We start from the raw sequence: 257,076 nt of genomic DNA on the forward strand, positions 1-257,076 counted from the left end.
GCACTTTCTCCATGCTCTCTCCTTTCTGTGCTTGGTGAAACACGGGTCTGACTGAGGATACAAATCTGTATGTCCTTTTGCCCTGAGGGACCTCTTACGCAGGAATGGGGGGAAGGCAGAGACAGTCCTGTATCACACTAGTGCTATTCCAGTCTTCCTTCGCTCTTAATTGGGTACAACTTTTCCTATCCCTACCAAGCTTTTGACTCCATTCAACATTGACTCCATCCTACATTTTGGGAAGATGCAGGTCATTTTATTTTCTCTGATTTTTTAAGCTGTGATAATACCTATCCCCAGGAAAGTAAGTAATTATGGTAGACTTTAAAGTTTGAAAAATGCATTACTTATGTCATCTGGTTTGAGCCTCACAGCAACCCTGCAACACAAGTACTTCAATGATTATTTTCCCTCATCATATGGACAAAGAAAATGAGGCTTCCAGGGTAGTTTGCCAAAGGTCACATAGACCATAAGTACCAGAGGCAGGATTTGAACCAAGGTTTTCCTGACCCCATGTCAAATAGACATATTATATAGAGTTTTTTTGTTCCAAGAAACTTACACAGATGGGCAAGAAAAATACTCCTTTGAGCTAGCTGTCATGATGCTAGTGTAGGTCTTCCTTATCATTTCTCTCAACTACAGACTAAGAAGTATCCCCCCCTTTACTCTTTCCTCCTCAAAACCATCCTTACCCCATCAGGCCTTGTTTCTTTATTTCTAGATTTGGTCATTTTTCTGCTCTGCTCAAAAGCTTTGAATGATTCTGTACTACTTACAAGTAAAGTTGCAATTCTTTTGCCTGGTGTTTAGGTAGGGGTCTTCACAATCTGGTGCCACTTGACCTTACTCATACTCCCCCCGTCCATAGTCTATATTCCAGCAAAACTCATGGTCTTTTATACTCGTTCTGTGAATTCCTGTCTTTGTGCCTTTTATCCTGACATTTTCTAAGTCTAGAATCCCAAATGCTTTGATTGAATTGAGTCTTACCTTTCTCCCTCTTGACTCTTGTTGTTCAGTTGCGCTTGACTCTTTGTGAACCCATTTGGGGTTTTCTTGGCAAAGATACTGGAGGGCCATTTCCTTCTATAGCTCATTTTACAGACAAGGAAACTGAGGCAAACAGGGTCAAATGACTTGTCTAGGGTCACACAGCTGATAAGTGTCTGAGACTGGATTTGAACCAAAATTCTAGTCTTGGTGCCCTGTCCACTGCACCACCTAGCTGCCCGTTCTTGACTCCTACCCATCCTTTAAAGCTAAATTCAAATCCCACTTCTTGTATGGAACCTTCTCTTGTCCTCACCTCTCCTTCTTTGTCACTAATGACCTTTGCCTCCTTACCCTCAAGTGGCACTCTTTTTTTAGTAGAGTGATTTGTATATATACCATAGCTGCCTATCCTTTGAAGGTATCATCTATACTCTGGATAAGCTTTGTATCTTCCTCAGTGCTAATAACAATGTTCTGTACACAGTAGGCATTTAATCGATGTTTGCTGACTTAGATCACAGAACTGAATTGAATTGATCCGACCAGATGTCTTGTTGGCACATCTGTTATAAAGAGCTGTTTTATGAGAGTTACACGTGAGAGTTAGTTTTCATCCACACCCTTGTCACAGCCTTAGGAAAGCAAAAAGACGACAGTTTGTCCGAATGCTAAGAGAAGGTAGAAGTTAAGTTTCATTAGCATATTAATGACACCCTACACACATGGCCTACCATTTCTAATTATTCATATAGTGCTTATCACTGTAGCATTTCACCAGACAGGAACGACATGCCCCTGGAAGGCTGTGGTCTATGGGAAAAGGCCCAGTTTTATTAAGAACAATGGGGGTAACAGAGATGGGGGGGGGGGAGCATGGAGAAGAGAAAGAAAATTCCTGGGGGCAGGGGGTGGGGTGGGAAATGTGTGGGAAGCAGAGAGCATGTGTTTCTGTAGAAATGTGGTTATCACCAACATAACACCCCCTCCAATTCATTTCATTAAAAAATATCAAGTAATTATGGAATGCCAGCAATCTGTCTATCAAGTCATCTGCCCTTTGGTATGGGGAGGCTAGTGCTAGGTTCAGGAAAAGAGGAATGGCTCAAGCACCAGCTGATCATTGCATTAGACAATCATTAGTGACATAAACGATGTGAAATGAGCTCTACTTGTAGCTACTAACACTATTTGTAATAATCATAGTAGCAGACACTGAATCCTCAAGAACAACAACAAAGCACTTTTACATGTGCTGTATGCCTCTCTCTGACTCTGCCTTCATTGTGCCTTGCCAAGGTATCTCATCTAGACCAGGGCTTCTAAAACTTCTTCTGCTCTCAACACTTTTTCGTGTTCCTGTAGCATTTGTTGGCATCGTGTGGCGTGATGGCAGGCACAGTGCAAAGTGCGCATGCTGTGTGTTCAGAACCAAGGCAGCGGTGAAGCTGCTTGACGCAACATGGGCATGCATGGCCAGAAACACCTCGGGTTCATTATGTGTTTGATTCTGAATTGATTTTTGGTTGTTGCACATTCAGAATACTTTTGCTGTTGGCAAATTTTTTACGACCCCGTATGGGGTTGTGACCCACAATTTAAGAGGGAGTGATCTAGACCACCTTCTTCATTTTCCATATGAGGGAATAAAAGCCCAGAGAGGAGAAATGACTGTCCTGGGGTGATGCAGGGAGGAAAACTGGGATTTAAACTGAAGTTCTTTGAACCCAAATCTAGTGCTTTTTCCAGTATATCATGCTGCTTCCGAGTGAGATTGGACTTGCTATGAATTCATAGTTCCAATTCCAATTCCCCACTGGAATACAGGACTTCTTATTCAGAAAGACATCCCTCTCTCCTTAAACACCTCTGTGGTTTACCCTCTTCATAAAAGCATTAGCATGGTCTGCTATAGGACTGACTCCCCTCTATTAAAAAAGAGAAAAGTTTTCCCTAACAGGCAATAAAACTATCCCTGGGACTTGATTGGCCCCTTCCTCTTTTGATGTGACTTCCTGGTCATCAGGGGGCATAGATGTGATGTGTTGTTGGAGCCCCTGAAACTTGGTGGATATCTGAAGACCATGGAAGTGAGTCACCATATCCTGCCTGTATGGAGGTAAGAGAGACCACATTCAGAGAACTAAGTGCCACTACATCCTTGCTGCATATGGAGTTGCCAAGTAAATATTTTGTTCATTGTTCAGTGACTTGTGAGAGCCTCGTTTCACCCCAACATTTAAGAGTAAATGTGTGGTTGCCAGTGGACACAGCAGGTCAACTCTTCTTACTAATGTAACACTTCTGAGGCACTATCCCAACCCACATTCCACCTTGTGATTTGGAGAGGTCACTTTGGTGAGGACCTCGAATGCCCGGCTAAGGAGCTCATATACATCCTACAAGGACACAGGAAACCACTGAAGATGGTTGCTGTTATTTCTACTGAAGATTTTTAACTGGGGCAGGGGGAAGAGAAGTATGACGTTGTTGTGGTTTCATGGTGTGTTGTGGTGGCACTGTCTCAAAGAATTCAGAGTCAGACCATCTCTAATTCAAGTATGGGCATTTATTGAGGATAGATGCCCCTTGGAAGTGGGTGGGGTTTGAAAAGGAACCAGCAACTTAGTAAGACAATACAGGCAAATTTATAGTGTAATGATGCGGATTATACCACAGAAATTATGAATATTAAAAAGGCAGGAGGGGTTTGTCAAGGGATTGGGTAAATAGGGGAGGGGTCCCTTTTATGTTTCGTGGTCAAACATCCTGGTCATACTGCCCTCCAACTGGCTAGCTATTGTAGTCCTGTCTGGTCAAGATGGGTAGTTAAGTATTGTGCTTCTGTCTTAGGCTAAATGGATGATGTGAGTGTGGTTGAGTACAGCCTGTTCAAATATACGAATTGGGTCTGGGGGCAGTGGCTAGCTAGGGGCAGTGGCCGTATTGAGTTTGGGGACCTGTGGTGTGGTTAAAGATATATTGAATGGTTAAATCAAGACACGCCTGTTGTTCAGTGGGACCCATAAGGAAGTTAGAATGTTGGGGCTAGGGGTAGCTTTATTAGGATTCCATCAAAATGGTCTGATTGGTCCCTTGAGAATGTTGTATTGGTAGTTATGTGAAAGATAGACTGAATAAGGGAAACAGTGAAGGCAGGAAGACCGTCTAGGTGCAAAACTTTAAAGCCTAAACCAGGGTTAGTGTTACTGTGATTAGAGAAGACAGGGGAGATGCAAGATTTGTTACAGGTAGAATCAGTGAAATTCTAACTGAAGTGGGAGGTTGGGAGAGAGAGCTGAGAGTTACTGATGCCTGTTGTATTGAGCTTGAGTAACTTGGATGATGATGGTGCTATCAGTGGAAATAGAGAAGTTCAGAGGAGGAACAATTTTGGGGAAGGTGATGAGTTCAGTTTTAGACATTAAGTTTGAGGTGTCTGCAGCGCACCCAGAAATATCTAATGTTGCACTCACCGTGTTCTCCCCTCAACCTCCTTCCTGTCAACGTCTCTGTTTCTGTTGTTGGCAGCACCATAGTATTTCAGCTTCAACAGTAACCAGTTAAAAATGTGGGACTGGAATTCAAGCGAGATGTCAGGGCTGGATGTCTAGATTTATGAGGCAGATTCACAATAGCACAAGGTGTAGTACAAGCTAGGGGTTACAGCTGAGATTGCTAAGTGAGAGAATAGAGAGAAAAAAGGGTCTCAGATATAACTTTGTATCACTTCCATAGTTAGGTGGCAGGAGGATAATGATAAACTAGTGGTCACTGGGACAGGGCAGTTAGAAAAAAGAGGAGGAGAATCAAGGGAGGACATTTTCACAGAATACAAAGGAGCAGAAAACAAACCCAGAAAAACGATGGTGGTTGACAGTGTCAGATGCCACTCAAAGTTCTGGCCAAATAAGGATAAAAAAGAATCCACTGAGTTATTAATAAGGAAGTCATTGGTGACCTTATAGAGGACTTGCAGTAGATTATTCATGACAGATGATGAAATGCAAGGGCTTTAAGAGTAAATATGTGGTTAACAGTGGACAGAGCATGTCAACTATTCTTACTAATGTAGCACTTCTTCTGAGGTACTGCCCCAGCCCATACTCCGACTTGTGATTTGGAGGTGCCTAGAAGCTGAGTTGACTACTCTTACTTGAGATTATAGGAATAACCCTGAGGGGCTGGGTTTCTAGTATTGCTCATAAACCTGCCCCAGTGTATTTCCCATTCCAAGCAGCGATTAGACATAAATTAGCTTTTTAGCAAAGGGCCCCCCCCCCTTTGGGGTTTTCTTAGCAAAGACCTGAAGTGGCTGCCATTTCCTTCTCAAATTCATTTTACAGGTGAGGAAACTGAGGCAAACAAGGTTAAGTGACTTGCCCAAGATCACACAGCTAGGAAGGGTCTGAGGCCAGATTTGAACTCAGGAAGATGTCTTATGCACTATGGCACCACCCAGCTGCTCTGGCCTATTCAATACTTAGTCCACTCTTGGGGAGGTGTAGAAGTTTCTGAGCTGCTTTAAAAAATATTAATCTGTTTCTGAGATTGCTCATATTTCAGGGAACACACCTGCAGTATTCTATAAGTCTGAACCTCACCACAAAACTCCACTGTTCTCAGACAGGGTTTCACCTAGCCTTTTTTTTCTCATCTGGGGGATGCAGAGGAAGGCTGCTATAGGTCTTTTTCCATTTCTAGCTGACATGTAGAAATTGATTTTAATTTCTGCCAGCAAAACATAGGCGAGGCATTTCGTTTTATCTTTTTCAACTTCTTATCTTTCTTGTGCCTTACCCTAAACACTCTTTATGACAGCTACCATTGTGCTCAATAAAAAAACAGTTGAATTGGATTGGAGAGATGAGTTTTTGTATTTATAGCATGACATCCCCATGGTGGTCTTCTTCAATTTGGAGTTTAATTTCACTTTTATAACTTAGTCCTTGTTAAACCTTCATAACCTCTTGCCCGAACCATTTTAATACTTCTAAACCATTCCCCCTGGCATACTTAGAAATCCTCTTGAAAACAGAACACCTATTAAAGGAAGGTAAATAAAAGGGTGTTTAATTCATGTGATTCTACTTCATATTTCTGTTGACTAGTGATTCTTAAAGTGTGGTCCACAGGCCCCTGGGGTTCCCAAGATCCTTTTATGGCTTACAAGGTCAAAACTATTTTCCTAATAAGCAAATGTTATTTTCCTAGCTTTCCCAACTTCCTATCTACGTGGGGCCAGATTTCCTTCAACTGAAGCAACATATCACAACATATTGAATGCAGAAGCAGATATGATAATCCACAGTCTTCTCTTAAGCCAGACATTAAAAAGACCTGTAAAAATAGATACATCAATGTCATTCTCCCCACCAATTACTTTTGGTCTTGGAAAATAGTTATTTTTCATTAAAACACTGTTACCATGTGATATGTTTTTTAAATGAAAAAATAAATGTTTAAAAATTTTAGCAGTTTTATTTTCAAATATGGCAAATACCAATGATTACAACCAACGTAAACAAAAGCTTTCTGGGATGCGGTATAATTTTTACGAGTCTAAGGGAGTATAGGGACCAAAAAATTTGAGAAGGACTAAGAAATTGCTTAAATAAAATCATGCAGTCATGAAGCCTAGAAATACAATCCCTAACCAGTTGCCAAAATGTGTCAGCTCTACCTTCACGATGTCTCTTATATCTGTTTCCTTCTCTCTCCTTGCTCCACTCTCATCTTACTTTAGGCTTTCATCACAGTTAGTCTGGATTATTGGAATAGCTTCCTTTTTGGTCTCTCTGGCTCTAGTTTCTTCTTTCTTCAATATATTCACTGTAGAGCTGCCAAGTAAATAACACAGGTCTGACAATGTTAGTTCCTTGATAAGAAACTCTCTTTAAAATAAAGTATAAACTCTTCTCTTTGGCATGAAAATCCTTCATGATCTGACTCTAGCCTACCTCTCCAGGTTTATGGTAAGTTACTCTTTTTACTGACTTTGCTTAGAGCCAAGCTGGTTTACTTGCTATTCCCCATACACAGTCTCCCATATTCCATCTCCATGCATTGGCAAAGGCCACCCCCCATTCCTGGCAACTACTCTCACCTCTGAATCTCTGACTCCCAGAATCTGCAGCTTCCTTCATGGCTTAGCTGAAGCGCTGGTGCATACACACCAGGAGTATACTGGTCGTCAACATGCAAGTACTCTCCTCCTGGAAATAATTTTTTATATATTTTGCATTTACTTTTCTATGTTTATGTTGTTTTCTCCCAAAAGAATTTAAGCTCTTTGAAGGCTAGGGATGGCTCTCTCTCTCTCTCTCTCTCTCTCTCTCTCTCCCTCCCTCCCTCCCTTTCTCCCCCCCGTCCCCTCCCCTTCTCTTCTCCCCTCCCCTCTCCTGCCCTCTGCTCTCTCTACTTTCCCCACCCTCTCCCTCCCTTCCCCTCCCCTCCCTTCTCCCTCCTTTCCCCTCCCTTCTCCTCCCTTCCCCTCTCTCTCCCCCTCTCCCTCTTACCACCCCCCCAATATGTTGTACCCCCAGAGTTTAGCAAAGAGCTTGGAATGCAGTAGGCACTAAAGAAATGTCTATTGAATAGATGAAAGAATATGTCAAGAGATTATCTGTTTTAGTTCTTTGCTTTGAAGCATATTAGTTAATGTATCTCTTCTTTATAGATCAAGAAAACTGAGGGCTAAGAGGGTGTGGGGTGTTCCATTCACATGGCTAAGAAGAGCCTTTTGAAGCCCATGAAGTCATTAAAATATGTGCCTATATATATACATATATATATATATATATATCATATATATATATGTATACACACACACACATACACATACACACACACACACACACACACACACACAAATTGTTGTTTGGTCGGTTTTTAGTCACATCCAACTCTATGTGACCTCTTTTGACGTTTTCTTGCCGAAGATACTGAACTGGTTTGCCATTTCCTTCTCCAGCTCATTTTACAGATGAGACGACTGAGGCAAATAGGGTTAAGTGACTTGCCCAGGGTCACACAGGTAGTAAGTGCCTGAGACAAGATTTGAATTCAAGAAGATAAATCTTCCTGACTCCAGGCCCAGAGCTCTATCCACTGTGCCACCTAGCTGCCCATGATGTAACCTTTCATATTTCAAGCACTTAAATGTCTGTTGAATTAGATTTAATCAAATAATCAGTTAATGGGCTCAAAGGATCATGGGATTTAGAACTAGAAGAGAACTGGGGTCATCTAGTCCAAGCTTGCATTTTACATATGAGAAGACTGAGGCCCAAAGGAACTAAATCACTCATTCAGTGTCACACAAGAACCCGGATCTTCTAGCTCCACGCTTGAGGGTCTTTTTCATTTGAATTCAAATCCATATTTTTTTTCTTTTTTCTAGATTAATTTGTGTTTCCATATATCGTCAGAAGAACTTTTCTTTTGTCTTAAGGGTTGCCATGTGTTCTTGGTGACTGTTTTGGTAGTTTTGATCTGTAAGGGGTTCATTCGACTCCTGAAATATTGCCCCTGCTATGTAGATGATCCAGGCTTCTGGATGGTGGTGATCTGGTCATGCTGCTCCAACTGTAAAGCGTGTAATCTGTCTGATATTCAATCCAGTGGTACTTCATTTTTATAAAAATATGCCTTTTAATGAATCAACATGTATTTATTGAGCCCCTATTATGTATCTATCATTTTATTAAACCCACTTAAGCTTAAGGAGTAGAATGTGAATCCTTGAGAGCAAGAATTATTGCTTTTTTTCACTTTTCATTCCTAGGATGTAGGAAAGGTCTAGTATAGTATAGTTACTTAATAAATGTTCACTGAATTAAATTAAATTAAGAAAACATTAAACATTAAAGAAGATTTTTTTAGGTCAAACATGAAAACCAACCAGTTTTCTTCCTTGTCCCCCCAGAGAGCTAAACAGAATTTTGTTTTTATTTTTCCCCATGTTTTATTATGAACTTAGTAGTCACCAACAAATAGGATCATTTCAATATACAAAGAACAGAAAAAATTGCATGCGAAACCTTGAATCATAATTATGTATAGCTTGTTTTCTTTTTAAAGTATACAATAAATTCAGCACTGTAATTCCAACAGTGCCCTGATCATTTATCTCTTTTGGAGCTTCCTTCTGCTTTTTTTTTTCTATGTATTCTATAAATGTTTCATTAACTCTCTTTTCTTTTCTCTCTGTTCTTTTAAAAAGCGTATTCTAACCTCCTACACAGACCTTGGTTAAAATGATGATTTGCCTTTGTCAATCATTCTGAGTCATAACCGGATGACAAAATCTTCTCAGATGGGTGCTGGGCTTTCCAGGCTACAGTCTGCTTGGTGTCAAAGGACTGTTTACCCTTCATTCTATCTTTAAGTACTTCAGATTACAGCATCTTATGTGACTGCCCTTAAAAATTTCTCTTCTGCCCCACTCATGTGTGCATCACTCTCATCTTCCTGTGAAGGAAGAAGGAAGAGATTAAAAAATTCCTGGCATCCAATTTCTCCCTTCTCTAATAGACTCTCCACATAACTAATATTTTTTTTTTTCTACAGCAGATGTGATCCTGACCTATAGATTCCTCTGCTCAAGAAACATCAGTGGCTCCTGATTGTCTCTAGCATGAAATATAAATTCCTCGGCTTAGTATTAAAGCATTTCAGAATCTGACTTCAGCCTACTGTGGTGGTAAAGTGATTAAAGATCTTTCTGGACCATTCAATAGGCCTCAGGTGGGGCCAGTTAAAAGAGGTTTGTTTGTAGGCAGGCCTGCACCCTTTACTGACTAAACACTAAACCCCAGGCCCTATACTCTTTTGATGATTGGGCATTAAGCCCTTGGGCCCTAAAAAGAGTGTGTGTGTGTATGTATGTATGTATATATATATGTATATATGTATGTATGTAGGTATATATATATATATATATTATATATATATACATACATATCCAGAAGGTAGCCGTAGAACTCAGAATCTTCAGAGAATTCAGAAGTTGTAATTCAGCCCAAGGAGAAGGAGCAGGAATTTGTAGTCAACAGAGAACTGAGAGAGAATGCAGAGCAGGAAAGTGGAAACCAGGGAGCTGCAGAGACCGGAGAACTGAGTGGGGAACAGAATGCAGGCAAGCAGCCAGTTAGGATTTGTGAATCTTTACTGGGAGGCCCCAGCAGGGGGGAGGGTTATAGGATGGCTTGGGTCCCTGCTGTGATATTGTGATTTAAGTTCTTTGCTGTTATGATGAAGTGGACTTACTGGTTTGGGATATAATTGCTATGTCGAATTGGAGTCATTGGTTTTGGGATTTGATCCTCTGGTGTTTGAATAAATGTTTTACTTCTGCCTTCTATATGGAGAGTCTCATATTCTGCTATACAGAACTATATAGACATAATAACAGACATCATAAATGTTATGTTTATTGCCTTAATGATACACCTACTTTACCTGGCTAATTATAGATCGCTTCCTTTTTGTTTTCTATATCCCCACCAAACTGGCCTGCTTGCTCAACAATTCCCACCTTAGAACCTTTGCCTAGATTGACCTTGTGACTGGAATTCACTTCCTCTTCAACTCTACCCTATTTGAGTCCCTAATTTCCTAAAAGGTGTGACTCCTGCACCTCTAGAGATCACTTTTCCCTCTTCAAAGAGGCCCTCTTATATGTTTATTTCTGTATTCTTTCAGATGAATACAAGTTCTTCAAGGGCAAAGACTGATTTGTTTTTTGCTTTTTGTACCTAAAATCTCACACTTCCTTCTACACAGAGTTTAATTAGTTTAGTAGAATGTTTGATGAGAATGTTTATTGAGTTGATGAAAGGAATACTTTGCCTTTGTTGCTCAGTTGTATCCAACTCTTCCTGACCCCTTTTGGGGTTTTCTTGGCAGAGATTTGTTTGCCATTTCCTTCTCCAGCACACTTTACAGATGAGGAAACTGAGGCAAACAGGGTTAAGTGACTTGCCTGGGATCACACAGCTAGTAAATGTCTGAAACCAGATTTGAACTTAAGAAGATGAGTCTTCTGGACTCAAGGCCTGTCACTCTATCCACTGCACCACCTAGCTGCCCCTACTTTGCCTTTAGGAGTTGTAATTACATATTAGTCTTTTCTGCCATTTTGTTCTATAGTAGAAAAGTGTGACTCTCTTGACCTCCCTTTCTCTCTTCCTAGTTAAGTGCTGGCAACTTGATGCATACATAATGATGAGGTTAAGTACCAGATTCTGGAACTGATACTTGTGCTTCAAGTCCACCCACATCAAAAGTGAAGGAGTTAGGAACTTGAGGTCATATTGGCATGGAGGCCAACTTAAAAAAAAGATTCTGGCAATGTTCTCACTGACCATTGTATAATGGAAAGAGGTCTAGTTTTGAAGTCAGACCATCTAGGTTCAAGTTCTGTCTCTGGCACTTATTACCTATATGATCACGGTCAAAGGATGCAGTTTCACTGGATTTCACTCATCTGGAAAAGAGAATAATATTTCCACTCCACACCTCACAGGGTAGTGGTGACTAGAACATTGTGTCAACTCTAGAGGCCTCTGTAAATAAGTTCAGTTCTCTTACTTTTGCTTCCCTCTTACCTTGGAGTCCTGGCTGCTGTGTTCCAACATGGTATAGGATATCAAAGCAAAAGATACTTTCTAATTAGTAAACACAGCTACGGCCCTCTGTGCTGTCCACAGTAGCCATCAGACATGAGGAGATATTATCGTAGAAGGTAGATATGTCTTTGTGACATCACTGAGAAATTACGTTGGTCAAGGCAGCATTATTCAGAATGTACTTAAAATCACTTCCGTATTATTATTACCCAGTAGAGAATATAAATTCTGGGGAGGCAGGGGCAATTTCTTCTTTTTGTTTTTGCATCTGCAGTGACTGGCACAAAACCTTTTCTGTTCATTCCACTCATTAATTCAAAGTACTTTCAGAATCTCATAGTAATCTTTACAGCACCCTGTTTTCTTCTGTTTTATAGTTTTTTGATTGGGTGGAACATACTTTAGAGTTGTGTCATTCATTATATCTGTGTATATAATAATGATTATGCATATAACATAATATATAATAAAACAATCTAGTAATACATAGTATAACATGGCATATGACATGACAAAATATAATGTAAGACAATATAACATAACACAATATAATTTGAAATAATACCGAGGGACAGTGGATCGAGCACGGGCCCTGGAGTCAGGAGGACCTGAATTCAAACCTGGCCTCAGACACTTGCTGACTGTGTGACCCTGGGAAAGTCACTTAACCCTGATTGCCTCAAAAAAAAGAACGCTGGGCTAAAGGTTTGAATTTAACTCTTCTCCTTGCGTGACACTGATATCCCAGTGACATCCATGTGTGCTCCTTCATGCTATTTATCAGGAAAAGTGATGATAATAAGTGATTTGGGCTTTGTATCTCTCACTGGATGTTTCATTCCCCCTGTTGTGTCTATTCTCTTCTTGCGAGTTGTTGTCTCTTATTACTATATGTAAGGGGACCATGTGTATGTTATTTGGGGTAGTGAGGAGCGAATGCCTTAAAGTCTCTTCAAATTCAATTGAACAATTATCAGCTTTCCTCAAATTTCTTTTCTTTGCTTTTATAGTTGTTAAATGGGCAGACCCCCATCCCAAGGTTGCCCTAACACTGTTGAATTTGACCTGGAAGGGACAATATCACATAGTCCTACATCCTGATTTTCCAGATGGGGAAACTGAGTTCCAGAGAAGTGATGTCATTTGCCATATCAAGGTAAGTTCTGGATGACCAATTAACTGTCCCCACAATATTGTTTTATCTTAACCTATATTGCAAAATATGGTATTCAGGCTGTGCCTATAGTTTAATATAGTTTATAAACATATAGTTTAATCCAATTAAATCCAATTAACACAATGTCTATATTTTCTGGAGCTAGTTTTCCTTTTTCTTTTAAACATTATATTTCCTTGTTATTTTCTAAAAATAAAAGTGAAATGGATTAAGAAGTTTGTCTTTTTTAGTCTTAAAATATCAATTTAAAAGGTGAAACAGCTTGTGTATAGAATAATAGAACAAGCCTACTTTTTATAATTGTTATATTGTTGAAAAGTTTATTTTTTTCAGTTGGATATGATAGTATTTTTTTAAAACATTAAAATCTATGAGGAAAGGCCCACCTGATGGCCAGAGAGGGCCTAGCTTGTTACTGTGGAGGTTATTGACCTAGCTAGGTTGCCCCAAGCAAACCCAGATACAGGCTTCTTTTTTGTCAGTTTAGGGTGAGTTTGTTTTTCCAACAAACTCCAACATTTTAGCAGTGAATTAAAAAAAATGAACTGGTTTTATCATGGTCAGAGAGTTGTTTGTCATCATAGTGAAGGCAGAATTGTACAGAGAGTGTGGATTTGAAAGGAGGGGACTTGGGTTCAAATCCTGACACAGTCAATGCTTAAATACCTTTGCACAAGTCACTAACCCTTTCTAGATGCAAACTTCTGCATCTACAAAGTGAGGAGGTAGGGGTAGGTGGCCTCTAGAGTCTCCTACAGCTCTAAATCTAAAATCATATGATCTCTAATTAGTGCCGGTTGTTCCAGACTTATCGCGGTTCTGCTCTTTGCTCCTGGGGATTCCAGAAATTGCTAAATGTTGCCAGTTGCATTTTTCTAGTTCTCAATTGTACTGCTTTACACCACCCGCATATTTGGGGTAGCTGCTTAGCTTGCTTAAAGAGGAATCCCTTCTTTTGGAAAGGGTTTTGATAACCTAGGAACTCAGGGAACCAAGGGTATGCATTCAACTTGACTCCTGCCTCCTTTTAATTAACCAAAGATATATTTTTTAGGTCTCTTTTCCCATGGCCATCCAATGAAATTTTGGAGAAGAGACCATGTCTGACTAGACCTTTGCCTGTAGCACAGCATTGTGTAAATCAGACTTCTGACTGAGAGAGTCACACCTTCTTCATGTTTCCTCCACTCGCACACACTTACTTAGATTAAAGCAATCATTTATTTTTAGTGAGCAAGTCCTAAATCCAAAGTGCATCTCATTGCTCAAGTATATATACATGGAAAGGCTGCCAAGTCTGCCCAAATAAATCTTAGTGATCTCCCATGTTTTCATTATATGAATTGAAAATGATCCAAATAGGCCATATGGTAATGGAAGGGTATTCATGGGGCTCAAAATTTCAGACTTTCCATTTTTGTCAATAGACAATAGTCAATATTTTGAGCTGATAGAAAAGATATTCATAGAAACAAAACCAGTATTTCTTTTTTTTCATCCATTAAAAAAAGCCTTTATTTTCTGGTGACTTATGAATAGAAAAATTATAAGCCTGGCAAATTTAGAATTATAGGATAAAAATATGGCATAATCAGGGAGAAAATATTTATAATATCAGAAAATGACATTTCTGTCATACAGTTAAGGTTCATAAAGCATTGGGTCTTTACAACACCTTTATGAGAAACACCTTTATGGAGTAGTTAAGTTCCTTGCTTGTGGACACAGAGTTACTAAGCATCAGAAATAGTATTTAACTCCAGGTGTCCTGACTTTCATTCCACCACTTTTCAATATGCCATAGTGCTCTTTACATATAAAGTGCTTTTAAGTTGGTGTACTTTAAACTTGTTTTTATCAATTATGAAATTTAACTCATCCGTTACATTACCATACCCATCCTGAGACAAAACAAAGTAGGAATTCACTCTTTAGAGATGGATAAACATGGCAAATGAGATCTAACATTTGTATCATTCAAATGTTTATAATTCTAATTTGAATTTAGTTAGGGTTTTATATTTTAAGCTGATGTTAGAGTCATATTTAGGTTGTATAAATAGGAAAAGGGGTAAGTGTATCAGTAAGGCAAGAATAATAATATAGATGATAATTGTCAAAATTCCTGTGTGGTTCTGTATCACAAAGTATACAAGATTCTCCACATGAAAGGTAGAAGAAGTAAACCATTTATTCAGACGCCAGAGAACCATATCCCATAAGCCATCTACACAATCCATCACAGCAGCGAAGCATTGGATACATAGTATCACAACATGGAGCCTCGCCATCCCAAAACCTCTCCAGCCCTCTGCTGGGATCTTCCCAAAAACGAACTCACAGCTGTCACAGTCTGTTCAGCTATCAGAGGCAGACTTTCCTCACCTCAGCTCCAACAGTCACAATGGCCATTAACAGCCATAACAGCTGTCTCTCTCTCTCTCTCTCTCTCTCTCTCTCACAGCATTTTCTGTGACACAACTTCCTTTTCCTCTCAGGAAGCTCCTCCCATCACGTGTGGCTTAGGCTTCCTGTGACATAAACAGGTCACATGGCCTATTAATGGGTGGGAAAGATCTTCAAATCTAAATTGCTATTACAGTAGGAAATAGTAAAGTAACTTTTCTGTGGCTATTTTTGAACTGAGAATACTTTTTTTCTATTGAATTAGAAGAAATTATAAGCAAGTAATTATAAACATCTCGAATGCTTTTACATATCCCTGAAAGAGAACTGCTATTTTAGCAGGATATTGGGATGGAAAGTTAAGGCATTCCAAACTTTTAAAAAGTGTATTGGTTGGTTTTCAAGATGGATTCATAATTACTATTCCTATTTCCTATTTTTTTTTGAGTTTGCCTAAAGCAAGGGTGGGGAACCTGTGGCCTGGAGGCTGCAGGTTCCCCCCCGCAGACCTAAAGTATAATAAATTCTATTCTAGCCTCTCATTTTAACTCTTTTGGAATTTTTATGTTTTATATTGTTTGATTCTTCCTTCTAATCTATTCTCCTCTCTCTTTTCATTTTATAGGTGAGTTCATTCCATTCATGTTCTGTTATTTTCATCAGTTGTTTTTTTTCTGTATCATGCCATCTTATGCTTTCTTTCTTTCTTTTCATCCGGCCCACTTTTTACGAAGAAGATGGCAAAAATGAAGGAATGCAATCAACTCTAGGAATCTGTAACTGAAATTGTGTTTCTACTCCACTGTCCTTGTTTTTAAATTACCCTCTTTATGATTGACCCTCCAAAGCTGAAATCTGTTTTGCCTTTGATTATTTTCTCTTTGTCTCTAAGCCTTCCTCTTATTACTGCTTCACCCTTCTCACTGTTTTCACTTGTTTCCCTATTAAGTTTAACATCTGTGTGTGTGTGTGTGTGTGTGTGTGTGTGTGTGTGTGTGTATGTGTGTGTGTTTCTAAGTCCAGTTCAGATAAGTACAAGGCTCATTTGATACTTATCCTTCACCTCTTTTTTTCATTTTTATATACTCTTCTTGTTATGTACCCAAATTATGAGAAATAGTAAGTTCCTCCTCCTTCCTCACTTTTTCCTAACATATTTATTTTTCTCTCCCTTTTCTTTTCTCTTCTTAAGAAAATCAAGAGGTAAAAGTCATTCAGGCCTTTTGTTTGTCTTATTTAACTCTCACTGTAACTCTTAAACACACTTTGATTTTGAAAGGTTTCTTGTCTTCTCTTCCAATATTAAAATGTAGGCACTTGATCATCATTTAGCCCCTTCCAAAATTAATTTGACTTTGAAGATTTCTCTTAAATTCCTGTAACTGGATTTGAATATTTCTACTGAATTCTTTATCATTAAAGATGGCTTTTGGCCCTGGAGGATTACCCACAGTATTATATTGGAGTATTTCTTTACCTTTTTGAAAATCTTATTCCAAGATTTTCTCTTTTGTATGGAGGTTGTGGTCAAGTCTTATGTGATCACTGTGCTACCCAGATACTTGAATACTTTTTGACTACTTGCAGTGACATTTTATTTTTCATCGCTTTACAAACTCTGGATTTTGGCTGTGGAATTCTTGAGAATTTTCAATTTAGAATTTCTTTAGGAGGTAATTGGTGGGTTCTTTCTGTTTTCTCTGTCTTCTGATTTTAATAGGCCTGAGCAATTTTACTTTATGATTTTTTTTTGAATGTAGTATTTAGGCTTTTTGGTTTGTTGATTATAAAAAGTTTGATGATTTGCAAATGATCTCTCCTTAACTTGTTTTCTAGGTTAGTCTTTTTCTATAGTAGATATTTTACAATTTTCCAATATTTTGCATATTTTTTCCTCTAACTTATCTTGTTTCCTATAATCACTGGGTTCTATTTTCTCCATTCCAGTTTTCAGAATCTGCTACACGGGGAAAGTGAAAACATTTTCTGTTTTAGGCTATTTATTTACCTTCCATATTTTTCTCTCCAGAACTCTTATTCCATTTATTTATCTGATTCTTTAATCTTTTCTAGGTAATTTTGAAGTCCTTGTGGTCCAGCAATGTTTTCCTTGAGGATCTATGTGTACTTGTTATGGAGGTCCTCTCTTTTTCTGGGCTTACCTCTTGGGCATCTCTTTCTTCATTGTATTTGGTTTATTTTGTTTATTCACATCAGCAGCTTTAGTTCTTGATTTGGGATTTTGTACCAGGGCCAGGCTCAATTGCTTTCCACATTCTTGGATGGGATAGGTCAGGTCCTGTTTGGCCTCTATTTTCCTGGCTCTTTTGCCATTGGATTCAACATCCCCTAGTATGTTTGCACTATGAATGCTGGTAGGTTTTAGGCTTTACTGGATCATCCTAGGTCAGAGTGCTACAATTTTTCGGCCTTACCACAGCATCTTCTTAGATTACCGAGGAATTCTAGCCCCACTGGAGCATGTGGGTCAGAGCACTTTTAGCTTCCCTGTCCCTGGGAGCATCTGCAATCAGAGTGCAATGGACTTCTAAACCCCTGGAGTTTTTTTGCCAGAGCACTCCAGGTTTCTGGCCCTCTGGAAACAGAACAAGGCAGGGTTTATGTACCCCTCATGAGTTGCTGGTTAGAGCATTTTGTGGTGTTTATCACTTGCTTCCCTTCATTCTCAACGTCAAGCAGCTTATTGTTTCTTTGAATTTTGTGATCAATTTTGGACATTGTACTTTTTTTTTAGATATTTGCTGGCATATACATGGCACATATACAAACTCTTTTATATTGACTGGAAATTCTACACCCCTTCCATTCCCATATAAATAATATGTGTCAGTAAAAAGAGTAGAAAATGCTACGCATTCCACAATTTTTAGACCACATAACCAATGAACAATTATTATTGTCAATTGAACTATTGCTATAAATTGTGTATTGGTTAATACATGGTTCAAATTGTGTGAACAATTATTGACTTATTTCATTGGTTGATTCATCATTTATTTACAGTCTAAATGGTATGAAAAATCATTGTTCATTGGTTGATATATGGTTTAAAAATTCTGCGAACAAATAATTGTTTATTACTTGATATATGATCTAAAAATTATGTGATGCTTAGCACTTTCACTTCCTCCACAGGTGTAATATAAACTCTTTAAGATAAGAGACTATTTCATTTTTGTCTGTGTATCCCCAAAGCCTAGCAAAGTGCCTGGAACATAGGAGGAGGTCCTATTATGTAGGTTTTGAGTAAGGGAGAGTTAAGGATAGGGTCAAGGCTGAGAACTCGTGAGTAAGAAGACTGCAGTGACCTCAGTAGAAACAGGAAAGTTCAGAAGGGGTTAAGTAATGGAAAAAATCATAAAGAGTTCTATTTTTGATGCCTTGCATTTGGAATGTCTATGGGATATCCAGTTTTAAATGTCTTATAGGTAGTTGGTGATGTGAGACTAGAACTCAAGAGAGAGACTGTGCATAAAAATATAAATCTGAGTCATCCACACAAAAATTAATATTTGAAAATATTTTTCAAATTCATTATTAATTTTTGGAGTAAAACAAGCATTTCCATAACATAGTACAATAAAAATATGATTGCACATTAAAATGCAAATTTACTATGCATAACTTGCTATTCCTTTAAAATGTACAACAAAATTATTATGTAAATATTTTTTCTTTTTCTTCCCTTCTTCCCTCCCCATCCTAGAGATGGCTACTGTTAGACACAAGCAGGTTTGTGTGTGTGTGTACATATGCATATATGAATATATATTTATTCTATACATATTTTTTATCATACTTTTATTTATCAATTCTTTCTCTGGAAGCAGACAGAATCTTTTTTCAAATGTCCTTTAGAGTTAATTTGGGCATTTATAATAGTCAAAATAACTTATTAACTCAAAGTAGTTCTTAAAACAGTATTGCTGTTACTGAATCCAGTGTTCTTTTGGCTCTGCTCATTTCACTCTTCATTATTTCATACAAGTCTTTCCATGTTTTTCTAAGGTCATCGAACTCATCATTTCTTATAGCCCTGTAGTATTCCATCAAGATCATATATCACAGCTTGTTTAGCCATTTCCCGGTTGATGGGCATCCCTGCAATTTCCAGTTCTTTGCCACCAAAAAGAGAACTGCTATAAGCATTTTAGAACATATAGGGTCTTTTTCTTTTTCCCTAATCATCTTTGAAAATAGACATAGTAGTGGTATTACAGGGTCAAAGGGCATAGAAATAAATATTCAACCCACGAGACATTTATATGACAATTGAACTTTTTATACTCCAAATATTTGATCTTTTTCCAGGGCTCATATAGTTGAAAATGATCTACAGCATATTTTCATTGTTATTTCCTAGAAGTGAAACCAGAAGTCTTCATGAACTTCACACTACTGAGAATGGGTTACTTACACATTTATCTTGGAGATATGAAGAAATAATTTGGCGAAGTTGGTTTTCTCTTTGCATCCAAAGACAACACGAAGCATCATTTCATGAGATACTCAGTCATCTTGTTTTGTAGTGCTCGTGGTAATTATAGCGTACATGCCATTATTTACCAGTTGTAGAAGATAAAAAAAATAGAGAAATTCTATAAAAGCCTGGATCTTATCCTCTAAATCAAGACTACACAAATCATGTTATTTGTTGACTTCGGAAACAGATGATTTTGGGGAAAGGAATGAAAGAGCGTTATTGGTTACTGTATCACTTCATCCCTATTTAGTATTAATGCATTGTTCAGGAATGGGAACTGAAGGTTATGAACATGATAGGCATAGAACAACATCACACAACAATTAATCTGTCTGACCTCAACAGGCAGGAGATGACTAGTTACTTTTTTAGCAGTCAATCTTTGTGCAATCAGATTATTGACTATTTAAATAAACTGTCAATACCAACACTAAATTAGAAGACAAAGTGAAAATGGACATACTGCATACAATTATGACACTTCCAAACATCAATTTTAACAATATGATGATGTTGAAAGATGAATAAAACTAAAGATGTCTGAATTTTTGCCATGTCTTAGACACAGTTGTTATAGGAATCATCATAATAATGACCAAAAGGATCCTCAAACTGCTGCAGACAACAAATATATTTTCCTTGCCAGGAAGAACATGACAGCCAAAAGGAACAATGTTTAGAGTTGGGTCCATTTTAAAGAGAATCACAGAAGGTTACAAAAAGTACTGCTTTATAGAATAGCAAAAAAATCGAAAGAGCAGCGGTGAGTAAAAGTAGCTTGTGGAAATCTGTGTCAATTAAGTCACATCCCCTCAAGAATACTGATAGATAAAAATGAAAAGAGAATGACAAATAAAAGCAAAATTATATAAGGTATCACAAAAGACTTAGTGAAATTTTAAGTTAGGTTAAAGGCGATTGAAATAGTTATAAAATAACTGTGTTGAATAGTTATAATTTTTTAAAATAAAAATTCACAGAATCCAGGTTATAAACCTCTGCTCTTTATTCTATTTTGGAAGGACATGGATAAGAATTGCACAGGATAACAAGGCATGGATAAGCTTTGATATACATTGGTAGAAAGAGTACTCCCATCAGTGAAATCATGGATCCAACAGTCAGCATTAGTAATTAGCACTGTACAGTGGAATAAGTGTTGGTTCTGTAGTCAAAGGACCTGGGTTAAAATCCCATCTCTGACACTCCTTGGGTAGCCTTGTTTACTTAACCTCCATCGACCTCATTTTCTCACCTGTAAAATGAAGATTTGGACATGATGGGATCTCGGTTGCCTTCAGCTCAAGATCAATAATTCTATGGATTCTTAATAATTGCCAGTTTCACAGTCTTTTCAAGCTTCTATTCTTAAAACAGGTCTTTGCAAATATAGCCCTGAATTACAGTCAGAATCACTCTTAACTAATATGAACTTGAAACTTAGTTCTTTCAGAAAAGAAAAAAAAATTCCTCTCAGCCTCCTGTGGCTGTCATTACCTTCATGCAGTATTTCCTAGCCTATAGAGCACACCATTTCCAGAAGGTACATCTTGCATAAATACTGAAGGTGGGCTTTTTCTGGTGTTGTTGTTCAAATGACAATTCATTTATTATGTTATGGCAAACTGGGAACCTGGTTGATCACTGTAGATCACAGCTGTTACCCTCTGTACTTGCATTTGGCAGTGCTTCCACTAAGGACCCCCTAGCCTGTTTGCTCTCCAGCCCATAGTTCATTGAAGCTGATTTAACTGTTAACAGCTATTTAAATGCAATTAAGAGGACACCTGAGATTTGGAGAAGTCTTTGGTCCCATTAGTTGGTGCAAAACTAATTGCTGTACATAAAGTTTGCTTGTGTCCTTCTAATTACCTAGACTCAATTTATCTTGAGATATTATTGGTTGGCTTCTTTCCAAGTTTTCTGGAGAAAGAAATTTGTAATTCTAGAATCCAAATGACCTCAACTTGATGGCCTGATGGGTTATCAGTGGTTAATAACAACAGATGTGTTCAAAAAGTTGCTTTTCCTTCTAGATTAGACTTAAAAACTATTCCCCCTCTTATTACAATTTTATATCTAATGGAGGGGAAAGGCTTAAAAAAACATTTGTTAGACTATAGGGAAATATTACCATAGCAGTCCAACCTAAATTGACTAACATTCCATAAAAATAAATTTTGCTCTATCGCTCTCTCCCTGCACACCCATCCTTAGCACAGCCACAAAGGAATGGCATAATGGATGGTCAGCATTGAGGTTAGAAAGATCTGATTTGAAGACTCACCTCTAACACACATTCTCCCTGCTCATTTAGCACCTTGATGCCCCAGGCAATCCTTAGCAATTCTTTTGCAATAGGTGGCAATCTGTATTGGTATTAGTCATTTTCTATACTATCAAATTTATAGGTCTGGACCTCTGCACTCCCAAAGAACAACAGCCACCACCAATATATTCTGTGTTTAACCACCTCCATGACTCTGCTCATGCTCTTTCCTCTGCCTATAATGCCATACTTCATACCTCCATATTTTGAAGTACTACTGATCCTTCAAGATCTACTTCGAATTCTTCCTTCTCTGTGAAGCTTTCCTTGATTTTCCTGAGAAATTATTCTTCCTTGCTCAGAAGCCAAATGGCATTTTGCATATCACATACATTTCACATTCTGTTTTATGTTCAAATTATTCATGTATCTGGCTTATATTCCCTAAAATACTGTAATTTCCTGGAGGTCAGGGATCATACTTTATTTTTGTTTATGTCCTTTTCTTTACTCCAGTAGCTATAACAGAATCTCAAACATAGTAAATAATCATAACTTAGAAGGCATTCAAGTAAGCTAGTGTCATACTGCCAGGAAAAGGGGGGATCCATAAATAAATCAGACCTTCCTCAACAGCCCCCAGCTACTGAAACCTTGGACAACCAATATGAAATTTTCTACGATAATTAGTTAGGAGCATCACGAACAAGGAGAGAGTTCCATTACATCCGCTTTGGTGGGAAAAGATTGAGTAGGAGAAGGATCAGGAGAAGGAATAAAAAGTGATTAGGAATAAAGATATTGGAACTGTATAAAGAGATTTAATCTGGGGAGAGAAATGTTGGAGGATCTAGGGAAAAATTGAAGGAGAGGAAATAGACTAAAGCTGAAGACTATATCCTGCAAAATCATATTAGCTCTGAAACTTGCACTTTCTTTTTTTTAATTTATTTTTTATTTTTAGTTTACAACACTCAGTTCCAAAAGTTTTTGAATTCCAAATTTTCTCCCCTTCCCCCCAAGATGGCATGTAATCTGATATGGGTTCTACATATATGTTCACATTAAACTTATTTACACAACAGTCAAGTTGTAAAGAAGAATTATAACCAATGGAATGAATCATGAGAAAGAAGAAATAAAACCAAAAAAAGAAGAAAAAAAGAGAGCAAATAGTTTGCCTCAATCTTCATTCAGACTCCATAATTCTTTCTCTGGATGTGGACAGCTTTTTCCATCATGAGTCTTGGAGCTGTCTTAGAACCTTATATTGCTGAGAAGAACCAAGTCTATCAAACTTAGTCATCACAGATATCGTGTGTCTGTAATCATGTATAATATTTTCTTGGTTCTGCTCCCCTCACTCAGCATCAGATCACATAAGTCTTTCCAAGTTATTATGAAGTCTGTCTGTTCCTTATTTCTTATAGCACAATACTATTCCATTATATTCATATACCACAACTTGTTTAGCCATTCCCCAATTGATGGTCATCCCCTTGATTTCCAATTCTTTGCCACCACAAAAAGAGATGCTATAAACATTTTTGTACATATGGGTCCATTTCTCACTTGTATGATCTCTTTGGGATACAGCCCTAGAAATGGTATTGCTGGGTCAAAGGCTATGCACATTTTTATAGCCCTTTGGGCATAGTTCCAAATTGCGTTCCAGAATGGCTGGATTGGTTCACAACTCCACCAACACTGTAACAGTATTCTTATTTTTCTACATTTTCTCCAGCATTTATCATTTTCCTGTTTTGTTGAAACTTGAACTTTCTCAGTACTCCCTGCTCCTGGGATCCCTTCTTCCCTTTGCTTGGATGGGAGGGCAGTGTAGACCTCTTCCCAAATCCTCCATCTAAGGAGGGTACCCAGGGTAGCCATTTCCTCATTTCTCACCTAGCTACACTCCTCTGGATTTCATCATGGTCTGCCCTCCCACACAAGGTACCCTCTTCCCCCTCCCTCATTTTTAGCTTCTTTTATGTGTTCTGTTTCCTGTACATTGTGAACTCCTAAAGGGCAAGGGCTATCTTTGTAGACGACTATCATGGTAGATATTTTGCTGAGAAGAAGAAGAATCTAAGGGAGAGGAAAAATTAAAGAAGTGACATATGATTGTTGAAATGTTAGGAAAAAGAGAAAGTGCTAATGAGATGAGAAGAGTTCTTTAGAGAAGTTAGCCAGAGGAGCTATTAGAAAGAAAGACAAAGCCCTTCCGGACCTCCCCGCTGAGGGCGGGGCGCCTCTTCCTGCTTCCGGCTCGGGGCTCGCGCATCGCTCCTGCTCCGTGCGTCGCCTCGTCTCCTCGGCTCTTCCGTGGGCCCCGCAGCGTTCTCCCCGTGTGCGGGTGCTTTTTCTTCCATGGAATCTGTGTCGAAAGCGTTGAGTCAATTTCGTTTGGCCCTCATCCAGCTTCATGTGCCTTCTGTCAAGTCAGATAACCTGACTCGAGCTGGTGAGCTTGTCAAGAAGGCAGCAAGCCAAGGAGCCAAACTCATAACTCTTCCTGAGTGCTTTAATTCTCCCTATGGCACAAACTTCTTCCCTGAATATGCAGAGAAAATCCCCGGTGAATCCACAGAAAAGCTTTCTGATTTAGCCAAGGAATGCCAAGTTTATCTCATTGGAGGCTCCATTCCCGAAGAAGATGATGGAAAATTTTACAATACCTGTACAGTATTTGGTCCTGATGGAGCTCTCCTGACAAAGCACAGAAAGCTTCACTTGTTTGACATTGATGTTCCTGGACGGATTCGATTCCAAGAATCAGAAACGTTGAGTGCTGGTGACAGTCTCTCCATGTTTGAAACCCCTAACTGCAAAGTGGGCGTGGGGATTTGCTATGACATTCGCTTCGCTGAACTTGCACAAGTCTACTCTCAGAGAGGTTGTCAGCTGCTGGTATACCCCGGTGCTTTTAATTTGACCACTGGACCAGCACATTGGGAGCTGCTACAGCGAGGCCGTGCTGTAGACAACCAATTGTTTGTGGCCACCGCCTCCCCTGCCAGGGATGTAGATGCCCCATACGTTGCCTGGGGTCATAGCACCGTGGTGAGTCCTTGGGGAGAAATCCTGGCCCAAGCTGGCACCGATGAAACCATTGTGTATGCAAACATAGACCTTAAGAAGTTGGTTGAAGTTCGCCAGCAAATCCCTGTTCTCAGCCAGAAAAGGGGAGACCTCTATGCTGTGGAGTGGAAAAAGCCCTGAGGGGCCAGTATTGCTGAGGAGGGGTTTCCATGTCTGGATCTTTGAATTCTATCTGAATCTCCCTATGTTTTTTTTAAAAATTTCAACCTTTTTCTAGCAGTGAAGGGTAAAGAAACTAATGATAGACCAACACATTGAGTTTCTACTGAACATTTTTATTATTAGCCATTGGCTTTTGTAATGGAAGGAAAACCAATAACAAGTGAGAATAGAAAAGATCTTGCCATGCAGACATGGACCAGTCAAAATAGTTAGCAGAATGAAGTGTTAGATCCTGGTTAGGTGCAAAATTCACATAAAACCAAGGTGCTTATGGGCACCAAGATGACCACTCCATTTTATGGAGTTGGAAGTTGTTAAACCAGAAAATGGCTTTGTTATATTGTGTTTCCCCAGAAGTGCCTAAGATTTCAGACTGGCCAATGTGTGAAATTGTTTTGCTTGATTATACCTGTATGTTAAAAGGGAGAGCTCCTATTTATCCTGTGGCTGTGGGGGCTGGATGTTGAATTACTGCCTAATGATAGAGATGGGGAAAAAAAAAGAAGAGCATCAATAATACATTAAAAACAGACAAAAAAATAAGTTCAATAATACATTAAAAACAGACAAAAAAATAAGTTCAGAGGGAGATAGGGGCAGTTTTGTGGTGTTAAATTTAGTAAGTTCTTTTTTCGAACAAACTACAAAAGTTTTGTTTGTGTTAAGTACATAATAAAAATTATTTAAAAAAAAAAAAAGAAAGAAAGACAAAGTGTAAGGATCTCGTTCCCAGCAAGTATAGATACCTGGACTGATGAATGATATTTGTTTTTCTGCTATAGCTAAGTCAGTATTTTCTATGGTCATGGTACTCCCTAAGAACAAACAAACAAAAATAGAAGGGTATAAATGTGAAAAAATAAGGAGAAAGATCCAAGAGTTAGAGGAAAATCTTGACCCATGTAAAGGGAGATGGAAGGAAGAAGCCGACAGAGAAAAGTAAGAAAGACCACTGAACCCTTTAAGGTAAATAATACAGGGCCTTGTCTAGAAGAAGAGATAATTTGAGAGGGAAACTGTTGCTTATGATGTGGCTTCACAGATTCCATTAGGTGGAAGATTACCTAGTATTGGTTAGCAGAAGAAGAGGTGAGCAGCGGTGCTTGATGAAGCGCCGCTGAGAGGTATGAAGCAGCTATTTGTTGATCTGACAATAACAGTGGAAAGATCAACTGTCTTCCCAGGGCATGTATCCAGAGTGTGATGGAGAATCTCCAAAGACTTGTCAAACTTGATGACTACTACACACTTTTGGTGATTCATGTGGGTGCAAATGATGCTGCCAGAAACAATCTAGAAAGCGTAGATAAGGATTATGAAGTCTAAGGCAAGAAAGGTCTAACCCTGTCAGTCTTCTGCTCAAAAAAATTTAGCAACTCCATGTTGCCTCTAGGATAAAATACAAATTAGGTAGCCTGACATAGAAAGGCCTTTACAGTTTAAATTTCACCAGGTTTTCTAGACATTCCATAGCATTCCCTTTAACTTTGCCTTGCAGGTAAATTGACATACTTTGCTATTTCTTGAAATTGACTTTTCCCTCTATCACATCCATCTCTTTACACAGGATTTCCCCCATGCTAAGAATTCACTCCCCCCTGAATCCACTTTTTAGAATCCTTAGATTCCTTTAAGGTTCAACCCAGGTGAGAAGCATCAGCGAAAACTGAAGTCCTTGGTTATTAGTGCTCTCTCCCTCCTCAAATTGTTGTCTCTTTACTTATTTATGCCCCCTATAGCATGTAAGCTCCCTAAGAGCAAACTGTTTCACTTCTGTCTTTATGTCTCCAAGACACAGTATAGTTAGTTGCTTGATAAATGTTTATTTAATTGAAACTGAAGACTTTCATAATAATAATTACTTTCTTTAAAAATTATTTCATTAAATATTTCCCAATTGCATGTAAAAAATTAATGATCATTTAAAAAATTTTGAGTTCTAAATTTGCTCTTTCTCTCCTTGAGAAGGAAAGTAATTTGATACCAGTTATGCTTGTGAAGTCATGCAAAATGTTCCCATATTAGCCATGTTGCAAAAGAAAACACAAACAAAATAAAATAATAAAAATAAAGTAAAAAAGTATGCTTTACTCTGCATTCAGAGTTTGTCAGCTCTCTCTGAAAGTGGATAGCATTTTTCATCGTACTTCCTTTGGAATGGTCTTGGATCATTGTGTTGATTAGAATAGCTAAGTCATTTATAGTTGGTCATCTTTACAATATTGCTGTTGCTGTGTATAATGTTCTGCTAGTTCTGCTCACTTCACTTTCCATGAATTCATTTAAGTCTTCCCAGGCTTTTCTGAAATCCACCTGATAATCATTTCTCATAGCCCAATAGTATTCCATTACATTCACATATCACACCTTGTTCAGCCATTCCCCAACTGATGGGCATCCCCCCTCAGTTTCCAATTCTTTGCAACCACAAAAAGAGCTACTATAAATATTTTTGTTCACATAGTCCTTTTTCCTTTTATTTGATCTCTTTGGGATACAGACCCAGCAGTGGTATTGCTGGGTCAAAGAGTATGCACAGTTTTATAGCCCTTTGGGCATAGTTCCAAATTGTTCTCTAGAAAGGTTAAACTTGTTTACAACTCCACCTAACAGTACATTATAGTCCCAAATTTTCCACATTCCTTCCAGCACTTGTCATTTCCTTTTCTGTCATATTATCCAATCTGATAGGTATGAGATGGTATCTCAGAGTTGTTGAAATTTGCATTTCTCTAATCAATAGTAATTTAGAGCCTTTTTAACGTGATCGTCGATAGCTTTGATTTCTTCTTCTGAAAACTGTTCATATCCTGTGACCATTTCTCAATTATGGAATAGCTCTTATTTTCATACATTTGACTCAGATCCTTATATATTTGAGAAATGAGGCCTTTATCAGAGAAACTTACTGTAAAATTCCCCACCCTGCCCATTGTCCTTCTAATTTTGGCTACATTAGTTTTGTTTGTGCAAAAGCTTTTTAATTTCATGTAATCAAAATTATTTTACTTCTCATGATCATCTCTATCTCTTGTTTGGTCATAAACTCTTCTCCTAGCCATAGATCTGACAGGTACATTTTTTTCCATGCTCCTCTAATTTACTTATCACCCTTTATTTCTAAATCATTTATCCATTTTGACCTTATCTTGGTATATGGTTGTAACAACAATGTTGCTTGTAGTTGTTGCAAAGGTGTAAGACCCAACAAGACTAGCAACAGGAGCTGCTAGCACTGGTTCTTTGAGCTTCTTTTCTAAGGAAAGCAACTTTAAGGGGTTAACAATCCCACTTTAATTAAACATACATATATCATTCACTTAGTTCAGGAGGAAAAGCCAGCACCCCGAACTTCAGAGCAAATACAAGCAGAAATTACAAACAGAAAATATCAACAGAGCAAACAACACAATTCAACAGACAGGCTTTTGTCATCACATACATAGTTACCAAAAAGAGAAGCACCAACATCTGGGTTTTCTTCAAAGCTGGGGGGCTCTTAACAACAGCTACCCAGAGTCTCCACACCAACACTCTTCCAGTGAGTAAGAGGCCCAAACAAAATGCTAAATTCTGAGTTTATATACCCTTCTTAGGGCCCTAAGGCTCCACATCTACTCAGCGAAAGGGTGTGGATCTGGGGCTTTGCACCTAGTAAGACATAATCAAAGGCACTTGATTACTTTAGCATTCTCAAAGAGAAAACAGTAAAAAAAAGCATACATTAATTAATATTGCAATGGAATGAATGGAGTTTTTGCCAAATTGCTTTCCAGTTTTCCAAGCAATTTTTGCCAGATCTTGAGTTCTTACCCCCAAAGCTTGCATTTTTGGGCTTATCGGATAATAGATTACTGTAGTCATTTATTTCTGAATATTGCATATCTAATCTATTCCACAGATCCATCACTCTATTTCTCAGCCAGTACCAGATTGTTTTGATGATCACTGCTTTGTAATATAGTGTGCAATCTGAAACTGCTGGGCCACCTTCTTTTTCTTTCTTTTTTTCTCGCTCTTTTTAAAATTTATTTAATATTTTTAGTTTTCAGCACTAATTTTCACAAGAGTTTGAATTACAAATTTTCTCCCAATTTCTACCCTCCCCCCACTCCAAGATGGCATATATTCTGGTTGTCCTGTTCCCCAGTCAGCCCTCCCTTCTGTCACCCCATTCCCCCCCCCCCCCCAATGCCCCATTGACTGTATATCTTATTTCTCAGTTGAAGGCAAAAACTTTTTTTTGAACATCTGTTTTTAAAACTTTGAGTTCCAAACTCTCTCCCATCTTCCCTCCCCACCCACCCTCCCTAAGAACGCAAACAATTCAACATAGGCCACATGCGCATCATTATGTAAAACCCTTCCACAATACTCATGTTGTGAAATACTAACTATATTTTGCTCCTTCCTATCCTACCCCCTTTGTTCAATTTTCTCCCTTGACCCTGTCCCTTTTCAAAAGTGTTTGTTTTTGATTACCTTCTCCCCCGTCTGCCCTCCCCTCTATCGCTCCCCCCCCTTTTATCTCCCTCCTCCTTTCCTGTGGGGTAAGATACCCAATTGAGTGTGTATGTTATTCCCTCCTCAGGTCAAATCCGATTAGAGCAAGATTCACTCATTCCCCCTCACCTGCCCCCTCTTCCTTTCCTGCAGAACTGCTTTTTCTTGCCACTTTTATGTGAGATAATTTACCCCATTCTGTCTCTCCCTTTCTCCCTCTCTCAACACATTCCTTTCTCATCCCTTAATTTGATTTTATTTTTTTAGATATCATCCCTTCATATTCAACTCACCCTGTGCCCTCTATGTGTGTGTGTGTATATATATATATATGTGTGTGTGTATATATATACATATATATATGTATGTATATATATATATATATATATATATATATATATATATATATATATATGCATACACATGTATATTCCCTTCAGCTTCCCTAATACTGAGGTCTCATGAATTATACACATCATCTTTCCATGTAGGAATGTAAACAAAACAGTTCAACTTTAGTAAGTCCCTTATGATTTCTCTTTCTTGTTTACCTTTTCATGCTTCTCTTGATTCTTGTGTTTGAAAGTCAGATTTTCTATTCAGCTCTGGTCTTTTCACTGAGAAAGCTTGAAGGTCCTCTATTTTATTGAAAATCCATATTTTGCCTAGGAGCACAATACTCAGTTTTGCTGGATAGGTGATTCTTGGTTTTTAATCCTAGCTCCATTGATCTCTGGAATATCATATTCCAAGCCCTTTGATACCTTAACGTAGAAGCTGCTAGATCTTGTATTATTCTGATTGTGTTTCCACAATACTCAAATTGTTTCTTTCTGAATGCTTGCAGTATTTTCTCCTTGATCTGGGAGCTCTGGAATTTGGTGACAATATTCCTAGGAGTTTTCTTTTTGGGATCTTTTTCAAGAGGCAATTGGTGGATTCTTTCAATTTCTATTTTACCCTCTGGCTCTAGAATATCAGGGCAGTTCTCCTTGATAATTTCTTGAAAGATGGTATCTAGGCTCTTTTTTTGATCATGGCTTTCAGGTAGTCCAATAATTTTTAAATTCTCTCTCCTGGATCTATTTTCCAGGTCAGTGGTTTTTCCAAGGAGATATTTGACATTGTCTTCCATTTTTTCATTCCTTTGGTTCTGTTTTATAATATCTTGATTTCTCATCAAGTCAGTAGCTTCCACTTGCTCCAATCTCATTTTTAAGGTAGTATTTTCTTCAGTGGTCTTTTGGACCTCCCTTTCCATTTGGCTAATTCTGCCTTTCAAGGAATTCTTCTCCTCGTTGGCTTTTTGGAGCTCTTTTGCCATTTGAGTTATTCCATTTTTTAAAGTGTTGTTTTCTTCAATATATTTTTCAGTATTTTTTTTGGTCTCATTTAGCAAGTCATTGACTTGTTTTTCATGGTTTTCTTGCATCATTCTAATTTCTCATCCCAATTTTTCCTCTACTTCTCTAACTTGCTTTTCCAACTCCTTTTTGAGCTCTTCCATGGCCTGAGACCAGTTCATGTTTTTTTTTGGAGGCTTTTGGTGTAGGCTCTTGTACTTTGTTGACTTCTTCAGGTCGTATGTTTTGGTCTTCTTTGTCACCAAAGAAAGATTCCAAAGTCTGAGACTGAATCTGGGTGCGTTTTCTCTGCCTGGCCATGTTCCCAGCCAACTTACTTGACCCTTGAGTTTTTCATTGGGGTATGACTGCTTGTAGAGCAAAGAGTACTTTGTTCCAAGCTTGAGGGGATGTGCCATTGATTTCACAGCTATTTCTATATAGCCAGCTCTGCCACCCCAGTACTCCTTCCTCAAGAACCACCAACCCGGACCTGACGCAAATCTTCAGCAGGCTCTTCACTCTTGCTCTGATCCACCACTTTATTCCTCCCACCATGTGGGCCTGGGGCCAGAAGCAACTGCAGCTGTAGTTCTGTAGCTGCACCTCCCCCTCTGTCCCTGCGGCAGTGGCCAAACCTCAAACTCTGTCCCCCACAGCTTTTCCCACTAACCTTTTCTGTTGTCTTTGGTGTTTGTGGGTTGAGAAGGCTGGTAACTGCCACAGCTCAGTGATTCAGTGTGCTAGGGCCTGTTCTGCCTGGCTCCTGGTCTGGCTGGTCCTGCTGCCTCCCACGCTGAGCTCCACTCCCCTCCACTCCATGTGCGATAGACCTCATCCAGCGACCATCCAGGCTGTCCTGGGCTGGATCCCTGCTTCCCTCTGCTATTTTGTGGGCTATGCAGTTCTATAATTTTTTCTGAGCCATTTTTTATTGTTTTTTGGAGGGATGTGGTGGGGATCTCACCTAGTCTATTTTTTAAGGTGTTATTTTCTTCAGTATTTTTTGGGTCTCCTTTAGCAAGTAATTGACTTGTTTTTCATGGTTTTCTCACCTCACTCTCATTTCTCTTCCCAATTTTTGCTCTAGTTTTCTTACTTGCTTTTCCAAATCCTTTTTTGAGCTCTTTCATGGCCTGAGACCAGTTCATGTTTTTCTTGGAGGCTTTTGATGCAGGCTCTTTGACTTTGTTGACTTCTTCTGGCTGTATGTTTTGGTCTTCTTTGTCACCAAAAAAAGATTCCAAAGTCTGAGTCTGAATCTGAGTCCATTTTTACTGCCTGGCCATGTTCCCAGCCAACTTGCTTGACCCTTGAGTTTTTTCATTGTGGTATGACTGCTTATAGAGTACAGAGTACTTTGTCCAAAGCTTGAGGGGCTGTGCTGTTGTTTTCACAGGTATTTCTAGGCAGCAAGCTCTGCCACACCAGTGCTCCTCCTCCCCCAAGAACCACCAACCCAGATCTAAGCTGGCTCTGCACTCCCGCTCAGATCTACCACTTAATTCCTCCCACCAGGTGTGCCTTGTGCTGGAAGGAACTGCAGTTGTAGCTCTGGAAGCAGTCTCAGAACTGCATCATCTCTGCTGTCCCTGGGGTGGTGGCCGAACCGTGAACTCCTTTCACTCTGTCCCAGCAGCTTTTCCCACTAACCTTCTCTGTTGTCTTTGGTGTTTGTGGGTTGAGAAGTCTGGTAACTGCCATAGCTCACTGATTCAGGGAGCTAGGGCCTGTTCTGCCTGGCTCCCAGTCTGGTTGGCCCAGGCATGGCTCATGGTGGGCTCTGCTCCCAGTTCTGTGTGATAGACCTCACCTGCAACCATCCAGGCTGTCCTGGACTGGAGCCCTGCTTCCCTCTGCTATTTTGTGGGTTCTGCAGTTCTAAAATTTGTTCAGAGCCATTTTTTATAGGTGCTTGGAGGGACCTGGGCGGGGAGCTCATGCAAGTCCCTACTTTCCAGCTGCCATCTTTGCTCCACCCCCCCTCCCCACCTTCCTTTTTCATTGAAACTCTTGATATTCTTGACCTTTTGTTCTTCCAGATGAATTTTATTACTATTTTTTCTAGCTCTGTAAAATAATTCTTTGGTAGTTTGATTGGTATGGTACTGAATAAGTAAATTAACTTAGGTAGGATTTTCATTTTTATTATCCTACCTGGCCTGCCTATGAGCATTTAATAGTTCTCTAATTCTTTAGATCTGTCTTTATTTGTATAAAATATGTTTTGTAATTTTGTGCATATAGTTCCTAGATTTGTCTTGGGACATAGACTCGCAAATATTTTATATTGTCTGCCATTATTTTAAATGGAATTTCTTTTTCTGTCTCTTCTTGCTGGATTTTGTTGGTAGTATATAGAAATGCTAATGATTTATGTAGGTTTATTTTATATCCTACAACTTTGCAGAAGCTGTTAATTGTTTCAACTAATTTTTAAATTGATTCTCTAAGTTCTCTAAGTATACCATCATATCATCTTCAAAAAGTAATAATTTTGTTTATTTGTTGGTATTTTTATCCCCTTAATTTCTTTTTTCTTGTCATTGCTATAGCTACCATTTCTGGTACAATATTGAATAATAGTGGTGATAATGGAGATCCTTGCTTTGCTCCTGATCTTATTGGGAAGGCTTCAAGTTTATTCCCTTTACAGATGATGCTTGTTCTTGGTTTTAAATAGATACTACTTATCATTTAAAGAAAGGCTCCATTGATTCCTGTGCTTTCTAGTGTTTTTAATAGGAATGGGTGTTGTATTTTGTCAAAGGCTTCTTCTGCATTTATTGATGTAATCATATAATTTTTGTTGTTATTGTTATTGATATGGTCAGTTATGCTGATATTTTTCCTAATATTGAACTAGCCCTGTATTCCTGGTATAAACTGGTTTGTATTATTGGACCATAGTTTAAAACATAAACATGATGGTCTCCTGATCAGAGGTAGAGTGCAATTAACAAGGATTGGTAATTATGATGATTATGATGATGATTAGCATTTTTATAGGACTTTAAGTTTTGTGAAATTCTTTACATATAATATCTCATTTGATCCTCACAACTAGCCTGTGAGGTATGGTGCTGCTGCTATTGACATTTTATAGATAATAAAACTGAAGGTGTACATATGGGTCCATTTCTTACTTGTGTGATCTCTTTGGGATACAGCCCTAGAAGTGGTATGGTTGGGTCAAAGGGTATGCACATTTTTATAGCCCTTTGGTCATAGTTCCAAATTGCTCTCCCAAATGGCTGGGTCAGTTCACAGCTCCACCAACAATGCAAAAGTGTTCCGATTTTCCCACATCTTCTCCAGCATTTATCATTTTCCTGTTTTGTCATGTTAGCCAATCTGACAGGAGAGATGTGGTACCTGAGAGTTGTATTGATTTGCATTTCTCTAATCAGTATTTAGAGCATTTTTTCATATGACTATAGATATCTTTAATTTCTTCCTCTGAAAACTGCCTGTTCATATCCTTTGACCACTCCTCAATTGGGGAATGATTTGTATTCCTATAAATTTGACTCAGTTCTCTGTATATTTTAGAGATGAGGTCTTTATCAGAGACACTGGTTGCAAAGATTCTTTCCCAATTTTCTGCTTCCCACCTAATATTTGTTGCATTCGCTTTGTTTGTACAAAAACTTTTCAATTTAACATAATCAAAATTATCCATTTTGCATTTTGTAACACTCTCCATCCCTTGTTTGGTCAGAAATTCTTCCCTTCTCCATAAATCTGACAGGTAAACTATTTCTTGCTCTCCCAAATTGCTTATAGTAGCCTTTATATCTAAATTGTGAACCCATTTTGACTTTATTTTGGTATATAATGTAAAATATTGGTCTATGCCCAGTTTCTGCCATACTATTTTCTAGTTTTCCCAGCAGTTTTTGTGAAAAAGTGAATTCTTAACCCAGAAGCTGGACTCTTTGGGTTTATCAAAGAGTAGATTAACTACCATGTCTTGCGTACCTAACCTATTTCACTGATCCATCACTCTATTTCTTAGCCAGTACCAAGTAGCTTTGATGACTGCTGCTTTATAATATAATTTAATATCTCATGTGGCTAGGCCACCTTCCCTAGCATTTCTTTTCATTAATTCCCTTGATATTCTGGACCTTTTGTTGTTCCAGATGAATTTTGTTATTATTTTATCCAGCTCTATAAAATAATTTTTGGTAGTTCGATTGATATGACACTGAATAAGTAAATTAATTTAGTTAAAATTGTCATTTTTATTATACTAGCTTGGCCTAACCACAAGCAACTGATATTTTCCCATTTACTTAGATCTGACTTTATTTGTATGAAAAGTGTTTTGCAATTGTGTTCATATAGATCCTGAGTTTGTCTTGGCAGGTAGAATCCCAAATATTTCATAGTGTCTACAGTAACTTTAAATGGAATTTCTTTCTATCTCTTGCTGTTGGTCTTTGTTAGTAACATATAGGAATGCCAAGGATTTATGTGGTTTTTTATATCCTGCAACTTTACTAGTTATTTATTATTTCAAGTAGTTTTCTTACTTGATTCTCTAGTATTCTCTAAGTAAATCATCATATCCTCTGCAAAGAATGATAACGTAATTTCTCCTTTGCCTATTCTAATTCCTTCAATTTCTTTTTCTTTTCTTGTTGCTAGAGCTTACATTTCTAGTACCAAATTGAATAATAGGGATGATAATGGACATCCTTGTTTCACCCCCAGTCTTATTGGAAATGCATCTAGCTTATCCTCATTACATATAATGCTTGCTGATGGTTTTAGGTAGAGACTACTTATCATTTTAAGAAACACTCCATTTGTTCCTGTGCTTTCTAGTGTTTTTAATAGGAATGGATGTTGTATTTTGTCAAAAGCTTTCTATGCATCTATTGAGATAATCATAAGATTTCTTCTTGTTTTGTTGTTGTTATGATCAACTATACTGATAGTTTTCCTAATATTGAACCAGCCTTGCATTCCTGGAACAAATCCTACCTGGTCAAAGTGTATTATTCTTATGATAAGTTGCTGTAGCAGCTCTTTTTGTGGTGGCAAAGAATTGGAAATCAAGGGGATGACCATCAATTGGGGCATGACTAAAGCAGTTGTGGTATATGTATGTAATAGAATACTATTGTGCCATAAGAAATGAAGAGCAGACAGACTTCATTATAACCTGGAACAAATTATATGGACTGATGCTGAGTGAGGGGAGCAGAACCAGGAGAACATTATACATGATTACAGACATGGTGTCTGTGATGACTAACTTTGATAGACTTGGCTCTTCTCAGTAATACAAGGCTGAAACACAGCTCCAAAAGACTCATGATAGAAAAAGCTATTCACATCCAGAGAAAGAATTATAGAGTCTGAATGCAGATTGAGATTCCTTCTTTTTTGGTTTTGTTTCTTCTTTCTCATGGTTCATTCCATTGGTTATAATTTTTCTTTACAACTTGATTATTATGTAAAGAAGTTTAATGTAAAGGTGTATGTAGAACCTATATCAAATTACATACTGTCTTGGGCAGGGGGAGAGGGAAAGAGGAGGGAGAGAAAATTTGGAACTCAAAATCTTGTGGAACTAAGTGTTGTAAACTAAAAAAAAATTAAAAAATAAAACTGAAGGTGGGAGGGGTTAAATGACTTGCCCAGTGTCATGTGTCTGGGGCAGGATTTGAATTCAGGTCTTCCTGATTCTAAATCCAGCAAGATATCCATTGTGACACCTAGCTACCTTCCAAGAATGAGAATGGTAAGAACAAATGTTGCCTGGAGTCTTGTGTACATAACCAAAAAAGAAGGAAGAGGGAAGAAATTATACTTAGTGTGTCCATTAAGCTAAATACCACCAGAGTGTTACTCTAATATCTTAAGAATAACAGCATGGGATGCTCAGTAAATTGTAGGAGACGTAATCCAAGAAAGGAGCAAACACATATACATACACATACCAACACCAAGAAAATAAACAATATGGCCCTATGTCTCCATATAGCCTCAGATATCTATATACAAAGGCCCAAGCATGAATTGCATGTATGGAGTGTGAGGTGTGAAAGAATACAATACAGAAGAAAAAGTGAAAAAGGACCACTGAACAGCTCAAGCTAAGCAGGAGATATGAGATGAAAGCTAGACCCTTGAGGAGGAAGTTACTTGTCTTTCAGAGAACTCAGATATGGATCCAGATATCAGCAGATTAGAGTTGTGAGTTAAATGTTAGAGAAAGAAGAAGCAAATTCTAGTGGTTGGTGACTCCATGCTAAGATCCTGTGGGCTTTTTGCTGCTTTCTTCACCAAACAACAATAGACAGGTCTGCTGTCTTCCTGGGGTATGTGTTTTTCAAGATGACTCACCACACTTCAAGTTTGATGTGGTCTTTAAAAACTGGAAGTGGGGATTCAGTATTTTAAAAAATGATCTGTAGTGGCAGAGAGAAGACCTGCCCTATGTCCTGACACTGAACAGTGAAAGAATGTCACACCAAGGAGGAAAGGCTTTACTCTCCAAGTGGGAAAACCAGTTGAACTCTTTTCTAGAGTGGAGATTGGATGATATGAGTAGAAACACCTGCTTACCTTGTAAGGTTGGAGGAAGTAGACTTACAGGTGCTATCAGATAAAAGATACTGTAGTATTAAGGGGCAGAGGAAGAGAAGACTGGCAGTGGTAGTTGCTGACTTCCAAAGCAGCTCTTTGTCCACCAAATAATAACAATAGAGATGTCTTGTTATCCCAGTGGAATGCATCTAAGACATAACAGAAAATCTCCCACTAACAAGCTTGACATTCACCTAGCTAAGCTTGACTAGAATGCTGAGAGGACTAGACCATCCTGCATTTGAAGAGCAGTCAATGGAACCAGGGAAGTTTAACTTATACAAGAGAAGATTTAGGAAAAGCCCAATAGTTATCCTTCAGTATCTGAATGTCTGTCATGTGGAAGAAAGACTAACTTTATGCTTATTTCAGAGTATAAAACAGGGAAGAAAGAGTCTAAGTTACAGAGGGAGAGTTAAAAGTTAATGTAAAGAAAAACTTCCTGACAGTTACAAGTGTCCAAGGGTGGGGCCATAGATGGCACAGTGGATCAAGTACTGGCCCTGGAGTCAGTAGGACATGAGTTCAAATCTAGCTTTAGACACTTGGTAGCTTTGTGGCCCTGTGCAAGTCACTTAACACTTTTTGTTTCCATTCGTCATCTGTAAAATGAGCTTGAGAAGGAAATGGCAAACCACGCCAGTATCTTTGCGAAGAAAACCCCAAATGGGGTTGTGGGGAGTCAGACATGACTGAACCAAAACTGTAAAAGGTAGAATAGGCTGCCTTGGGAAGCAATAGGTTCCCTATCACCAGGTGTCCTTGTTTGAATTAAGGCTGTACAATCATTTGTTATAGTTGTTTTTTAGATGAACCAGACGACAACTGAGGACGTTGCCAATTCTCAACAGTCTATTCTTCTTTGAAATGCTTGTTGAAGTAGAACAGAGATGGGATGAAGGAAGCTAATTCAGAGACTATAAAACCATGGTCAACTCAAGTCAATAAATGTCTGTTAAGTGAATAGCACATGAAAGCCACTGTGCTAGATGGTAGAGAAAAGAAGAACATTTGTCCCTGTCCTCGCAAAGTAGAAAAGAAAGCAGTTACTAATTATCCCTAAAACTCTCATACCCACTTCTCTCCATCCCTTCCTCTCTGTTCTCCTTTTCTTTGATATATAGAATTAACTCACTTTATCTTTTATCCTTTAGAAAATTTACGACAGTCCTTTCCCTTATGTCACCTTTAAATCATCTTCATTTTTATTGATTCATATTGGCCTTATAGCTCTTTTTTGCTACTTAATTTCCTAAAATGAAATATGGAAAGTTATTGCTTTTAAGAATTGCCACCATGACTAGAAATGGATGATACAATGGGGGTGATAAAATAAATGGAGTCTTTCAAATTATTCAGAATAATAAAAAAATTCAGGTAGCCTGGTAAGTGAACCAAATGCTGGATTGGAAGACCTGGGTTTAAATCTTGATTTTTATCCTTACTACTAAAGATATATGACAATGTGACTATGAACATCATTTTGAGCATTAGCTTTCTCATCTTTAAAATGGACATAATACTCTTTGTACTACTTACTAAACCTCTAATGAGGTTACTCTTGGGTGGTAAGTCGGAGAGTGGAACTTCTTCCTAAACAGGTGGGAGTTGGATGATCTAAAGAGGAAACACTTGTTATCCTCCAAGGAAGGAAGAAGTAGATTCACAGGTTTTGTCAGGTGAAAGATATTATACTATGAAGGGTCAGAATAACAGAACACTAGCATTCTCCTACTATTACTGCATGATAGTTCCTTGAGGGTTATGATTGTTTCATTTTTGTCCCTGTAGCCTCCACACCTAGGAAAGTGTCTGGTCATAGCAGGCACTTAATAAGTGATGTTGATTAATGATGACCTATTTAGAAAATCCCAGAGAAACATCAGAGACTGTGCCAATTAGTGGCTTCAGTAATGTTGTTGTTCAGTCATTCAATTGTATGTGACTCTTCATGACTCTGTGGACCGTAGTAAGCCAGGCCCTTCTATCCTCCACTATCTCTTAAAGTCTGTCCAAGTTCATGTTCTCTGTTTCCATGATACTATCTATCTCATCCTCTGCCATCCCCTTTTCCTTTTGCCTTCAGTAAGATAGAATTAAAAAATGAATTCACAAACACCCCAGCATTTCTATATTGTGCAACAATAATACCGACAGGAATGCATAAATTGGCTATAATTCATTCTAGCAACGAGTACTTGATATTTATGTAAATATAATTACAAAATGCCCCTTAAAGAAATGAAAAACAACCTAAATGGTATAAGGGATTGTTAAGGAAATCAGACTTTTCCGTGTTCTTCCCTTTTGGGATGCTAAGACTGTCAAGTCTCCCCTTTGTTTGAATGGGTGGGAAACCTTTTGCTGTCTTTGTCTTGGAATATTTCTCAGCTATTTCTCAGCACTGACACAATCAGGAGCCATTGACTTGTATATGATGTGATACTGGGGATGGGGAACTTTCATACACCCAGCCTGGGTGAGGTCAGAGCCCTGAGGGCTCCAAACAGGATATAATTGAGGGGAACTTGGTGTTTGATTTTTGGGGCTCACTCATGGGAGGAGTGTTGAGACTCTAGGCAAGCTGTTGTAATTGTCCCCCAGCTCTGATAACCCATACAGATATTGGTTCTTCTCTAGTAACTATGAATTGTGATTTGAATCAGACAAGGTCTGTCTGTTGATGTTTATAATTTCTGTTTGTATTTGCCTTGAAGTTCAGGGGGCTGGTCTTTTTCCCCTGAATTAAGTGAATGATATATATACATGTGATTAAAGTGAGATTGTTAACCTCTTAAAGTTGCTTTCCTTAGAAAAGCAGATCAAAGAATCTGTGCTGGCAGCTCTTGTCTCTAGTCCTGTTGGGTCTTACACACTACAGCAGCTGCTAGCCAGATTGTTGCTACAGGGATATTCATTGATTGTGACTGACTACAGAATTAGCCAAATAATACCATTTATTTGGAAGAACAAAAGGCTAGAATCTCCACTGATAAGCTTTTATTAATGTGTGAGGTACTATCCTCAGAGCTGGGGAGACAAAAAAAGCAAAAGGTCCTTACCTTCAACAAGTTTATATTTTCATAGGGTAGACAAAATGTACATAAAAATATAATAAGCATATACTGGATACATAAAGAATAGAGGGAAGGTAATCTTTGAGGGAGTAGTCACTAGCAGCTGGAAAAAGTACAGTAAAAATCTATTGCAGAAGGTGGTATTTGAGGACCCACGTGTACAAAAATATTTAGAGCAGCTCTTTTTGTGGTGGTAAAGAATTGGAAAGTGAGGGGATGTCCATCAATTGGGGAATGGATGGATAAGTTGTGATATATGAATGTAATAGAATACTATTGTGCTGTAGGAAATGATGAGCAGGTGGACTTAAGAAAAACCTGAAAGATTTATATGAACTGATGCTGAGTGAAATGAGTAGAACCAGGAGAACATTGTACATAGTAAGAGCCACATGGTGTGATGACTGACTTTGATGGGCTTAGCTCTTCTCAGCAATACAAGGATCTAAGACAATCCCAAAAGACTCATGATGGACAATACTATCCACATCCAGAGAAAGGATTTTGGAATCTGAATGCAAATGGAAGCATACTATTTGCTCTGCTTTTCTTTTGTTGTTTTGTTTCGTTTCTTCTTTCTCATGGTTCCTCCCATTAGTTCTAATTCTTCTTTACATCATGACTAATGTGAAAATATGTTTAAAATGAATGTATAAATACAACCTATATAGGACTGCATGTCATCTTGGAGAGGGGGGAGGAGAAGAAAGGGGATAAATTTTAAAACTCAAAATCTTATGGAAGTGAATGTTTAAAACTAAAAATAAATAAATAAATAATATATTTTAAAAAGAAAATAACTAAAAAAGAGTAAAAGCTAGAGGAAATACATAAAAAGAAGGTGGTATTTGAACCGAGTCAAACTAAGACAAGGATTCTGAGAGGTAAAGGGAGAATGTTGCACACATGGGGGACAGTTAGTTCGAAGGCATGGACAGAGGAGAAAGAGTGAGTGTTGTGGTAATTAAGGTGGGACTTTTTTTTTTCACTGTTTTCTCTTTTAGAATGCTAAAGTAACAAATTCCTTTAATTAAGTCTGGCTAGGTGTGAAGCCACAGGCCCATGCCCTTTTGCTGATTAGGTGTGAAGCCTATGGGCCTTAAGAAGGGTGTATATACTAGGAGGTTTGCATTTTGCTTTGGGGCTCTCACTCACTGGAAGAGTGTCCTGTGATTTGACCAAATGAGACTCTGGGTAGCTGCTGGAGCCCCCCCTGGCTTTGAAAACCCAGATGTTGGTGCCTCTCTCTAACTATGTAATTCTTTGGCCAGACAGAAAGAGACCTGTCTGTTGATAACTGTGTGTGTTGGCTCTGTTTATTTTGTCTCTGTTTGTAATTTCAAGCTCTGAAGTTCAGGGTTCTGGCTTTCACCCCTGAACTCAGTAGATGGTATATGTGTGTTTAATTAAAGTAAGATTGTTAACCCCTTAAAGTTGCTTTCCTTAGAAAAGCAGATCCAAGGACCTGTGCTGGCAGCCCTTCTATGTGCTGGTGTTATCAGTCTTTCAGCCCCACAACAGCAGCTAGCAACACTGTTGTTACAGTGAGGAACAGGCAGTATGACTGGACCAGAAAGTATAGGGAAAAAAGTAGGGTATAAGATGACTGGAAAGACAGGAAGGGGCAAGATTGGGAAAAGCTTTAAATGCCAGACAGAGGGAAATCTCAAAAGGGAAATGTTGAAAACAAATAGTAATGAAGGAAGAAGAGCACCTCCAGACCTCAGTTTATATCATAAAGTAGAAATCATGGAAGCTGTTTTGTATTGGTTAAAAAATGGAAGAGCAGATCAATAGAACAGACTAGAGAAGGAAGAATCGGCAACAATGAAGTTCAATAACTCAGTGTCTGATAGATCTGAGAACATAAATTACTTAGAGAAAGGATTCCCTATTTGGTAAGAATTTCTGGGAGAACTGGAAAGTAGTTTAACAAAAATTTAATTTAGATCAAGATCTTATACCATATACCCCAGCATAAGGGCAAGCAAAGTGGGACTTTTCGCAATTTTTTCTTTTGGAGTGCTTCTCAGCACAAAGGCAATCAAGGACCTTTGAATGAGTCTTGCCTTTGTAGGAAGGCCCACACCCTTTTACTAATTAGGTCAGGAGAGGTGTGAAGCCCTTGAGCCCTGAAAAAGGGTATATATACCCAGAGGATAGCCATTGAACTCAGAATTGAGAATTGAGAATCAAGAACTACCAGAACTGCAGGAGGAGAGGTTTTGTTTGGGGGTTCACTAATTGGAAGAGTGTGTGGAGACTCTGGGTAGCCATTAAGGAGGCCCTCCCTACCCCCACCCTATGCCTTGAAAAACCAGATGTTGGTGCTTCTCTCTCTGGTAACTATGTGTGTATTGCTATGGTCTGACAGAAGCCTGTCTGTTGATATGTGTTATTTTCTCTGTAATTTCTGTTTGTATTTGCTCTGATGTTCAGGGTGCTGACTTCCCCCCCACCCCAGAACTAAGTGAATGATATGTGTGTGTTTAGTTTAAGTGAGATTGTAAACCCCTTAAAGTTGCTTTCCTTAGAAAAACACATCAAAGAACCTGTGCTAGAAGCCCTCCTGTGTGCTGGTGTTGTTGGTCTTACACCTCCACAGCAGCTGCTAGTAACTTTGTTGTTTCACCCAGTAAGCTCAAAATGGATTGAATATTAGATGTGGCTTGAATATTAAAGGTAATAGTATAAAACAATTGAAGAGGCCTAGAGCAGACAGGTATAGGTATGGCTAGATGGTCCCATAAAAGATGATAATTAATTTTGATTATATTAAATGGAAAAATTTTTGTAAGAACACAATGAATACACTTAGTACATAAGTTGGAGAAAAATATCTAATAATGATTTGATATCCAAGATGTATATACACACAGACACACAGGCACAGGGACACAAACAGAGACAAACACACAACTGACAGTTATACAAGACCTAGAGCCATTCCCCAATGGGTAAGTAGTCAAACGATGTGAATAAATCGTTCTCAGAAGAATAGCAAACTATAACAACTACAAGAAATATTGATTCAAATCACTAATAATAAGAGAAGTGCAAATGAAAACAACTCTGAGGTTTTGCCTCACATCCAGAAAATTGACAAAGGTAGCAGAAAATAAGAATAATCAACATACAAGGCATGGTAGAAAACAGGCACACTAATGCACTAAGTACATCTATGAGTTGGCCCACCCAACTGGAATTGTACATTGGAATTATACTTAAAAAGTGACCAAAATGACCAAACCTTTTGCCCCAGAGATTCTAATTCTGGGATATCTAAATACAACAAAAAGATCCTGTGATGAACTAGACTAGGACATATAGGAAATATTTATAATATTGATCTGTTCATCTGATGGTGGATAGCAGGGAGAATGACACAAGGGAAATACCACAGGATTTAGAGTGAGAGGACCTGGGTTCAAATTCTACCTTTTACACTTACTTCATTACCACACTTTGGGAAAGTCACGTAACCTCTCTGGGCCTCTGTTTCCTCATCTGTAAAATCAAGGGTTCAACTAGGTAGCCTCTAAGGACTCTTCTAACACTAAGTCTATGATCTTAAAACATGATGTAAACTTTCTCAGTATATTTAAATTGAAGCTGCCGTGTGAGCCTTCCACAGATTTGGCTTCCACTATGCTAACTGGGTATCTTGTTAGCAAAGTGAGGTATATTAAACTGATTTATCATGACAAAAATGCAATGGAGTTTCAAAATTTTGATAGGCTTCTGGAAGAATACCTCTGTCCTTGCAGTAAACTCACTAATTGTGCCTATTTTTTATTTAGGGAAAATGCATTTATGAAAATTTTGCATATTGTAACATGAAGTTCCAGAAGACTCAAAGATATATATTCTCATATTCTGCTTCCTTTAATTTGCTTTGGACACTCTCATATTCTGTCTCCTGTAATTTGCTTTGGGACTCTCTAGCCTAGATTGTGTGTTATTATTTCAATAGGAAATGGCCATTTTGTTTCCCAAAATGTGATTGTATGTTATGCTTCAAATTGTGGCTATTTTTCTATGATTTCTACCTCTGGCTCTAGCCTACCTCTGCAAATTAGGCTCAAATATTGAAAAATCTACCTACTTATGTGTTTTCATATTTTATTTTATTTTCAGTAGCAAAGTAGAAATATAGTACGCGTTAGGCATGGAAAGAAAGAACTCTGGCAACACTGAAGGAATTCTGTTGGAATCTAAGGGGTGAAGCTTTAATAAGGGTTGGGTGAAGGGGTAGATGACTGAAGATAGAGTTAGATCAGAATTCTTTTGGTTTCACCAGCTCTATCTTCATGACAGGTAAATGTTTTCAGACTTAGCTAAGTGGAATAGTGGGTAGTGGGTTATCTCTGACATGGGATTTTTATGCTCAGGCTAGATGACCATTTGTCAAATATTCTGTAGAGGGAATACTTTTCCAGGTATGAGCTAAGCTAGATAAACTATGAAGATCCTTCCACCTCTGAAATTCTGTGATTCCGTGAAACAGCTTCCATATTCTGACCTAGTTGGAACTAGGAGCAAGTTAAGTAGTAGATGTTTGTCCAAGAGTCTGAGTTTGGTGCCACTGATGGAATGATACTATGAAAAGATTAAAATGAAGGGCAGAGACATGATTCTACCTTTTCTGGAGCTTGAATAGGATTATTTGCTTGATTTCTCAACCCATCTCCAAACATTGAATTAAAATGAAATTTATGCAAGGTTCATAGATTAAGAATTAGACAGAACCTTAAATGTCACACCTTCATTTTACAGCTAAAGAAATTGGAGGCCTAGAGAGAGAGCTCAACCTGACCAAGGTCAAAATGGAGCAGGTCAAAACCCCTGTGTAGATGGATTAGGTTCATGGGTGGCCACTGTGCTGCCAGCCTAGGAGAGATAGGGAGACTCAGTCTCAAGAAAGAAGAAAGGAAGGAAGGAGGAAATAAACAAAGAAAGAAGGAAGGGAGGGAGGGAGGAAGGAAAGGAGGAAAGAGAGAAGATAGGAAGGAAGAGAAAAGAAAAAATAAATTGATTTCATTTCCGTAAGATATCCTGGGATCTCACAAAGTTCCAGTTGGAAATCACTAGTCTAGAGGCTGCAACTTGATGGGACATTTTGTCAGGAAAGTATGAAGGTTGGATGGAATGAAGAGCTGTTGGCTGAGGGCATTCATCTATGTGTGTATATGTTTGTGTATGTATGTATACATACATAATGTTTAAATTTTTATCTATTTTTGATTTTAAATTCTGCACAGTGGTCAAATGGCATCTGATGATTTGGGTTGAGGTATGATGAGGTTTTAAAGAGAAAAAGTTTCAGTCTTTTAGAAGGGCTTGCACAAGGAGATCTCTCTTTATTAGTTTGACAATCTCTTATTTGTGGTTACACTCTCCCCTCCTCCCTGGTATAATTACATATCAATTTATTTGCCTTCTAGCTGTAGCTATAAATTGCCTTATTTCAGACACTGTATTCACAAGAGATTTGTGGGAAATGATGTTCCCACTGCCTATTTATTGTTCTTAATTCAAGGTGATCTAGTATCTCTCGGGAAATTTACAAAGGGAGATATCTGTTCTTTATATTTTAAGGACTTAGATACACACATACTTATAAAAATTCATGATTAATTAAGGAGGAGATGGGGAATATTTTTTCTTTCTATTGAAATCCACTGATCCAAGAGAAAATATTAATAAAATAAAGACCAATGTAAAAATATCATTTTTATCAAAGCAATATAATCCATTCAAATTATCTATACATAAGATCAGTGGAACATGGTTCTAGAGCTAGAAGAGAACTCAAGGGTTGTTTAATCTGACCCTTTCATTTTCTGAGGGAGAGTCATATTGGAATACTAGCTGCTGGGAGAAATCAAGAAAGGTTTCATAGAGAGGGTAACACTTGAAATAAAATGGAAGAAAATTACGGTTTCTGAGGTAGAAGTAAGGAAGAACTGTATTCCAATCCTGGGGAAATGTACAAAGTTTGTACAAATGTAAATGTAAAAATGTACAAAATTTGTACAAATTTGTACAAAGTCTGTACAAATGCATGGGGAAGAGAGGTAGATTGTAATATGTGAACAACTGCAAGAAATCCAGTTTGGCTAGAAGACAGAGGGCATGAAGGGGAGTAATGTATAATTGGGGCTAAGTTGGGAAGAGTTTTAATGTCAAAGAGAGGTTTGTACTTAACCCTACAAGTAACTGGAGAATGCCTGGAATCTCTATCTATATCTGTATTTATAGATAAATAGGTAAATTTATTTATCTATATCTGTGTTTTCTCTTCCCCACCTCAACCTGTGATTTCAAAAGTAAAGGGAATTCTTAGTGTGGGAATTCCATTTACTGATGCAAATCAGTGACAGCTTATCTGTAATTTAAAGTGTTAGCATTGTCTGGGACATTGAAAGGTACAGTAATTGTCTATAATCACATCGTCATTGTCATCAACAACAAACATGTATTAAGCACCTATGATGTGCCAGGCATTGTGCTGAGTGCTGGGGATGTAAAGAAAAACTAAATAGTTACTATGCATCAGAGATCAGACTTGAACCTGGCTCTTCCTGTTGCCAAAACTAGCTTTCTGTCTCTCTCTCTCTCATTTTCTCTCTCTCTCTCTCTCTCTCTCTCTGTCTGTCTCTGTCTGTCTATCTCTGTCTGTCTGTTTCTCTCTGTCTCTGTCTCTCTCTCTCTCTGTCTCGTTGTTTTGCCTCTCAAAGAAAGGCTCTCAGATGTATTGAAAGGATCAAAATAATAGTCCTTTGCTTATTCAACTGGCATAAATCATTACCTGCCCTGAGTGAATAGGGACTTGTAAGATGCAGTTACTAAAACCATTGAGCGACAACATTTATTAAGTATGCCTCCCATGGAACCTTAATATATTTGATTGATGATGACAATGACAACATGTCTTCTTTCATGGGCGTCTAGAGTCTCTGTGTCCAACATTCCACGTACTCCATGGTAATCTAAAACCTGTGGGAGTTTTCCATCCTTGGGGATGTAATACATAATAGCAATTCCCCTGAATTTTCTATTTGGAGTGATTGGGTACACTCTGGTGGTTTGAGCAGCTGTTAGAGTGGCGAATTACCTAGTTCAACAGGAATCCCAATCCTGTGGTAATCTAGATCACCAAGTGAGTAGTTAATCAGAGTCTATATAATGGCACTATGTATTAGAAATACAAAATTCTGTCTGCTCAACTATAGAGTGACATTGCTAAGAGGAACAAATCACTTCTCAGTCATTTACTTTGAAAAAATGTTACTGTGCCATTACGGAACAATCTATTGTGCGTTAGCTCTCGATAGGTACGTATTCACGTATTCCTCAGCCTGGTAAAGTTATTTGGGCATCCCTCGCTTTATATAACAGCTATATTCCTGAAAAGTTAAATTCATTGGAGGTTTGGGCTAGAAGGAGGCTTAGAAGCCATCTAGTTCAAACCCTTTATTTTATAGTTGAAGAAACTGAAGTCTAGGCAGGTTAAATGACACCCTGGGTTAGTGGGATCATGGTATGGAGTTGAGAGATATCTTGGAGGCCACCTAATCACTTCTGCACCTTCATTTTCCAGATGCAGAAAGTGGGGCCCAATGAGATTAAGTGATTTCTCCAAGGTCACATAGGGTCTCTGACTATAAATCAGGGCTTTTTCACACATCTAGAAAATTTGTGCAAAACCCATTTCTGAAAATTGAACTGTCTTTCGGGGGAGCTTGCTATTTTAAGCAAGGCTTTGCAGTGAATCCTGCCATAAAACAACAATAGAAAATTATTCGTTGGGATAGATAACCGTCTCCCAATGTGTATTTTGAAATTAAATATTTTCATATATGCTATTAGGTTTTTTTTAAACAAAGAATGCCCGTGTATGGTATGATACAATTGGCTATTTATAGTCATTGTTAGTCTTTGAAATAAGCATACTTCCAATAAAATACAGATGACCTCCTTGCTTGATAAATCATAGGTAGGGCTGATTAACATATTTCACTAGCATTTCTAGTCTTAAGTTCTGTTAATTTGTTACAACTGTCCCATTTAAGGGAGCTGTATAATCTTTTTTCTTTGGAAGTGGGGAGGCAGGGCAATTGGGGTTAAGTGACTTGCCCAAGGTCACACAGCTAGTAAATGTGTCAAGTGTCTGAGGCTGGATTTGAACTCAGGTCCTCCTGACTCTGGGGCTGGTGCTCTGCTTACTGTGCCACCTAGCCGCCCCTATAATCTTTCTATAGGGGCAGCTAGGCAGCATAGTGAATAGAGTGCTAGTCAGGAAGACTCATTTTCCTGAGTTCAAATCTGACCTAAGAAATTTACTAGTTGTATGACCTTGGGCAAATCATTTAACCCTGTTTGCTTCAGTTTCCTTATCTGCAAAATGAGCTGGAGAAGGAAATGGCTAAATCAGTCCAGTATCTTTGCCAAGAAAAACCCAAATGGGGTCATAGAGTCAGACACAACTGAAAATGACTAAATACCAACCACTTAGCCTTTCTTTAATGATTGTCTCTCCTTTTAAATATTCCTCTTTGTCCCAAGAACTATGTAGTAGACAAAAATTCCTTTTCTTTCTTAAACTCTGGGACAGTAACAGGAAGTATTTCTCTTTGTCTTTTCCTTGGGATGGATTCAAAACTAGAGGGCTTTGTCCTTTTAAGTTGGGTCAGGATGCTGTTAATGGTTATATTTCCTGCAAAAATAGTGTGGGATGTCAAATTGAATTACATTTTTTGAGGGAAAGAAATAACATGGTCTTTCTACACTGCAAAGTGATCACCTGTTATTCTAGCTGGGTGATGACACTTAAATTCTGGCCTCAGTAACTTTAAACAGTGCTCCTCCAATGCAGAGAAGAACACATTTACCCACAGCCTCCTGCTCAGCTCTCAGCAGTAAGTACAGTTCTCCCCAAATGTTGTTTTAGTCGTTAAGTTTTTTCTGTCCATATGAATGTGTCTTAGTTGCTTAAGTATGCTAACCTAGACAGTAAACAAATACGTAAACAAACAAATAAGTTACCTGGGAGTCTATTTTTTGTAGACTGGGTGATTAATTTAAAAGCTGCATTCCTGGTGCTGTGAAATCTGTGGTGAGTGCACCTGCGTTTTTAAGCACGGATGCTTAATGACACTGTTTGCACAATGGAGGTGCAGCCTGAGCTGCTCCAAGAGCTTCATCACGATGAGGTCCAAGGCATGCTGTGATATTGCAGCAGGAACACTCTGAAGCCAGACACATCACGCAGCCATGCAGATTTCCACATCTACAATGATTCCCATAAAACATCCCTCAGGGTTTTAGCATTTGCTTAGGAATGGTAATCAAGTGGCAATGTTAGCAATATGTGGCTTGCATCATTGGAAACTAGCTTAGAATTCGTTCATTCACTCAACTTTATATAAGTATTTATATTCACATATTTTATATTCACAATGGTAGACAATCATACAATAAAACAGGTCCCAGCTCACAAAGGACTTATAATTTAGTAGGGGAAATGAAACATGCACAAGTAGTCATAACACAGGGTCAGATTTAACAAATGATATAGAAGAGGTACAATAAAGTATTAGAGGAGTTCAGAAAAGGAGAGGTCAAGGAAGTCTTCCTGGAGGGGGAATTATTTGATCCGGAACTTGAAAGGAAGGATTTTGACATGCAGAGGTAGATGGGAACAGCAAGAAATGATATAGTATGGAATCCTGGGGAAAATAGAGTAGTAAATAGTGTGGTTTGACTGGAGTTTAGGGAATGTTTCAGGCAGTAGTGGAAGATAAGGTTAGGTTAGAAAAGTTGGGATCAGATTGTAGAGGGCAAGCTAAGGAATCAGAATTTACCTCTGTAGATACAGGTCAGGAGAGTCTTACTTTTGGTTCTCTCTAGTTCAGGGGTGGGGAACCTATGGCCTCCAGGTCGCATGTGGCCCTCTAGGTCCTCAAGTGTGGCCCTTTGACTGAATCCAAACTTTACAGAACAAATCCTTTTATTAAGAGGTTATTTGCTTTTATTATTTGAGCAGGTTCTCCACCCCTGCTCTGGTTGGAGCATTGCCCTCAGAGGGGAAAGTTTTTGTCATGTGTTATAAGCCTGGTTATCTATTGTCGTTTAGTCTTTGTTCAGTTGTGTCTGACTATTTGTGACCCATTTTGTGTTTTCTTGGCAAAAATACTGGAGTGGTTTGCTATTTCGTTCTCCAGCTCATCTTACAGATGAGGAAACTGAGGCAGACAGGGTTAAGTGATTTGTCCAGGGTCACATGGCTAGTAAGTGTCCAAGGCTGGATTTGAACTCAGGAAGACTCTGGGCCCAGCGCTTTAAGCCTGATTGTCTAATAAGTTAAAAAGAAAGAACTATGGTTTCATTGGTGTGGGGAGTTGTTGGTACTCCCTCCATCAACGCAAATAGACAACTTGTTCTGCAACTTTTAGTCTTAGATTGTTATTTGGATGACTGCTAAGTTCAGTAACTTGCTCAGTGTAACAGTGAGTGTCAGAGGTAGGGCAGGGAGGTGGCCCGGTGGATAGAGTGCTAGACCTGGAGTCAGGAGGACCTGAGTTCAAATCTGGCCTCAGATGTCACTAGTTATGTGACCCTGGGCAATTAACCTCTGTTTGCCTCAGTTTCCTCTTCTGTGAAATGAAGGTACTCCACCAATAGTACCTATCTCCCAGGGTTGTTGTGAAGACCAAATAAGATAATTGTGACGGCCTCAGTGCAATGACTGGCACGTAGTAAGTGTTATATAAACGTTATCATTATTAGAACTTGACCCGACATCTTTTTGCTTCTAAGGCCAGTTCTCTATCTAATATAATGCCATAATGCCTTTATGAAAACATAATCCCTACCCTTGAACTAATTGTTTCATAAAGCTGCAGCTCAGAGATATACATGGTCTTTACTTATATCACGCAGTATCTTTGCTTATACCTTTCTTTACAGACTCTTTTTTTCAGCCCTTTGAACTTCACTTTAATTTTGTATTTTTTTTGCCTTGAGGCATCAATTGTTACCTAGTGGTAGGGAACATTGGAACTTTACATCAAAAGACCTGGATATAAGTCCTGGCTCTTCCATTTATTAATTGTATAACTTTTGGCGAGTCACTTAAACTCTCCGAGTCTCAATTTCTGCTTCTGTAAAATGGGGACAATAATACCTGTGCCATCTTCCTTTCAGGTTATTGTAAGGACCAAATGAAGTAATATGTCCAGAAGCCTTGTGTGAATGCAACAACGTGGAACCTCTGCAGGGCCTAGGGACTGGGGAAGCTCACCCTGTCCAGCTCTCATTAAGGACTCTCTCTCAGTTCTAGACCTAGGCTGGATTCAGTCCTAGAGGAGCCTGGCCTCTGAAAAGAGAGCTCAGATTCTTTTTCTCAAACTCTCTGGCGCATTTTCTATTCCAGAGCCCCTAAAAGAATCACTTACAGTTTGTTGATTCACGTCTAAAGTCTCCCCCAAAACAGAGGAGTAGAAAGGTATTCAATGTACAAGACAGATCACAAGCTGTCCAATAAGACAGCTGTTTATTTTCTCCACACGGAAGAAATGTTTAATATGAGACTCCCAAGCCCCTATGGACAAAATCCTCAAAACAAGCAGCAGTGATTTACAACTATGGTTAAGCTTTCCACGGAGGTCGAGACTTAAAACATCAAGGTATGAAGTAGTTTTCAGGATTATTCAAATGACATTTCACCTTTGACTCCTCTTTTAACTATCTTCCTAAAGGTCTGTGTCTTCTGTTAAGCCATGGCAGGGGTTAAGATCTTTTTCTGTTGGTGGTTATTCTCTGATGCAGAAATTCCTCCTGCTGCCATTCTGACCCAGAGCTTTCAGCTCACAAGCTTCCCTCTAAGACTGGAAATGTCCATTGGCCACCTATGCTAAGGAAAAGAAACAAGATAGAAGAGGTAGCCAAAGGCCCAAATCCAAGGCTCACATTTGCCCAAGAAGTACATGTGCCTGTGGCCATGTGCTCAGAGTGGCCATTTCTGTTGGGGAGTGCACACACCCAACCCTCACAGGAAATAACAGAGAGGAAGTCTGACATTCTACATCAGCATTGTCAAGCTAAAATAGAAATGGGGCTACTTATCTGTACATAAGGATCCCACGTATTGACTTAGCTTTAAAATGCAATACCTCTTTTTGCGTTCTTATTTATTTTGTTAAATGTTTCCCAATTATATTTTAGTCTGGTTTGGGCTGCACTTGGGAGTGTTGTGGGCCATGTATTTGACATTTCTGTTCTTAATCTGCAGAGAGGAAGAAAAAGAGAGCCAGAGGGTAGAGGCACTCCTTTTAAGTTCTATTGATTAGGCAGCTCTTCTTGGTCCTGTGGCCAACACTCTTTTGACAAGCAGCCTGTTTGCATAAGTACATGCATGCGTGTGAGCGCGCGCACACACACGTTCACGCGTGCACACGCACATGGAGGACAAGTGACTACCATGGTTAAAACACCAAGGTCTTTAATGTTTAGCTACACATGACTCTGGAAGTTGCAAGGATGGCTTATTGCATGTTTCATGGGATGCCTTTGTACACTCAGGCCCCATAGGGTGTACTCTAATCTCATGCTATATGACCATAAGCTCATATCATATAGATATATTGTTTGTTGACATAAGCTTGAAGGTCCTACTGTGGAACAAAAACACGGTGAGACAGAACTTGAGTCTTTTCTCTAAAAATACTTAATTTTTGGAATATTTTTTCTTGGATTCAGAGTTTGAGGAAAGGTTTGAATTCTGTTTTGAAGTGCAAATTTGCATCTTAGGAAATGCTCAATTTGTTATCAGTTAAAAAAAAGACAATTTTTTTTTCCTTTTCCTGGGGAAGTTAAAAAAAATGACTAGGAGTTGGTTAATAGCATGGCATATGTTCTCCATGAAACATAAGGGGAAAAAGAAATTCCACATATGGAGAACACCCACTATTCCTGCATCATCAAGTATTCTCCCTCCTCCAACTCCAAATTACTTTGTATTTATGTTTTATATATGTTTGTATATACACTTATCTGTCCATGTTTTTCCTTAGCAGAATGTAAGCTTTAAAACAGATTTTATCGATACCTTTTGTTTTTATATCACCTATGTTTCCCCATACCCCTCTCTCTCCTCTCTCTCAGAGAATTATCCCTTATAACAAAGAATGTTTTAAAAAAGAAAGTAAAAGAGGAAGAGAAATATTTAATAAAGCCAACCAACACATTGAATAAATTTCAGTCAGTCAATTTAAATATTTATTAAGCCTCTACTGTGTGGGAGGCACTATGTTGAGCATTGATACAAATAAAGGCAAAAAAACCCCCAGTTTCTGTCCTCAAGGAGCTCACAGTCTAGAAGAGAGGAACAACAGCTAAAAAAGAGGCTGAAAAGTGGAGTGGGAGGGTACTTGCCTAATCATGTGACAAAGTCCTGAGGCATGCAGCTGGGTAGCAAATGAAAATATGGCTACTCTTGGTGCCCTCCTTGAGTGGAGGGTCTGGGGGGAGCTCCCTACTGTCCACTCTCACATTCTAAGCAAAGTTCCACATCCTTGGACCCCACCCACTCCAATGGATTGGCTAAGGGGTGGGGGGGGGGGTGGAGAATGGAGGTATATCCTCCTATTTCTTCTGTGAAGCCAAATTTGTTCTTTATGATTTTGCAACATTCAGTTTCAATTGTTTTGTGGTGGTGGTTCTTTCCATTTACGATGTGAATGTTGTTTTCCTGACTCCGTAAATTTGCTAAAGCCTTTCCATGCTTCTCTGTGGCCATCATGCTCCTCGTTTCTTAGAGTGCAGTAACATTCCATTACTTTCACTTCTATTTGTTTAGCCTTTCAAACATAAACTTCTTGATGGCAGAGATTTATAGAAATGGGTCATAATGTTTCTAAACAAATATAGGAATGTAAAGAGATGATCCTAACTTCTTTTTGTGCTGTTACCTAGGGGCCATCAATATTTATCTTTGGTGCTCTCAGTATCCCTTTTCACCACCATTTCCCTCAATTCTCACATATTGACCTCTTAGGCTAGGGGAATTCCAAACATTTGCTTTGGATCTACAGTCTAACCCTCACTTTTAGAAACCAGATTCATTTCTTTTTTCAGTTTTTAAGGTAAAAAAGAGGGAGAGGGTGGAAGATGGTGGTTATGGTGGCAGCCCATAAGTGTGTCCTTCCCTTATGTGTGAGTGCAAAGAAGCCCAAGACCAAGCTCTTAAGGGCAGTCAAGAAATTGGAGAAGTGTCCCAGCTCGGCTCCACAGCTGACAGATGGCACTGGCCCATGCCATAGACCTCAAGGTATTCAGGGAAGGCAGTGTAGTGTTGTGGAAAGAAGGCTGGGTTTGCAGTCGGAGGACCTTGGTTCAAATCCTGACTCAGTAATTTCATTTCTGTGTGGTCAGGGGCAAAGAATTTCACCCCTCTGTGTCTGAGTTCTCTCAGATGTAAAAATCTGGGGTTAAGTTAGATGACCTCTAAGATCCCTTCTGGCTTTAGACCTATGATGCTGGGATCCTAAGATATCTTTCATGAACTTGAAGAATGAAACACGTTTCTATAAATTTGGGTAAAATTATGCAAAAAACACTAGAGTTGACCATGAACTGGATGGGTGCTATGATGAGCTGGTACCACTCTGTTAGGAACTGCTTTTGCATAATCAGAAGGAGAATTTTTGGACAGTCCTCAAAATATATCTCATAGTATACCTGCATACTTCATTTATGAGGAAAGCTGGCCCTATTTAGCATTTATATGGACTCTGGGAACATCAGGCACCAGAGGTGGAAAAAGTTTAAGTTGATGCTAGCCAAGTAATATATTAAGTTAACAATTTGGGGGAAGTAGCTATGGTAACAGGACAGCTTCTGGTAAAATGATGGGATGTGAAGGTTGTAGAGATTTTGGCTTTCTGGCACAAGTTTGAAACTCATGAGAAAGATGAACAATTGCCCCTTCCTGAGTCTTAACGAAGAGTACAATAGACCTGTTTGCCATTTTTTTTTCCAATTTAGGCAGTTCCTTTGCTCTAAGTAGTGACAGTAATCAGAATTTCATCTTTTCATCAAAGAGGATTTACCATCACGTAGCAGACTCCTTGTGAAGGAAAAGAAATGCTCCATAGATTAAAGGGCAATTTTCTATGGATGGTGATTTTTTTACTCTAATCAAACTAGCTGAACTTGATCAAAATACAAAGTAGAATTAGTCTTATTTACAATGCAAATGATAGGTTTCTTGCCATGGGCTGATTTCATTGGAAATATGAGTTAGTAATTTGGAGATGGACAAAGCTGACCAAATCAATCTATCTATATATTGATTGGCAAGCATTTATTAAATGCCTGCTACGTGCCAAGCACTTGCTAATTTCTGCTAATACGATGTACTGAATGAAACAGTTCATGCTCTCAAAGAGCTTATCTTCCAACAGAGAGATATGTGTATGTATCCATACAATATAAGTATATACAAAATGAATTTATAAGTTACTTGGTTTTATTAGGAAGTATACTAGCAATATGAGGAGCACGAAAGGAGAGATCTAGAAAGGCTTTATGTAGAAAGTGATGTTAGAGCTGAGCCTTGAAAGAATTTGTTCTTAGAAGGAGAAAGGTAGATGAAGTGAGGCTGAATCACAGATCTGGGAGGGGGAGTGGGAATGTGGGGGAGAGTGTCTATTGGTGAAAAGGCAAGAGAGATGGCAAATGAATTTACCATTAAGTGTGCTGCACAACAAGTGAGCCAGTATGGTAAGATGGCAGAGTTTGTGGAGAAGAAAAATGTCTAAGGGAGTTTGGAAAGACAAGAAGAGGACAGACTGTGAAGGGCTTTAAATGCTAAACAGGTTTTATATTTGATTCTAGAGTTCACAGAAGCTAAAGAAATTTTGGGGCAGGTGACATAGTCACACTTATACTTTTAGGAAAATCATTTTGGTACTTTGGAGGTGTTGCTCCATTTGTGGATACTTGGCCCTCACCCAGAATTTTCTTTTCCCCCACTTTGTCTTAACTCCCTCCCTTCTCACCCCCTATATTGATCAGATGGTAGTGCCTACTGTTGGACACAGTGGTGGCACAATGGTTAGAGCACCAGGCCTGAAGTCAGGAAGACTCATCTTCTTGAGTTCAAATCCAGCCTCAGACACTAGTTGTGTGACTCTGGGCAAAGTCATTTAACACTGTTTGCCTCAGTTTCCTCATTTGTAAAATGAGTTGGAGAAGGAAATGACAAAGCACTCCCATATCTTTGCAAAGAAAACCTCAAACAGGGTCACAAAGAGTCTTACATGACTGAACAACAACAACAAAGTGCCTACTGGTGCTTTGGAAATGCCATCTTGCATCTTTAGACTTCTATGTACAACTTTCTTCTTTCTTGTGATGAATTGGTAGGGGGAAGAGGAAGACGGAAAGCAAATCATGTATTCCTGTACTTTGGGTCATTGGATATTTGTCTGTCTTGTCATTCAGCAAATGTTCAGCTAGCTGCAATAAAACAACTCATTAAAACAATCATTGGATGACTGATGAAGATTGATGGGTCATTTAGTCAATGGGGGATTGGGGGGAAGCAATTTGTTCCTTCACCACTATTTCTGGAGTCCCGTTAGCACAAAATGCCTGGATGCAGCCCTGAGAACAGAAACATTTAGGAGGTTCTAACACTAGGTAACATGTTATAATAAATAAGTAATTATACTTTGCAACACAGGTAATATTTATGTCTCAGCTGATAAATATGGCCTCATGTCTCAGGTTATCCACATTCGTCAAGTATTTACTGAGCATGCCCATAGAGCTGACCTACTACAAAAAAGCACCAAAGAGATCCTGGATTTGCTACTTATTACCTATATGACCTTGGACTAGCCTCTACTTCTTTGGGCTCAGGTTCCTCTGGACTAGATGAGTTCTGATGTCTCCTCCAACTTGAAATTGAAATAAATTTATGGATCACAAAGTTACTTGGGGGTGGAAATGACTCCTTAATACTCTGCTGCCAGTACAGATGGTTATCATAGAAGAGAAAGTTTGCTCTGGCTCTGCCAGCAGTCTTTTGGTATGCCACTGTACCTTCTTTGGGTAGGAATAGATTTGTAATTCAAATTGAGAGGCAGGAGAACCTGGAAGAGTCACGTAAATGAAAGAGTAGGCAGAAGGAAGTCTTGGGTCATAGCATCACAGATTTGGAGATGGGCCAGACCTTAGAGACCATCGACTCCAAACTGCTCATAAATGTCCCAAGGGGATTCTTTTCTGTGCTAGGGATGACCCCAAATCTAAATTTGTGTACTACAAGGAATAGCAAGTTATTCTAAGTTCATTAGTCCTTTAGCTGACTTGACTATGTTACTCCTAGGGGTCAAAATTGGAATAGTGTTTGAGAACCATGTATTATTTCATACCTCCTCTGTTTGTTTCTTGGGAGGAGAGGGGAGAGAGCAGCTAACAAGGCTAAACAATTTTCCTGTATCTTTCCTAAAACTTTGGGTTCGGGGTATGCCTGTCAACTGGTTGTGGGAGGCTTGAGACTGCAAAAAGCTGTGGGTGCTGTTACCTGGTATTTTTTAAATATATCATGATTTTATTCCATTCTGTTGATACTGTGTCTATGGGTAAGTAAAACAAAAAGTTATATACACTAGCATGGTTATCTCTGTATTTTTTTTATGTTGGGACAAAAAATATCTAAAATGAAAAATAGTGAATGATCAGTCCAATTAATATGTTTAGCTTAATCCAAGAGGACTTGCGATTTATTAAATACAAATTCATTTGTTTAGCTGCTTTAAATGTCATCAGAATTTTATATAATTTTTTGTTTAATCTTTATCAAGAAGTCTATTTCACTTGCCTTAGGATATAGCTTTGTAAGATCTGCTTTGTTTCATTCAGTTTTCTTTCCTTCTATTATAAAAAGAATCTTATGATACCGGACTTTACAACATTTGACTCCATTATGCCTTGCTACCGTCACTAGGTCTTAATGAAATGCAGCTGAATGAGGACAGAAGAATTTTTCCTTCTGAGATGGGAGCTACAGAGCCAGTCTGATCTGATAAATCTCCACTGACTGTGCCCCTTAGATTAATGAGATAAGTAGCTGTCATCTAGCAAAAGGCAGGACTGGGAGAAAGAGGTTATCAGTTCTCTGGAGACCATAGAGATGTTTGCATTTCTTTAGAGCTGTCTGGCATTGGGTGGAATGGGGCCACCTAGTTTCTGGAGCTTATGGTAAATAGGATCAGACTGGTGGCTAGCAGTGCCCTCTAGTGGTTAAATAATTTTAATATTCAGTATAGGCCGAGTCATATTTTTATGGACTGTGTATATTTTGATGGGATCTGTGAAGTATTGCAAGGGCTTTTCATCTTTTTTTTAAGCTTTATTTCAGTTTTTTTTGTATTACAAACATCTATAGAGTATTCCTACTTTTCTGAAGGTTTCTTATAAAAAAGCAAAAGTGTTAAGTAAAAATGATATTGTGATGCTATCTGAAAAAATTATATAATATTTTACATCTGCAATATCTACTCCACCTGTTTAAAAAAAATGAACAGAAATATATTTTCTTTCTCTCCCATCCTTACCCCACTGGAAAAAAAGAAAAACAAGCTTCTTATAAAAATATGAATAGTCAAGCAAAAAAAAATTATCCTCAAAAGCTGTGTGTGTGAGAGATTCTGCACCCTAAAATGATCATTTTTCTGTGGTAGATGGCATGATCGATTATCAGTCCTCTGGAATAATGAATATTAGTTGTATTGATCGTAGTTCTTCTGGCTTTCAAATTGTTTTTAGAATTGGTATTGTTGGTATTATAAAGATTGTTCTACTGGTTCTGCTTATATCACTTTCTCTTGTAGCTCTCTTTCCTCTTCCCGTCTACCTCCTGACTTCTCTGGTTTATTTCTTGTCTTAGCTAAAGTCTCTCTTTCTGCAAGAAGCCTTTACCAGCCCTTCAGTTCATATAGATCTTTCCACGTCTTTTTGAAATCACCTGTTTTCTCATTTCTTACAGCACAATAGCACTCTATCACATTTGTATGCCACAACTTATTCAACCGCATCTCTATCGCTAGATTTTCTGTTATTTTCAAGTTTTCCTGCTATCATAAAAAAGACCCTAGAAATAGTTCTGTACATAACCTCTCCTGCAATATAGGCTTCTTGAGAGATGATTATTTGTATCCTCCAGACTATGGACTGTAACTTTCTCAGTCAGAAATGCATAGAATAAAAGAAGTCCTCATTTTATACCCAAAAGAAATCAAAGAAAGAAAACTTATTTTATTTTATGAATGCCTATGGCTTGAGAAAGTTGCAATCTGTAGTCTGAGGGAGATAAATGACCAGCTCTCTCTCATGACAGAATTATAATATAATCAGAAAGACAAGGTTGGTCCTTTGTATAAGTAAAGTATGTGGTTGCCCACACAGTGTAACATGAGAGAGATTATAGGACTTAACCTACCCATAAATAAATTCTTTCCATGGATTTGTTTTCCATTCTTATAAGGGGATCTACATTTATGTACGTACCTTATCCTCTAGCTCAGAGATTCCCAAACTTATTTGGCCCACTGCTCCCTTTAAAAAAAACTTACTCATCACCACCCTGGAAATCTTCTTTCTTTAACCCTTTAACAAATTTTTTGAAGTTTGCGCCATTTCAAAAAAAGATAAATTTTTTAAAAAGTGACGTCTTAAATTTAGTCATTTATTTTAAATGTTTTTCTCTGCAGCAAAATTTTGATAATTCAGTATTGCATATATGTAGTTTTGTATTGTAAGCAAGTCATTACATGCACATATTTCTGCTGATACATGCTGTACTTCCCAACAATGAGACTTGCTCCCCTGCCAACACTCGCTTCTCAAGACCTGTTGGCAGATTTGACCACTGCTTGGTTAAAACTTGAATTTTGTGTGTTTATTTGGAAAATAAGGTGTAATCAATACAACTTTAACTGTGTTACACAACAGATGAAACATACTAATAGTTTTGAAAAATTTTCTCTTCTTTCCTTATATTTTCACCGCAACCTTATTTTTATTCAACACCCTCCAATTGTACCTGAGGCTGCCACCACACCTCCTCAGATGGTTCCAGCAGCCCCCAGAGGGTGGTATTGCTTACTTTGGAATCTATGCAGCTAGACTATATGATCATCGAGAGCATTTCTGAAAGCACCTAACACAATGCTGAGCACGGAATAAGTGTTAAATACATGTCTGTTCAAATGTAGTGAATTTGTCTGCATATCCTTAGAAGTCAGCTTTGAATAATTTGTTGTGATGATAAATTAAAATACATCATTTCTTATGTTTTTTTTAAAATCTGAAATAAAAGTTTCAAAGATGTTTAAGATAAATCCACAGCTGCAATGCCACAATGAAGTAATAAGGGAAGCTAGGAAGTTTGAGGTTAAAGGCAGGCATGATGACCATTCCCTGAATGACTTCCCTGTGCCTTGTAGCTCTCTCTCCCTCTTCATTCCAACCTCTTGGCTCTTCTGGTGTCCTTTATCTCTCAGCTAAAGTCTCACTTTCTGTATAAAGCACATGGTTTTGAGGCCACATGTGGTCCTTAAGTGTGGCTCTTTGACTGAATCCAAACTTCACAGAATAAATCCCCTTAATAAAAGGATATGTTCTGTAAAACTTGGACTCGGTCAAAAGGCTGCACCCAAGGACCTAGAAGGCCACATGTGGCCTTGAGGCTACAGGTTCCCCACACCTGACCTAGGACCATGCTTCTCCTGAGACTTTTGATACTTTATGCCACTTTCAGAAGCATAATCACTTTTTAATGCAGTTCTTTATTTTGTAAGATGTCAATCTTTCCCAAGGGGATCTAAAGTTAGAGAAGGGTGTGAATAGCCCTATAAATTATAGTCTTCTACTGCTCCTCAACTTTTGACCCTTCTCTGGGGCGTGGTCACAGAAATCTAGGTGGTTGTGATGCTTATGATAAATAGTAATTGGTGATTTATATAGTCATTTCTACATAGGAAATGTATATAAACTAATCTGATCTTGGCTTTGCTCACTTAAATTTCCCTTCAATACATTTTATCAAAAATACAAGTGTGAGTACAACTTCTTATAGTCATACCTCACCTATCCAGAACTGGATTATCTGAAAACCTCATTTCTCTGTAATATAGTTAAGAACCAGCAAAGAAATGTGAAAGGCCTCTGAGCAGCCAAGGTAGATGTCAAAAAATTTGTGCACTCAGAAATACTTTAAGCCTTCACTTAGAGCCAGCTTGAACCCCATTCTAACTTGCTTTATTACCTGGTGTCCAAGTACCCCACAGAATAGGAACAGCCAGATAGAAGGGCACAGGAGAATTGCTATAGATTTTCACACTGACAACCTTGGGAGGGAGTAAGTTGCCATTCATTGGAGAGATATCAAAGCAGAAGCTTAATGACCATTCATTTAGAATGTTGTAATTTTGATTCATGCTTTCATACTGAATGACCTCTCAGATCCTTTACTATTCTGAAATTCACAACCTCTCCTCCAAAAGTCCATTTCTCCACTCCCACAGCTACTACCCTAATTCAGGTCCTCATCATTTCTCAGCTGGGACTATTACAATGGCCTTCTAATTGATGTCTTTGTCTCATCTGCCTCTACACTCCAATTGATGCGTCCAAATTGACTTTCCTAAACCATAGGTCTAATCGTGTCACTCCTCTACTTAATAAAGGCCAGTGGTTTCCTATTGTTTCCAGGATCAAATGGAAAATGCTTTGCTTAGCATTTAAAACTCCTTATTACCCTGCCCCTTCCTACCTTTCTAGTCATTTTAAATTGAAATTACTCCCCTCCATGCATCATGCAAACCAGTTACACTGACCTCACATGCAACATTCTGTCTCTGCACACTATGTATTTTCACTGGCTGTTTTTCATGCCTGAAATGCTTTCCCTCCTCACCTTAGACTCTGGCTTCCTTGTTTTTTTTCAACACTTAGCTCAAATTTTACTGTCTGTAAAAGGCCTTTCCTGTGTCTTTGTCCAATGCTCTGCTCAATAATACTACCTACTTGCCTATTTTGTCTTTTAGTATAATTATTCATGTTCCTAATGATTACTAGAACATCAAGAAAAGATAAAATTCTATTCAGCATACTCTGTTGAGGAAGGCAGGGAAACATGTGATATATTTTAGAAAGATGTCCACCCAAAATGGTTACAATAAAAATCATGTTTGTCTTTAAGTAGATGAATCCTCATCTAACCAGATCTATATTAAGTTTTTCTGCCAAGCTACCTTCCCCCCCAAATTTGAATCCTTAAAAATTATATCTTAGAAGACAATTTAAATACATTAAATTAAATACAATTAGAAACAATTAAAATTTTAAAAATATGGCAGCTGCCTTAATTTTGCTTGAGAGGGGATAATTTCAGGAACTAGCTTAGCACTTTTTTAATGCTCTCTCGTTAAACAAACAAAAACCAAATCAACCTGTATGATGTCTACATCCCCCTTTAATTTACTAAGTCAATGGATCCAAAGAATAGCTTTGCTGATTATTTATTTAATTACTTTGCCCAGGAGTCAATCCTGGATTCTCCACCATAAGCTAAATTTCCATAGTACTTGAAAAAGTTTTTAGAGCATGGATCCTGGTAAGTGGTAGGACATGGAATTTCTGCTGCCTTCTAGGCCTCAGAGGGAAGGGATTCTTGTTCATAGGTTCCTATGAACCCGCGAGTTGGAACTGAGAGTTGGAAGAGATAATGAAGGTCATTCAACTGTCTCATTAAACAAATGAAGAAACTGAGGCCAACAGAAGTGGAGTGACTCAGCCAAGGTCACAAAGGTAGGAGATGGGAGAGTTGGAATCTGACCTTGTGGCCTTTGACTGTATTTTCAGCCTTCTTTCCCCTCAATGTACCACATTGCCTCAGATTGTCTTGTTTCTCAGAGACTTGGGGAAAGGGTAAGTGAGAAAGGGTATGTTTAGCCCTTAGGAGATTCCTTGCTGAAACCCTGAAGACAGGGTCAGCTCTGGAACATGATGGCTTTCTGCTACACTATGGAAGAAACCACTTCTTCTGCTTAGTCCTAAAGTCAGCCTTGGGCTTAATGTCTTCTGGACTTTAAAATAGCACATCACATGTTTGTAGCTGAGGAACTTTCTTCAAATAGGAAGGAACTCTATCCTTTATTCTTCAGGATGGTATAATTGTGTATGTGTGTGTGTATGTGTATGTGTATGTGTATTATATATGTATATGCATACATATATAATTCATTTATATGTATACACACACATGCATTTTCTCTAGGAAGAAGACAAAAAGGAAGCAATGGAATAGAAATGAAAGGCTGCAAAACTGAAAGAAATGAAGGGACTGTTCAGCTATCCTGCAACTTCATTTTACAAGATATTCTTTATTTTGCACCCCCCCCCCTTAGGTTATCAGTAATTTTGGGAAGTCCATTTCTCTAACTCGAGAGCCTTGATATTATAAATGACATAATTTCTTTCTTTGCCGTTTTGCAACATTTCCTTTTGATTGTTTTGTGGTTGTTCTTTCCATCTACATTGTTTGAAAGTCATTGTGTAGATTGTTTTCTTGGCTTTGATTATTTCACTCTGTATCAGATCATGTAATTCTTTCCACATTTCTCAATATTCACCATATTTTCCCTTGTTTATAGTTCAATAATATTCAATTACATTCATGTAGTACAACTTGTTCCATCCTTATCCAATCCATGGCTATCTACTTTGTAATTGTTTGCTACCCCAAAAAGTGCTGTTATAAATATGGCATATACTAAGGACTTTCTTCTTATCAATAACCTCTTATTGATAAACCTAGTAGTGGAATCTATGTGTCAGAGTATGGAATTTTAGTCACATTATTTGTAGAATTCCAAATTGCTTTCAAAAATGGTTAAGCTGACTCATAGCTTCACCACTATCTTCCTTATCTTTCCACACCCTCTCCAATTTCAATTCTTCCCCTTTTTTCTTATCTGTTAATTTACAAGGTGTGAGACAAAGCCTCGGGGTTGTTTTGATTTGGATCTCTATTATAAGTGATTTGAAACATTTTTATATGGTTTTCATGCATACATATGTATATATGTCATCTGTTTTAGTTATTTGTCTATATAATTTAGATACTAAAACTTTAACTGAGAAATTTGATACAAATTTGTTTTCTGTTCTACTATTTTTCCTTATCCTAAATATATTAATTTTGTTTGTGCAGAAGCTTTTCTGTTTCATGTAATCATAGTCATCCATTTTATCTTTTGCAATTGCCTCTATCCCTTGTTTAGTTAAGAACACATCTTCTACCTATCATTGTCAAAGATATATGATCCGCTTCTCTTCCAATTGCTTGTGGTATGAATTTTAATATATATCCATTTTGAATTTATTGTGGAATAAGATATTAGATGTAGATCTAAACCTAATTTCTGCCAACTGCTTTCTTGTTTTCTCAGCAGTTTTTTTTAAATAAAAAGGGAGTTAGTTACTTTTAAAGTAATTTCTATTTTCTGTTTTATCAAACACGGCATTGTTGAATTCCATCATTTCTGTTTCTCTCTTGTTAGTCAGTTCCGTTGCTCTACTTCTCTATTTTCAAACGAACCACGTGAATTTGGTTATTGATGCTTCATAATGTAGTTTGAGTTTGAGCAGTCCCATTTGCCCTTCATCCTTTCCTTTTCATTATTTCCTTTGATGTTACACCTCTTGTTTCTTCAAATGTATTTCATTTTTATTTTATTGAGTTTCATTAAGTATCCCTTGATGGTTTGATTCATATATCATTAAAATTGTAAATTAATTTTGATAGTATTTTCATTTTAATTATATTGGCTTAACCCAGACATATCCACTGATTATTCTTCTAGTTATTTAAATTTTTTAAAAAAAATTATTGAAGGAGCACTTAATAATGAAATCTATGTAGGTCTTTTTTGTGCTTTGAAATATTTTCATGCATTTCATAATGACTTGGAATAGGATTTCCATTTCTATCACTTCTTCTTGGATTATATATAGAAGCTCTGTTGTTTTTTGTAGATTTATCTTGTAGACTGTCACTTTTCTAAGCTATTATCTCAATTAGAATCTTTGCTGATTCCTTAGGATTTTCTAAGTAAACCATTATGTTATAAACAAAAAAATTAGTTATAGCTCCTCTTTACTTCTTTACACCTTGAATTTTTTCTCTTCTCTTATTGCTACAATTTCTAATACCAAAAATAACTAGCAGTGATAAAGCGCTTTTAAGGTTTTCAAAATACAAATATCTCATTTCATTCTCACAATAACCCTGGGAGGTAGATGCTATTATTATGTTTTACAGATGAAGAAACTGAAGCCAAATGAGATCAAGTGACTTGTCAAGTGTCACACAGCTATTAAGTGTTTGAGAGTGTATTTGAATTCAGGTCTTCCTAAATTCAAGCCCAGTGCTCTACCTACTGTCCCACTTTAGACTGTTATCAAATCATAGTAGAGAGAGTGGGCATTCTTACTTTCCTCCTGTATTAATGGGGGCGGGGACTTTTATCCCTGTGTAATCCTTGCTTTTAGTTTTAGATGGATACTTTTTTATGGTAGTAAAAAGTTCTCTCTATGGCTATACTCTGTGTGATTTTCTTTTAAAAGCATAAATGGGTGTTTCACTTTGTCAAAGGTTTTTTTTTCTGTATCTACTGAGATAAGCATGTGGTTTGAGATATTTTTGTTAATAACATGATTTATGGTGTTGATTATTTTCTTCATATTAAACCATCTTTATGTCTGTGGTATAACTCCAGCTTGGTCATAAGGAATGGTTTTTCATGGGTGAATTGCTATAGTTTATTTGACATGATTTTATTTTGAAATTTTGAACTGATATTTATTAATCATATTGGTTGATAGTTTTCTTTCTTTTTTAAATTTTCCCTGATTTAGGTATTAGGACTATATTTGTCTCATTAAAGAGTCTGATGGGTTGCTTTCTTTCTCAATTTTTGTGAAATATATGCACATATGAACTAGTTGTATTAATTATGCTCCAAAAGTTTGAAAGAATTCTCCTGTGAATTCACTGGATTTTTTTTCTTTGTTAGTTCCTTTACAGACAGTTATATTACTTTTTCTGAGATTGGATTATTTAAGATGTCTGTTTGGTCTCCTGTTAGTTTGGATGTTATATTTTTGAAGATGATCTATTTCTTTTGTATTATTAGTTTTGTTAACATATAATTGTATATGGTAGTTTCCGATAATTATTTTCATTTCTTCTAATTTTATTGTGATTCCCCTCTGCTATTTTGTTGATTTCATTTTCTGCTTTAAAAAAATTAGGTTGGCTAAAGGTTTTTTTTTCAGTTTTATTCATCTTTTCAAAGGATGGATTTTAGTTGTATTTATCTTTTCTAGAGTCTTTAATTTTCATTTTATCTATATTTCCTTTAATTTTCAATATCTCACCTTTTATGTTTATTTTTTATCTATTTGTTGGTCTATTAATTTTTAAAGTGCATATTTGTTAATTAATTGTCTTCTTTTTATTTTGTTAACGTATGTTTTTAGGGATATAGTTTCCCCACTGAGGACTATTTAGTAGCATCCCAGAAATTTTACATTATTTTGTCATTAGAATTTTCTTTAACATAATTATCAATTGTTTCTATGATTTGTTCTTCAATCCATACATTATTTAGTCATTCCTTGTTAAATCTCCATTGGGTCTCTATCTTTTGTTTGTGCTCCCTGAACTGATTATTATGTTTATTATATTATAGCAGGTAATAATTTCTTTTTTACTATTTCTGCTTTTTATAATTATTTGGTGATATCTCTATGTCCTAATACATGGTAAATTTTTGTTAAAAGTTCTATGTGGCAATGAGAAATATATATATGTACATATATATATATACACACAAATATATGTATACATGCACACATCTATATGTTCTTAAGCAGTTCCATTAAAAAATCCATCTCGATCTACTTCTAATTTCTCAGGAATATGTTCAGTTCTATGTTTTCCCTTTTGTTTATCTTTCTGCCATATTTGTCCAAAATTTGTAGGTGGACGTTAAAGTCTCCTGCTATTGTTGTGTTGCCATGTCTTATAATTTAGTTAATTTTTCTTTTTCAAATTTCGATGCTAAGGGCATTTACAACATGTTTATTGTTAATATTCATTTGTCATCTATGATTCTTTTCAATATAATGTAGTTTCCTTGTTTATCTCTTTTTATATTGCGATTCTGATTTACTTTGATGGCATGATTAAAAATCTTGCTTTTTAAAAATTTCCCTGATGCATAGTAAGTTTTGTTCCAACCCTCCATTTTTATTCTTTGTGTGTCATTTTTAAGATTGTTGTTAGTAAGCTACTGATTGTGGAATTTTGTTTTCTAATCCAATCTCACTCACTTTTGTTTTTCTTGGAATGTTTACTCCATTCACATTTAAAATTAAGAGAGAGATGGGTTTTATTTTTCTCCATTTTTTCTATTTTTTTTTCTGAATTGGAATTTTCCTTTATTGTTGTTCCTCTTTCCCAGTAAAGACAGTACTTTGTCTCTTCAATAATTCTTTTAAACTTAATCTACTTTAGGGCAACTCTATTACTAGAGGCTCTTATTTGTTTATCTTCAATCATCCTTCCTCTCATTTGCCATCTCTTTCCCTAGTTTTGGAGTTTTACTTACATTATTAATTCCTTTTTCTTTATTCCTTTTTTCTATTTATCTATTTCTTTCCCTCTTTTTTTCCCTCCTCTCTTTTTCCCTTCAATAACTTCTCCTCCTCCTTCTTTTTCTCCTCCTCATCAGACTTTTAAAAATTTTTGTGGCTTTTTCTAAAAAGAATTTCCTTCCCTTGTTCTCTTCATCAATTCTCTATCTATTTTGGCTATTCTAAACTTTTGTTTTTTGATTCATTATCCTAATATTTTATTCCTTCTTTAATCTTTGCATTCCTCATAGAATTAAATCCTCTAAAATACCTCTTTTGAGTTTCGTCTTCTAAACAGTGTTTATGTTATGCCTCTATAGATCTGGCCCACCCTCTCTTTTTTTTTTTTCTATTTTGCTCCACTTATATAAGAATAAATTCCTGCACAGAAATAGAGAGGATAGGATTAGTGTTTCAGGGTAGAAATTTTCCTTTGCCCTATTTTTGTAGTTCATTACTACCCCATCATAATGATGATGATGATGATGATAGTTAAGATTTATTTAGAGCTTATGCTGTGCCAGGCACTGTGGGAAGTGCTTTATAATTATTAGCACATTTGCTCCTCACGACTGTGAGAGGTATGTGCTACTATTTTCCTCACTTCATAGGTGAGAAAAGTTGGACAAATAAGGGGTAAGTGAATTGCCCAGGGTTATATATGTAGTAAGTGTCTGTGGCCAGATTTGAACTCAGGTCTTTCTGACTCCAGACCTGGTGACACTATCCAACAGTACTACCTAGCTGCTCTCCTCATGGTAAAGTTTCCCCTCATTTTTAATGAAACCTCCTCTCTGGATCCGTGCTCTCCCACCTTTTCTAGATGTCATTTGCTTCCAGGAATTCTGATTCCCCTTGTCCTGAGGCAGGATGCTATCTAGGGGGACACATCTTCTCTGGGGGTGATGATCTCTCTAAACACATATTAAATACCTGCATGTTATACCTGTTGTAAGGTCACCATTGGCCATCATAGATGATCTCCATGGGAGTGTCCTTCAGTGGGACTTTATCCCACCACTGAATTAAGACTTCCATCTTCTTTGCCTATATTTGATGTCTTCCTTAGTGATCGCACCCATTTTCCTGTTGTTCAGTCTTTTCAATTGTGTTCAACTCTTTGTGACCCCATTTGGGGTATTTTTGGGAAAGATACTAGAGTGGTTTCTCATTTCCTCCTCCAGTTCATTTTATAGATGAGGAACTGAAGCAAACAGAGTAAAATGATTCACCCAGGGTCACACAGCTAGTAAGTGTCTGAGGCCAGATTTGAACTCAGGAAGATGAGTCTTCCTAACTCTAGGCCTGGCATTCTATGCACTGCACCACCTAGCACATTCTCCTTTAGACCTTCTTCCTGAGAGTCTAGAGATTTTCCCTTCATTGTTGACCATCACCTTGATTAGAATACAGCATACATTCTCTTCCATCCTATCCCTTATCCCATTTTAAGTGTTCTCTAATTCTGCAGTTCAATCCCCCTGAAACACTTTGATTCACTTTTAGTAATGAACCAGAAGCTTTAGTTTCTGGTGTTTCCACCATCACTTCTATTTAAGCTTTCCTTTCATCCTTGTCTTTGTGTGAAATGTTAGAATGGATATTGTAGTCATCCTTTTGCTGTTGTTATTGGTGTTGCTGATATTTTAACCCCTTAGATGTCTTTCTCTTTATGCTTTCCCCCCACTTGGGTAATTTATTTCATAATGTCCTACTTGGTTGCTGAATTTGTTTACCTTTTTTGGGGTTTCTGGCTTGTTCAGCATACATGAAAAGCAAATCAATTCAGACCTCTCTCTCTCTCTTTTTAGTATTGGTCGGAATGCTTTAAATGCCTCTCTTATTGAATGTCCATCTTTTTATGGATGAATAAGCTCAGCTTTTCAGAGTATGTCACCTTGGGTTTCAACTCAAGTTTCTTTGCTCTTTGGAACATATTCCATTTCATCCTGAGCTTCTGAGGGTACAGAATGGTCTTTTGTTATTCAAATTTCCTTCCCTTTGTATTTGAAGGTCTTTTCCCTGGTCACTTGCAGAATTTGTTGTTTGTCAATGGAATTTTAAAATTTAACCTCTATATGTCTTGGAATTTGTAGCATAGTTTCCTTCTTTCCCTCCCTCTCCCCCTCCCCCACCCCAGAAGTGATCCATGGATTCTTTCAATTGGCACTTTGATTGTGTGTGCGTGTGTGCTCAGAAGTTCTGGGTCATTTTCTTGTACCATTTTTTCTTTTTGCATTGAAGTGTTTAGATTTCTTGACTTGTCATGCTTTTTTGGGAGAACTGGACTTATTAAGTTGTCTCTATACATCCTATTTTCAAGATCATTAGGCTTCACTGGTATAAAGAGCATGATTTTAAAACATGATTGTTATATTATCGTCATAATCTTCTCTTCTTCCAGATTGTCCTTCGCTTCTATGGATTTGCATTCCTAATCCTCTGTTCTCTCTTTCATTTCATGGGAGAGACTTACAATTAGGAATCAAGGTTTTTCTATTCTACCAATTATTTTTTCTATGAAGGTCATAAATTCTTTATTCATAATTCTTATTTCTCTCTTGAACCATTCAGGAACATCTATTCTTGTTCCATGCCCTCTTGGGTATATATAGGATTCTTTGCCTCATTATAAGTTGATTCATTTTCCTTTGTCTTCCTGAAATTTTTATTCAGAGATTTTTGGACTGCTTTAGATTTCCTTTAGGCCATTTTCTCTACTGTTACTAAGATACACCCTATTAATCTATCAAGGTTTTTAACTAAGCTTTCAAAATTCTGAGATATTTGGTAATTTCCATTCTCTTCCTCTCCCTCCATATTCCCCTACTTTTACTCTCTGACTCCTTCCATTTTGGTACCAAGTCTCCCTAGGGCTGAACCTTAAAGTTGTGTCAACCTCATTCAACTTTTCACAGCCTTCAGTTGGTGCCCCAAGTGACTTCTTGGAAGACAGGATTCACCTCAACTAGATGCCACTCCCGTTTTCTTCAGACCTGATACAGTCCCACATACCACGCTCACTTGTCCCCTCCGCCTGTTCCCTTTGTTCCATAGCTCTCTATTTGAGCATTGCCATATATAGCACACATGCTTTTCCTGCAATCAGAGCAATCCTGGGGTGGGAGTAGGATTGAATTCTGTTGCTTGTTACCACAAAATGGTGGCAAAAGGACAGTGGCACTGGATGTATCATCCAAGACTGTGGTGGCAACAAAGAATTTCTGAGTGAATTGTAGGGTATAAGCCTGCTTTGTGCCACCCTGCTAAAGCCTGGGGTCTTGTGGGGGTGTGGATAACGAATAAACTTGTTAGGGATTAGGGCTTTCTTTCAATTGTTAGTGGAGACAGCAGAAATTAGTTTACCTTTTGTGCATAATTATTCTTTTGGGGAATCTTGATAGGCTGTGAAGACTGGAGAAAATATCTCATTCTCTGTCTTATGGGGTACCCAAATTACTATCATTATTTTAAAAATAATCAACATGGTTATTTTTAGTCTTACTTAGCCCTGTATGAAAAGGGAACTATAGGAGGCTAAATAAGGATTGCTTCATATTACTTCCTTTGAATGAATTGCAGGGATTCTGCTTTATTTAGGAATTTCAATGATGGCTAGGGAGTGAAGCTATACAATTTAGGAGCTGTGGGATAACAGTGTTATAAACAGTAGAGAAAAATGAAATTTATTCTAGGACTCAGCAGGTGTTCAATAAATATTTGTCAAATGAATTAATGAATTGTATTATTGTTAAACAAACTAAAACTTTCGTCAATGAGGTGAGCTGGGAGATCTTGGAACCTTTTTCCTACTCCTGGCCCTTTCTCCCCACTGACAGTAGTTATCAGTGGTATAGAAAATAATGATGTGCATTGAATTCTGTGAATAATTACTATTTGGCATTTATGGTTTCAATACGCACTTGTGGAGCCATTGTTTTCTCTGGAGTACAGATTGCAAAACAGAAGAGCAGAAAGGCTAAATGAGTTAGTTACAGGAACAATACCCAGGCAGGGATAAAACCGGGAATACTGAGGCCTTGCACCAGTACACTGTTGTTTGTCAATGGAATTTAAAATTTAACCTCTGTAGGTCTTGGAATTTGTAGCATAGTTTCCATCCCTTCCTCCCTCCTTCCCTCCCCCACCCCAGAAGTGGTCTGTGGATTTTTTCAGTTGGCACTGTGTGTGTGTGTGTGTGTGTGTGTGTTTTCTAGGGATCAGTGGATCTCTTTTCTCCCTGAGGTTTTTTTTTTTTTCTGTTTTGTTCCATCTGAAAAATTTATGGGAGCCTTAGCACTAAATAAAGAGCATTTTAGCTGAATTTAATATGAGCTGTGAGGAATGGTAAAATGAACTAGTGCCAAGATCCTTGTCTAAGCCGTGTCAAGCCATTGGATCATGGGATTTGGTGATGGAAGGAGACTTAGAGATCTAGTCTACCATTCTCTGGCCACTGTTGTCTTTGTTGTCCTCCTTCTTCCTCCCTCTCCCCACCCCCCAACCCCACAAGCAAGCAGTAGAGACCAGAGCTGGAATTCACAAAGTCATGGGATCATAATTCCGGAACTTAGATGGTCATCGGTGGACATCAAATCCAGCCTCCACTTTCACTCAATGAGACATGGCAAATGTTATTAGTATTGTGCTTGTCTTATCTAATTCAACCTCTGCTCTTACAGATTAAGAAACGTAATCCGGGAAATGTGATGTGACTTGCCTAAGGTCACATGGGTCATGTCAGAGGTGAGATTTGAACTCACATCCTCTAATTTCAGAGCCAGTGCTTGTTTGAAAGCAGATTTTTCCATTCCAAATAATAATGACTTACATATGGTTTTAAGGTGTGCAAAGTACTTACCTCACAACAATTAACCTGATGATGTAGGTAGTGCAAGAATTATGATCCTCATTTTACAGAAAAGGAAATAGCTTTGGAGAGGTTGAGACTCACCTATGATCATACAACAAATGTGTGTTAAACCCATTCTCCTGATTCCGAATCTAGTGCTCTTATCACGCTGTCAGTCTAGGCTTGAGAAAGTCATAATATTTTTTGTTCCTCGCCCTCAAAATGAGTTTTTTTTATTATATTTGATTAAATAGAATATTACTATCTATTCAGTCATTTTATTTTTATAGTAGGAAATTATTTCTGAATAGTGAAAAAGTTGCTAAAAAAATCCCATTATCCTCCATGAAAAAAATCTTATCACTACTATGTTTGTCTCATGAAAATAGGGATCATAAGCAGCGCTTTGAGAGGCAGTGTAATATAGTGGATTGTGATCCAGTCCTAGAGTAAAGAAAGGCCTGGGTTCAAGTTCCACTTCGGAGTTATCCTGGTTTCATGATGCTGGGCAAGTCATTAAACCTCAGTTATCTAAACAACTGTCTCTGCATTGGAAGGTAGCATCTCTGAGAATTCTTTATGCCAATGAAATCACTGTTCCAAATTTTTTACAGTGACATTTTACTAAGGAGGAAACTGAGGTAAAGAGAGGCAGTTATTTCTTTAACATCACACATGCAGTCATTGGAAAAAGCTAGAAAGAGGCTTAAATTTCCTAATTCCCAGTCTAAGCCTCTGGCAGACTACAATGCCTCTGGCATACTCTTTAATCTTGGCATTAAAATTCTTGCTTGATTAATAGAAAATAAAAAAGGGAGCTACAAACCAAATAAAACCTATAGCTAAATAAATTAGATTGACATTCTTATGGATGAGATATTTATCATTCGTGAGCTGTTCTAATTGATGGGAGTAAAAGCATATGATCATATTTTGGATTTCGGAAAATGTCTTTTAATAAAATTTGTATAATCATTAAAACTCAAAATGTCTTGTCAGATGAGTCCCTCCCCCACTTAATTTCTAAATCTAAGTGGACTTTGAGGGGAAATTGACTTTATATGTTTCAGATTCATTTACATGTTTACTATTCATTAGAATATTGTTTGGTGTAAGCTATTGCCATTTTAAAAAAGCTTTTTCAGCCCTTATTCTAAGATCTGGGAGAAAGATTTTACCAGCTGGGAGTGAAATTGAACAGCAAAGAATTTATTACATCGGTAAACTTAAAAATCACAAAGTTCAAACTGATTCCTATCTTAGCAAACAGTGTTCTCAGGTTGTTACAGCTTACATTTTTATAGGGCTTTATCATAACAAAATGCTTTATGTGCACAATCCTTCCTCTGCTTCCTTACCCTTTTCAATCTGTTTCTTTGCCACTGTACTAAAATTCCTCTCCCATTGGTCTCCACTGACCCCTTAATTCTAAATCCAATGGCTGACATTTCTCCATCATTTGACACTACTGTCCATGCTTCAGAGATACTGTAAACTCCTGGTTTTCTTTCTACCTCGCTAAACATTCCTATATGCTCTTCTTTTGTTCCCTCTTTATCTTCTTCCCATCCCATAAAGCTAGGTCCCAAGGTTTGGTTCTTGGCTGTTCCCACCCCCCCCACCTATTCTCTGACAAAAATCTCATTCACATCCATGGTGTTTACTATTATCTCTATACAGCTGACTCCCAAGGCTTTATATTCAGTCTGACTCCTTCTCCTGAGATTCAGGGGCTCATTTTTGCTGAGTATAGCAAATTTTTACTTGAATATCCCACTAGATCAAGAATTTCTATGTATCCTACTCTGAGCTTATTACCCTTCCCCCTTCCCCCCCAAACTTGTTGCTCATTCTGACTTCACTTGAAAGCCCTCTATGATGAGAAACAAGCATTTATTAAGCACCTACTATGTTCCAGGCACTTTGCTAAGATTATTTCATAACCTGGTCCCTTCCTTTTTACCCAGTCTTATATCTTACTCAACCTGACATTCAGTGACACTGTCCTCTTTATTATTCCTCAAACAAGAGCTTTTCCTTCTTCTACTCTTTCTACTTTCCAAGCCACAAGATAGCCAGACATTTCTCTATGTTCTGATCATATCTGTTCTCTGTTCAAAACTCTCCAATACTCCATTTTGCTTACTAAACAAAGTTCAAACCCCTTCCTCGGTTTGATATTTCAGGCTCCTCACAATAAAGCACTGTCCTGCTTTTCTCTACTCATTACATATATTTTATGCTCCAACCTGACTGGACAACTACCTTTCATATACACCCAGAAATTCTTGATTCACACTCTTTACTCATACTATTTCTTCTGCCAGGAATGGTATCTCTTTTTCCTTTGCTCAATTTCTTCCCACGAACCTAGGTTGGAAAGCATTATGATTGATGACATTTCTCCCCTGCCCCCTCACCCCTCTCACTTTTCCTTCCACACCCCTTCCCTCTCTATCCTGAAGGACAGAGATCATCTTTGCTGCATCTTTGATAGCATCTTCTTTATTGATAGATGGAGACAGAAGGTTTGAGGATAGAGTGGTACTGTGGAAGACATTATGTGAAGAGCTGATTGGTCAGATTTAATAAGTCCTTGGATATATGGCATTGGGATTGAGAGGCTGGTGATATTGTGAAGCTGCTGCCATGGCTGAACTTAGCACAGTGACTGGTATATAATGGCAACTTAATAAATGCTTATTGACTACGTGATTAAATTGTATAAAGGAGAAGTATAGAGAAAAAGTGAGGAGCTCTATATTATGGCACTAGTACAAATGGACAGAGGAAGTTCACTTTGAATGAGAACAAAATTATAACATTTTAGGGAAAAGTTCAATTGCATTCAGGAGGCACTTATCAAGCACCCACTAAGCGCCAGGCACTTACTAGGTGCTGAGGAAACAAAGATCAAAACAAAATTTCCTGCCACCAAAGGGTCTATAGTCTATTAGTTCAGTCAAACAGGAGGAATTTGAGGAAAAATAAATTAGTTTAGTTTCATTAGCAAAATTTAAAAACCCTTAAAGTCTTATCACCAATGAGTGTAGTAAATACTTTAGAATATAAGCCATCAAACGTCACACATATAAGTTTTAACCCTGACAAAGCTCTTTCCCAGCAACCCCATGATTATGCCCATTTTAGAGATGGGGAAACTGAGGCTTAGAGTTTAAGTGATTAGCCCACAGTCACCTAGTGAATAAATATTCAGATTTGAACCATCACTTGCTGATTCTATGTCCAGGACTCTTTCTTCCATAACGCGTGGCCTCTCATGGGAAGATATTCATATGAGCTAATGGAGAGTGAAGTTAGTAGAACCAAGCAAGCAATACATACAATGACTACAAGGTGTACAGGTGAAGAAAAACGGCAACTACAAAAAATGAAACTAAATCTTCCGCTATTACGATGATCCAGCTAGACTCTGGAGAAGAGATGAGCAATGTGACTCCCTCCCTTCTTTGTAGAGATGGAAGACTGCAGGTGTGGAACATTGCATGTATTATTTATAAAACCAATAGCTATAGCAGCAACGGTAACAAAACATTGCTTTTCTTTAAGGCCTAGTTTTCATATCGGCTTTTACCTTCTTTAATAATCTTTGATGCAAAAGTGTGCCTGTAGAGGACAAATTTGTGATCTACCTCATTTTTACTTGCTGGGATCCTAGATTCATAAGGCAGATCTGCAAAGGACCAACGAGGTCCTCAAATCCAAACCTCTAGGTTTTCAGATGAGGACCTGAGGTCTGGAGAAGTTAAGTGACTTGACCAAGGTCACAGGGTGGTTAATAGCAGAGCTGGGATTTGGACCCATGCCTTTTAAGTCCCAAACATTGCCCTTTCCACTATAGGTAATATAACTTTGGAAGAATGCTCAATCTACAAAGATCTATGTTCCTTTAGGTTCCAGATCCTGGCAAGAAATGCCACAGCAGGTCTGGTAGGCTCATACCACGGTAGGCCTGGTCTATTGTAACTGTAAAAGTCTCCTTGAGGAAATTGACTAACTATAAGGGAGGTGAAATTTGTTTTCCCCATTAATTTGGAACAAATTTATTTCTTTGAGACACTGGTCACCTTGACTTTAGCTGATTAGAAAGCCTTGACGATAATCGTGATGAATTGGCCGAATGTGAAATACTTCGAATACTGGCCCTGACTTAAATTGCTGCCACAGATTGTAAGTCAATAAATATAGTTATGGTACTTCATATTTCAGGCTTTGATTTCTATATTATCCTTAATGTGATGACATGACTGATGATGGTAAAGCTGGGTCAGATCGTTGAATCAATGAATTATGAATATGTACATGAAAGTGATTAACTGAACTGCCCTTTTAGGTTTTGCCTGATTATCATGAAGCCTGAAAATTGACAGGTGTATATTTGCTTTAGAAATAACACGAGGAAGGCTACTGCCTAGAGATAAGCCTTTAGAAAGATTTACGGCATGTAAATTGCACAAGAATGTTTTCAAGTCCTCGTATCTTTTTCTTCTTTTCTTTCCTTAGCTCATTAATAATTATATTAGTGTTTTTTAATTGACATTGTTATGCATTTCAAAGATGACATCATTTTCCAAAAAGAGGTGAAAAGAAAGGGTAAAAAAGGAAAGAACTGTAATCGCTGGATTTCTATGCATTTCTCCCATATCTTCTATCCCATATCTACCTTGATCTTGGGAACCATTTATCAATGTTACAGGAATTGACAAGTTGATATGGCTCAAAATGTGCTGACGTTGTCAAAGTTGCTAATTTTCCTTCCTCTCTACTCTCTCCCTTTTCCAGTACAAAAGGAAAATAAAAGTAACAGCTATTAAATAGACCAAAACTCTTCAAAGGCTACATAAAAGAAAAAGAATCATCACATTGGTCAAAAACAAATTCTGAAACAGGTAAGATAACCTCATAAACCTTATAAATAAATGCAGTATCATAGAGCTTTGGTTGGATACAGGAACTGTGGAAGCAAGCATTGATTATATGGGTTTTGGTTGGTTATGGGTTGAACTAAATGACCCATGAGGTCCTCTCAGTTTCTATAATTTTGTGATAATGTAAAAATGGAGTCTGAATTTGTTCTGTTTAACAATGATGAGTTTGCTCTCTAGCAGATCTAAATAGATTGTCTATATCTGAGATAATTGGACCCCCATTTCACCTGATCATAAAAACCTACTATGGTGACAGGGCAGCTAGGTGGTATAGTGGATAGGGTGCAGGGCCTAGAGTCAGGAAGACTCATCTTCTAGAGTTTGAATCTGGCCTCAGACACTAGCTGTCACTTAACCCTGATTGCCTCAGTTTCCTCACCTGTAAAATGAGCTGGAGAAGGAAATGGCCAACAACTCCAGGATCTTTGCCCAGAAAACCCCAAATGGGGGTATGAAGAGTTGGACATGACTGAAAATGACTGAACGTAACAACAATATAAGTTAGTTTGCCGTGTGATTGATGTACTTGTATCTATATTAGAATTTAGGAGGAATGAGCTAGAATCCAGCCAAATTTTAATGAAAGTGGAGTAAAGAAAGAGATTTAAGGTCTGGGACCTATGAGACCACTGCTTTGGGTAATGTTAGGCAGTTGGTGAATGGGAGTGAGGAGGGGGAATGAAAGCAGAAGAAGAGACAGGAAGATTGAAGACAAATGTCTGACTGAAATTTGCCTATAGATGTCTATGACTTCACCATTTTACAATATGTATTAGTGAGATACATCACAGGATCTTAGACATGAAGTGGCTTGCCCAAAGGCACACAGGTGGTAAAATCAAGATTCTTTTAATTCTAGATTCCATGCTTTCCCTACTATATCTTACTGACTTAGCTTGACTCTTTACTGGTTCTCATTAATTATTTCCTCGAAGAACAATAATCCTGGTGTTATGAAAATTTTCCTAGCCTACTTTGTAGAGATAGTCTTATCTCAGCCCAAAGGGGATACAAACTGCTGTCTCCAAATCTTTTCCCCAAACATAGTGTCTATCTAAAATTTTAGATAAACTTGTTACATTGGAAGTAAGTTTAAGGATTGATCTCTTAAAATTCAAGTGGCTTCACTCTCATGCTAGGGAACAAAACTCTCAGGACGTACACAAAGAACAAAAGTGGAGTGGAGTGGAGGCGGATTATTTTTAAAAGCTTGAGCAGCAGGGGATATATTTCTGTGAAGGCTTTTGAAAGATCAGTTTGTAATATGGCAAACCTGGAGAATTATTGCCAATCAGAAGCAAAAGCCATAGAGTTGGAAATGACCTTCGACTAGTGGCATCAAACTCGAATAGAAATGGAAGGCCACTAGACAAAGATTCCCATGGCCACATATTGACTAGGAAATCATATATTATCTATGTTCTACTGCATTTGACACCTCTGGTCTAGACCAACCTCTCATTTGACCAGTAAGAAAAGTATCCCAGAGAAGGCCATACCAATTAGGGACATGGCCAGGGCTGGCACCTAGTCTTCTTTCCACCACAATTTATTTCCTCCACTGCTCCTGTAAGACTCTAATGGAACCTAAACTTTGATTGGGGAATATTTCTTCCCAGTTCCCTTTCTTTTCTAGTATCTCCAGTTGTGCAAAACTTATTGTTTTCCATAGGAAAAACAGCTGTAAGGACAGGTTTTGACCTTTTCTTAGACTGTCCCTTGGACATCGTTCACAGATCTTTTTCACAAGTCAGACATGCCATGCCAAATGACTTCTTTAGAAGGACAGTCTGTAACTGCCCCCAAGGATTTCTCCCACAGAGTAGCCTGACTCATCTATGCTTTACTCTTTTCTCTTTCTGAGGTACTGAGGACCTGGGAGAGAAGTCGATGGTCATACTTTTGTACCTGAACAAAATTAAAAGGCAGCTGTTTTCCAGTGTGAAACAAGGCAGAGCAGCTGTTGTATTGACAATCTAGAACAGAATCTTAAGCGTGTCAAATAGAATTCTCTGCTTAGTTAATCTCAATGAATTTAGTGAGGAGTGGCCAGTGTCCCCCACTCCCTTTTTTAGAAAGGTAGATTGGAAATTATCAACTCAACAAGTTTACTAACTGACTGTAATAATTACTGAACTTTTAGGGGAACTCAATTGAAAAATAGTCATTTAATCTAGATTCTTTCATGTTGTTCTCCCAAAAACTTTTTTTTCTATGTTGCCTAAAATACTGGTTTGATGGTGAAGAAATTTGAGGTTGAAATCACACTGGGATCAATACTTAGGCCATCAGTGTCCACTGAAAATATTTGTTAAGCTCATAATAATATGGGAGGGACTGTGGCATAGTGGACAGAGGGCCAGCTTTGGACCGAGCAAGACCTGGATTTATGTTCTGCTTCTGAAATATAATTCTGGTTTACACTGGGCAAGTCATTTAACCACTCAGGGCCTCAGGATCACACTAACATAATAAGTTGTAGACATGTTGCTGGTCTTCAAAGGGGAAAGAAATTTTCATGCTAGGGAAGTCTTTATACCAAAAAAAACCATTGGTTCAGATTAAACACACACATGCACATGCGCGCGCACACATATGCACACACACACACATGCACACACACGCGCACACACACACACACACACACACACACAATCATGTGTCACAATTCTAGGTTCTGTAACAAAAGAATTACCAAGATGTCATCCTTGCATCCAAGGAAGTTACAGTCTGCATTAGAGCAATTTCTCTAGAATAAGCCTTTAAAACTGGAAATTTTGGTGATATGTGATGCCTTTCCTATCCTGGTCAGCTCAAAAGAAATGCAAGATGTGCAAATTTAGAAAATCCACACCACATGTTGTTATGGTAATTAAGGTGGGACTTTTTTTTTTTACAATTTTCTCTTTTGGAGCACTGAGGTAAACAAGTACCTTTCATGAGTCTGGCCTTTATTTTTTTGATTAAATCTGGAGTCTTTGATGACCTGCTTAAGAAACAAGAAATCCTACTTCACATAAGTTTGAGTTGCATGGTTGTGACACCTGAAGAAGTGTCACATGGTTTTGAGTTGAATGGTTGTGATGCCCTTTGACCCTGAACAGGGCATATAAACTCAGAGGTTAGCGTTTTGTTTGGGGTTCTCATTCACTGGAAGAGTGTTGTGTGATTTGACCAAATGAGACTCTGGGTAGCCGTTGTTAAGGAGCCCCCAGCTTTGAAAACCCAGATATTGGTGCTTCTCTCTGGTAACTTTTGGTGTATTGCTTGGACAGACAGCTAGAAGCCTATCTGCTGCTTTGTGTTTATTTGCTCTGTTTATATAATGTATGTTTGTAATTTCTGTTTGTATTCTCTCAGAAGTTCAAGGTGCTGCTGGCTTTTCCTCCTGAACTAAGTGAATGATATATGTATGTTTGATTAAAGTGAGACTGTTAACCCCTTAAAGTTACTTTCCTTAGAAAAGTGGATCAAAGAACTTGTGCTAGAAGCCTTCCTATGTGCTGGTGTTGTTGGTCTTACACAGCCACAGTAGTGGCAAGCAGCATTGTTGTTACACATGTTCACATGGCCTATTTGTGCCCAACCTGTGGTTGAAAATTCGAGGCTCATATTGGTCTGATCAGACTCTAACATAGTGATGTCATTTTGGTCCTCCTTGAGAATGAAGGACAACAACCAACCAACCAACCAACCAACCAACCAACCAACCTATCTTAACCACTAGCCCTGCAGGTTATAAAGTTACAGAATCTTTATTTTGTTTATTTTTTATTTTGATAAATCAAAAGAATTATAGATTAGTTGCAACCATAGAAGTTTGGTTTAGCCAAAAAGAGAATTAAGTTCTATCCATATAAGTTATGAGAAATTTGAACCCATCACCATCATTGCCTAGGGAATTTCCTTTCCTATAAGAGCCTTTTCATTTTAAAATCCTCAACATGACCCAATTTCGCTAAGTACTTAACAATTACTTTACACAGACTTCCAGGGCTACATTTACATATCCCAACAGGTCACTGTGCCTCCACAGTTCTTTGCTCCACTTAGAAATGACATTTTCCCCAAGGAATTTAAAAGTGACTTTGAGGTTCAGTCACTGTCAAATGTAAGGTCCTTCCTCTTTTCCATTAGCCCTGCTGTTTTGTCCTGTAAGGGAAATGCATTACAAGGGTCCCCATGTTAAAGGTGGCTTATTTACTCTTAAAAAAATCAAACAAGGGAATATGCATTTTCTGCTATTGCAAAGGGAAAGGGAGAAGAATTCTGCCAGAGAAAGGATACATGCTTTTTTTTTTTCGGTAAAGGTTGTTTATGCAAATGCTAAAGAAGTAAGAGCTTTGTGGGAATGGGATTAAGCTTTCCCTTCAATTGCAATGTTATGGCTTGAAATGTGAAAGGGAAGGGATCATTTTATAGTTATTTAGGGTGAATTTTGGGTATTTGTGAATTTTAAAAGCACTAGTATTGCTTTCCAGTACAAGGGACTTTTTCTTTCTCTAACATAGTGGACTAGTTTTTTCTAGCATGTGGTAAGTATGGCTCTGTCTGGCAATAAGGTAACCAGATTGCCAACCTCTAAGGCCCTTCTGACTTCTATGCTTGTATAATTGGCATTTCCATTTTTCAAAACCATGCCTCCCTTTTTCTCCATTTGAATTTTTGGAGCTTTTGAGTTGGCCAAGTCTTTTCTTGTGTCTTCCTCAGCAGCATTCCATGCAGAGCTCCAAGGTATGATATCGAATATGTCATCATTGGAATTAGTGATTCATACATCATTACATTCTAGTTGTTTGGAAGAATATCACAAAGAGGGTAGTATCCACCTGCTTATACTCGTCCTCAGATAGATAGAGTATTTATGGGGAGGATGGTTGGATTTTTAAAAAGTCTTTCAAGATGGGGTAGGGTCTTTCATCCTCTGGCTTATCTTTTGGATGCCCTGAACATTTGATGTTAGGTCTCCTCTGGCTTGGCTTGGAGCCAAGGGAGTAAGGGATGTGGCAGGTCCCACCTGGACGAAGGGATGGAGAAGAGGAGCAGACCATAGAATGGTTGACCCAAAGCCTAGAATGGAGAATTATCAAGGAGTGTGGATATGGAAGCAAGTTTGAACCCTGGATGCATGTCTTTTATGCAGTGTCATGGCTTTTAGATTCAGCCAGAAGTATAAATACAAAATGACCCTATTCCTAAATACAAGAGCAGCTACTTCCTTTTACCTCGCAGGTGGCATTTTTCTGTTCTGTTGTAGAAGCAGGCCACATTGCTGTGAAAACAAGTTATATTGCAGTCTTTGTGTGCCCAGAGACCACAGAATCTTTAGATCAGGGGTTAATTTGTGGATTAGAGGAATATAGAGTCCAAGGTAATACTACTTGTGAGGTTATGTATGCATATGGAAGAATCTTTAGGGGTTAATATTCCAAGGAATACATCCCCATCTATAGAAGCCAGACAGATAAATATGTTTTCCTGCATTCTAACTTAATCTTTTCTGTGCATTTGTTCAATATATTGGGAGCTATTAATAGATAGAAATGTCTTTTGGGACATCTGGTGTCCAGAAGTCTTAGAGGCTGGCTTTTACAGGGATGATTCTGAAGGAGATTTGGGGCAATATTTTCTAGCCTAGAGATCGCGGGATGCTTTCACCGCCAAGTCATCCTGAGGACACTATACATAGCCTTATTATTGGATAAGTCATGGTGTTCTGAGACTTCTAGCAAAAGATGGCTTCTGAAAGGAGAAATAAAGAAGAATTCTTTGGAAAAAAAACCACAGCACTTTCTACAATTAGAAAAGTATGGTAATACATCCAATTCAGAGAAACTAAGGAAGACTTTTGTAACCTGATAGAAAGTTAAATAAGCAGAACCAAGAGAGCAATTTTATAAAGACCATAATAATATAAAGGAAAGCAATTCTGAAAGTCTTCAGAAATCTGATCAATGTCATGGTTAAATATGACTTCAGAAGACTAATGATGAAGGAAGCATGGCAGAAAAGCGATGACCCAGAGATACAGAAAGAGATATATATTTTTTGGACATGGCCAGTATGTTGAATTACTTTGCTTAACTATATTTCTTAAGATGGAAAACATCTGTTGGGGGATTATTTAATAGATAGCGAGAGAGTTGCAAAAGAAAAAATGATGAATTTTTTAAAATATATAAAAGAAAAAAAAAGTTCAGAAGGGGAAACAAATAAACTGGGTAATTTGGCCATTACTATGTTAAACAATATACATTTTTCAGAAGTATCTAACAAAAGTTCATAACTTCATATATAATCCCTTTTCTTTGTATATCAAATGCCTATGTTTATTAATAATTTTAAGCTAGTAAAAAAGAAGAAAAATTAAATAAAAAGGAAAAAAATGAAGCCTCAATTTAAAAGAATAATAGACATTATGGATTATGAGAACCAGAAAAGACTTTAGAGATTATTTGGTTTCAGATCCTCATTTTGAAAATGAGGAAACAGGCTCAGAGATGTCAAATGACTTATCTAAGCCCTCACTGATAGTTAATGGCAGAGTAATCATTAAAGTCAAGATCTCTGGATTATTTATCATTATTTTTTCAGTGACTAGGTTCTAGGATAAATGGCCAAAGCTTCCATTGCTGAACAAAATTTTGAATCCTCATCACCAGCGTTTAATTAAAATTAGGGTCCCAGGAGCATAAGGTTACAGATTTAGAGCTGAAAGGGAACCTCCACATTTTACAGGTGAGGAAACTGAGGCTCATAGAAGCCAAATAATATTTGAAGGGTTCCATGACTGATGGGTATCTGAGACAGGATTTGAATTTAATTCTTTCTGATTTCAACTCTTTCTCTACTGCAGCGTGTTGATTTTCAGGATTAGGCTTCGCAGTACCCTTTTCATGAGATATCCATAAAGTGTCTGTAAAGATAGCTTTGATTACTTCATCTAAAAACTGTTCATATCATTTTGACCATTTATCAGTTGGGGAATGGCTTTTATTTTTATAAAGTTGACTCAGTTCTCTATATGTTTGAGAAATGAGGCCTTTATCAGAAAAGCTTGATTTAAAACTTTTTTTCACATTTACTATTGCTAACTGTATTTCCCTCCATCCTATTCCCCTCCCCATTTATTCTAGTCTCTCTCTCCTTTCACCCTGTCTCTTCTCAAAAGTGTTTTCCTTCTGACTACCTCCACCCCCAATCTGTTCTCCCTTCTATCACCACCCTCTTCTCTCATCCTCTTCCCCTTCTACTTTCTTGTAGGGTAAGATCAATTTCTATGTCCAGTTGAGTGTGTGTGTGTGTGTGTGTTATTCTGTCTGAGACAATTCTGATAAGAGTCAGGTTCACTCACTCCCCCTCACATCCCCTTCTTCTTCCCTCTTCCCCTTTGCTGTAAAAGCTTTTTCTTGCTCTTTTATTTGAGATCATTTACCTCATTCTATCTATCTTTTTCCATTTCTCCTAGCACATTCCTTTCTCACCCCTTAATTTTATTTTTTAAGGTCTCATCCTTTTATATTCAACCCACATCTGTGCCCTCTGTCTATATGTATATTAATTTGAAGTGAAAATGAGAAAGTTCTTATAAATTACAAGCATCATCTTCCCATGTAGGAGTATAAACAGTTTAACCTTATTAAATCCCTTATGATTTCCCTTTTCCTGTTTACCTTTTTATGCTTCTCTTGAGTCTTGTATTTGAAAGTCAAATTTTCTCTTCAGCTCTGGTCTTTCCATCAAGAATGTTTGAAACTCCTCTATTTAATTAAATGTCCATTTTTGTCCCCAAAGGATTATACTCAGTTTTGCTGGGTAGGTGATTCTGGATTGTAATCCTAGCTCCTTTGCCCTCTGGAATATCATAGTTCAAGCCCTCTGATCTTTAATGTAGAAGCTGCTAAATCTTGTGTTATCCGACTATGGCTCTACAATACTTGAATTGTTTCTTTCTGGTTACTTGCAGTATTTTCTCCTTGACCTGGGAGTTATGGAATTTAGCTATAATATTCGTGGGAGCTTTCATTTTGGGATGTCTTTCGGGAGGTGATCAGTGAATTCTTACAATTTCTTTGTTACCCTTGGTTCTATAATATGAGGACAGTTTTTCTTGATAATTTCTTGAAAGATGATATCTAGGCTCTTTTTTGATCATGGCTTTCAGGTAGTCCAATAATTTTTAAATTATTTTTCCTGGATCTATTTTCCAGGTCAGCTGTTTTTCCAATGAGCTATTTTACATTGTCTTCTTTTTTTTCAGCCTGTTCAGTTCTTTTTTTTAAAATTTATTTAATATATTTAGTTTTCAGCATTGATTTTCACAAAAGTTTGAATTACAAATTTTTTCCCCATTTCTACCCTCCCCCTACTCCAAGATGGCGTATATTCTGGTTGTCCCATTCCCCAGTCAGCCATCCCTTCTGTCACCCCACTCCCCTCCCATCCCCCTTTCCCTTCTTCTCTTGTAGGGCAAGATAAATTTCTATGCCCCATTTCCTGTGTATCTTATTTCCTAGTTGCATGCAAAAACTTTTTTTTTGTTGTTGTTTTTGAACGTCTGTTTTTAAAACTTTAGTTCCAAATTCTCTCCCCTCTTCCCTCCCCACCCACCCTCCCTAAGAAGGCAAGCAATTCAACATAGGTCACATGTGTATCATTATGTAAAACCCTTCCACAATACTCATGTTGTGAAAGATTAACTATATTTTGCTCCTTCCTAACCTATCCCGCTTTATTGAATTTTCTCCCTTGACCCTGTCCCTTTTCAAAAGTGTTTGTTTTTGATTACCTGCTCCCTTCTATCATCCCCCCTTTTATTTCCTTCCTCCTTATTTCCTGTGGGGTAAGATACCCAATTGAGTGTGTATGGTATTCCCTCCTCAGGTCAAATCCAATGAGAACAAGATTTACTGATTCCCCCTCACCTGCCTCCTCTTCCCTTCCTACAGAACCACTTTTTCTTGCCACTTTTATGCGAGATAATTTACCCCATTCTATCTCTCCCTTTCTCCTTCTCTCAATATATTCCTGTCTTATCCCTTAAATTGATTTTATTTTTTTAAATATCATCCCTTCAAATTCAACTCACCCTGTGCCCTGTGTGTGTGTGTATACCTACATATATACATACATAGACACACACATATGTATATATATATGTATACACACACACACACAAATATATATGCATATTCATTTCAGCTACTATGATATTGAGGTCTCATGAATTATACACATCATCTTTCTATGTAGGAATGTAAACAAAACAGTTCAACTTTACTAAGTCCCGTATGATTTCTCTTTCTTGGTTACCTTTTCATGCTTCTCTTGATTGTTGTGTTTGAAAGTCAAATTTTCTATTCAGCTCTGGTCTTTTCACTGAGAAAGCTTGAAAGTCCTCTATTTTATTGAAAATCCATATTTTGCCTTGGAGCATGATACTCAGTTTTTCTGGGTAGGTGATTCTTGGTTTTAATCCTAGCTCCATTGACCTCTGGAATATCGTATTCCAAGCCCTTCGGTCCCTTAATGTGGAAGCTGCCAGATCCTGTGTTATCCTGATTGTTTTTCCACAATATTCAAATTGTTTCTTTCTGGCTGCTTGCAGTATTTTCTCCTTGACCTGGGAGCTCTGGAATTTGGTGACAATGTTCCTAGGAGTTTTCTTTTTGGGATCTATTTGAGGAGGCGATCTATGGATTCTTTCAATTTCTATTTTACTCTCTGGCTCTAGAATATCAGGGCAATTCTCCTTGATAATTTCTTGAAAGATGATATCTAGGCTCTTTTTTTGATCATGGCTTTCAGGTGGTCCAATAATTTTTAAATTATCTCTCCTGGATCTTTTTTCTAGGTCAGTGGTTTTTCCAATGAGATATTTGACATTGTCTTCCATTTTTTCATTCCTTTGGTTCTGTTTTATAATATCTTGATGTCACTAGCTTCCACTTGCTCCAATCTCATTTTTAAAGTAGTATTTTCTTCAGTGGTCTTTTGGACCTTCTTTTCCATTTGACTAATTCTGCCTTTCAAGGCATTCTTCTCCTCATTGGCTTTTTGGAGCTCTTTTGCCATTTGAGTTAGTCTATTTTTTAAAGTGTTGTTTTCTTCAATATTTTTTCAGTATTTTTTGGGTCTCCTTTAGCAAGTTATTGACTTGTTTTTCATGGTTTTCTTGCATCATTCTCATTTCTCGTCCCAATTTTTCCTCTACTTCTCTAACTTGCTTTTCCAACTCCTTTTTGAGCTCTTCCATGGCCTGAGACCAGTTCATGTTTTTCTTGGAGGCTTTTGGTGTAGGCTCTTGCACTTTGTTGACTTCTTCAGGTCGTATGTTTTGGTCTTCTTTGTCACCAAAGAAAGATTCCAAAGTCTGAGACTGAATCTGGGTGCGTTTTCTCTGCCTGGCCATGTTCCCAGCCAACTTGACCCTTGAGTTTTTCGTTGGGGTATGACTGCTTGTCGAGTAAAGAGTACTTTGTTCCAAACTTGAGGGGATGCACTGTTGATTTCACAGCTATTACTATACAGCCAGCTCTGCCACCCCAGTACTCCTCCTTCCTCAAGAACCACCAACCCGGACCTGATGCAAATCTTCAGCACGCTGTGCACTTCTGCTCTGATCCACCCCTTCATTCCTCCCACCACGTGGGCCTGGGGCCAGAAGTAACTGCAGCTGTAGTTTTGTAGCTGTACCTCCCCCGCTGCCCCTGGGGCGGTGGCCGAACCTTGAACTCTGTCCCCCACAGCTTTTCCCACTAACCTTCTCTGTTGTCTTTGGTGTTTGTGGGTTGAGCAGTCTGGTAACTGCCATGGCTCACTGATTCAGGGTGCTAGGGCCTGTACTGCCCGGTTCCTGGTCTGGTTGGTCCTGTCGCCGCCCACGCTGAGCTCTGCTCCCCTCCACTCCGTGCACGATAGACCTCATCCAGCGACCATCCAGGCTGTCCTGGGCTGGATCCCTGCTTCCCTCTGCTATTTTGTGGGTTCTGCAGTTCTAGAATTTGTTCAGAGTCATTTTTTATAGGTTTTTCGAGGGACGTGCTGGGGAGCTCATGCAAGTCCCTGCTTTCCAGCCGCCATCTTGGCTCCATCCTCTGTGTTCTATTTTTTCATTCTTGTTTAAAATTGCTTCTTGATTACTCGCGAAGTCGTTATTTTCTACTTGCTCAATTCTAATTTTTAAGGAATCGTTTTCTTCAATGAGCTTTTGGACCTCCTTTTCCATTTGGGCAATTCTACATTTCCCATTTTTAGTCATGTTGTAAAGAAGAATTAGAAGAAATGGGAGGAACCATGAGAAAGAAGAAACAACAACAAAAAGGGCAGCAAACATTATGCTTCGGTCAGCATCATATTCCTTGCACACTCCATAGTTCTTTTTCTGGATCAATTCTTCTTTTTAAGGATTTTTTTTCTTCAGTGATTTTTTTGTGCCTATTTTTCCATTTGACCGATTCTGCTTTTTGAGGAATTCTTCTTCTCATTGGCTTTTTGCACTCTTTTACCGTTTGGCCTAGTCTGTTTTTTAAGGTATTGTTTTCTTCAGCACTTTTTTGTGTCTCCTTTACCAAGTTGTTAACTCTTTTCCATCACTCTCATTTCTCTTCCCAATATTTTCTCTACCTCTCTTACTTGATTTTCAAAATCCTTTTAGAGCTCTTCCAGGGCCTGAGACCAATTCATATTTTCCTTTGAGGCTTTGGATGTAAGAGCTTTGGCTTTGTTGTCTTCTTCTGAGTGTGTGTTTTGATCTTCCTTGCCACCATAATAATTTTTTTTGGTCAGAATTTTTTTTCTGTGGTTTGCTCATTTTCCCAGCCTATTTTTGAGTTTTAACTCTTTGTTAAAGTAGGATTCTGCTTCCAGGGTGGTGGGTACACGCTCCCAAGTTTCAGAGGTTTTGTGCAGCTGTTTTCAGAGACAGTTTTGGGACCTATAAGTTTTCGGGTCTTCCAAGGTGGTATGATCTAACGTGTGTTTATTACTCTTCTGGTCTGTGCTCTGGTCTGTGAGTGACCACAGGCACTCTTTTGTGCTCTAGAACTATGATGAGAGTCTCTGCTCCACTTTGGCTCCAAGTTCTGGTGTGCTAGTGTTCCTCCTCAACCTGGGATGGCCACCCAGGACTGTGACCCAGATCTGACTATGGGGCAAAACACTGCATCAGTGGTCATGAAGAGACCTCCATAATCTCTTCCTTACCATCTGTTAGCTGAGAGCTCTGGAAGCAGCTGCTGCTGCTGCTGATTCAGTGGCTCCTGAGGCCTGCTCCTGGTTTGCTTGGGTTGGCTGTGTACTGGTGTGGCCAGCACTGGACTGTGCTCCACTCTCATCCAGGTATGACAGACCTTTCCTGCTGGACTGCTAAGTTGTCTTTGGCTGGAAAATTATCTCACCCCTTCTTTTTGTGGGTTCTGCTGCTCCAGGAATTGTTTTGTGGTGTTATTTAACAGTGTTTGGAGGGGGTTTTGCGTAGAGTTCAGGCGAGTCTCTGCCTTTTCTCTGCCACCTTGACCACAATTCATCAATTTCAAGGCTGTTCCTCATAAATATAATAATTCTGGACCATGCCCTCCCTCGCTGGAAGGACACATCACCTGAATTTTATATTCCATATGTCTCTCCTTATTGTCTCTTGTAACTGAATTTATGGGGAACTGAATGGCCTTCTGGACTAGACTTGTGAACTATCGTTTTCATTTGAGGTTCTTTTTCTCCTCTTCCTTTTTCCATCTGATGAAAATTATCTCTCTCTGAAATGCTGTATTTGGTTTGAAAAGATTTAATCTTTCGAGATGATTTAAATGTGGCTTGTGGCTAATTTTGTTGAGCTGAAATTATAAAGCATATTACAACAAATCAGATATGCTTGATCAAGTTAGTCCATTTCCATCTCAGTCCAGTGCCTCATGTGCTTTCCCAGGCTCCTTGGTGACTCGAGGCAAGCAAGAGATGCATACTCTAGAGGCTAATTACTCTTTAAAGAACTTGTAATGAGCTTCAAGGTTCCCTAAGCATCTAGAAATTTACCATTTATCATTAAGAATGACTTGAAGGAGAGTGCTCCGGAAGGCAGATTTGATGTCTGTTTTAGGTCTCTATCTTGACCCACAGAGTGGTGGGGATTTTAAGCACCAAACCAGGAGAGTAGAGAAGTTTCATCTTTCTACCACATCTCAGATTCTTTAAAAAAACCTCTACCAATTGATAAATTGTATGGTGATCCCTCTTTGGAAAGAAATCTGAACCTCATTGGTGGTTATTCTGAAGAAGGCTGAAAATAAATGTCACCAGTACTCAAGCAATCCTTCATATGACCATCAGTTTATAGTGGTGTTACTGAAGTGAAAACAAGGTCTATGTAACCGTCATATTATCAGCATCCTGGATGACTTTGAGACCCAGACCTAAAACAGACATCATCATATCTGCCCTCTGGAGCAGTCACCCTCAACCCATCATTAATTTTAAATGATAAATTTCTAGATGTTAAGGTTGGAGGCAGTTAGTTGGCTCAATTGATAAAGTGTTGGGCCTGGAGTTAGGAAGATCTGAGTTCAAATCTGGATTCAGACGCATAACCAGCTGTGTGATCCTCAGGCGAGTCTCTTAGCCTCCGTTTGCCTTAATCCACTGAATAAGGAAATGGAAACCTCTCTAATACCTTCGCCAAGAAAATCTCATGGAGAGCTTTGGTGTGCTGGGGTCACAAAGAGTCAGATACAACTGAACAATAACAACAAAGGTTGTTCAAGCTATATTAATATCGTACCTTCCTTGATTTTCTCCCAAAAGACACGTTGGATTCCTGGGTTGAGTTTTGCTCTACTTTGTCAGAACATTATGGGATGGTATCAGGTTTGATGATTGCTTTCACTCTCATGCCACCACCAAAAGATTTCCTTAGTTTTAGGGACACTTAATTTTAGCCTGCTTCAAAATGAACATCAGTTAAGTGTAGATTTCTTTCCAAAGAATTCATCAATTTGTAGAGGTTTTTGAGAAAATTTGAGGTGTGGTAGAAAGATCATTTATCAAAAGATAACTTCTCTCCTTTCCTGCTTTGGAGCTTAAGACCCCCACCACTCTTTGGGCTAAGCTATTTGCAAATTTGTCCATGGCACTCTCCCTTCTTCCCCCCTCCCTCCTCCCCAACCCCCATTCAGTCGACACCAATGGCTTCCTATGGCCTCTAGGAACAAATATAAAATCCTTTGTAGTTTGTCCTCTTCCTACTTTTCCAGTTTTTCTATGCCCCCCATACCTCTACATATTCTGCCACCCAGTGACACTGGCCTCTTTGCTGTTAATTACACACCACATTCTGTCTCATGACTGAGCTTTTTCCTCTGGCTGTCTCACATGCCTGAAATTCTTTCTCTCCTCATCTCTACCTCCTAACTTTCCTGGTGTCCTTTAAATCTCAGCTAAAGATCTACCTTCCCCAATAAACCTTTCCCAGTTCTCCTCAATCTCCTTCAGATACTATCTCCAATTTACCTTGTATATGTCCTGTTTTTACATAGCCGATTACATGTTGTGTCTCACCTTAAACTGCGAGCTCCTTGAGATCAGGGACTGACCATCTTTTGCCATTTTTTTTGCTGAGTGCAATGCCTGGCACATAGTAGGTTCTTGATAAATGTTAGTAGATTGATTCACTCCATGTCATGGTATTTGATGAAATAATAATGATGGTAAGTACTTTAGGTATAACAGTTTATATAAACCTAACAAAACTCTGAAGTTGGAAGAATTCATAGTTAGCCCCATTTCTCAAATGGGGAAACTGAATTTCATTGAGATTAAGCTACTTGCCCACTGTCGCATAATGATTATTAAGTCTTAGGTAACTTATTTTAGGAAGAACATTAACAAGTTAGAGTACATACAAAAGAGGGCACTGGAATATTAAAGCAGACCAACATGTAATATAAGGGTTTAGAAATGTTTAGCCTAGAAAATCTCAGATTTGCCAATTTAGATTTGCTAAGAAGGCAAAAGGAGGACCAGTGGATAGAAGTGATAGGAAAGCAGATTTCAACATAGTATGAAGAAGGAAACAAGCATTTATTAAATCTTTGCCATGTTCTAGGAACTGTAGGAAGCCTCTTGAGAATTAAAGTTGTCTAGAAGTGGGATGGGATGCCCATGGAATTCCCCGTCACTGAAGGTCTTCCAGTATAGGGGAACCTATGTATAGAATTCTTGCTTCAGTTTGGGGATGGAATTTGCTGTTCAGGCATTTTTCAGCTGTGTCCAGCTCTTCATGGCCAATTTGGAGTTTTCTTAGCAAAGATACTGGAGTGGTTTACCATTTCCTTCTCCAGCTCATTTTACAGATGAGGAAACTGAGGCAAGAAGAGTTAAGTGACTTGCCCAGGGTCACACAGCTTGTAAGCATCTGAGGCCACATTTGAACTGCCGGAAGATAAGTCTTGCTGACTCCAGGCCTTTCACTCTATCCACTGCACCACTTGGCTGTCCTGTTGGGGATGACCTCTAAGCTGCCATACATTTCTGGGATGCTGTTTGCAGCAGAAGCAAGAACAGAGCCCAGTGCTTCTTATTTCAAGCCTATTGCTTTCGCCTAATATCATATGGGATCTGGTAGGGGAATACATTGATTATCACTCAGTTGCACGTGTTATTTATTCATTTAAATGCATCATATAGTCTCAGCATGTAGGAATAGGGCCCAAGATAGACAGCCTTCTTTCTGGAGGGAGGGGAAAGAAAAGGACTCGGTTAACTATCCAGGGAGGACAGGCCTCAGTGGGATGCCTCATTGTAGTCCCTGAAAATGCTGTTGAGGATGGCGATGTTCATAATAATAGCTGGCATCTATATAGGTCTTTAAAGTTTGTAAAGCATTACAAATATTATTTCATTTGACCCTTACAACCACCTTAAGAATAGTCTTCTCCCCCAGAATCCTTGGTTTGCTTCAAAATTTGGTTTAAAGCTCCATTTTCCACATGAAGCCATATCTGATCTTCCCAGTTGTTAATTCCCTCCTCCAGTCTTGCATATATTTTGTAGACAGCATGTCCCCCAAATCCTAGTGCAGTCTTAAGCAATTAAAGCTTTTAAAGCTTAAGACTGCACTAAGACTTTTGGAGTACCCCGTATTTCCACCATTAGAACATAAGCTTTGGGGCAGGTAGGTGGTGCAGTGAGTAGAGCACCAGCCCTGGAATCAGGAGGACCTGAGTTCAAATATGGCCTCAGACACTTGACACACTTACTAGCTGTGTGACCTTGGGCAAGTCACTTAATCCCAATTACCCTGCCTTACCCCTTCCAAAAAAAAAAACACAAGCTTCTTGAGGACAGACTTTCGCTTTTGTATTTGTATCCCCCAGGGCTTGCTACAATGCCTGGGAAATAGTAGCTGCTTAATAAATACTTGGATGCTCATCAATAGACTGATCAACTGACATATCTGTAGGTGCTATTTTTGTGCTCATTTTAAATATTAAGAAAAGGGGGATCAGAAAGCTTTATTGACTTACTCAGGGTCTCCCAGCTAGTAAGTGAAAAGCTCTGTCATGGCATAACGACATTGAATGCCGCCGGCCTTGGGAATGTGCCAAAAACACTTCACCTACTTCATCATATTACCCAGGGCTGTCACATCCTAAATCTGATACTAGAAGGCAGTGAGTCCCTTGGTAGAGAAACAACACCGGCTGCCCCGGAATTCTGCTGAGTGTATCTTACGCGGAGAGCAGACAAGTATAGAGCAGAGCAGCTGCCACCGTAGGACCGGCTGATGTGCCATCGCCATCCCTTATGATTCCTCGTGGCACCTGCACATCTAGTGGGTTCTCAGTCACAGAGCTGACTGCCTTGTAGAATCTCCACTTAAGGAGTACCTTACGATAAAGACTAAACAAGATGACACGATGCCTGTGGACCAGGCAAAATAATGCTGATGAAAAAAGAGAGTTGATTTGAAATGCCAGCGAGTCTTAAAGTGCCTGTGCCTGGCTCATTTTCCACAGAAACAGCGGGTGACGTAACTCCCAGGACAGTGGCGATTTGCTCCCATTTTAAATTTTCCCCCTGTAATCACTTTTCTGAAGACTGGTAAGACATCCCATCAGTAACCTTGGTAGACTTGACTTCAGAAGATGGGCAGGACAAATGGCCCAGAGTTTCACTTGATTAATATTGAATGTGAATATTTTTCTTCACGAGTCTTTGGTGTATTGTTGATTACTCAACTTCCCCTTTGCCAAGTCCTTGCAAAACATGTTTAGAACCTCTACTGCCAAACAGTCTCCTTAAATATTAATCAGAAAGGCAATGCATAAATTCCGCACCTGAACAACAGGGCAAGAGTTCTCTTGGCTCTGAAAATGAAGGGAAAAAACCCAGCACCTTAGTACGGCGACTCAGTTCAGACATCATGCTTGAAGCATTTTTAAATGAAGGCTTACATCTGAAGTAGGGTTAGACAGATATTCTATTTACGTGTGTGAGATATTCTGGGCTCTCTTGGATTTCATTATTTCTGCGGCCTCACTGAGCACACACTGTTCTGTGTTTTTGACCTTGGAATCGTCTTTTGCCTCTCCTTTTTCTTTACTTCTCATATCCAGTCAGTTTTTTTGTTGCTGTTTATTCATTTCAGTCTTGACTGACTGTTCATGACCCCATTTGGGTTTGTTTTTTTTTTTTTTTGGTGAAGATACTGGAGTGGGTTTGCCATTTCCTTCCCTGGTTCATTTTACAGTTGAAGAAACTGAGGCAAACAGGGTTAAATGACTTGCCTAGGGCCACGTAGTAAGTGTCTGGAGCCAGATTTGAATTCAGGAAGAGGACTTTTCCTGACTTCAGGCCTGGCACTCCCTCCTCTGAGCCATCTAGCTGCCCTATTCAGTCAGTTACTAGGTCCTATTTTTTTTTGTCTTTCTACACAGTATTTCTCAAATTTGTCTTTTCCCCAGGATCTCCCTCTCTCCCCTCACAGGTCTTCATTACCACCCATCTGATATATCGTCCTAGTGCTTAGGCAGATCTTTGTCTGTATGGAATCTTTCATACAACGTCCAGAATTATCATTTCTATCCGGTTGTGTCATTCTTCTGTCCAGAAATCTTCACTGGCTCCTTATTGCTTTCAGACTGCTTTGCCTGGCATTCAAGGCCTTCATCCGGTTGGCACCTTTTTAGATCTATCTTATATTTATTACTGATCTACATATATCCTATATTTCTATCCAGCCGTCCTGCTTAAAATCCTAGGACCACATTCTGTTCCGTATTCCTAGACTGATCTCCTTCCTCTCCCTGCTATTCCCTTCCACCCCACCTCCCAATACACTCTTTGCTAGTCAAATTTATATCCAGCCTTTCAAACCCGACTCAGGTGTCCAGAAAATCTTTCCTGATTGCCTGGTCTGGTTATACCTTTTTCCCTTTATATGTCACATACTTTAGAATTGTGGTTTAATTTGTAGGGATCTTCCAGCGTGGAAACTCTCTTCACCAGCAAAGATCACCAATCATTGGTAGTCTTGGAGAATTGCCTAGGTAGAGTAAGCGGTTAAGTGGCTTTCCACACATTCGTGTTGCTTGTATGGACTACAGATAGGGCGTGAATTTGAGTCTTCATGACTGCAAGGATAGAACTGTTATGCCACATTCCTCACATAGTACTCTGTTTGATAATTCTCTAAGACCCTAATCTTGTAATATTGTGCATTGTAGCTATCTATAGTGCTGTTATCTCTTTACTAGACTCTAAGCTCCATGAAATTTTGTTTTCTTTCAAAGCTTGCAAGCAGAAAAGGAACTTGGGGGCAGAATCAGAGAAATTGTGACAAGCCTTTAAGACTTGTCCCTGTTCTCATTTTCCCTCAGTACTTTACAGGGTATGTCCAGAAGGCACTTAGATACTTGTTGTTTCTGTATTTTTTCCAGCCTTGTGGATTTACTGCTTAAGAAATGTTTGTTGAATTGTATCCAGAAATAATTTTCAAATGATTGGGTTGGAAAATTATGTGGCTTTACTTTTTTTTCTTTTTAAATAAACAACCTTCATGTTTAAGGAAAAAAAACCTGCTGATTCATTTAAGCAGTTTATGATAAAATGATTTGGAGAGCATGTATTTAAACTTCCAAAGCCTTTTTGGAAGCCCCTTGAGAGGGCCTAAGAACCCTGGTTAATGTTTACACTTGCACAATTGCTGTCTAAAAACTTCTTTATTAACTCCAGACTCACACTAGAGTGCTCGTCGGCTTAAACTGCTCTTGCGTGTACCTAGCCTTGAACAGTTACATCAGGAAGGCAAGAAATGAAGTCAAACACCAAAGTTCCAGCTTGGCATGAGACAGGGAAATTAGGAAGTTCAGAATAAGCTTTTCTATTCTGCGGACAAGGTAGGCCTATTTGTTTCCAGTTTGTAAAATCAGGGAAAAGGAAAGCTCCTGCTGGGGTTCCCTGTCTGGAAGTGACCTAAAGGGTTTTTTTTAGAAAGCTTTATTCTTTTTCTCTACTCTCATGTAAATTAGTTCTGCCTACAGCCTGAAAAAGAGGAAAAAAACACAGTTACTTAAAGAGTGAGTTTAATTCTATGTTTCAAAGACCTGGAATTAAAAAAAAACCCAAGCTCCCAAAACAGCTTATTCAGAGATTTCTTAAATGTATTCATTCCATGGAACCTTGAAATAGAGATCTTTTATCTTAAAGAAATTTAGGGGGAAGAGTAGAAGCAGGGACTTGCTTGAGCTCTCCCCTAAACCCCTCCAAATACCTGTAAAAGTGACTAAACAAATTCTAGAGCAGCAGAACCCACAAAATGACAGAGTGAAACAAATTTCCAGCCCAAGACAACCTGGAAGGTCGACAGGAAAGGTCTTGTTGCACCAATCTGAGGGAAGGGCACAGTCTAGTGTGGGCTGCACCAGCACAGAGGGGCCAGAGTAGGCCTTAAGGGACTGAATCACTGGCAGCTGTGGTGGTTTCCAGACCTCTCAACCCACAAACACCAAACACAACTTAGAAGGCCAGTAGGAAAGATCTTTCAGACCTGGGTGAGAGAGGAGCAAGGTCTGGCCCCATTCCCAGGGTGGCAGTGGCTGCAGTGGCAGCAGCTCTTGGCCCACAGACAGTGGGGGGATCAAGGACCTGATCAGAGGGAGATTGCAGGGATCTCTTTGCTGGCACTGAGGCAGGATTCTCTTGCTTTGCTGGTACTTTGATCTTGGTCACAATCCTGGGTGGTGTTCCTGGGGCAAGGAGGAGCACTGGCATGGCAGAGCTTGTGGTGGTGGTGGGGAGGGAATCCTCTTCACAGTTCCAAGGCAGAAAAGAGTGCTTGTGGTCACTCACAGACCAGAGCACAGGACAGGAAAGGAGTAAACACCTCTCCTTTGATCATATAAGCCTGGAAAAACTGAAAAATTTTAGGTTCCTAGAAATATTTCTGAAAATACCTGCACAAAACTCCTGAATCTTGGGACAGCACACCCTCCACATTGGAAGCAGGGTCCTACCTTAAAAAAGAGCTTAAAAAGTCAAGTAGTTGGCTGGGAAAATGAGCAAACAATGGAAAAAACCCAGACTATAGAATCTTACTTCGGTGACAAGGAAGATCAAAACATACAACCAGAAGACAACAAAGTTAAAGCCTCCAAGAAAAAAATATGAATTAGTCACAGGCCATGGAAGAGCTCAAAAAGGATTTTGAAAATCAAGTGAGAGAAACAGAGGAAAAATTAGGAAGAGAAATGAAAGTGATACAAGAGAACAATGAAAAACAAGTCAACAGCTTGCTAAAGGAGACTCTCCACAAAATGCTGAAGAAAATAACACCTTAAAAATAGACTAACCCAGATGGCAAAAGAGCTCCAAAAAGCCAATGAAGAGAAGAATGCCTTAAAAAGCAGAATTGGCCAAATGGAAAAGGATGTCCAAAAGACCACTGAAGAAAATAATTCCTTAAAAATCAGAATGGAGTAAATGGAAACTAATGACTTTATGAAAAAACAAGAAATTATAAAAAGAAACCACTCAAAAGAATGAAAAACTAGAAGACATTGTGAAATATCTCATTGGAAAAACAACTGACCTAGAAAATAGATCCAGGAGAGATAATTTAAAAATTTTTGGACTACCTGAAAGCCATGATCAAAAAAAGAGCCTAGACATCATCTTTCAAGAAATTATCAAGGACAACTGCCCTGATATTCTAGAGCCAGAGGGGAAAGTAGACATTGAAAGATTACACCGATCACCTCGTGAAAAAGATCGCGGAAGGAAAACTCTTAGAAATATTGTAGCCAAATTCCAGAGTTCCCAAGTCAAGGAGAAAAATTGCAAGCAGCCAGAAAGAAACAATTCAAGTATTGTGGACAAACAATCAGGATAACATAAGATTTAGCAGCTTCTACGTTAAAGGGTTAGAGGAATATGATATTCTGGAGGTCAAAAGAGCTAGGATTCAAATCAAGAATCACCCTACAAAACTGAGTATAATACTTCAGGAAATAATATGGACATTTAGTGAAATAGAGGACTTTCAAGCGTTCTTGATGAAAAGACCAGAGCTGAATAGAAAATTTGCCTTTCAAATACAAGGATCAAGAGAAGCATGAAAAGGTAAACAGGAAAATAAAATCATAAGGGATTTATTAAAGTTGAACTGCTTACATTCCTATGTGGAAAGATGATATTTGTAGCTCATGAGACATTTCCCAGTATTAAGGTAGTTGGAGAGAATACATATACACAAATATATTTATATACATATATACATATAGATACATACATTCATACACACATATCTATATCCATATCTATCTATCTATCTATTGAGAGAGAGAGAGAGAGAGAGAAGACACAGGGTGAGTTTAATATGAAGGGATGTTATCTAAAAATAAAATTAATGGGTGAGAGAGGAATCTACTGGGAAAAGTTGAAAGAAAGAGATAGAATGGGGTAAATTATTTCACGTAAAAGAGGCAAGAAAAAGCTTTTGCAATGGAGAGGAAGAGGGAGGAGGTGAGAGGGAATGAGTGAACCTTACTCTTAGGATTTGGCTTGAGGAGGGAATAACATACATACTCAATTGGGTATGAAAATCTGTCTTATCCTACAGGAAAATAGTGGTGGAGGGGATAAGGGGGGATGATTGTAGGGAGGGCAGATTGGGGAAGGGGGTAATCAGAAGCAAACACATTTATGGAGGGACAGGGTCAAAGGAGAGAATAGAATATATGGGGGTGGGATAGGAAAGAGAGAAATATAATTAATTCTTCTATCACAACATGGCTGTTATGGAAGTGTTTTGCATCTATAACCTGTATTGAATTGCTTGCCTTCTCCATGAGGATGTGTTATGTTAATGGGAATGGGAAGATCTTTCCCATCCCTTAATAGGCTCACGTGAGCTGCTTTAAGCCAGAGTCACATGGAGCCTGAGTCACACAAACCTGGGTCACATGGAGCCTGTGGTGGGAGGGGCTTGCCCAAAGGGTGGTACCAGAGGTGAGAGTGTGGTGGAGCTGGGAGAAAGAGAGGAAGCACAGAGAGAGCAGAGCAGCAGCATGAGGGGGAGGGGGAGGGATTTTGCTTAAGCGAGGTTCTTTGTGGGGAAGGCTTGGGCATGGCGGTGCCCCCTGCATTGAGAGTGTGCATAGACTTCTTTGTTACGAGCATGGATCTGGTGTCTGGTGTTGGAATGAATGCCTTGGTTTCGCCTCCAATGAAGAGAGTTCGTGGTATGTTGCGATTCAAACCTGGGAATTCGCGGTGTGTTCCTAGCGGCTGCTGTGGCCATTGTGGGCATGGCATTGGCTCAGTGAGGGTGGGTGGGGAGGAAGCTAGAGAACGTGGAACTCAAAGTTCTAAAAACAAATGTTTTTTTAATTACTTTATTTTTTTTAATTTTATAAAAATTATTTATTTAATTTATTTAATATATTTAGTTTTCAACATTGATTTTTACAAGAGTAAACTACAAATTTTCTCCCCATTTCTACCCTCCTGCCCACTCCAAGATGGTGTATATTCTGGTTGCTCCATTCCCCAGTCAGCCCTCCGTTCTGTCGTCCCACACCCCTACCATCCCCTTTTCCTTTCCTTTCTTGTAGGGCAAAATAAATTTCTATGCCCCATTGCCTGTGTGTCTTATTTCCTAGTTGCATGCAAATGCTTTTCTTTTTTTTTGTTTTTGGACATCTGTTTTTAAAACTTTGAGTTCCAAATTCTCTCCCCTCTTCCCTCCCCACCCACCCTCCCTAAGAAGGCAAGCAATTCAACATCGGTCACATGTGTATCATTATGTAAAACCCTTCCACAATACTCATGTTGTGAAAGACTAACTATATTTTGCTCCTTCCTAACCTATTCCCCTTTACTGAATTTTCTCCCTTGACCCTGTCCCTTTTCAAAAGTGTTTGTTTTTGATTATCTGCTCCCTTCTATCATCCCCCCTTTTATTTCCTTCCTCCTTATTTCCTGTGGGGTAAGATACCCAATTGAGTGTGTATGGTATTCCCTCCTCAGGTCAAATCCTATGAGGGCAAGATTCACTCATTCCCCCTCACCTGCATCCTCTTCCCTTCCTACAGAACTGCTTTTTCTTGTCACTTTTATGTGAGATAATTTACCCCTTTCTATCTCTCCCTTTCTCCCTCTGTCAATATGTTCCTCTCTCATCTCTTAATTTGATTTTTTTTTAGATATCATCCCTTCATATTCAACTTACCCTGTCCCCTCTGTCTATATATGTATATATACACATACATATATACATACATACATACATACACACACACACATACACACACACACATATATGCATATTCCCTTCAGCTACCCTAATACTGAGGTCTCATGAATCATACACATAATCTTTCCATGTAGGAACGTAAACAAAACAGTTCAACTTTGGTAAGTCCCTTGTGATTTCTTTTTCTTGTTTACCTTTTCATGCTTCTTGTATTTGAAAGTCAAATTTTCTATTCAGCTCTGGTCTTTTCACTGAGAAAGCTTCAAAGTCCTCTATTTTATTGAAAGTCCATATTTTGCCTTGGAGCATGATGCTCAGTTTTCCTAGGTAGGTGATTCTTGGTTTTAATCCTAGCTCCATTGACCTCTGGAATATCATATTCCAAGCCCTTCGATCCCTCAATGTAGAAGCTGCTAGATCTTGTATTATTCTGATTGTGTTTCTACAATACACAAATTGTTTCTTTCTGGCTGCTTGCAGTATTTTCTCCTTGATCTGGGACATCTGGAATTTGGTGACAATATTCCTAGGAGTTTTCGTTTCGGGATCTTTTTCAGGAGGTGATCTGTGGATTCTTTCAATTTCTATTTTACCCTCTGGCTCTAGAATATCAGGGCAGTTCTCCTTGATAATTTCTTGAAAGATGATATCTAAGCTCTTTTTTGATCATGGCTTTCAGGTAGTCCAATAATTTTTAAATTATCTCTTCTGGATCTTTTTTCCAGGTCAGTGGTTTTTCCAATGAGATATTTCACATTGTCTTCCACTTTTTCATTCCTTTGCTTCTGTTTTATAACATCTTGATTTCTCCTAAGTCACTAGCTTCCACTTGCTCCAATCTAATTTTTAAGGTAGTATTTTCTTCAGTGGTCTTTTGGACCTCCTTTTCCATTTGGCTAATTGTGCGTTTCAAGGCATTCTTTTCCTCATTGGCTTTTTGGAGCTCTTTTGCTATTTGAGTTGGTCTATTTTTAAGGTGGTGTTTTCTTCGGTATTTTTTTCAGTATTTTTTTGGGTCTCCTTTAGCAAGTCATTGACTTGTTTTTCATGGTTTTCTCACATTGTTCTCATTTCTCTTCCCAATTTTTGCTCTACTTCTCTAACTTGCTTTTCCAAATCCTTCCTGAGCTCTTCCATGGCCTGAGACCAGTTCATGATTTTCTTGGAGGTTTTTGATGTAGGCTCTTTGACTTTGTTGACTTTATCTGGCTGTATGTTTTAGTCTTCTTTGTCTGCCAAGAAAGATTCCAAAGTCTGAGACTGAATGTGAGTTCGTTTTCGCTGCCTGGGCATGTTCCCAGCCAACTTACTTGACCCTTGAGTTTTTCATCGGGGTATGACTGCTTGTAGAGTAAAGAGTACTCTGTTCCAAGCTTGAGGGGATGTGCCATTGTTTTCAGAGCTATTTCTATACAGCCAGCTCTGCCACACCAGCACTCCTCCTCCCCCAAGAACCGCCAACCTGGACCAGACTCAGATCTTCAGCAGGCTGTGCACTCCTGCTCTGATCCCCCACTTAAATCCTCCCACCTGGTGGGCCTGGGGCCAGAAGCAACTGCAGCTGCAGTTCTGTAGCTGCCCCACCTCTGCTGCCCCTGTGCCTGGGGTGGTGGCTGAACCAGGAACTCTATCACCCTGTCCCCTGCAGCTTTTCCCAGTAACCTTCCCTGTTGTCTTTGGTGTTTGTGGGTTGAGAAGTCTGGTAACTGCCACAGCTCACCGATTCAGGGCACTAAGGTCTGTTCTGCCTGGCTCCTGGTCTGGTTGGTCCACACTGCCCATGCTGGGCTCTGCTCCCCTCCGCTCCCAGCTCCTTGTATGATAGACCTCACCCAGTGACCATACAGGCTGTCATGGGCTGGAGCCCTGCTTCCCTCAGCTACTTCATGGGTTCTGTAGTTCTTCTCTGTTATCTTTGTTTTTTGTGGGTTGAAAAGTCTGGTAACTGCCACAGCTCACTGATTCAGGGTGCTAGGGCCTGTTCTGCCCAGCTCCTGGTCTGGTTGGTCTGCACTGCCCATGCTGGGCTCTGCTCCCCTCCGCTCCCAGCTTCGTGCACAAAAGACCTCACCCAGCGACCATCTAGGCTGTCCTGGAGCTGGACAGGGCTGGAGCCCTGCTTCCCTCTGCTATTTTGTGGGTTATGCAGTTCTAGAATTTGTTCAGAGCCATTTTTTATAGGTTTTTGGAGGGACTTGGCGGGGAGCTCACGCAAGACCCTGCTTTCCAGCGGCCATCTTGTCTCCGCCCCCCCCCCCCCAAACAAATGTAGAGGAGTATGGAAATCTGGTGCTACAGGATAAGAAAAAGGGTGGGGGTGATAGAAGGGAGGGCAGATTGGGGGATGGGGTGATCAAAATGCACACCGTCTTGGGGTGGGGGGGAGGGGAGAGATAAATTTGAAACTCAAAATCTTATGGAAGTGGATGTTGGAAGCTAAAAATAAATTAATTAATAAATAGAAGAAAAAAGAAGTTTAGGTACATGGTAGAAGACACCAGTAGGATTCTGCTTTCCTGCAAAGACGCTTTAGCTGAGCTATGTCCTTTAGCAAGTGTCGCCCACCTCCTTCTCCACCAACAAACAAGAGATGGAGCGTGGGGTCTAAGAGGGTGTGCCATCACTCTAGGGGTTTTCCACGGCCCCTTCCTCAAGATGGATGAATCCCTCACTTTCTTTCAAAGCTTGAAAACAAAAAAGGGATCAGGAAGGAGGGAAATCGTGATAAGCTTCAACATCATGGGATTTGTCTTTTTTAAAAAATATCACAATGTGTCCATTTAGAACTTCCCACGGTAAAATAGTTCAACTGCTCTCTATACTAAAGGCTGATATCTTATTATCTAGGCTAAGAGGCCTCGAGGTAGAGCAGATGCATAGAATGCTGTGCCTGGAGTTAGGAAGACCTGAGTTCAAGTCCGGCCCCAGACAGCTGCAGGACCCTCAGTAGGGGCTTAACCTCCATCTGCCTCATTTTCTTCAGATGTGAAATGGAGACAGATAATAGCACCCACTTCAGAGGGCTCTTGAGAGGATTAAATGAAGTGATATTTGTAAAGAGCTTTGCATAGTACCCGTACACAGTAGGCACTTAACAAATGCTGGTTCCCCTCTTCCTCTGAACCCCCAAATTTGATCTCCAAATAATGTCACTGCTACATCTCATAACAGCTATGGGCATATATAGGCATAGTGATATTTGAATACCCTAATTTCTTCCAGGAGAGAATATAGGTGTGTTAACTTTTTTATGGTTATAATAAGTGTTTGTTTTATACTTTTAAATTTTATTTTATTCTGAACTTAAGAAATAAAATAAGCATTTCTATAACACAGTAGAATAAAAAAAAGATGATTGTACATGAAACTTCAAAACAATTCAAACGTATAGCAAAAACTTGCTATTCCTTTTAAATATATAACAAAGTTAGACTGTAACTTTGTTTTTTCCCTTTTTTTCTCCCTTCATCTCTGCCCTAGAAATGACTGCCATTAGACACAAATATGCATATGGATACACACACATACATATAGGTAAATATAAAATCATTCTGTGTATATTTCTATTTATCAGTTCTTTCTCTGGATGCAGATAGCATTTTCCTACATAGGTCCTTTGTAGTTAATTTGAGTGTTTATAATAGTCAATAGTGTAGGTACGTCAGCTTGATGAATTATACCTGACTTGACTGTCTCTTTGTGTTTTTTTAATTACCTGTGACATTGGAAAGAAAGGTAAGATTCACATGAAATAATCCTATGTCATACGATGTAAATATTTCTATCAGGTATTACCACAGTGTTTGTACATAATATGAAAACTTACATTAGCCTTCAGGCTTTTATTCTCCTGTCCCTTCATTTCTTCACTCGGCAATCTCATCTATTCTTAAGCTTTCAGCCATCACCTCTAGCAGAATAACTTCTAAAGCTCACTCTCTATCCTTTACATTTTTACCTCCAAACCCATATTTTCCGCTGCCTGCTGGATATTTCTGTTTAAGCCATGCTGCCATTACTCTAATCTTAACATGCTCCAGAACAAGCTCACCATTCCCTCAGTATCTGCTGGCAAGTCTTCTCTTACTAACGTCCTTATTTCTCTTTTAAAGGCATTCATGTTCTCCGTCACCAGAATCTGAGACATCTTTGACTCCTCTTTCAGCTTGTGTATCTAATCGATCGCTTCGTCTCATTTGATTTCGGTCCCTAAAATCTTTAACATTCACCCAGTCCTTCCTTATCATTACCACCATCTAGTTCAAACTTTCATTAACTTCTACCTAGAGGTTCTTAACCTATTTTGTGGCATGGATCCCTAAGTGATGCCTATGGATCCTTTCTCAGAATAATGTTTTTAATGCATACAATTATAAAACCAATCCATTGAAATGCAACATTTTTCAAAAAAGTTCATGGATCCCAGGTTAAAAACCCATGAATAACTTCCTAATAATTTTCCTGATTCAAGTTTTCCCACTCAATATTCTACATTTAGCCAGAAGCCCAAGTTGCCTCCACCTCTGACACCCCCACAAGCCTCCCTCCCAATGAAACAGTACAAAACAAAACAAAATGTTAGGCTTATAAATCCAAGTCATATTCCATTTCTATATACAATAACTATACTTGGAGTTGCTCTAGGAAATTTTCCAATAAAGTTTGAGTCTATCTCATGTTTCATTTCCCCTAGATATGAGTAAATGTCATCTTCAGTTCCTAAAGAAGCAAAGTATCAGGTGCATTTCAGGTGCAGGATGGTTTCATTTCACTCCCACAGAAAATTTACGTGACAGAAAGGACTCTCAGGAATCTCTGAATAGATACAGAAATAAGTAAACTTCTCAAACATTCATCAGCTTTCCTTGGAAGGGAACTGACCCGGGGCTTCTTTCAGGCAACATTTCGACACTTTGGTGGGTCTATCTTTCCCGTAAAGTCTCCCCAAGATTCTTTGTATAACCTTGAGGTTTGATCTCCCACAAGGCAACAATGTTCTGAGGGCTTTAGAGTGAGCAATCTCCTCATTGGACCTTTGCTCTGGGCTGGACCAGTCCCCTACTAGTTCAGGTTTGATTTTGCAACAAAATTTGACACTTGTAGGCCATTGAACAGTAAACAAAAGGAAATCCACTTAGCCGTAGCAGAAAAAGAATGTTCACCAAAGATATTCACTGAGGACATCCTGAATTAATTCAGTGGGGTGAAGCTCCCTCACTTGTGTCCCCCATAACGGTGTACTGAGAATGAGAGTTCCTGGAGCTCTTTGTGGCTTGCTTTTCGGTGGGGGGGGGGGGTCCTCAGAAGACCAGAAAGTGATTTCAAGAGCCTGAGCTTTTGGTGTCTTGAGCCAATAAAATCTTGGGGATGCTTTCAATACCTTTTAACGAAACAAACAAACAAACTTTGCCTAACTCGCATAGGAATAGGAGTTAGGATATCATGCCTAGGGCAATCTGCAGTGCCCAAGTAGCGCAAAGGCTTTGCTCTCCAGGTGGCGTGCTGTGCAAGCACTGGTGGATTGGACTTGTCTGTCTTGAGGGAACATGCTGCATCAGCAATTCATTCTCTAGAAAGTCTGCTCCCCAAACTCTTGAACTTGGGGTTATCCACGAGGTGTTATCCGATAACCTTCCCTTCGGAGGCCAGGAGGCTCTATTCTGAGGTCACACTGCTTAGAGAATTCTAAATTTCCCCCTCTGCCACACAAGACTTGGGATTCACGAACATTGCCCTGTCCTTTTGGGTTAAGTGGCATGTTCATGACTGCCTCTGTCACACGCCTGCAGAAAATTTATCAGTACTTTGGTTTATACCATCTGCTGAGCTGAAAAAATCCACTCTCAAGATCCCTCTTCTCAGACAGTGTGCAAGCACATGTCTACCACTGACATATGCTTCTGCCGCAAGTCCTCATCAACTCTGGGGGTGAGGAAATGCCCTTCCCCTCCCCCCAACCCTGCTGTATTCTGGGAGAAGGTACAAAAGACAGGGTGAAGAGGAAGTCCTGAAAAGCGAGCGAGTAAAAAGGGCTCATAGTTTTCTCTTCTATGCCAGGGGGAGGGCCGGTTCCTCTGACGAGCCCATACCTCTTAGTCTTTGCCAGTCAGTCTGAGTTCCCTGTGCCTTATCAATAAGGCATCAATGGATATTTCCACATTTCCTTCCACCTCACTAGCACAGTAATGCAGACCTCTTAATTCAATGCATCCTTCGGCCAAAAGTTTTAATGGTTCCTCATTGACTATGAAGTGGGCAACTGGATAGAGGGTCAGGCCTGGAGTCAGGAAGACTCATTTTCCTCAGTTCAAATCTGACCTCAGACACTTACTAGCTGTATGACCCTGGTCAAGTCATTTATCTCTGCCTCAGTTTCCTCATCTGTAAAATGAGCTGCAGAAGGAAATGACAAACCACTGCAGTATCTTTGCCAAGAAAACCTCAAAATGGGGTCATAAAGAGTTGGACATGAATGAGAAATGACCCAACAACAACAACATTGCCTGTAGAATAAAGCCCAAATCCCTGAGCTTGGCGGTCAAGGTCTTCCACAGTCTGGGTCCAACATCCCTTTTCAGTCTTTTTTCATTTGATGTCCCTTCCCAGGTACCCCTCTGGTCACCCCACCTTTTCCGTCTTCACTTTATTGCTTACGTTGTCCTTGATAGGTGACAGGCACCACACTTATATTTACCTCTGGGTATTTTGCCTCTGTGGATATCCCTCTTCCCCCCCGCCCCCATCAAAGCCCACCTCACTTGCCACTTCATCCAGATCAGATTTGATCCTTGGATGAAACCCTAACTCTAAATTTTACACACAGATTCTTATAACCTGTTTGTGGTTTTAATTCTGTTGCTTATAAGGCTCAATTTTCACCTGGTGTCTTATCAGTTCCCACTTAAACTCACAACATATGGGGTGTGTGTGTGTGTGTGTGTGTGTGTGTGTGTGTGTGTGTTGGGGCTGAGGTGGAGAAGGAGTTTCTGATTCCACAGACATTTCTTCTACCTCCAGTTTTTTAGATTTCTTTTTGGTTCCCTTGTCCCTGGCCCTCTCCTTTTGACCTTCAGATCTCTCTTTTGCCCATCTCTAACATGATTTCCTAAGTAACATCATCGCCTACTGAACCGACCATTCCAGACATTACATTTTCTAAAAAGGACGCACCATTATTCCCAGCCAGGGACAAGATAGCGCATCTCGAGGTAGTTATTTGCATACTTATCCTGTCTCATCTACAAGACGGCTCCTTGAAAGCTGGGACTGTGATTTATTTATCTGTTTATCTCCCACACTTAGCACAGTGCCTTAAACATAGTAGACACTTAATAAATGTTTGTTGAATATTAATACTGAACTTGTGCCAAGCTCATAGGATTGCTTGTCTTTTTTCTGCATGTCTGTGTTGTCTAATAGAGGCATAGACAGTGTAGAACATGTCTATTTAATATACTCTGTACCTTTTCCTAAACTATGCTCGTGTGTGTGTGTGTGTGTGTGTGTGTGTGTGTGTGTGTATTCATAAGGAGGAGGTTCAGGGCATAACAAATAGGTTTTAAAAATGTCCGTTTGATAAAACCCAGCCCTGTGTATCTCTTACATTATCCATATGAGCTTATAATCATGTATATGAAAGGTGAATGATTTTAGGAAACAGAATGGATGGGATTTTATAATAATTGGGATTTTATTCTATCAAAGTAATTGACGCAGAGAGTGTAGGGTGAGCAGATGAATAGATAGAAAAGGTCCCTCGAGACCCGTTCTCACTTTGTAATGGTATCATGTTGTGAAAATAATTGGTGAGATGAAACTAGAAGAAAAGCAACTTATATGGGAACATTTCACATAAGACATCCCACTTTTATGATATTTCTGAATAGTTGAAAACTCTTATTCTGGGGTACAGATAGAGTCTTTTAAGTCACACCAGGTTCGTGGTTATTGACACTGTCTCTGTGTTCTGGAGAGTAGAGTTAGGACCACGGGGAGGTAAGGTAGGTGACTCCCTAGGCTCAATGTTTATGATTCTTATCAAGGGATATCATATTATGGTTTTGTTTTTGAGGCAATGGGGTTAAGCCAGGGTCACGTAACTAGTGAACATCTAAGGCTGGATTTGAACTCAGGCCCTTTTGACTCCAGGGCCAGTGCTCCATCCACTGCACCCGCTATCTGCCCCTGTGGTTTTTAATATTCTGTATTATGATGCACATATTTTAATGTCAGAAAATTCAGCTGCATGGATCACTCAGGCATTTGTTATGCTACTCCAAGCCATATGAGTTGATGTATCTATTCCAAGCCTCTGATGAATGGACCATACAAGTGGGCATAATTTTCAACCCTTTCCTAGCATGCACAGAATGGCTTATGCCAGTTCTTCTGGAGAATCCCTGTACAAATACCAATATAAAGAGAAAATGCACCCAGTCTCATATTAGTGATAAAATTTTCCCCACCAATTCCCCTCCCCACCTCACTATGACAACAAAATAAAATTAAACAATACAAGAGACGAGCTTGGATGGAGGTTCCAAACGTGGGTTCAGATACATTTGTGCTTTGGGCCAAAGGGGCCACATAGCAGTAATAGCTCCAATAATATGGTCTGATGAGCTGGAAACATGATGGCATTTTGTGTTACTGAACCCTATGGCTGAAAGGGCAGAACTGTAGCCAGCAGGGAGTTCCTGGATGATTTATAAATTGCATAGAACAGAGTTGTGATAGAAAAGTGACTTTACCGACAAGGACACAAGTGACATTTTGTTTTTGAGGGGATGTTGCAATAGATATTGGATAGAAGCCTATTTTAACTTTTCTAGAGTCCCGCAAAAATTGAAATTTTTGCTGTTCGGTCATGTCTGACTCTTAGTGACCCCATTTGAGGTTTTCTTCCCAAAGATACTGGAGTGGTTTGCCATTTCCTTCTCCAGATCATTTTACAGATGAGGAAACTGAGGCAAATGGTTAAGTGACTTGCCCAGGGTCACATAGCTAGTAAGTTCCTGAGACCAGATTTGAACTCAGGGAGATGAGTTTTCCTGTCTCCAGGCCCCAAACTCTGAACACTGCACCACCTAGCTGCCCCTAAAAAAATGGAAAAATACTACACTAATTCATTAGCAAGAGCTTTAAATATCTTGCCAGGCAGTTGAGCCATAGGTCTTTACATTTCACAGAGGAGAAAGCTGAGGCATAGATTTTAAATTATTTGTTCATAATGGGACTGCTAAGTAGAATTAGGCTTTAGAGGCTTCTATTTATTGTGTTGTATTTATATAGTTTGACATGCCTCTCATCTCTGTCTCTGTCTCTGTCTCTGTCTGTCTCTCTCATTTGCCTTTGTTATCACTCACTCTTTGCTATGGCCTTGTGTGCTTGAAAAAGCTTTTCAAATAATATTGTCTGTCATCATAATTTTATCTAGTATATCCAGAATACTTATGTAATCTGTGCATCAGTAAGGTTCTGGGCCCTGATGCAAGAGACCAGATTTCCCTTGGGGGTTCTCTCTCAGACATTATAATCTGTATGATTGATTTTGTTCCAATCTAGGTTCTCCTTTAGGAAAAAAATCAAAATTTGACTTATTGTCCCCAAATGCCACCCTTATTCCTTCCTGTACCCAGCAATTCTCTTGGGACCATCAAAGAACAATTCTCCTTTCTCTCTGAAGTCCCTCACTTCCCTACAAACATTCAGACTAACAAGACATTGTATATAGGATTGATTTTATTCAATCTGACAAAACACAGAATGACCTTGTACTTGAGCCCCTTGACAATTAGGATAACTCTCCTCGCCCTTTCAGCCAGCGTCAAGGAACCTTCTTTTATTGTGAGTCCTCCTTCCCTTCTGGACCTATACAGTCCCCATGACTCATGACACCAACATAGGGGTACAACTCAGTTTCTTCTCCATGTGGAAAGTTCCTTGCCTTCTTCCCCTTTAAAGTCACACAGCTGGTGTGCCCTATGGGCCTTTTTGCAGGTCTAAATGAGACTGCTCCTCTAGGCCTTCTCCCACTTCTTTCACCAAAGCTTTGAAGACCTTTCTTCTGTCTCTCATCAGAACTCCATCACTCATTCTGAGTCTCCATGTGTCACTGACTTCATGGTTACCTGTAAAAGCCTCATGGACATGCAGCTTCTCTCCAGGTCTGCATGTGCCTTGGTGTCTCTGTGCCTCTTTATGAATCTGAATCTGAGACTGAACCTGAATTCTGAATCCAGATTTATCGTCCAAGCCCAAGACCAGCTCAGGCATAAAGATTTTATCATTCCTGAGCTATTACCTCCTTGTTATTCAGGCCAGCTACAGCTCCAAAGTTGTATTCTTGAGTCAATGATGGACTAAAAGCCAGATCAGTGGGATGATCTGACAGAAAGAGAATTCATTTTTTTATTGAAGGAAGACATACCTAGTCTAGGAGATGATAGAAGAGTGTTTGGCCAGCCTGCTACGCTTAACAGACACAAATGTCTGGCAACCTTTCTCAATAGCCAAAGATTATCTGTGGACCACAAATTTACTATATAGCCATTTTATGTAGATTTTTCATATGCAAATACTTCTCTTACTAGAAATGTCATGTTTTCTCTGTATGCCTGAGCTCCAAATGCACAGTTCTCCCAAAGAACAAGAGGGAGGGTGTACTGGGAAAAGAACATAATTATGTCGTAAAGGACAGGAGTTTTTGTTTCTTATTTTCTACATCTTGGTCTCTTGGTTTCTCTACCCATGAAGTCTAAGAAAGCACAGCCATTCAAAAGCTGGCAGCTTGCCTTTCTGCTTTCTCCTAGGGTCTTGTCTTAAAGAATCCAGCAAACTAAAATAAGCCACTTCTTCCTCACAAAGCTTGGCAATTCAGTGTTTTCTCAGCCAATAAGGAGTCACGTCCCTTTTAGAAACACAGAAGACCTTTACGACACTCTTAGAAAACCCACCTGAGACTTGAGCAGAGTGGCATAAAACAAACTTTAAGTGTGATAAGGAAAATCTAACGTAAGATAATCATTAACCTTCAGAGAATCTCATTTCCTTAATGAACTTGTGCAAATTCGCTTCACAAAGAAGACTGTTCCTAGAACAAGTGAAATTTATTGCTGAATTACTATTTACCAAAAACCCTGATTTATTGCCCCAAACTTTTTTCATAAAAGTTTCTTGAGATCACATCCTTTCATCATTTTAGAGTTCATTGAAAGTGCTACATAGATTCATGTCTTACTTTTCTATTCCTCACTAACATAGCCTTAGAAATAATAAAAAAAATCAAAAGAAAACACTTTTAACTCCCTAAACTGGGTGGCTGTCCATCATCTAATTTTATATCCTGGACTCTTTCCCAAAATAACAGTTTAGTTCTACTACCAAGTGCTGAGTTTAAAAATAGAGCAGAAAACCTGACAATCGGCGAGGAAGGCCTGCTGCTGTTTGATAGAAGGATCTTCTCATCTTTACATATGAAGAGACTGAAATAGAGTGAGTGGCAGTTATGTCGGTCTCCTACCAAGGCATCTCAATATAAAACTGGAATACAAAAGAAATGGGGTTATATTCCTGTTGCAATAAGCACCAAACCTCCAAGAAAGGAGGAGGAATGGTGGTGGAGAGTACGAGAGAAAGAGAGAGAGAGAGAGAGAGAGAGAGAGAGAGAGAATGCTTTTCTTGTCTAAACAATCTATCTACTAGAAACACTCTGTTTCTCTGTATTTTAACAGTTTAGATAGAATTGAGATTCTCAGCCTTTCCTATTTTCTATTCTAGCATAACATGGTGATACTATGAGGCTCCAGATTTTGAATTGAGTTGAAATGAACACAATACATATTTGGGGGATATCAAATAAATGCTCAAGATCATGCAAGGCATTGTAGAGGATATGAAAGGAACTTATTCTATCTTCTCTGCCTTAGAGGGTGGTTTTTATTCTTTATTGTAAAATTAAAAAGTGTCTGTCTTAAGAGTCTATGGAAATAGATGTTAATCTGGAGGTTTCAGGGAGGGTATGATTCCAAGTCACTATCATAGTCTTTAATTCATAAATCCAATTCCATCAAGTCAAATGCAAAAAGATACCTTGATAAATTTGAGTAGAAAAATATACCATTTAAAAGCCTTTAGAAAATTCACCAACCTTTGGAGAATTCCTTGCTTTACCCTGCCTGTATGACTCAGCTGCACAAACAAAAGGGGAAGGAAAGAATACACTTGTTTGGTGAATTAATATTTATCAACCCTATGTGATTTCTTGACTACAAACAATAGCATAGAGGTCGAAAATTCATTCTTCCTCATCATGTTAGATGTTTTGAAATAGTGGAGAAAACAGTAATTCAATCATTTCTTAGCACCTTGAATTCATCCTACATTTAAAATAGGACAATGCTTTCTTGCTGTAATTGAAACCACTTTATGCCACCACTTGGTTTTAAAGGCAGCGGCTGAAAACAAGATAAAGACATCAATTTTCTGGAGGTCAACATAGATGATCTCTCAGCTTTCAGCAGAGGGTATCACCTTAGAGTGAGTAAATAGGCTTTAATAGAAAAAGTAAACCAGTAACCCACTTACCTACTCTTTCTGACAAATGAGCACTTTTAGGTCAATGGGACAATCGGGTTTTCAATTAGGGTGAATTATTTCGGGGTTGTGGAGAGGGCACTGCACCAGAGGAGGACTGAAGAGGCCTCCATTCTTGTCCCTGCTCCGCTCTTGACTTGCTCTGTGGCTTTGGACAAGTCACGTTCCCATCTGTAAAGTGATTATGCTCCAGAAATCATACTCTGACCATTCACTGAGACTTAGCTGTGAATCTAGAACCTGAAGCCTGTGACAGTGGAGTACCGGTTCCTATCTATTATCACAAGTTTGAAAAGCTTGCAAACCAGGTCACTCTGAGAATTAATCTAACTAAATATGGAGGGGCTTTCCACCAGTTGGCAGGCTGCTCAGTAATGATTTTTTTTTTTACCACGGTAGACCATGAAAATGCAAAATAGTCTTCAGTTCCTCATTCCCCTGTTATGATGGCAAAATGAATGAATGAATTAAAAAAATTATTAAGTGATTACAATGAACCAGGCATTGTGCTAAATTCAAATCCAAAAGGGAGACAGTTCTTGCACCGAAGAGAACTTAGGCTTTAATGGAGGCCACAGAACATAAAAAGGTGGTGGCTTAGGGAAGGGTGTTCGTTTTGGAAAGTCACCGTGGTGAGGAGTGGAGCCACAGCCAATTGATCAATGTGCCGATCCCAGAAACAACAGTAGTATTGAATTTATCACTATTCCCAAAGCAAGGGGTGAAAAGAAGAAAGTGTACCCCCATGGTGAAATGGCATGAAAATGGCCAGGGGGAAGCATGATATAGGCTGGGGCTTGGACTAGAAACAGTAAAGCTATATATTAAGGCCATGGATTGCTAAGAATTGCAACTCTTGTCTCCCTACAAGCATTAATCATTGAAGTTCTAAGTGTGAGAACTTTGCCCAATAAACAGACTCTTGGTACACTGCTGAAGGAACAGAAACATAACCATATTGGCCTTGTCACAATAAAGTAAACCGAAAGACACAAAGAATTTGTATCCAAATGGAGTGTACAGATTCTCCTCCAAGAGGCTGGTAAATGAGTTGACAGGGATGGTTTCATTATGTGTCTAAAACAAGAAGGAACTTGCAGTTTGTTGACTTAAAAACAACAGTAATAACCACTCAAAAGTGACTCAGTAGATAAAATTTAAGCTTAAAGCTGCTCCTCAAACAAAATGTCTCCTGAAAGCATATTAAAATCACCGATAAGATTCTATAACCAAGGTAACCACAGAGAAAAAAATTGTTCACAAAAAGTGCTGCTATAAATATTTTAGGCCATATGGAAACTTCCTATTTATCGATGGCCCCTTTGGGCTATACTGGAATCTCTAGATCAAAGTGTATGGGCCTTTTAGTTGCTTTATTTGCATAATTCCAAATTGCTTTTTAAAATGGTTGAAAGGATTCATAGCTCTACCAATAATGAACTAACATTCTTACCTGCCCCAGACCCTTCCAACATTGACCAGTCCCATCTTTTGTCATCTTTGTCAATTTGGAGGGTGTGAGTTGAAATTTCAGGATTGGTTGGATTTAATGATTCAGGGCTTTTTTATATGGTTATTAATTCTTTTGTGAGCAATTTTTTTTTCATTTTTTTTATTTTTAAAATTTATTTATTTATTTTTAGTTTACCACACATGGTTCTACATAGTTTTGAGTTCCAGATTTTCTCCCCTCCCTCCCCCCTCCCTCCCCAAGACGGCATGGAATCTCATATAACTGTCATGTATAACTTTGCATTGAATTAATTTATGCACTAGTCAAGTTGTGGAGAAGAATTTTGACCAATGGAATGAATCATGAGAAAGAAGAAACAGAACAAAAAAAAAAAACCAACCCCAAAACAAAAGAGAAGCAAAAAAGGCGAGCATGTAGTACGCCTCGATCTGTATTCAAACTTCACAGTTCTTTCTCTGGATGAAGATAGGATTCTCCATCGTGAGTCTCCTGGAGTTGTCCTTGCCTCTTAGGTTGCTGAGAAGAGCACAGTATGTCAGGATTGGTCCTCACGGAATCCATATATCTGTGGCTGTGCATAACGTTCTCCTGGCTCTGCTCCGCTCACTCAGCATTATGTCGTGTAGGTTTTTCCAGGTTGTTACGAAGTCTGCATCATCCCTATTTCTTATGGCACAATAGTATTCCATCACCTTCATATACCACAGCTTGTTCAGCCATTCCCCAATTGATGGGCATCCCTTTGATTTCCAATTCTTGGCTACCACAAAAAGAGCTGCTATAAATATCCTTGTACATATGGGTCCTTTTCCCGCTTGTGTGATTTCTTTGGGATACAACCCTAGAAGTGGTATTGCTGGGTCAAAGGGTATAAACATATCTATAGCCCTTTGGGCATAGTTCCAAACTGCTCTCCAAAATGGCTGGATCAGCTCACAACTCCACCAGCATTGCAACAATGTTCCAATTTCCCCACATCCTTTCCAGCATTTATCATTTTCCTGTTTTGTTATTTTAGCCAATCTGACAGGAAAGATGTGGTATCTAAGAGTTGTTTTGATTTGCATTTCTCTAATCAGTAGTGATCCAGAGCATTTTTTCATATGCCTATAGATAGCTTTAATTTCTTCCTCTGAAAACTGCCTGTTCATATCCTTTGACCATTTCTCAATTGGGGAATGGCTTGTATTCCTATATATTTGGCTCAGTTGCCTGTATATTTTAGAAATGAGGCCTTTATCAGAGATACTAGTTGCAAAGATTTCCTCCCAATTTTCTGCTTCCCTCCTAATTTTTGTTGCATTGGCTTTTTTTGTACAAAAACATTTCAATTTGACATAATCAAAATTATCCATTTTGCATTTTATAATGCTCTCTATCTCTTGTTGGGTCATGAATTCTTTACTTTTCCATAAATCTGATAAGTAAACTATTCCTTGCTTTCCCAAATTACTTATAGTATCAGCTTTTACTCCTAAATCATGAACCCATTTTGACTTTATTTTGGTATATGGTGTAAGATATTGGTCTATGCCCAGTTTTTGCCCTACCATTTTCCAATTTTCCCAACAGTTTTTGTGAAATAGTGAATTATTAGCCCAGAAGCTGGCCTCTTTGGGTTTATCAAAGAGTAGATTGCTAAACTTGTTGATTTCTCCTACTTGTGTACCTAACCTATTCCACTGATCCACACCCCTGTTTCTTAACCAGTACCAGGCAGTTTTGATGACTGCTGCTCTGTAGTACAGTTTAATATCTGGTGTGGCTAAGCCACCTTTTCTAGCATGTCTTTTCATTAATATCCTAGATACTCTAGACCTCTTGTTTTTCCAAATGAATTTTGTTATTATTTTGTCCAGCTCAGTAAAATAATTTTTTGGTAGTTCGATTGGTATGGCACTGAATAGATAGATTAATTTAGGTAAAATTGTCATTTTTATTATATTAGCTCAGCCTAACCATGAGCAACTGATATTTTTCCATTTATTTAGATCTGATTTTATTCGCGTGTAAAGTGTTTCATAGTTATGTTCATGTAGGCCATGGGTTTGTCTTGGCAAATAGACTCCCAAATATTTTATAGTGCCTTCAGTAACTTTGAATGGAATTTCTCTTTCTATCTCTTGCTGTTGGGCTTTGTCAGTAATGTATAGGAATGCTGAGGATTTATGTGGGTTTATTTTATATCCTGCAACTTTGCTAAAGTTGTTTATTATTTCAAGTAGTTTTTTACTTGATTCTCTAGGATTCTCTAGATAAATCATCATATCATCGGCAAAAAGTGATAATTTAGTTTCTTCTTTTCCTATTCTAATTCCTTCCATTTCTTTTTCTTCTGTTATTGCTACAGCTAATATTTCTAGTACCAAATTGAATAATAGGGGTGATAATGGACACCCTTGTTTCACCCCTGATCTTATTGGGAATGCATCTAGTTTATCCCCATTACAAATAATGCTTGTCAATGGTTTTAGGTAGATGCTATTTATAATTTTGAGGAAGGTTCCACTTATTCCTATGCTTTCTAGTGTTTTTAATAGGAATGGGTGTTGTACTTTGTCAAAGGCTTTTTCTGCATCTATTGAGATGATCATATGGTTTCTGCTAGTTTTGTTGTTGATATGGTCAATTATGCTAATAGTTTTCCTAATATTGAACCAGCCTTGCATTCCTGGAATAAATCCTACCTGGTCATAGTGTATTATTCTCATAATGAGTTGCTGCAATCTTTTTGCTAATATTTAATTTAAAATTTTTGCATCAATATTCATTAGAGAAATTGGTCTATAATTTTCTTTCTCTGTTTTAACTCTACCTGGTTTGGGTATTAGTACCATGTTTGTGTCATAAAAAGAATTTGGTAGGACTCCTTCTTCACCTATTTTCCCAAATAGTCTACAAAGTATTGGAATTAGTTGTTCTTTAAATGTTTGATAGAATTCACATGTAAAACCATCTGGCCCTGGAGATTTTTTTCCTAGGAAGTTCATTGATGGCATGCTCAATTTCTTTTACTGAGATGGGGTTATTAAGAAATTTCACTTCCTTCTCTGTTAGCCTGGGCAGTTTATGTTTTTGTATTGTTTTCTTTTGTGAGCAATTTAAAAACAGACTTTGATCATTCACCCATTGGGGAATGGCTTTTGGATATGTATATATTCTGTTAATTTATATATCTTAGATACCAAATCATTAAGAGATTTTTAGTACAAAGATTTTTTTTTGCATTTGACTGCTTTTTTCCCTTATCCTTGGTGCATTAATGTTGTTTATCCAGAAGGTTTTCAGTTTCATGTAATTAAAATTGACTATTTTAGCTTTTGTAATTGCCTGTATACCTTGTTTCATTAATGCATCTTGCCTCTGATTTACTTCTCTTCTAATTTAAAAATAATATGATCTTTAATATTATAGTCATGCATCCTTTTAGAATCTATTGTGGAATATGGTATAAAGTATTGCTCTAAGCCTAATTTCTAGCAGTTGATTTTCCAGGTTTCTCACAGTTTTTTAATCAAATAAAGACTTCTTTCCTTAAGTAATTTATATTTTCTGTTTTTGGGGTACTGGGTAATTTATTTCCAGTGTTTCTGATTCCTCCTTGTCTAGTCTGTTCTATTGATCTACCTTCCTTTTTTTTTAACCAATACCAAATCATTTTAATGAAGTTTGGAAATGTTATTTTCCTTTCATCCCTACGTCTTTTCATTACTTCCCTTGATATCTCTTCCTTGAGAGTTTCTATTATTCCAAATGAATTTTCTTATTATTTTATTGAGTTCTGAAAATTATTCCTTTGATAATTTGATTGGTATAGCATTAAGATTGCCATCAATATTGTTTTTAACATTAGAAATTATATTATTCTAATCCCTTGTTATCAGTAAAGTTTTTTTTTCCCTAAATTGTATTTTATGATCCACAAATATCTCATTGCCTTTTAACCTCCGTGCCTGAATCATCGAATGGTGCTAGGATAGGGCTGACTCAGACTTTTTGGCTAGCTAGTAGGAATTGTTTTGCTAAATGGTTATTTTTTTTTCAGTGAGAGAAGGGTGTTGTGGAAGAAGGGAAGCCTTGATTGGTTGGAAGGTCAGGTACAGGACTTTGGTTTCATGTGGCTATAGAACAGTTTGGGATTTATGGGCAGCACTCTCATAAGATAAGGAGAAGGTTCCCATTCACCTTGTGTTATTGGTGCAATGAATGCCTGAAGACCTCGATAGGGGGTGTGAAAACATATCTCAGGTTCAGAATTTTGTCGCTTTTATTGTCAGCTTTGGAGAAGCTGGATTCAAAGAGAGTGAAAGACAAATTGCCCTTGCTGTTTTAGGCAACTAGAGGTAGAGGTGAATGACATTTTGGTCTTTGACAATTGTGCCTCGAAGGTAGAGGAGGCCCTAATGGATCTGGTTACAGGGGATTTGCTCTCACAACATCAGTAGAATCAATTCAGAGACTCTATATGGGGAGTGTTCTTAGCACCTTCTCAGGTGGATAAAATGGGAATTTCCTTTGCAGCCCATTACCTTATGGAGGGCAGCAACAGAGGAAGTGAAAGTCTTGAGATGTATTTAGTGTGCTAGATTTGTTCCCCCTGGGGCAGCTAGGTGGCACGGTGGATAGAACACAGGACCTAGAGACACAAAGACTCATCTTCCTGAGTTCAAATCCAGCCTCAGACGCTTACTAGCTGTGTGACCCTGGGCAAGGCACTTAATCCTGTTTGCCTCAGTTTCTTCATCCATAAAAGGAGCTGGAGAAGGAAATCGCAGACTAGTATCTTTGCCACAAAACCCCAAAGGGGATCAGAAAGAGTCGGACACGACTGAACAACAGTTAACAATCTATCCTCCTTCTCCCTATGACCAGCCTGCTTAGGGTACAATTTGATTCTGCCATTTGGGTAAAACCCCACTTGAGAGGCATGGTACGGTGGACAGTATCCTAGATGTGGAGTCGGGAAGACTTCAGTGTGAATCCTTCCTTAGCTAGTTACTTGTTAGGTGACCTTGTGCAAGTCACTCAACTTGTTCATGGCTCAGATTCCCCGTGTGTAGAATGAATAGTTGGGCTTCATCTATAAGTTCCCATATAGCTCCAAGTCTGTGGTCCTTGGGATGGTCTCAGACTTTTGCAGTTGACTTTCCCTGACAGTTCGGCCTGATCATATAGATGTATTAGCGAAGTCTGAGTGGAAGATGGGAGAAGGCCAAGGGCCCATCTATGGCAGCATTGTTAAATTCACCAGAAACTGGGACCATAGGGATCCCTGTGGGTAGCATATTGACTCAGAAAAGCTACATAGTAACATTACCTATGTTCTTCTGTATTTTTATTTATTCTGTTCAGTATTTCCCAGTTACATTTTAATCTAATTCAGGCCACACTGGGGTATTGCTGACAGGACTGTGGGACATTCAATGCCTCTGGTCTGCCCAATAAAGTGTTATAGGGATGCTAGGAACAGAACCACTGTCCCTAGGTGGGAGGAGTATGATGATGCTTTTTCCTATAACAAGCATCTGTTATGGCTTTTAAACATGGCTAGACAGATAATTGATGGGATGTTTAGTAAAAATTGTCTTTGAACATTTGGGAGTGGTGAAAGTTCACTTTTGAAAGCCCCTACTCTCTCTGGTCATTCCTGCACTCATCTGTGTGTTTCCCTACTTCCTACCTTGTCTTTTGGAACTGCTTAAGTTTTGTACCCCGATCTCTGAGACTGTTAGAGTAACTCTCAGAAGATTGAAAACCAGGTTCTCGTGAAGCTTAGGCGGTTCCAAATGCTATACTACAAGGGACCAGAAGCCATACATCCCAAACACTGTGGATCAGAAAGAGGTGGGGTGCCAAATATACAAGAGCCTTCTTGATAACCTGCATCCAGGTTATAATTACAACAAGAAAGCCTCAGTGGTTCCATGGCTGTATTCCAGTTCAGTTCCTATTGGAGGTCTTTTTGGGGAAGACCGCCAAGGGGAAGAGTACTCTTTTTCAGATGGAGTAAAAGACCCCCTGTTTGGGTCTTGGCTGTGGTGGCTAGTCATGTGAAGTGTATCGTGTTATATTTATATATTAAGTTTTGGGAGTGAGCATTTCTTGGCAGTGGTTACTTCTACTTTGGTTCTTATGTCACCAACTGCCTCTTGGACATCTAGAACTGGATGCCTGAAGGCGTCTCTAACTCAAAAATGTCCAAAGCATAATTCATTATATTTCCTCCCAAACCCTTTCTTCTTCTGAACTTCCCTACTATTGTCAAGGTCACCACTATTCTCTCTCTCACCCAGGCTGACAACTTTGGTGTCATCTTCAATTTCTTTCTCATGTTCATATGTCTTTTGCCAAGTCTTGTTTCTAACTTTACGGTATCTCTCTACTATGTCCCCTTATTTCTACTTCTACAGTCACCGCCTTGGTGCAGACTCTTATCACCTCATGTCTGGGCTATTGCATAGCCTTTTAGTTGGGCCTCACCTCCCCAACTCTCTTCACACTCCAACCTTAGCTACCCACATAATTGTCCTAAAGCATGTCTGACCATAGCATCCTCCTCTACTTGAGAAAGTCCAGTGATTCCCGGTTATCTCCAGGGTCAAATAGAAAAATCCTCTGTTTGGTACCACGTATACTCATCCTCTTTTCCAGTCTTCTTACACTTTACTCCTCTTCACACACCTGATGATCTTATAACCCCTGCCTTATTGTTTGTCCCTTGCACATGACACTCCATCTCCTGAGTCTGTACCTTTATAATGGCTTTGCCACATGCCTGGAATGCACTTCCTCCTCCCTTCACCCATGGGCCACTTAAGTCATGATGATAAAAAGAGGAGAGAATGTCCAAGTTTAGAAATTCTACCAGGGAGGGTAGGACTAAGTACAGTATTCTAGTGGGAGACCCTTGTCAGATATGTGGCAAGATGAGAGTCCTGAACACGTGTGCCAAAAAAAACCAAAAGGGGACACTGGAAGAGTAAAGGAAGGTATTTTCAATCTCTCCCTTCACCACCCCAAATTAAAACAAACCTGGCAATGCTTTTCTAAGGGCTGGAACTACCTTGCTCTCATGTGATGAGGGCAAAATTGTATCCCCAAAGTAGCTGAATTGACTTAAGTTCAACTAATGGTTTTAGGAAGAAAAAACCATGTGTTGAGACATTGAAATGGGGGCTGAATGTTACAAATATTCTGGTGGCACCATCAATCGTCTCTTGGCTCATGATAATGCTGTTCACCTTGGATGCTAACGTGCTAATTTATTACCTTGACACCAGATTAGCCCTGTTGAGGCTTTTTTTCAAACATAGAGGGGGAAGACCATTTTCCAACATGCATTTTAAGGATTTATCCGAAACATGATTAATGTTTTGGAATTATCTGTAACTAATTATGCAATTTAGCAGTTTGACTGTCCCATTGGTGTGAAGTCATTGGAACTGTAATAGCACAGCACACATCAGAAGGCTCTGATTTATTATCTGTCACTGATAAGTCTAGATTCACACCATCTGGGATGATTAGAGATTATTTACAGTCCCTGGAGGAAGCTTGGAGATTGTCCTTCATGTGGAAAGAGATTGCACTGGAGACTCTTCAGGCTGGCTTCTTGCCTATCCTAAGCACTACTGCAGATGAGGATGAGAACGTATTTATTCCACATCTTGATAGAATTGCATTCATGAAGGTATAAACAAACATTCTCACCTCTGCCTTCGGGAGGAATCTTTTTAGCCTCTCAGCAATCTACATGCTTAGCTCCTAGACTTGATGTAGAGGTGATTTATAGCTAGTTTCTTTCTTTCCCCCCATGGGCTAATAGGCCTGCCACCCTTCAGGAAGGGAGAACTGACTTTCACAATCTCTACTTAGTGCTGCCGGTGAATGCTGGGGATATGCCTCCATACTGACATGAGTCAGGGCAATTCAACTGGCTTTAAGAAGAGAGAGAGAGAGAGAGGGAGAGAGGGAGAGGGAGAGGGAGAGGGAGAGACAGAGAGAGAGAGAGAGAGAGAGAGAGAGAGAGAGAGAGAGAGAGAGAGAGAGAGAGAGAGAGAGAGGGAGAGAGGGAGAGAGAGAGCAACAGAGCAAGTGCAAGAGAGTGCCAGCCCAGAATACTTGGAGAGAAGCATTTGAGAATTCAGGTGGTATAAATTCAATGTTTATACACAAGGCACACACATCATGTAGGTTGTGTTTACAGAGTTTTCCTAAGGTCTGGACACATGGGAAATGTGGAATTATTCTATCGAGTTCACGTGAGTCTTGCAAAGCACATCAACCTTTGCATCATAAATGATGGAAATCATATTGAAGATGTTATTTGTTAATATTCCAATGAAATAAAATGTTGTTGAAAATTTCATTCATTTCATTTCTTGAAAATATGCATTTTTGCCTATGTGTCCAGTCTTTAGAAACGCCTTGTATAAGAGAAAATAATGATCCTTTTCAAATTCCCTGTGCTTTGCAGGTGAAACTTGCTCACATCCCTCAATTATTATACATCTAAATGTCATTTGGTTTGCTCCTTTGCTTGGACAAAAGAATATTTTGCTTTAATAACACTTGATTAAGGATGAGTATGAACGTGCTCCTAAAAAACTCCATGGATTAAGGAGTTCAGTTCTGACAAGAAGCCCAAACTTAAAAGCTTCTCTCAATCTGATAGACTACAAGTTTCTCAGATGCAGGGATCCTACTCCAACCAACAGTTTTGATTGCACTGCTTAATCACCTAATTTCAAAATGTTCTGCCTTTCCTTCTCACTATGTAGCAGGTAACATATTCTTGGTAAAAACAGTGTGGTGATAAAACATTCTTTGAGGAGAAATGTGGGTTTACTCTGGAGCTCCTTCTCCAGATCTCTTTCCTCTTTCCACCCATATTATATGAAAATTTTTTTGTAGCAGTATGAAGTTGATTAGAAAGAGGAGAGACCAGAGGCAGGTGCCCACTTGGGAGGTTATCATGATAGTTCAAGTGAACAGTGATGAGGGTCTGTATTAGGGTGCACCTTAGCGGGCTCAGCTACCCCTTTCCCTTTGCCCTCACAGCTCTATCACCACAGGTCCTCATATTCACGGCACACACTTACTACGTTTTGCTAAAGCACCGACATTTCTTACTCAACAAGTACAATTGCGCCAAGACTTTAAGGACACCCTGGATTTTCCCCTTCATCTGCTCCTTTTTTTGACCTTTTGATTTCTGTCAGTGATGTTGCCCGTATCAGCCAAAGAGTTTTCCATGTTTGAATCTCCGGTATCGCCTGAGATTCTTCTTTCTCACTTACCTCTTAGAGACAGTTACGAAGGCTTTTCATTTCCAAGTCCATAACATCTCATGCTTTCCTCCCATTCTCTTTAACTCACTGATATCACCGTAGTACATTTCCTCCTTAACACCCACTTTCATGATCAACATAACTAACTAAGAAGCCTTCCTGTCCTTGATCCTTCTCTCCTGAAATACCACTCTTCACACTGATGCTAGAAGAGTCTTATTTAAGCTTCGATTAGGTCATGCACTCCAAGCTTGGCCTAAAGGATAGACCAGAGACTATTCAAGTCAGGAAACATCAAATAGTTACTTGTACATAAGAGACAGCATAGGTTAGTATAAAGAAACCTACATTCGAAATCAGGAAAGCTCCAGTTCTGAATCCCGGGTATGATATGCATTAACTGTGTGACTAGGGGTGAGTCACTTGTTAACCTCAATTTCCTCAACTTTAAAATTGTGTAATAACAGCTGTACTACCCACTTTGGGTTGTTCCAAAGATCAAATGGGATCATGTATAATATATTTTGTAAACCATAAAGTGCTATGTAGCTGATTAGTCATAATTTGAATAATGCTTTTTTATTAATTATTAACATTATCTGGCACTTTGCTAAGAAATTTGAATTAAGGGACAAAAACAAAATAGCCTTTGCCCTCTGGAAACTCATTACACAGCAAGAGAGGGAGATACAATTGGTACTAGGAAGAGAATGATGTGTGTGCTTGTCCTTTGTTTTCAAAGAGGACCATGACATCAGGGAAATGGTGATATGACTGCAGTTGACTTTGATTTGAGTGAGGGAGGGCTGTGCCAGGTCACCAGCCTCACTTTCTCCTCCAGAGCCATCTGGGTCCAGTGGCCGGATATTCATCAGGATGGCTGGAGATGGCCCAGGATGTGATGGGAGAGCCTGGCCCTTCCAGGCTAAGGCCTTTTAATGTACTCACTTAGAGTGAGGTAACACCCATGCAGTGAACAGGCCTCTTTAAGAAGATCATGGTGAAGTGTTCTAGAAATAACTGAGAAAGGAGAGGTCATTTTTTGCTAATAGAATCATGGAAGGCTCTAGGGAAGAGAAGGCACCAGAGGAAACCCTTGAAAATAAATCAAAAATCACTCAGTATTTATTAAGCAGTTACCCTGTGCCAGGCACTGTGCTAAGCACTTGGGATCTAAATATAAAAAAAAAAGGCAATCCTTGACTTTAAATCTGATGAAGGAAGCTGAAAAGGGGTGGGAGAAGGTACCCAATGAGGACATGGTGGAAAAGTCAGAAAAAAATCCCAAAGTAGTACAACTAGGTGAGAAAGAAGGAAATATCTGAATTCCGCCCCCCCCACCTTAAATGGAGATTTTAGAGTTTATAGCCCCACCTCCAATCAGAAGGGCAGAAGGCAATGGTGAGGTTGTCTACCAAGGCTGATGGGATTTCACAGGATAAGGTTTATAAAAATTGGAGATAGAGAGATAGTGCATTCCAAGTATGGAGGACAGTCTATCCTAATGCTTGGAGGTGGGCTGTGGAAAATACAGAGTTCAGTGAACAGCTACAAGTCCAATAGAGCTAGGAGTGAAGGGGAATAATGCAAAATGAGACTGGAAAGGTGGGCTGGAGACAATGAAGAAGGCCTTAAATATTAGGTTAAAAAGCCTGCATTTTCTCCTAGAGGCAAGAGGAAACTGTGGAAGGCTTTTGAGCAGGGGAGTGTCATGATCTGACTCATACCTCCAGAAGGTTATTTTTGCCATTGTATGAAGAGGAGAGACTGGAAGTAGGGATCCCCATGAAAACATTATAATAATAGTCCAGAGGAGGGGCGATGAGGATCTGAATTCATGTGTGGTGGCCGAGTGTCAAGGAGACACATGCAAGAGATGTCAAAGAAGCAGAATCAAGGACCTCTCATTTGATTAGAAGTGAAGGGTGAAGGAGGGAGAGGGAAGTGCCAAAGGTGACTTTGAGATTGCAAACCCAGGTGACAACAGAATTGGGGAAATTGGAAGGAGCAGGTAGATATTTGGAGGAAGAGAATGATGTGAGTTTTGGATGTGTTGAACAATGAGTGTGTATACACATGCACACATGCATACCTACCTTACATATATGTATATACATATATGCATGAAGATGTCCATACCTATATCTGGACACATATATGTCATATTGTTTGTATTGATTATGTATAGTGGTTTATATAAAGTGATTTATATACATACATATGTGTATATGTAAAATTTATATAGCACCTTAATGTTTGCAAAATACTTTGTGTACATGAGGGCTCCCCAAGTCTTAGTGCTATTGTAAACTTTGAGAGCCTTCTGGTGTACACTGTGTATTTCTTTATTTGGTCTTCACAACATCCTTATGAGGTAAGTGCTGTTATCATCTTTCCCACTTTATGGATGAGCTGTGGCTAAGTAAGTGACCGTCTAGGGTCACACAACTACTTAAGTAAGAAGAGTCACAGAAAAGAGCAGCGTCAACAAAGTCGAGGGAGAAGAGACTCTCCAGAGGAGTGATCAGAAGTGTTGAGAGTTGCTCTAAGGATGAGGAAGATGAGGACTGGGGAAAAAAAGACTTTTTTTTAAACCATTTCAGCACAGTGCCGGGGCTGGAAGGCAGGTTGTTTTGAGCAAAGTGTTTGAATCAATGGGTCATATAGTTCTAGCTGGAGAAGTTCTCATATCACATGATTAAGAGGATTTGGGTAAAAAAGTCAAGTCAACAAGCATTTATTAATCATTTACTTTGTGCCAAGCTCCAGACTAAATGTTGGAGATAAAAAAGAGGCAGAAAGAGACCCTGCCCTCAAGGAGCTCACAATCTAAGACAGGAGATGGAGCGCAAACAACTATGCCCAAACAAGATATTACCGGTTGCACCAGAGGCCGTCTAAGAGGAAAGGGACTAGCGTTAAGAGGACTGAGTGAAGGTTTCTGGCAGAAGGTAAGATTTTAGCTGAGATTTGAAGGAAGCCAGGAAATACAGGAGGCAGAGAGGAGGAAGGGGAACGTTCGAGGCATGGAGAACAGGCAGTGAAAATACGCAGAGTTGGGAAATGGAGTGTACTGCTTGAGAAACAGCGAGAAAGCTTGGGTAGGGTTTCTGGAAGGAAGTAAAGTATAAGAAGGCTGGAAAGGTAAGAAGGACCCGGATTGTGGACTTAAGACAATCAGAGGATTTTATATTTGATCTTGGAGGTGATAAGGCACCACAGGGATTGACTAAAAAGTGAGCGGGGGAGGTGACATGTTTAGATCTATGGTTAAGGGTTTTATCACTTTGATCACTGGACAGAGAATGGATGGGAGAGGAGAAAGACTTGAGGCAGGGAGACCAACCAATAGACTATTTCAGATAGTTCAGGCATGAGCTGATGAGGGTACCAGGGTAGTGGCAGCGTCAGAGGGGAGAAGAGGCACATAGGAGAGAGATGAAGATAGAATTGGATTTTGACCAATTGGATGTGGGGCGGAGAGGGGATAGAAGGTAAAGCTTCTTAAATGACCTTGTTATTAGGCAACCTCCTTTCCAGCTCTGATAGCAGTTTGCTGCCTGACCTTGGACAAATCACTTCATCTCTGTGAGACTAAGCTTCCTTCTTTATAAAATGAAAGTTTAACCTTGATGGTCTTGAAGGCCCCTTTCAGTTCTGAAATTCTGAGAATTAAAATTTTTCTAGAATTGCAAAACTCCCCCAGTGGAGATGGAATGCTATGAGCGAATTTTGCACCATACCTCACATCATAAAAGGGTAGGAAACTTATTCATCAGATAGAGATGAATTAGCTTCTGTAGCCTGGTATCTCATCATTGTAAACCAGTGCACTTAGAATCAAGGCTACATATGGAAAAATGAACTTCTTGTCAAAGTGACATTTAATATTCATTGTGATAAAAATATGATTTCATGATTAAGAATTTAGAATTTGCATCAAAATCCTATAAACCCAATGCCAAATCATGTAAAATAAATGATTGCAGAAAAAGGACAAATTGCATGGTAATTTTTTCCCTAAATATGAATAAGTATGGTTTATTATAAAAGTCAAATTTAATTAATTTACTTCATCTCACTAAATTTGAACACAGTTATATGAGTCTAAAATACTGGGTGGTGAGGAAGAGGACTCAGTGAGTGCAGACCCTTCTCTTTGTTTTTAAATAACGTAGATTCAATTTATTTATTCTAATTCCTTGTTTTATTTTATTTTAACTTATGGAATAAAACAAGAATTTCCACAACAAAGTATAATTAAGAACATGATTGCAGATGAAACTGCAAATCTATCAAGTACAACTTGTTATTCCTTTTAGTATATAATAAAGTTGCATAAATTTCTAATTTTTTTTGCCTCCTCCCTCCACCCTGGAGATGGTTACCATTAGAAACAAATAGGTAATGTGTAAAGTTATTCTATCCATATTTCTATTATGTACATATTCTACACATATTTCTATAATATTTGACTATTACAAATAGCAAAATTAACTATAAAGGACATATGAAGAAAGATAACTATTTGTATTCACAGACCACTTTTTCTAAGGAATTTGACAACAAGGTTTTATCTTGCCATTATTTACAAAAGTTCCGCTTCTATCTTTATGAACTCTGAAACTCCTTCCCCTTTGTCTTACACCACATGTACTAGATCCATTCCCGTCCTGTCCCACCAAGCAGATTGCATCCTCCATCATTCCCCAAACCACCCTCAGTCCCTGCCACTTTCACTTCTCTCTATCAACCAGCTTCTTCTCAAACATGTCCAAGTATCCTCTATTCTTAAAAAAATCTTTCTGTAGATTCTTTCTCAAGCTATCCCTCTGTATTTCTCCTCCTGTTCTCAACTGAATTCTTTGAAAAAGTTGTCATTTAACATTTCCACTTTTTCTCTTCTCACTAAATCCTAAAGCCTTTGCAGTCTAGCTTTCCACCTCATCACTCAACTGAAACTGCCCTTTCAAAAGTTTTTAGTGATCTCTTAATAGTCATACCTGATGGTCTTTTCTCAGTCCTTAGCCTTCTGGACCTATCAGTTGCCTTTGATAATGCTATGAATCACTCTTCCTGGGTACTCTCCTCTTTGTGGGTTTTTTTTGGTGATACCACTGTCTTCTGCTTTACCTCCTACCAGTATAACCGCTCATCATCCATAGCACGCCTCCTAACAGTGGTTGCTCCCCAAGGTTCTCTCCAGGGCCCTTGTCTCTTCTCTCTCCATATTCTTTCTCTTGGTAACGTCATCAGTTCCCATGTGTTTAAACATCATCTCTGCACAAATACCTTGCATATCCAGGTCTAATCATTTCCCCAAGCTTGAGTTTACTGCCTTATAGAACATTTCAAACTGGTTGTTCCAGAGACATCTTAAACTCATTATGTACCAAACAGAATTCATTATCTTTTCTTCTAAACTCTACCTTCTTCCAAGTTTCCCTATTTCTATTGAAGGCATCACAATCCTTCCTACATCTCAGGGTCATAATCTTGGCACTATTCTATTCTTCTCACTCTCCCTCATCCCACATAACCAATTATCAAATCTGGCTTTTTCTACCTGCAGAAGATTTTTCACATTGGTCGGTCAATAAACATTTATTAAGGACCTACTATGTCCTAGGTAAAGACAGATAGGTGGCTCAGGGGATAAAATGCTGGTTCTGGAGTCAGGAAGACCTGAGTTCAAATCCATACTTGGACATTTACTATCTATGTGACCTTGGACAAGTCACTTAACTTGTCTGCCTTAATCCGCAGGAGAAGAAAATGGCAAACCACTCCAGTATCTTTGCCAAGAAAACCTTATGGACAGTGTTATCATGCCGTGGTCTATGGGGTCATGAAGAGTTGGACATGAAAGAAAAACATGTGCCTGGTACTGTGCTAATTGTAGGAGATGAAAAGAGATTCCTTATCCTCAAAGAGTTCACTGTCTAATGAGGGAGACAATATACAAATAACTATGTAAAAACAAGCCACATAGAGTTCAAATGGGAAATAATTAACAGAGGAAGGTCCTCTTTTCTCCACTCATTACAGTTGTCTTAGTGCAGGCTCACACCACCTTGAGCCTAGATTATTGTAACAGCCTCCGATGGGTTCCATATTTCTACCATCCTTAAAAAGCCCTCACTAATTGCTACCATTCCCATTAGCTATAAGCTCGTCGTAGCCTTGTGCTCTCCTACTTTTCCATTCTTTTTTATACATTACTCCCCTTCACAAACTCTATAGCCTCTTACATATGCCCTTCTCTTCTCAGCTAGACTCCTTGAAAAAGCCATCTACACTTGAGTGTCCCCAATTCCATTTCTCTCATTTTCTTCAAACACTTTTCAGTCTGGCTCCTGAGCTCAGCAGTCACCTCCAACGGCTCTCTCCAGAGTGAGGACCTCTTGTTTCCTGAATTTTACTCCCCTTTCTCAATACTCATCTTCTACACAGCGTCTGGCTCTGTTGGTCACCTTCTCCTGGATAGTCTTGCCTCTTTGGGTTATTCATTTTTATTTATCCTCTTGCCTCTCTGACTATTCCTTCTTAACCATAGTGCCCATTAACTGGGTGTGCCCAAAAGTTCTACCCTGGCCCGTCTTCCTTCCTTTCTTTATACTGTCTTGCTTGATTAATTCATTAGGAAGGAAACAAGCATCTATTAAATGCTTGCTGTATGCTGGGTGCTGCATTAAGTGCTTTACAAATACTATCTCATTTGATCCTCAGGACACCCTGGGAGGTGAGGACATCAAGGCAAACAGAGGTTAAGTGACTTGTCCAGGGTCACACAGGTAGTTATTGTCTGAAGCCAGATTTGAATGCTAATATTTCTGACTCTAGGCCCGGTGTTCTATCCCCTGAGCCACCTAGATGCTTATTGGTTCCCATGGGCTCAATTACTATGTCTATGCTAATGATTCTTAGATCCATGTATTGAGCTGTAGCTTCCCATCACCCTGCCTATGAGACTTTTTGAACTAGGAGTCCTACAGACATCTCTAACTTAATATGACTGATAGAAAACTGATTATCATTCTTTCTGAATTTATCCCTCCTTTGAATTCACCTACTACTGTAAGGGCCACCACTATCTATATATATAATAAATTAGAAAAAAAGCAAGAGAGAAGGCATCAGAATTCAAATGGATCAGGAAAGGATTCCTGTAGGAGGTAGGTTTTAATTGTGACTTGAAAGAAGACAGGGAAACTAGCAGGTAGAAATGAGAAAAGAAAGCATTCCATACGTAGGGGACAGCCAGTAAAAATGGCTATAGTCAGAAATGAATTGTCTTGTTCAAGGAACCGCAAGGAAACCATTGTCACTGAATTGAAAAGTGTGTGGCGGTGTGTATATAGAGGTGTAAGGTATGAGAAGACTGGGGAGATGTGTGGGGTGTCAGGAAGACTTTGATTGCCAAACAGAGGATTTTTAAAATCCTGATGCTGAAGATAATTGGGAGCCTCTGGAATTAATGGGCCCCACATGATCAGACCTGAACTTAGGAACCAATAAGCATCTAGGCGGCTCAATGGATAGAGCACCGGGCCTAGAGTCAGAAATATTAGCATTCAAATCTGGCTTCAGACAATAACTACCTGTGTGACCCTGGACAACTCACTTAACCTCTGTTTGCCTTGATTTCCTCAAATGTAAGATGCTAATAATAATAGCACCTGCCTGACAGATGAGTGGAGAATGAACTGGAGTAGGGAAAGACTTGAGGCAGAGAGAGCAGCCAGCAGCCTGTTGTAGCTGCTCCGGTTCAAGGGCCTACAACAGGAGGAGAAAGCATTCTCTTTATCCCTAAACCACACCTCTTCCAAACCTCCCCATTTCTGTATAAAAGACTGCCGTACTTCTGTTCATCTGGATTTACAACTTGGTGTCATTGTTGGATCCTCACTCTCCCTCATTTCATAAATGTAATCAGTTGCTCAATCTTGCCATTTCTACCTCCACCAGACCTCTAATGTTCATGGTCTTCTCTCCACTCTTATAGTCAGCCGCCTCTTTCAAACTGTTATCAACTCTCACTTGAACTGGTGCAGTGGCATCCTAATTGAGTTTCCCAGCTCAAGTCTCTCTTTAATTCACCTTCCATACTTCTAAAGTGATTTTCGTAGATCACAGATCACATCATGTCACACCTCTTCTGAATAAACTCCAGTGACTCCTTATGGTCTCCAGGATCAAGTATAAATGTCTTTGCTTGGCATTTAAATCTCTTCAGAGCCTGCCATCAACCTTTTCAGCTTTATATTTTCTATATCATACTTCATGTTATTATATTATATTTTCTATATTATACTTCATTTATATTTTATATATTATACTTTATATTATTATATTGTATTTTATATGTTGTACTTTATATTATATTACATTTCATATATTATACTTTATATTATTATTTCATATAGTAAACTTTATATTATTATATTTTATAGATTACTTTATTTATATTATTATATTATATTTCATATATTTTACTTTATATTGTATTTCATATATTATACTTTATTTATATTATATATTACTTTATATTATTATATTATATTTCATATATTCTACTTTATATTATATTACATTTCATATATTATACTTTATATTATATTACATTTCACATATTATACTTCATATTATTATTTCATATAGTAAACTGTATTTATATTATTATATTTTATATATTATTTTATTTATATTATTATATTATAGTTCATATATTATACTTCATGTTATATTTCATATATTATGATTTATTTATGTTATTATATATTATTTTATTTATATTATTATATTATATTTCATTATATTTAATATATTATGCTTTATGTTATATTATATTTCATATATTATACTTTATTTATATTATTATATTTCATATATTATACTTTATATTACATTTAATATATTATAATGTATTTATATTATTATATTTAATATATTATGCTTTATGTTATATTATATTTCATATATTATACTTTATATTATTATTTCATATAGTATACTTTATATTATATTTTATGGATTACTTTATTTATATTATTATATTATAGTTCATATATTATACTTTATGTTATATTTCATATATTATAATTTATTTACATTATTATATATTATTTTATTTATATTATTATATTATAGTTCATATATTATACTTTATGTTAGATTTCATATATTATAATTTATTTACATTATTATATTATTTTATTTATATTATTATATTTCATTATATTTAATATATTATGCTTTATGTTATATTATATTTCATATATTATACTTTATATTATTATATTTAATATATTATACTTTATGTTATATTTCATATATTATAATTTATTGATATTATTATATATTATTTTATTTATATTATTATATTATATTTCATTATATTTAATATTATGCTTTATATTATATTTCATATATTATACTTTATATTATTATATTTCCTATATCATACTTTATTTATATTATTCTATTTCATATATTGTACTTTATATTATTGTATTTTATACATTATACTTTATTTTTATTAATATATTGTATTTTATATATTATACTTTATCTCCCTTCCTGATTTCCATCGTCCAGTGCAAGGGTCCATCTCTGTGCTCTTGTGCCAGTCGTCTCTTGTACCTCTAATTCACTCCCTCATCACATATTTCTCTCGGAATTCCTTGGCTCCTTTAAGATTCAGCTCAAGTGTTACCTTAGTCATGAGTTCTTTCATGACACTCCTAGCTCTTAGTGCTTTCCTCTCAAGTTAGGAAGATCTGAGTTTCAATATGGCCTCAGATACTTCCCAGCTATGTGACCCTAGGTATGTCACTTAACCTCTGTCTGCCTCAGTTTTCTCATCTGTAAAATGGAGATGATAACATATACCTCTTGGGGTTGTAAAGATAAAATGAAATAATATTTGTGAAGCTTAAATAATAAAAGATAAAAGGTGCAGATAATGTTTATAAGGCTTTGTAAACCCTAAAGTATCATATACATTCAAGTTACTATTATCACCATCTCCATCATCATCATTAGCTCTGAACTTAGAGTTTTGGTACCTATATACCTGAGTTTGCATATCATATCTTCCACTTGCTACCTATCTGACTTTGGGAACATCAAAGGGTCTCAGTTGCTTCATCTGTAAGATGAGAATTGGACTAGATGACTATTAAAGTCCCTTCCAGACCTCCATCTGTGGCCTGATTCCATATTTAAAGGAAATGCAAGCTAAGGGGGAAAGGCAGGAAGCTTGGTTTTTAACATGTTGAATTTAAAGTACTGACAGGAGAACTCGGCGGAGAGATCCTGAATTATTTTGTTGATGTTGTTCAGTCTTTTTTAGTCACGTCTGACTCTCTGTGATCCCATTGGAGGTTTTCTTGACAAAGATACTGGAGCGTTTGCCATTTCCTTCGCCAGCACGTTTTACAGATGAGGAAACTGAGGCAAGCAGCATTAAATGACTCGCTCAGGGTCATATAACTACAAGTCCGAGGCCAAATTTAAACTCAAGAAGATGAGTTTTCCTGCTTTTGGGTTCGGCACTTTTAGCAAAATGCATCTCTCCCGTTCTCGGGCTATCCTTCCCCTTGCTGCCAAAAGTCACATGAGCATTCCTTGAATTACGTAGTTATTTGATTAAGCCCACATAGTAAAGGTCATGGAGAACAAGGTTGCTGCAGATGCATCCTCTGAATCCGACTTCTCATCTGGACAGAAGAATCCTATTTATTGTTGCATCATCTTTTCCCAATTCATGCAGGCATCATTCCTTCGCTTTCTGCACTTCCTCTCTGTTCTCCCCAAATATTATTCCATCTTCAGATCAGCCTTTGTTGCTGTTGCCGTTTTGGTCTAGACTTGTACCTCCATCAATTTAGGAAGTTCCTATTGTAAGCAAGTTTTCTCCTTTACCAAGAAGACTGACAGCCGTCCTGCAGCTTATGCTCTTAGATATAGTTATGACATCATTAGCGTACATTAACCTAGCTCTTTACCTTGTTGGACAAAATAATCAGAGACTCTTCAGTCTCTTCTTCTGTTCATGGCTATTGCTTATGTTATCTGTTCAATCAGCCACAGTGAGTGTATACTTCCTTGAGATAATGTGCTTCTAATGGTACAATCTCAAAGCTAATAAAATTGTTGCAAGTGCCACTGGGGAGCCATCTATCTACTTTATGCCCTTGAATCTGAACCATCCCCTGCCCAGTCCTTCCTTATCCCAGTCCTTAGTCACTCAAAACCCTTAGTCATTCTATACCTTTAGTTCAAGAGAGAAGTCAGGAATGGAGATACAGATTTGGGGACATTTGTGTAGAAGGGTGGAAACCATAGGAGTTAATGAGGTTACCATAGGAGAGTTTGTACAGAGAGAAGAGATTCAAGGCCAGAATATTAGCTAAAGCCCACATTAAGGGACTGAGAAAAGCATAAAAAGTTAATGAGGAAGATAAGGAGTGATCAGCAAGCTGAGAGGAGAATCATGAGAACATGGTATCCAAGCAAGGAAAGGGTTAATAATTTCAAAAAGTTCAAGGGGGATGAAGACCGAGAAAGAGCCATTGCATTGGGTAATTAGGAGGTCGTGGGTGACCTTTGGGACAGTAATTTCAGTACAAGAATGGTGACAGAAATGGTATAATAATTTGGTAATTTGATTAAAAGTAGATTAAATAGTTTTTTAGGCAAGGAAGATTTTTAGAAGTATTATTTTCTGGACTAGTAAAGGGAGTTTTCTTCCCGTGATAACTATACTGAGATAAACACAAACGTTAGCCAAGAACCATTACATCTAATTAGATCTTCTTATTTAGAATAACTCAAGTTTATTTCCCACTTGTTAAATAAGGTCTTGAGTACATAGGAGCCAAATGGGGCAGCCAGGCTGTCAGATCTGATCTTTCAGGATGCCTTTAGAAGGGTCCATTTCAAGAGCATTAATTATGATAAAGCCAATTCACATTATAGATTCCAAGCATGAAAGTGCTTTACAAATTCAATAATTAATTTACTAAAATGGATCTCTTCTCTAGGATGGATGAATAATTGGCGACTCAGATCATTGCGGTGAAACTAAGGTGACATTTTTGGTAAGGTATTTTTCTTTTTTTTTTTTAAGAAGGTGTTATTAATGATAAGAAAATGTACTGTGTGAGAAGTGAACTCTCAGGATGCCAGGCCTAGCTTATGCAGGGGACCCAGAACCACTTCAGGTTAGACACTAAAGTATATGCAGCAGTGCCCCGGGCAAATAAAGTCTTCTCTCCATATGACTCTAATTGTACAGCCAGAGAAGGATAATGGAGATGGCTCTGACAGTTTTTTTCCAATTTTACTAGATTAGCCTGAGGATCAAGACCTCTTCCTATAAAATCATGAAGTAAATGGAAGTGGCCTTCAATGCTTTTCTTCTTTCTACTTTTGGGTAGCCCCAGGTTGCCTTCTTGATTTGCCTTCCCCTGTGTTCTCAGTACTCTCTGTTTCTCACTGGTTACCACGGCTCTTCACTAGATCTGCACAGTCTCATTTTCTTGAAAGACTGTAGGGTACAGGAAATAGAGTAGTAGGTTTGAATTTAGGAAGACCTGAGTTTGAATTCTGCCTCAGAAGCTTACTAGTCATGTAACTTTGGAAGAATTACCACAACCTTTCTGAGCTTCAATTTCCTCACCTATAAAATGAGGGAGTTGAACTCAATGATCTCTAAAGTCCCTTCTAGTTTTCTGTCTATGGTCTATTCTTTTAGCACTTCCAGTCCTAGTTCTTCATTAACTCTTCACCATTTGTATTGTCCGGTGTCCTCTCTAGCTCATTCTCTCAACTGATTCTCATTCATTCATTCATCCACTCACTCACTCCAAAAACATTTATTCAGTACCTACGAAGTATCTGCTATAAGAACCTTGATAGAATTATTTCTACTAAAGTCTTAAGAGGTAACGGGTAAATCTGAGGGTTGTTTTTCAATTTTCTTCCTTCTTAGCCTCTTTGCAACATTTGGCATTACTGACCACCTTGTGGATAGTCCTCTCATCTTCTTGGGATTTCATGACACTGATCATGTCCCAAATTGGACTTTGCATGTTCTCTATCATATCATTTCTCTTCCAACTTCCATGTTCCTATTCTAGTCACTGCATATAAAACCTTGGATTCATATTTGACTTTACATTTTCCTTTACCCTCCAAACTCAATTAATTACCAAACCTCATCAAGTCTATCTCCAAAATATATCCCCTATCTGTCTTTCTCTCACCACTCACTCAGCTACCACCCTTGTTCAGTGTTTCCCTATTATTTCTTGGATGACATGAAAACTCCTCGGCTTTCTAGGCTTATTCTAGGCTCATTTCTAGGCTTATTTCCCATTACTCCTTTTCAAGCAATCTCTTTTTCTAACTGAATTGGTCCACTTGCCATTCCCCTAAATTGGCATATTGTGTCCTGCCTCAGAGCCTTACTTTATTCTCTCCTCACCTTTACCTCTAAGAATTCTTGGCCTCCTTCAAGGCTTAGCTCATGTGTAGTTTTCCATGGGGAGCTTTTGGGCTTTTTTTTCCTATTTGTATACTCAGAATAGAGTGTAAGATCCTGGGGGACAAGGATTTTCTTTTTTATAAAAGTATCATCTCCAAATACTGTACAGGGTGTCCCTAAAATCTGGATGCATAGGAAAATGCATATTTTGAAATATTTGGAATATTAACAGACCTAGCCCCCTTGATTTCTTTTTCTGGGGTATGCTGAAGGAGAAGGTGTACTCAATGAAAATCACAGATGCAACATACTTGATTGAAAGCATAGAGAATGTACTAAAATTGATGGCAACGTGGAGTTATTGCATCGAGTTCACGTGAATCTTGCAAAGTGCGTCAACCTTTGCATCACAAATGATGAAATTATATTGAAGATGTTATTTGTTAATATTCCAGTTAAATAAAATGTTGAAAATTGCGTTCATTTCATTTCTTGAAAATATGCACTTTTGCCTATGTGTCCAGACTTTAGGAACAGCCTGTATTATATAGAATATAATACCTGCTTCCTATGACCAGTGTAATTTTATGCTATCCTTTGCCTTGGCTTGCCGTCCTGGAAGAAGAGACTTGAATGCTGATTTTCAGAACTGACAGCTCTGCGAATGTCACAGAAGAGGGCTTCTGCGCAGTTTGCTTTAAAGAAATTGAACGTTTCTTAGCCACACTTGACAGTAGCTAAAGTTAACAGATTCTGAGTCTCAGAGTATAAACCATTAGAACCACCTCAGCTATTTTCCAAATGAAAGCAACAACCTTAACTAGAATTAATCCGCATTTGCTTTTCTGAGACGCATTGCATGTAAACATTGTGATGACAGTTCACTATGTAATGTTATTAGTCCCTGAATTAGGCTAATTCATCCTTGGCTCCCTGCTAGTCTTAGCATTGCCTATAAATGCTGAGCTGACATCAAATCTGAGAATATTGTCGAGCTATTCTCCCTTGTAATTAAAACAAAGTTTAACGGGAAATGGGAAATGGTTTTAGGAGGTATTTTCCCCCTCAATAATGGGCGAAATGTCCTTTATTTACAGAGCTAATGCCACTGACCCACTATCAGGAAGGCCTGTGTTTGGAATGTTTGTTCTTTCCAGTGACGAGATGTATTTGCACAGATCTATTCCAGCACTTTCTGCTCAGGCCACTCCACACCCTGCTTGTGATCTTGGATAAGCATTTGAAAGGCCTCACGTTCTGAGGCCTTGGGACAGAGTAAGGCCCTGGCCCCTATGGAGATTGATACTGTGGCCTTGGCCTCATCGACACTTTCATTTATAGAAGATACAGTGGTTAGAGTGATGGGCCTAGAGTCAGGAAGGCCTGAATTCGTGTCTGGCCTCAGATATTTACTAGATGTGCGGGTCGTGCTACCTTTTTATGCCTCAGTTTTCTTATCTGTAAAAGGAGGATAGTAACGGCACTTACCTTCCAAGGCTGTTGTGAGGAACAAGTCAGATAATATTGATAAATGGTCTGGCACGTAGGAAGAACTACATAAATGTTATCATCATTACTGAAACTTTGACCAACGTCTTTCCGATTCTGACTGGCACATAGGAAGTGTTATATGAATATTACTTATTACTAATTAATCATCTCAGTTAATGAGCTGCAGAGAGGTTTTTCTAAGTAAAGTCTTAACATTTCATCCACTAAAACCGAATTAAGAAGTGCAGCTTGGAACTGCGTGAACTAGTTGAAGATGTGGCTTAAAAACAAAGTTTTTTATACAAAATTCTCCCCCTTTCCTTTTCTCCACCCATGGCCTGAAAGTTTTTAATAGGCTCTTTACTCAGCTACCAAGGCCACCCACCTTTAGCTTTCCTAGTCACACTGATCTTTCCTCATGCTCCCCTCGCATCATAAGGAGAAAAAGTGCCCACCTGTTATGGGACTTGGTAGCGTCAGTTCCCCCAACGTGTGGGCTACTAAAATTCCCAACCGCCTCCCATCTTACTTCTGCTATAAGCTAGGCACTCGGGAATGTGCTGTTATGGGATTTTGGTTTTCCATGCCTAATTTATTTTTGGGCTCCATTCTACCTTTCCAATCTGTGCATTTGCAGGTTTGAATTCTCACCAGCAACCTGAGGCATAAGTGTATCCTTTTAAGGTTTCTTTTTTTTTAAGGGAAGCTCAAGTCACCTCCTTGCATCTATATTAATCTATGTTGGTGTGGCTGACATTACCTTTGAATTTGACACGTATTCATTAAATGCCTGGTGATTATGAATACATGTTTAGACTGATTTCCCTGTAGCAAGGAAAGGCCCTGAGACCTGACCACGTGAACTCTTAGAATTGTAGCCCAAACATGAAGTGTGAGTTCCCTTCGTTTGATCTGGAAAAGAAAGGGAAAGAGTCAGACAGAGAAACAGAGACAAAGAGACAGAGGTAGAACAGTCTATCTGGCTTGTCTAGATTGGTTTAGATGATTGGGTGTGATTCTCCTGGTATTTAACTGGGGGTACTTAACTTAAATATCATTTCATTTGGTCTTCATGACAGCCACGGGAGGTAGGTAATAATTGCCCTCATGTGTCTACATAAAAAATAAAACCTTTTGGGTTTTTATTTTTCATTAATAAGTTATAGTGATAATTCTTATTTTCAATAGCAAAAAAAAATTAAAAAGCAACCCCAAACCATTGACCGTATTACTCTGGGCCTTTCTCCTGGGCTATTGAATAAACAATCTGGTGGGGGCCTATAAGCCTACATTCTTCTGAGTCAAGTAACCTTAGGCAAGTTCACTCCTATTATCGCACCTTTTCTTTTGAAGCTATCTGTCCATGCTGATGGAGAGAGTGGAGGTGTTTATTTACTAAGGGAAAATCCTGTCCCTCTGCTGACTAAAGGAGACATTTGGAAAGAGCAAACCTGTCTTCCAAAGGTGGGGGCCATACAAAAGAAAAGCCCTTCATGTGTATAGCCAGACTTTTCCAAACTCATCCATTGGGATGAACACATACCTGCAGATTTATGTTGTTCAGTCATGTCTGACTCTTCATGGCTCTCTGGACTATACTGTCCATGGGATTTTCTTGGGAAAAGATACTGGTGTGGTTTACCATTTCCTTCTCCAATGGATTAAAGGAAACAGTGGTTAAGTGACTTGCCTAGAGCAACACAGCTAGTCTGAGGTCATCAGGTCTTCCTCATGCCAAGCCCAGTGGTCTAACCACTGAGCAATCTAGCTTTCTCAATTTATAGACATAGATATATGTATCCATCTATAGCTATCTTCAATGCATTTAGCAATAATGTAAGAAATTCTGGTTAAGAAGAATTTATGTTTCTATATTCATTCAAAATACTTATATTTCAAAAATTTTAGATTTTTTTCTGAATTTTCATTTTGTTTTATATTAATTCATCTTTTTTCTTTATAGTTTGTGTTCAAGTTAAATTTAGCTCAATACTGATGATTTTTGAGAAAAAAATTGCTATTCCTTTTTTTCAATTTCAATTTGGCATTTTATGGATGGATATACAGTTTTTTGAAGCACACTTTTATTTTCTAGTTAGGCTACTTTTCTTAATGAATTTGGTGGAGTTTGTTTTGAACTCTGCTTTATTTCTGTATGTCTTTTAATTTGTATTTTTTTTGTTTTTCCTTTTTCCTCTCTGTCTACCAGCTTTTACTGTGTTTGATTAAGTGCATCCCTATTTTGCATTACCGATTAATTAATGATGGTAATATGCCACGATTCCAGAACTTCCACTTACCGTGCAGTACAGTGCTATTTTTCGTTGCTATCTGACATGTTGCTGTGACTTGCTGCATATCCTTTGATTTGGAGCTTCTTTTTGGTTTTACAGTTACTGATCTGCAGATGTTTGGCCAAATAGTCACATTATTGAGATATTATGAAACTATGACTAGGATACTTGAAAAGTACTGTTGCTTTATGAATGCTGAGACTCATAAGGGCTTATGACATTTTGATTAAACCCTGTGAGTGAGATTACAGATATAATAAAAGATTAAGGAACAAAATGAAATAGTTAAGGTAATGCAGAATTTATCATGTTGGGACAGGTTAATAGAATGACCTAAGAATGTGCTCATTGAGTTAATAGGGAACCATATCTGGAAATTGGCTTATAATTCATAATGGTGATAACATAATGATGATGATGATAAAAATAATGGTCGTCATAATAATAGCATTTATATAGTGCCTACTATGTGTCAGGCACTCCGTTAAGTGCTTTAGAAATATCATTTCATTTGGTCTTCATGACAGCCATGGGAGGTAGGTAATAATTGCCCTCGTTTTACAGTTGAGCAAAATGTTTTACATAAATTATCTAATTTGACCTTCACAACAATCTTCTGTTATTCCCCTTTGAGAAAACTGGGACTGCAAAAGGTTAAGCCATTTGCCCAAATTCATGCAGCTAGTAAGTATCTGAGGTCAGATTTGAACTCCTATTATCTGCTGCTAAGTTCATCATTCTTCCCATTGTAGCATTTATGCCTTTAAAAAGAGGAAAGCAATGTCAAGCGGAGATTTGTGGCTTCGTAGAATTCTCCTTTTCTGCCGTGTCTGTGGAAATGTTAATTTTTTATCCTTATGTTCAGGAAAAAAATAAATCTTTAAAAAGAATGAATGAGCCCAGTGTTTCATTAGAGAAGACATGAGAACTATCACAAACAAAACATTGATTCCTGGCACCACACACACACACACACACACACACACACACACACACACACACACACTTCCTCTTACGAATATAAGAGATTGATGAGGGAGTGCACTGAACATTTTGATAAATGTAGAGTAATAGATTAGGGATGAATTTGTGGGCTTTTTCTGTTGGGTTAGAGAGATCTCTCATATGTGAGGCTTTTAAGCAAGACTTGCAAGACTTTTTCGTGGGGGTCCTTTTTGTCTTTTTTTACCCCTTTTCAGAGGCTATCACAAAGCAGATCCTCCCAGAGGACATTCCTTCTTCTTCCTCTCAGGCTACCTCGAGCCAGAGAAACATGGAAGTTGCATGAATTCTTACCCAGTGACATAAAGGGAAAATTGCTAGATCCAAAGTTTAGGAAGACATTTGTCTTCCAGGCCCTTAGAATGGCCCCATAAAGATAGGGGCATATATGATTTTCTGGGGTGACAAAAGGGTTCCCTGGAGTGCTTAGAGAATGACTACAAGTTTTTGGTGCTATGAGAGTCCTGAGGAATATATTGGTCCTGGGGAGAAGGTGGGATTCATCTTCTTGAGGGTTGTATCTCAAGCATTCCCAAACTGGAGAATTCTGGGATCTAGTATTCTAGAGAGAGATGGGAAAGAGAGGCGGTCCTGCACAATGCTAGCTTATTAGGGAGCAGACAGAAGTTATCTTTTCTCCAAAGCTAGAGGAACACAGCAAGGGACTAAAACCATGGCATAAGAGAACAAATTCTCTTCTTGCTCTGTCACCAGATGGGACCACAATGGGTCCCTGCCCAAGCAGCACTTAATGGCTATATTTTGGGCCCTCTCCTCCCAGTTTGATTTTTTTTCTTTTGTTTTTCTAATCTAAGGGGCCATCCCTTGACTTACTTCTTCTATTTTTTTTTGAAGGGGAAAGGCAGGGAAATTGGGGTTAAGTGACTTGCCCAAGGTCACATAGCTAGTAAGTATGTCAAGTGTCTGCGGGCAAATTTGAACTCAGGTCCTTCTGACTCCAGGGTGGGTGCTCTACTCACTGTGCCACCTTGCTGCCCCTTGACTCACTTCTTAAAGAGGCCTAGTCACTGAATGGGCCTTACCTCACTCAAAGTGAGAACCTGAAAAGTCCTTAGCCTAAAAGTGCCAGGGTCTCCCATTGCATCCTGGGTCATCACCAGTCCTCCTGTTGAATATCAGGCCACTGGACCCAGATGGCTCTGGAGGAGAAAGTGAGGCTGGTGTCCTTGTTCAGCCCTCCCTCACTCAAATCAAAGCCAACTGCCGGTCATGTTGTCATCTCCCTGATGTCATCGTCCTCTTTGAAAATGAAGGACAAACACACCACCAAGGACGTGGCTTTGTTACTGTATCCAGGCTTATCCCTCAGACCAGAAATATTTGAAAAGTGGTGGATAGATATAATTCTAGCCTGATATCCTTCTTGGACTTTGGAGGAGAGATTGTTCAGCCCTAACTCTCCTAGACCCTGCCCTTGGTGTGCTGGTATTGTACACACAAGCCTTGTTCTCCTTTCCACAGTGGAAGGCCACTTAGGTCATATCTATCCATGCCAACACATATGGATACACATACGTATCGTACTTGTAAAAGATATTTTTCCTGCTACCTCATGATAATCCTCAAGACAGCTAGGGTTCCCTCTCTAAAAATATCTTTAGAATTGGGCATGCTTGTCTTATTTATATAATGACCTTCAGGAAACCTCTAGTTTTTGCAAGCATTTGACAAATTAAATTTGACAAATAACATAAAGAGGAAAAATACTGTGTTTCAATACTTAAGCCTCTTTAGTTCACCTAGAACCTTCCAGATGCATGAGGCTTTATATTTCCAATGAATCAATCAATCAGTTCCTTGGAGTTTGCCACTTAAAAATTACAGCGAAGCTTCAGGGAAGAGAAACAGTGATTGGAGGTAAATGCATGGTGTCTAATATAACTGGAAGTAATCTCAGGCACAGATCTGGATGTGGTTCGATGAGACAGTTACCTTCCACTGGCTAAGTGGTTTCTACAAATGCCTTCTGTAACGCTGGTTTCTTGATCTTCATGCAAAATTAACCTAAGTGTCATCAAAATTTCATGGCCTATAAACTAAGCTTCTTCAACTTTGTGTCACATATGACATATGGAAGTATGAACACAGAAGGGAGCAATAAACTATGGTAGAAAAGGCGAAAATGGTGGTGCTGGGAGGGGGAGGGGAATAGGATGTGACTGATGACATGTACATAGACATGTCAACAATATATTTGCAAATTAAAATTATATTGCAAAGAGGGTGGACAGGGGTAGTGGTGAGTGGGAGCAAGGAGCAAAATAAAAAGCTTTATGAACCAATGCAAAGAAAACAAAGAGGCCCATCAATGATTGCAGTGAACGTTTGGCAAAATCCTGGCTGCATCACTTAGGAAAATGTGGCATCATAACTTATGAAAAATACACCAAAAGCAGTTTTATTACAGCAAGAGGGAGGGAGCTTTACATTGGGAGATACCATGGAATGCATTAAGAAGATTTGTCTACCTTATTTGCATGCTTTTGGATTTGAGGTGACAAGTGGGTTATAAATCATAACTAAATGAAAATACTGGTTTGTTTACCCAGCTTTCTCTGAGTGCCCACATGCCACATATCTGAATGCAGTTAGCATCGGAATGGCAAGCTGCAATTTAGCTAAGCATTATAAAAAGGAGGGGTTTCACATAAAGCAATACCTTATGGATCTGTCACCTTCTACAAGACTGGCTTTGAATGATGCCTCCCTGTGGTAAAGCTGACCACCAGTGTTATTTTGTATCTTGCAAAACAGAAATCTCCACTCAACCCCTGAGAAGGCAGCTTCAAACTTTATGCTTCGTGTGGTGAGTGTTAGTTGACACTTATTTATGGATGGGAACTATTTGTAATACAGCATCCTGCTGAACAATACAAATTCATTTATCTTGGTATTTAGGAAGAATAGAGTATGAACACGTTAGCCATTTGAAAATTTTCTATATATCCTGTTCTCTTCATAGCTCAAGGGGTGAGTCGAGAAATGAATAACCATGCATTAAATATCAAAAACCAGGGCATGGGAAACAAATTGTAATTTAAGATAGCTATTTCTCTGTGTGTATACACACATATATACATTGTATGTATGTGTATCTATATAATATGTATGTATATATGCACACATACAAATATACATACACATATATGTACACACATGTATATATGGGCACATATAGATTTCAATGGTGTATAGTGCGGAGATGAAATGGTGATCATATTGTGATATTCTTTAACAGATACTTATTAAGAAGTAAAGAATTATAACTTGAATTATTTATTTTAATTCTGTTAAGAAAAAAAAAGTCAGTGAACTGTGAATCTCACAAGGATGTTCAAACCACCTGACTTAGTTGAACATCCACCATGGGCTTCTTCCCTTGTAATAAATTCAGATTGTGGATGCCAGGCTCTCAGTCAGTGCCCACCACCTGGCACAGGGTGTAGTGGTAGATGGTAAGATTCCAGGGTTGTTTTTTAAAAAATCATTTTTTTTTCTGCAGACATGTGAGCCCAGGGGTATTTCAGGAGCTTATCGCAAATCTATGTTTGGCCTTTACTTTAAACTTTAACTGCCATAAAAATGCACAATAAAAAAGTCTCTGAATTTCCAATTCACTCATACTTGACCAGTGTTCAGAAGAGAGAGTTGTGGGAAGTTCAAGATGGCCAGGAGATATGAAATGCTGGGGACTGAGATGCCTTTGGGGGTCAAGATTCTACCTGAACCCTCACAACCAAGTGTAAAAAATGAATGATCCTAAGAGACCATACAAAGAAACCAAAGTCTCTTCACATACTTGCCTTATGTATCCTTTCATAACTCTTTATATGAGAGCCAAGGACTTGAGTTTCTCTGTTAGACATGAAAGGAAGCCTGCAGGGTTTAAGTGTACTCTCAATCTCTCTAGCTCTCAGCTAAAATAGTGGATATCAGGAGACTTGGGTTTTAGTTAAAGTTCTGCCACTATGAACTTCAGCAAGACCCTTCATATCGTTGTGCCCTGGTTTCTTTTTTTTTTTCTTTTTTCTTTTTCCTCCCTTGACCCTGTCCCTTTTCAAAAGTGTTTGCTTTTGATTACCTCCCCTCCCCCATATGCCCTCCCTTCTATCATGCCCCCTTTTTTATCTTCTTCCTCCTTCTTTCCTGTGGGGTAAGATACCCAGTTGGGTGTGTATGTTATTCCCTCCTCAGGTCAAATCCTATGAGAACAAGATTCACTCATTCCCCCTTACCTTCCCCCTCTTCCCTTCCTACAGAACTGTTCTTGCCACTTTTATGCGAGATAATTTACCCCATTTTCTCTCTCCCTTTCTCCCTCTCTCAATATATTCCTCTCTCATCCCTTAATTTGATTTTATTTTTTTAGATATCATCCCTTCATATTCAATTCACCCTGTGCCCTCTGTCTCTCTATATATGTATATTCCCTTCAGCTACCCTAATACCGAGGTCTCATGAATTATATACATCCTCTTTCCATGTAGGAATGTAAAAAAAATAGTTCAACTTTAGTAAGTCCCTTATGATTTCTCTTTCTTGTTTACCCTTTCATGCTTCTCTTGATTCTTGTGTTTGAAAGTCAAATTTTCTATTCAGCTCTGGTCTTTTCACTGAGAAAGCTTGAAAGTCCTCTATTTGCCTTGGACCATTATACTCAGTTTTGCTGGGTAGGTGATTCTTGGTTTTAATACTAGCTCCATTGACCTCTGGAATATCATATTCCAAGCCCTTTGATCCCTTAATGTAGAAGTTGCCAGATCTTGTATTATTCTGATTGTGTTTCCACAATACTCAAATTTTTTCTTTCTGGCTGCTTTCAGTATTTTCTCCTTGATTGGGGAGCTCTGAAATTTGGTGACAATATTCCTAGGATTTTTCTTTTTGGGATCTTTTTCAGGAGGCAATTGGTGGATTCTGTCAGTTTCTATTTTATCCTCTGGCTCTAGAATATCAGGGCAGTTCTCCTTGATAATTTCTTGAAAGATGATATCCAAGCTCTTTTTTTGATCATGGCTTTCAGGTAGTCCAATAATTTTTAAATTATCACTCCTGGATCTGTTTTCTAGGTCAGTGGTTTTTCCAATGAGATATTTCACATTGTCTTCCATTTTTTGATTCCTTTGTTTCTGTTTTATAATATCTTGATGTCTCATAAAGTCAGTAGCTTTCACTTGCTGCAGTCTAATTTTTAGGGTGGTATTTTCTTCAGTGGTCTTTTGGACATCCTTTTCCATTTGGCTAATTCTGCCTTTCAAGACATTCTTCTCCTCACTGTCTTTTTGGAGCTCTTTTGCCATTTGAGTTAGTCTATTTTTTAAGGTGTTATTTCCTTTAGTATTTTTTGGGTCTCCTTTAGCAAGTCATTGACTTGTTTTTTCATGGTTTTCTCACATCACTCTCATTTCTCTTCCAAATTTTTCCTCTCCTTCTCTAACTTGCTTTTCCAAATCCTTTTTGAGCTCTTCCATGGCCTTAGACCAGTTCGTGTTTTTCTTGGAGGCTTTTGATGTAGACTCTTTGATTTTGTTGACTTCTTCTGGCTGTATGTTTTGGTCTTCTTTGTCACCAAAGAAAGATTCCAAAGTCTGAGTCTGTATCTGAGTCCATTTTCGCTGTCTGGCCATGTTCACAGCCGACTACTTGACCCCTGAGTTTTTCATTGGGGTATGACTGCTTGTGGAGTACAGAGTACTTTGTCCCAAGCTTGAGGGGCTATGCTGTTGTTTTCAGAGCTATTTCTACACAGCAAGCTCTGCCACACCAGCGCTCCCCACCCCCCTCCAAGAACCACCAATCTGGACTGTGACTCAGATCTAAGCAGGCTCTGCACTCCAGCTCTGATCTGCCACTTAATTCCTCCCACCAGGTGGGCCTGGGGCAGGAAGTAACTTCAGCTGTAGTTCTGTAGCTGCAGCACCTCCACTGTCCCCAGGGCAGTGGCCAACCTGAACTCCTTTCACTCAGTCCTGCAGTTTTTCCCACTAACCTTCTCTGTTGCCTTTGGTGTTTGTGGGTTGAGAAGTCTGCTAACTGCCACAGCTCACTGCTTCAGGGTGCTATGGCCTATTCTGGCGGCTCCTGGGTCTGGTTGGTCTGGGCGTGGCCCATGCTGGGCTGTGCTCTGCTCCGCACCTCACCCAGCGACCATCCAGGCCGTCCTGGGCTGGAGCCCTGCTTCCCTGTGCTATTTTGTGGGTTCTCCAGTTCTAGAGTTTGTTCAGAGCCAATTTTATTGGTGTTTGGAGGGACCTCGGGGAGAGCTTTAGGCAAGTCTCTGATTTCCAGCTGCCATTTTCTGTGCCTGAGTTTCTTTAGCCATACAAACAAGGATGTTTGAAGATTTTGATTCCTCTTTGCAATAGGGTGTTGGCAAGGATCTGATAACTGTAGATCAGAACCACCTGGACAAGTTAAGAAAGGTCAGGAAAGTTTTCTGCCTTTGTTTTAAAGCCTTGCATAAACTCTCCAGGCCCAGAGTGCCCGGTGGAGTACACAGGTGCAGTAAACAAACAGCTGGATGCAGCAATTAGCAGCATGAGCAAATGCCACAGAGAACTGAAGAACTCATTTGCAGCAGGTTTGAAAAGCAAAGGAAATATTTCAGTGACGTGCAGTAATTGTGCTATGTTTATTTTTCTTCCAAAGTCAATTGGTAATGATGTTTGTGTACATGAATAAGTGGAAGGGCTGAGGAAACTCCTCTCAACTTTTCAGCTTCTCTGGAAGAAAGAAGTCTTTCTTGAAATAATGGAAGAAATGCTTCAAGATAAAAACAAAGAAAAGGAATCTGAGAAGCCCAAGGAGAATTTAACCCTTCTTCAGCAAGCTGGAGGGTGGAAGATTGTGACAGTGATGACAAAAACTTCTGAACTATTGTTGCTGTCATAGACTTGAAATTCTTTCAGGTAAGCATTATCCTTCTAGAAGCAATCATCTTCCAATGCTCCATACGATAATGGGGATCACCAGATTTCCTAGCACAGATACATGTAGCAATACTGGTTATGGAAAGAAGAGATAAATCCCAGAGATGATCATAAGCAACTGAGTGGTATTAAATTTTTTGGGATTATATTTTTAGGATTTTATGTAGAATTAAAATAGGCCAACCACTATCTGTATTTCATAATTAACATGGGAACAAATAATATTGCTAGATGCAACTTAGAAAGCATCTCTAGGGACTAAGAATTTTGGGGCGGGAAATTTGAGGATCTTAAGGGCATGTTTTTTAAAAAAATTGCTCTTGATTGAAGAAGGCATTTTATAAATTTTTAAGTGCTTTATAAATAAATTTTTGTTGTTTTGTTTTTGTTATTTTATAATATAAAGGTAGCATGGGATGAAATGAATGACAGATTAAGATAATGTCAGAAATGGAATTTAGCTTTCTTCAGCAGATTGATATATGATCCTGACCAGAAATGGAATTCATCAAATGAGGATCAGGAAGAACATATTTGCCTATAGATTTATAGATATGATCAAAAGGTTTTTAAACTGAAAATAGAGATGAAAAAAAAACTTGCCCACATGTACCTATTGAAACATATCACAGAGAGTCAAAGCTACAATTCAGGGGAAAGAATCATGGCAGAGAGGCACAATAACTTATAGGAGGCACTATCCTTTCCTTTCCTTTCCTTTCCTTTCCTTTCCTTTCCTTTCCTTCCTTTCCTTCCTTTCCTTCCTTTCCTTTCCTTTCCTTTCCTTTCCTTTCCTTTCCTTTCCTTTCCTTTCCTTTCCTTTCCTTTCCTTTCCTTTCCTTTCCTTTCCTTTCCTTTCCTTTCCTTTCTCCTTTCTCCTTTCTCCTTTCTCCTTTCTCCTTTTTCCTTTCTCCTTTTTCCTTTCTCCTTTTTCCTTTCTCCTTTTTCCTTTCTCCTTTTTCCTTTCTCCTTTTTCCTTTCTCCTTTTTCCTTTCCTTTCTCCTTTCCTTTCCTTTTTCCTCTTCTTTCCCCTTTTTTCCTCTCCTTCTCCCTCTGTCCACATACAGTATCATACCCAGTATCATATCTACCCAAAGGAATGTAAATTTTGATTGCTGAAACCTTTCAAGATATCTTAAGGTTACGGACTAGATTTCTTTTTTCTTTTCCCTTAATAGCATTTTCCCCCCAATTACATGTAAAGATAGTTTTTGACATCCATTTTTGTAAATTTTGAGTTCCAAATTTTTCTCCTTCCCTCCCTCCCCAAACAGCAACGTGATACTAATCACGTTAAACATACTCCACATCGTGTTTGTCCTTAGTTCTCAAAGTGGACCATGACGTCAGGAAATGATGACATGACTTGCAGTTGACTTTGATTTGAGCGAATGAGGGCTGTGTTTCCACATTAGTCATGTTGTGGAAGAATCAGAACAAAAGGGAAAAATCACAAGAAAGGAAAAAAAAAAACAAAGTGAAAATAGACTGCTTCGACCTGCATTCAGACTCCATAGCTCTTTCTCTGGATTTGGATGCATTTTCCATCGTGAGTCTTTTGGAGTTGTCTTGGGTCACTGTATTGCTGAGAAGAGCTAAGTCTATCACAGTTGGTTATCACACAATGTTGCTGTTACTGTGTACAATGTTCTCCTGGTTCTGCTCACTTTACTCACCATCAGTTCATGTAAGTCTTTCCAGGTTTTTCTGAAAACTGCCTGCTCCTCATTTCTTATAGCGCAATAGTATTCCATTACATTCATATATGACAATTTGTTCAGCCATTCCCCAGTTGATGGGCATCCCCTCAATTTCCAACTCTTTACCACCACAAAGAGAGCTGCTATACATATGGGTTCTTTTCCCTTTTTTATGATCTTTTTGGAATACAGACCTAGAAGTGGTATTGTTGGATCAAAGGGTATGTATAATTTGATTGTCCTTTGGGCATAATTCCAAATTGCTCTCCAGAATGGTTGGATCAGTTCACAACTCCACCAATAATGCCTTAGTGTTCCAGTTTCCCCACATCTTCTCAACATTTATAATTTTCCTTTTCTGTCATATTAGCCAGTCTGATAGGTGTGAGGTGGTACCTCAGAGTTGTTTTAATTTACATTTCTCTAATTAATAGTGATTTAGAGCACTTTTTCCATATGATTATAGATAGCTTTAATTTCTTCATCTGAAAACTGCTTATTCATATCCTTTGACCATTTATCAATTTGGGAATAGATTTCTTCCTTATACCCAAATCACTCTGGATCTCATTGATTGGCCAACAGTAGGTGCCAGCTCAAGCTCCACCTGGTCATTGTTTGGGCCCAGATAGCTCAGAGTGAATGTAAATAGCAATTGCTTCTGTTTTGAGCAGAAACTTTCCTTCCCAGATTGTTTTTTTTTTTGACTAGGTTAAAGAGGCCAATTTTTGCCTTCTTCCTTCCTCCCTCCCTCCCTCCCTCCCTCCTTTCCTTCCTTCCTTCCTTCCTTTCTTCTTTCTTTCCTTCCTTCCTTCCTTCATTCTTTCCTTCCTTCCTTCCTTCCTTCCTTCCTTCCTTCCTTCCTTCCTTCCTTCCTTCCTTCCTTCCCTTCTTCCTTCCTTCCTTCCTTCCTTCCTTCCTTCCTTCCTTCCTTCCTTCCTTCCTTCCTTCCTTCCTTCCTTCCTTCCTTCCTTTCTTCTTTCCTTCCTTCCTTCCTTCCTTCCTTCCTTCCTTCCTTCCTTCCTTCTTTCCTTTCTTTTTCTTTCTTGCCAGATAGGGTATCACATCCTTACCTGCAGGTGCACTGTCCAAAGGGAATGTACATTTTAATCCCTGAAACTTTTTTTTAATGCAAATAACATTTGTTTCTGTTTTGGCCAAAAACCCTCTCATTCATTCATTCATCTATCTATCTATCTGTTTGTTTATTTATTTATAATTTTTGACTAGATAAAGAAGCCACTCCCTGCCTCTATTCTTATAAAGTCTTAATCACAGAATGGGCATTGCCTCAGTCACACTGAGACCCGGGAAAGATCTTAGCTTAAAAAGGCCAAGGTCTCTCACTGCACACAGAGCAGGCTGTAGTTGTCTTGATCTATATCTCACCACTGGACCCAGGTGGCTGCAGAGAAGAAAGTGAGGCTGGTGACTTTGCGCAGCCCTGCCTCACTTAAATCCAATTCACTTGCAAGTTGTGGCAGGGCCTTCCTGATGTCATGGTCTTCTTGACAACAACAACCTTTTCTCACAGCAGATCTTATGCAAAGCCTGTCTTTTCCTCTCTTTCTGACCCTCCTACCACTGAGGGCAGTATGAGATTACAGAGCCAACCCAAAGAGATTCCTTCCCTCTTGGGCTTTTTATGGTGCTAGAGAACAATAAGCCCAGACAACTCTACCCACTGCAGCATCCTTTAGCGTTCTTCCCGTGAGCTTTTGGAAACTTCACATCCTCAGGATTTAGTCAGATCTTTCTCTCAAATGACTCAGCCCTTGGCAGCTTATTTTATTTGGTCTTCTATAAGCAGTTCCTCGTCACTTCTTGTGTCTTTTGTCTCTTGATCATCACACTCCCAGCTTTCATTCCTACTGTTGCCTTCATCTGGTCAGTTCTTACTCCTCCATTCTTCCTGTCCTTTTTACATCTTCTAATGCCTCAGATCAGGATTGCTCACAAGCAGGAACCTATCATTAACGTGATGTGAAATATAACAATTTACCTGTCGGTCAGATATCACACTTTATAAAATCTTCTACAGTCACCCAATTGTTATTTGTCTTTATAATTTCTCATTTCTGACCTTTAAATCTCTGAAAATGGTCACATGAAATTAGCTGCTAGACCATAGATCTGTTATTGCTCTGTCTTCAAACAGATTCCCTCAGTAAACTTTTCTAAGCAGTCATTTATCTTCAGGTCCTCGGTGAAGCCCGCATCTTTCAACATTTAAACTGAGAAGCCGTGCTTCTTCTCAAACTGTTTTTTTTCACCTTCTATTACACAAATGTTCTTTTCTATACCTATCAGCAACAAAATGTCCACATATATAGAAGTATTATCTATTTATCTATACATACATTATAATTTTTCCACATCTGTGTATTTCAATTAATAGAAAAGAATTAATAGAAGGATTGTGAGGTTGAGTGAAGAGAACTGAGATCAAAGGATCATAGAACTATATCTAGAATGGATACCTAAATTTTATAGAAGAAACAAGTGATTACCCCAGTTTCTGACATCCACTAAATGTCTGAGGCAGAATTTCAACTCAGATTTTCTTGACTCTAAATGATCTATCCACCATACCACCTTGCTGCCTTTCAAGATGTGTCTGGGTTCTAGATATGTCTTGGGTGCCGATTCATCATTTGACACTGAGAAAATAACTTCCTCTCTCTGTGTTTCTGATGTCTCGGAAAAACAAGAGGGTTGGTGTAGCTAGATTATATCTAAAAAGCGTTTCTGTTCTAACATCTTAAATTCTAGGTTTTGGCTAGGTGGTACAGGATGGAGTGTTGAACTTAGAGTCACGAGGATAATTCAACTCCTGCTTAAGATATTTCATAGCTGTGTGACCCTGGGCAAGTATCACTTGTTCTCTCTGTTTCAGATTCCTTGTCTGTAAAACACAGATAACAGTAACATCCATCTCACAGGGTTGTTGTGAAGATTAAATTCGATAACATCTGAGTTACTTAGCGTAGCATTTGGCACGTAGTAGGCATTTAACAAATGCTTGTTTCCTCCTTCCCTCTCTCCTTCCTTCCATCCTTTCCTTTCTTCCTCCTTCCCTGTTTCCCTCTTTCCTTCCTTCCTCCATTCTTTCATTCTTTTCTTCTTTCTTTCTTTTCTTCCTCCCTTCCTCCCTCTTTTCTTTCCTATACTCAAATATAGCATCAGTAACTTGGATAAATGCCTTGCTGAAATTCCAAAATACTGTTTATGAGTTTCAGTTTTCCATTAAACACTTTTGTCTTATTCGTCCCAGCATAAAGATCATTCTCTGTGGCACAGAAAACAGTCATGAAGTAGGAGTTGGACAGTTACTTCTTTTTTTTTCAACAGTCTTCTACTATCATCACATCTAAACTAAGCAGAGACACAATCCCTTATTTGATTCTCTTCAACTCACAGAATGAATAACAAAGCTCTTGTTGTTGTCCATGGAACACAACTCTGGTCTCAGTCTGTTCTGGGCTTTAGTGTTCTGAACATTCTTAGAAACCATGCTGCTCTTTTGTATTCATCCTCAGTTACCTGTTGTCCTTCCCTTTTCAGTGTGTCTGTTATAATCTGATCAGCCACATCAAAGTTTTTAGAGAATACTCCCATACTTTCTCCAATGTAATTCCCTCATTAATTGACCCAAACAATCATTTACTTTTTTTGTCATCAGAAGTTAATTCTTGGGAGTGTCCTACTTGTCTTTCAAGTCAATTGTCCTTCAGAATCTTGGTTAGTAGGTTCCTAGTTAGTTTTTCTTTCTACTCCTTCAAATCCATCCTTAATATAAAAGTAAGTGTGCACTTATGCCTAGTATTTTTTCAAAATCTGTCATGAATTTTAAGACAAAACAAGCACTCCTAAGGTGTCTGTCATTTCTACCTAAACATCCAGTTCCTTGTTATTGGTTATAAGCAAGCCATGAAAAAAAGCCAAGTCTTCCACTGTATCTGGGGCCATGTCTACTCATTCTGATGTGTGTCTGGCCGCTGGATCCAGATGGCTCTGGAGGAGAAAGTGAGGCTGGTGACTTTGCGCTGCCCTTCCTCACTCAAATCCAATTCACTTGCATGTCGTGGTATCATCTCCATGATGTCATGGTCTTCTTTGAGAATAAAGGACAAACAACAACAATCAAGTCCATAATGTTTTTTTTTTTAATTCTTCCATTTTTAAAGACTGAAAATGATAGTAAAGCAGTAATTTCTGAGTGTCTAGAAAAAGACACTTCCAGCAGATGTCGAAATAGTTGTAGTCTCTCATCAGTACTCTACCCTCCTTCTGTGCTAGATCTTAAATTCTGAACTTTAAGAAACCTCAGAGGTTATCTAGTCCAAGCCCCTCATTTTATACATATAACATGGGGTTCAAAACTGGTGTATCTGCAGGACTCATTGGAGAAGAGAAAGATTACTAAAAGGTGCTGCACATCTTAATGGAAAGTGGAATTTGGTAAGAGTTTGGGAGAGGAGAGATTTTCTCTCTGCTTTCTTTTTCAAGAGGTGACATGTGTAGTTCTAGACCCTTTTGGGGGAGGGACACACATGCACACACATGGAGAGAGAGAGAGAGAGAGAGAGAGAGAGAGAGAGAGAGAGAGAGAGAGAGAGAGAGAGAGAGAGACTGAAAGGCAGAGAGACACAGCAGAGACGAAGACAGAGACAGACAGAGACTAATAGAGAGACTGAGATAGAGAGACAAAGATAGAGACAGAGAGTTTGCCCCCTAAAGTATCCTTTATTTCTAAATTGCTTTTCTAGAGACTTCAAGGAATTTCTTTTTGAGTGAGTTTGGGTGCTTACTCTTGTTTGAGCTGAGGTATCTCATGCCTAGTGGGAGAGCTCATTAGCTGTTAATTATCTGCATGTTTTAATCTGTATGCCTTCTCTGAATTCTGCTTCCTATTGGTTTGAAATAATGAGTTTACTTCCTATTTACTATTTGTGCTGGACTTTTTTTGTGTGTGTAACTAGCATTCGGTGGGAAAGATATAAACTTGGATATAAACAGGATATAAACTTGGGATATTCCTTTTTTTTTTAAAGAAAAAGTGACCAGGGAAAGTGACAACTTGAACTTAAAACTCATTTCCACCAGACTAACAATATTTAAGGAGGCAGATGGATATAATTCTAGTCTCGTGCACCCCTTCTTCACCCACCCCATGAAGAAAGCAGAGCAATCAGGCTTCATACTCTTGCTTTCCCCTAGGCACACACACAGCACACACATGTATATACACACACATACATCCCCACACACCAAACATACACACAAACACACACACATGCACAACCACATATACATACCTACACATATATGTACACGTGTACACCCACACACATATACACATACCCATTGCATACAGATGAAGAAGCCAAAGCTCAGAGAAGTAGTGATTTCCCCAAAGTCCCACAGGAAGTAAGGGTCAGAGATGAAATTTGAAATGAATGTTATCTGATTCCAGGGAATCCACTTTCCTCTGTAAAACATCTTGTAGTAATATATATATATATATATATATACTCATGTGTGTGTGTGTGTGTGTGTGTGTGTCCCCTCCCCAAAAAGGGTCTGGAACTACACATGTCATCTCTTAAAAAAGAAAGCAGAGAGAAAATCTCTCCTCTCCCAAACTCTTACCAAACTCCACTTTTCATTAAGATGTGCAGCATTTAGTAATGCACACACATGTATATATCATTTATATATATATATATAGTATATATACAATATATAACATAATAATAATAATTTTATATATGTATATACATATCTATCTATCTATAGCCTAGAATGTCTTCTCAGGATGGTATTGCTTTTTCTTCAGCTTTCTTTTATACTCACCCAAAGGCCAGCTCCATCCCTTACCATATTTCCCTGCTTATTGTGTTCGTAGATTTCCACATAGAATGGAAATGTTTCTTTTCAACAAATAAACACTTTTTCTCTTGTGATCAGGCCAAGGAATATAATTCAATTGACATATTGGCCAACAGGGGACAATTGTGGCCTGGATCAACAAAATACACAAATGATATCTACTCAGTAAGTGGGGAGTTTCACTCTCTCCTCCCAAACTTTTTTTCCTAACCCAACAATGAGCAATAATGTATGCGTAAGTCAGTATGATGTAGTGGAAACAGTTCTAATGCCTGAAGTCTGGAGACTCGGAATCGGTTTTAATTGTTTCACTTACGAGTCGTCAGGCTATGGAGATATCACATCTCCTCTCTCAGTGTCAGTTTCATTTCTAGGATGAGAGGCTTCTGCTGGACACTATCTAAGGTCTTTTTCAGCTCCAGCCTTCGGCACAAGTTCCTAGCACGCAGTACATGTGAAATAACTGTTTAGTGATTAATGGATTAATTGGACATTTTATGAATCCATGAGCAGTCATGCTTATCCTCTGGCAAAGGTCTTAGTGTAACTTTCCAATAGCTCTTTAAGTTCTTCACCTGCACTAAATGGACTAAGGGTAGAAACTGATAGGAGGGGGATGAGAAAATTTGACACTAGGTAAGCAGTCATATATTTGGGTGTAGGTTTTCTCTTCAATGTTTGTCTTCCCTAAGCATTACTCTGAATTCCAGTGTGTTATCTGTACTTAAGTAATACTTAAATTAGAAAAAAATTTATTGAAATAAATAATTTACCCGAGATGCAGAGAAAGACTCATAGATCACTGGATTATTGAGTCATATATTTAGATTGGAAAAGGACAATGAAGGTCATCTAGCATGTAACATCCTATTTTACAAATGAGGAAACTGAGACCCAGAGAGGTAAAAAGACTTTTCCAATATCACAGAAGTCTTCTGATTCAAACCATACTAGAGGAGTAATTAATGCGTAGAGGAATAATTAATAAAAAAGTTAATAGTGAAGTTGGGATTAAAAATGTGCTTATCAATCATCAGATGATTCTCTGTAGCTTCATTAAATGTTTAGAACATTAGTACTTAATAACTTTTGCCAGGATATGCCAAATGTGTTCTAGAATTTCAATCTTTTAATAGGATGACCAGACCAGTTATGAGCTTTCCTTTAGTCCATTACATACTCTTAAACAGTTAGTTAACAGGTAACCATCTTTGCCCATTGTAGGGTTTAGGTTTAGGACAAAACAGTAAGAGCAAATTTTTAGATTTCTCATTTTATGGGGATGGTCATAGAATAAAAGGTAGAGGGCAGCATTTTCCATTATTTTTCCAGTTAATTTCTTTCTTTTGTTATTTCTTTAATTCTTTCCTTTCTCCCTCCCTCTCTCCTTCCCTCCCTCTTTCCTTCCTTCCTTCCTTCCTTCCTTCCTTCCTTCCTTCCTTCCTTCCTTCCTTTCTTTCTCTCTTTCTCTCTCTCTCTTTCTTTCTTTTCCTCTTTTCCTGTCTCTCTTTCTTTCTCTCTTTCTTTCTTCTTTTCTTTCATTGGGATTAAGTGACTTGCCCAGGGTCATACAACTAGAAAGTGTCTGAGGTCAGATTGGAACTCAGGTTCTCATGACTCCAGACTTTTCTACTGAATTTCACAGAATATGGGGAGAGTGGATTTGTACCTTTGACATGACCTAAACCAAGTGTATTTCACAGATTATGAAACAGGCTCAGAGTGGTGAGGTAGGTTGCCTCAGGTTACATGCATAGTGAGTGGCAGAGCCAGTATTCAGACTCAGCTCTCCTTAGTCCAAAGCCAGTGCTCTTTCAGCTACTCCTCATGCTGGTTTTCTTTTGGGTATTGTGAATGAATGTGCAATAAAGCCAAAAGGCCAAAACTGTCTTTCTAATATATCCTGTTCCCATCTGGGTTAAAAGGCATTTGGTATTTTCATTCAACTTCATTTTGTGTTTCTGATACTGTTTTAGACTTTAATAACTTCTTAAGGACTATAGTTTTCCCACTATCATTCAGTAACAATGCCACATGCTGTTCTACCTAACCAACCCAAGCTCAGTCTGGGTCCCAGGGTGATCCAAAGACGACTCAGAACATTATTTTACTGTTGTTCATTATTCAGGCAACATTTAATTTAAAAATGAGCAAAGAAATCACTTCCTCGTTTTCAGTCTGTGTTCAGATTCAAACTCAATTTGATCAAGAAACCCATCATTCTGCAAGATGAAATCAACTCTGAAACTCAGATCTCTTCAGATCCTTTCCCAACCATAGAACATCATCTTGGCCTCCCCTCCCCCTCCACCCCCATCCTCCACTTCTTTTTATGTTTTGTCTTTTGACATTGGATTGTAAGCTCCTTGAGGTCAGGGACTGTCTTCTGCTTTTCTTTGTGTAGTCTGTGCTTGGCATAGTACCTGGCACGTGGTAGTGTTAATAATATCGACTGTTATCTCTTGGTCAAATAAGTGGATTTTCTGTTAAAAAAAAGTAAAATCCTTCCCACTGGAATATGTAATGTGTTTGGTTAAAAAAAATCAATTATGAAAGCAGATTCTTCCCAAAGCCCAAGGCTGGTCTAATGCATTGATGAAGTAGACGGTTGCCTGCTTGGTATAATTTGAAGTGAGTCTTGGAAAGACCACAAGTATTGTCCCTGCAACATATGAATAAAAAATGCTTTTGAACTAAAGGAAAGTTGCGGTTGAAGTGTATAAATACATTGTCCAAAGTCACACAAAAAAACTAACAACAAAGTTGAGACTAGAAGCCAAGCTACCAGCAATGGGTCTTGACACCATAGATTTAGAGAGCTTGAGAAGCCCTAGAGTCAGTCTAATGGAGCGCTCTCATCTTGAAGGTGAGGGGCATGAAGCCTAGAAAGGTTTAATTATTTTCGCAGTATCACATAGATTATAAGTAGCAGTGTGAGATTCAAACCTAGGCCTTCGAATATACACACATACACAGTAATATAAATAGAATATGATTCAATATGATATGATGCGATACGATACAATATAATATATTATGATATAAAATAATATGATTTATATAATGAATAGAGTAGAATAGAATGTAATATCATATATACACATACATACACACATACTTTTATATGTATTATATATGTGTATACACACATATACAACATATATAGTATATATTAGGTGTGTTCAAATCCAACATTTATTGGTTGTATCATTCTCAGAAGTTAACTTAACCTCTTTAAGCCTCAGTTTCCTCATCTGTAAGATAATAGCACCTACCTCCCCAGGTAATTGTAAGAAAATGAGATGTTTTTAAATAGCTTTATAAGCTTTATTATGCAAATGCTAGTTATTATGGCTACTCCTCCTGCTATGATATCCTGTTGCTATTGCTATGCAATTAGAGATGTTGGATCTAAAGCTGAAAGGGATCTAGTCCAGCCACCTCATTTTTTATATGAGAAAACTGAGGCAGAGTAGGTGAAATGCCTTGCCCCATGTCCCCCAGGTAGTGAGAGGTGAAGCCAGGGTTGGAATTCTTGCATTGATTCCATGCTCAGCACCCTTAAGTTCCGTGTTCTTTCCATTGCACTATAATTGGCTTTTTTCTCTATATATCTGTCAGAGAGTTCCCAAGTTTTACCATTTTAGGTCAATTCTTTGGGTTAATATCTTTATGGTTCTTTTTCAAAATGCAAACATTACTGAGAGTGGCAATTTAGGCAAATGATTCCTACTAAGTTATGGTTGACTTCTAGCTTTCCTCCTGACAGACAAGGGGTCATGGTATAAGAGGTCTGGAGGGTGGATGGTGACAAAGTGATTTGCAGTTCGTGTTATTTTCCCTTCAACATTCCTATAAGATAGATCTGATAAATTCTTTTATTTCCAGAAATTTTAAAGTTTAAAGCACAGACGGTCCTCTTCATAACTCTGTGAGACAGTTAGTTGGAAAATGCTATTACTGCCATTTTAGAGATGGGGAAACTGAGGTTCAGAGAGGTTGACTGTCCTGTGAATTCAGCAGGGAAACGATAACCTCGCAGCTGGTGACTGTGAGTGTTCGGGCTGGAACCTGAACTTAAAATTTCCGACTCCAAGTCCAGTGCTCCTTCCCATGCTGCCTCTTTTAATAGGCGGTGGGAAGTAGGAAGGAGAGAGTGTAAAGATGGGAGCTGAGAGGTGTCAAAAGCAACTTTTTTATTTTGCGGTTTTTCCTAAGGTCAATCCTTCCAAACTCAAAATGCATTAACAGCATCATTGATGACATTTCTGACTCCCATTTACATAAAACCCTGTTCTTTTTATGCATATTGGTTAAGTATCATTTCTGGGCTTTGGTGATCAAATGGAAAGAGGCTCCTTCAATTCCTCTCCTCAGCTCCTCGAAGCTTCTCAGCATCATCACTTACTCTCTTTTCCTTCCTTTCGTTTCCTGAGGAAGAGCTATCTCTTATTCTTCCCCAACAGTGATCTCTCAACCTGCACCCTTGAACTCATCCACTCTCTCTCTTTTTAGTCTTTAGTCTCTCCCTCTTCGCTGGCTTCTTCACATCTGCCTACCAGAATACATATGTCTTTCCAATTCTAAAACTTCTTCCTTCAACCTTTCTACTCCATCCAGCTGCCATCTTTTGTCTCTTCTTTCATTCGTAACCAAAAGTCTTGGAAAAGCTATAATGTGTATAACCTAATGTGTCAATTTGCTCACTACTCACTGTAGCCCAACATCTTTTAGTCTAATTTATTTCTCCCTAGATGCACTCTTACTGTTTTCTGAAGATAATTAACAATCTCCTAATCAGTAAATACAAATTGCCTTAAGGTTTTCATTCTCTTTTATTTCTCTGTGGCAGCAGACAATGTCAACTATTTCCTCGAAGTAGGTACCCTCCACTCCTTGGCTTCAAAGGCAGCATGTTCTCTTGACTCTCTTCCTCCTCTAATCAGTCCTGAGTATGTTTCACTTGTACATTGTCACATTCCTTATGTCTCAGTGGGAATATTCTCCAAGCATCTGCCTTTGGCTTTCTTCTCTTCCCTCTCTATGTCCTCTCCCTATGGCTTCATGCAGATGAAGCCATGAAGATGACTCCAAAATCTCTACCACCAGTCCTGATCTTCCCTCCGATATCCACATATTCCACTGCCCACAGGACATTTCCATCTAAATACTTGACCAGTGCTATTAACTCAACATGTCAAAAACTGAGCTCACTATCTTACCCCTTAAAAATACTACCCTTCTTACTATCTTTTTTTGTCAGTGACATCAACATTGACTCATTCTTCCATGTCTAACAATTGGGTATCATATGTGGTGCTCCCTACTCTCTTGCTTATCACATCCAATGAGTTACCAAGTCCAAGTCATCCTACCTCTCAGTGTTTCTAGCATTCACCTTCTCTCCGATGTTGTTGCTACCATCCTTGTACCCCCGTTTGACTGTGTTACTATATGAGTCTCTTCATGGGTCTTTAAGAGGCCAGTCTCTTTCCCCTGCAATCCAGCCTTTCTCCCTCTGCAGAAATACTGAAATACTTAAATTGAATTAGGGTCCTCTGAGCAGCTTCTTTCATTAGATTAAGGGAGGCATAGACAAAATTCTATCAAGGATTTTAATACACTTAAACTAAACTACAAAAAATGGAAGGATACTTTCACTTTTTTTTTGAAGAAAAAAAAATGAGATTCTTCTAGGATTTCCTAGTATGAATTTTGCAACTTTAGGATTGCTATAAGGACTTATTTGTCAAATATGGAGTTCTTAGTAATTCTTATCCTTTAATCACATTTTCCTTTAGTTTTGACCATGAAGGTGATGCAAAATGAGGTAATAAATCTTCCTAATTACTTTTTGGTTAATTTTCTAGATGACATTTATTAAAATTCTAAATAGTCCCTTCATGACTACAAATATACTATTGATTAATAACTTTTCATTAGGGACAAAGGAAATTTGGATAAAATTCATTCAAAATTTTAAAGGCCATGAAAGAGTTGAGCAACTTGGGTTTTGCTGAGTATTCACTTTCAATCTAAATAAGGATTGCAGGTTAGAAACAAGAAATAGCTGTGTATATGAATGCGGCAGAATTAGTTGTGACTGCAAGATTCCCCTGGCACTGTTTGCAGTGGTTTGTCAAGATAGTTTAGCAAGCAGCCAGAGTATTCTAGGTTTCCTTTTACAATTGGGGCTATTGAGATAGCTCCTAGTGAATCAAGCTGAATTTGTCATGTCTAGTAGTCTGGGTCTAGAATTAGACTTTTGTTACCTTCTTGTAATTCAGAGGCTGCTTAGGTGATTTTCATGCCCCACATTTTTACCTAACTCCATCAAGTTGTGTAGCGACCATATCAACATTCAGTATCCTTGCCTTTAGTAATTACATGCATACAGTTCTTCTCCCCCCTCCCAGAGGTTCTGACCTTTTATTTTCTGACCATGGAGATAATAAAGGTCTTCCATGCGGGTCTTTTCCCTTACTTCTCTTGTTGATAAAGTAGTGACGATAATTGGGAGGGTGATTCTCAACTGAAGTACAAAGATCTTGGTGTTGGAATGTTGGAGGAGACATGATTCCAATCCCAAAAAGTCAAGGTTGTATTATTGGATCAGAGGGTATTATAGTGAAAAGAGTCCTCGACATTAGCCAGTTCAATCCATCTAGGCAAACATTCCCTCTGCAACATTCTTGGCAGATATCCTGCCAAACTGAATACTTTTAATTTGATATATCCCAAAGCGATCCTCTTCGCCCATGGACAGCTAAAACAAACAGAAAATTCTTCCCTACATTGAACTAAAATAGTTTTATTAGAGTAATTTCATTTTCTCTACTTAAAGATTTTATATTAGTGGCATTCGTGGCATAATTGATATCTATATCTTTCTTGATTATGAATAAATTTTTTATAGATGCTACTAATCATAATTCTCCATGGGATTTTTTTTCCTTGGAGGGATCACTTTTTTAAAAAAGGTTAAAGGTGTAATGTGGTCAAAGCTATTTTTGTTAGGATAAATAAATCACATTTTTATTTTGGTAGAGTCAAAAAGACACTTCACCTAATAATAATTTAATTATACAAAACTTGTGTATATCAAGTAATTAGGAATTGGAGCCATGGTGATGAAAACAAAGACTGTAATTTATCTCCAAAATCTTTTGATGGAATTAAAGCTTTTCTGAGCAATTAGGATATCTGATTTCAATGTTTTGCTGAATTACAAGTGCTTTAACAGTGAAATTTGCTTGGATTATTTCAGCAAACCAAGGGGAAAGAACTGCCTGAGCAGAAAGTGAATTAAGGCCCCAATCCAAGTAGCCCACCTACTTTTTCTTCTTCCTCCAATGAAGTAAAAGGTTAGTGAAAACATTAAGATAAACTTGTTTTTTTATATTAGCAAAAGGGATTGATGGAAAATGTAGTTTTTTCCACCTAGGGCAAGAGAGGGAGAACCCTGGCAACACTAGGGAAGCCCAGGCACTTTTGGAGAGGGAAGGTGTTTGCTAGGCCAGCAGCCGCAGATTGGAAGGGAAGGGAAGGGTGCTGCTAACCCCTAACTGAAGGAAATCCTGAGCAAGTGGAGCTCTGTCTGGCTCACTGATCTGCTTAAAAAGGAGTCTGCTTGGACAGTGTTTGCTGCAGCGCTGGGACCTTGGAAATCCATCACTGCTCCTGTTCCTCTCGCTTCTCTGCATCATCACTGCTGCTGCCTGGGGAACTGGAATTGCCATTCCTCAGGAATTTCTTGTTTTCTTTAAATCTTGCTGATTTGCTCTTCATTCTTTTATAATGGCTTTGTCTCCAGATAAAGATGTCCTGATTTTAATTGTGCTCTGAGTAAGTGTTTTCTGTAAATGTAAAAGATGAAGGTGAGGCCCTGGACTGATACCCCAACTTAACCATGAACCTATATTAAAGCTCAATCTCTCTCTCTCTCTCTCTCTCTCTCTCTCTCTCTCTCTCTCTCTCTCTCTCTCTCTCTCTGTCTTCCCCCCCTCTCTCTCTTTCGCCCCTCTCCCTCCTTCTTTCCTTCCTTCCTTTTTCCCTTCCTTCCTCTCTCTCTGTCTCTCTTTCTCTCTTGATCTTTCTCTCCTTCTCCCTCCCTCTTCTTTCCTTCTTTCCTTTCTTCCTTCTTTCCTTCCTCCCTCCCTCCATCCTTCTCTCTCTCTCTCCCTTCCTTCCTTCCTTCCTTCCTTCCTTTCTTTCTTTCTTTCTTTCTCTCTCTCTCTTTATCTTTCTCTCTTTTTCCCTCTCCTCCTTCCTTCCTTCCTTTCTTCCCTCCTTCCTTTCTTCCTTCCTTCCTTCCTCCCTTCCTTCCTTCCTTTCTTCTCTCCTTCCTACCTTCCTTCCTCTCTCTCTCTCTCTCTCTCTCTCTCTCTCTCTCTCTCTCTCTCTTTCTTTCTTTCCTCCTCCCTCCCTCCCTTCCTACTTCCCTTCCTCTCTCCCTTCCTTCCTTCCTTCCTTCCTTCCTTCCTTCCTTCCTTCCTTCCTCTCACTCTTGCTCTCTCTTTCCCTTTTTCTCTCTTATAGGAATTGAATTGTAGGGAATATTGTGCTCTCCATAGTTTGTGTAGTAGCAGGAAATAATGAAAAGTTGTACGGCATAATGTAGTTTTTACATGTAGTAATTACATGCATACAGTTCTTCTCTTCCCTCCCAGAGGTTCTGACCTTGTATTTTCTGACCAAGGAGATAGTAGAGATCTTTCATGCAGGTCTTTCCCTTTACTTCTCTTGTTGGTAAAGCAGTGAGGGTAATTGGGAGGGTTATTCTCAACTGAAGTACAAAGATCTTGTGTTGGAATGTTGGTGAAAACACCATTCCAATCCAAAAAGGTCAAGGTCATATTATTGGATCAGAGGGTATTATAGTGAAAAGAGTCCTCGACTTTAGCCAGTTCAGTCCCTCAAGGCAAACATGAGTGTTTGCAAGGCAAACAAGGGAGACGAGTGTACCTGGAGGTAAGAGATGCTTGAGTTCAGATCTTTTCTCCCCAAATTGAATACCAGTGTCACCATGGGCAAGTCACTAACTCTCAGTTTTCCTGTGTGTAAAATGGAATAATAAGATTTATAATATCTACCTCATAGTATTGTTGAGAGGACCAATTGAGATAAGAGATGTAAAATGCTATGTAACCATCAGCTGCTGGTGATCTAAAAAAAAGTGAGATCCTTCTGTAGTGGACAGAAAAAAAAGGTTAGGTAGAGCTCAGTATAGCAAGCCAATCCCAGCCACCTAATCATGCTATCTTATTACTCTTGTCCCTGTAGCTAAGTGGACCTAGAGCGCCTATCCCGTCAGTCGTCACACTGGTGAGACGTCACTAGGTTACCCTTCCTTCTGCAAGGGCTTATCCAGTGATTGTATGACAGCTCCACACACTATCCCGTGACTTCACCCTTCCTGGATTCATCCCCTCTATGTATTAATTCTGCTTATTAGAATGTAAACTCTAAGAGCAAGGGCCGTTTCTCTTTATTCTTTGTCTCTCCGATATTTAGAACGGTACTTGGAGCACAATAAACACATTTTTTAAAAAAAAATATATTCTTTGTTACTGCTATTGTTGTTCATCTGTGACCCACTCTGCATGATTCCATTTGAGATTATTTTTGGCAAAGACACTGGAGTGGTTTACTGTTTCCTTCTCCAGCTCATTTTACAGATAAGGAAACTGAGGTAAATAGTATTAGGTAACTTGCCTTGGTTCACATAGCTAGTAAGTGTCTGAGGCCAGATTTGAACTCAGGAAGATGAATCTTTCTGACTTCAGCCTCCATCCTCTCCACCACCTAGCTGCCCCATGTGGCCACTCATACTGTTAGAGGAACTGAAATGTGTCAAGGTTGGCATTTTGTCTCAGAACAAAACAAGAAGTTCCATTCAAATGGAAAGATGATTTACAAAGTCTTATTATGATGCCTCATCATACCATGGAGGTAACCCCAGATAATTTTGAAGGTTATGCTAGCAAAGCTAAAGTTCTTGCAGGTTAAAATGTGCTATAAAAAGCTTCAAGAACAGTCTTGGTAATAGACCATATCTGTTTCCTAGGAAAAGCCTAGCTAAGTGCGGACAGGTCCATCACAAATAGGTTGACCACATGATAATTAATCTTTTGCTATGACACCCATGACAAAGAAAAGTACAAATAGCTCCTTTTACTCTTGTAGTGATAATGGTAGATTGCTGGAAAAGGGGATGAAGATAATATGAATCGCTTGGTTTTCAGACCATCTATAAAATTTAATTTAGCTTTTGTTACTCTAAATGTGCTATCTTTTTCCAGTCAATAATAAATAGACATATTTTAGAAAGCATAGAATCATGCCATTAATGACTTTATCACTATATATGGAACTATAATTAAAAAGGAATTAAGGTCAAAATGGAATTAGGTTTACAAGTAATCTTTGGAGAAGCAAATAAATGGATTAGTGGACTAAATTTTATCCTGAATCCTAAGGCAACGTAATATCATTTCATGGAATATTCGGTCCTTTCATATTCAGTACTTTAGATAAATATTTGTAAAAAGACCAACCTGAAAATAATTGTGTATTATAATATTTGCTAATATCTGTTTCAGAAGATGGGTAAGAGAACTTCTACCAACAACCTAATTAGACCCTCCAAATAAAATCAGCTTATATACTTATACTCAGTGTCTTGAAAACATAGACATAGGTAAAGATGATGAAAAATGTGCTAGAAAACATGGATGCATGATGAAAAATGCTCTCCACTCCCAGATAGAGAACTGATGGTCTCAGGATACATATTGAATCATTTAATTTTTCTTTGTGTTCTTAGCTTTTTTGGTGGAGGGAGTGGGGTGGGGAGGAGCATGGCAAATAAAGAAATATGTTTTTACATGATTTCACATGCATAATGAGTATCATATTTCTTGCTTTCTCAATGGGTAGAAAAGGGATGGATGGAGGGAGGAAACGTGGAACTAAAAGATAAAATTTAATGTGAAAAAGATGGACAATTTAGAGAGATTATCCATTATTATATGTGTGTATGTATATATGGGGATAGATACAGAGACATATGATCTATGTAGATGAAGAACACCAATTGGTAAAGAGTTGGGCCCAGAATGGAATAAAGAGAACCTTCAGGAAATTGATAAGTTTCATAATTGACCCCAGATATTTTTTTCTATAAGTCTGTGAGTCATGAAATACAACAATCTCAAAAGAATCAAAAATGAGTATCACACAAAGGACAATGGAGAGGAATATGATGTGTGTGAGCTAGCTACAAAATATAACAAGTAAGGAATTTTGAAGATTTGTAATAAAAGATGTTATCAGGGAAATCTACGATTGAAAAAGAAGATAGCCTGGCCACATGACAGGAACAAAGGATAACAGGTACATAGCCTGGTTGTTCCCCTGTTATCCTTAAAATATTGAGAGAGAACAAAGAAGGCCCCTGGTACATTCAGTAGGCTGTGGTGAACTTATGGGAGGACAATAACAAAAGTTGCACAAGATTGACAAGCATAGATAAGCTGGGTTCTTTACTAAAATCAGTGATATCAAAGATTAACTTGAATATTTAAGTAAAACTTAGCTCCTATAGTTTAATTCAGTAAAACTCTAATAAGCACCCACTATGAGCCAGGCTCAGTACTAGGAAATGAGGACACAGTGATGAAAAATAATGGTCCCTGCCCTATAAAAAGCTTAGCTTTGAGTGGCAGAAAGGACAAGTGAGTGAATAATTATGAAATGAGGGATGTTGATGTGAGTACCACGGATGGGTCCTGGCAGAGCACTGCGAGGAATTTGAAAAGGGGTGGCCAGGGAAGGTTTCATGGAAGAGGTGGTATTTGGGTTATTAGACAGATGGGCAGGCAGTTCTAGGTACAGAGACTTTTTAGGTGGATATAAACTAGTCTGGTTTTCTTGAAATGTAAACTCTTATATGAGATAAGGCTGGACAGGTAGGTTGGACTCTGATTGTACAGGGTCTGGAATGCTAGAATGAGGAATTTATAACTTATCTGGTCACTTTGGGGTTATTCAGAAGATCATTCGAATACTAATGTAGAAGATAGATTAGAATGGATACAGGTTGTTGTGGTTGTTGTTTATCCTTTGTTCTCGAAGAAGACCATGACATCAAGGAGATGATGGCATGACTCGCAATTGACTTTGATTTGAGTGAGGGAGGATGGTGCAAGGTCACCAGCCTCACTTTCTCCTCCAGAACCATCTGGATCTAGTGCCCAGATATCAATCAGGACTATTGGAGTGGCCCAGGATGCAGCGGGAGACCTAGACCATTTTAAGCTAGGGTGTTTCCAGGGTCTCACTTTGAGTGAGACAGTGGCCATTCAATGAATAGGCCTTTTTAAGAAGTGAGTCAAGGGATGACCCCTTTAATAAAAAAAAAAAATGAAACTGAGAGGGGAAGACCCTCAGAGTTGCTGGTCAAAAGAGAAACAGTTACTATTTACGTTCCCTCTGAGCTTGGAGGGCCCCCCCAAAATAACCATTAAGTGGTGCTTGGGCCAGGACTTATTGTTGTCCAATCCATGAAATCCAGAATGAATTGGGTTTAAGGCTTGATCTTTGAGAAAGAAATCTAGCCAGTAAACCCCAAATTAACTAGGTAGCTTTTGGCCATCAAAAATGACCTTCCTTTGGGCAGAATACCCTCAGTTCACGGTAAAGGACAGAACAAGAGAGGAGAGGAAAGGAGAGGATGAGCTGAGGAGACGTAGGCAAGAATAGCTGAGAGACTGAATTAGGTTGGTGTAGGACAGGGCTGTCCAAAATATAGCCTGCAGGCTGCATTCAGCCAGCAGCGCAATTTTATGCAGCCCACCTGTGGATTTTAATTTTCATGAGCAAAAAAATAAAATAATAATTTGCATGGAATGGGTATTTGATTTTTTAATTTTACCACTAATAAATAATCTAATTGATATTAATTTTCTTTGCTGTTTTTAAGCAGTACTAAGGATGGAACATATTACATAGAATTTTCAATTGATCTGTGGGATGCGTTCCATCTGTACGATGCAGACTCGTCAATCTGCACCTACTTTTACACTGTTGTGTTGTTGCTTTGTCGCTTTGTTGTTTTGTGTTTGCTTTTGCATTTTGCACCTTTCCCTGTTGTATTGATGATGCATGCTCCCCCCACTTTCTATTAGTGTACCGTATTTTTTATTCTGGGTGTGGCCCTTGAATAATTATTTTATTTTAATGTGGCCATAAGATAACCTAAGGTTGGACAGGCCTTGTGTAAGAGGAGTAAGAGACAGAGGCTGAATGCAAGTGATATTGGACAGATAGAAACAACATGATCTGATAACTAATTGGATCTGTGGGATGAAGGAAAAAGGGGAGACAAAAAGGATTTTTATAGGTGAGCCTGGAAACCTAGAAGAATGGTGGTACTATCAACAGAGATGGAATTTTAGGCAGTTGGGCAGGTCTGAGAGAAAGATGATGATGTTCAGTTTAAACATATTTGAGGTTCTGGAGGAACAACTGGATATCTGCAGCAGGCAGTTGGAATACAGGAGTGAAGCTCTGGGGAGAAGCTGGATGTTTAGATATACTAAAGACTCATTTATCCAGGTGAAAATAGTTGAAGTCATGGGAGTAGAACACTAAAAGAGAGATGGAAGAGGTAAGAAAAGAGAATCTAATTCAGGACTTTGGAGAGCACCTACAGAGAAAGATGAAGAGCCAGTGAAGGAAAAAGGTACAGTCAGATACGTAGGAAAGAAGCCTTGAGTATCAAGTGGCTTGAAAGTTAAAAAAGAAAAAGAAGAAAAGAGTAAGATATTAGGATGGACTGGTCAACCCACCATTTCAAATGCTAGAGGGAAGTCAAGAAGACTAAGGAAAAGAAAAAAAAAAGAAAATTCTGGATTTGTTGATGTGGCGTTCAGTTATCTTAGAGACAAATATTCAAAAACAGTGGTAGGGAGATTCAGTTAATCAGTCAGTATTTATTAAACACTTACCTTGTGCCAAGCACTGTGAAAAGTATTGGGAAGATGGGAAAAGAGAAAAGTCCCTAAACCTAAGGAGTAGGGAAGGGACTAGAATGTAGGCGGCTGAGAATTAATGAGGGATAAGGAAGTAGATATAACAAATATAGACTTCTCCTCCTAGGGGTGTGTGTGTGTGTGTGTGTGTGTCTGCGTCTGTGTGTGTGTGTCTGTGTGTGTGTGTGTGTGTGTGTGTGTGTGCATGCACCTGTGTGCATATTTTTAGGGGAAATCTGAGTGTATTCATAGACTGAGGCAATGAGCCCAAGTAGTGAGGGAGAGATCAAATTTGTGTGAAAGAAGGAATGATTGATAGTTCATGGAAGAGATCAGAGTATTATCTTTCAAAATTGATCAATGTCCTGTTGGGAAAGGTGCCTGTTGACTGCTCTAAGAATTTTTAATGGCTGAAGGGCTTTTGGAAAGTCACTTAACTTTTCTGTCCCTTCATTTCTCCAACTGTAAACTAGCTTTGAAGAAAGTCACCTACTTTTATATTGTCGGTTAAATGGATGTCTGTACAGAGTTCTGAATTATCGGGGATATGATGGTATGCAGAACGTGGCGCTGTCTTTATTGCAGTGTTGCCAGTTGGTTAGGATAGCAGTGAAACTTATAGGAACTTGGAAAACTTGCCATTCTTTGAGATGGATTCAAGAGCATTCACTCATTTACTTACGTTTAGAGGTATCAGGAACTGCTAGGACAGCTGAATTGTATACATGTGGTAGAGAAGAAGGAAATTTTCTCATATTTCTGAACAAACTGGATTTGATTACTGGCATTGCTTTCCCCCGCCCCTCCATGTATGTAGAATGTATTTAACTTTGGGCTAGTCAGTGAACTACTCTGGATATATAGTTTCAACATCTGTAAAATAAGGTTTGTATTGAGATTTGGACTAGAGAATATCTAAAGGTCCTTCTAGTTCTAAATATTACAATACTATAAGTGTGATGTAACTGTGTATCTTTTATTTAAAACTAGAAAAATGCAAAGAACTGGGAAAGGCCAAAGAAAGATAGAGTTTGCTGAACCCTTCTTCATATAGACCACACCAGACAGGTGTGTACTTAAGGATCTTCCCCAGAATAGCTGGCTTTTCTCCTTTGTCAAATGACCTTTTATTTACATGGCAATGATTATTAAGCCATGCCTCAGGCTTTGACTTATTCTAAAGAATCACAATGTCTTCAACCTTTCTTTAAAAGTTCTATTTTCAACCCTGTAATGATTTTTTTTGGTTGGTTTTCTTGTTACTTGGCTCCAGTAAACTGAAAAGCTGATCAGTGAAATATAAAACAGGTTTGTCTTATAGTTTCCCTATCCTTGATTTCAGTTTGAACATCTAGTTCAACTGGGCTTCTTAGCAATAGTATCATTAGTGTACTGCAAGCAAAACTATCATAATGTACTTGCAAGCGCCATTGAGTAGTCAGCTTTTTCAGGTAGCCAAAAAGGCTCATGCAATCTGAGACTGCATTAAGGAAAGCATAGTGTCTAGAATGTGAGAAGTAATATTCCCCACTACATCTGGAGCACTATGCATGGATGGGTGGGGGTGAAGGGAATAAGCATCTATATATAACATACTATGTGCCAGGTAATGGGCTAGGTGTTTTACAAATATTACTCATCTGATCTTTGTAACAACCTTAAAAGGCGGGTGCTTTTATTGACTCCATTTAAGGTTGAGAAAACTGAGGAGAACAGAGGTGAAGTGATTTGTCCAGGCTTGTATAGTTAATAAATCTTTTTTAAAATCCATTTTTTAAAATTTTAGTCTACAACACTTAGTTCCACAAGGTTTTGAGTTACAAATTTTCTCCCCATCCCTATCCTCCCCTTCCCCCCCCCGCCACAAGATGGCATATAATCTGACATAGGTTCTACGTATACCTTCACATTAAACTTATTTACGCAGCAGTCAAGTTGTAGAGAAGATTTATAACCAATGGAATGAACCATGAGAAAGAAGAAACAAAAACAAAAAAAAAAAGAAAAAAAAGAGAGCAAATAGTTTGCCTCAATCTGCATTCAGACTCCATATTCTTTCTCTACGTGTGGACAGCTTTTTCCAACGTGAGTCTTTTGGAGCAGTCTTAGAACCTTGTGTTGCTGAGAAGAGCCAAGTCTATCAAAGCTAGTTATCACAGATACTGTGTGTCTGTAATGTTCTCCTGGTTCTGCTCTCCTCACTCAGCATCAGATCATATAAGTCTTTCCAGGTCTGCTCCTCATTTCTTATAGCACAATAGTGTTCCGTTACATTCATATACCACAACTTGTTTAGTCATTCCCCAAGTGATGGGCATTCCCTTGATTTCCAATTCTTTGCCACCACAAAAAGAGCTGCATAAATATTTTTGTACTTATGGGTCGATTTCCCACTTGTGTGATCTCTTTGGAATACAGCCCTAGAAGTGGTATTGCTGGGTCAAGGGGTATGCACATTTTTATAGCCCTTTGGGCATAGTTCCAAATTGATCTCTAGAATGACTAGATCAGTTCACAACTCCACCAACAATGTAACAGTGTTCCTATTTTCTCACATTTTCTCCAGCATTTATGATTTTCCTGTTTTGTCATGTTAGCCAATCTGACAGGAGAGATGTGGTACCTAAGAGCTGTTTTGATTTGCATTTCTCTAATCAATAGTGAGTTAGAGCATTTTTCATATGACTATAGATAAATTTAATTTCTTCCTCTGAAAACTGCCTGTCTGTATCCTTTGACTATCAATTAGGGAATGACTTGTATTCCTATAAATTTGACTCAGTTTCTTGTAAATTTTAGAGGTGAGGCCTTTATCAGAGATGCTGGTTATAAAAGTTCTTTCCCAGTTTTGTGCTTCCCTCTTAATCTTTGTGGCATTGGCCTTGTTTTTACAAAAACTTTTCAATTTAACACAATAAAAATTATCCATTTTGCATTTTGTAGTGCTCTATCTCTTGTTTAGTCATAAATTCTTCCCTTCTCCATAAATCTGACAGGTAAACTATTCCTTGCTCTCCCAAATTGCTTATAGTATCAGCCTTTATATCTAAATTGTGAACCCATTTTGTCTTTATTTTTGTATACAGTGTAAGATACTGGTCTATGCCCAGTTTCTGCCATACTGTTTTCTAGTTTTCCTAGAAGTTTTTGCGAAATAATGTATTCTTAACTAAGAAGCTGGACTCTTTGGGTTCATCAAAGGCTAGATTGCCATGGTCATTGACTGCTGCATCCTGTGTACCTATCCTATTCCACTGATCCATGACTCTCTTTCCTAGCCAGTACCAAGTAGTTTTGATGGCTGCTGCTTTATAGTACAGTTTAATATATAGTATGGCTAGGCCTCCTTCCCTAGCATTTCTTTTCATTCATTCCCTCCTTCTTTGTGTTCCTCTGGATGAATTTTGTTGGAAGGGACATTGAAGGGTATCTAGTTATCTAGTATCTAGAAGTATCTCGTATCTAGTTTCTAGAAGTATCTCATATCCAGATATCTAGCATCTGGAAGACTTTCTGTTCTTCCAGACAAATTTTGTTATTATTTTATCCAGCTCTATAAAATAATTTTGGTAGTTTGATTGGTACGCCACTAAATAAGTAAATTAATCTAGGTAAAATTGTCATTTTTAGTATGTTAGTTCAGCCTAACCATGAGCAGCCGATGTTTTTGCATTCATTTAGATCAGACTTTATTTGTGTGAAAAGTGTTTTGTAATCGTGTGTCCATATAGGTCCTGGTTAATAAGTCTTTGAGGGTAGATTTGAACTCAGGTCATCCTAACTCCAGGTCTAGTGCTCTGCTTACTGCACTGTGTAGGTGACATGTCTAGAGGGACCAAGTGAAGCATTTTCGTGGGATATCAAGATTGCAAGAGAACTCAGAGACTTCACTTCCTTCTTATGAGGATACACTTGTGCTAATGGGCATGTTTAGCCTTGAAAAGGGCAGATAGAAGATGCAGAATAAATATATTCAAAGAGTTCAAAGGTTATTGTATAGAAAGGGGATTAAAATTATTCTGCTGCCCTGAGAGGGCAGATTTAGGACCGAAAGGGAGACAACTCTCAGGAGGCAGATTTCTGATCAACATAAGGCCAGATTTGAACTCGGGGAGATGAGTCATCCTAACTCCAGGCCACCAAGCTGCCCCTCCTCTCATTTGTAGAACTGGGCAGAAACAGAATGGTCTGATTTGGTAAATAAATAAACTCATTCAGTTCTATTTAGTAAACAATTGTTCAGCACCAGTGTTCCATATACTATGACAAGCACTGAGAATACAAAGACAAAATCAAAATGATCTCCGCCCTCGAGGACCTTGCGTTCCATTGGAAGTTTACATTCTGGACAATCATTTGCAAATGTTGTAGGGATGATTTATGCTTCAGATAGGGGCTTGACTGGTTCCAACAGCATGAGCAGAGTAGTGAACAGAAGACTGATTCTGGAGTCAAAAACCTGGGTTCAAATCCCACCTTGGATGTGACCTTGGGCAAATTATATTCCTCAGTTTCCTCATTTATAAAATGTGCACATTGAACTAGATACCCTTTGATGTCCCTTCCAGCTATGCATATTTGTGTATGTATTTCCTGCAGTACAGTGAAGTTACACAATTTTTGCATTTGTGAGAATCTTTTGATTGTGACCTTTTCTGTAATGCCAGTGATCTGAAGAAATATTTTCATTTCTACTATCAGGTGACTAGTAGCCAGTATATAAACTTACTTAGTGAACTCAGTTCTGCTGCTGTGACCTTTATTCATATATAAATTTTTTATGGAAACTGATTAACATTTGCCAACTGAAGTTCATTTGAAAACTTTTGTTTTAAAAGGTCCAGTTGAAATAAACTTAAGGCAGTACCCTTCAGCGGGGTGCCAAGTGTCAAAGTTGGCCAGAGGCTTCAAAAATGTCCTTTGAGCCAACAAACAAATCCAGAATATCAAAAGGTTGCCTTGAAATAGAAAGCTCACTTCCCTCGGTCAACTGAGCCTATCAGGGAACATTTTGTTTGGATGTTTTCCCACTAAGTGCACTAAAATGGCTTCAGAAGCTGTAATGGCAAACTTGTGGTCATGGATGGATATGTTGGCAAATGTTTAGTTACTTCACAACACAATTTTAAGTTTATTCTGCTTTATTAACATTTTCTGAATCACTTTCTTATGTCTAGACAATCACCATAACAATAAATCAAGTTCTGATTTTATTGTTTTTTGAGGTGAAAATTCTTCCACTGAAAATTTAATAATCTGCTTCCCCTGGTTCAAATTGGCATGAGCGCACACCGGCTTTTAGTTTTTAGGAGCTCAATGGACCTAGAAACGTGTAATCTCTAAATAATAACTTTTGGAGAAGCTCACCATTGAGAAGGAATCTCTGTCTCTACTTCGAGCTCTGGGCCCGCAGGACCTCTTCATTGATGTTGGTGAGCACTTCTGAGTTCCTCACTGGTGTTTATCCTCAGCATTATGTTGAAGAAATGAATTAATAAATCAATCAGCAAGCATTTTATAAGCCCCACCTTCGTGGAAGATATTATGCTAGGTGCAGAGGGATAAGCATAAGTAAGTGAGACAGTCTCTCCTCTCAATGAAATTATATTCTATTGAACAAACATATACAAACACAGTCAAATGTATAGAGCAAAAGACGGTGTCCTCAAAGTCCTAGTGAAATTTTAAGAAACTTAAAACTCTCCTAAGTAGAAGAGAATGTGCATTCAGAGAGTGCCAGACACTAGGGTAATCAGCAGATTTGAACTCAGGTCTTCCAGGCTTAGAGCTCTATCTGTTATGCCACCAGCTCTCTCTAAGACTTTGAATACACTGTGTATACCAATATATAAACACTAAGTATATATTTATAGCTTATTTTGTAAAATACATATTTATTATATATTTACATGTGACTGTATACAGCCAAGTGGCTCAATGGATAGAATGTCAGGCCTGGAGTCAGGAAGACTTCTCTTCTAAGTTCAAATCTGGCCTCAGACACTTACTAGCTGTGTGACCCTGGCAAATCACTTTGCCCTGTTTGTCTCAATTTCCTCGTCTGTAAAAATGAGCTGGAGAAGGAAATGGCAAACTGCTCCAGTGTCTTTGCCAAGAAAACCCCAAAAGGAGTCACAAAAAGAGTTGGACAAGACAGAAAAACCTCTCAGCATCAACATACACATAATAAAGCTACATGCACACAAAGTTGCTATTTTGTACTTTTCAAATGGATGTTGCTATAATTAAATTTTTCTTAAGTAACAATACTACTGTGTTTATAATGTTATTGAGAACTTTGTGGCAGTCTAGATTTATTCTTTTTGTGTGTTAATTCCTTTAACAAGTCTTCAGTGAAAAGCACTGCAGCGTATTTAATGTGGCTGGTAATATTTGTAGGGCATAATGATATTGGAATTGCCTTTTAATTTGGTTTAGCACTGAGAATTATGATTATATTTTGGATCTGATTCTGAAAGGTAACTTTATGACTTCATTTTTAGTCAGCGAATGCTAATGCTTTTAAAGAAGATACATCTTTTGGAGCAGATTCTTTAAATGCTTGCTATATATCCTCAGATACAGAAATTTCTATTATTAATGTTAGCACAGAACTCTTCAATGGACAGGAATCCAGATGAATCACCATGAGCCATTTTTTTTTACTGTAACTGGATGAAAATGTGCTGGGTTTTTACTGCTCAGCTGAGAATACTCTGATGAAAAGAAAAACACTAAAGCCTGTAATTAGCTTTTTTAGATTTTTCTTCTCCCTTACAGTAAGTAATGTTCTTTAAGTTTCTTTCCTAGTTTGAAACTAGCAAAATAATGCAAAATAAGTGGTAAAACTTGGAAAGCTGGAGCTTGTGATCATGAAAACAATTCAGCTATAATCGCAAGGGACTTGATACAGTCTGACTAAACTTTTATTATGTAATAAGAATGATGAAGACAATCCTGCCCTCCTACCTTCTTTCGTTGCCGCTCCTGTGAGCATAACTTATGGTGGCAGCAATAGCGCTGATAACTAACTGCCCTATAAAGATCACTTATGTCATGCACAAGAGCTATCTTTCCATGATGGAATTTGTTTTTTGTCAAATGGTCACCTTACATTTAATTCCTCCTCAGAGTATTATTTGTGCTTTAGCAGTAGGCTAAATTTAAAGACACCTCCAAACATAACCTTTCCTACTGATTGATTTCAGAAGTTAATCCCATGGAAAAGCACAGCCCTTAGTTATTTGGTCGAGGTCTTAGCTGTGGACTTTAATCTGGCTAGCTTCCCAATAAGAAACTAGGAAAATCTGTAGATAATTTTTTCTCTTTGTTATGTCTTTTAGTACCAAGATAAATTAATTGACAAGTATTTGTTGCATCCCTGCTACTCAGTGGCTAGCACTGAGCTAACTGTGATCAGGGTATGATATAAAAGAAATATAATATATTATCCTTGTTTAAAGTTATTCATTTTTCATTGTAATAATAATAAGACATATTCCTAGCAGTTTGATGTGTTAATGCACTTGTGTTAGTTTTGATAGCTATTATGTACATATGAATACATACACATACATATGATTATATACACATATGATTCATGTTAAAATGCTGTTATTTCTAAAAAATTTAAAATGAACTTTGCTTATTAAAGATAATTCTTGTGTCAAAACTTTTAATTTTTAAAATTAGTTGTGATGTCAATGGAAGATTTAAATTGGTACTGGTTTTAACTTTGATACTAGCTTCTAGGAACCACACAGGAAAAGGAAGATCTAAGTGGGATGAGCAAAATTGGAAGGGCAGAATTTTAGAAGATTATGTACAAGAATGGTGTACTCTATTTGTAGGGAATAGGGTCATAATATCCTATAATATCTCTCTTTCTCAGAAATCACTTGGCCTGCAATACAAGCATCAGGCTGTTCACCTTGAGGCTGCCACTCTTTTATTTGTGTGCCTGTTTGGTTTGTATAGTAATAAGGGGCAGCAAATAGGCAATAACCAAAGGAAATAGATCAAGTCTTGGTCATTGTTAGAAGAGAAGTCAATATGCTGTATGACTATTCTTCATTGAACAATCCGTCTATTCACATTTGAAGAGCTTCGTTGTTGCCTGGAAGTTAGGGTTATGGTGGGACTTTAGTATGTAAAAGAACAGGTATAATTTTGGACTATTTTCTATGCCATATACCGGTGTTTGCTATACCATAAATAGGATAGCATATTGCCATGTTGGCAAATTATCCCAAGCCTGCTTTTTTATATTTATATAGATGAAGCAATGTAAATTTACCTTGGAATAATGTAAACAACAGACACAATTTGACTTTGGAAATGTAAGCACATATTTCTGTGTTAATTTCAACTTGACTTAGTAATTCTGTTTGGGATGTAGACAGAGGCTGAACCTGAGATTTTATTGGTACAGGGAACTTGCAGATGAGGAAATTCCTTCTACTAATTCATATCATCACCTTTAATGCAATTTATAGCATTAGAGAATGACCTAGAGCACTGGCAGTTTAAAAGACTTGCTTAGGGTCACAAAGAAAGTGTGTGTCAAATTAAGACTTGAAAAGAGTTCTTTCTGGCTGAGGAGAGAGCAAATGAGAGGGAGAAAAAACATTTGCTTACTATATGAAGAATTCTCTTGTGAGCACCTGGAATTGAAATGCAAAACCAAGATAACCTGTGCTCCCTGGGAGCCTCCATTCTAACAGAGGCAATGGCAGCTCTTAGTCTGAAGGTTTTGATTGACTTCTTCCTGTAAGAAAGGTAGCTTTGTGAATGATTGCATTGAGGTCCTCACTTTAGATCACTTTTAAGATAAGAACATATATTTTGTTTGTTCTTGATACTGTTGAAATAAATATTTTATGCATCAGTGATTTCATCAGCATAAACATTTACTGGTATAGATTGCAAACCCTGCACATCTCTTGTCATTTATGATTTTTGTCCATGGTCTTCCATCAGTTGTCCATAGAGGATCCATCCAATTCATTGGGAGGCCTTCTTCTGGTTCTTTTTAATCACTTGAGCTATACATCTATCATCCTCTAGTCTTACTATGTACCTGGCTCAATTCCTTTTTTCATCATGTGTTCTTGGCCATGCATTTTTTGCTATATTGTGTAGAGAGGGCATCATTGATGATATGTTGCATCCTACTTATACCCATTGTGAATTTCCCCAGGATCCTTTGGGTTTCTTGCAAACTAATGCTTCCAAGTTGTATAGCATCAACAGAATACTACTCACTTCAATGAGATAGATTTTTGTGCCAGAAATAGCTTAGTACTCTTGAAGGAGCTGCAAATGTTCACAAAGCTGGCTTTCCTCCTCTTATTCAATATGATCTGCATATTATATAGATGTGACACATATGACCACAGACGCACATACACATATTTGTTTAATTCTATCTCAGAACTCAGTGGATCATTGGATGAGATTTTCTCCACACTCCACTCTCATAGATCCTTGCATAACTTTAGTTAGTGTTTGAGAGATACCTTGTTTGAGGGGTCTTCAGTGTTGCAGTTTGTCAGGCTGGGAAAATGCTTTTAAAACTTCATAAACCATAGAGCAAAATCTTATATTTTCTGCAATTTTTGTTCTGTGTTTATGACTGTAAAGATGTGGTTTGCTGAAGAAAATGGTCTCTAAAAGTGTTCCATTCTTATTTTTTCGTCAAGGGCATACTCAGAGTATGCATAGACCATTTTCATAAGAATTCAGTTCAACTGAATTCAATAAGGATTTATTAAAAGCCTAATACATTTGGGGAACCAGTCTACATGCTGGAGATATAAAGGCAAAAATATACTGTATGGGGAGATGGGGGAGACACATATGTACAGACATGCCAGTCATAGATATGCTAAAGTCTTCTTGGTTGTCATTTCTGTAGAAACACCATTTGTGCTACTTTCTATCAATCTTTTTTTGTGAATCTTGAAACCTTACCCCCTAGTATCTTTAAGGCCATGTTAGTATGAATTCCTTCTGTACTTAATGCCATGGGGAAAAATATGATGGGGTGTTGGACATGATGGCATCTTTCTTCTCTTTCTTTTTGAATATTTTTCATTACAAGGGATGGCTCACTGAGTAGGGAAGGAGGGCAGGCCATATATGAAAACTAAGGTAAAGTAAAACCAAAAGCTCTCAATAAAAATAAAGTAATAAAGATTTAAAAATAAATAAGTGAAGTAAGAGGTTCTATCTGTTGACATTATCTGACCAATTACAGAATTTGCTTTCTGACTCATTCCAGAGAATACCTGTTTAGGAAGGTAGAATATGAGAGAAAATTCTGTTTGTGGACAAGGTAGGACCTGCATATCCTTTCCTTTGATTTAGAGGATTAAAGTCTTTATAAGGCTTGTTAAAACTATCATGAAGTGACTTGAGGCTGCATGAAGAAGTGATTTAGGATCTTGAGATCCAGATTTTATTTCTGGCTTTGCAACATGACTGCTGTATGACCTTAGGTAAGTCACCCTTCATTCCCTTATCTGTAACATGAAGGCATTAGATTAGGTAAGCTTTTCAGGATCATTCTGCCTCTGAAATTATATGCTTCCTGGAAATGTTATCAGGAATTGCAATACTATTCATTCTCTGTTTTTACTATTTTTTATTTTTATTTTTTTCTCTGTTTTTATTATTTAAAAAAAATTCATGAAGAGAGCCAGCTAGATTTTCAGAAATTGGCTTTTGGTATTATTAAGGAATTAAGTATTTTTTAAAAGCTGTGATAGTTTAGAGAGGAAGGACCGATGATCACTTCCAGGGTCTTTATCTGTCACCACAGGTCTGTGGGAGTGAGTCCCAAAAGAGGTTGCATGAAATGAAGATATGATAAAACACAGCCAAATCATTCCCTTGCCAGGAGAGGGTGAGAGGATTTAAAGCATTTTTTTCAGGGAAAGTGTTCATAAATAAATTCCCCTGACTCCCTATTTTTGTTTCACTTGACTCAGTAGAGGTAGCGTATGTGACCTGAGGTAGTTTCAGCCTAGCAGGAATGGCCGGTATGTCAGCATTTTCCCCTCTTCCCCTGACATGCAGTGTACTTGGAGAGTGAGTCATTTACCTTTAAATGGAAACTGCAATTTGGAGTAACAAAACTGACAGGATGCCAACAAATCTCCTCCGGCAGAGGAGATGACAACTCGAGTTAGAAAGCAAAAGCAAAATTAGCCAAAGATTTTAAAAGAGAGAGAGGGAAAATATAACGTCCAAAAGAAACAGAAGTAATGGATGTACTGCAATGCAGATATAAACTGTCATCAGCTACAAAAAGAGGCTGTGCTGAAAAAATGGGAAGATGGCGAATGACTTCATTGGTTTGTAAATTACAGATAAAATTGACATTCATTTATTCATTCATTCCACGAGTTTCTATTAAGGGCCCACAATGGGCCTGCTCCTGTGCCAAGGGCTGGGATGCAGAGATATAAATGTAACTACAGTCCCTACCTTCATGGAGCTCAGACTCTTTAGGTGAAAAATGATGTGCGTGCAGGTAAGTATGTCACATGCCAAGGAAGAGAAATGTGAGGAGGAGGTCACTAATTGAATAATTGTCACTCATTGTTGGTTGAGGCAAACTTGAAAGTAGCCCCTTGGGATTCTGAGAGGTAGAGACAAGGAGAGAAGGCATTCCAGGCATAGGGAACACCTGTTCAAAGACACGGAAGCAAATGAACAAGTTATTGTTCAGTCGTTCAGTCGTGTCTGGACCTTTATGACCCCGTGGGTCCTATAGTCCGTGGGGTTTTCTTGGCAGAGTTGTGGGAGTGGTTTTCCATTTCCCTCTCCAGTGAAATGAACAAGTTTTGTAGGCCATTCAGGATAGGACATGAACACATCCAAGAGAGTAACGTGCATGTAAAAGGCCTGGAAATAATAGGCCAGAACCAGATTGGGAAGGATTTCAAATGCTAAAGAGAATTTGTATTTTACCTTAGGAGTAATACAATGCAATACAATATCCCTGAAGCTTCTTGGGCAGAGGAGTGGCATGGTTAGACCTCGGCTTTAGGATTACCAGTTTAGCAGTGGTGTGGAAGAAAGGTTGGAATGGGAGACATGAGACAAGAAAATGAATTTTGAGGATACTGTTGTGGTCCAGGTCATTCAAAGATGGTTTATTAAATGGCTACTAACAAATGAAATAATATTGGTAAAAGAAGTTTAAAAAGCACGTAACACAGTGCCTGACACATAGTAGTGATTTTGTAAATGCTTGTTCTCTCCCTCCATCCTCTTGCTCCCTTACACCTTCTCATAGTATATGCCAGGAACTTTGCTAGGTATTAGGGATACAAAAAAATGTATTGGTACACTTGCTAGAAACAGCACTTGCTCTCAAGGAGCATTTTATTGGGGGAAAACAGCATGTGCATAGATCAATGTACCCAAAATGAATGAAAAATAAATCCAAGGGAATTTGTGGGACTCAGGCTATCTGTGGTAGCCCTACAAGTGGAGAAGGGAGAACAGAAGGTGAACTTCGCAAGGCCTGCTAACCAATTTGCTATCAGGGTTGAAGGACAGTTACAAGGTCAAGGATAACCAAAGCTGCAAACCTGGTTGACTAGAAGGATGGTGGTTCCTTACTGGTATATTTGGGAAAAAACCATGCTGGCCACTTTACCTTTTGAGTTAACACCATAGCTCAACAGATGCCAGGTGATTACAATGACAATGATGCTCGTATGAAATAATAGGAGGGGTAAGATGGCTTAGTTCGCTGGAGCATTTGAAACTAATTCTAACCCTGGTTGGCAACTGCCTTTCCATGCAAGAGGAATTCCAATCCAGCATAAATATTGAGGAAAGCATTTGGGTAAACTATTATTCCATATTGTTATGAGCATATGAAGACTGTATGCCTGAACTAAGTGTGCCTTTGAAATGCAAGTTTGTTGTTATTATGTAAATAGGGACTTTGAGTACTCAGCTGTTTTCCCTAGGCAGAGACAAAGCTTGAATAGGAGGTCCAATAAGCTTTTCTTGGTTTTCTCCAGCTGTCTTGGCAGTATGACTACCTGCAGAAGCCAATGAAATATGGAGACTAGGTAGTTCCATCTTTGTCCAGAAAGATTACTTTTTAAAAACTGGGTTTGCGTGCATATTCATTAAAATAATGGGTTTTAACATTCTGTGTATAAAGCCCTTGGATTTAGTGCAAGAATTCTTCTTAGCTGACATTCATGTGTCACATTTTGAAAAAATGCCATAGGTAAAATATGAAGGCTTCCTTTAAATGTGTGCAAAACACACATTGCCACTATACTAAAATTAAAAATAGGAGAGCATCTTATTGATTCAACAGATAGATGCAGTGATATGGCACAATAGGAACAGATGCTGGATTTGGAGTCAAACGAATAGGATTTGAAACCTGACTTTGCCGTCTGATACCTGTGTGGTGCAGTGCTGGACAAGTAACTTAACATCTCTAGGCCCCAGTTAAGTCATCTGTAAAGTTAAAGGGTTGGACTACGTGGCCTTTTCAGCTCTATAGACCTAACAGCTAGTCACAGATCACTTGATCATAGACAGCGTTGAAGGTCCTGCCATCATTTTATAGATGAAAAAATAAATCCCCGAAAGGTTAAGAGATCTGCTTAGTGTCACATGGGTAGTGGCAGTCAGTGTCTACTTTTTCAAAACATTTTCCACCATAGAACTCGGGCTACTAGAAATGGGGTGAGAGTGGTTAGAGAGCTTTTTTCAAGTTTTAAAGGCCTAGATCAAGTTCCATTCCCACCATGTCATCTCTTTGATCACTCCAGCTCTCACTGATCTTCTAAACTCTTAGAAGCGCTTATAGTCTGAACTACTAGACTCAGCACCTATGCAGGGTGTTTTTCTTTAGTCACTTTTCCCACATATGTTAATTTTATTTCACCAACTGACAGAGCAGGGCTGAAAGTGATGTTTGCATCTGAGTGCTTGACTAACTCTGGATGTTTTGTTGATAGTAGTTTCTTCTTGGTCAGGAGCAGTAGAGGGGGAAAGGTAATAACAGAGGAAGTAGCAGAAAAGATAACTGGTGAGCTCCCTCATGTCTCCTTTTAGTTTTGAATTTAGAGTTCTAATTTCTGATCTAAATAATTTCTGTTTTCTTCATTTGTGAATTTTATTTTTCTGTTGAGTCATTCTAAGTTTCCTTCTTGTTGTTCCATAATCTCTGGAGGGTCCACAACATTCTGCCTTTTATCAGACAACATTGGTTGATTTTCCTTCATATTATAACACTTGCTAATCGTATTTTGTTTTCGTTTTAGGGTTTTGTTCATTTTTCCTTTTTTATAGGATATTCTCTATTGCTTTATCTATTTGTTCGTTGGGCTTTCGTTAGGTTTTTTTCTCCCGTTGATATCCTTGGGTATTACTGCTTCCCCCCCACCATAATTGCCATCACTCACTTTCCATTTGCTGTCTTTTCAAGTGCCCCACACCTCTCCAGGATGGGCTGCAGGGTTGCCTCAGCATCCTCTCCTTAGGAGCTAATGACTTCTGCCCTGAGGGAGCTCTGAGGTGCTGGATTGGACTCAAGCCACATTCTAGTCCCTTTTCCCTCCAGCTACTCTCTGGATTTTTGCCTTCACGGCTCTCCTTTCTTTTAAATGTCTAGGTAAAGTGCACCTGCAGCTTCCTTGAGAGTGGGGAACATTCTAACATCACTGCAGCCCTAAAATTCCTTAACCTAGGGTCAGTTCCAAATCAGCATGCCTCAGGCTTTCACTTCACCCCATTTCTCTCTCTACAGCCCTCCTCCTTTACCTCATATGTCTCAGCAGAGTCAGCATCTGCTGCTTCTTGTGGGGCACAGGAGGACAGTTTGGGGACAGTCTCTGTAGCAGTGGAGAGTCAGCAAGCTACTGAGCCCTCAACTTGGTTTGTTCTTGCTGCTCCCTGCCCAGAGATAGGAGGGAGTGCTGGGGTAGTGCTCTGAACTAAAATTCTTACTGTTAATTGATTCATAAGATTCCTACCTTTCTGCAACATATATTCTTACTATGCCTACCCTAGGCTTTTTTTTGGTCATCTTATCTTGAGGATTTAGCTTTAATTAATCTATATCTGGTGCAGAATTTCTTTGGAGATTTGAATAAATTTGCAGAAAGCAACAAATCAGTGTTCTTTCTGGTTATCTAATCTCCTCTTTGCAGTTTTTTTGTAAAAATGTGCCTTCTAACCTCATCATTCAACTGGAACTACTCTCTGCAAAGTTACTAATTAACAAATCTGATGGTCTTTCCTCAGTCCTCATTTTTTTCCCACTTATCTACTGTGTTAGGTGCTACTGACCACCCTCGCCTCCCTGGGTTTTCATAATATTGCTGCCTCTTGGTTCTCCTACTTGTATGACCTCTCCTTAGACTCCTTTGCTGACTTATCATTCATATCAGGAGGGCTTGTTCCAGGCTCTCTTCTTTCTATGCAATCTCATTTGGTGATATCAGCTCCCATGAGTTTAATTCTCATCTCAATGCAGATGATTCCCAGGTCTGTGTCTCTATATCTATACATACATACATACATACCTTTGTTTATCTATATCTGTGTCTACACTCATATACACACATATGTGCATATATACATACATGTGTGTATGTATGTGTATATCTATGTCTCTCATTATCAACTGCACATTGGACATGTTACACTGGAGGTCCCTGAGACATCTCAAGCTCAAGATGTTCAACAAAGAACTTATGACCTTTTCCTCAGTCCCTGTTCTCCATCAAACTTTCCTATTTTGAGGGTATTCTTCCAGTCTCCCATACTCCTCATCTTGACTATTTATTCTCACCCTACATAGCTATTCAGCTGCTAAATTTTGCAGTTTCTTCTTTCACATCTGTCATATTTAATTTCTTCCTTTTCCTCACTCAACCACCACCTTAGTTCAGGCTCTCATCAGTGCTTGATTAGACTAATGCCTCTTTCTTGGTCTTCTTGCCTGGAGTCCCTTCCCATTCCAATCCATCCTTCACACACCTGCCAAAATGCTCAATCTGATCATCTCACTTCTTTGTCCCATAACTCCAGTGTTTCCCTATTGCCACTCGGATAAAATACCAACTCCTCTGCTTGGCTTTTTAAATCTTTGACAATTTGGCTCCAATCTATATTTCTAACCTCAAAAATTATTTTTTCCTGTATGCTTCATAGTAAGCAGGCTAGGTCCTGCCTCTGTTCCTCATATATAGCAGTCCATTTCTCTTTTCTTCTTTTTCCACTGGACATTCCCTGTGCCTGTGAGGGAAATGGTTATTTTTCTATTATATTAATAGCCAATTATTACATTAGGATTAAGATTTTTCCTTTCTGTTTCCTCATTCAGGGACCAGTTCTTGTAGGTCGTTCAGCCAATTTCTGAAGAACAAGGCTGATAGGTAAGATTGGCCTAATCCTCAGGGTATATGTTCCATGATCTTGGGTGGACCTCACACAACTAGGGGACCTTACTTTTGATCATAGTATAAACAGAATCTAATTTAGGTGCATTCCAGCCCTAAAGCACTGGGCCCATGTCATTGTACATGGGTAACCCAGCTTGTGAAGGAGAAAACCAACCAGAGTAGTCTAGGTAGAGACAGATTCCTTTGTCTAGATTGCTGGAGGTGACTGAGTCATGATCAAAGCACATTCTCAGCAGGAGGAGCTGAAGACTTTTAGCCCACTTCCTGATTAATATGTCTACCCCCTCGTCAATTGTTCACCTGTCAGGGTTGATTTTTACCTTCAGTGGCATTCCCTTTTCTAAAGGTGTTTAAGCTTTCAGAGATCTCAATGGTTTTGTCTTTAGTTACCAAGAGAGTCCCCTGACCATCAATTTATTGATTATTTTCTAGCCTAATTAATAAATTGATTATTCATTAGCTAGAAACTCTGTCTCCTGGGCTTTTCATTAATCACACCAGGAATATACTCCTTCATCACTTCCACCTCCCAGCTCAAACACCGTCCTTCTATACAAAGCCTTTTGGGATTTTCCAATTGCAAAGTCGTCTCCTCCTTGCATTTAACTATCTTGCATTTATTCTATGCATACTTATATTGTGCATGTTGTCTCCCTTGATAGAATATAAACTCATTGAAAGCAAAGATTGTTTTATTTTTTGTCCTTCTGTCCCCACTGTGGTGTCCCATAGACAGTTGATAATGAAGGATCAGAGCTCAGAAGATAGAACTATGGTGTCAGGCAAAGTTGCCGGACAATTAGTACATTTTTAATAAATGCTTGTTGATTAGTTGAAGTATTTCTTAGTGGTCACTGTATGTTATATTTCTGGATAGTGATATGCAAAATAAGTTACTGAAAACAGATTATTTTATAGAGGAGAAATTAAAGTTGTATAGAGAAATATTCAAAAGACAGAAGTCAGTCCTTCCAGCTCTTCTTGGAAATTGTTTTCTTAATCCTTTGTTTCTCTTGCCACTTCATCTCAGAGTTTCTGATTTCATATGACATCCTAGAAATTATAAAACCACATGTGGGTTGCCCACTGTTTTATGGACATGCTAATATTACTTTCCTAGCTAATTATTAAATTTTTGTGTCAATTGGGCCCTAGCCCTTGGCTAAGAAGAAATTGGCAAAGGTAGAAGTAATGAGGGAGGCCTCATGCTCTCTTTAGCTCATGACAAAATCTATCTGGTTTATGCCTCCTATAAAGCCTTTGTGATTTGTATCTCTCAGAGGAATCTCTTTAGGTAATGCCCCCATCATGAGAAACTGAGAATTTCAGTATCTGGCTCACTGTAGTCCTCATCAAAAGCACCTTTTGGTTTCTTGTAAACAATCAGGTTAACAAAATATCTGATATTGGATCAATTTTATTTAATCCAAATGCAGATTTGTCTATGAACTCCTCAACTTTCAGGTTACCACCCCCTCTTTTATAGGGTATAAAGCTACTTTTCACTGCTATGGGTCCCATCTTATTTCAGGATATTATAGTTCACATGACAAGACTCAGAGTCCCAGGGAATAGTTTGCTTTTGGTTTCTCCTTGGCACATGCAGTTCCTTACTACGCACAGTTGGCGTAGCCTGTGGGCCTTTCTCCAGGACTTGGTGAAGTTGGAAGTCCATCTCCTCTCTTAATTTCTCTTATTAAGGCTCACAACCCTTTCATCTTTATTTTGTCGAAAGTTCAAATCCTTTGCTTCTTTCTTTTTACTGAGTATCCACATCTCCTGTCTTTCACTACTTGTCCTTCAAATTTCTGTTTCTCTTTTTGCATTATCTATCAGGCATCATGTCCTCAGAAAAAGCTACATGGAGATATAAGCCTCTTTCAAGATCTAAATATATTTTGTTGCCTCCCTCTTGTCCTCAATGTTCACACATCCTCTTTTACATACAGAAGCACTGCCCTCTGAATGAGCTGAAGGGGCTTATCTACATGACCGTAGAATTGATAATTCATCTTAGCAGGAAGCAATAGATGAAAGTACTATGACATTTTAGGGTCTATAAAGGAAAATATGTATGTGAACATATTTCAAAAGACTTCACAAATTCTATAGTGGTTCATGGTACAATATTGTTCCATATGTTAGAATTTTCTTGAACATAAACAATGGGATTTTTTAACTATGTAAGGGAGCAAAGATTTATTAAGCACATTGTCTACATTTTTGTTGGTTTCTGATATGTACAGAATAGTAGATGTGGTAAATCAATTAATCTGAATTCTGGGGTTCCAAAGAAATTGTGACTGTAATCCTTTTTCTTAGAATGAAGTGAAGTGTTCCTAGATAGGTTACTCAGTCATTAGTTTCTATGAAATATGAGTAATACATTTACTCTATCTAATAATGGTAGGGAAAAGAAAAGTATGCATGTGGGGGGGGGGGTGCAGCCAAGATGGTGGAGTAAAAGCAGGGACTTGCTTGAGCTTTTTCCCAAACCCCTCCAAATAAATGTAAAAATATGACTCTAAACAAATTCTAGAGCAGCAGAACCCACAAAATGACAGAGTGAAACAAATTTCCAGCCCAAGACAACCTGGAAGGTCGACAGGAAAGGTCTATTGAAGCAGAGATAAGAGCACAGTCCAGTGTGGGCCCCACAGGCACAGATGGAACTGGAGCAGGCTGAATCACTGGCAGCTGTGGTGATTTCCAGATTTCTCAACCCACAAATGCCAAAGACAACTTAGAATGTCAGTGGGAAAGACCTGGGTGAGAGAGGAGCATGATCCAGCCACAGCCCTGGGGTAGTGCTAGCAGCATTTATTGCTTCTGGAACTCTCAGCTCACAAATTGTGGGAGGATTGAATGGACTATCAGAGGGGGATTGGAGGGATCTCTTTAGTGGTGCTCAGGCAGGATTCTCTTGCCTTGCCTGTGCTTTGATCTGGATTTCAATCCTGCATGAAAGTCCTGGGGCAAGGAGGAGTGCTGGCATAGTGGAGCTTGTGGTGGCAGCGGAGAGGGAATCTTCTTCACAGTTCCAAGGCAGGAAAGAGTGCTTGTGGTCACTCACATTCCAGAGCACAGACAAGGAGAACAGTGAACACCTGTCCTTTGACCATACCACCTTGGAAGAACTGAAAATTGACAGGTTCCTAGAAATATCTCTGAAAACAGCTGCATAAAACCCCTGAAGCTTGGGACAGTTCACCCTCCACACTGGAAGCAGAGACCTATCTTAAGAAAGAGCTAAAACGTCAGGTATTTGTCTGGGAAAAAATGTTCAAACAGTAGGAAAAAAATCAGACTACAGAGTCTTATTTTGGTGACAAGGAAGATCAAAATATACAACCTGAAGACAACAAATTCAAAGTTCCTACATCCAAAGCCCCCAAGAAAAAATATGAATTGGTCACAGGCCATGGAAGAGCTCAAAAAGGATTTTGAAAATCAAGTAAGAGAAATAGAGGAAAAATTGGGAAGAGAAATGAGGGTGATGAAAAAAGGAAAAAAGGAAAGAAGGAAAAATGCATCAACAGCTTGCTACAGGAGACCCAAAAAATACTGAAGAAAATAACACCTTAAAGAATAGACTAACCCAAATGGCAAAAGATGTCCAAAAAGGCATCAAGGAGAAGAATGTCTTAAAAAGCAGAACTGGCCAAATGGAAAAGGAGGTCCAAAAACTCACTGAAGAAAATAATTCCTTAAAAATTAGAATGGAGTATATGGAAGCTAATGACTTTATGAGAAATGAAGAAATTATAAAATAAAACCAAAAAAATGAAAAATAGAAGACAATGTGGAATCTGTCATTGGAAAAAACAACTGACGTAGAAAATAGACCCAGGAGAAACAGTTTAAAAATTATTTGACTACCTGAAAGCCATGATAAAAAAAAGAGCCTAGACAACATCTTTCAAGAAATTATGAAGGAAAACTGTTATGATATTCTAGAACGAGAGGGGAAAATAGATATTGAAGAATCCACTGATCAGAAATCCACGGATCCCAAAAGGAAAACTCCTAGGAATATTGTAGCCAAATTTCTAGTTCCCAGGTCAAGGAAAAATATTGCAAGCAGCCAGAAGGAAACAATTGAAGTATGGTAGAACCACAATCAGTATAACACAAGATTTAGCAGCTTCTACATTAAAGGAACAGAGGGCTTGGAATATGATATTCTGAAGGTCAAGGGAGCTAGGATTAAAACCAAGAATCACCTACCCAGCAAAACTGAGTATAATCCTTCAAGGGAAAAAATGGATATTCAATGAAATAGAAGACTTGCAAGCATTCTTGATGAAAAGACCAGAGCTGAATAGAAAATTTGACTTTCAGGACCTTTCTCAGTATTAGGGTAGTTGGAGGGAATATATGTGTATTTGTGTGTGTATACATATATTTATATATACACACAGACATTTATACCTATATATACACACACATATGTACTTACACACATATACATACACATATACATATATACATACATATATGCACATACATACACATGCATATATACATATACATACATCTATATCTATCTATCTATCTAGACAGAGGGTACAGGGTGAGTTGAATATGAAAGGATGATATCTAAAAAGTAAAATTAAGGAGTGAGAGAGGAATGTTTTGGGAGAAGGAGCAAGGGATGGGTGGAATGGGGTAAATTATCTCACATAAAAGAGGCAAGAAAAAGCTTTTACAATGAAGAGGAAGAGGGAGGAGGTGAGAGGGAATGAGTGAACCTTACTCTTAGGATTTGGCTTGAGAAGGGAATAACATACCTACTCAATTGGGTATGAAAATCTATCTTACCCTACAAGAAAGCAGAGTGGAAGGGGACAAGGGTGGGGGGGGTGATAGAAAGGAGGGCAAATGAGAGGAGGGGGTAATAAAATGCAAATATTTTTGAGGAGGAGCAGGGTCAAAGAAGAGAATGGAATAAGTGGGGAGGTGGGATAAGATGGAGGGAAATATAGTTAGTCTTTCACAACATGACTGTTATGGAAGTGTTTTGCATGACTACACATGGATAACTATATTAAATTGCTTGCCTTCTCATTGAGGGTGAATGGAAAAGGAGGAAGGGAGAGAATGTGAAACTTAAAGTTTTAAAAACAAATATTAAAAATTGTTTTTACATACAACTGTGAAATATGATATATGGGCAATGGGGTATAGAAATCTATCTTGCCCTACAGGAAAATAGAAGGGAAGGAAATAAGAGGGGAGGGGTAATAGAAGGGAGGGCAGATTGGGGGAAGAGGCAGTCAGAATGCACACCATCTTGGGTGAGGGGAGGAGAGAGATGGGGAGAAACTTAGGAACTCAAAATCTTGTGGAAGTGAATATTGAAAACTAAAAATAAATTAATTAACAGGAAAAAAAAAGAAAAGTATGCAGGTTGACCACATTCAAGTAAATTCTAATGACCTTTGCATTGTTTGAAGGATGAAAGATGAGAAACCAGAATAAATCATGGACTACTCAAATAGTGAAATGTTAGATAGAAGCCTTAAGTTAGACTTTCCTTGGTTCAATTCATATAAAAGAAATAATTCCTGTGAATTAGGAGTGGCCATATGAGGGAGAATAAATAATGTAAGCTCCACTAGAATATAAAATCTTTGAGGACAGGGACTATTTTGGTGTGGTTGCTGTATCCCCAGTAGGGAGCAGAGTGCCTTACAAAGAGAAGGTTCTTAAATCTCATTTTTCTGAATTCAGTTAAATAACTAACTTACTAACTATTTAGATATTGGCAAGTCACTTCAACTCCAAGATCCTCATATTCTTTATCTAAAACATAGGAATATTAGTATTTGTACAATTTATACCTATAGGTCATTGCAGGGAAAATATTTTATAAATTTTGGTGTAGCATAAAATTTGAGCAGTTTTTCTCATTTCACTTCTATTGCTCGGCCTGAATATTCAGTACACATAATTCCTATAATATAAAGGTTTGATATTTTAGTTCATATTTTTCAGGAGAGCATTTGAAAGATGAGCTTATATCTCTTAGAATCATTTTTTGAAGTTGGAAGGAATCTTAGAGACCATCTAGTTCAACCCTCTTATTTTATGGAAGAAGAAACCGAGGCTCAGAGTTATACTGACTTACACAGATAAATGGACACAAAAAAATAAGTTACAGAGCTGGGAATCTTAGCCCACATCTAATTCTAGTGTCCTATGTTCTTTCCAGTATACTATCATCCGAATGTAGGGATGTAAACAGTTTAATGGCAGCACATTTTGAAGGGCATCAAACTCCTTCCCAAGTACCAATTGTTTCTCCTCTGAAATGAAGCAGTTCAGAAATATTGGAAAAAATATAGACGCATTCTATAGATTATGTGGAAGGCTCAATAGCTTTGGGAATTGGAGATCAATATAAAACTGTACTTTCAATTATTAGTCAAGTTTTCTTACTTTTGTGGTCCACAAAGAAAAATAAGCATCTAGGAATTATGATGGTTACAGCTCAATGATCCTAGTCCACAGAGAGCCAAGAACCTATAGGTATATAGAGAGGGCTATATTTATGTTATCGTGTGCTCATTATTTCTAGTATTTATGTATCCTAAAACTCACTGATGCACAGAAATGATTTTAGGGTTAAAGAATTCCTATTTATGATAGCCTTCCTGTAGATGTCATGCATGTGTATACACATACATACACATAACATGTATATATGTATATGAAGATATACATACATATGTACACATATAGATGGCATCTATAGGGAAACATTTACATCCAAAGTATTTACATGTGTATTTCTATCTATCTAGGGCAGCTGGAATGTTGAGCCTGGGGTCAGGAAGACTCTTCTTCCTGAGTTCAATCCAGCCTCAGACATTTACTAGCTGTGTGGCCCTGGGCAAGTCACTTAATTTGCTTTGCCTCAGTTTCACCATCTACAAAATGAGCTGGAGAAGGAAATGGCTGTATCTTTGTCAAGAAAACCTCACATGGGGTCATGAAGACTTGGATACACCTGAAAAACAACTCAACAGCAACAAGACCTATCTATCTATAGATGCATACACATAGAAGCCTCTGTCAAAGTCCGTGGGGAGTATTCTCTTTTCTTCAGTGTTTGCATGTTCTCTCTAATACCCAAATGTTGTTTTCTGTGAATGGAAGGTGGGAGGGAGGTTACCTGCGTGGTTTCTGCATTGAAGATAAATGTATCCTTTCCATTGTGGGAGAGGATAGATGGAGGCATTGTGATGAGGGATTATAGTGAAAAAGAGGTGACCTGGAGCTGTTTAGTACTTTTGTCATTGAAAATTTGTGAAGTGCCCATGGCAGGCCAGGGAATTTGTATCAACATGAAATATTCATATACTTCCAGAAAACAAAAACATGTGTTTTTCTCCATGAGGCAGAAGTAGGTGATGGTGAATTAAATCATCAGAAGAACTTTCCTATGTCCTTCTCCTTTTCCAACTAATGGTTTCATGATCTCATTTAAAGGTGGGGAAAAAAGTTACTTAATTCAAGCAAAAGTGGAGCTTTAAATATAGCTATGTGCACTAGAATTCTCCAGTCCATGTCAGCCTCAAGGGATTCAGGCAAAATTTCCCCCCTTCCATCTAACATTGTTTTCTCTGGAAATGTAATACAGTGTCTGCTATTAATTGCAGGTTTTAGAATAATCAGATTGTATGAATCCTTGAAATTACATAAATGTACAATAGTCTTTCCTCAGCCTACTCACAATTATCTTCTCAGTGGTGTATGAATTTTACAGTCAAAATAAAGAAATTAAACACTTTCTTCTCTTTTCAGCACTAGCTCTTGGTTGTAAAGGATATAGAAGAGAGAAATGACTAGATCTGAAAAAGCCATCACCACCAAGGAAATGAAAAGTACAAAGAACATACCTTTTTTGAGATGGTTTAGTAACAACATTTTCACAAGACAATATATTTAGCAAATGCCAATTTTTTTTCAAGGCTTCCTTAAAAAAAAAGAAAAGAAAAGAAAACTACCCCAAACACTAACTGAAACAGTTGCTTTTTCCTATAAAATATTTTAGCAATTGTAATCTAGGTCCAACTTTTTGCATAAACAGCAGTAGACTTCCCTTGAATCATTTACAACTAAATCTTTAGTAACGTAAGATTAGGAGAAGAAATTGAGGAGAGAGAGATGTTTTCTCCCCCATGACGAATCCAGTATATTTTTAAGGAATTCACAAATGTGTGCATATTTATAGAAAGATATGTATGTCCACTCAGTATTATTAATTATTCCTGCAGAAACACAACCTAAGTTGAAACGTTATAGGAGCCAATTAAATTCCATATGTCCAAAACATGACTCATTATTTTCTTCCCCAAACCCACTTCTCGTCTGAATTTTCCTGTTTCAACACAGGGTACCAGCATTCTTCTAGTCACCAAGGTTTGAAATTTCAAAATCATCCTTTACTCTTCACTCTACCTCATTTTCCATATCCAATCAATTACATATCTCTTACATCCATCCCCTTTTCTCCATTCACAATTCTGCTACCATGCTTCAGAACCAGGCCTATTTCTCTTGCCTAGATTGTTACAATAATCCCCAAAATGATCTCCATGCCTCGACTCCCTCTCCTCTTCAATCCTGCCTGAATATAAATACCAGGGTGATATATCTTTTTTTTTTTCTTTTTAAAAAAATTTTTTTTCAGGGCGATATTTCTAAAGCAGAGTTTTGACCATTTCACTACCACCCTTCTCAAAAATTCCAGCAGATCCCTATTTTTCCAGGATCAAACATGAGTTCCTTTGTCAGTTAAAGTCTAAGTCCAACTTCCTTTTCTTGTCTCATTATGCATCATTTTCCTATATACACTCTGTGATCTGATAAAACTAAACCCTTTATTCCTTACAGATGACATTCCATGTCCTGCCTCTGGGACTTTAGGTTGCCCCTGTGATTGGAATGTACCTTCTCATCACCTCCACCTCTAAGAATTCCTATTTTCCTTTAAGGCTCAATTCAAAAGGCACTACTAACAATAAAACCTTTCTGGGTGCCCCGTAGCTGCTAGTACCTTCTCTCTGTGCTAGGATCAATTTTTATGATTCTGATATGAAATGGAAATTATTGGCAAGAGCAGAAATTTCAGTAGCAAATAAGACTTATCATAGGAAGGCAAGCATATACTCTGATCCTAACTGATAGAAGAAGAGGCCATCTGTGAACAGTCTTGGCTTGGGAGCTGGTCTCAAGCAGCAAGTCCAGACGACAGATAGCTTGGCCATAAAGGCTTCTGTAAGCGTCAGAGAATGGAAAATTCCATAACACTAGGCAGGATATGTTAGGGCACATTAAATTGCAGTTGGAACAGCCAGTTAGTCTAGTTTTAAATACTATTTTCTAAGTTACATCATGATTTTTTGAATATATCAACCAATTATATTGAACATGTCATGAGGGCCCTTTATAAGTTTAAATAGAATTTGATTATAAGGTATCAACTGGGTGATTGAAAAAACGATGTTGGTTAGAGGCAACTTTATGAGGGATATGCACATGTAAAATGGTTTAGCTTTGGCCTCTAAATTTCACCTCGTTCAGGGTTCTCTGGTACCCTGAGGGGGTAAGGGAATTTTTCTTTATGACTGACTGACTTGAGCATCCTCTGGCTGATGCCCCTTCAGCCCCACCCTATTCCCCCCTCCCCTGCCCCACCACTAATTTTTAGGGCCCAGGTGACTAGCAACTTCATTGTGCTTAAGCACTAAACATTGAATTAGCATTTACAAAGAGATATTTCCTTCAATGCCATAGCAAGAACGCGTTGGGGGTATAGCCCACCCTTGTCTGAGCTCCTTCATATCATTAGTCCCACCAGACTCAAATCTAAAACCTATAGAGTGAACTTGTGCTGGGCTTTTGTGCCAGACCTGCACCCTTCATAGTGTTGCTGATGGAATCACTAGAACACCTGGCTTGGATTCCTGGACTACTGGATCATATTTTTAGGCCAGAATCACGACTCTACTAGCTGTATCTAGAATAAAAAAAAAAGAATGAATGAAAAAGCCAAGGACCCAGGACCGTTTTTCAGGGTCATGTGGCCAAAGGGTGGTAAAGAGGAGGGAGGGGAAAGAGAGGGAATAAGCATTTGTTAAGCACCTACCACTTAACATATGGTGTCACCAGCTGTCAATAGAGTTACTTTTGTCCCCAGATATATATACAGCAAAAATCCCACAGATGCTCAGTAAGGCCTTTAAAAAGATCCTGACAGTTCTAGCTATGTAGCCAGTGGCAAAAGGCTTCTCCCAACCATATAGTACACCAATGCAGAATTCATATGTGTGCCAGTTCAGTCTCCTGGAAGGACAATGTCAACATCTTTCACAGAGATATAGTCATGCAATAAACTCCCATCATACTCTCTCCTACTTCAAACACTTGCCATCCTTGGAAAATAGGCAAGAATTCCCTTTGAATACATTGTCCATGCCCTCAAATTTGGAGTCCTCTGGAATCTCTGGGGAGGTATGGACATTCTCCTTTTGCTTGTTTCCCCAGTGCCACACAGAAAAGAGCCTCCAAATAGTCATTATGGCACAATCTTATCTTGTCCCATATTTATGGGTGAAAACCTCAATTTTTCCCAAATAAAAAGTTCTTCAGATTCAACAAATATTTCACAAAGTTTACCAGTGATTACAAATGCCTGACTTGGTGCTTGAAAATCCTTCTTCAACCAACAGGCAAAAAGAAAAGAAAAAGCATAGGCAACACATTTCAGTTACTTGTCCTGAATAGAAACTTGATTCATGCAGAGTGTTCTTGACCACATGTAGCTCTGCCCAAAGCGATTTAGGATATGGAACTAATTAGGAGTATTTCCTTCTTTCTCTGATAAGAAAACTCCTCAGGGTAGAAACTCTTCCGTGATTCTCTTAGCACATAAGTTCATCCAACTTGAGGCGTGACAAATTCTCTGTGTATCTCTTCCTTTCCACAAAGGGCACAGCACAGTGTCTCTAGAGGTTCTTGTACCATTGGTAATCCCCTTAGCGTTTCAGGCAAATTTATTCTAGATCCTTATTCTGAAGGGCACCCTGAGATTTTCCCATTGGATTCCTGCTGCTGCAAGGGCAATCTAAATGGAATTTCCAACTCACTGGATAGAACAAGTAGGTTCAGTTATTAAAATGGCAAAGAAAATAAAATAATTGGGGTATCTAGGCACACAGGTAAACCTTATGAAGTTGCAGGGCATATTGCTCTCACAATAAGTCAGGCAATCTAGGTCTGTTGAAGTGCAAAGATAAAAAAAAAAGACTATGAACTTTTCTTAACTAAGCAGGAGCATGCTATTGCGTTAAGCTCCGCATTTCTCATATTAATGTCACAATCAATACTTATATAAGATTCAGCCAAGTATCAGTTTTTATATACCCAAGGACCCAAAAAATGCAAAGCTGTCAGTGTGGTGACAAGACTATACATTTTTTTGTCCCCTGTATGTTGTGGTTCCTCTTCCCACTTCTAAGAGCAGCCCTGTAAAATTTGAATAATACTGGCCCACTGCCCTAGGAGGGACAATTCAGAGATGAGAGACAATGGAGGAGCGATGAGGTGCCCTTACAAGCCTTCAGGGGGTAGGGAACCTGCAGCTTTGAGGCCACATGTGGCTTTCTAGGTCCTTGGCTGTGGCTTGTGTCCAAGTTTTATAGAAAAAATCTTTTTATTAAGGAAATTTATTCTGTGAAATTTGGATTCTATCAGAAAGCCACACTTGAGAGCCTAGGGGGCCATGTGTGGCCTCAAGGCTGCAGGTTCCCCACCCCTGCTTTGGACCATTGCAGGCACTGATGCAGATGAGGGATATATATGCCTAAGTGTTGAGGAAGAGAGTAAAACAGACTGTGAAAATTACCCTTAACCAGAATGATATTGTGAAGCCACAACCTCTTATAGAATGCAATGGAAGAGGTATTCCTTGCCTGTAGACACAACCTGTGTGGAGGTAGATGATATTGGAACCACAGAATAAGAAAGAACTTTAGAAATAGAGACAAATTGCTTTGTAGTTGCATTTTTAAAAGATGTAATACAATTTGTGAGGGAATCTGAGGTACTCTTCTGCCACAAGGTTATGATTGAGAGTTGGTTCCTTGGAAAAAGAAAAGGCCAATGTCATCTCTTTGGTGCTGAAGAGAAAAGAAAAAGTTCAGTGATATGGAAGATGGGCCAATAGAAGGCATCCATTAACATCTGCTAGGAGCTGTGGAAAACTCCAAGAAGTTCAATGAGCTATGACAGAAAAGACAGAGCTAGGTAACAATGACCAATAACATCTCTTAGTAGTCGAGGAGATTTATAGGAAGAATGAGTTGCAGAAAAAGTGATGGAGTGTATTAGCAATCAAAGTGGACTATCAGCACTTAGTTCAACCAAGTGCCCTTGAACAGTTTGGCTTTTATTTCCTTGATTAAATTAGCAGTCCTTGATGACCTCCTTGCCTCATGGGAAAGCCTAGTTTATGTGGGTTTGAGTGACATGTTTGTGACATCAGAGGCTTTTAGACCACGTGGGCTTAAGTCACCTCTTTGTGACGATTTTAGGTCATGTGGGTGAGTCTCATGTGTGACTCACCCTTGACCCTGAAAAAAGTATAAAATCAGGGGCTAGCTTTCTCTTTTTCAGAGCTCTGACCTACAGCCATGGTGGTGCGTGTGACTCTGGGCCAGCCCTTGTTATAAGCTCCCTGGCTGAACTTCGATGTTGGTAACTATGAATTGTATTTGGTCTGTCAGTTGACGTTTGTAATTTGTTTGTATTTGCCAGATTAAAGTGAGATTGTTAACCCCTTAACGTTGCTTTCCTTAGTAAAGCAGATCAAAAGAACCTGGGCTTGTGCAACATTCTGTGAGTGGGCTTGTGTTGGTTTTTCACCCACACAGCAGCTGCTAGCCAGATTGTTGAAACATGGAAGACGAAAATTAACACTAGACTGCCAGAGATCTTGAAAAGTAGAAGTGTCAACAAGGCGGAGCAACCTAAGGACCTTTTGAGAGGGCTCTACCCAGAGCAGTTTTGTGACAAAGATTTTATAGGCTTTCAGTGAATGATTGTTCAATGTGTATGATTTTCACCATATTTGTTGTCATTGATTTGTAGATGAATCTGTTATTTTTTTTGTCTCGTGAACCATGTCCTTGCAAAGAGAGTTGATGTGACTGTGTTATCTGGAGCTAGACAGGAAGTCCCCAGATTATCTGCATGGGGGCAGGGTACCAGAAAATTGATATCTCCCAAAGTGGACCCATGTCCTTCATGTGAGGAAGCCATATTTGACGCAAGGTGTCAAACATAAGTAAATTTTAGTTTGTGTCATTATCAGGTTATAAAAAGTCTTAATTTTCACAAAAGCATCCCAATAAAGTCAGGGAAGGAATTCCTGATTAAACATTTATTATGTTCCTAATGTAATAGATACAGTTAGGTGGCAAGAAGATCTAGGACTGGACCTGGAATCAGGAAGATCAGACACTTACTAGTTGTGTTACCCTGGGTAAGTCACTCTCTTCCAGGGTGGTTATGAGGATACAGTGAGATAATATGAATAAAGTGCTTTGCAAACCTTAAAGCACTATATGAATGCTAGTTACTATCATCATCATCACCATCCCTCTTTTGTGCAAGGACCTGTGTTAGCCCTTCTCTGGTTGTCCTATGCAGAGAGCCTAACGTAGGGGATTTTGTAAAATTCCACCATTGGTCTGTATGTATGGAAACTTAGTTCATCTTAGGTCTCTAACCTTTTGTACTTGCAATGCTTGTTTGCTTCCTTTTTTATATGGATCTCTGTGTGACACCAATTCTGATATTTTCAAATACTTAATGTCATTTATCCTGTAATCATCTTCTAATTAGCGCAACAGCATTCACATAGAAGACACAACCGCAAGTTCATTCACAATACCATGATTCGTTAGAATAATGGATTGAGTAGTAGAGGCTGGGATTTTTCAAGGTTCCTTCCATTTACTGCAGGACTGCGCTTTTTCACAAGGGGTTAGAGGCCAAGTCACCCGTCGGATAATGACATGAAATAAAAATCTTTTTTTCTAAATTCACGCATGGCCAGGTGGAATTCTTGGAAAGATGATTATTTCTAACATATATACACGTCGAGTACGTGGACGTGGACGTCAAGCACGTGCACGTGGACGTGGACCGACGTGGACGTGGATGTGGACCGATGTGGACGTGGACTTTTCAAGGTTCCTTCCATTTACTGCAGGACTGTTTAGGAAAGCTGCTCAGGACAAAGAATAAGGCTGTGACTATCTGACAGTGTAACCCCTTTTAGAGGGCATAGGTAGCATAATCAAAATCCACTATAAAGGGACCCTCATGGGCATCACTCATGAAACAGGCAAAGTGATTCACTGCCAGCCACTGTCTTTAACAGATTTCATAGAATCTTGGAGTTGAAAGGGAGCCCCTCCCCCCGAACCTGTTGGAACAGGACCTGTCCCTTCCCACTTCCTGCCCTCACAACTCTCTTATGCTATAGGTTGCAAATTTGCATTGGTGGAGTTTTCTCACCTGGAAATCCTTAACACTGATGAAATCACAGGTCTTCCACCACCACAAAAAAAAATGGTCTAAGGTGAAGATGTTTTAGATCCTAACTCTATTATTAAATGTCTTAGCTATCCCTTACAGCTTTATCACCTGAAAAAAAATTGATAATCAGGCCATTTATGCCTTCATCTCAATCAAAGTCCTGGCAGATTTTTCTCCTGACCTCTAGGACACTCACCTGCCTTCTTTGATGATTTTAGTACCTGGCTGATAGTCTTTCTGTCCTCTCTAGCTCCCACTGTCATATTAGAGGACTTCAATGTACATATGTGTAGTCCCTCAAACACCATAATCTCTTAGATCCTCCATGTATGCATTTCCCATGACTTTGCTCCACCTCAATCACACAGTGATGATCACGCCCTTGAGCTTGCTGTCACCCCCAAATGTATGACTTTCATGTTCCTGAATGCTGAAATTCCCTAATCTAGTCACAGTCTGTTGTTATCCCACCTCTCCCTCTGCTTTGTAATCCCAAACCCTGTCCTTTGCCCTTACCGCGTACCCAATCCTTTGACCTCCCAGTTCTTTCCCAAGCCATCACCCCGTACACCCATCTGGATATCTTGGTAAACCAGTTCAATTTGACATTATCCTCTTCTCTTGAGTCCCTTGTCCTCTAACTCTGTCACTGATCTTGCCCTGCCAAGCCTGCACTTTTTATGACTCCCCCCATCCACTGCCTTCACTCCTATTCATGTGCTACTGAGCAAAGTTGGGAAAATGACCAAACTATGCTGACTAGATCAGCACAAATTTATGTTACACAGCCTCACCTGAGCCCTCACTGCAACAAAGCAAAATTTTTATGCCTCCCTAATCAACTCACTATCCCTCTCAGCACAGTGGCTCTTCCAAACTTTTAAATTCCTTCTCCTAACGCCGGTGATTCCCCCTTACCGAGGCTATTAGCCAAGAGTTTTTTCTTCCCTCCTCATCTAACCCTTCAGATGCCTTCTTCCTTTTTCACTCATCTCACATGAGGAGGTGGCCCTTCTCCTTGCCAAAGTAAACCTCTCTAGGGGCACAATAATTCCATCCCACTCTCTTCTCTTGAAGATTGTCTTCCCTCATCACCCTATTCTCTCATCTTCAATCTCTCCCTGTTTATAGCTGCTTTTCTACTGCCTGTAAACATGCTCATGTCTCCCTCATCCTCAAAAACCCTGCCCTTGATCTTTCCATCCTTGTTAACCCTCATTCCAAAACTCTCTTCCCTTTCGTGGTATATCACCTTGAGAAGGCCAGTAAAATATATTCTTCCACTTCCTTTCCTCTCGTTCTCTTCTTAACTTTCCACGGTTGGACTTCATACTCTTATCATTCAACCCAAACTGTTTCCTCTAAAGTTTACCAGTGATCACTCAATTGACATATGATGACATTTCCTCACTCTTCATCCTTATTTAGCTTTTTGCAACTTTGACCCTGTTGATTACCTTTTTCTTCTTGATATCCTCTTCTCTCAAGGTTTCTATGACATTGTCCTCTTCAGGTTTCCCCATAGCTATATGACACCTTCCTCAGTCTCCCTTGCTGTATCTTCATCCAGGTCGTATCTACTAACCAGGAGTGTCACCTGGGACTGTCTCAGGCCCTTTTCTTTTATTATACTAGTTTTTGCTTGGTGATCTCATCTACTTCCATGGATTCAATTATCATCTCTGTGCTGATAATTCCAAAAACCTACTTTTTCAGCCCTAATCTCTCTTCTGACCTCCTGTCTTGCTTCTCCAACTGCCTTTTGGGCATCTCAAACTGGATGCCACAGATATCTTAAACTCTCTCAACCCCAATCACCAATCTGTTGCCAAGTCTTGTTAATTTTACCTTTGTAAAATCTCTCATATATACCCCCTCCTCTCCTCTGATACTACTAAGGGTTCAGGCCCTTATCACTTCATGTCTGGACTGCAGCACCGTCCCTTTGTTTGGTCTCCCTGCTTCAGGAATCTCCCTACTTTACATCCTTTCAGTTGTCTCCCTGCCTCAAATATTTCCCCACTCCAATCCATTGTCTTCTCAGCTGTCAAATGTTCCTAAGACAGAGGTATGACTGTGTTACAACCCCCTCCCCCATCCATAAATTCCAAGTGTTCCCTATCACTTGCAAGATCAAATATAAAATCTTCTGTCTGGCATTCAGAGCCCTTCATAACCTGGCTCCCTCCTACTTTTCATTGTTTCCTGTATGAGAGACCCTTCATTTCTTTACTCTGGGCATTTTTGTTGGCATCCCGCATGCCTAGAATTCTTTCCCTCCTCATCTTTGCCTACTGGCTTCCTTTGCTTCCTTCACATCTGTAACATGAAGGCAGAATTCATGATTTCAAAGAAAATCATAAATATGCCTGAATGGTTCAGAATCACAGGATACAAGGAATTCTCTAAAGTCTCACCTTCTACAAGAAGCCTTTCCTCATCCTCCTTAATGCTAGTGTTTTCCCTGTGTTGATTATATCCAGTTCATTTTGTTTGTATATATCTGTTTGCCTTTTGTTTCAACCACTGGACTGTTAGGTTTTTGAAGCAGGGAATTTTTTTTTCCCTTTTTGTGTCTCCAGTGCTTATCACAGTACCTAGCACATAGTAGGCACTTAAAAATGCTAAAGAGCACAGATCCAAAGAATGAGCCGTGCGCTACTCTGTACTGACAATGAACCGTTCTTTGCTTTTGGACATTCAGCCACTTCTGATTCCAGCTAATTGTACTGTTGTCCAGTCTACATTTCTCCAGCTTCTTTGCCAAAATACAATGAGAGGCTTTGGCACATGTTTTGATGATGCCTCTTCAGAGCCCATCCACAGCATTTGCCATATCTATCAGTCTAGTAACACTCTAAAAAAAAGGGACGCCAGTTCTTGGTTAAGTGGTACTGACTCTGTGGGATCTCCTCTTCCTTATCTAGATTTTTGCTAATCATACCTATAATGATCCATCCTTTGGAAACTGGGACAATAATTGCTGTTCTTTTTTCAAATATTATCTAGTGATCACATTTGTTCATTCATTCAGCTCCTGGTATGTTATACTGTTTTCTCTTGTTACCTCCCTACTTATTTTGGGTTTCAGCTCCCTGTGACATGTTTCATTTTGCCTTTCAGTACCAAAATAAAAGTTGAGTTTTGTTTTCCTTCCATCATCTGTTATAGTCCTGCCTACTCTGAGCAACAGTCCCACCTCTTCCTTAATTCTCCTTCTTTCTCCCAATGTACCTTAAAACAAACAAATTAAAACAGTAATTCTTTTTTTGTTTATCCTTAGTGTTCCTTGCTAACATCTTATTCTGCACTTTTGTCCTCATGAAACTTCTTATAAGACCATGCCATTCTTTTGTATTTATCCTCCACTCCCTGTTTTTTCTTTCTCGTATCTCTTGTGCGAACCTTTTAAAACTAGGTTGGTTTGGGGCAGCTGGTCATGCAGTGGATAGAGTACCAGCCCTGGAGTCAGGAAGACCTGAGTTCAAATCCAGCCTCAGACACTAGCTGTGTGACCCTGGGAAAGTCACTCAACCCCAATTGCCTCTCCAAAGAACAAAACAAAACAAAACAAAAGAAACTAAGTTGGTTCATGAATCCTCTGTGCTTCCACATTGGTCTTTTTAGACCCCCTTGAATTTTCCTCCCCTAGAATTGTTTTTCTTTGTGTCTTCAGGATTTCATTTTTGAAATCATCCCATTAACTTTCTGGGGTAATTTTGTTATAACATTTTAGGCCATGGGATACTATATATTCTTTGTCTGAACTCTTTGAAATATGCCCTATCAAAATCTTGTGAGCATGTCAGGCTGTGCCCAGTTTTCTTTTCCTTTGTCACAAAATCTTTTTTGGGTACATTTATAGAGTAGTTTAAAAGCAAATTTGCTTTTTAAAAACTCACCCAAAACAATATTTAAGTACTTCTATATTCCTCTGGAGACTTAATTTAGAAGATCTAATAAAAGAACTATATTTTAAACATATCTCCAAATGCATAGTTTCTGTGGCATATTTTAAATTTGAATTTAATCTGGCTTCTGAATTGGAAGATATCTGAGTTGCCTTGATTAAGTAGCTAGGTGGTGCTTATCTTTTTTCCCCCATGTTGCTGAAGCTAAAGAGCCTGTTTAAAAAGTCTCTAAGCTATATTTATGAAACTGAAGCAAGTGGCAGAGTTTTTCATATTTTGACAGTTTCAGCACCAAGCAGAAAAGATAGCCACTTTAGACCACTAATGGATTCTCAAGAATTATCCCCTGCGATCATCTCCATGTGTGAAGAACCATATGTCAAACCTACTTCAGCTGGGTACATCTTTGAAAATAGGTTTGTTCTTCTTATTCTGCAGCGACTCTGCTAAAATCTAAGACAAAACACTGATGATTACTAAAGTAGCATGATTTCCTTGGAACTGAAGCCTTTTATATACAGATAGCACCAATAATATAGACTTCTTAGACACATTATTCAATTCAATTATCAAGCAAACATTCAGTACCTGCTATCTGGAAAGTACAAAGATGAAAAAGTACAGCTGTTCCTACCCTTAAGGGGTTTACAATTGTTTGGTACTGTATTCTACACTTTAAAAAGTCAAACATATAGCGACTAGACCTGTGAATTCATTAGTGTAGGGAGTGCCCAGGTGAGCAACTTCCTATACCAATCGGGGTTGGTACCTTTCTGCAACTGTAGTCACATTTTGGGGCATTTAGGTGGTACAGTAGATGTAGTGTTGGGCCTGGAGTCAAGTATCTGGCCTCAGACACCTATTAGCTGTGTGACTCTGGGAAAGTCAGTTTGCCCATTAGCCTTAGTCTCCTCTTCTGTAAAATGAGCTGGAGAAGGAATTTCCAAATCCCTCTAGGATCTTTGCCAAGAAAACCGTGAATGGGGGCACAGAGAATCAGACATGACTGAAATGACTCAACAAGAGGCACATTTTCAGGCACCTATATACATACATACCCAAATGTACATGTAGGTGACTATACCAAGAAAGGACAGTCTTACCCTTTTTTGCAGGTGGCGCAGCCCTTTGGCAATCTATGGAAGTCTATGTACCTCTTCTAATAACAAGATATGTAGAATTACAAAGATAATCAATTATATCAAATATAGCTATGAAAACATTTTTAAAAGGTCACAAACCCTGGGTTAATAACTCTTGCTCTAGAGCAAAAAGGGAACTCAGAGGCCATCTAGTCCAGCTCTTCCATTGTACAGTTAAGGAAGCTGAGTCTCAAGAAGCTTAAATGACTCTCCAACAAGGAGTAAGCATTTGCACAGACCGTTTGCATCTATCTCCCTCTCCCTTGTATCATGGTTATTGGCGTCCTTGCTTTTGACCCCATTAGATTGTAAGTTTCCTGAAAGCAAGGCCTCCACAACACAGCATTGCTCGATAAGTGGTAGTATTATGAATTAAGTTAAATTAGAAAGCTGCTGACAACATGAGATCATAAGTGTTAATTTGCACTACTCCAGAGCACATTCCTGTGTTTTCTTTTTTGCAGGGTGGCATGAATTGTTTTCAGGGAGGGCCATCAGCCGGTTGCTAGGCTCCGTCTTTTCATGGTCCTAAACCTGGTCCAACAGGAGATACTACTAATGCTCGCAAACCCATGTCCCCATGTCCTTGCTTCATAGGAAATTACCCATCACCTACAATGCCCTACCAGTTTTTCAAAGCCTTTCCTTTGTCTCTGGCCTTTTCTTCAAAGCCATCCAAACTGACCTGATTCATGAAGTCTTGTTAGACCAGTGCTATCTAGAATGATCTCTCCCTTCTCTGAGCTCTTATCATCTGCTGTGTCACTGGGATTTTGTTTTGTAGTTTCATAGAATTAGAGTTGAAGAAACCTCAGAGGACATATCACTTCATCTTAAGAGGAGACAGGCATAGGGAGGTTAGGTTATGGTTTGTCCTTCATTCTCAAAGAGGACCATGACATCAGGGGAATGATAACACGACTTGCAGTTCACTTTGATTTGAGTGAGGGCTATGCAAGGTCACCAGCCTCACTTTCTCCTCCAGAGCCATCTGGGTCCAGTGGCCAGATAATTTATTCATCAGGATGACTGGAGATGGCCCAGAATGCATTGGGAGACCCTGGCCCTTTTAAGCTAAGGTCTTTCCAGGTTCTCACTTTTAGTGAAGCAATGTTCATTCAGTGAATAGGCCTCTTTAAGAAGCACATATAGTGAGTAACAGAGCCAGGTTTTGAATTTGAGTTCTCTGACTCCAAAAAGAGTGTGTGTGTGTGTGTGTGTGGTCCCACAGTGGGTACAAAACTCTCCAGATCACAGGTCCAAAATGGCTATCATAGGCTTCTCGATTTAGGGCTAGAAGGGACTTTGGTCCAACCCTTTCACAGGAAGGATAAAGGGGAAGGAAGAATGTTATTTTGCAATGGTCATTACTAGATGGTACATGCTTTGGTGGGTTATGAATCACTACTTCAAAATAGCCAACTTGGACACTCCATCCTGGCTTTTGGGTATTCTAGTAAACTCGACAGTTTGAAGAAAGGATCTTAGAAATTTTAGTTGTATGCTGCTTGAAATAGAGTCATGAAATGATCAAAGGAGAATTTTCCTTTTTTGTTTCTTTCTAAGAATGAATGTGATATTTTAATAATTATAATTTTATATATATTTATTTTTGTATACTTACATGTGGACATCTCCTCCCATAGTAAGCTGCTTTAGGGCAGGAACTATTTCATTGTTATCTTGAACACTTAGCGCAATGTCTGGCTCATAATAGGCGCTTAGTAAATGATTATAGATTGATTATTAACAGTTAACTCTGAGACTAGAGAGAGGTAGGAAACGACCCTGTTCAGGCTTAAGGGAATTTATCTAATTTACATCTAGGTATCTATCTATCTATCTATCTATCTATCTATCTATCTATCTATCTGTGTGTATATGTATGTATACGTGTATCTACCTGTCTATCTGTCTGTCTGTGTGTGTATATGTAGCTACCTGTGTGTCTATCTCTCTGTCTATCACCATCCATCTGTCTAGATCTGTTTGAGTATAGGTAGAGATGGGTATCTCTTTATTTCTCTGTTTCTATGGGGACAGCTAGGTGGCACAGTGGAGAGAGTACTGGGCCTGAAGTCATCTTCCTGAGTTCAAATCCAGTCTCATACACTTACTGGCTACGTGACCTTGGGAAAGTCACTTAACCCAATTTGCCTCAGTTTCCTCATCTGTAAAGTGAGCTGGAGAAGGAAATAGCAAACCACTCCAGTATCTTTGCCAAGAAAACTCCAAATGGGGTCACAGAGTGTTGGATGACTATGTTATAAAATCAATGTAGAGATAGAGATATAGACAAATATCTCTATCTTTATGTTGATATAGGTGTGTTGAGAGAGAGAAAGAGAGAGAGAGAGAGAAAGAGAGAGATCACCATCTCTCTGTCTATTTATTTATGATTGATTAAGGGCATTTTAACTTCCTGTGACATAGACACCTAGGGTCCAATGCAGTGTATTTCTGAGTCATGGCATACATGAGTTTCTATCAAGTCATTTCTCTCAAGACTACAGAGTACCTGTTAGTGGATGTCCACTCTCTCTTCGCCCACATCCACTCCTCATTTTCTAGTAAACTCTAGTCCAGTTTTTTTGGTAGTTATACACATTTTATTTTTTTAATATTTTATTATTTAATATTTTTCATTTTCAGCATTGATTTTCATGAGAGTTTGAATTACAAATTTTTTGCCCATTTCTACCCTCCCCCCACTCCAAGGTGGCATATATTCTGATTGCCCCATTCCCTAGTCAACCCTCCCTTCTGTCACCCCACTCCCCCCCATCCCCCTTTCCCTTACTTTCTTGTAGGGCAAGATAGATTTCTATGCTCCATTCCCTATATATCTTATTTCCCAGTTGCACACAAAACCAACTTTTTTTTGAACATCTACGTTTAAAACTTTGAGTTCCAAATTCTCTCCCCTCTCCCCTCCCCACCCACCCTCCCTAAGAAGGCAAGCAATTGAACATAGGTCACATATGTATCATTATGCAAAACCCTTCCACAATACTCATGTTGTGGAAGACTAACTATATTTTGCTCCCTCCTATCCTGTCCCCCTTTATTCCATTTTCTCCCTTGACCCTGTCCCTTTTCAAAAGTGTTTGCTTTTGATTACCTTCTCCCCCTATCTGCCCTCCCTTCTATCGTCCCCCCTTTTTATCTTCTTCCCCTACTTTCCTGTGGAGTGAGATACCCAATTGAGTGTGTATGTTATTCTCTCCTCAAGTCAAATGTGATGAGAGGAAGCTTCACTCAATCTCCCTCACCTGCTCCCTCTTCCCTTCCAACAGAACTGCTTTTTCTTGCCACTTTTATGAGAGATAATTTACCCCATTCTATCTCTCCCTTTATCCCTCTCTCAATATATTCCTCTCTCATCCCTTAATTTGATTTTTTTTAGATATCAACCCTTCATATTCAACTCAGCCTGTGCCCTCTCTCTCTCTCTCTCTCTCTCTCTCTCTCTCTCTCTCTCTCTCTCTCTCTATATATATATATATATATATATATATATATATATATATATGGAATATATGTATATTCCCTTCGGCTACCCTAATACTGAGGTCTCATGAATCATACACATCATCTTTCCATGTAGGAATGTAAACAAAACAGTTCAACTTTAGTAAGTCCCTTATGATTTCTCTTTCTTGTTTACCTTTTCATGCTTCTCTTGATTCTTGTGTTTGAAAGTCAGATTTTCTATTCAGCTCTGGTCTTTTCACTGAGAAAGCTTGAAAGTCCTCTATTTTATTGAAAATCCATATTTTTCCTTGGAGTATGATACACAGTTTTGCTGGGTAGATGATTCTTGGTTTTAATCCTAGCCCCATTGACCTCTGGAATATCATATTCCAAGACCTTTGATCCCTTAATGTAGAATCTGCTAGATCTTGTATTATCCGGATTGTGTTTCCACAATACTCAAATGGTTTCTTTCTGGCTGCTTGTGGTATTTTCTCCTTGACCTGGGAGCTCTGGAATTTGGGGACAATATTCCTAGGAGTTTTCTTTTTGGGATCTTTTTCAGGAGGTGATTGGTGGATTCTTTCAATTTCTATTTTGCCCTCTGGTTCTAGAATATCAGGGAAGTTTTCCTTGATAATTTCTTGAAAGATGATGTCTACGCTCTTTTTTGGATCATGGCTTTCAGGTAGTCCAATAATTTTTAAATTATCTCTCCTGGATCTATTTTCCAGGTCACTGGTTTTCCCAATGAGATATTTCACATTGTCTTCCATTTTTTCCTTCCTTTGGTTCTGTTTTATAATATCTTGATTTCTCAGAAAGTCACTAGCTTCCACTTGCTCCAATCTAATTTTTAGGTAGTATTTTCTTCAGTGGTCTTTTGGATCTCCTTTTCCATTTGGCTAATTCTGCCTTTCAAGGCATTCTTCTCCTCATTGGCTTTTTGGTGCTCTTTTGCCATTTGAATTAGTCTATTCTTTAAGGTGTTATTTTCTGCAGTATTTTTTTGGGTCTCCTTTAACAAGTCATTGACTTGTTTTTCATGGTTTTCTCACATCACTCTCAGTTCTCTTCCCAATTTTTCCTCTACTTCTCTAACTTGCTTTTCCAAATCCTTTTTGAGCTCTTCCATGGACTGAGACCAGTTCATGTTTTTCTTGACGGCTTTAGCTGTAGGCTCTTTGACTTTGTTGATTTCTTCTGGCTGTATGTTTTGGTCTTCTTTGTCAGCAAAGAAAGATTCCAAAGTCTGAGTCTGAATCTGAGTCTATTTTGACTTCCTGTTCATGTTCCAAGCGAACTACTTGACCCTTGAGTTTTTTGTTGGAGTATAACTGCTTGTAAAGTAGAGAGTACTTTGTCCCAAGCTTTAGGGCCTGTCCTGTTGTTTTCCGAGCTACTTCTCCACAGCAAGCTCTGCCACACCGGTGCTCCTCCTCCCCCAAGAACTGCTACGCAGGATTGGGGCCCAGATCCAGGCAGGGCAAAGCAGGATTTACACTCCTGCTCTAATGCGATGCTTAATTCCTCCCACCAGGTGGGTCTGGGGCCAGAAGCAAGTGCAGCTGTAGCTCTGGAAGCAGCTTCAGAGCTGTACTACCTCTGCTGCCCCTGGGGCAGTGGCTGGCTGCAAACTCCTTTGACTCTGTCCCAGAAGTTTTTCCCACTAACCTGCTCTGTTGGCAAACTCCTTTGACTCTGTCCCAGCAGTTTTTCCCACTAACCTGCTCTTTTGGCATTTGTGGGTTGAGAAGTCTGGTAACTGCTACAGCTCGCTGACTCAGGGCCCTAGAGCCTGTTCTGCTGGCTCCCAGTGTGGTTGGTCCTGGTGTGGTCCATGCTGCTCTCTGCTCTGCTCCCAGCTCTGTGTGATAGACCTTACCCAGTGACCATCCAGGCTGTCCTGGACTGGAGCCCTGCTTCCTTCTGCTATTTTGTGGGTTCTGCAGTTCTAGAATTTGTTCAGAGTCATTTCTTTTTTTTTTAATTTAGCCAATCATTTCTTTCTTTCTTTATTTATTTAACATATGTAGTTTTCAGCATTGATTTTCACAACACTTTGAATTACAAATTTTCTCCCCATTTCTACCCTTCCCCCCACTCCAAGATGGCATATATTCTGGTTGCCCTGTTCCCCAGTCAGCCCTCCCCTCTATCACCCCCTCCCCTCTCATCCCCTTTTCCCTTCCTTTCTTGTAGGGCAAGATAAATATCTACGCCCCATTGCCTGTGTATTTTATTTTTTAGTTGCATGCAAAAAATTTATTTTGTTTTTGAACATCTGTTTTTAAAACTTTGAGTTCCAAATTCTCTCCCCTCTTCCCTTCCCACCCACCCTCCCTAAGAAGTCAAGGAATTCAACCTAGGCCAAATGTGTATCATTATGTATAACCCTTCCACAATACTCATGTTGTGAAAGACTAACTTCATTTTGCTCCTTCCCAACCCATCCCGCTTTATTGAATTTTCTCCCTTGACCCTGTCCCCTTTCCAAAGTGTTTGTTTTGATTACCTCCACCCCCATCTGCCCTCCCCTCCATCATCCCCCCCCCTTTTTTTATCTTCCTCCCTCTTCTCTCCTGTGGGGTAAGATACCCAACAGAGTATGTACGGTATTCCCTCCTCAGGCCAAATCTGATGAGAGCAAGGTTCACTCATTCCCCCCTCACCTGCCCTCTCCCCTCCTCCCACAGAACTGCTTCTTCTTGCCACCTTTATGCGAGATAATCCATCCCATTCTATCTCTCCCTATCTCCCTCTCTCAGTATGTTGCTTTCTCATCCCTTAATTTCATTTTATTTCTTTTAGATATCTTCCCTTCATCTTCAACTCACCCTGTGTCTGCTCTCTCTCTCTTTTACATATACATATATATATATACATACATATACACACACATATATGTATATACATACATACATACATATACACATAGATATATACATACATACACATTCACTTATATATATACATAAACATATATATATGCATATTCCCTTCAACTACCCTAATACTGAGGTCTCATGAATCATACACATCATCTTTCCATGTAGGAATGTCAACAAAACAGTTCAACTTTAGTAAGTCCCTTGCAATTTCTGTTTCTTGATTACCTTTACATGCTTCTCTTGATTGTTGTGTTTGAAAGTCAAATTTTCTATTCAGTTCTGGTCTTTTCACTGAGAAAGCTTGAAAGTCCTCTATTTTGTTGAAAATCCATATTTTGCCTTGGAGCATGATACTCAGTTTTGCTGGGTAGGTGATTCTAGGTTTTAATCCTAGCTCCATTGACCTCTGGAATATTGCATTCCAAGCCCTTCGATCTCTTAATGTAGAATCTGACAGATCTTGGGTTATTCTGATTGGATTTCCACAATACTCAAATTGTTTCTTTCTGGCTACTTGCAGTATTTTCTCCTTGATCTGGGAGCTCTGGAATTTGGCAACAATATTCCTAGGAGATTTCTTTTTGGGATCTATTTGAGGAGGCGATCGATGGATTCTTTCAATTTCTATTTTGCCCTGTGGCTCTAGAATATCAGGGCAGTTCTCCTTGATAATTTCTTGAAAGATGGTATCTAGACTCTTTTTTGGATCATGGCTTTCAGGTAGTCCAATAATTATTAAATTATCTCTCCTGTATTTGAAAGTCAAATTTTCTATTCAGTTCTGGTCTTTTCACTGAGAAAGCTTGAAAGTCCTCTATTTTATTGAAAATCCATATTTTGCCTTGGAACATGATACTCAGTTTTGCTGGGTAGGTGATTCTAGGTTTTAATCCTAGCTCCATTGACCTCCGGAATATCGCATTCCAAGCCCTTCGATCTCTTAATGTAGAAGCTGCCAGATCTTGGGTTATTCTGATTGGGTTTCCACAATACTCAAATTGTTTCTTTCTGGCTGCTTGCAGTATTTTCTCCTTGATCTGGGAGCTCTGGAATTTGGCAACAATATTCCTAGGAGATTTCTTTTTGGGATCTATTTGAGGAGGCGATCGATGGATTCTTTCAATTTCTATTTTGCCCTGTGGCTCTAGAATATCAGGGTAGTTCTCCTTGATAATTTCCTGAAAGATGGTATCTAGGCTCTTTTTTTGATCATGGCTTTCAGGTAGTCCAATAATTTTTAAATTATCTCTCCTGGATCTATTTTCCAGGTCAGTGGTTTTTCCAATGAGATATTTCACATTGTCTTCCATTTTTTCATTCCTTTGGTTCTGTTTTATAATATCCTGATTTCTCATAAAGTCACTAGCTTCCACTTGCTCCAATCTAATTTTTAAAGTAGTATTTTCTTCAGTGGACCTCCTTTTGCATTAGGGTAATTCTGCCTTTTCAGGCATTCTTCTCCTCATTGGCTTTTTGGAGCTCTTTTGCCATTTGAGTTAATCTATTTTTTAAGGTGTTGTTTTCTTCAGTGTATTTTTCAGTATTTTTTTGGGTCTCCTTTAGCAAGTCATTGACTTGTTTTTCATGGTTTTCTCGCATCCTTCTCATTTCTCTTCCCAATTTTTCCTCTACTTCTCTAACTTGCTTTTCCAACTCCTTTTTGAGTTCTTCTTTGGCCTGGGACCAGTTCATGTTTTTCTTGGAGGCTTTTGTTGTAGGCTCTATGACTTTGTTGTCTTCTTCTGGCTGTATGTTTTGGTCTTCTTTGTCACCAAAGAAAGAATCCAAAGTCTGAGACTGAATCTGGGTCTGCTTTCACTGCCTGGCCATATTCCCAACCAACTAACTTGACCCTTGAGTTTTTCAGCAGGGTATGACTGCTTGTAGACTAACGAGTTCTATGTTCCACGTTTGGGGGGGAGGTGCCAGCTCTGTCACACCCGCACTCCTCCTTCCCCAAGAACCCCGGCCGGGGCTGGGATTAGATCTTTAGCAGGCTGTGCACTCCTACTCTGATCCACCACTTAATTCCTCCCACCAGGTGGGCCTGGGGCCAGAAGCAGCAGCAACTGTAGCTGCCCCACCTCCGCTGCCCCTGGGGCTGGAAGCCAAACTGTGAACTCCTTCCACTCCCGCAGCTTTTCCCACTAACCTTCTCTGCAATCTTTGGTGTTTGTGGGTTGAGGAGTGTGGTAACTGCCACAGCTCACATATTCAGGGTGCTAGGGGCCCCATCCGCCCGAGTCCACGTTTGGTTGTTCAACGCTGCTCAGGCTGGGCTCTGCTCCACTCCGTTCCCAGCTCCCAGCTCCCAGCTCTGTTTGGGATAGACCTCACCCAGAGACCATCCAGGCTGTCCTGGGCTGGAGCCCTGCTTCCCTCTGCTGTTCTGTGGGTTCTGCCGTTCTAGAATTGGTTCAGAGCCATTTTTTATAGGTTTTTGGAGGGACTCGGTGCGGAGCTCACATTAGTCCCTGCTTACCAGCCGCCATCTTGGCTCCGCCCCCCCCAGAGTCATTTCTTATAGGTGGTTGGAGGGACCTTGGGGGGGAGCTCTCGCAAGTCCCTGCTTTCCCCCTGCTGTCTTGGCTCCCACTTCTCTCCAGACCAGTTTTTATTCCAGTGTGAGAAAGCCACATATGTTTATGGGACTATCAGCAAAAATAAAAGCCCAAATACTGGGGCTATTAAGGCGTCTGAGGCAGCTAGATTGCACAGTGGATAGAATCGGACCCAGAGTCAAGATAATCTCACTAGTGGATGCTGTCTAGTAGTTGTGCTAACCTCTTCCTACCTTAGTTTCCTCATCTGTAACATGGGATAGTAGTAGCATATGCCTTCCAAGGTTATTACGAGATTAAAATGAAGTAATGTTTGTTAAGCGCTTTTCAAACCTTCGAGCACTATGTAAATACTCGTTGTTATTATTTATATTACTGTCATTACTCTTGTAATTGTTACCTAGTGGCAACCTGTGGTTTATTCCTCATACTGATTGATTCCATCTCCTTTCTTGCTTTTCAAGAGAGTGTGGTAGGGGAGGGCAGGGAGGTGGAAACTGCTTGTCGGTCTGCCATCCAGATGTGATCACAGCAAAGCAGTGGGAAAAATCCTGGCTTTGGAATTGGGAGGCAGTGTGGTGTAGGTGGAAAATCCCGGATTTAGAGTTGAGTCACCTTGGTTATAATCTTTGTGTCTCTGCTCTCTATCCGTATAGTGAGATCTCTGTGTAGGACTTTCTTCTTGGCTATATCTTTACTGTGCTGCCTCTAATCAGGCCATCATCTTCGTCCCAGTATATTAATAAACATTTGTAAAGCATCTACTATGTGCCAGGCATTGCGCTAAGTGCCATGAAAAGAGGCAAAAGACATTCACTGCCTTCAAGGAGCTCACAACCTAATGGGGAAGCAACATGCAAACAAATATATATGAGTGATACTCTATAGGACAGAGAGGAATAAATAAGAAGGAGAAGGCACCAGAATTAAGAGGGACTGGGAATACTGGGATTTTGGTTGGGATGTGAAGGAAACCAGGGAAGGTAGTAGGCAGAAATGAGGAGGGAGTGCATTCTAAACATGGAGGACAGCTGGAAATAATGCCTGAAGGTGAGAGATGGAATGTCTTGTGTGGAACAGCCAGGTGGCTGGTGGTCCTGGATCAAAGAGCAAATAGTGGGGAGTAGGGTAAAAAGGAGGGGTTGGAGGGTAGTGTTTAAGGGGAAAAGATGAGTTCGATTTGAGACATATTGAATTTAAGATGTCTATTGGGCATCCAGTTTGAGATGTCTAAATAGTGGTTAGAGATTGGAGGTCAGAGGATAGGCAGATTTAAGAATCATCAACATAGGATGGTAGTTAGATCCATGAGAGCTGATGAGATCACCAAGTGAGGTAATATAGAGACAGAAGAAAAGAAGGCCATTAGTCCCTGACTCTCCAACCTCGGACTCCAGCCCTGGGTCCATCCCACCGCTGTGGGTGAGCTTTCACTTTCTCTTGCCTGAAACCAGGCCTAATTGCCACTTCATAGCTATCTCTAGCTTCCTTCTCCTTTCCCAGCTCTTCTTTAGGTTTTCTTTTTTTTTCATTAGAATGTGAATTCCTCCAAAGTAGAGAGTGTCTTGTTTGCTTATATTTGTAAGTGCTTATTCAGTTCTCTATTATCTATATGACAAGCCACTTATAACCACTTCGTATCTCAATGCTCTTCATCAATAAAATACAGAGGCTGGGCTAGATCAGCTCTAAGGCTCTAAGGCTCCAAGGCTCCAATCTATTAGCCCATGACCTGTGTTTGAATATTGTCTCTCCGTCTTTCACTTTAAGAAGTCTTCTCACCTGTAAAATGAGCACAATAAAACTGGCCCTACCTTCCTCTCAGGAATACTGCGAAGATGAGCGTGTTAATATAAGTGAAAATTATGTTTCTGTTCTTTCATCAGGGCAATCAATATTTGCTATGAATTCCTGGGAGGGTCCCAATGATGCAGGTGTCTGAAGCATCAGGCTGATATCCAAATTCACCAGTGTCTCCTTCATGACTCGTCCTCAGTTACCTACCGAACATTGCCTGAGCATACCAGAAAGGTCTAAGCTGTCTCCAATCTGAACTGACAGTCTCCGCCTCAGGGGATCTGTCTCCAGAAGATTGTGGCTGTGATAGTGCTGTAATTGGCAACGGCTCCAGTGGAGGCAGCCTGTCCTTAGTAAGTCGTGATGACAAGCAAAGTTGTACATCATTCCAGTTGGAGCCCTGAGTGAATCCGGATTGCCTCAAACCACGTTCACAACGACAGGCTGAATTAAAGTCCTCAAATTCAGGTCAATGCTATTGTTCTCTCTCCCTCATTTCCTCCCTACCTCCCTCACTCTCAAAGGGGTGGTGGTGATGGAGAGGGTGTAGAGCTGCCTGCCCAGGAAGGGTTAATATTGCACAAGGGCTGTGAACACAGATCTGATGAACAATCAAACTCTTGAGAGTTGGGCTCCCAGGAAAATAGGGCTTTGTGCTAAGGCCCAATAGGATTTCCCTATCACTAAAAAAGAGTACCTCAGCTACTGTATTTCCCAGTTTATATGTAAAAAACAAAGTGTTGCTGTTTGGGCCCAATAGGATTTCCCTATCACTAAAAAAGAGTACCTCAGCTACTGTATTTCCCAGTTTATATGTAAAAAACAAAGTGTTGCTGTTTGGTGATCAGCATTCCTCCTGGGTCTCCTTTACTACCTTCCTGGCATTAGCTTATCAGTCTCTGTAGTCTCTTTACATTGTCCCTTTGACCTCTGAGACCCCTTTTTAAATTTTAGCATCTTCCTAGTGAGGTTCTTCAATTGAATGTAATCAATTTGCTCCACTTTATAGCCTTGTAACTAGGAATGCTTAGTTCCTGGTATTATGTAAATAGCTCAAAACACTATACCCCAGGGATAAAAGGAACACCCTCCTTCCTGGCTTTTTTTATAGTGAAGTAGACAAAAATGCAGTAAGTTGGAAGATGTGAAGTGAAGGGGAAAGATTACTTTATGACCTATTGGGTAGGACTTTCCATTTTGACTAATATCTAACTCATTGTTTGCAAGATAATCATTCCATATGGGACCTATAGAATGGGATTGTGCATTCTAAGGGAATAACAGAGGTCTTGGCAATTCCCTTGTTCAACACAAAAAAAAAAACCATAGAAGAAGCGTCAAATCTTGGCTCAATCACCAATTATAAAGGCTTTGGTATACATATTTTTTCTGTGTTTAAAATATGCCTTTTAGCACAAATCCTCAAAAGAACATTACCAGTTTGTAAAGTGAAATAGCACCTGGAATGAAGGGGGAAAATTTTTATTCTTAGGTTGCATTCAACAACATGGGTAAATTGAAATGTTTCTAGTAGAGCAGCTTGGTTGACTTGATTGGTTGTGGGTGACTGCATATATGCAGCTTATTTGGAACACTCTTGGAGCCTGGAATTTGGGGGAGGGGAGATTCTAGGAAGTGGGATAAGGATGGAGGAAGAGAGACGGGCAAGTACCCAGGCCCATAACTGAAAACTCCAGGTTCCTCCTGAAATTGTTCCTTCATTTACAAAATAGGATTTAAGAGGGAAAGAAACACAGGGGGCCATGTTTGCACTATTGATCTGCCCTGGAAACCTGGAGTAACAGGACAAAGTGGTAAAATCCTATAGAGAAGAAGGACTATTTCCTTGATCAAATTTATCTCACCCACATACTCCACCAAAGATTTCTATGAATTAGTTAACTCATCATCTAAAGTGCAAATAGCCTGGAGATTATTAAATTTTAGAGTCATCATCTTCATTATTTTTGCCAATAACAATGATAATAACTGACATTTCTACAGTTGCGTTCTGATTATTTGAAATAAAAATCATTTTGATATGGTTTCATTTTGTGTTTCAGTAGTTATACATTTGCATTTCTACTTCCATCAGGCTGACTCAAAAGTCTTACCTTGGCCAAACGAAACCAATTGAACTGGTTTTCCCACGTTTAGCAAGTTTTTTTTGACAGGTAAGTACTGGATTTTGTGCCATACAAAAATGTTTCATTGATCACTTTTGTTGTGCTTCAAAATTCTGTATTTTTCTTTTAAGTCTAAGTGAGCCCAGGCATCTTTTTTAGGCTATCAAACATCAACCCCCAAAAATAGTTTGGGGACTTTTTACTTCCAGTAGTCCTGAAAAGCTTGTCTTCATTGAAGGACTGATGAATTGTGAGAAATTTATTTTTATGCTTAGAAGGAGAATTGTTTAGGAACTGTTAGGAATGCCTTCTGATTGCATTAGGATCATCTTGCCTTACATATAGTAAGTGTCTGATATATGTTTACTTGAACATTAATTCAGAAAGAGTGGCTAACAGTTCCCAGAGTGGATCAGTTGTTACAAAAATAGCTCTTCTAATGGTTATTGTTTAAAAAATCAATAGGATTTTAATAATCATTCTTATTATATCATTCATTAATATATTTTTTTTAAAATTTAAATGTTGATTGTTTCTATATCACCTTCATCTCACAGTAAGAGACATCCATGGCCTCAGAACAAAGAAGACCTAGATTTAAGTCTCACCTGTGATAAATATGCCATGTGAATTTGGACAAATCATTTAAGGTTTCAGTGCTCTGGGCAGCTCATTAAGTTGCAGGAAAGGTGGTAACCTGTTTTGGTAGGGGAATTTCTTCACCTGGGAATTTCCTCTATGGATGAAATGACAGGCAAGGTCACTATCCCTTTAATTTCCTAATACAATCCCACCCCTCCTGCTCACCCATTTACCCAGAGAGCCATGTTTAAAACAAAGAAAATGAAAAAATAATTTTAAAAAAGTAGTTAAGCAAAATTATCCATCTGGTTAATTAAGCCCAACATTGCTCAGTATGCTCGAACTCCACTGTCCCTCACCTCAGCCAAGAAAGGAAGTGTGTTCTAATATTTCTTCTTTTGGTACAAGGTTGGTCATTATAAATTACACCATCTTCCATTTCTATTGGTGGTGGTGGTGTTTCCATTTTGTTATAGACATCACATATACTGTTTTCCTGATTCTGTTTACTTCACCTTACAAACAGTTCATATAAGTCTTCTCATGCCTCCCATAGAAGCTGTGACCAGCTCTGTTTTCAATCTAGACTGGCTCATCCTTCCAAAGACAGCCTGATGGCCACTCCAACATTTAGGAGTTTACCATATTGGTGCTGGCCATAGTGGGACCATCTAGTCCACTTTACCACTACTGTAGCTCAGAATTCCAGAGCTCAAGTGATCCATCAGCTTCAGCATCCCCAGTAACAGGGATTACAGGCCTATGCCACTATTTCCAGTGTCCATGATCTTCAAGATGAGTAAAAAGAAGAGCGGTGTTTTACATTGATTCCTTTCAAAATTCTAAAATAAGTGATTTTAACATTATTTGTGAATACTTAGAAAAGAAGGAGGTAATCATCAACTCATACGAACTCTCTGGTTCTCTTCCATTACTCACTTTTGCTACTCACAGATAGAGAAAATAGATTCCCCTACCAAGGATTCCTGTTCTCTTGGAAAACAGATGAGACACTATACCTTGAATGAATGCACTGAATAGACAAATTTCTGGGGAGACCCAGTGGTTTATATCAGTTGATGAGAGTGGGATGCCTCCTGGAGATGTGGACGAGGAGGTCTCTGGTTCACAAAATACTTAGAACATTCCCATTGAGGAGCCCTACAACCTCTTTTGGTAATAACTGGGCCAGTAACTGCAACAACAAGCACCCTAGCATACCCAAGATGGCCTGCTAGCAGGTTCTTTGATCCGCTTTTAAAGGAAAGCACCTTTATTTTTTGTTAGTTTGTTTTATTATTTAATATTTTTTGGTTTTCAACATTAATTTCCACAAGATTTTGACTTACAAATTTTCTCCCCATTTCTACCCTCCCCCACCCCAAGGTGGCATATATTCTGATTGCCCCTTTCCCTGGGCAGCCCTCCTTTCTGTCACCCCACTCCCTCCCCATTCCCTTTCCTCTTACTTTCTTGTAGGGCAAAATAGATTTCTATACCCCATTTTTATGTATCTCATTTCTCAGTTGCACGTAAAAAACAATTTTTTTTGCCATTTGTTTTTTAGAACTGTGAGTTCCAAATTCTCTCCCCTCTTCCCTCCCCACCTACCCTCCTTCAGAAGGCAAGCAATTCAACGTAGGCCACACATGTATCATTATGCAAAACACTTCCGTAATAGTCATGTTGTGAAAGACTAACTGTATTTCCCTCCAACCTATACTGTCCCCCACTACTCAATTTTCTTCCTTGACCCTGTCCCTTTTCAAAAGTGTTTGCTTTTGATTACCTCCTCCCCTGATCTTCCCTCCCTTCTATCATCACCCCTCTCTTATCCCCATCCCCCTTACTTTCCTATAGGGTAAGATATCCATTTGAGTGTGCTTTAAGTCAAATCTGATGAGAGCGAGATTCACTCATTCCCTTTCACCTGTCCCCTCTTCCCTTCCAATAGAACTGCTTTTTCTTGTCACTTCTATGTGAGATAATTTACCTCATTTTATCTCTCCCTTTCTCATACCAATATATTCCCCTCTCACCCCTTAATTGTATTTATTTATTTTTAGATGTCATCCCTTCATATTCAACTCACCCTTTGTGTATATATATGCATATTCCCTTCAAATACCCAAATACTGACCAAGGTTTCATGAGTTACAAATATCATCTTTCCATGTAGGAATGTAAACAAAACAGTTCAACTTTAGTAAGTCCCTTATGATTTCTCTTTCCTGTTTACCTTTTCATGCTTCCCTTGATTATTGTATTTGAAAGTCAAATTTTCTATTAAGCTCTGGTCTTTTCATCAAGAATGCTTGAAAGTCCTCTATTTTATTGAAAGTCCGTATTTAGAAGATGGCGGCTGAAAAGCAGGGACTAGCATGAGCTCCCTGCCAAGTCCCTCCAAAAACCTATAAAAAATGGCTCTGAACCAATTCTAGAACTGCAGAACCCACAAAAGAGCAGAGAGAAGCCGGGCTCAAGCCCAGGACAGCCTGACTGGTCTCTGGGTGACGTCTATCCTGCACAGAGCTGGGAACAGAGCAGAGCGGAGCGGAGCAGAGCCCAGCGTGGGCAGCGCGGACCAAGCAGACCAGGAGACGGGCGAAGCGTGCCCTAGCGCCCTGAATCAGTGAGCTGCAGCAGTTACTAGACTTCTCAACCCACAGACACCAAAGACAACAGAGAAGGTTAGTGGGAAAAGCTGCGGGAGTGGAAGGAGTTTGCGGGTTCGGCTACTGCCCCAGAGGCAGCGGAGGTGGGGCAGCTACAGAAGTACAGCTGCAGTTGCTTCTGGCCCCAGGCCCACCTGGTGGGAGGAATTAAGTGGCAGATCACAGCAGGAGTGCACAGCCTGCTGAAGATCTAAGCACAGTCCAGGTTGGGGGTTCTTGGGGAAGGAGGAGTGCTGGTGTGGCAGTGATGGCTGTAATAGCTCTGAAATCAACAGCGCATTCCCCCAAGCTTGGAACATAGAACTCTTTAGTCTACAAGCAGTCATACCCTGCTGAAAAACTCAAGGGTCAAGTTAGTTGGTTGGGAATATGGCCAGGCAGCGAAAGCGCACCCAGATTCAGTCTCAGACTCTGGAATCCTTCTTTGGTGACAAAGAAGACCAAAACATACAGCCAGAAGAAGTCAACAAAGTCATAGAGCCTACAACAAAAGCCTCCAAGAAAATCATGAACTGGTCTCAGGCCATGGAAGAGCTCAAAAAAGGATTTGGAAAAGCAAGTTAGAGAAGTAGAGGAAAAATTGGGAAGAGAAATGAGAAGGATGCGAGAAAACCATGAAAAACAAGTCAATGGCTTCCTAAAGGAGACCCCAAAAATATGCTGAAAAATACACTGAAGAAAACAACACCTTAAAAAATTAACTGAAATGGCAAAAGAGCTCCAAAAAGCCAATGAGGAGAAGAATGCCTTGAAAGGCAGAATTAGCCAAATGGAAAAGGAGGTCCAATGGACCACTGAAGAAAATACTACCTCAAAAATTAAAGTGGAGCAAGTGGAAGCTAGTGACTTTATGAGAAATCAAGATATTATAAAACAGAACCAAAGGAATGCAAAAATGGAAGACAATGTGAAATATCTCATTGGGAAAACCACTGACCTGGAAAATAGATCCAGGAGAGATAATTTAAAAATTATTGGACTACCTGAAAGCCATGATCAAAAAAAGAGCCTAGCTATCATCTTTCAAGAAATTGTCAAGGAGAACTGCCCTGATATTCTAGAGCCACAGGGCAAAATAGAAATTGAAAGAATCCATCGATCGCCTCCTCAAATAGATCCCAAAAAGAAATCTCCTAGGAATATTGTCATCAAAGTCCAGAGCTCCCAGATCAAGGAGAAAATACTGCAAGCAGCCAGAAAGAAACAATTTGAATATTGTGGAAACACAATCAGAATAACCCAAGATCTAGCAGCTTCTACATTAAGAGATCGAAGGGCTTGGAATATGATATTCTGGAGGTCAATGGAGCTAGGATTAAAACCAAGAATCACCTACCCAGCAAAACTGAGTATCATGCTCCAAGGCAAAATATGGATTTTCAATAAAATAGAGGACTTTCAAGCTTTCTCAGTGAAAAGACCAGAACTGAATAGAAAATTTGACTTTCAAACACAAGAATCAAGAGAAGCATGAAAAGGTAATCAAGAAACAGAAATTGCAAGGGACTTACTAAAGTTGAACTGTTTTGTTTACATTCCTACATGGAAAGATGATGTGTATGATTCATGAGACCTCAGTATTAGGGTAGCTGAAGGGAATATTCATATATATATATATATATATATATAGTTTATATATATATATATATATATATATATATATATATATATATATATATAGTTTATATATATATATATAGTTTATACATATATATGTATATGTGAGTGTGTATATGTGTATATATATATATGTGTGTGTGTGTGTATATATATATATATATATATATATATATATATATATATATATATATATATATATATATATGGAGAGAGAGAGAGAGAGAGCGGACACAGGGTGAGGTGAAGATGAAGGGAAGATTTCTAAAAGAAATAAAATCAAATTAAGGTATGAGAGAGGAATATATTGAGAGAGGGAGATAGGGAGAGAAAGAATGGGGTAAGTTATCTCACATAAAAGTGGCAAGAAAAAGCAGTTCTGTAGGAAGAGTAGAGAAGTCAGGTGAGGGGGAATGAGTGAATCTTGCTCTCATCAGATTTGACCTGAGGAGGGAATACCATACATACTCAATTGGGTAGCTTACCCCACAGGAAAAAAGGAGGAAGAAGAAAATAAAAAAGGGGGTATGATGGAAGGGAGGGCAGATGGGGGTGGAGGTAATCAAAAACAAACACTTTCAAAAGGGGATAGGGTCAAGGGAGAAAATTCAATAAAGGGGGATAGGTTAAGAAGTAGCAAAATATAGTAAGTATTTCACAACATTAGTATTGTGGAAGTGTTATACATAATGATACACATGTGGCCTATGTTGAATTACTTGCCTTCTTAGGGAGGGGGGGTGGGAAGGGAAGAGGGGAGAGAATTTGGAACTCAAAGTTTTAAAAACAGATGTTCAAAAACCAAAAAAAAAGTTTTCACATGCAACTAGATAATAAGATACACAGGCAATGGGGCATAGAAATTTATCTTGCCCTACAAGAAAGAAAGGGAAACGGGGATGGGTGGGGAGTGGGGTGACAGAAAGGAGGGCTGACTAGGGAACAGGGCAACCAGAATATACGCCATCTTGGAGTGGGGGGGAGGGTAGAAATGGGGAGAAAATTTGTAATTCAAACTCTTGTTAAAATCAAAGCTGGAAACTAAAAATATTAAATTAAAAAAATAATAAAAAAATAAATAAAGTCCATATTTGGCCCTGGAGTATTATACTCAGTTTTTCTGGATTGGTGATTCTTGGTTTTTTTATCCTAGTTCCCTTCACCTCCAGAATGTCATATTCCAAGACTTTTGATCCCTTAACATAGAAGCTGCTAGATCTTGTATTATCCTGATTATGTTTCCACAATACTCAAATTGTTTCTTTCTGGCTGCTTGTGATATTTTCTCCTTGACCTGGGAACTCTGGAATTTGGCTGCAATATTCCTAGGAGTTTTCCTTGTAGGATCTTTTTCAAGAGGTGATGGGTAGATTCTTTCCATTTCTATTTTATCCTCTGATTCCAGAATATCAGGGCAGTTTCCTTGATAATTTCTTGAAAGATGATGTCTAGGCTCTTTTGTTGATCATGGCTTTCAGGTAGTCCAACAATTTTTAAATTCTTTCTCATGGATCTATCTTCCAGGTCAGTGGTTTTTCCAATGAGATATTTCACATTGTCCCCTATTCTTTCATTCTTTTGGTTCTGTTTTATAATTTCTTGATTTCTCATAAAGTCACAGGCTTCCAATCTAATTTTTAGGTAGTATTTTCTTCAGTGGTCTTTTGGACCTCCTTTTCCATTTGGGTAATCCTGCCTTTTAAGGCATTCTTCTCCTCATTGGCTTTTTGGAGCTCCTTTGCCATTTGGATTAGTCTATCTTTTAAGGTGTTATTTTCTTCAGTATTTTTTTGGGTCTCCTTTAGCAAGTCATTGACTTGTTTTTCATGATTTTCTTGAACCACTTTCATTTCTCTTCCCAATTTTCCCTCTACTTCTCTTACTTGCTTTTCCAAATCCTTTTTGGAGTCTTTCATGGCCTGAGACCAATTCATATTTTTCTTGGAGGCTTTAGATGTAGAGTTTTTCACTTTGTTGACTTCTTCTGGGTGTATGTTTTGATCTTCTTTGTCACCAAAAAAGATTCTATAGTCTGAGTCCTTTCACGTTGCTTGTTCATGCTCCCAGCCAACTACTTGACCCTTGAGCTCTTTATCAGGGTATGACTGCCTTCAGAGTGGCAAGTGCTTTGTCTCAAGCTTCAGGGGTTTTGCACTGCTGTTTTTGCAGCTATTTTTACCCAGAAAGCTCTGCTACACCAGTGCTCCTCTTACCCCAAGAACCGCCATCCAGGACCACAACTCAGATCCAAGAAGAGCAAAGCAAGAGAACCCTGCCTCTTTGCCAGCAAATAGCTCCCTGCACTCTTGCTCTGATTTGCCTCTTGATTCCTCACATTGTGTGGTCCAGAGACTCCAGAAGCAGTTGCAGCTGGAGCTCTGGAAGTAGCCACAGGAGCTTCCTGCTGCTGCCACCACCACTCCACTTCCTCTGCCCCTGGGGCTGGGGCTGGACTGCACTCTTCTCTCACCAAGATCCAGCAGTTTTCCCAGTAACCTGCTCTGTTGTCTTTGTCGTTTGTGGGTTGAGAAGTCTGGTAATTGCTACAGCTCAGTGATTCATGGCCCTAAGGCCTGCTCCACCTGATCTATTCCAGGCCTGGTCATTCCTGGCTTGGTCCATACTGGGCTGCACTCCGCTCCCAGTGCAGTGAGATAGACCCTTCCCAGTGACCATTTAAGCAGTCCTGGGCTGGGTTTTGTAGCTCTAGAATTTGTTCAGAGCCATTTTTACAGGTGTTTGGAAGGATTTGGGGGAGGGTTTACACGAGTCTCTGTTTTCCAGCTGCCATCTTGGCTCTGTCCCCCAGGAAAGCAACTTTAAAGGGGTCAACAATCTTCTTTAATTACATTCACTAGTTCAGGGGAAAAGTCAGTCCCCTGAACATTAGAGAAAATACAAGCAGAGAAGATACAGAGAAATTACAAGCAGAGAAATTAGCACAGACCAACAGACAGGGCTCTGACTGCCTGAATAAAAGCAATATTGCTATACACTTTACATACACCACTGGATGGAGAGAGCTTTTACGTCCAAGCAGTCGAGGGGCTCTGAACATACGGCTACTCAGAGTCTCCACCAGGAAATAAAAAGTCCTTCTCATAAGTGAACTCCCAAAGCAAAATACCAGCTCAGAGTATATATATACTTCTCAGAGCCAGAAGGCATCACAACCCTCATGGTTCAGTGCCTAATTAGAAATTAGCAAAAGGTGTGAAAGCCTTCCTACAAACCAGCCTCCCGTAAGCAAGCTTCCCTTAATTGGCTCCACGTGAGGCCTATTAATGGGCAGGAAAGATTTACATCTCATGAACATTACAGTAACTGGGTCAGATCATCAATCCTAGGCCATTCCTACTGTTTGTCTTTATAGGGTACTGTATTAAGCACAGAGGAGTGTGTGAGTTAATGAGTATTGATTCCAGGTGTATAAATGAATTCTGTTCATTGTTTCTCCTCTCAATATGAATTTGTGTTTTCTGTCTCAGAGTATTTTGAGAACTTCTTCCCCCATTTACCCAACGTGGCTTCTATTGGTAACTCACTCACATCAAGGAAGAATACAAACATTTATTAAACACCTAATAAGTGTCAGGCAATGTTCTAAGCACTTCACAAATATTATCTCATTTATACTTGAATCAACCCTGGGAGGCAGGCATTACTGTTACTATCTCCATTTTACAGTTGAGGAGATTGAGGCATACAGAGCTTATGTGACTTTTCCAAAGTGTATAAGGCTGGATTTGAACTTGGATCTTCTTGATTTCAGGCCTAGCGCTCTATCCCCTGCACCCTCTAGTTGTTAAGGGCATTGTCAAGTACACCCAAATTGGATCCAGTCCTGGACATAGCAGAATAAATGTTGTCAGCCAAACAGGACCTGAGACTGAGGACGAATTTCTCATTATGTATACAAGTAGTTTTATTGAACTCTTTACCAACGGGTGGGCATTTTACAGGCTGGGGGACTGCTATCAGCACACCCATCATCTGTCTATCTTAAATGTAGGGGACATCTATGCTCTCTTCACATCAGTCTCCTTTAAATATTACATGTTGGTCCTTCAAGGACCCATCATTTTATCAGAACCCATCTTCACTTTATGAAGAATTGAAGTTGAAGAATGCTAAAAATGCAATGGAGAAAGGAAGGGGAGTGAGGGAGATGAGCAAATTGTAATATGGCAAATGAGAAATTATTTATGAGAAGAACTATGAAGAATTTCATCAGAAAAATGTAAGACCAGCCTTCATGTCCCTTTGGTATCTATGTGATACTAAGAGAACACAAAATGTTTCCCAGAATGTTAGGTGGATATTCTTTTTTTTTTTTTTCTAGGCTGAGCCTTCCTTGGACTAATTTTGTTGTACTTTTCACTTGATATTGGGATGAAATGAGATACTTGTGTTCAGCGGTTAACCCAAGATTTACTTAACCACAGCAATAGAATTATATTAAACAATGAAATTCATTGAAGACACCACCAACCTCATTCAGAGAAGTGAAGGTCCTCTGCCTAAACTGCCAGATAACAGCTGCGATAACTCACAGTTGTTTTGTTTTCAGGCCACTTGGAAGTGTTATCAATAGCCCCAGTCCTTAACTCCCTCTGTGGATAAATCTTAAGGATGCTTTCAGTTCCTTTTAACAGATCAAACAAAGCAAAAGTTGCTTAATTAGGGGTTTAGATACTGCTCCCCAATCCTATTCTGGATTTATGAGATTGAGGAGAATGAACAGGCACATACAGGTTGTGACCTTCAGTACTAGGAAGGAGGGTTTTTTTAATCTCAGATCTGCTTGTAAACCTTATTTTTCATGATGACCGGTCAGAAGCTCAACTGGGACTTTTATGCAAATAGAAGGAAAAAAACAGGAAAATTAATGATTAGGAAAAAATACTCTTGAACAGGCTTCACATAGAAGTGGGATTCTATTAGACAGTGATCACTCCACCGTGTAACTATTTCTTCTTCCTATGTCACCATTACAAAAGGAAAACAAAGAAAACTCAACAGAGGCCAGGAATGTTAGGAAAGCCAAAAAGGGCCATCTGACCCATTAGCTGAACCAGCCTAAGCAGAAGGAACAGAGTGTCTGCATGTCTAGTGAAGAGGAGCTTCTAAAATCACACTGGGCAGGGGAAACTGTGACAGTAGGACCAAACTGAGAGGGAGGAATGTGGCAACTGAGACAGAGAACAGCCCCATGTCCATGGCTCCCATCTCACTCTCACTCTCTTCCAAGGAATAGGTTAATTGAGGTCCTGAACAAGTAAAATTGTTATTTCTTGCTCTCTCTCTCTCTCTCTCTCTCTCTCTCTCTCTCTCTCTCTCTCATCATATATATTTAAATTCAGATAAGCTAGAACAGGGGTGAGAAACCCACAGCCTTGAGGCCACATGTGGCCCTCTAGGTCCTCAAGTGCAGCTCTTTGACTGAATCCAAACTTCACAGATTGTCCCGTGAACTTGTTCTGTCTGCACTTGAGGATCTACAGGGCCACATGTGGCCTTGAGGCTGCAGGTTCCCCACCCCTGGGCCAGATGTTCATATACTGGGATTCCACTGTGATTTATTTGCTTCAGCTTAATCTGAATGGTTCACTTCTACATTAACATACAAAAACTTTGTGCTAAGGATTTGCCAGAAGCAGATATCTCAAGAAGGACGTCAAAGAGACTTCCATAATGGCTCTGAAAATAAGCAAAGTCTTTAATATGACTAGTGCAAAAAATATATTTGATATTAGAGTTTAATAACTGTATTAAACAAGAGAAATGACTATCTACTTTTTACCAAGCTGTCTTCAACAATAGGGTAAGACTAGCATATTTAATAAAAATAATCACTAAGCAAAACTATTACCTTAGTAACTTTAAAACAAGTTAGACAGAACCAACAAATACCACCAATGGATCTAGTCCCTTGAAGTCCTGGGCATTCCTGCTCTCCTAGAGAGTGCAAAGAGTTGGCACTTTAGGGTCTTGCAGAAATTCACGTTGGAGAAAAATTATAACTCTTTTGTTTTATCTGTAGAAAATGTTATTACATGCTTTTAAGAGAGAACCTAGGCTGAGAAAAGAGTGTCACTCAATTCTCTCCTCCTGAAGGACCAGAATTCCAAAGACTGAACAGGACCAGGTCCCAGTTAGCATTCAGTTATGCTCAGTGTCAAGATGTTCATCTTGTGACCCCACCATCTGGTGCTGTTTTCACAGATCTTTGCCTCAGCTCATCAGAATATAGACTCTATGTCACCTATGTCAACACAGAAGCTTTAGCTGTGAATAATACTCGGTTGTCACACAGACATTCTCTCTGCCAAATTCTCACATCTTCTAGCCACCGAAGGGCAATTCCACTGGGCTAACATTGTAATTGTTAATGTAGCATCCTCCAGCTTGAAGCTGGACCACCGCTCTGGGAGCCTGCTAGATATTCTTTGTGCAGGCATCAGCTGCCAGTCCAAAGGTGGTGCCATTAGCTCTTTTGAAGACCTCAGCCTCTATATCAAAGGGCAAAATGGACATAATTGATCCAAAGATGTCTTCCTTCACACACTTCATGTCATCTTTGCAGTTTTTTCAAACACAAGTTTTCATGTATCCTTTAGCCTGGGATCCTCTGGAACATACAAGTCTCCACCTCACAGCACTTTAGCACCCTTGTTCTTTGCCTGTTCGATGAACCTAAGGACACATTGCAGATGTGGTCAGTTGATGAGGGGGCCCATTTTTGTGTCGTCCAGAAACAGGCCCCCAATATTTATCTTTTGGGTTTATTTTACTACATCCTTGGTGAATGTACCCAGAATACTCACGCCATTACAGAAAACCTCACATTGAGGGAGGAAGTTAGTCATCATTGCTTCCTTCACAGCATTTTCTATATCACAGTCCAAGAAGATGATAAAAGATTTGCCTCTAAGTTCCAGAGTGACTTTAGTGGACATCTCCATGATCTTGCCTGTGTGCACACTCCCAGTGAAAAAAACTTTGGCCACACCATGATGCCGGCATAGAAATTGGCCTGTGGCAGCTCCACCTTGCACCACACTGAAGAGCCCAGGGGGCACCCCAGGGTCACTGTAGATTTAGGCCAACAGCAACGCTGACACGGGTGTGAAGGAAGAAGGCTTAAAAACCACGGTCTACAACCACTATCTCTAATAAAGGCTTTATCTCTAAAATATGCAGGGAACTGAGCCAAATTTGTAGGAATACAAGTCATTCCCCAATTGAGAAATGGTGAAAGGAATAGGCAGTATTCAGAGGAAGAAATTAAAGATATCTGTAGTCATATGAAAAAATGCTCTAAATCACTATTGATTAGAGAAATGCAAATCAGAACAACTTTGGGGTACCACATTTCTTGTCAGATTGGCTAAAATGACAAAACAGGAAAATGATAAGTGTTGGAGAGGATGTGGGAAAATTGAAACACTTACATTGCTGGTGGAGTTGTGAACTGATCCAGCCATTCTTGAGAGCAATTTGGAACTATGCCCAAAGGGCTATAAAAATGTGCATAGCCTTTGACCCAGCAATACCACTCCTAGTTCTATATCCCAGAGATCATACAAGTAGAAAAGGAATCTTTATGTACAAAAATATTTATGGCAAAGAATTGGAAATCAAGGGGATGCCTATCAATTGGGTAATGGCCAAACAAATCAGACGGCTTCATCATAACCTGGAATGACTTATACAAACTGATGCTGAGTTGAGGGGATCAGAATCAGGAGATCATTATACACCATTACAGACACATGATATGTGTGAAGACTAACTTTGATAGACAGGACTCCTCTCATCAATGCAAGTTCAAAGACAGTTTCCAGACTCATCATGGAAAAAGCCATGCACATCCAGAGGAAGAATTATGGAGTCTGAATGCAGATTGAGGCAAACCTTTTGCTCTTTCTCTTTTGTTTTTGGTTTCATTTCTCTTTTCTCTTTTTTTTTTGGTTTCATTTCTCCTTTCTCATGATTCATTCCATTGGTTATAATTCTTTATTACAACTGGACTATTATGTAAAGAAGCTCAATGTGAAGGTATTTGTAGAACCTACATTGAATTGCATGCCGTCTGGGGTGCTGGGGGGAGGACTGGGAGGGAGAGAAAATTTGGAACCCAAAAACTTGTGGAACTGAGTGTTGTAAACTAAAAATAAAAAAAATTAAAAAGGGAAAAAATAAAAAAGTAAGATAAAATGACATTTAAATAATTTAAAAAAAAAGGAAAATGAAGGACCAACAACAACCACATCCATAATTTCTCACGCTGTGTGACTTTTAGCCTCCCATAAATTCTTCATCAGTTCTCCACTGTTCTGTTCTGGGTCCCCTCCTCTAGATATCTTCACATTTCAGCGGAGCATTGGGCTGTCAATCTGTTAACCCTCACACTGTGACAGGTCCATTTCTGTCTGCAATTATATGGTGCTTTGATTTCTTTTATACTTCTTGTGCAAGAAACCGTATTGACAATATGCTGTCAAGATCTTTTGAGATTTTGGTTATGTCATCTAAAAATGTGAGCTATACCTTCCAGCTTCCTGTCACCTGCTATTTAGCTATGTATGGCATCAACAAAATTCATTGATAAAAATATTAAATAGGACAGAATCCTTTAGCTGCTAAACTTCCTAGTTGACTCCCTTCCAAGTTATCAACTTTTTAATGACTGCTATTTGGACCTGGATTTTTCAGCAAATTTGAATCTACCTGAATCTCCTGATTTAAGTGGCCCAGTCAGTTAACTCAAATTTATTAAAGACAAGTGCACAGCACTGTGGCAAGCATTTAAAAGGAATTACTCAAGGTCATATAGGCAAAGCCTGTCAGAGGCAGGGCTTAGACCTAGGTTATCTGACTCCAGAGTCAATATTCTTTCCAAATCAACATACATCTGTGTTGGCAACCAAAAATGGGCTCCTTAGCACTTAGTCAACAAGTGCCCTTGACTAGTTTGGCTTTTTCCCCTGAACTGAATACTGTTTGTATGTTGGACTGGAGTAAGCTTGTCGACTCCTTCACCTTGCTTCCCTTGCTTAAGCTGATGGAAAGAACCTGTGCTTTCCCGGTCAACCCCTTCACCTTGCTTAAGCAGATTGAAAGAACCTGTGCTTTCCTGGTCAACCCCTTCACCTTTCTTAAGCAGATTGAAAGAACCTGTGCTTTCCCCGGCGTACCTTACACCCCCGCAGAAGCCGGATGGTTAAAAGGAGCTCCCGTTGGAGCCAGAGGCTGCTATAGCCACAGCCGAAGCAGGAGCTGCCAGTGGCAGAGCTGACCTACGGGAGGAAGCTGAACAAGGACTTCAGGCCAGTGGGTAATCTTTTTACTATAGAGGGGGAAGCATGATTTTACTTTACGCAATCATGCTTCTCTGTAGCCTCCTGGTTACTCTTTCAAGGCGTACTTATTGGGCCTGGAAGCTTTTGATCAATATATCAAAATGGGGTTGCTGGTTCATGGGTTGGTTACTGTGGAGCCTAAATATATGTTTTGATTCTTCTGCCTTCTACTTTGAGAGTTTCTTATATCTGGCGGTTCCGAACCTTTCAGACATGTTTATGATCCTCTTTGAGATTATAAACTCTGCCCTCCTAATACAACATCCTTCTGATTGAGTGGCCATTCTCACTAATTTGGAGGTGAAGGAGAATGTGCTTAAATCGACCAACTCTGTAGCTTTGCTGAATGTTTTTTTTTCCTTACTGTTGTTGTTTCATAGGTTTCTTTTTGTTAAAAGTTGTAGGAGCTAGAACACAAATTCTCAACTGTCTCTGTGTGTGTGTGTGTGTGTGTGTGTGTGTGATGGACTACCATGGACAAAAATTCCTGAAAGCTAAGCTCTCCTAATAATATTTAAAATAATTTAAGGAAATTGGAAATGTTCAATTTTAGTAAGAGATTAGCAAAAATAAAGATACAATTTGTTTCCCATCTGAGTTCATGAACCCACATTCATGAATCCATTGGATTCCTGTGGACTCCAGGTTAAAAGTCCTTATTCCATAGTCCATTATTTTGTTCCACATCTAAGCCTAAACCAGACAAGCTTTAATTAGGGCCAGGACAGGAGGCATTATTTCAATTTTCTTATTCTATTATTTTTCCTATTAATATCAATATCAATACAAGGTGACCAACTCCCAAATTGTCAAAAATCCCCCACCCTCTCTCCAGAAATATTCAACCAAATGAAGGAAAAATGTGAATGTAAGGACCATTTTTCAGTAATTTAATTAAAATTTTAAAAGTGGACTTTTAGGACAAGACAGATTACTGTTAATGAATAAAAGTGTTTTGCTCATCCTTGTCAAGGTAATATGATAGGATATGAACTCACTTAAGGGATCTGAGGTTTTAAAGTGAGGTATTGGAGTTAGTGTACTGAGGAGAAGGAGGGAGGGAGGAAAAGAAATGTGGATTTGGAAAGAGTTAAGAGGGCTGTCTAGAAAATTTCAGGCTTTGAAAAGAGAGATTAGAATCATCAACCAATTACTCAAGTAAGTACTTATAATGCTCCAGGTACTATGTTAGACACTGGAACTAAAAACTGCAAAGAATTAAATAATCCATCTTTATAAGGAGCTTTTGTTCTAATGAGGGAAACAATAAGTGCATATACACACACTGTATAAAGAATAAATACAAACAAATATGAAATTTTATAATGCAAGATAGTTCATGAGGGAAGATACACCTTTAGGTGCATCAAGATAAGCATGGTATAGCTCCATGAATGAACTTATCTGGCTATAAAAGCATGTCAGTCAATTTTAGTTGTAGCCTGGCATCACTGCTAAGCTCAAGGGGCTAAAGTATTTGCATTAACCTTATGACAGTGAGAGGCAGATTGGCTTCATGGATTGAGAGCTGTTCTGAAACCGAGAAGGCCTGGGTTCAAGTTAGAGATCTGAAACATACTGGTGGTGTGATTTGGTGTATATAGACTCTCGGTGTCCCCAGGTGAGTCTCTGCTCTCTGTGAGGGAGAGAAGCTGGCAAACTGCCAGCTTACTCATCTGAGAGTTTCCTATAGTAATGAAATTCCAGGTCCATCCCCCATATCCTTAAGGTGTTAAGTGCTTCCCATTCCAGCTGTATTTGCATATTAAAAGGATCCTACAGAAAGAGAGCCAATTTTGAAATTTTGTCCTCTGCCACAATCATTGTAGAAGATGTTTGGGAGTGGGTGGGCCTCACAATCATATTTTGCAGTAGAAAGCCCCATGTGTAAGGATGTAACTCCACCTAGGGGTACAGTGGAATACAGATCAGTGTTAAATTTTAGCCCCAATGCTGGACCATACATTATGCTAACCATGAACAGAAGACAGTACAAAGGGAATACAGTTGAGAGGATGAAGGCATAAAAATTTGTTGAAGACAATATGACTAATGTGGAAAAATGTTTGATATGATCGTACAAGTATAGCCTGTATCAGATTACCTGCCATCTTGGGGAGGGGGGGAGGGAAGGGAGAGAGAAAAAAACGGAACTCAGAATCTTATAAAAGTGAATATTGAAAACTATCTTTACATGTAATTGGAAAAAAATACTATTAAGTGGCCAAAAAATGTTGAAGAAAATGACCTGATTTGTACCTCCATTCTCTACCTTTCTGAGCCCTTGGCAACATTTCACAGCAGTTAAAAGTTGTCTTTGGGCTGGCAGCTTTTCACCCCACAGCATCAGCCACTCCTTCCCTTCACTTCAGGGACTCAGTGGTCTTCTGTGTCTTCTTCATCCTTATTCTTCCAACAGCCTTCATTCTGCCTGTTAAACCTCGCTTTCACATCATTTGTTACAAATACTTGATAACAGTTTAGTGTGTCATAAGTCTCAGAACTTTTAGAACTCAGAACTCAGCATTTTAACAGAGATCAATCCTAAGCTCAAATGAAACTCCGATAGCTACCTGTCAACAGATGATGGAAGATTTATTTGGGCGTGTTGAAGTAGTCACTCAACAAAAATGTGTTGTGTGCACAATACTTTGCATGAGACATTCATAACAGTCACATGTAGGGTGTAGGGGTGTGTGTGTGTGTGTATGTATGTGTGTAGGGATTTAGTCTCATATCTTTCTCATATCACCAATTCATTAGTCATTAGATATAATTTGTTTGGGGAGAGTAACTGTAAAATAGCTATCTTATATTTAACTCTTCAAGTTCATTATTATCAAGGTTTACATAGCATTGAGCAATACATAGGTAAGATTAATGGATTCAAAATTATCTGGCATGAAGGAAATAATTGATTCATAGACTTCAATGTACTTAATGTCAACCGTATCCAGGACGCACCTTTTAATCATCACTTTTTCTTGAGGATTTGGATTCAGCCATTGGGGGTAGAGGGAAATATTCTCTAAATCTTATAATTAGGACAAGGTAGGTGCATGTGTGTGAAGAGGTGGGACATGCTCTACCCACATGCATGAGTTCTGAGCCCAGCAGAGTCTTTGTTTCTATTGTAGTGCCCTCTGCCCATTGGGGCAGGACAATGTAAGTGGGAACTTCCCAGCCAATGACACAAGATCCTAGACCAAAAATTAAAAGCTAATTCAGGGACTATCTATTCCAATCCCTTTTTATAGATGAAGAAACTGAGGCTCATGGAAGTGAAATTACTTGTCCAGGTGTTGTGGGTCATAATTATTGGAGGTAGAATTACATCCCAGGTCCCCTGACTCAAGAACCAGTGCCCTTCCCACTGTATCAACTTAATTTTAACTAGGAACTGAGGGGGTGGAAATAGGTTGACTAGGCATGAAACAGAGATTTCCATTCTAAGGGCAGATGTCCTTGGGGAATGATGATAAGAGCAGCAGAGAAAGACACAGTTTGCCTCTCATGATTACTCTTGGGGGTGATATGACTCGGAGCTCTCACTCAGGTTAAAATGGGGAGATTTTAGAGCTGATGGATAGGAAGAGAGGATGGCTTGGGAGGATGTGAAGAGACAATCATTGTCAAATCTCTTAGCAATTGAAGAAAAACCTTTCTCATGCTATCTGATGCAGACAAATGGAGAGGAGACTAAAAGTATTTTGGCTTGACATTTCCTTTTATAAAGAATAAAGTGTATGAGGATGACAAAGGTGGGGGGGGATTGAAATGTGGAAATGAGAAGATGTAATGGGAGGTGGGGTTTAGGGAACCCTGGAATTCTGACCAATGTGGCTCAAGGCGGGAATTTCAAATCAAGATAACTGTAAAAAGTTTTGTAATTATCTTGAGTGTGCTTGTGCCTGGCGCTTTTTCACAAGGGGTTAGAGGCCAAGTCACCCGTCGGATAATGACATGAAATAAAAATCTTTTTTTCTAAATTCACGCATGGCCAGGTGGAATTCTTGGAAAGATGATTATTTCTAACATATATATACGTATACGTACACATACATACACGCATACGTACACATACATACACGCATACGTACACATACATACACGCATACGTACACATACATACACGCATACGTACACATATACACACGCATACGTACACATACATACACGCATACGTACACATACACACACGCATACGTACACATATACACACGCATACGTACACATATACACACGCATACGTACACATATACACACACACGTGGACGTCTGGTACGTGGACGTCTGGTACGTGGACGTGGTGTCGACGACTACGTACGTGGACGTCTGGTACGTGGACGTGGTGTCGACGACTACGTACGTGGACGTCTGGTACGTGGACGTGGTGTCGACGACTACGTACGTGGACGTCTGGTACGTGGACGTGGTGTCGACGACTACGTACGTGGACGTCTGGTACGTGGACGTGGTGTCGACGACTACGTACGTGGACGTCTGGTACGTGGACGTGGTGTCGACGACTACGTACGTGGACGTCTGGTACGTGGACGTGGTGTCGACGACTACGTACGTGGACGTCTGGTACGTGGACGTGGTGTCGACGACTACGTACGTGGACGTCTGGTACGTGGACGTGGTGTCGACGACTACGTACGTGGACATCGACGTATAGATATGTATGTATACACACATGTGTGTATGCGTATATACATGTATATATATTATATGTAATTAAAGAGACTGGTAATTAATTAGCTACAAGGGTGACTGTGAGGAAAGGGTCAGAGGTTTCAAGCTAGGATAATCTGAAAAGTTGTTTTTGCCATCAAAAGAAATAGGGAAGCTGGGAGGAAGGGCAGATTTGAGGGGAGATGATCTGCAGATTTGGTAGGGCTGCAGATTGTCAGGAAGCAGTCCGAAATGCAGGCCTGGAGATTAAGGAAGAGATAAGGGCTCGCTATGAATACTTGAAAATCACCTACATGGAGATGATCAATTAAACCATGGGAATAGGTGGAAATGACAAATGAGAGATTATACAGACAGAAGATGACAGAACCTTGGGGAGGGGTCACCCACAATGAGAGTGCATGAGGAGGAGCAGAAACATTGAACAAATCACTCAGAGTAGAAGCAAGCCCGTAAGAGGAGAACCAGGAGAGAGAACAGACAAATACTGAAGACAAAGGCAGAATAGAGTGTTAAGCAGGACGTTTTACAATAGGAATAAATGATAATGAATTTCCAGGAGGATGAGGACAAAAAAAAACCCATTGGATTTGGCACTTAAGAGTAACGGTGACCTTTGCTTCCATTCAATTCAATAAGGCCTTATTAAGCACCTGCTACATATCAAGCACCATCTTGGATACTCGGGATGCAAAGGTAAAAATTATAAAATTCCCTGCTTTTCAAAAGAGGGAGAAGTTGAATAGAGAGGGATGAGGAAGGAGAGGACAAAAAAGAAGGGGGAAGTGAAGGGAGAGAGAGAGTCTTAGAGAGAGGAAGGAGAAAAGTAGAATTAGTTTAGTGGAACAAATGGAGGGGTTGAGTTTGGCCTTGGCAAGGACAAGAGACTCATCTGTTACTCTGAAAATGGAGCAAAGGAGGAGAAGATGGATGGAGGTATAGATGTGTCATTAAGGTAGAAAGAATGAAAGATGAATACATTCTTAATAGTTGTCTCAATATGTTTAGTAAATGATGGTAGGAGGTGGTAGGGAGTAATATCTTCTGAGAGAGAAGAGTGTGCATTTGTGGGGGAGGGTGAATTAGGGGTTTGAGGATGAAAGTGAATATTTTTGAGATTTACCATGAGCAGTTTTATAGAGAGTCAATCAATGATAAATATACTGCCATGCAGTAGTGAGAGTCTGATTGATGTGTGATTATGTCACTTTTTAGTGGTTCTAGTTAGTTCAATTTTGTCACTTTCATTAGCTGTTGACTCTAGTCGAAGACAGTAGATTTTGAGGGTTAGCAGGGCAGGAACAACAGAAAGACAAGAGGAGCAAGGAACTGACAGGTAGAAAATATCCTGTTGAAATGACAAGTGATCAGGTCAAAACTTGGCAGGAGATGATGTAAAGCCAGACAAAGAGTGATGACAGGACCTCGGGGATAAATTGTGCCTAACTATCTCATTCTACAGATGAAGAAACTATAGGTTAAATGACTTGATGAAAGTTACATAGCTAATACATAGTGAGACTGGACTAAAATCCAGATTTTCTAACTTTTATTTGACCCTTTTCCATTTTTCCTCCATGTCTCAGCAAACCTAGCACACAGAAGTTGCTGAATAAATGTTTGCTGGACTGAATTAATTTACTCCACACAAGGCAGGCAAACTCCATTTACACCCATTTTGTTGTATATCCATGGTAATAATAATAATATATCTATAAACATTTAATTTCTGGAAAAAAAGTAAATTTTGTTGAAGGTATGAATGAATAGAAGAAGCTATGAGAAGGAATTTGGCTGTGTTGTACATGAAAGTAATGGAGGTTCAAGAGTTGAAAAGAAAATATGACTCTGATGAAACAAATTGGCCTTGGGGGTGATGAAAAAGCAAGTAGAAGAGATCATGGAAAACATAGGCAAACTCTTTGGCTTTTGTCTTTAACCAAGAAAAAACAGCACTAAAGCGCATTCAAAATTAACAGCCACACAAATTTCATCAACATTGCCAAGAAAGCCTGACAATTTCAGGACTATGCATTAAAATAATCAAATATACAAAACCCAATACCATTTCAGTACAAAAATAAACTCAAACCACATCCCTCTCCATAAAATATTTTAAACAAATGCAGTGAATTACTTTTTTCTTTGGAAACTATCATAAAGAAAAAAAGTATGGATCCCACATCCCATATCTTTTAGAGATGCTCCACATTAACATGCTTCTGGAAATAAACACGGGAAACACTAGTGATGTAAGCACTCAACGAAAAGTCTCATGGGATGCAATTTGTCTGTGGTTGGGTAAAAAAGCCCAGAGAATCTACAAGTAAATAAGGAGCAACATAGACACGGACTACGCATGGGAGTTTGAAGATTCAGACAAACTAACTAACCAAGACAAAAAAACAACTGGCAATTGAAAGACCCTTCCATGTCTGAAATGATAAAATCTCAGTTTGAGGACCTCAGAATGGGACTGGAGAAGAAAGCTCCAAACTGAAGCCTTAGAAAGCTGTCTATGATAAGAAGTGATTTGTTTTGCAGATGATCTGTTGAGCAAAAACATCCCAGAGACAATGTGCTTGTTGTATCTTCTTTCTAACTTGTGACATTTTTAAACTAATAAAAAATGAATCTTTCTGACAAAAACATTACAGAACCTCGTATTATAACCCACTAGATGATTGTAATGTGCATCTTTCCAGTGGTGTGAAAAACAAAACAACTTTATAATAACCCGGGTATTTGCTGCCAATGGATAAATAAATGATTTACATTACAGGTAAGAAAGACAAATTAGGAATGCCCATTATAGCATCACTCAAAGGCATATAGAAATTATGTCTTTTATATATCATAAAATAAATTTTATTAAGTGGATTGGGAAATTAGATTCCAGGGCATTCTATATTGATTTATTATCTTCCAGAACCAGCTTGTGCAGTGCATACAAAGCTCCAGAAGATTAAAATTGATAACAACTGCAGTTAAGAACCAGCTATGAAGTTCAAGTATTAAATGGATTTTTAGATTAATGGAAATGGTGTGAAACTGAAAATTTGTGAGGCTTATTCATTAAACTTCTGCATGCCCTTTATCACTGCTTTTCACACCAAAAGAAAAAACTCAACTAAATAAAATAATAGCAAGGTTCTTTCCCTCACATTTCTAAAATGAATTGCTTTCAATTCTAGTACCATGTTGATGCCTTTGTTAACAAAGGCATGTAAATCTGCTCAGGGCAATTGTGCATACCGAAGTATAAGACTTAATGCCAATTGTAAGCTTAGAATGGAATTCCCTCCTGTCTATGAAATGAAAACACAAATATATCAAGAGAGCAGTGAGATAATCGTGACTCCAATGGACCATCAGAAAAAGGGAAGTTGTGGGTATTCAAGGCTATAAGGAAGGTAGGTGGTAATAATACCAATATTAAGAATAAGATTAACTGCCACTTACATGATGGTTCTTGGTTTTTACATAGCTAGATTACATGAATTGCTTCATTTGATCCTCATTTAAAAAAAAACAAACTGTCAGGTAGAAAAATTCAGATATGGTTATTTCCATTTTACAGATGTGGAAAGTGAAGCTAAAGTAAGTGAAACGATTAAGTCACTGGCAATAAAGGAGGAGAGCTGGAATTCTAAACCTCAGCTATTCAGATTCACATGTTAAAAGTCCTAAAAGAGCTTAAAGATCGTCTCCTCCAATTTCCCCTTTCCTTATTTTAGAAATGAGGGAACTGAGGCCCAGAAACGGCACACCACATGTGGCTGACTTAGGATTGAAATCCAAATTCTCTGACCACCTCTCACCTCAGGCCAGTACTTTTGTCACTGCTGAGAATTTTCTGCTTGACATTACTCTATTTCATGCTCCGTTCCCTGATCCAATAATGTACATCTTTACCTTGATGAATTCGCCCTCTCTCCTCTGCTGAGAATGAACTCCTTCCTGCTGAAATTTTATCGTCTTTCAAGACTTGGCTCAAGTTTCAAGTCTTAAATATAGCTTTTCTTGAGCTGCCCAGGGAAGAGATCTCTCCTTTTTCATGTTTTCTTACAATATTTTATATCCCTCCTTTGCTCTTATCACACTCAACACTATATTGTCTTGTTTTCTGGGCAGTTAGGTGATGCAGCGGATAGAGGATCAGGCCTGGAGTCAAGAAGACTCATCGTCCTGAGTTAAAATTTGGCCTCGCTAGCTGTGTAACCCTAGGCAAGTCACTTAACCATGTTTGCCTTAGATCCTCATCTGTAAAAATGATCTAGAGAAGGAAATGACAAACCATTCCAGCATCTTTGCCAAGAAAACCCCAAATAGGGGGTTTTAGAGGAGTTGGACATGACTGAAAAATTACTGAACAACTGATGATGTTTCTTACTATCCCCAACATGTTTCGATCATAAGCTTCTTGAGGGTAAAACCTGTTTCATTATCTTAATAGTATCAATGTTGTCTAGCCTCACACAGAAAAGGCTCTTACGTGTTTATCGAATTGAAAAGAAAATGAAGACGGATAAAAACAGCCCCACATAACAAAGAATAAGACCAAAGGAAGAGACTGAATAAAACAAATAGAAATTGCCAAAGAGATAGTGGAGATGGCTGAAATTCAGCAAAACTAGCTTTGTCTTGCTTCAAAAACATCCTAAAAAAGTAGTCTTAAAATGGCTTTGCATACCACAGCAAATCAGCCCCCAAATGTTCTTGCAAGCAAAGCTAAGAGCTTGTCAGCCTTTGCATTGTAAACCTGTATTATCTGGAGTTTATAACTTGGCCATAAAACTCAGACTGGAACTAGGCATAGTAAACCCTTTTGACAATGTAACGTATTTTTAGTGTATGTAGACGGGATTATGTTTCAACAAGGCTTTTAAGGTGCTAAGAATATAATGTTTTGGGGCCCAGATCCAACAGCATTTTTGTGTACATTTGAAATGCATTAAAACAAGGGAACTGGCCATTTCTAAACTTGCTTAGCATTAAAAACAAAACAAAACAAAACATATTTACAATTTAAGGCCAGACTGTTACTCCTACACATACTGTGACCAGAACTGTACCTCACCCAGTAAAATGTTAGTTAATGCATGCATGGACCCTGGATTCTGTCTTGTGATATGATCATGTCATAAACTTTAAAAGAAATATGATATTTTCTTCAAGGGTACAGGATTAAATCAGCATGGGCTCCCCCTCTATAACTTAGTAGACACTCTCTATGAGGTCCTTTAAAGAAAAAAAAATCATCACATGGTTGCCGGCCCTCTAGTGAAGAGTCTGTCTGAATTTAGTTAGTCTGGTCTAAGGTTAAAAAAACGTACTTTCTACTATCATAAGTCTCTGCTCTCACACAAAGAAGAGTTTCCCCACCCCCAATTTATTACTCTTTGCTCTATTTTTTAATGATGTAAAATTCACTCAAAGGCTTTCCATTTGTATGTCTTAGGCTGAGTTAATAAACTATTCCCTTAATGAGGAAGCTTACAGTGCTCCCCCAGGCTAAAAGTGAAGAATTATCCTTTCTCTGATTCAATACTTATTTATATATTAACTATTTCCAAAGGCTGTGTGGGGAGGATTTAGTTGATGTGAATCTTTGGCCTTCAATCTGCTTTAATCCCTTTGCGCATATCCACAATTATACTTTGCAAATTTTCTACCATCCTAGATAACTTGTATAATTCACTGTGTTACCCATTTTTGAAAGACAAGCATATTGTAGAGTACAGAATATAGGGCTTAGCAACAGGTTCAAATACTGTCTCTTACCAGACATACCATGTGTGTGTCCATAGGCATATCTTTTAAGATCTCAGTGCCCTAGGTACCTTTGTGAGACTTTAAGTTTCAAGTGAGTTGCTGATCTGTATTGGCTGGTGGAGTGTCCACTTCTTGAACTCTAAACAATGATGAAATCACAGGTCTGCTCCTCCTACTCCCCATCAAACAAACAAACAAAAAAACCCTTGATGCTGACCCATCTCCTCCATACTTCTTCCCAGCAAAGCAGTCGCAATGGCTTATTAGCTCTATATTCTCTGTATTATTGGTGATAAGTCCAGTATAGTCCAAAATCACCTATGCTTGATTACAGAAGGAAGGTATTATACAATTTTTAGTAGTGAGTTTTCCTTCTTAATTATGAATTGTTTATGATGACATAAAAATTCATATCAATGACACAATGGCTATATTATGGTACAAACTTGGCATGATGCTGAAAATTTTCTCTTTCTTTTGGTATATTTTAATAAAAATTTATTAGTATGTTTATTTTTATAACACCAACATTTTTCAGTGTATCTTTCCTTCTTAATTTTCTTAGAAAGTCATTCTTTATTAATAAATTATAAAAAGTGAAAGAAAAATACTCCATAAAATTAGCCACCATATCAAAAAAGACTGATAGAATACACAGAGTTGAACATCCATAGTCTACTAGCTCTGCAAAGAAGTAGTGGAGATACTTTCTAATATGGAGGGACACACTTGGTCATTACAATTGCGCAGCATTTGGTTTTGACTCTTTTCTCATTCTTTCCATTTCCATTCAATTCTTATGAGTCTTCCTGTGTTTCCATCTATTCTCATATGCAACGTTTCCTCCAGTACAGCAATGCTCCATTATATTCATGTGCTACAATTTATTTAGCCATTCTCCAATCCATGGGCATCTACATACTTTCCATCCCTTTTGCTAACACCAAAGTTATGCTGTGCATATGAGGCCTTGCCTTATATCTTTGGCCCACTTGAAGTATTATACTTAGCAATGGAACTTCTGTAGCAAAAGGCATAGACATTTTCATCACTTTGTATGGACCTAAAACTTTCCATAGGTAATTGTACATTTACTACTTCACAAAAGGTCTCTCAAAGCATCCCATTAATTTGCAAAGTACCGCTGAGAGTTCAGGACAAAATTGCAACCTTTAGATGAGGGATGGTATGTTGCCTATATATAGCTACATTTAAAAGGGAGAATTAAAACTTGCTTTTACCTGAAATAGCTACATAATCTATGCAAATTAAATTAACGTTTATGTTATGAGGAATATGTCTATCGACAAAGTAGTGCAGAGAATTGAAATAATGCAAAAGCTAATTCCAAAAAATTATCTGTATACTGTAATTCCCATTAAAAAAGCAGAATTGCTTCAAATCTCTCCTTTGTATCATTATAAAGGAGCCTAGATATCCATTAGTAAAGTCAAGTAGAGAATATAAACTACGTAAAAATAATGTGTATGTATATACAGATAATTGCTATACAAAAAAAAATGTTTGCCTCAATTATTCAATAGAGATTTTTTTGGCTGTGAATTTCAGCTCACCAATTAAATTCCACAAATTAAGGAACTATGACATATAGGAACTAGGTCTCCAAAATTAAATAACGAATGCAACACGGAAAATACAAACAGAACAAAATTAAATAAGAAATGTATCACAGAAAATATGAACATAACAATAATAAAAAGGAACACAAGAAATATAAAAATAATCATGACACAATATAAACTATAAGGGCATAAGTACACAATGCTATGTGCAATCATCTCAGGAAGAAAGAACTGTCATTATTAGGAAGAAAGAATCCTTGAAAACCTGGCATTTGGCCATCCTCCTACTTTTATTAAATATGAACCTGGATTGTGTTTATAAAGGATTATGTTACTTATTAAAGGAAATAATGAAGTCATTTTAGTAAATTCTCTGCTCTGGCATTGTCAAAGATTGCATTTCTGATTAATCACATAGTATATACTGTTTATATATATTGTATGTATGACTAACTTTATAATACTTTAAAAGTTCATAATTTTGTTGATGTAAATACCTAACTCTGCCCAACACTGATGGAGATTGTGTACTGTCTATAATTTATAACTATTAGAGGTATTGCTTCAGCTATTGGTGTGGGGCACCCAAATATTTAAAGTACCACTCAAGTCCATTAAAAATGAGTCAAAATGTAAAGTGTGGCCATAAATGGAAAACAGATACAAAAACTGACAGACTATTGTTGAAATAATTAGTATTATTACAGCTTGATTAATGTTATTAAAGGAAATAATATCCTTTAGAGGTGCCTAGTAGCTGGATGGGCTGTTATTATTTCTTGTAAAATGAGATGTAGGCTTTATAAAATTTGGAAGACCAGTAAGAAGACCAGTTTTTTAAGCTGCTAAAATTGTCATTTTTCATGAAGAAAAAATACTTTTGTGGGCAAAACAAAAGAAAGACAGAGAAAAATATCATTTTTTTACTATCAAACTCACATTTTCCTTCATGGCTACAACAAAGCTATTATCAGAAGAAGACCAGGTATGTCTATAAGATGTAGACATCTTCATCAGAATGAAAATACTCCTTTCCCTTAAAAAAATTTGGAAATTGTTTTGTTTTGTTTTACTTTCAGTGACGCTGAAAGTCATCCTCATTGAGACAATAAGCACTGATGAATATATTGATATGGACTATTCCATACATAACAAAAGGTTAAGAAATATATTCTAGAGGTAGACAAATATGCTTCTGTGGCGTGATAAGTCAACTGATTTAAATCCCAATTAAACATGGGTTTGATTTGAGCCTTAGAGCAGGGAAAACAGAGAACCCAAGTCTTGAGACCTCAACAACAAAAATAAGTAGAAAGACAAAAACAAACAAACAAAAAACTGTATCTTTATGATGGCAGGGTTTAACAAATCACAAATGCAGAAGAAAATAACTCAAAAATTATCTACCAACACCCTATCAGTTGGATGAGAAGAAAAATTGGAATTCTTGCAAAATTAGAAATCATGCAAGAGGGGCAGCTAGGTGGCGCAGTGAGTAGAGCACTGGCCCTGGAGTCAGGAGTACCTGAGTTCAAATCCAGGTTCAGACACTTGACACATTTACTAGCTGTGTGACCTTGGGTAAGTCACTTAACCCCTATTGCCCTGCCTCCCTGCCCCCTGCAAAAAAAAAAAAAAAAAAAAGAAATCATGCAAGAGATATCCCAAAAGAAATGAGAACTAAGAGAGACTTTGAAAAAAAAGGTCAACATCTTAAAAAAAGAGGTACAAACTTAACCCCTAGAAATTAGAATGGTCCAAATAGAATTAATGACTCTGGGAGACAACAAAGATTCTTTAAACAAGGTAAAAAAGAAATTGGAAGGCAGAGAAAAAATGTCATTTCATATGAAAAACAACTGAAAATAGATCAACTAAAGAAACAAAAATCATTATATTATCAGAAATCTATGACCAAAAATAACTTGAAGATCATATTTCAAGAAAATATATATTTTTTTAATTTTTTAAACTTAATTTAATATTTTTAGTTTTCAGCATTGATTTTCATAAGACTTTGAATTACAAATGTTCTCCCCATTTCTGCCCTCCGCCCCACTCCAAGATGGCATATATTCTAGTTGCCCTGTTCCCCAGTCAGCCCTCCCTTCTATCACGCCACTCCCCACCCCATTCCCTTTTCCGTTACTTTCTTGTAGGGCAAGATAGATTTCTGTGCCCCATTGCCGGTATATGTTATTTCCCAGTTGCATGCAAAAACTTTTTTTGAACATCTGTTTTTAAAACTTTGAGTTCCGGATTCTCTCCCTTCTTCCCTCCCCACCCACCCTCCCTAAGAAAGCAAGCAATTCCACATAGGCCACATGCTTATCATTATGTAAAACCCTTCCACAATACTCATGTTGTGAAAGACTAACTGTATTTTGCTCCCTCCTATCCATTCATTTTTCTCCTTTGACCCTGTCTCTTTACAAAAGCGTTTGTTTTTGATTAACTCCTCCCCCTATCTGCCCTCCCTTCTATCATCCCCCCTTTTTTATCTCCTTCCTCCTTCTTTCCTGTGGGGCAAGATACCCAATTGACTGTGTATGTTATTCCCTCCTCAGGTCAATTCCGATGAGAGCAAGATTCACTCATTCCCTGTCACCTGTCCCCTCTTCCCTTCTTACAGAACTGCTTTTTCTTGCCACTTTTATGTGAGAAAATTTACCGCATTCTATCTCTCCCTTTCTCCCTCTCTCAATATATTCCTCTCTCATCCTTTAATTTGATTTCATTTTTTTAGATATCATCCCTTCATATTCAACTCACCCTGTGCCCTCTGTCTATATATATATATATATATATATATATATATATATATATATATATATATATATATATATATATATATATATATATATATATATATTACCTTCAGCTACCCTAATACTGAGGTCTCATGAATTATATACATCACCTTTCCATGTAGGAATGTAAACAAAACAGTTCAACTTTAGTAAGTCCCTTATGATTTCTCTTTCTTGTTTACCTTTTCATGCTTCTCTTTATTCTTGTATTTGAAAGTCAAATTTTCTATTCAGCTCTGGTATTTTCACTGGGAAAGCTTGAAAGTCCTCTATTTTATTGAAAATCTATATTTTGTCTTGGAGCTTGAAACTCAGTTTTGCTAGGTAGGTGATTCTTCGTTTTAATCCTAGCTCCATTGACCTCTGGAATATCATATTCCAAGCCCTTCAATCCCTTAATGTAGAAGCTGCTAGATCTTGTGTTATCCTGATTGTGTTTCCACAACACTTACATTGTTTATTTATGACTGCTTGCAATATTTTCTCCTTGATCGGGGAGCTCCGGAATTTGGCGACAATATTCTTAGGAGATTTCTTTTGGGGATCTTTGTCAGGAGGCGATCTGTGGATTCTTTTAATTTCTGTTTTACCCTCTGGCTCTTCAGGGCAGTTCTCCTTGATAATTTCTTGAAAGATGATATCTAGGCTCTTTTTTTGATCATGGCTTTCAGGTAGTCCAATAATTTTTAAATTATCTCTCCTGGATCTATTTTCCAGGTCAGTGGTTTTTCCAATGAGATATTTCACATTGTCTTCCATTTTTTCATTCCTTTGGTTCTGTTTTATAATATCTTGATTTCTCATAAAGTCACTAGCTTCCACTTGCTCCAGTCTAATTTTTGAGGGAGTATTTTCTTCAGTGTTCTTTTCGACCTCCTTTTCCATGTGGCTAATTTTGCCTTTCAAGGCATTCTTCTCCTCATTGGCTTTTTGGAGCTTTTTTGCCATTTGAGTTAGTCTATTTTTAAGGTATTATTTTCTTCAGTATTTTTGGGGGGGTCTCCTTTAGACAGTCTTTGACTTGTTTTTCATTGTTTTCTCGCATCACTCTCATTTCTTTTCCCAATTTTTCCTCTACTTCTCTAACTTGTTTTTCCAAATCCTTTTTGGGCTCTTCCATGGCCTGAGGGCAGTTCATGTTTTTCTTGGAGGCTTTTGATGTAGGCTCCTTGACTTTGTTGACTTTTTCTGGCTGTATGTTTTGGTCTTCTTTGTCACCAAAGAAAGATTCCAAAGTCTGAGACTGAATCTAAGTCCATTTTTGCTGCCTGGCCATGTTCCCTGCCAACTAACTTGACCCTTGAGTTGTTTGTCGGGGTATGACTGCTTGTGGAATATAGAGTATTTTTTCCCAAGCTTGAGGGGCTGTGTTGTTGTTTTCAGAGTTATTTCCACACCAGCTCTACTCCTCCACCAAGAACCACCAACATGAACCTGACTCAGATCTAAGCTGGCTCTGTGCTTCTGCTCAGATCCACCTCTTAATTCCTCCCACCAGGTGAGCCTGGAAGCAATTGTAGCTGTAGCTCTGTAAGCAGCCTCAGAGCTGCATCACCTCTGCTGTCCTCTGGGGTGGTGGCTGGACTGTGAACTCCTTTCACTCTGACCCAGCTGCTTTTCCCACTAACCTTCTCTGTTGTCTTTGGTTTTGTGGGTGGAGAAGTTTGGTAACTGCCACGGCTCACTGATTCAGGGCGCTAGGGCCTGTTCCGCCTGGCTTTGGGTCTCGTTGTTCCACGCGGCCCACCCTGGGCTCTGCTCCACTTAGCTCCTAGGTCCGTGTGATAGACCTTACCCAGGCTGTCCTGAGCTGGAGCCCTGCTTCTCTCCACTATTTTGTGGATTCTGCAGTTGTAGAATTTGTTCAGAGCCATTTTTATAGGTGTTTGGAGGGACCTGTTGGGGAGCTCACACAAGTCCCTGCTTTCCAGCTGCTCTCTTAGCTCCATCCCCCAAAAGTATATATTTTCAATGTGTAGCCATAGGAGAACAAGAAAGCAATGTGAAAGTAGAAATAATCTACCAATCTCCTCCTGAAAGAATGACAGCTCTTAGGAATAATAGTTAAAATCCAGAGCTTCCTGACAAAAGGAAACATATCGTAAATAGACAGAAAGAAATAATCCAAATATCAAAGAACTATTATTAAGATGTCACAGGATTTAGTCCTTATCACTACAAAGGAGGAAAGAGCATGCAATGAGATGTAAATGGCAAAAGACAAAGACCTATGACCAAGAATAGCTTACCCAGAAAAATGGAGTACAATCCTATAATGGAAAAAAAAATGGACCTAGAAGACTTTCAGTGCTTCATGGGGGGGGGGGAAATAAAACTTTCAGATTAATATATGGTAATCCAAATAAATAAATTAATAAATGAATGAGTGGATAAATAAATGAGTAAATGAATGAATGAATAAATAAATAAAGAGGGAATTAAAAAGAACTTCATAAGGAATTGTGACAACCATTTTGTGATTTTGCGAACTGCTTACCTTCTAATAGGGAAGGGATTGTCAAAAGAGTTCTTTCAGAATAGAGATATTGACATCAGTGAAAGTGGAGCTGTCTAAACTAAACCCAAAATATCTGCCCCTATGATTGGCCTCAACTCCCAGACAGAAGGATGAACCTCTCAATTTGGCAGTAGGAAGTGAATCCCCTTTGAGATAAAAGCTGAAGAACCAGAAAGACAATCTCCTGCCAAGGAAATTAAAGATACTATAGCTGACTTCTGACCTTTAAAAGAAAAAAAAAAACTTTTGCCTGAGTCTGAGGTTAAAATGAATAGTCTTCAACTGACCAGTATAAAATAATAAAGGAGAGACCTCACTTTAAAGTCTGTAAAGTACTTCCCAAGAAAATCCTTGTAAAGTAAGTAATTTTTATATGATTATGCTCATTTTATACATACACAACCTAGGTGTTCTAGATAGCAAGTGGTTCTCCCGGTGTCATACAAATAACAACTGTATCTTCAGAATTTTAATATCTTCAGAAACAGGAGAACAATTTATATAAAGAAAGCAGCACTGTAAAAAAAAACTTTGAAATCCTTAATAACTTTTATCAATGAAGTGACTAACTGCATCTCCAAAAGATCTACAATGAACCATATTACTACTTACTTCCTGACAAAGAAATGATTGGCACAAGGTGCAGACACACATTTTTGGACATTACCTAGGTAGATAAAATTTGCTTGATTATGCCTTTCTTCTTTCCTTCCTTCTTTCCTTCCTGTCTTCCTTCCTTCCTGAAATAAACTCTGTCCTCAATATATTAGTAGAGATAAGTATACATATAATTGTGTAGAAATAAATACACACATACACATATGTGTATGTACACATGTAAAACATGTGTATTCACATGTATACGTACATGCATGTAAAATAAATAAAAGGTCATTTGTAGGGGTGAAGTAAGCCATAGCAGCTCAAAAGATCAGGAAAGGTCTCACATAGAATTTGGTGCCTGAACTTACTTTTAAAAGAGACTAGGCTTTTTCAGAGTTAGATATGAAGAAAAAGTAGATTCTAGGCATGTGGGAAAGCACGGCCTATGCAATGGTACCATGATGGGAGATGGGATATTGTGGGAAAAATGACAGGAAAACCTGCCACTTTGACTGGAGCATAGAAAGGATGAGGGTGGGGATGAAAAGGTAGGATCAGGATGAGTTGTGAAGAGCTTTAAATCCCAGAGTAATTTTCATTTCATCCTAGAAGTAAAAATGAGTTACTGGAGTTGGTGGGGGGAGGGGAGATATTGGGAGGTAGAGTGACATGATAAGATCTATGTTTCCCGAAATATCATTGTGGCAGGCATATAAAAGATGAACCAGTGAAGGAGGGGGTTGATACAATAAAAGCAATAAGAACTGGAAGTAATTTTTCAGATCATCTAGTAAAAGTTTTCATTCATAAGTGAGAATATTGAGTCATGGAGAAGTCCAACATCACATAGTTCATTAGTAGTAGATCTGGAACTAGAACACAAAACTCTTTACCTCTGCTTCTGTTCTCTTGGCATTACGCATAGTATCAAGAGGAAGAGATTTTAGAGATTACCTGGGTCATGTCCTAATTACTTTTTCCCCAAATGTGGAAAGTAGAACCCAAAGAGGTGAAGTGATTTGTCCAGTTACTAGGTGCCACAGTGGATAGAGTGCTAGGCCTGAAGTTACGAAAACTCATCTTCCTAAGTTCAAATCTTACCTCAGTTTTCTCATCTATAAAATGAGCTAGAGAAAGAAATGGCAAACAACTCTGTTATCTTTGCCAAGAAAACCACAAAAGGGGTCAGGAAGAGTCAGACATAACTGAAAAATGCCTAAACAAGATACCACTAGTATGCCTAAGCTATAAACGTAGATCTTCTGACTCTAAAGCCAGTGTTCCTTCTACCTCACTAACCAAACCCATTGCTTCTCTAGTTATCAGTGGGTTCTTTTCCCAGAGAATGGTTTGGGTTTTTAAAAATAGAGATTGTTGGGTTTTTTTAAATAGAGATTATTTAAATAGGTAGAATATAGGAAAAAAGGTCATTTCAGATTGGGGGTTGGGGTGGAAGGGCAGTTATCAGGAACTACAGTTAAACCATGAGAGAATGTGATATTCCAAGAAAGAGCAAGAAAGAGTAAGAAAGAGGTTTATCTGGAATGGAGGGTTCACTCTAAGCAGTACCATTTGGTGCAATCCCAGCATCCCACTGTCCTAATTAACCTGATGAAATTGAGTATGCAAGGTAGGTCAGACTGTGGAGGACCTCAACTTGATCTTCTAGGTAATGGGGAGCCATTAAAGGCTCTTCAGCAAAGGAGTAACACAGTGAACATAATGTTTAGGAATGTTAATCTAATGGTAACATGTAGTTAAGCAGCGGCAATGGGGTATTACTGTGGGGTATATTAGACAAGAAGTATTCATGTTTATTGTACTCACTTTTATGCCAGCATATGGGAATTTTTAGGACAAGCTCAGTAAGGCTAGACTCCATCTCCATGTTCCCATCACTGCTGCCATCTTTAGTTTTCATAACAACTCTAGATTCTACACGGAGGTTGTCACCCACTTTAAATTTTACATTGCTGGAAACTTGCAAGAATGTCAGAGTATTGACTTTGAAATTTAAAAAATCAAGAGAAATTGAAATAAATGACTAGAAAAATTTGCTGATGCCAAGGACTTCATATCTAGACGTTGTTTTCTCCTTTTTCTGATATCATGAAGGTGTGAGACACTGTGCTAATGTTACTAACTATAATTCTACCTGTCAGTCCACGTTAGCAAATCAGAACCCATTTTTTCCCCTGACAGTTAAATGTGTTTCCTTCCTGTTCTAAGTATATGTTCCAGTTTAGCTCTTTTTTTTGTTTCTTTAGCCTTTGGCAAACCCTAATCTTGAAATATAGATAACTTTTGGAAGAAAATATGTCATCTTCTTGCCTTGTAATTACACTGTAGGTAGTCTTTCTTTAGTTACGCAATTTGTTTATGACATTTCCAGCACATATGGATCTAGAGCACAAAACTGGGGGAAGGGGGAGGAGGGGACGACTTATTAACAACCATTTATTTAGTGTGGATAATATTTTTAGAGTATGAAGTAGAATTTTAATTGGGTTTACTTATAATAAATATGATCTGTGCTGGTCTGGTGCTATGGTATGATTGCTTCATTATTTTCAGTCTCTCAAGGAGCCAACTTCAATTCTTTTAAAGTAAAGTTGTACTAATATCACTAGTTACATTAATTATGATTTTAAATTAAACACTGATGAAAAAATATTATCTCTAGGATAAGCTTATAATTAATTTCTTCATCTGACTGTACATGTGGTTGTATAGTCGCTTAGGTACACTCAAGGGCCTCTGATATTGGGATCACTTTTGTCCAAATAAATCATCACCATACTCCTAATGGTTATTTCTAGAAATGTGCAGTGAATCCCTCCTCCCAAAAGGGGGGGGGATTTCTTCAAAAATTTTGGAAACTAATAGCAATAAATTGAACTCTTTTTTACACCTAATTTCCCTCCCTCCCTTTGCTGAAACCTTATTGTCATATCTCTAGCATTCATTTACTTAGAGCTTTAAGCTTTGCTGAGTAGTATGTTCCCAGAATTCCTGTGAGCAAGGGAATACAATTATTCCCATTTTACAGGTGAGGAAAAAGCCTCAGAGAGACTTGACTGATGTCACCCAGATAATGTCACAGGCAGGACTCAGAGTCAAGCATTTTATTTACTGAGTGCTGATATCCCAGAATTCATTCTATTTTCTCCTTTAAAAATTTTATTTTTATGGATCTTTTGGTTGTTTTATTCCACTTTAATTTAGAATAGATCCCTCTACCCTCCCTTGCACAGTATGCTCACCCTTGTTACAAATCTTATGAGGGAAAAGAAAGAGGAAAAAACAATTTAATGAAACCAACCTAAACACTTTAACCATTCCCAACAGTATCAGCAACATTCTAATATTCACTACTTTCCACTCTTTAAAAAGGGACAATCTATTCACTATGAGTGTATTATAAACTCAAAGTCACCAATAAAGAAATTTAATGCAAAAGAAAAGATTATTATCAATATTTTACATTGACTGATAAACTTTACAGTTTACATATCACTTTGTTAAAATGCCAGTTATCTGCCTTAAACAATTCTCAGTGCAAAAGTTTAATA

General features: G+C 38.7%; 1 protein-coding gene, 1 long non-coding RNA gene and 1 pseudogene across 3 annotated transcripts; 2 read left to right on the forward strand and 1 right to left on the reverse strand.

The window, feature by feature from the left end:
- The first annotated feature begins 24,291 nt into the window (after positions 1–24,291).
- LOC118835330 (omega-amidase NIT2-like) lies at positions 24,292–25,793 on the forward strand. Its single transcript, XM_036742515.1, has one exon. It carries the CDS (start codon positions 24,354–24,356, stop codon positions 25,203–25,205), a length of 852 nt encoding a protein of 283 aa, XP_036598410.1. The 5' UTR covers positions 24,292–24,353; the 3' UTR covers positions 25,206–25,793.
- A 102,491-nt stretch (positions 25,794–128,284) lies between these two features.
- Positions 128,285–220,475, forward strand: LOC118838016. Of its 2 annotated transcripts, XR_005009586.1 has the most exons (5): positions 128,285–128,406; positions 137,503–137,559; positions 150,473–150,663; positions 188,685–188,736; positions 219,242–220,475. It is a non-coding gene; the product is annotated as an uncharacterized LOC118838016 (long non-coding RNA). The 2 variants fall into 2 exon arrangements; XR_005009585.1 differs by lacking the exon at positions 188,685–188,736.
- Positions 220,476–232,380: 11,905 nt separating this feature from the next.
- LOC118837351 lies at positions 232,381–240,188 on the reverse strand (annotated as a pseudogene).
- Between the last annotated feature and the right edge of the window lie 16,888 nt (positions 240,189–257,076).

This window comes from Trichosurus vulpecula, chromosome 2, assembly GCF_011100635.1.
Source record: "Trichosurus vulpecula isolate mTriVul1 chromosome 2, mTriVul1.pri, whole genome shotgun sequence".
NCBI classification, from domain to species: Eukaryota; Metazoa; Chordata; class Mammalia; order Diprotodontia; family Phalangeridae; genus Trichosurus; species Trichosurus vulpecula.

Excerpts from the sequence above, each read along its gene's own strand:
- LOC118835330 (XM_036742515.1), top strand. The coding sequence starts at position 24,354 with ATGGAATCTGTGTCGAAAGCGTTGAGTCAATTTCGTTTGGCCCTCATC.